We start from the raw sequence: 213,613 nt of genomic DNA, 5'->3' as shown, positions 1-213,613 counted from the left end.
TCACTCTGGGCCGACCCGCCCCCCCCCTCCTCTCCCGGGCCGCCCCCCACTCTGGGCCGACCCCCACTCTGGGCCGACCCCCCCCCCCCTCCTCCCCCGGGCCGCCCCCCACTCTGGGCCGACCCCCCCCCCCTCCTCCCCCGGGCCGCCCCCCACTCTGGGCCGACCCCCCCCCCCCTCCTCCCCCGGGCCGCCCCCCCACACTCTGGGCCGACCCCCCCCCCCCTCCTCCCCCGGGCCGCCCCCCCACTCTGGGCCGACCCCCCCCCCCTCCTCCCCCGGGCCGCCCCCCACTCTGGCCGACCCCCCCCCTCCTCCCCCGGGCCGCCCCCCACTCTGGGCCGACCCCCCCTCCTCCCCCGGGTTGCCCCCCCACTCTGGGCCGACCCCCCGGGCCGCCCCCCACTCTGGGCCAACCCCCCCTCCTCCCCCCGGGCCGCCCTCCACTCTGGGCCAACCCCCCCCTCCTCCCCCGGGCCGCCCCCCACTCTGGGCCAACCCCCCCCCTCCTCCCCCGGGCCGCCCCCCACTCTGGGCCACCCCACCCCCCTCCCCCCCGGGCGCCCCACACCTCCCGATGTATTTAGCCCTGCCACGTGCAGTACTTAGTAAGCAGAGATCCCTGGCCGCCCCTCACAAGGCGCTGACCTCCCTACAATCATGCACGAAGGGGTTAATGCTACTGATGTGCAGCACCTGCAGCCGGCAGCCCGTCCACGATATTCGGCGGCTCCAGGTAACCGCAGGGCGTCCGGTCCGCGTGCCGCTCTGTTGTAACCGCTCGGAGAAACGGGACGGGCAGATGATGTGTGGATTCTGTGGTCTTATAGTCGGTGACCGGCCGGGTGGAGAGGAGCGTCACCCTGAGGCAGGAGCGCTGCAGGAAGCCGAAGACCTGCAAGAGACCAAAGTGTATCAAGAGGCTATACAGGAGCAAAACCTGCAGGGGGCGACAACCGAACAAACGCTGCGACCATCACTATGGGGAAGCGCAGCTACCAGATACCAACAGGGCGAGGAGTCTCGATATTTGCACTGGGAAAGCCTCACATACAGGAATGACCCCTTTCTTACAGCCCACGACCTTTTATCAGACCCCCGGGCCTCTCACGATTGGCGCCCCCTGTATGGTAAATTCCCCCGTGACCCCGGAGCATAAAGTCACGGGACTAGTTTTCCGCTGATCAGTTTCAGTGTGAATCCACATTAGATGGAAGATCCAGCGATCGGAGCGACTTCCAACGGGGCCGGTCATCGCTGCTGGACTAGCGGGGCCTCACCGCCAACCGCGCGCGGGGGGGGGGGGAATTTATCGTGTAACGGTGCGGAGAGTATACAGAGAAGGGTGTGATCGAGGAAAACAATCCAGCGAAAGGGGATCCTGTGGATGGAAACAACTCATCACTGAAAGGGGTCGGAGGAGGATGTCAGGAATCGTTCTGACCAACAGGCTGCACAGTCAGCTGAATACAACGCTGGAGTTCCAACTAACGTGTCTGAACGCACAACTCGCCGTTCCTCCGCACGGATGGGATAACAGCGGGCGACCAGTTCCAGCGCCATTGTGTCTAAGAGGAACAGGAAGACTCCAGCGGGCAAAAGAGCGCAAAACTGGTGGTGGGGGTGAGGGTGCGGGTGGGGGTGCGGGTGGGGGTGGTGGTGGGGGGATTCTTTCTTTCTCCCACAGCGGTGCTACGATGATGAATGTCGCAGGCCCGCTCTACCTTTGGGCGTCCCGCGGAACTCCTCGCCCGTTGTTTTCAGTTGACCTTAGAAGACACCGCGTGGCGCCCGTTAGTGACCCCGAGGGTCCTACAGGGCAGTCAGAAGAGTTAATATGTCCGTGGGACTCACTATGAGCCCTTAGGGGGACGCAGGAGCCACCCTAAGGGACAAAGACCCTAAAGCTGATCTGCCCAGCACAGCCCTCTTCTAATTGGCTTGCCGTTAATTTAGTTGGTGGAGTGGGAGGAGACGGGTCAAGCCCGAAAAAGTGAGATAGAGAGAGGAGCAGGAAAACGTCAGGAAATGAAGGGTGAGGAGTCGCAGGAGACAGCGGGAGGAGCTGCAAGGTTTTGGTGACGTGCAGGAGTGGAGCACGGGTGTCCGACAGAAAGAGCCAGGGCCCGACCCCTACGGAACCAGAAGTCAGTGGGCTCTACTAGTCCCTCCATTCCTTCTCAAACAACCTGCAAATCCAATAAGTCTTCCACAATATGGTGGGGGGGGGAGGGGTCTAGGAATTACTGGTGGTTGTTCCAAGCACAGGAGGAAAGTCTGCTAACGGCTACAACTGCTTAGTGAACTCTGTGCTGCCATCCAGAAAGAAAACAGTAAAGTGTGCGCCGCCGGTTTTACTGCAACCAGTTTGGACTCTTTATTTGCATTTATGCAAGCACCGTATCACTCAGAGGCGCTGGCGTCACGTGACACGAACCACTAGTGACCATCACTCAGAGGCGCTGGCGTCACGTGACACAAACCACTAGTGACCATCACTCAGAGGCGCTGGCGTCACGTGACACAAACCACTAGTGACCATCACTCAGAGGCGCTGGCGTCACGTGACACAAACCACTAGTGACCATCACTCAGAGGCGCTGGCGTCACGTGACACAAACCACTAGTGACCATCACTCAGAGGCGCTGGCGTCACGTGACACAAACCACTAGTGACCATCACTCAGAGGCGCTGGCGTCACGTGACACGAACCACTAGTGACCATCACTCAGAGGCGCTGGCGTCACGTGACACGAACCACTAGTGACCATCACTCAGAGGCGCTGGCGTCACGTGACACAAACCACTAGTGACCATCACTCAGAGGCGCTGGCGTCACGTGACACGAACCACTAGTGACCATCACTCAGAGGCGCTGGCGTCACGTGACACGAACCACTAGTGACCATCACTCAGAGGCGCTGGCGTCACGTGACACGAACCACTAGTGACCATCACTCAGAGGCGCTGGCGTCACGTGACACAAACCACTAGTGACCATCACTCAGAGGCGCTGGCGTCACGTGACACGAACCACTAGTGACCATCACTCAGAGGCGCTGGCGTCACGTGACACGAACCACTAGTGACCATCACTCAGAGGCGCTGGCGTCACGTGACACGAACCACTAGTGACCATCACTCAAAGTCGCTGGCGTCACGTGACACGAACCACTAGTGACCATCACTCAAAGGCACTGGCGTCACGTGACACGAACCACTAGTGACCATCACTCAGAGGCGCTGGTGTCACGTGACACGAACCACTAGTGACCATCACTCAAAGTCGCTGGCGTCACGTGACACGAACCACTAGTGACCATCACTCAAAGGCACTGGCGTCACGTGACACGAACCACCAGTTACTGTCACTCAGAGCCTAATTACAATCCACCGACTGCTCGAGCCACCATTTTAGCCCAAGTAGCCACCACCGTGATCAGTCAAAAGTTAAAGCACCCAGTCGAACTGCTTCGGCCCCCACCTGCTCGCTGCATCACACGTGATGTGAGGCTTCCCACTGAAATCAATAGGAAAGAACTGCGATCCTCTGCCGTGCCACAAACACGTCCAAGGACTGCGATTTCACAGAAGCGATGGGGTTTTTAACGTAAAACATCTTGCCTCGGCGTGCAAAAGGCGTGTCGAAAAGTAACCTTACACTGCAACAATCACAGTGGGTGGCAGCATTAGTGACGCCTCATGAAGAAGCCAAATACTGGACCCCGCTTCTCATTAACTCTTTCTTGCCTGGATCGCAGAGCAGAACATCTGCGAGGAAGTATATCGTATCTCACCTTCTCGCACCAGCGGAACTGCTGATCTTCTGCCACAAAGGATCTGCACAGACAGAGCAGCACCTGGAATGAGAGGAAGCAGGTAAGATGGCGGCACGGGCGGAAGCGTCTTACAGACGACGGCGAGTAATGTGCTCAGCTGACGCTTGGCGCCATTTAAAGGGGTTTTCTGGACTATATTCTACATTCAGTCCGTCATCAGATTATTATTCCACTAGCCGATCCGTGTCTCTGAGCGCCGCTGCCACCACCCCTTCTGCTCCCGCGGTGCCCCGCCACCCCTTCTGCTCCCGCGGTGCCCCGCCACCCCTTCTGCTCCCGCGGTGCCCCGCCACCCCTTCTGCTCCCGCGGTGCCCCGCCACCCCTTCTGCTCCCGCGGTGCCCCGTCACCCCTTCTGCTCCCGCGGTGCCCCGCCACCCCTTCTGCTCCCGCGGTGCCCCGCCACCCCTTCTGCTCCCGCGGTGCCCCGCCACCCCTTCTGCTCCCGCGGTGCCCCGCCACCCCTTCTGCTCCCGCGGTGCCCTGCCACCCCTTCTGCTCCCGCCCAGGGCTGAGATGGGAATCTACGGGGTGGGGGGAGGGATGTGAAGGTATGCCACCGGCTTCCAGTGAAAGCGGAAGTAGTGGGCGGTCCTTGTAGGAGGGGATGCTCGTGGACGTCAGGGTAGTAAGCGGACACGGCGCGCAGCACAATGCAAGACCCGGAAACGGGGACAGAATATATTGGCGCACGCAGGACAGATATGGCTGCCTTGGAAGACCCCTCTAAGGTTGGTGACTCCTGCTTCGCCGCACTGCCTGCTGGGGGTCTAGGGTGGTCTGACATCCGCCTCACCAGACTGGCTGCTGTGTATGACCACGAGCCGCGCGGACCAGAAGCCCAAATGTGGTCGTCATGCAGATATCACCCCCCAATGGGGGCGGAGCCTGCAGAATCCTCACAGTTCTACAATGCGGCACTTACTGAGGGGTCGGCGACGGATCGGTAGAAGGTACAGGAGGAGGATGAAGTCGCCGCGTCACCCTTGGGGTCTCGACATCTTTCGTTCCACAGGCTGATGTGGCCGGCCGCTTCCCAACTCCCAGAGCTCAGGACGTACGCCGACAGGAACCCTGGAGGCAGAAACACGCGGCGGTTACGTCCGGCGCCGATTACAGCGAGCGAGAGAAGAACAAATGTGGGAAAAAGGTAATAAAAGTGGTGATTTCACCCAACTCAGATGTTAGAGCCGCCGGCCCCCCGGCCCCTCGGACCCCCCGGCCCGCGACCCAGAAACCAACGGGGGAACAAACCAAAATGGGAGAAAAAAGCCGGTGTCCTTTAGGGGTTAAATACCTCCAGGCTGCCGTAGTCCGTGGAGGCCTCCGCCCGCCGGCTGTCCTGCTGACTGACCGCTCCCCGGCGCAGGTATGCATCCATAATATGGACGAGCGTCCCGGGGCCCCTGCGCAATTCATGAGGCTGGTAATCCAGGTCAGGAGAGCCACAGTGCGGCCGGGCGCTCGCCCGTATTATGGATCAGTGAGAACGCTGGGGCGGGGGTCGTCACTCCTTGGGGGACACCGAGGAGGTCTGTGGAGGCTAACAAGCCGTTCCCGCACCCACCATCACTGGCAACACGGGGTACAGAGTGGAAGCAGGCGGCATAGTGGCCGACACTGGTAACTGCAGGCTGGGGTCCCATTAAAATGATTGAGAAGTGCACTTACCAGCGTTGCCCACTCTCCGGTGTTGGCGCCACCTGCTTTCGACCGCACCCATGTGTTGTGGCGCTGAACGCGGTCACCTGATCTGTCGGGGTCTGAAGCGGTACCCCTCCCCCGCCCCCATCGGCTACTGATGACACGGAGGAAATGCTGGCGGTAAAATCGGCCTTCAGAGGCCCCAACTGCTTTCTCTGTTGTCCTTCCAGGAGCCGCGCGCTTCCCCTTCGCCCGGCCCGGCGGACGGTCGGCTTCTGGGGACGACTTGGGTTTCTTAATGCACTAAAACATTTTTACATTTTTTTGTGGGAAGAAATTAAGAAAAACCGAACGAACCAACGAGGCCGAACCCGCCGATCAGTCAGGACTTTACTATAAAGTAAATAAAAATGTTTTTAAAGTTTTATTTTTTTAACACGGAGATGAAAGTGTCGAGGCGCGACGCTGCACCCCCGCCGTACGGTAATACGGACCACCCAGGAACTATCGGGCGGCCCCGGGGCCGGGGCGGAGGCCGTCAGAGGGCGGCCCCGGGGCCGGGAGGTGGCGGGCCACCTGATCACTCGTGTCGTCATCAGTGTCCGGACATGTGAGAGAGAATACAGAGAAGGTGAAGGACAGCACAGAGGACTTCAGGAGCGGCTCTGCTTACTGCGGTCACTGGCTACTTGAAGTCTATAGAAGGCCATCTGCTGGCGGCGTACCTGCGGCGTTGTCCCCGACAGCCAGGATTAGGCTGGAGCAGGGCAGCGTATGGTCCGCGGAGTCCTCCATGGCGGTGCGGGTGTCACAGCTCCACGTGACGGTCACCTCCCTGCAGACAGAGTCAGACATCAGGAGCGGCCGCACCCACCTATCAGGAGGCACGTCCGCGGCCCCTCCGGACAGCCGTGTAATGATAGTCCTCATTAATAATAATCTATTTGTATAGCGCCAACAATACAAGTGATATACAGGCGGTAAGAAGTGAACGAGGAGGGGGGGGGGACGCGCGGCGGGTGGCAGGCACGGGGGAGGGACGCGGGGGGAGGGGGCGCACGCCGGGTGGCAGGCACGGGGGGGGGGGGGGGGGCGCTCGGCGGGTGGCAGGCACGGGGGAGGGACGCGGGGGGAGGGGGCGCGGCGGGTGGCAGGCACGGGGGAGGGACGCGGGGGGAGGGGGCACACGCCGGGTGGCAGGCACGGGGGGGGGGGGCGCGGCGGGTGGCAGGCACGGGGGAGGGACGCGGGGGCGCACGCCGGGTGGCAGGCACGGGGGGGACGACGCAGGGACGCGCGGCGGGTGGCAGGCACGGGGGGGAGGGGGGACGCGCGGCGGGTGGCAGGCACGGGGGGGAGGGGGGACGCGCGGCGGGTGGCAGGCACAGGGGGGGAGGACACGGGGGAGGGGCACACAGCGGGTGGCAGGCACGGGGGGGGGGGCGATATCTGGGGACACCTACAGGTGATGGATGTCGTTGGGGCTTGTTGATATGGGGGATGATGATGGTGATATGGGGGATGAGGGTGATATGGGGGATGATGATGGTGATATGGGGGATGGTGATATGGGGGATGATGATGGTGATATGGGGGATGGTGATATGGGGGATGATGATGGTGATATGGGGGATGATGATGGTGATATGGGGGATGATGATGGTGATATGGGGGATGACGAAGATCTCTCTACCATCCTCACCACCACAATGAAGCGCAGCCGGATGGGACTCTACAATTACCTTTTCTTCGCTAATTCCCTCCGGATCTCCAGGTCTTCTTCCTCCTCCAGCTGTTCCTCTTCCTCCTCATCCTCCTCCACAGCCCTGGAGAACACAGACACAACCTCACCGAAGAAGGTGGCCGCCATGTCTGCCGGAGCAGGAAGTAGCTGAGAGCTGCAGGAGGAGTCAGATCTCCGCTCTCACCACTAGAGGGAGCCAGCATGTAGTACCCAGTAAGTACCAGGAGAGGGAGCCTGCAGCCACGCTGTACACGAGTGGGGATCCAGCGTGTAGTACCCAGTAAGTACCAGGAGAGGGAGCCTGAAAAGCACAGACTGTGACTGACAACTACAACTAAAGGGCGCTAGAGATCATACACAGCAGCTTCCACTAGAGGGAGCCCGAACACTACGGCCTGCTTTACGTCTACTGGGTGGTCAAGGAGGCTGCGACGAGACGCATATATCTATATTCCACAACACTTCTGCTCGATTCACAACCTGATTGGTTGTTTGGGTTGGCTGATTCACAGTGATTGGTTGTTTGGGTTGAATCGAGCAGAAGTGTTGTGGAATATACATATATCCCCCCCACCTCCCCGAGTAGTAATGGGGGGAGGGGAGGAGCGGGGAGGAAGGGGGAGGGGGGTTGTGGGCCAGTTATTCGACTAATGTAAACACAAGCAGGAACACGTGATGTGCAGCAGCCGCCACCAGAGGGAGGGTCAGGTAGGTGTAGAAGCTGTAATGCTGAAGATCGCCCAGCAGAGGGAGGCTGAAAACTGCATGTACCTGACCCGGTCTGTCCGCCGCGGGCGGTTGGGTGGGTTCACGCCCGCTCGTCTTCCTGACACCGACAGTCCGGGTCGCTGCGGGCGGTTGGGTGGGTTCACGCCCGCTCGTCTTTCTCGCGCCGACAGTCCGGGTCGCTGCGGGCGGTTGGGTGGTTTCACGCCCGCTCGTCTTCCTCGCGCCGACAGTCCGGGTCGCTGCGGGCGGTTGGGTGGGTTCACGCCCGCTCGTCTTTCTCGCGCCGACAGTCCGGGTCGCTGCGGGCGGTTGGGTGGTTTCACGCCCGCTCGTCTTCCTCGCGCCGACAGTCCGGGTCGCTGCGGGCGGTTGGGTGGTTTCACGCCCGCTCGTCTTCCTCGCGCCGACAGTCCAGGTCGCTGCGGGCGGTTGGGTGGGTTCACGCCCGCTCGTCTTACTCGCACCGACAGTCCGGGTCGCTGCGGGCGGTTGGGTGGGTTCACGCCCGCTCGTCTTCCTCGCACCGACAGTCCGGGTCGCTGCGGGCGGTTGGGTGGGTTCACGCCCGCTCGTCTTCCTCGCACCGACAGTCCGGGTCGCTGCGGGAGGTTGGGTGGGTTCACGCCCGCTCGTCTTCCTCGCGCCGACAGTCCGGGTCGCTGCGAGAGGTTGGGTGGGTTCACGCCCGCTCGTCTTCCTCGCACCGACAGTCCGGGTCGCTGCGGGAGGTTGGGTGGGTTCACGCCCGCTCGTCTTCCTCGCGCCGACAGTCCGGGTCGCTGCGAGAGGTTGGGTGGGTTCACGCCCGCTCGTCTTCCTCGCGCCGACAGTCCGGGTCGCTGCGGGCGGTTGGGTGGGTTCACGCCCGCTCGTCTTCCTCGCACCGACAGTCCGGGTCGCTGCGGGCGGTTGGGTGGGTTCACGCCCGCTCGTCTTCCTGACACCGACAGTCCGGGTCGCTGCGGGCGGTTGGGTGGGTTCACGCCCGCTCGTCTTCCTCGCGCCGACAGTCCGGGTCGCTGCGGGCGGTTGGGTGGGTTCACGCCCGCTCGTCTTCCTGACACCGACAGTCCGGGTCGCTGCGGGCGGTTGGGTGGGTTCACGCCCGCTCGTCTTCTTCGCGCCGACAGTCCGGTTCGCTGCGGGCGGTTGGGTGGGTTCACGCCCCCTCGTCTTCCTCACACCGACAGTCCGGGTCGCTGCGGGCGGTTGGGTGGGTTCACGCCCGCTCGTCTTCTTCGCGCCGACAGTCCGGTTCGCTGCGGGCGGTTGGGTGGGTTCACGCCCCCTCGTCTTCCTCGCACCGACAGTCCGGGTCGCTGCGGGCGGTTGGGTGGGTTCACGCCCCCTCGTCTTCCTCGCCCCGACAGTCCGGTTCGCTGCGGGCGGTTGGGTGGGTTCACGCCCGCTCGTCTTCCTGACACCGACAGTCCGGGTCGCTGCGGGCGGTTGGGTGGGTTCACGCCCGCTCGTCTTCCTGACACCGACAGTCCGGTTCGCTGCGGGCGGTTGGGTGGGTTCACCCGCTCGTCTTTCTCGCACCGACAGTCCGGGTCGCTGCGGGCGGTTGGGTGGGTTCACGCCCGCTCGCCTTCCTCGCACCGACAGTCCGGGTCGCTGCGGGCGGTTGGGTGGGTTCACGCCCGCTCGTCTTCCTCGCACCGACAGTCCGGGTCGCTGCGGGCGGTTGGGTGGGTTCACGCCCGCTCGTCTTCCTCGCACCGACAGTCCGGGTCGCTGCGGGCGGTTGGGTGGGTTCACGCCCGCTCGTCTTCCTCGCACCGACAGTCCGGGTCGCTGCGGGCGGTTGGGTGGGTTCACGCCCCCTCGTCTTACTCGCACCGACAGTCCGGGTCGCCGCGGGCGGTTGGGTGGGTTCATGCCTGCTCGTCTTCCTCGCACCGACAGTCCGGGTCGCTGCGGGCGGTTGGGTGGGTTCACGCCCGCTCGTCTTCCTCGCGCCGACAGTCCGGGTCTCTGCGGGCGGTTAGGTGGGTTCACGCCTGAGGACAATAGACCGCTGATTATACAAACCCCGGTGGCCCTCACCGATAGCGGCTGCCGGCGGCGCACCTTGTAGAAGAGACGCTGTATGGTAACAGCCGCCGGTCTAGTGGGCGGCCCCTGAGCGGTAGCCCACCATCTTACAACACCGCAAGGATCTGGCGCCGCTGTTCTCCATACATGCAGCAATGGACGCTCCTCATCGGGTTCCATCCATCCTTATCTCGGACACGAGGACTGCGAATCGGCACCATGCAGAACACAAATGTCTCTTCTTGCAGGGCCTGAAGCTACCAGCAGGGGCGCAGTAATCACACGGCGGCTGGTCACGTCACTGAATCCACTGTTGTCCCATTGGGGGGTCCGGAGCAGAAGACCCTCAGGAGGGGCCACACAGGGACCGCCGCTCATTGTGACACAAGTACTGTGGAGCATTTCACAGCGACAACCCAACACAAGGAACCGTCCCGCGGCCTGAACAGCATTTTCTGACGACTGTTGGCCCTCGAACACACGGCGTCCGCCAGCTCACTGAGCGAGAAGACGCGCCGTAGGCGGCAGTCATTGCACTTCAGCTCACTGATTAGCTGAAACGCCCCCCGCACAATTTCTCGCTCGGTGTAAACAGGAGCCGCGCAATTGTTGAGTGTTTCCTGTTTGCATTGATTGGAGGCGGCCGTCGATCTCCAGCGGTCTCCGCCTTTACGAAGCGCGAGTCGCTGGGGCGGCCGAGTCATCCCCTCATCTCTTGCTCAGTCATTATTGTAATACATCCGAGCGCCTAGTCCTGCCGAGGGCGCCACTGTTATGGGACCCTGCTGCCACGAAGGGGGTGCTTGTCTGTCCGGTGTTAGAATAGCGCCCCCTGCTGATGATTGGGAAGAGTCCACCGCAGTGAGGTGGCGTCTCCGCTTAGCCATAGTGTCGTATCACTCCTGCCACGGGAGAAGCGGCCGCTGGGGATCCCTCCACAGACCGAGCCGGAAGACAATGCAGGCCGAGGGTGTGACCACCTTAGACACTGAACCAGCAGGGGGCGCTCCAATATCAATCCCGGAATATCCACAAATAAGTGGAAATCCAGTGCCATTTAGCATCCTGTCGTTTTCCTGCATTTTCATCCCCTTTAAGAGGCGGCAGATTTCCAGGAAGAGACGTCTCCAAGCGGTGCCAGAAAGGTTCCTTGGGTGGAAGCAAGCGGCGATGTGAGCAGCAGTCTGTGACCCGCGGAGGGTCTCCGCATCGCTACCTGTACAGAGACACGCCAGTCAATGGAGTGCAAGGCTCCGCCTCCAGGACCGATAGGCTGTGACCCCCCCTGCAGGAGTGTCGCAGGGAACATGGGGGAAGGTATGGGGGGTGTAATGAATGGGGCAGATATTTGTGCAGATTCCACATTAAACACACAGTGGGAGCAGAGGTTTAACCCCTTAATGACGCGGCCTATTTTGGCGTTGAGGACCAAGCGATTTTTGGTATTTTTCCATCTCCATTTTTCAAAAGCCATAACTTTATTATTTTTCCGTCGGCGCGGCCGTATGAGGGCTTGTTTTTTGCGTGGCGAGCTGTAGATTTTATCGGTGCCACTTTTGGGTACATTTGACTATATTGTAAAACTTTTTTTTTTTTTTTTTTTATGATAACAGGGAGAGAAAACGCATCAATTCTGCCATAGATTTCTTTTTTTACAGCGTTAATCATGCAGCATAGATGACACAATACATTTTTTCTGCGGGTCGGTATGATTAGAACGACACCAAAATTCTTATATTTTTTTTAGGTTTTTACACTTTTTTGCAATAAAAAGCCTTTTTTTTTTATCTTTATTTTTATTCTATCGCTGCATTCAAAGTCCTGTAACTTTTTTATTTTTCTATGTACGGAGCTCTATGGGGGCTTATTTTTTGCAAGACGAGCGGTAGTTTTTATTGGTACCGTTTTGGGGAATGTACGGCTTTTTTGATGACTTATTGCATTTTTTGTGAGGCAAAATGCTAAGAATTTGGATTTTGCCTCTGTTTTTTTAACGCTTTTTGTCGTACAAAATAAAAAGCGTGTTCAACTTTTTGTACACATTGCTACGGACGCGTCAATACCCAATATGTGGGGTTTTCATTTTTTTTAACCTTTTTTTATGCTAATATTAGAGAGAGCATAAAAAAGGGGGTTTTTTTACATTTTTTTATTTTACATTTTTTTTTTTTTTTACTTTTTTTTTTACATTTTTCTTTTACATTTTTTTTTTTTACATTTTTCTTTTCTTTTTTTTTTCACTATTTGAGTCCCTCTGAGGGACTTGCAGCACTGTGCCTATCATCGCTGTCATAAGGCATGGCAGAGCAGTAGCTCTGCCATGCCTTATCGCTTATACAGCGATCATAGGCACAGGCAATACAGGACGCCAGTGTCTGGCATCCTGTTGCCATGGTGACAGGCCAGGCTCTCGCAATAACATCCCGAGAGTCGGCCGGAGACAGAGGGAGCGCGCTCCCTCTGTGAACTCTTTCCCTGCCGCGATCTACTTAGATCGCGGCAGGGAAGGGGTTAACAGCGGGGGGCGCATCTCCGATGCCCCCCGCTGTTGCAGCGGGACGCCGGCTGTGACTGACAGCCGGCTCCCGCTGCGGGATAGCGCGGGGTCAGTCATGATCTCGTGCTATCCCGATGACGTACCGGTACGTCATTTTGCGCGAAGTCCCAGCCTGCCATGACGTACCGGTACGTCATGGAGTGGGAAGGGGTTAAAGGGGCACAAACACGTTGTTCCATCCCTGCTCCCTCCTTTGACTGCCTATCACACTTTGGAGGTCTCCTCTATATGTTGCAGTCACTTCGCTGCAGTGCAGCTCCCTGTCTCATGCTTATCAGCAGCCATCTTGAGGCTGAATTTTTTTTTTCTTTTAATTTTACTTCAAGCCCACGATGCATCAGGGCAGCATTATTGGGGACTGTACCACATCTGAGGGGACAGTTTAATTATCACTTTATATATTCACCTAAACTACAGCCCATAAGTATCCAGGCAGGAGGATGAACTGTGATCTCCTCTAGTATACCTCTGTGACCATCATCAGTAGGCAGTAGTGTCATTTGTCCCTAATACACGTAGGACAAATGACACTGCAGATAGCTGCAAGGTCCTTCGTTGCAGAGACTTTGGAGACCTCGGAAAGAAGGTGAAAGAACTAGGAGCTCAGGTGGTCTTCTCATCCATCCTCCCAGTGGATGGCCATGGAATAAGGAGATGGAACAGGATTCTAGGGGGTGAACAACTGGCTACGTCGATGGTGCCGGCAGCAAAGATTTGGATTCCTAGACCATGGAGTGAATTATCTATAAGATGGACTGCTTGTGAGAGACGGGTTGCACCTTACAGAGAGGTAAGCATATATTTGGTGATGCCTTGCTTCACTCATTAGGAGAGCTTTACACTAGAACAATATGGGAAGGGAAGTGAAAGGCAAAAATATAAAGCTAATTAATACATCTGAGAACCTCGTTATTAGAAGAGGGAAGAAAGAACAAAGACAAACAATTTAGAGGGAAAGTAGAGGAACAAGAGACCCCGATCACAAACTAACATGTTTCTACACAAATGCCCAAAGTGTGGGAAACAAACAAGGAGAATTGCAGCTCCGAACACAGGAAGAGAAATATGTCATAGGCATCACAGAAACTTGGTGGGATGATACACATGATTGGATACAAGACTTGAAGGATACAATGTATTTATAAGAAAACAGACCTAATAAAGGGGAGGAGGTGTTGTGTTGTATGTTAGGAGAACATTCATCTCCACAGAGATTCAAGCTTCAGAGCTGGGAGTTCTGTAGAAACTGTTTGGGTAAGAATACAAGGAGAGAACAACAGAAAGGACACCATTGTGTGCATTTACTATAGGCTGCCTGGACAAGCAGAAGATATGGAGGAACTCTGTCTACATCAGATGGCCAAGCTCTCAAAGAAGCCCAACATAGTGATCATGGGAGATTTTACCCATCCAGACATTTGTTGGGAATCTCTCAGGTAAAAGTAACGGATCCAACAGATTCTTATCCACTCTTGTGACAACTTTATCTTCCAGAAGGTAGAAGAGAAAACAAGGGGATCTGCTATCTTGGGCCTAATTCTTACCAACAGGGAGGGAATGGTTGAGGAAGTAAGGGTGGCTGGGACCTTAGGAGGCAGCGATCATGATATCCTTGGATGTTGGATAACAAGGGGAGGAAGACCTGAGAAGACTCAGACCTCAAGGTTGGATTTCAGAAAGGCAGATTTCAATGAACTCAGAAAGAGGAAGAATGCAATGGCTGGATGATCTTAAGGACAGAAATGTCCAAGAAGGTTGGGAAATATTGTGAAATGAGATTCTCAAAGTACAATCATTACCAATCACTAAAAGGAATAATGGGAAGCATTTAAAGAGACCCGGATGGATGAACACAGAACTTGTACACATGTTAAAGAGGAGGAAAAATATGTTCATCAAATGGGAAGAGGGGGGAATATCTAAAGAAGAATATAATGGGGTCTGCAGAAACTGTAGGGCAAGGGTCAGAAAAGCTAAAGCTAATAATGAACTGAGGCTTGTAAGAGAGGCCAAAAGCAATACAAAAGGATTTGGGCGGTCAAAAGCAAAAAAAGTCAAAGATGCTATTGGATGCTTACAAGATGAAAATGGTGAATTGGTTAAGAATGATGGTGAGAAGGACGAACGTTTAAATTCCTATTTTGTATCTGTTTTCTCTCAGAAAGTAGATGTAACATCAACTGATCTTCCCCGTGCTACTGGGGGAATAAAAGAATGCAGCCTATCTGTAAGCAGAGAGATGGTGAGGGAACACTTAGCTAACTTACATGAATCCAAGTCTCAAGGTCCAGATGAATTACATCCTAGGATACTAGGATGTCACTTTAGTATGGAATAACTCCATAAAGGTTTTGCATCTCCCAGTGATTCTGACATTGTTCTTTTGCTGCATATTGAACTACATTTAGGTGGCAAAAATAGACCGATAGAATTTGTTTGTATTTATTTAAAGCGCCAAAAGTGGGAAAGGTTTGAAAAAGTTGTCATGTTTTCATATTTTCAATATCTCAAATATGTGCAAACGTACTGGACACATTGTTGTTAAGCTACATATTTCCATCTGTTTACTTTATTCTGGATGCACATTGGGAAAACTTAAATTTGTACTTCTAAATGGTTACAAGAAAACTAAACCTTCAACATTTTGAGGAACACTTTGAGCCAAGATTGTAAAGGCTCCTAGGTGTCAGAATGATATATCCCCCCACACATGACCCCATTTTATAAACTACACCCCTTAATGTACTCACTGAGGGGGGCCGGAGGATTTCGACCACCCATTTTTTTTTTTAGGAATTAGTACAATTTAGAGGAGAAAAAATAAAATGTCATTTTTGCAAATCTGTCATTTTAAAGGCAGTTTTTTTCTATAGTGGCATGAAAATGAGGATTTACACCCCAAAATGGATCCCCCTGTTTGTCCTGTGTTCAGTGACATAGCTGTTGTGGCCCTAATCTTCTGTCCATATGCACAACGCGGACCAAACTGAAAGGAGCAGCCAGGGGCGTTCAGAACAGACATTTAGTTTGAAGGTGATTTAGGCCCCATTGCCAACTTGTAGAGCCCTTGAGCCGCCAAAACGATGGAGAACCCCAACAAATGACCCCATTCTGAAAAGTAGACCCCTTAAGCGCATTTATCTAGGGGTGTACTGCGGATTTTGACCCCACAGTGTTTGAATGAATTTAAGCAAAGCAGAAGGAAAAAAATTAAAATGTTCATTTTTTGGCAATTGTGTCAATTAGTTTTTTTTTTTGTCCAGCACACATATCAACGAAGACGTTCACTCCAAAGTGGATCCCTCCGTTTGTCCCGTGTTCAGAAACATTCCCCTTGTGGCCCTAATCTACTTACAGAGCACATGACTTGTGCAGAAAAAAAATAATAAATTTATATATATAATATAGACTCCCTGAGAATAATCCCCCCCCCCCCCCCCCCACACACACACCCTTTTTGGCGTTCCCCCAAACCTTAGATAACAGTAATGATGTAAACTGTATGGTCCACAGGCAGGGGTAATTACGGAGGCTGATTGGGATGGGCACAGGAGGCAATAACACTGGGTATCCCCCCTCCCCTCATGCTTGGGGGTATTTCTTGATCTATCTGGCAGGGATGGGGTATAAAGTGGCGCTCTGTGAGGCTTCGTAATCTCGCGGTGGTGCGGCGGTCTCATACAGAAGGCGCTCAACAAGCTGCTCCGGGAGCTGCAGGAAGGCGAGCGTTCCCGGGGCTTCTTGTAAATTACAGATTACAGGTAGCGGTCTGAATAACGCCGGGCTCACATGGCCGGATGTGGGATCTGCTTGCGGAGGCTCGCAGCGGATCCCAGCTGTGAGCCCGGCTGTGACCCTGCGTACGGCCGCGTAATGTACTGCATATAACTGCCTACTCACACGGGCGGTCATGCGTAGTACACCTTTTTTAATTTGTATTTTCCCGCGCTGCCGCTTAGCGATGACGTGGGTACCCGCAGCCCGTATACAATATAGTAACGTATGGGCTGCCAGTATATCTGCGACCATGGAGCACACTGGGCTCTATGTTGAGGATATCTGCAGTAAAATAGAGCCTGCTGCGTTCTGACTTCTGCGAGCGGTTTACGCAATTCCAACCCACTAATGTGAGAACTGTGTAATCAGTGCATTTGATTGACCCGCGAATCAAACGCTTGCAGAACTGCCAATTTCTATCCGGTCGTGCTAGACTGGTCTAAGGTAGATCGCTACCTTTTTATCACGGGACCAGGGACGTGACCCCCGCTGATTACTCCAGGCTACCTTTGGTTAGATAACGGTGATCACGGGTCCAGTCACTGTGGTCCCCGGTAATATCTCCAGCCTCCCGCCTACTGAAGGAGATTTCAAATTCCCCAGGCCTCCGCGCATGTGTGCTGTAATGACATCGGGTGCGCATGCACAGAAGCCAATGTCAGGTTGTGTAGGACCAGAACACCGTAGGACATCATGGAGGATGGGGGCGAGTACTCTCAGCTCCCCTCATGGATCCGAACCATAAGGGGAGCTAAAAAAACGTTAGGTTTTTTTTTTTCACTTTCATGCGATTGCCATTATCCATTGGATATCGGCGATTGCATGACTGGGGGTTGGATATACTGGACCCCCATGACAGCTCTAGGTTGTCGGCTACCTCCAGCAGCCAACAGCAGGGATCATGTCCACAGCCCACATGGCTTTAATACCCAGAGCAAGTGTGTTTTTACGGCCCTGGGGATTAAAGCTCACTAAAGCAGGAGGTAAAAACACTGAGATGGTCACTAAGGGGTTTAAAAAACAAAACAAAAAAAAACACACAAACTGGAGCAAGTTCAGAGAAGAGTTACCAAGATGGTGAGCGGTCTGCAAATCATGTCCTATGAGGAACGGTTAAAGGATCTGGGAATGTTTAGCAGAAGAGAAGGCTGAGAGGAGACTTAATAGCGGTCTACAAATATCTGAAGGGCGGTCACAGTGCAGAGGGATCAGCCCTATTCTCATCTGTACAAGGAAAGACTAGAAGCAATGGGATGAAACTGAGAGGGAGGAGACACAGATTAGATATTAGACAGTGAGGGGGATCAATGAGTGGAACAGGTTGCCAAGGGAGGTGGTGAGTTCGCCTTCAATGGAAGTGTTCAGAGGTGGACAGACATCGGTCTGGGATGATTTAGTGAATCCTGCACCGAGCAGAGGGTTGGACCTGATGACCCTGGAGGTTCCGATGACCCTTCCAACTCTACCATTTTATGAAGGTTCTGAGGCTTAGTCCTTTATCTAGACCTTCATGTAGAAAATCTAGGATTCGCAAAACCAGGTTTGCTCAGATCCGGTTTTTGTGACCCACACCAGTTACAGAATTTCCCCCAGTATATAGCAGAGGTAGAGCCCTTTCAGCTCTCAAAGGCCAACTTCACATGGGCGAACATGATATGTTGCCGTGAATCCCGCCAACATATTGCACTCACCGCCATGTGAAATCCCCATGGATGCAAGGCATTTTCATGGGAAAACAGCCTCGCATCACTTCGGAGATGCAGGGATCCTGATGCTGTTGTCACAGCTGCGGAAGAGGAATGCAGAGTTTCTTCCATTGCTTTCCATGGGCAGGCGCTGCTACTGCCGGCCCCGTTAAAAGCAATAGGGCTGCAATATGAGATGATGCAGCTGCATAGAACATGCTGCGAGGTGTTTCCCGCATAGCATCGAAAAAAAAACGTCGCTCATGTGTATAAACCCATTCGAAATCACGGGGTTCATATTTATGCATCTAAAAATGCACAAATTTCACATGCTTTAATCACCCGTGTGAAGCCAGCCGTAAAAGAGTAGAAATTTACAATGGTAGAGTTGGAAGGGACCTCCGGGGTCATCGGGTCCAACCCCCTGCTCAGTGCAGGATCACTAAATCATCCCAGATATCTGTCCAGCCTCTGAAGACTTCCATTGAAGGAGAACTCCCCACCTCCCGTGGGGCAACCTGCTCCACTCATTGATCCCCCTCACTTTCTAATATCTAATCTGTCTCTCCTCCCTTTCAGTTTCATCCCATTGCTTCTATTCTTTCCTTGTGCAGATGAGAATAGGGCTGATCCCTCTGCACTGTGACAGCCCTTCAGATATTTGTAGACGGCTATTAAGTCTCCTCTCAGCAGACCACTCACCATCTTGGTAACTCTTCTCTGAACTTGCTCCAGTTTGTCTATGTCTTTTTTAAAGTGGGGTGCCCAGAGCTGGACCCATTATTCCAGATGAGGTCTGACTAAGGAGGAGTAGAGGGGATAATGACCTCACGTGATCTAGACCCTATGCTTCTCTTAATACATCCCAGAATTGTGTTTGCCTTTTTGGCTGCTGCATCACATTGTTGACTCATGTTCAGTCTGTGATCTATTAGTATACCCAAGTCTTTTTCACATGTGCTGCTGCTTAGTCCAATTCCTCCCATTCTGTATGCGCTTTTTTAAATTTTTCTTGCCCAGATGTAGGACTTTGCATTTCTCCTTGTTAAATACCATTCTGTTAGTCACTGACCACTGTTTAAGCTTTTCTAGATCTTTTTGAATCCTCTCTCTTCCCTAGTGTTAGCTATCCCTCCTAGCTTTGTGTCATCAGCAGATTTGATCAGTTTCCCACAATTCCCTCCTGCAGATCATTTATAACAATGTTGCCCAACACTGGGCCTAGGACAGAGCCTTGTGGTCCCCACTTGATACATTCTTCCACTTGGATGTGCAGCCATTTATGACCACTCTTTCAGTACGGTCACTCAGCCAGTTGTGAATCCACTTAACAGTTGCCTTGTCAATCCAATATTTGGTAATTTTTTCAATATGTAGGAGATACTTTGTCAAATGCTTTACTAAAGTCAAGATAAACTATATCCACCGCATTTCCCTGATTAACCCAGTTGGTGATTCTGTCATAGAAGGAAATTAGATTGGTCTGGCATGACTTGTTTGTTACAAACCCATGCTGGCTCTGGTTAATTACTCCATTCTCATCCAAGTACTTGCATACATGCTGTTTAATAATTTGTTCAAAGATCTTTCCTGGTGTAGAAGTCAGGCTTACAGGCCTGTAGTTTCCTGGATTCACCTTCCTTTTTTTGAAGATAGGGACAACATTTGCCTTTTTCAAATCTTCTGGGACTTCTCCTGTTCTCCAGGAATTTTCAAAGATAATGGCGAGTGGTTCAGCAATTACCTCCACTGCTTCCTTTAGTATCCTAGGATGTAATTCATCTGGATCTTGAGACTTGAATTCACTTGTTAGTTAAGCCAATACCTTGGACAACAGCCCTTGGTCTCTCAATTTCTGCCCTTTAGCAGCCAAGCCATCAACTTCATCATGTGGACCTCTTGATAGACAACTAGGCCCTGGGATAGTCAGGTCTTGCCCGAGAGGCAGCGGGGTTGGGATCTGAACTGTCAGTGATGACATCAGTGGGAACCAGGGTCTTTTTGTCCACATAGGGATGATGAAGATCACTCTGGTCTGGCTGTTTTTAATCTTTTGTAGGGTTAGAGAGGTTAGAGGGAGGAAAGCATAGGCCAAGTCCCAATCCTGGGAGAGTGTGTTCAGTGCCAGGAGATTGTCCACTGGTTTTAGGGAGAAGAACCTATGGCACGTCGAGTTCTTTAAGGCAAGGAGGTTTATCTGGAGCTGACCCCAGATATGTTAAATGGTTGAAAACTTCTGCACTTAGAGACCATTTCACTGTAACATAGTAATCTGATAGGCTGAATGAAGACAATGTCCATCTAGTTCAGCCTGTTTTAACCTCTCCCCTTGTTGGTCCAGAGGAAGGCCAAAAAAAAAAACAAACCCCCAGCAAGCCACTTTATGGAAGAAAAAAAATTGTCTTGCTGACTCCATAATGGAGGCCAGAGTAATCCCTGGATCAGCATTTGAGATCAACAACCCCACTGGTCGCCTAATGTTTATATCCCCTAATATCTCAGAACTCTAGAAGGAATGGGTCTAGTTTCGGTTCGCTTAAAAAGTCTACTTTAACATTTTGGGAGCCTTTTAAATGAATGACTGATAAAAACTTTACTTTTTCCTCTGCCCAGGAGAGCAGCAGCTCCTGGAGCCGTGGATGTCTAATGCCGCCTTAATGGCAAATAAAAGACATTGTTGTAATACTGTCAAACTATTTCTTCAGTTTGTGTAAGATTCTCCCATACTTCTCTAGTGTGTGAGGATTGAGAGTGGATAGGGGAAGGCCAAGAACCTTGACGATTTGTGTCTGCTACCTCTGGCCCCCACCCAGCTTGGCTTGCATTGGTAGTTACTGAAATGAATGGGGATAAGGACCATTGAACTCCTTTAGGGTTTTGGGGTGACAGACACCATTCTAGAGATCTTTTCACTTGAGTGGACAATTTAAGCTTCTTGTCTAATGAGGATTGCCTCCTAGTCCATGCCAACAGGATTTCCTGCTGGAGGGGCCTAGAGAGGAATTGTGCCCATGGGACGGTGGTCATCTGGCCTAGCCCTCTAATGACTTATTATAGAGACAGAATCTTTCTCCCCAAATCTCCCCCTGGATTGGATAATATCCTCCTTTTTGCTTGAGGTCGGACAGAGAAGCCTTTTGATGAATTGAGAAGTACCCGAGGAAGATTATCTGAGGGGCCAGGCTCGGAGAGATTAACTGTCTGACCCAAGTGACTTCCCATTGAATCCAAACTATCTAAGATAATTAGGTAATCTAGATCAGTGTTCCCCACCTCCAGTCCTCAGGGACCGCCAACAGGTCATGTTTTCAGGATTTCCTCAGTGTTGCACAGGGATGTCATTATTGTCGGTCCTCAGACATTGCCACAGGTGGTCTTACCATAGGATATCCTGAAAACATGACCTGTTGGTGGTCCCTGAGGACTGGAGTTGGCGACCCCTGATCTAGATCAGTGGTTCTCAACCTGTTTCAGCCCTATTGGGATGGAGGCCAGCGCCCCATAAGCCTTACTACTTTAAATGCAGTCAAAGCTTACCTTTAAAAGTACAAATTAAAATACCAAATATTTTTGGGGGAAAGTTTGATAGTGTTTAACAGATCAGCATTCAGGGCTCTTGTCCACGGGCCATTGTGCAATGCGTGACTCAACAATAATCCAGCCACGAGTAACGCAGTGCGTGCTTTCGATAGTGTTGCTATGGAAAGCGCAGCCTCCTGTCCATGAGCGGAGAATCAGTGAGAATCATAATGAAGCCGACAGTCCAGGCAACGAGGCCTTGCTCTGTAGGCAGCTACTGGTCAAATAGAATGGTTACACACATTTGTCAATTCATTCATATTCCAGGAGGAATAACAGAGGGACAGCACTATGAAGATTCTCCAGGATTGTGTCGCAGGGAATAACAGCCCTGCCATCAGAGGCAGCAGCTCCCCTTCTAATGTGTTGTATGCCTGTCCTTGTCAGCCGCCCGCTGCCATCGGAATCCACCACGACCACAAATAACACCCGTACAACTTTCTTTATTGAAAATAAAGCAATGGTCTCCGCCATCGCACAGAAGTGTTACAGCAGGAAATACTTCAATATAGAAGGAAATGGCAAAAAGTTTAACTTTGAACGCCTCCATTTTCATAGCGGCCCACGCTCACCCCATCACCCAAACAGTGCAAAAAGCCATCGTGGACTCCTCACGCTCCTAAAAGGAACCCGCCACTAGAAAATTGGTATTCAATCTGCCGCCATCGTGTGAACGAGCGGCACAGCAACAGTCTGCACTTCAGAAACAAAGTCAATTTGCAGCAGACATATGAGGCAAATACACCGCCAGCAGGCAGCCAGATAGAAGAGCCACCCTCCCACCGCCACCCCGTTGTGAAGACGTCCGTGTTCTTAGCGCTGAAGTCTTATGCACGTGCCACGTGTCCCTCCTGCCGCCACGACTGGTGCTTGTGCAGCGGAGGATACATACGCCTCGCCGGCGCGCTGCACATGTGCTGGAAGGACTCGCAGCGAGATCTCAGTGATAAGGGCGCCAACGTCTTCACAACGGGGTGCCGGTGAGGGGTGGCTTTTCTATGCGACGTCCTGACTTACCTCGGTGTGTTTGCCTCATACATGCGCTATAAATTTTCAGTTTATGGAATGCTGCTGTGACGCTCGTTCATACGATGCTGGCAGCTACAAGCCCAAGCTTCTGACAAGGGCTTCCTGCAGTGAAATCGTGGCAGCGGCGCACACACTCGGCCCTTTAAAACAAGGGTAAATGCTAGAGCCCTTGGCTAGCGGTGCTCGAGGTGCATCATCTCTGCAGGCTGCAGGATCCTCCGCCCCCCCCCCTCCTCCAGGACCCGCCACGCCCGCTGCAGATTCCCCCTTCCCTGCACCACTAAATCTAAATTTCTGTACAAAATCTTCCTCTCTTGGAGGAAAACAGGACAGAAGTTCCTGAAAGCCAAAATCGGATGAAGGAGGCGCAGCTGAGCCGGTTGTAAACTGTAGTGCGGAGTTTTCCCGCAGCTTCTATTCTGCAGCGCTGTCGCCATCTGTAGGCCAACACGTAAAATATGCATTGAACTGATATCTGGATGCAGGAACCAGACGGCTGCCAGAATGTAAAGGAACCCGTTGGACAGTAATGGTGGCCGCTGCTACGGTGCAGCGCCGCAGAGTTCTGCCCCGTCACTTATACTGATCCATCCACTGATATTAGGAAACCTACAATGCAGTTTGCAGCGCGGACCAAGAGTCCAATGGGCTCACTAATACTTATGTGCTGACTGCTCCCCCCTCTCAGGCCGCTGATTGACAGGCCTCCGGATTACTGTGATCTGCCAATCAGCAGCAGGGGGTGGGGGAGCAGTGAATGCATGAATATTAATGAGCCGGGCCCTTTTGTCTGGTGCTGTAAGCTTTGCAGTATAAGGGCCCTTGTAGATGGGATGGTTGTCGGGTGCGGATGCAGCCACTCAGTCAATGGAGGCGGAGCAGGCTGTAAACTGCTTCTGGTCGTGCCCCCGCTTCCGCAGGCTGATCGTCTGTCGAGTTTTTGAACAGAAAACCAGAATGACGAGAAGTGAACAAATCCCCATTGATGGGTCAGCAGCTGATGGCATTTCCACAGATTCCCACAATCCAGTGAGAATGTGAATGAGTATCGCTCTGTGGAAAAGCGCCCTAAGTTGTCCAAATTTGAGGGAGTGATCAGTATTGGGCCCATTTACACACCCCGAGATTTGGGACATTTATTCCACAACACACGGCCGATGCAAAGATGCTCCATGTGTTACTCTTGCCATGCCCCAAGGAGACGGGCAGCATACGGGCAGCTGTCCGCGCGCTGTCAGACACAAGTCATGCCTGAGTTCCTGCATTCGACTGTGTTACGGACCACTGAAGTGGGTGGATGTCACTAGAGGGTGGTGCCCACAGCCTGGGCACCATTAGGGAGAAGGTTCCCTTTAAACCCCCACCTCTGCCCGTCCCCAGTTATCAGCCTTCACCCCAATCTCCATTTCTGCTCAGGAAGTCTATAAAAGCAACAAGCTAACGGTGAAATCTGGAAACTGGAGCCCGCGTTCGCTACCTGAAGGTATTCGGAGGAGGAAGAGGAGTTACAACTGAGTCACAATTTTTGGTACCTTAGTAAATCCAAAGAGTTAAAGAATAAAACTCCCCCCCCCCCCCCCCTCCATCTAGTTTACGAATACATTAAATAATTGCGCCACAAGGTAGAAAACAAGTGGTTGAATCCTGTGGGCCTCGCCCCCTTTACCCTTCTGTCTACCCCATGAGAGCGGCTGCGAGGGACGCTCCTCTAACACTGCGGTAGTTACGTTGTTTGTCCATAGAAACCAGACAAAAAAAGTGTTAATGTCCAAAGAACGCGGCTGCGTGGAGACTTCACTTTACAGCTGGACTGGCGCGGCGCCAGGAGGGGGCGCTCACCCGATTCTGCTGGCCGCCGCACAAGAGCTTTCATACTTGACAAAAGAAAATTATGTCGAGAACCTCGAAGACAAATAATGTCGTCAATGGAAGACAAAACGGCAGAGAAAGCAGGAAATAACCGAAGCATTCCGCTGAGCGGCACGTAGTGGCGGCTGAACCTTCTAAAGGGCGGTCTACCGCTGCGGCGCAGATACCGAAATACTGGAGGACGCTTTCACTACATGAAAACCAAGAAAAAAACCCTTCAGCAGATTTCCTCACCGGCGATTAAAAATAAATCATCATCATCAACGGACTGGGGATTCGCCAACTAAGATTACGTTCAAGTGTTGAGGGGAAAAAAATAGATGAGTGTTTTTTTTGTATCACAACTTTCTGGAAGTCATAGAAAATTTAACAAGATTTTTTTTTTTTACAAAACTATAGACATCTGTAAACGTAACGCAAGCTGTGCAAATTAGTGTTCAATGGCCGATAGGTCAGGCAGTAAGAGGCTCCCGAGGCGCAACGCCTCAAAATGACTGCTAACCCTCTCTGCCCTCCGCTGCGAGGCACACGTTGGCATCTGTGCCGTATCGAGGACACATTCGCACTTCGCTCCAGAGAACAGAAAGTCTAATCCCTGAATTGCAACAAATCGTAAAGTCTATTTTCATGAACTAGCAGAAGAGCTGAGGCGCTCTCGGAGGGACAGCCGCTGAAGACGGGAGGCGCGGGACTCCGCCCTCTTCACGTTGTCGTCGCTGTGAGCCTGGTTCTCGTCGTACCTCACAGTCCTCTTCCCTTGGTTTCTCGTACGGATCTTGGAGCGCCGTTTCAGCTTGCGGGCTCGGCTGCTACTCTCCTCCTGCCAGTCCTCGTCGCAGCTGCTAACGATGCGCTTCCTCTTGTGGTCATGGCCTCTGGCGTGGCCCGCCACAATCCCGTTGTTGGGGATGTCCTCACTGTCATTGGAGAGGGACGACTTTGCATCTGAACCAACGCCATTTATGTCGGCGGCTGGAGAAGCCGCAGCAGAGCCGGAGAGCAGCGAGTCGTCAGAGTCACTTATTAGTCTTTGATTTCTGGCACGCGGGGGAGAGGCGGCTTTTTTCGGTCTTTTTATTTCACTCGCCTCCTGTTCTGAATCCGTATCAGTCGCGTCTCCATTCCGCAGCGGCGGTAACAACCTGCCACCAAAAGTTCCGGATGGACATACGTTGGTCAGGACAACTCTGCATTCCGGCGATTGAGACTTTGCAGCTTTCATGGTTGGACGTTCGGCCTCGCTGTCGCTCCTTACGCCCATCTCCTCCTCGCTGTCGCTCCTTACGCCCATCTCCTCCTCGCTGTCGCTCCTTACGCCCATCTCCTCCTCGCTGTCGCTCCTTACGCCCATCTCCTCCTCGCTGTCGTCTAGGAGACGCTTCTTGGCTTTCTCCGCTGCTGTCCGTTGCGGCAGGGTTCTGCTGTTTTTGCTTGCGCTGCAGTCGCTGTCAGAAGTGGAGCCGCTCTTTTCTACATCCGACATGTTTTTGATCTTGTTGGCGGCCAGGGCAGCAGATTTGCGGAGCCTTTTCTTCCGTGTTCCCTGATGAGATTTTCCAGCAGACTCGGAGTCTGATTCGGAGGTGCTGGCGATCCTCCTCTTGCTGGACGCAGGTCTCCGTTGGTGATTGCCCTGAGATGCTGCAGGCACAGAAAAAAAAAGTGAAAGTGGATATGAAAAAAAAATTAAAAATATAGATTAAAAAAAAAAAAGCTCTCGCCGTAATCACAACCTGCAGACATTTATCTGGCGTGGTGAACGCGCAGATCCGAACAGTCACTTAGTGATCTGTGCCCCCCCGCTGCCCGATCTTCAGGGTCTTTTACACTCTAAGAGGCGGCTCCTTTCAGCATCTGTTTAGAAGGTGTATTTCCCGCATCTCATGATAAATTTGTATCTGAAGGCTCCCACGTGGCACATGCATTAGGCAGAGCGGGCCGGTCCGCCCCTCTCCTCCCATGACTGTACGTTATCCGCTCACTGCCGCTGACGAGCACAGCCTGTGCGAATCATGTGACTGTGGCCAGAATCACCGTGCTCATTTGGTGCAAGATTTTGCAGCTAGTAGAGTCTAGCAAGTCATCCATATCATAGGGGGAGAGGGGCGGGCGAAAGCCTGCAGACGGGAGATGGTGCGGCCCGCCACCAGCCCCTCCGCTAATACACGGGCCTCGCAGGAGCCTTTTAACCCGCGAGTCTTCAGATGGGTATTGTAAACAGATGCAGACAACTATTGTAGCGCCAGGTTAGCGCAGTGAGACGTCAGGACAGGTTCCCATTACCTTGCTTTGAAGCAGTTGTTCTATGTTGTCTGCCGTTAGTCACTTTGGACTTCACGTCATTAACCCTGTACGACACCGAACCGGAATCAGGCCCCTTTGTTTCTGAGCTGGAGGAAGATGAAGAGCCGGAGGAATGTTCAGAAGCCAAGGTAGAAGACGAAGAGTCGGTGTCGGCGCCTGCACAGGACAGAGGATGCATGGTTAGAGAGTCCTGACCCTCCGAACAACCCCGCCAGACCAAAGACTAGACAACCATGAGAGGGTATCCAAGAGAGCCCCCGTCACCGACGACATCAAGGCTTGGTAGGGGTTCTATATACAATTACCCCATTTCTAGATTACTTCCCAACTGATTCTGGACAGCAACTTCCTCTTCCAGCTCTTCTATACTGCTGTACATCATAACATCTCCGACATCAGCGGGTTCTCCCTCCAAACCTTGCATCGCATGCCTGCTGCAGCTGTGTGTGTGTTGCAGAGCCGCGTGTGCATGCACAAGGTGCATCATGTGTGCAGCTCCAGGAGCAAGCAGAAGGGTACCAACACTACCCCTTACAGCAACCGCAAGCCGGCCGGAGACTTGGCATTACAGAAAGCAAGTCATTCCTGGCGGCTCCAACTGATCATTGCCAGTAACATCCCTACCCCAGGAGTGTAAGTATATATATATTACTTGGCTTTCATATTGGTATTTTACGCTTGCTACAATCCAGTTAGTGTCTCTAAAACATTTTTCCAGAACTCTCCAGATGCTTCACACAACTAGATGTTCTGGGACTGACGGAAGAGGATGCTATCCACCCGCCTGCGGAGACCGGAGCCTCGCTGGTCTTACAGGAAGGAGAATCTTGGTATTAAGACTCAGCAAAAGGCGTGAGATAACCCGAGTACTGGACACGGCGGCACCGGATCCCATCTACACAAAAGGTCTCATTTGAAGAGATTTAAAAAATGTGTTTTTATCTCTGATCAACAAGGCTTACCTCCATGCCAAACCAGAACATAATGTGAACTTATGCGTTGGCGCCATTGTTAGAGTGGACAGACGGGCTGCGATAACTCTGCTACTAGGAGGATCCACACAACACTGTTCAGGCCCGGCATCTCACCAACACCCTGCTGATGACTCCATCCTGAAGGTCTTCTTACCTGATGACGCGGAACAGCTTGGCGAGGAGTCGCGCTCTCTACTTGATGCATGGGATTTAGCGGACAATTCGGGCGAGAAGCAAGCAGATTGTCCATCGAGAAGTCCTGACGAACTGGCTACACTGAGGCCGGGACTCGGAGCACCGGCGGCTCCACTTGAGGTAGGCTGCGGTGAAGACATTTCTAGCAAGCACTGGTTTCTTTCAGCGAGTCGGGGTGGTCTTGCCGGTGCGAACCGTCTGCAAATGGTACTGCAAAGTCAAAGAATAAGTTTACACAATCACATCCAAGAAAACGCTGGATTCTTGTAACTTACCGGAAAACCCCTTTCTCATCACACAGAAGACTGTGGGTGCAGCTGCTGCCACTAGGAGGTGATACTGAGCAGAGTTATTCCCTCCTCCCAGCTCATCCGTGAACAGGAGAGAACACCCGTACAGCCCAGAAGTAGAACGGTCCGGATGGACTACTGAGAAAAGGTCAGCACTAGCAATAAGAAGCTAGGCGGGGGCCGCGGCCCCCAATGACCGTGACCAAAGGGATAATCCTGTTCCCATGTCCGTATCATTGGGGACACCGAAGACCTCGGACGGACCACAGCAGAACCCAGGAGGGGCAAGAAAAAGATTTAGTACCAGTCTGTTCCCAAAGGACGTTAACGAACGGTAGCAAGTAACACCGCCATCCCTTGTAGGACGTAGAGGCAATGAAGGCGGGAAGCCTATAGTCCATAAACCAGTAGGAGAGACACGACCCTCCGGGAACGACAGAACGGGCGTGAAAAGCCAAGATGAGAGTGCCGTGCTAGAGAAGGTAGTCTACCGCGAAGAGGGAACCAGTTCTGTAATGATCTCACTGGGTCATGTGAGAAGCAAGTCCTGTTTAACCCCTTACTGACCAAGCCTGTTTGACCAAAGTCAGTTTTTTGCATCGCAGTGTTTTAAAGACCTCATAAGGCTCATGACCACGACTGTTTTCACCACATATTACGCATGTGTTGCACGGACACGTGATACTGTCAATGGAGTCAATGAAAGTCTGTGCGTGAGGGACGCGGCGGGTGAGGGACGCGGCACAGGGATACAATGCAGGGCGGCACTGTGGGTGAGGGATACAATGTAGGGCGGCGCGGTGCTGTGGATGAGGGATACAATGTAGGGCGGCGCGCTGCTGTGGATGAGGGATACAATGAAGGGCGGTGCTGTGGATGAGGAATACAGTGTAGGGCGGTGCTGTGGATGAGGAATACAGTGTAGGGCGGTGCTGTGGATGAGGGATACAATATAGGCGGCGCGGTGCTGTGGATGAGGAATACAGTGTAGGGCGGTGCTGTGGATGAGGAATACAGTGTAGGGCGCTGCTGTGGACGAGGGATACAATGTAGGGCGGTGCTGTGGACGAGGAATACAGTGTAGGGCGGTGCTGTGGATGAGGAATACAGTGTAGGGCGGTGCTGTGGATGAGGGATACAATATAGGCGGCGCGGTGCTGTGGATGAGGGATACAATGTAGGGCGGTGCTGTGGATGAGGAATACAGTGTAGGGCGCTGCTGTGGACGAGGGATACAATGTAGGGCGGCGCGGTGCTGTGGACGAGAGATACAATGTAGGGTGGCACGGTGCTGTGGATGAGGGATACAATGTAGGGCGGCGCGGTGCTGTGGACGAGGGATACAATGTAGGGCGGCGCGGTGCTGTGGACGAGGGATACAATGTAGGGCGGCGCGCTGCTGTGGATGAGGGATACAATGTAGGGCGGCGCGCTGCTGTGGATGAGGGATACAATGTAGGGCAAGGTGGTGCTGTAGACGAGGGATACAATGTAGGGCGGCGCGCTGCTGTGGATGAGGGATACAATGTAGGGCGGCGCGGTGCTGTGGATGAGAGATACAATGTAGGGTGGCACGGTGCTGTGGATGAGGGATACAATGTAGGGCGGCGCGGTGCTGTGGATGAGGGATACAATGTAGGGCGGCGCGCTGCTGTGGACGAGAGATACAATGTAGGGCAAGGTGGTGCTGTAGACGAGGGATACAATGTAGGGCGGCGCGGTGCTGTGGATGAGGGATACAATGTAGGGCGGCGCGGTGCTGTGGATGAGGGATACAATGTAGGGCGGCGCGGTGCTGTGGATGAGGGATACAATGTAGGGCGGCGCGGTGCTGTGGATGAGGGATACAATGTAGGGCGGCACGGTGCTGTGGATGAGGGATACAATGTAGGGCGGTGCTGTGGATGAGGGATACAATGTAGGGCGGTGCTGTGGATGAGGGATACAATGTAGGGCGGCGCGGCGCTGCAATGTGGGTGAGGGATACAATGTAGGGTGGTGCTGTACTGTGGATGAGAGAGGCAATAATGGGTGGGGTGCTGTGCTGTGGAGGGCTTTATGGAAGAAGGTAGTGAGTGTGAGTTGAATTCTGTATTTAACGGGCAGCCAGTGCAGTGACTGGCACAGAGCAGAGGTGTCCGAGTAGCGGCTGCACAGGAAGATGAGCCTGGCTGCTGCATTCAGGATGGATTGGAGAGGGTAGGGGTAGGGTTAAGGGGTTAAATAGCGGGAATCAAAGGTTTCTTTGGTTCCTGCTGTTAAATCTAGTGCCCAGCTGTCATCCGACAGCCAAGTGTCCACTCCACCTGCCACGGGAGACCCGCGCCAGGCTTCCAATGCAGCGTCATCTTTTGACAGCACTGCAGAATAAAGCACCTTAACAGCTGCTGTCAAAAGGGGTTAAAAGGTGGACTGAACTCAGTAAGCATGGCAAGTTCTGCCCCTTTCCCGTGCCAACCGAAAGACTCACCCTCGTTGCAGTCCATAGAGGCCTAGAAGCCAGGCCTTGATTTAAGTTTAGCCAAGACAGATGCGGCTCCTTCACAGGCCGCACGCGGACGCCAGGCAACTGGCCTATACCTCGAACGTGCGAGAAAAAGGGGAAAAGCCGCCCTCTCCCGATGTGCTGTAAGTCCCGCCGCTGGTCACAGCCTAGTTCCAGGGGCTAAGCCAGCCGGAGGCAGCTCCGCTGGTGACCAGAAGGCCAGGGCACTTTCAGCCCCTCCTCACACGTCCACTGGACATCACGCCTCCAATCGTAGCCCATACAGGCCCTAGAAGCCGTGGGCACAATTTGAGCCTGACCTGGCAGGAGACTGCTCCACTTAGAGAGTCACAAGTTTCACCCCCCCCACACATCCACAAGTCTCGCTTTCGGTTGTACCTTGCACAGGGGCTATCTTTATCACCAGCCTGGCCAAAAGCGGGTGCGTGTGCAAAAGGGTGCGCCGAAGAATCTAATGCCATCAGAGCCCGCACAAGAACAGGATGCTCACCAGCTCCTGATCCGAACAGACAAACCTCAGTCCAATCAAAAGACACCGGCGCCGAGGGGAAAAACAGAGGAGCGTGGAGTAGGGCAGGTCTGATACAGCAAGCAGAGTCGGCGCAGTCAGCAGGCCCAGAGGAATAGGACAAAGTTGCCTACGGATGGGTGGAGGAAGAGGGGGCCAGAGACAACGGAGAGGAGGATGGAAAGGAGGGGTGAAGTGTGATGACGCCCTACTACCCTAATCCAGTTTACTCACCTCATCATCATCCTCTTCACTTTGGCTTCCTCGGGGCACCAGCAGGGTCACCACTTCAGAGACTCTCACTTAGTGGTGATAGATCGCTGGAATTGGTGGGGAGCAGACGGGACCCTCCCGTAACCTCATAGCTGGCGGGAAGCAGAGTGGTTAGCGCCGCTCTGTCCCACTTTGTCTCCTTGGAGGGTGGAGTAACAGTAAGTGTGCTGCAGCGCTGACCGCCCTCCGCATCAGGACCATCAGGGAAGCTCTCATCCCCGATTCCCACCTAGAGAGGAAACTTAAAACTAAAATAAGAGAAAAAAAAGAAACCGTGCAGAGAGGTGGTCGGCCGCCTACGGACACGGAGCTAAAACGGATTAGCTCGGTGCCTGCAGGACGGGTATAGCTGGTAGGTGGAATAACTATTTGCTTAGTGTCGCCTCATAGTGGCAGCAGCTATACCCCAAGGTTTTTCTGTGGCCCCAATGACACGGACAAGAAACTACAGATCCCCAGTGGATGTGCCATTATCAATGTGGAACTGAATAGTCCGGATATTATCAGACTTCAAGTCAACCAAAATGATTGTACTGGTAATAACGAGGGATCAGCTTCTCACCCCTGTGATCTTCTCCCGAGCCGCGCCTCCTTCATTTGCACCTTCTTCGCAGCACGGTAGTTTTGACAACTTTGAGATTTTTGGGCAGCTTTGTAATCAGAGATGATCCCCTTCATTCTCTCCTCCATCAGTGCTGACAGTCTGAGCACCATGCCGTAGATCTGTATGAAGACAAGACCCCGACATTGGGCAAACACAAGACAAGCGTGTTACAAGAGGATGTTGTTTCAGGACGTTCCGCCTACCCGCGATCTTTTATTCGGTGTGTACAGCTTTGCATTGGCGAAGACTAATCTCATATCTCGGCACAGGTCATACGGGCTGCCGTAACTGTTGGCTGTTAACGTTTCTTTGATGGTCCCGAAATCCATAGGGATCGCAACAATGTCCTTGTAATCCTGTAAGAAATACGAAGTGTTGGTAAAAGGGATCAACCTCTGTCGAAGAGTGCTGCATCGGTGTCCCGCTGACAGCCGAGATAGGAGGACCTGCGACACCATCATGGAGGTCCTGCTGGTGATCGGAGACTGGGGGGACCACTCTGCAGTCAGCCAGGACTTCTAAGGCAGCATTCACACAGCTGACAGACACAAAGGTTGCACAATGTAAGACTTTCAATGGGTTACTTTACATGAGCGATTTTTCGCCCGCACCAACAGTGCAAGATCGAAGAATCTGCAATAAAGCCTTTCTTACCGGAAACTGCTGGAGGTCCACCGGCTCTCGGAAGGGCTCAGAGTCTTCACAGTCTATAATGAAGTCAACCAGGTCCATGCAGCGACTCTTCCAGGAATTGGCACCATTCTCTCTCTATTGTGATAGAGATCATTGTATCCATGAAACTACATGGTATATATATTATTCTGCGCTCTTCAGGCTACACTGCTAGCACCTCCTGCACCAATCTACCCATAACTGGCATCCTCATACCCCAAACATCAGCTGGACCTCCACCGCTCACGACGGCGGCTACTAATCACAGGAAACCGCGGCAGAGTACAACAGCGTCCAGAGGAAGGCTCTCCGATCAGCACGAATGGAAGCAGAGCGGCCGGTGATCGCACCCGATGCCCATAGCCATTCACAGTAAACGGGCAGTCATTGATAGATGACCTACTACCTCTTCACACAGGCAGATCAGTACTGTTATTAACCCCTCAAGGACCAAGTGTGGTAAATATACAGCGCTTGGTCCTGGGCTTTAATCCCAGCTGATAGCAGAAATACGGCACGCGATTAAAGCCTCTGCTGCAATCAAGCAGGAGCAGGTCGGATTGTCAGCTGTTAGTCACAGCCGAGGACCCAGAGGAGAAGCGTTTAACCACTTCTGCCTTCTTTTGCAGGTACATGGTGCTCAATGAGCATTATGTACTAAAAAGTGAAAGTGGGAGTATTTCTTCCACTACATGAGTCGGTGATCAGTGGGTCCCCCTATCACAGCAGAGCTGCAGGGTCTAAGGAGACCCGGATCAGCTCTGCCAGTGACTACAGTCACTACAGGGGGATGTTCTCCCTGTAGCTGGGGCTCCCATGGATGTGTCTCCCATGGAAGCCCCAGCAAGAGTGAAAAAGTGTGCTTTAAAAAAAAAAAAAATGTGAAGCCCCCGGGGGTTTTATATGACATCATAGGGGTTATAGTTTAGTTTTTTACTCACAATAAAACCAAAAAAAAGAGAAAAAAAAAGTCAGTGAAAAAAAAAAGGGGTTAAAAAAAAAATAGCCCTAAATATCACGGAGAAAAACAAAAAACAGCAAAAATAATTTTGTTAGCTAAAATGAAAAAAAATCCAGCAGTTAAACCACCAAATTGGGTGAACTCCCTAAAAAAGCTCTCACCTTTAGGTACAAACAGCTGGGACCTAAATAAGGGAACAAGTCATTAGTGGCCAGGAGCTGCAGCCCTCAGATTCCTGCGATCCGCTAAGACTCATCGCTACGTATAAAAGGGCCACAACTACTTCGATCCACAGAAACAAAACCGCTGGAGCCGAAATGAAGGAGGCGCTTACCGTCCCGTCGGCCGTCTCCTCTCCGTCCGTGGTGGTGCACAGCTCTGTGATGCTGGAGCAGCTGCCGTCCCTGTAACAACAGATCAGTATGTGGGTGGCCGAGTCAGTCGGACCGCATCCTTCGCATTTTTACTCACGGATGGGTTTTTTCTCAGACCAAGAATCGGATAGGAAAAAAAATGTAAAGTTGCGCAGATGTGATTTTCATGGAGGCGCGTCCTGCTGAAAGATGCAGTTTGGCAGGTAAAAATAAGATTTTTGAACTTACCATGGGGGACCCAGCGGGTATAGCTACTGCCTGTAGGAGGCGGTAACTAAGCAAGAGAAGTGTAAGCTCCGCCTCCTGCGGCACCAAGCGGACCAGTTCGCTCTCTTACACTTTTCTATCTGACTTGCTGGCATACAGTTAAAGGAGATGTCCCGCGCCGAAACGGGTTTTTTTTTTTTTAAACCCCCCCCCCGTTCGGCGCGAGACAACCCCGATGCAGGGGTTAAAAAAACCACCCGCACAGCGCTTACCTGAATCCCGGCGGTCCGGCGTCTTCATACTCACCTGCTGAAGATGGCCGCCGGGATCCTCTGTCTTCATGGACCGCAGGGCTTCTGTGCGGTCCATTGCCGATTCCAGCCTCCTGATTGGCTGGAATCGGCACGTGACGGGGCGGAGCTACACGGAGCTACACGGAGCCCCATAGAGAAGAGGAGAAGACCCGGACTGCGCAAGCGCGGCTAATTTGGCCATCGGAGGGCGAAAATTAGTCGGCACCATGGAGACGAGGACGCCAGCAACGGAGCAGGTAAGTATAAAACTTTTTATAACTTCTGTATGGCTCATAATTAATGCACAATGTACATTACAAAGTGCATTATTATGGCCATACAGAAGTGTATAGACCCACTTGCTGCCTCGGGACATCTCCTTTAAAGTGAAACTGTAAACCGTAAACAGTGTAACTTTGTGAACCCCGTGCAACTCCATGAGAACACTCCAGGAAGGGGACCATGGGAAACCGCCTAAACACGCTTCGGGTGCGCGCCGCTTCCTTCAAAGAACGAGGCAAGAAAGAAATTTTATGTGTTAACTTCACAGATCTGATTTTCTTGTCCGTTGCATTTGGGGACACAACTGAGGACCATGGGATGTTCCAGAGCAGCCCTTAAGGGTGGGTAAGAGAAGATTAAGATACATGCGGTTAGTGTATGGCAGTCCGCAAAACCCTTCAACTAAGAGGCGTCAGTGAACGCAAAAATGTGCTCCTGATAACATTTACAAAAGGTGTGCAGAGAAGCCCACGTGGCAACCTGCAGAGCGCTTAAGAGGCACCCACTGCCCGAAGAGAGGAAAGCTCCCTGCCCTGGGCACGATAGGCCTCCACCACTGATCCATCACAAGGGGACAGATTTGGGGGCCACCAAAACATCTCGGGCCATCTGGAATCACAAAGAGGCAATAGTGCCTGAAAGATGGCGTTTTGGAGAGATAGCTTCTCAAGGCTCAAACCAACTCCAATTTAAGGAGAGTGGATTCCCTTGGATTTGTAACGGAGGAACCGAAGGAAGGCAAGACAATGTCGTAATTAATGTGGACAGCCAACACCACCTTAGGTAAAAAGGAGGGAACGGGTTGTAGGACCACCTTGTCCTGATGGAAGATAGTCAATGGTGGTTTGGCCAACAAGGCTGCCAGGTCAGAAACCCTGGAGATTGAAGTAATTGCAACCAGAAAGGCCATCTTACTGTGCAACAGACAAGCTGGGGTGTTGGCAGCGGCTCTACAGGTGAGCCTGCAGCGTGTCCAGTACCAGATTAAGGTTCTACGGCAGGACAGGAGAATGGTATGGAGGAGTGTCACGAGAGACTCCCTGAATGGCTTAAACCAGGGAACGTTGGAAAACAGACAATGGCAATACCTTACCCTTCAAGGAATTACGGTGCAAACCCATGTCCAAACCCTCTTGGAGGAAAGAAAAGACAGGATGGTGAGAGACTCATAAGATGGAAGTAGCATTGTTGACAACAAAGGAAAAACAAAATGTCCAAACACTGAAACTCGGGAAGAGGACGACTTTCTAGCATTTATCATCATTTGCATGATGGGCTCAGCAACGCCACGTGCACTCAGAAGCACAACTTCAACCGCCACGCCGGTAAATGAAGAGTGGACAAACTCGGATGGAAGAGAGGGACTCTAACCCCACCACTCCTCAAGAGGACAGGGTCTGTATAGCCTGAGCTAAAGTGGTGGCATGTGAAGGAGACGCTGAAATTCTGGAGCTGAAGAAAGGATCTGGGGAATGGGCTGAGAATTCTATGGTGTAGCCATAAGAGATGACCCCTCAAACTCAGGCATCTGAAACATGAGCGGACCAGATCTCCCTGAACAGGCAAAGTCATCCGCCCACGCAGGATGGATCAGGGGTGGGCAACCCCTCACGCAGATGATTTTGTGAAAGCGGACTTGGAGAATTGGGGTCAGGGATGCCATGTAGGCCTGTATCTAGAGAGGGTTCACAGATAAACCTGCCCGCCTGGCCTACTTCATGTCTGCGGATTCTTCCTGAGGAAAGCCAGAAAAAAAATGCCCTGATGTGGTAGGCAAACATAGGCCAAAGTACCAAACCCACAGCCTCAAAGGAAGCTTTGGTGAGGGATTCTAGCTTTTCGTCCCGTACGTCCTTAATGGACAAAGCATCAGCCATAGGCAAGATGGTGTTTTTTATCAACAGGACACTACAGGAGCCACTACTTGTGAAGACGAACACTTCACGGAGATCCTCTGGAAAGGGATACATGACCAGGCTTAGGCTTGGTAAAGCTTTTGTCTGAAAGGTTCCATTCCCTGGGTAAATTGCCTTTGAATTCTGTATGGGAAGGGAAGACTGTCAGGGACTGACAGCTTCTGTGGATGCAGTTGGCAGCTGATCCTTCACCTCAAGGGTCTCCCTCCCCCCACTATAAGGCTATTGGACAGAGAGGAGAGCTTAGAGGCCTGTTACTCATCTAGATTAGAGTCCGAATGAGACCCAAAAGGTTCACCCTCAGAGGGAAGAGACTAACACGGTGCCTCGTACTGTGGACTAGTTGTAGAGCGCTCTTATATGTGCCGGCCGTATGGATAGTGCAGGAGGAGCAAAGCACTTACCCCATCTAAAGCTGGTGTGGAAGCGGACCTGGAATGACGATGACACTTGAGGAATAAGGAGCTCGTCAGGTGCACTACCGATCCCAGCCATAGCAGATAGCAAGGCGCTCATGTAGACCGGAAACAAAACAGGACCTGAGGGCGGGTTTCATAGCAGAGGAGGGCCGAAGCCAATAAGAGAAGGAAATGCTGGTGCCAAGAAGGGCACTGGAAGAAGGGCAGGAAGCCCCCATTGGGCAAAGAGGGAAATGAGCCCGCTCTCACTGGTAGTGCCCCTTAGTAGTCCGCAGCTGAAGCCTAGATATAGGGTCTAGAGGTTGGTAAGTGCTGCGCATACAACGGCTGATATTTCCCACCCCCAGAAATACCCAGTAGGAGGAAGCTCTCCCGGCATTCTGCACAGTAGAAGTTGTGTCAGGAGTAAGAAGGAGGGCAAGGTCCCCCTACCCACCAAAGAGGCATGCTCCTAGGGCAGAAAGGAGTTGTGCACAGAACGGTGGGAGTGGTGGAGGGAAAGAAGAAAAGGAAAGAGGGAGAAGGTAGGATATTTATCTTAAAGTCCAGCTCCCGGTCTCCAGCAGTATACCCCCATTGCTTGTCTGCCTTTGAGAAATGAGGGAGTGCTCCAATGTGAGGGTCACTATAGCTGGAGATCCTCCTTGTCTTGTGCAGGTTGGGTTGTGAACAAGAGGTTAAAATCCAGTCTGTTCGCCCTCGTCGGTGGGGTAAAGAGGCCATGTAGTCCCATAGTCAGGTACAACTGAAGACCAATCAAAAAAAGAAGGGTCTGCCTGCTATGGATACCAAGCTAAAACTGGTTAGCTTGGTGCCTGCAGGGTGGGTATAGGTGGTAGGAGGAGCTAACACTTTCTCCTTAGCGCCCGCCTCCTAGTGGCAGCAGCTATACCTGCGGTACAAACTGTGTTCCCCCCAATGCAATGGAGAAATTGCATTTTAACGAGTGTGATAGTTTGTTGGACTGATATCGCAGTCTCCAATGTGAATGCGGCCTAAGGCTAAAGGGCACACCTAGGTGGTTTCAGGGCGTGTGTTCATGTATTCTACGGACAGCACTCAGTGCCATTACAGCCCAGGAAGCTACAAACAATTTTTCACATAGACAGAGGGTCCACTTTAAAAAGAAACTCATGGCAGGCCTTAATTATTCCAGTCTGTTTTTACACACCAGAGCAGGACATGTGACGTCTACATGTGTAGATTCCGTGACAAGACACGTGTCCGTGTGGCTCTTCTTTGGCCACGTGCTTCCAGCTTTCAAGGCAAGTCTGAATGCTTTGGTTTTGTTGCCAAGTTTCCCTTCAATTTCCAGACGGGGGCACTAAAGTCACAAACCCTTTCACTGCCGGGACAAGTTCACAAGCACAGAAAACCTGAATTAAATATTCGCAGATCCTGATATACTTTCCAATGAAGACGTTGTGAAAACCTTTTGCTGTTTTGAGCTGCCGAGTCCGGGCTCCATTCCTCTGCAAAAGAACACCCACTGCCGGCTAAAATACTGAGGAAGGGGCACAACGGCCGCGAAACGCGTCTATTATATGCTGGATTCATTCTTAATAAAAACAGCGAAGTTGAGCTCAAAAACACGTCTCGTGCCTCCGAGTTAAATGGGACTGCGCCGACAACCACATTTATCTCATGTACTTGCATGTCCCCCTGGGAAGGTGTGACGTTTGGTGGATCGGCTGCACCTCTCAGACTCCTCAAGAATGGATTAATCTCAACCCCATATATAGAATAAGGGAGGAGAAAAACAAAACTACATTTTCAATCCAAAGCCTCAGCATACAGATCGGCTCGGCTCCCTCTTCTCTTTTCATCTTTCATTTCCCAGGAAATACAGCCGGCCGCATTCTGGTGCTTCAAGGGCGATCTCAGTTGTCCCAATCAGACGCTCATCAAGTCCACAATGTGGTTCTGCTGTGGATTGTGTGTCTGTCGCTCCATAACCCATTCCGGGGTTCGCAGGGTACCTCTGGACACGACCTGCAGGCACTCCAGTGCTAGCGGTCGGGACGCCCTTCTCCTCTCCAGCTCTCGGGATTGAGTTGCTGACCAATAGCAGCACTCACTGGTGAAGAAGTGCACTGCGGGGAGTTGGGTGATGCAGCCGCCCTAGCAGTGAAGCATCAGTAACGGAGGAGCGGGTGCGGCTACTTGCACACAGACCATGCGTCTGCCTGATTTTCAGACTGTAAAAGCGGACAGAAATAGCAGCCATTCATTAGACTGCATAGATGGAAATGCCAATAAAAAGAAAGATTCACAAATATACATAAATGTGTGTGGATATATGAGAGCGAGACACAGAGAGAGACACAGAGAGAGAGAGAGAGACAGACACAGAGAGAGAGAGACACAGAGAGAGAGAGACAGTGATAGAGACAGTGATAGAGACAGTGATAGAGACAGTGATAGAGACAGTGATCGAGACAGAGAGAGAGAGTGATCGAGACAGAGAGAGAGAGTGATCGAGACAGAGAGAGAGAGTGATCGAGACAGAGAGAGTGATCGAGACAGAGAGAGTGATCGAGACAGAGAGAGTGATCGAGACAGAGAGAGTGATCGAGACAGAGAGAGTGATCGAGACAGAGAGAGTGATCGAGACAGAGAGAGTGATCGAGACAGAGAGAGTGATCGAGACAGAGAGAGTGATCGAGACAGAGAGAGAGTGATAGAGCAGCATGTCCAATTCTTGGTAACATTCTGTGTGCATGCAGCCCCAGGCAGTAATGGCCGCTCGATTTGTAGCCATAACCTGCTGGGTGGAAGCGGTGCAAACAGCTCATATCTGGAGTTCACTCTGCTATCCCCCTGTAACTGCAGCAGCCCCATCCCCCGGGGGCAGGAAGTGCCGAGGGGCCCCGCCTCATTGTGGGGACGTCGACGACTCCTCTTACATGATGAACTTCACCAACAAGTCTGTGATCATCTTCGCGGACTTGGTGATCTTGCTGCCCGGTTCATTGAAGGTCCTGGCATTGTTTTCGATACGTCGGACTTCCCAGATCAGCGCAGAAGCCCTCCTGTAGTAAGAGAAGTGGGAACATTCAGAAGGCCTGCAGACGTCCACATGTGACGCCCGCAGCTGCGGCTGCTTACCGGTAGAAGCGATTGACCAGCCTCATCCGCACCGTGCTGAGGTCCGTGGGGTAAGCGATGATCATGCAGTACGATGGGTAGACCGTCAAGTCTACGGGGGCAGCAAAGGGGTCCGCCGTGTCTGCCACACAAAGTGCAATGTTAGAAAGCTGGAAACTTACCCCAAACAAGCCTGGCGCTGCGAGCCACAACTCAGAGGGGATCGGGAAGGTCTCGTCCGGCTGGCTGCACAGAAATCCCTGAACCTCTACTACAAGTCACAGCGGCAGCGCTAAGCTGGCAAAGACCAGCGGCCGCTTACGGTTGGTTTCCTGGAGGATACGCCGGACTGCCACAGACAGGTGGCGATCTCACTGAGAGGCACTCCTGTGCCCTGCTCTTCCGTTACTGCAGGGGGCGCTTCTCCTCCCCGCAGCGACATGACTATGAAGGCAGCACCCGCTGAGGATGCGCGGTCAGCCATCCATTCACTGCAATAGGGCTGATGGAAATATCCGCACTGACAGTGAATGGAGCGCGACCAGCACTACAGGCAGAGTCCTCCCCTGCAGGGGGCGCAGTAACCCCACAGAGAGGACAACTGGGGACATGGGACCCCGATCTCAGCAGTGAGTCCCCTACCGATCAAGCAAGCCATGGTGTGGCATTCCTGCAGATGGAGGATAACTTGTAACGGGACCGGATCACCAAATGGGTTTTATTAATTAAAACCAAACATTTTTCTATTTTTATTTTTGGGATTTTTTTATTCTGCCGTCTGCAAACGATTCTGGGGGCGGCCGGCTGTCCTGAGCTGCATTTAACATCATTTGGAGAGGCTTTACAGCAGCTTCATGGGCCACTCACACAATGGACAGGAGGGGACCCGTTCACTTGTATGGGAGAAGAGGGGAGGAGGTGAGCTGTGACAACAAGTATTAGGCTTAGTGGTCCAGTGTGAAGGGAGCTGGAGGAGGTGAGCTGTGACTATTGTGAATGGTGGATCCTGTGTTATCTATATATAGGTGTCTCCTCTCAGTGTAATCCTTTCTGTACAGGGAGGGGAGGAGGTGAGCTGTGACTATTGTGAATGGTGGATCCTGTGTTATCTATATATAGGTGTCACCTCTCAGTGTAATCCTGTCTGTACAGGGAGAGGAGGAGGTGAGCTGTGACTATTGTGAATGGTGGACCCCGTGTTATCTATTTATAGGTGTCTCCTCTTAGTGTAATGCTTTCTGTACAGGGAGGGGAGGAAGTGAGCTGTGACTATTGTGAATGGTCGGTCCTGTATTATCTATATATAGGTGTCTCCTCTCAGTGTAATCCTGCCTGTACAGGGAGGGGAGGAGGTGAGCTGTGACTATTGTGAATGGTGGTTCCTGTGTTATCTATACATAGGTGTCTCCTCTCAGTGTAATCCTGTCTGTGCAGGGAGGGGAGGAGGGGAGCTGTGACTATTCTGAATGGTGGATCCTGTGTTATCTATATATAAATGTCTCCCCTTAGTGTAATACTGCCTGTACAGGGAGGAGAGGAGGTGAGCTGTGACTATTGTGAATGGTGGTCCTGTGTTATCTATATGTAGGTGTCTCCTCTCAGTATAATCCTACCTGTACAGGGAGGGGAGGGAGGAGGGGGGAGGTGAGCTGTGACTATTGTGAATGGCGGCTCCTGTGTTATCTGTGTCTCTTCTCAGTGTAATCCTGCATGTGCAGGGAGGGGAGGAGGTGAGCTGTGACTATTGTGAATAGTGGGTCCTGTGTTATCTACATATAGGTGTCTCCTCTCAGTGTAATCCTGTCTGTACAGGGAGGGGAGGAGGTGAGCTGTGACTATTGTGAATGATGGATCCTGTGTTATCTATATATAATCCGGCCTGTACAGGGAGGGGAGGAGGGGAGCTGTGACTATTGTGAATGGTGGATCCTGTGTTATCTATATATAATCCTGCCTGTACAGGGAGGGGAGGTGGTGAGCTGTGACTATTGTGAATGGTGGGTCCTGTATTATCTATATATAGGTGTCACCTCTCAGTGTAATCCTGCCTGTACAGGGAGAGGAGGAGGTGAGCTGTGACTATTGTGAATGGTGGATCCTGTGTTATCTGTATACACGGGGGGGGGGGGGGGGGCACTAAAGACTTACATATGTTTAAGATTAAAATGTGATCTCTAAAATGTCATTTTCTGATGACAGATTCTTTTACGAATTGTGCGCAAACAGGTCTGTGTGACGGAAGCCCCGGGGCGACCAGAATGCACTGCAGTTATGTTGGAAGCTAATGTAACCCCCGCCTGGGGTGAAATCTGCTGCAAGACCAACTTAGTATAGCGCCCCCTCATGGCTAAAAGCTTGTGTAGCGTTGGCGCTGCTGCAGACCTCGGCCGGCTGTTACCCGATCATAGAGGCTATATACTCTCCAGGATGCAACAGCTCAGTGACGACTACAAGCGGATGTCTACCTAACACAAACGTGGGCCCTGTGATGAGCCAGTCTGGTCAGACAAGCCAAGGGGTCCGCAACAGACCGAAGCAGGCAGGGGCTCTGATGCATCCCAGGGGTCCGCCGACAGTCGGCCAGAGGGTGGGGGGCATTCACATCTTAGGCCTCGTGTCCATGGGGAAAATCAGATCGGCTGCGGATGCCCTGTAATTGCCTTTTATTTTTCATGCTGGAGGCCAATGTAGCCCTGTGCTCTGAGCGCCGCACGCCTGATCCGCACCTACATGGAGCGTGGCCATTTTTTTTCATGCTCCAGAAATTTTTTAGTTCACTTTTAAATACCATCCGCGGGTATTTAACTACCTGCGGGTTCCAATGCATCCCTATGGGGCGCGGACCCCCGTGCCTGCACCACACCCGACGCCTCCCAGACCCCCGTGCCTGCACCACACCCGATGCCCCCCAGACCCCCGTGCCTGCACTACACCCGACGCCCCCCTACAGACCCCCGTGCCTGCACCACACCCGACGCCTCCCAGACCCCCGTGCCTGCACCACACCCGACGCCTCCCAGACCCCCGTGCCTGCACCACACCCGACGCCTCCCAGACCCCCGTGCCTGCACCACACCCGACGCCTCCCAGACCCCCGTGCCTGCACCACACCCGACGCCTCCCAGACCCCCGTGCCTGCACCACACCCGACGCCTCCCAGACCCCCGTGCCTGCACCACACCCGACGCCTCCCAGACCCCCGTGCCTGCACCACACCCGACGCCTCCCAGACCCCCGTGCCTGCACCACACCCGACGCCCCCCTACAGACCCCCGTGCCTGCACCACACCCGACGCCCCCCAGACCCCCGTGCCTGCACCACACCTGACGCCCCCCAGACCCCCGTGCCTGCACCACACCCGACGCCTCCCAGACCCCCGTGCCTGCACCACACCCGATGCCCCCCAGACCCCTGTGCCTGCACCACACCCGATGCCCCCCAGACCCTCATGCATGCACCACACTGGGTGCCCCCCCAGACCCTCATTCAGCATCTCACCTTGATTAAGGAGCTGATCGATGCCACAGATAATTCGCTCACATTCGCTGTCTTGGTCTCCGCTCCCCCATTCGCCCTCCTGGGGGCAGTACAACAGGGTGTCCCGCTCCTCCTCCGTTATGGAGATACTGGTTCCGGGTTCTTCAGGTGGAACGACTACAAAGCAGTAAGTGATAAAGCATGCCGTCAGTAAGCACCTTTAACCCCTTGGTGACTCGGCCCATCTTGGACACCTAAAGGTGCCATTTTTGGGGGATTTTTTCATTGCCACAGCTTTCTCATGTCGGTCGTCACCCCCGGAGGAGGGATGTTTCTGCCGAAGTTTTTATTGGCACTTTTTTGGGAATTTGAGACACATTGTAGAACTTAAACCATTTTTGGAAGGCAGAGAGAAAGCAAAGCCTCAGTGCCGATGTACAATGATCGTTCCCAGCTGATCCTGTAGATGTGCGCCCTCTACTGGCTACAGTAATACCTGATGCAGCTTCCACCTCTCGGGCTCTTCCTCAGGCCAAACCTTGGTTTTCATCATGCCATGTGACTCATGCACCAGAAATGAGGATTTTTTCCCGCCATCTCTCGGTGCGTCTTGTTTCTACGGCGCACAAACGGCAACAGAAACGACCCGATACCTTTATACTACGGCTCGGTGCGATTACGGCCATGCTTATATAGTGGTTTGGGGGGGGGGAGGGGGGGTTGCTGTACTTTTTTTTTTCCCCAAGACATTTAATTTTTTATTATTCTCTGCGTGAAGAACTTCATTCCCCCTCGGCAGCGGCGCGGGGCTCATTATTTGTGGGACGTCCTGTAGTTTGCATTAGTACCACTTTGGAATACGCACGACTCACAGCGTAAAGATCGCGTTCCTTATGTCTGACGATGTTCGTCGTGCGCGGTAAATGCCAGGAAAAACTTCATGCCGGATTGAAGAACACAGAAGACTTGCCAGCGCCAGTCCTGATGAAGCACCGGCCGGGGGCCGTGTCCCCAAAGAGCGTGGCCAGACTTTACAGCAACAAAACTCCTGTTTTCTCGTCTGTCACTGGGGACACAGAAGACCTCGGGACGCTCTACAGCAGAACCCAAGGGGAAGGGGCAAGAAAATGCAATTTTTGTGACCAGCCTGTTCCTGGCGGCGGCTGGCAAGAGGCCCGACCGGCGGCGGCTAGCTACCAAGAGGCCCGACCGGCGGCGGCTAGCTACCAAGAGGCCCGACCGGCGGCGGCTAGCTACCAAGAGGCCCGACCGGCGGCGGGCAGCTAGCTCAGCGGCGGCGCCTAGCTACCAAGAGGCCCGACCGGCGGCGGCAGCTAGCAAGAGGCCCGACCACCGCCGGCAGCTAGCAAGAGGCCCGACCACCGCCGGCAGCTAGCAAGAGGCCCGACCACCGCCGGCAGCTAGCAAGAGGCCCGACCACCGCCGGCAGCTAGCAAGAGGCCCGACCACCGCCGGCAGCTAGCAAGAGGCCCGACCACCGCCGGCAGCTAGCAAGAGGCCCGACCACCGCCGGCAGTTAGCAAGAGGCCCAACCGCCGCCGCCAGCAAGAGCTTTTTGTAGGACACAGCAATGTGAAGGCTAGAAGCATTCCCGTTGCTAGGAAGGTAGAAAAAGGCGATCGACAAGAAAGCGCTGGCAAATTAGTAGAGGGGGTGGAGAGGCTGTCCCTGCAGGGGCAAAAGAAACGGGCAAGAAGGGCGAAAAGAAACATGCTGTGTGCGAGTAGTTTGCCACCGTCAAAAAGGGCAAACTACTATCCTGGGAAAGCGGCGGGCAGAAAAAAGTTACATAGTGAATCTCTCTGGCATTATAATGGAGGGTCACGAAGACTGCAGAAGCAGCAGTTATAGATCCCGCAGATAGCATGGCTGACCTATAAGGGGCCTATTGCTCCGGACTGAGGACAGGAACGCAAGTGATTATATACCATGCATATCAGAGGCCAGCAGTAACATTTATTCCCACTATCTGAATGGGAGGGGGGGGGGGGGGTAGTACCGTTCTTAGCCTCTAGTAGGCGGTGAGCTCAGACACTGAGCCTAGCAGTAAGATATCTGCACCTCCTAAAGAGGGAGGTAATGGTGCTGCCTTACACTACAATGTAGACAATAGCTGTAAAACGGCATCTGTACAGACGCTAAAATGGCGGGGCGCAAGCAGTCGTTGTGATTACGCCCCCAACCTGACGTTTCATGACTCTGCTCTAGTGAATAAACATACATGAGAAATAATGCGGCTGCTGCTGCTGGTCAGGATTGTATGGACATGTGCCATCGGAGTGATGCCTGTTCATCATCCAGGTCAGCACTTGAAAGTTAGCCTTCACAGTGACTTATCTCTGGGAGAGAACGCCGAACATGTTGACACAGGAACTGGAGGAGATGCCGATGCAGGCAAGCTAGAAAATCACCTCACAGGAGGAGGCCTAGCCCATTTCTGGGACCTGCCACTCGAGACAACGAGTATTGCCCAACATTCTGCGATTGACAGTTTAATAAGGTCTGACAGCATCGCAAGAGCGCGCCAATTCTAGTTCAGCACTTGACAAGGGCTACACAGGAGCAGTGTCTGAGTGGTTCACCGGTGGCCTGTCTTAAAGGGGTTGTCCCGCGCCGAAACTGGGTTTTTTTTTTTTCAACCCCCCCCCCCCCCCCCCCCCCCCCCCGTTCAGCGCGAGACAACCCCGATGCAGGGACATAAAAAAAAAACGGCTCAGCGCTTACCTTAATCCCCGCACTCCGGTGACTTCTATACTTACTGGCTGAAGATGGCCGCCGGGATCCTCTTCCTCTGTGGACCACAGCTCTTCTGTGCGGTCCATTGCCGATTCCAGCCTCCTGACTGGCTGGAATCGGCACGTGACGGGGCGGAGCTACACGGAGCCCCATTGAAGAAAGCAGAAGACCCGGACTGCGCAAGCGCATCTAATTTGGCCATTCGACCATTTTAGACGGCGAAAATTAGACGGCTCCATGGGAACGAGGACGCCAGCAGCGGAGCAGGTAAGTGAAAAACTTTTTATAACTTCTGTATGGCTCATAATTAATGCACGATGTACATTACAAAGTGCATTAATATGGCCATACAGAAGTGTATAGACCCACTTGCTGCCGCGGGACAACCCCTTTAAGGAAAGAAAATTGTGGCATAATGGCTCAGACTGCCCACATGGGAATTTGGTACTTCTAGAATAGTAGAGTTGGAAGGGACCTCCAGGGTCATCGGGTCCGACCCCCTGCTCAATGCAGGATTTACTAAATCATCCCAGATATTTGTCCAGCCTTTGTTTGAACACTTCCATTGAAGGAGAGCTCCCCACGTCCCGTGACAACCTGTTCCACTCATTGATCCCCCTCACTGTCTAATATCTAATCTGTGTCGCCTCCCTTTCAGTTTCATCCCATTGCTTCTAGTCTTTCCTTGTACAGATGAGAATAGGGCTGATCCCTCTGCACTATGACAGCCCTTCAGATATTTGTAGACAGCTATTAAGTCTCCTCTCAGCCTTCTCTTCTGCTAAACATTCCCAGATCCTTTACCCGTTCCTCATAGGACATGATTTGCAGACCGCTCACCATCTTGGTAACTCTTCTCTGAACTTGCTCCTGTTTGTCGATGTCTTTTTTAAAGTGGGGTGCCCAGAACTGGACCCAGTATTCCAGATGAGGTCTGACTAAGGATGAGTAGAGGGGATAATGACCTCACGTGATCTAGACTCTATGCTTCTTTTAATACATCCCAGAATTGTTTGCCTTTTTGGCTGCTGCATCACATTATTGACTCATGTTCAGTCTATGATCTATTAGAATACCCAAGTCTTTTTCACATGTGCTGCTGCTTAGCCCAATTCCTCCCATTCTGTTTGTGCTTTCTTCATTTTTCTTGCCCAGATGTAGGACTTTCATTTCTCCTTGTTAAATACCATTCTGTTAGTCGCCGCCCACTGTACAAGCTTTTCTAGATCTTTTTGAATCCTCTCTCTCTTCCCTAGTGTTAGCTATCCCTCCTAGCTTTGTGTCATCGGCAGATTTGATAAGTTTCCCATCGATTCCCTCCTTCAGATCATCTATAACAATGTTGGCCAACACTGGGCCCAGGACAGAGCCTTGTGGTCCCCACTTGATACATTCTTCCACTTGGATGTGCAGCCATTTATGACCACTCTCTGAGTACGATCACGCAGCCAGTTGTGAATCCACCTAACAGTTGCCTTGTCAATTCAATATTTGGTAATTTTTTCAATAAGTATGGTATGAGATACTTTGTCAAATGCTTTACTAAAGCCAAGATATACTATATGCACCGCATTTCCTTGATTAACCCAGTCGGTGATTCTGTCATAGAAGGAAATTAGATTAGTCTGACATGACTTGTTTGTTACAAACCCATGCTGGCTCTGGTTAATTACTCCATTCCCATCCAAGCACTTGCATACACCCTGTTTAAATAATCTGTTAAAAAATATTTCCCGGTATTGAAGTCAGGCTCACAGGCCTGTAGTTTCCTGGATATCTACTTTATGCCCTTTTTTAAAGATAGGGACAACATTTGCTCTTTTTTAATCACCTAGGACTTCTCCTGTTTTCCAAAAATTTTCACAGATAATTGCGAGTGGTTCAGCAATTACCTCCGCTGCTTCCTTTAGTATCCTAGGATGTAATTCATCTGGACCTTGAGACTTGGGTTCATGTAAGTTAGCTAAGTGTTCCCTCACCATCTCTCTGCATATAGATAGCCTGCATTCTTTTATTCCCCCAATAGCACAGGGAAGATCAGTTGATGTTACATTTACTTTCTGAGAGAAAACAGATAAAATAGGATGTAAATGTTCGGTGTTCTAAACATAATTTTTTAACCAATTCACCATTTTCATCCTGTAAACATTCTATAGCATAGTTGGCTCTTTTACTTTTGACCTCCAACTCCTTTTTTATTGCTTTTGGCCTCTCTTACAAGCCTCTATTCATTATTAGCTTTATCTTTTCTGACACTTGCCCTACAGTTTCTGCAGACCCCATTATATTCTTCTTTAGATATCCCCCCTCTTTCCATTTGATAAACATATTTTTCTCCCTCTTTAACATGTGTACAAGTTCTGTGTTCATCCATCCAGGTCTCTTTAAATGCTTCCCATTCTTCCTTCTTTTAGGGATTGGTAATGATTGTGCTTTGAGAAACTCATTCCACAATATTTCCCAACCTTCTTGGACATTTCTGTCCTTAAAGGGGTTGTCCCGCGGCAGCAAGTGGGGTTCAGCACTTCTGTATGGCCATATTAATGCACTTTGTAATGTACATCGTGCATTAAATATGAGCCATACAGAAGTTATACACTTACCCCCTCCGTTGCTGGCGTCCCCGTCTCCATGGATCCGTCCAATTCTGCTGTCTTCTGGCGTTTTTAGACACGCTTGCGCAGTCCGTGCTTCTGCCTGGTGAATGGGGCCGCTCGTGCCGGAGAGCTGGTCACCGCGTCATCGTAGTTGCGCCCCGTCACGTGTGCCGATTCCAGCCAATCAGGAGGCTGGAATCGGCAATGGACCGCACAGAGCCCACGGTGCACCATGGGAAAAGACCCGCGGTGCACCATGGGAGAAAACCGCAGTGCATCCCTGGGAAAGGACCGGCGGCCATCTTAGGGAGAAGATTTTTATAACTTCATATTTCGTCGGATCAGTGAGTAGCAAGCGGTTTAAAAACCGCTTTAAATTGCTATTTTATGCCAGGGGGGGTGACAGGGGGAATGGGGTAAGGTAAAATTTTGATGTTTGCCACGAGACAACCCCTTTAAGAACATCCAGCCATTAGATTCTTCGTACTGCAGCGAGAACACGCAATGTATGTGGCTCTGGCTAGGCCTTTTGTGGAGCCTGCAGCTACAGAATTGGACATGATGCCAAAAGGCCTGTGGACAGTAGTCAGAGCGACTTGTAAATGGCCTATTGCTAGAGGCACTGAAGGAGGAGCAACAGAGAAGGGTCGTTAGCCGCCCAGCAGAGTTTACCTGGTCTGGAGTGGTTCTTGAACTGCTAGTTAGGGGCACCACTGGTCTCAGCAGAAAGTATGCAAGGAGGAAGAAGTAGGGGCGGTAGGCGGTCTATATTGAAGATGTAGGAACCGATAGGGTATTCAGTACTGGGCAGACTGGAGGAGAATAGGCAGAAGGGCCCTCACCATGCCAGAAGGAGGTGTGAATGGACCGCAACATCATTGCCCACGTTACCTAAAGTGCCACGGCTAGGCGAAAGCCAGAGCTTCAGTTAGTCGTTAAGGAAGGCCAGAAAAATGCCATGGAGGTCCGCAGACAAGTGCAAATGTGAGGTTGATGGTCTCCTACAAGTTCTTGGCAGCGCTGTGTTACAGCCTTCATGAGCAGGCCACTAGCAGGCGGCGAAAAAAATGGGCCGACTGGTGAAAGACCCAGGAGAAGCCATCCCCCAGCCACTTCAGAGTGGGAACGAAGCAGCAGGATGCTTGCAGCGAAAGACAAGCAAGGAAGTAGTGCATGGAGCCGACTCCTTGAGGTATGTGCCAGGAAAAGGGTGCTCAGGACAATAGAGGTCCTTATGGGATAGGGAAGCTGAAAGCACAGAGGAGGGGGTGGTATTGCCGATGGCGGTGGTAGCGACGGAGAGAGCAAGTCAACTTACCTGGCGAAGTAATACTCCCCTATCAGCCCTGGATTGTAGATCCCTGGGACGTTAGTGCACGCCTCTGTGCTCGCCTGCCTTTGTGTAACGTTAACCGTGCCACCTTGCCTTCTAAGGGTTTGTACTGACAGACTAGTTAACTCCAGCCAGTTTGCCCTCCTTAGTGGGGTAACAGGGTGAGTTCAGTGCCAGCCCTGTATTCAAAGATCCAGAATGGTTAACAATTAAGGATCGGTAATGGAGAGGCTTGCCCCCTATGGACACCAAGCCAAAACTAATCAGCTTGGTGCCTGCAGGAAGGGTACAGATGATAGGAGGAGCCTCCACTTTTTTTTACCGTAGTGTCCGCCTCCTAGTGGCAATGTAACAAACAAATGAAGTATTAGATAACTCAGAAAAATTTGACTCTCCAACTAGGACGTACTATTATCGGGGATGGCATCCATGTCCCAGGGACTCAGCTTCTCAGTCTCTCCATTATCCCACCTGCGAAGAGATGTGTAAAGTGTATTAATAGGTGCACTGAGAGGTTTTTGTGGATGACACGGGACTCCTTGCTCTTACTTCACAGTGTAGCACTGGAACAGGCTGTCTGGATATTCAGATTGATACGGCTCTTGTCCGATAACCATTCCAAACCACCAAGCGTCATCTATTATAGAGCGGAAGCGGTCACCTACACCAGGAGTGAAAGACACAGCCTTAATAATATCCTTATACTAGCTGCATGGGTAGAACTCCAGATTCACAGTCACCCATATGATGGCACACAACATTTTACAAAACAATGCCAGCAACTCATGCTGCCATGTGTCCTACGCTGTTTGTGCCATGCCCCGTGGTGGCAGCGGCCTCTACCTCTTCCATAGGCTGACTAGTTGGCCAGCTGTATAAAACGCTCTGATCTTCCCTTTATATCTCCTGCACCGGTCTCTCTAAAACTGCCAATTTTACTCTGCTTTTTCTATCCTTTCCTCTCCTTCCTCCTTAGTCCCCTGCAGTAGGAGGGGTTGAGCTATAGTCCATGGGCTGTAGTTTTATACTTTTTGGGTGCATATACGAGATGGCCAATACTATAGAGTCTGTGAGAGGTGGAGGCCAAAAGGTCCTTCAACACTGTTCTCTGCCTGCTTAAAGCTGTAAGTTATTCCAAGACTTTAACTACCGGCAACCTACCCTGAGGAGAAGTCATCAGTAGTTTATTAACAGAGATCCCCGTCTATCAGCTGATCATTTATTCCGCTGTCAGTGCAGCGGGTCGGATGTCATAAGCCGAAGTGTATGAGTCGGCTTCACTCTCATTGAAATCAAAGGGATTGCTCTGCTTCTATTACACTTCTGGCTCCTCATTGCAGTCAGGGTCGGACATGCCGTTCTGACCACAATGAGGAGCCAATAGGAGGCAGGGCTCTGTTTCGATTCAATGGGAGTGAAGCTGGCTCTCACACTTCTGCCCCGATCACTTGTCCTCTGCACGGACATCAGGCCAAACAATCAGCTGATCGGTAGGGATCCTGAGCAGCAGTCCTTCGTTGATCAACTACCGATGACTTGTCTTAAAGTTCTGAAATACCTCTTAACCCTTTGCAATCCAATATTAGATTCAGGGTTTCCTAGGGGGTTCTCTCTTCCTGCCATTATACAATGACGCCATCTGCTGGCTAGAGACAGTGCTGCGGTATGGGACATGCTGGAGAGGCCCCCAACAACAGAGCGGCCAGTAATCTACAGTAAGAATACCCTGCTGGATGTCTTCCGACATCGGAGCTGTACAGCCTTCAAATCAAAATCTCTTTAAAAGTCAGACAGTGGATTGGAAATGGTTAAAATCCATTAAATCATGTGACCTTCCTGGACGGTCCTTAAACATGTATGTGATTTAAATCATGTAGAGTCAGGCATATCAATAGGGTTAATTCCTTACAGTAATAACCCCAAGAGTAAGCCAGTTCATCAGAGGGATGTCTGGAGTCCCAGTCCAGAAGAGTGCATGCCTGGGGGATGGAAAGCCAAATGTGCCACAGAGACAACCAAGCAGAAGACCCCACCCATAAGCGAGTGTCACAGCCACGCACGGTCTCGTCTGCCCCGAACCATAAAACTGCATGGCAGGAGCCCGTAGATGTGCGTGTATTACATTCTGAATTTTATGTTCCTTCATCCCTTCCTATGACATTTTTCTCCTATGAGGTGACTTATGAGTGTAGTTAAAAGGAACTTGATACATTGTCCAAGACATCCAAGCCATTCGCTCCCGTCGTCTTCTCCCTTGTTTTGAGCCTACTTTATCTCATACTACTGTGGGCCCCAGGAGATCCGCTCTATCCCTCCTCTTTCTCACTGTCATATGTCTGGTTATCAAACAACTAGCTGCCGCAGGAACCTCCCCCCACCATTTGCGCATATAGGACCACCTGGAATGTGGCAACCATGAGTCCCAGCATGTCCTTGTAGATGGAGACTGGAGTCTGACAGCAGAAGGTGGACGCATTGCTGGAGAAGCGTGAGCCAGTCTCTTGAAGTTCTTTCACCTGAACAGCCTCGAAGAATAGGCTGAGAAAAGTGAGCAGACACGATGGGGCTGGATTGGACTTCAGAATCAACGATCCACCCGAAGCACCTCAGAGTTGTTGAGGGTCTCCTCAATGTTCCTGAGGGATGCTGTCTTAATCAGTTTGCCATCCAGATAAGGAATTGCTACTATCCCTGTGGAATGAATAAGCGCCACAACAGCTGAGAGGACCCTTATGAACACTCATGGAGCCGTTGCTAGGTCCAATGGCAAGGCGATGAATTGGAAAGGAGCCAACAGAAGAGCAAACCAAAGAAAAAGCTGGTGGAGCAGGCAAATCAGGATGTTGAGATAGACATTCACCTGGATCCATACAAGCAATCATCGCTCTGACGAGGTTCATACTAAAATTACACTTTGACGTAGAGACGCAGGAGCTTCAGACTTATGGCCGAGCGAACCGATCCATCCTTTCTGGGAATAAACAGGTTAAAGTAAAATCTGGTAAACAGTTTGCGAGAAGGAACTGATACGATGACACCTCATATCTAGAATGACTTGAAGGTACTGGTAGGGTCTGGCTAGATCTGATGGTGGAGAAGCGCTCTGGCAGTGTATAACGAAAATATCGCGTACCCCGAAGAGACGATCTCACACACCCAGGAATCAGCCCACGTCCCTGAATAGCAGGAGGCGGACCCCCAGCCTAGACGGCATGGTGTAAACCACCTTTCATGCGGACAACTTCGCCGAGGAGAACTTTGTTGGATGCAGTTTTTTAGCAATCCTGAGGCGACTGGCCCAACACCAAAGGATGAGGACTGGAGCAACAAAAAGAAGGAAAAGGCCTCTTCCTCTTGGCAGTGCACTGTAGAACGGACTTGTATAATGGAAGAGGAGAACTTTTTCCATGTGTTGCATCAGAAACAAACCTCGTCTAGGCTGCTGCCGTGAAGGAAAAAACAGTTGGACTTTTGGGAGATGAAATCTGCTTACCGATACTCCAGCCACAAAGTGCGGCGAATTGCCACAGAAAGTGGGGAGGAACATGCTAGTAGCCTGCCAGCAATCCAGTAGGCCTGACAAAAGGAACTTGCCTGCTCTGGAGAACCGAAGGGTGAGCTCAGCTAACTCCTCCTGGGGAGCAGCGGATAGGATGCCTCGGAACGCCCATGCGGATTGGAAGAGTGCCGACACGGTCGTCCCATAAGAGGATCTGATGAAGGATTCCAACAGTTTATAGTGCTGGTCCTTGAAAGATGAAGCATCTTCCAGGGGCAAGGTAGTGTGTATGGATGGGCGAGACCCTGGAGCATCCTCCGTAGGTGAGGAAAGCCATCCTTTTAAATCAATCCCTAAGGGAATAGATACATTACGTCCAAGCATTCGAAAAAGCCTTAATCAGGGAACTGACAACTCTTCGGCCATGACCTGCTCAAATTCCGCACGAGTGGAGAATGTCTAGGATGTGGAGGGAGAAGGAATCTGATGTGGCACGTTAAGCTTGTCTTGCACATGTATCTCTTAAACCATCTCTATGAAAGGGTCTACCATAGCGGAGACTTTGGAAGAGTGTTCCTCATCTAAGGAAGAGTTGGTGTCTGATATTTTGCCCTTGGAGTGGGAGCTGCCCCTGAAAGGATTGCAGGCGGTGTATGACCGTGTGACCTTGGGGACCGTTGACATTTTGAGGTCCTGCCTTCTGGTAGGAACGATTCCACAGCATGAGACCATATATAGTTGGGTTCTGGCTGGAGGTCCTGCCCAGCATCTCCACAACCGCTACTGAGAGGGAGCATGTCCATTTGGGTTTAGGGCCCTGTAAGGGCACAGCGGCGAATGTCCCTGGGACAGGTTCACCGACTGGTCTGGGAAGCAGGCCGCTCATGCAAAGAGGCTCATGCTGACCACATGAGAATTTGGGGTAACAATGGGAGCAAGCAAAGTGTGTCGCAATGGCCGTGCACCACTTCCTAGGTTCCCCCCTGGAATCTGATATTCTAGCTTTATGTGCAGAGGAAAATAAATGGCTGCAATGTGTGTGTAAAGTGGTACCAACAAGAGGAGCGCTACGGGTGGGCTAGGGTGGAGGAGCTGCCTAGGGCAAGTCTTAGCCAGGTCCAGGCGGTCCACCCCCCACCCTGTGGGGCAAAAGAGCTGCAGGAAAATAGTAAAATTTAAGCGCGACTGATCACTAGAAGCAGAAATTCCACCCCTGAAAGTGGGAATCAGCCAAAATCGTATGGAGGCCAGAGCCGAGTGCCCATCAGAAGGGAATGCCTACTTCTCGTGATGCGATTAGGGCAGGCTGGAAGGAGAAGCGTTCGAGAGATTGGCAACCAAAAGTGCGCGGTGAAGGCCGGAAGGTGAGTCAACCAAAGCCGTGTGGGCAACGCACATCGTCGCGGCTATCGGAAGCAAATTGTACGACCGCCAGGCTCGAAGGAGCGGTTGGAATTCCCCCCAAGCATGCCCAGAGAAGCCCGCCCAATGGGAATGACCACGCCCCTAAAGGTAAGCGCACGGTTCCTCCTCGCACACGGGCTGCCAGAGTCCCAGACGCATGTAGAGTGGGTTGTGAGGGAAAGGGCAGAGGACTGGAGGCAAACTATGGGCCGGCATACTCTCCTTCCCTGGAGAAGAGCCACACGCCACCGCATCCATATCCAGCCTGATCCTTTGCCATTGGTCACCTCGCTTTGGTTGGGAGGAGAGAAGAGGGATCTAAGCAAAAACATCGTTACTGGGGAGTCACAGAAAAGTTAGTGGCAACCCGGATGTCCCTCCTCAATAGCGTAATAGGGGAATCCTGTCACCCTGCGAATCCAAACAGTCCGAGGGGCTCCAGGACATTGAAGACTGCCTCCTATGGAACAATGGATTTATCTGAGCGACTACAGGAGTACAGTGGATAGGAGTCGTCCACCTCCTAGTGGCAGGTGCTATACCCGAGGTCTTCACTGTGTCCCCCAATGACAAAGCCAAGAAAAACAAGCCCCATACAGCTAGGTCAATGGAAACATGAAATATATATAGATTATGGCTCTTGGAACGCAGGGACCGAAAAATGGAAGTGAAAAACTAAATCTGTGAAGGTGTTGGAGACCAGAGCCATCGTGCAGACGCCGGAGAGATATGCATAGAGGAAAGCCAGGTAATGTGAACTTACCTGCCTGCCAATCTGTGCGGCGTGCGTGTTCATACATCTGCCTCAAGACAAGGAAGTCTATCACATCCGGCATGTCGTGGTATCTAAAGAGGAAAAACGCATTAAAATACGCAGCCAAAAGCTAGCTGGTTATTTTATGGACCATCTACTGTACAAGAGCGCCCCTGGCAATCCTCCATCCACAGGAGCATCCGCCATCCTTCACAGCGGCATCGCCGACCGGCTGCCAATACACGTGGGAAGCAGTGCGCAGCCTGAACACTGCAGAGCGTCGGCTGTGATGGGCTTGTTGTCTATCATTTCTGGAGAAGGGCGACGCGCCCGTGATAAGCTGCCTGCCAGTAACAAGCGGGTGGAATGAAGGAGGTGCTGATGGTTCTGGGAGCTTGCCCGCATGAGTACCGCTTCATAGCACTCCAATGGAGACACCGCAGATACTGCAATGAGCTACTTCTCTACACCCGGTCCCCACACCTCAAACATAAGGCCCCGAGCCCACCACCTCATCTTATGTGGGGTCTGTACATGCAGCACCACAGCAGGACTTCCCTATGTGCCGCGGCGGAGTCTTCCTCCCATCCAGTCGTATTCTGACACAGAACGCCCCGGCAACATAACGGAGGTGGAGTCGCAGCTCAGTGCTGCCATCAATGGGCTGGGCGCCATTATCTGTTAGTCCTCGGTTGCAGTAGAAGCAGCCAATGAGCCGGGAGCCGCTGAGAATGGCACAACCGTCAGCGCAGCCATAACATGGTCATTTAGCGCACACTGGCTGCAGGGGGCGCTCACCTAGAAAGCTGCATAGGGGTGTGATCATTTACATAGAAAACCTCGCTGCTGGCTTCATAGGCATGGGAGCTACCTACCCGCACCCATCCAATCCACTTACCCCTTCTCCCCGACTTACTATGCAGGACAGCGAGGCATTATTGGACACCGCTCGGTGCCAACGAGGCCCTTAGGAGTACATTTATACAGTATCACAGTCAGCCCTCCGAGGGCGGCCGTAAGGATGTATTCACACGGGTGTACCGCAGGTATCGGCCACACACGTACGCAACTGGGTGCGTTTTCTGCTGCGTCTTTACACGCTCCATGTACTTATTACAGTATTTTGGCGCATAAATACACACAGAGGACAGGCTTCCATTTTTTTGGTGTGCGCCATGAAAATACGCAAATATGAATAAATCCATTGGAATCAGCAGGTTCTGTTCATGGGAATTACATGCGCAAAAATAAGTGTGCGTCTATAATCCCCAAGACTGATACGGCCCGCGGCGAGCCACACTCCGGGACCAATGTCTAAAAGCTGGTGAAGTTTGCAAAACTTTCTTGGCCTCTGTGCGCCACGCATGCCTGCAAAATGAACGCGACTGTTCCTGCGCCGTACGGAAATAAAGATGCGGTGAATCTGCCCACAACAGGCACGGATGCACTACACATTCTGTCCGAGGTCATGGAGCATGCGCACGACTGAATGCCATGGTGATAACATGGAGACCGCCTGCATGTCACGTTCCCATCATACAGGCGCTGTTGGGGCGGTTACCAGTCTGGTCAGTCCACAACCAGCGGCCCAGCTTGCCCACCGGACAGAATCCTCGTTATTAGCATAAGACGCTGCAACAATCACAGTGCTCATTTTGCAGGCAACTTACTGTTGTAGGTGGCGCTGAGCGACAGCCGGACTCTAGGGGAGCTGGAAGTTGTCACTTGCATCTATGGCACAAAGCATCAAGCAAACATCCCATAGAAGTCAATGCAAATGAAAGTAGTCTTCCTATCTTGTAAGGCGAAGGCACGTCACTAGGACATGCCATCAGTTTATGACAAGTGGGCGGGATCATGAGGATAGAAGGGGCCGCACTGTACATGGCGCTGGAGGGCTTCCTTTACAGGGTGGGGGTCCACAGAGCGCTGCGGCCTCTTCACCAGCTCCTCAGCACCTTGTATGCAGCAGCACCTCGGACATAGATTAACGGATGCAGATAGCAATGACAGAACCTCTAACATCAAAGACACATGAAAACAAAGCACATACTTGAGAGAGAAGGATTGCTCCATGATCTTTCCACTAACATGGTCTATCAGGGCAAGTTTAAGACAGCACAAAGTGGGAGGTCCAATTTCATATCGGATCCCAACAATTTTCACCAATTCCTGGTCCTGGTCAAAAACATAATGGGTTAATCTCTCCGAGACGCGTGGAGGGAAATCCTCTAAATGCAGATATACAAATCCTAAGTCACCTCCAAGACCCCCATAAACTAAGCAGCACAGAAGAGACCTTACCCGAAGCACACACTTCCTCCACGGTTCCTTCAAGGAGTTACCGATACTCAGGTTACTTCTTTGGACGGCGTTGATGTAAGCCTCGTGACCTTGCCGAAAGTAGATGACCTATAAACACAATCTGAGGTCAACGAGAACCAAGTCTTCCACCACGGACAGTTCGAAGAGGGGTTTTCACACAATATCCATACGTTTCCCCAGCGAGGTGGGACCACCAATCCTGAGGACCGGCGGGCGTTACGCACCATTCTCCATTAACCTCTTAGTGACAGATTGCTGTACTTACAGTAACATCTCATTCATTGGGGAACACAGTTCGGACCGCGGGTATAACTGCTGCCACTAAGCAGAAAGTGTTAGCGCCTCCTACTGGCTGTACCCCCCTGCTGGCACCAAGCTGACCAGTCTGTATCGAAGCAGTAGAGAGAGATATAAAAAAAAACACTGTATAAAAACATGAAAAACTGTTACAATGTCCGTGTCATTGTGGGATACAGCTGAAGACCGTGGGATGTTACAGAGTAGTGCCCAGGGGGTTGGGGAAGAATAGAAGCGTACGCATGCAGTTTATGACCGTCTTTAAAACTCCACAACCGAGAGAGGCATCCGTAGATGCAAAAGTGTAGAACTTTGCAAATGTTAGTAGAGGTCCACATAGTGGCCTTACAAATCCGAAGAGCAGAAGCAGCGATATGTACCGCCAAAGAGGCACCCACTGTCGTCGGAGAATGTGCGGTAATGCGAAAGGGAGGCCTCTGCCACTGCTGACCTGATCCAACATATGACAGCCCTGGAAGTCACAAGGCCATCTGAGATAAACAAAAAAAAAGGTAGAGCTCCCTCTCCCCGGATACAAAGCGGAGATGAAGAACGATGTTCATTTTGTTCAAAGCCAACACCCCCCTAGGCAGGAAGGAGGGTGGGGGGGGACGTAATGCAGGACAAGCTTGTCATGATGTAAGCTGGTGAACGGAGACTTGGCCAACAAAGCTGCTAGTTCCGAAACCCAAACCCAACCGATGGAGGTGACCACCACTGAAAAGGCCACTTTCCAGAACAAAAGACTAGCCGGAATGTCTCAGACACAAAGAGAAAAAACTGCAGAGTGCCCAGTACCAATTGAGGTCCCAAGAAGGAACAGAACAGTATGGAGGCACAACGTGAGAGACCCTTGCCCCAGCAGAAACGTACGGACAGCACAACACCCAACCTTTCAGAGAGCAGAGGCCCAAGCTCATATCCAGACCCTCCTAGAGGAAGGAGAGGTGGTGGGATAGGGAGAAGTGCCCAGGATGAAAGTTGTGATCACACCAGTGGAAAAAAAAGTTTTCCAGACCATGGCAGACCCAAGAGGAGGAGGGGTTTTATAGCTTGAATTACGGGTTTCCAAACATCCACAGGCTCTCGGGACCACGGTTTCAACCGCCACACCATTAAACGAAGCATAGACAAGCTAGGGTGGAAGATGGTTGCCACAGTAAAAGATAATCTTCTTGAAGAGGAAGTTGCCACAGAGTTTTAACAAGTAGGTCTACAAAATCCACGTACGGTGCGTGTTGAGGCCAGTCTGGTGCAACAAGAAACACCGGGAAGCCTTCCATTTTGATCTTCCTGGGAAGTCGTGCATGTAGTTGGAAAGGAGCGCAGAAAAGAAGATGAAACTGAAAGTCAGCCTAGAGAATTACGAGGGCAACTACTACTTGAGATTGGGGGGCCCGGGACCTTGACAGAAAAGTTGGGGAACTTTTGATTGATTCTGGACTCCATCAGCATGACATCCAGGTAACATCTTTTACAGAGCTTGAAAGACGTCAAGATATAGCTCCCATTATCCCAGCTGAACTGCCTGCTCAGAACATTAGCTATCTAATTGTCCACACCAGGCATGTGGACCGCCGAGAGTGCTGGAAGGTGAGGTTCAGGCCATGTCAGGATCCTCGCGGCTTCTGCCATGACATGAGTCCTGCCTAGATGATTCATGTACATGACAGCTGTAGCGTGGTCGGTTTAGACCTGTACTGTGAGACCTGTTAGTTGGGGAGCAAACTTTGGAAGCGACAGGAGATAAGCCCAAAGTTGCAAGAAGTTTAATGGTGTAGCAGAATTTTTAACTGTCCAGGGGCCTTGAGTTTCTGCAATGTACCCCTCAGTCAAGGAAACTGGCTTCCATGATGAGGACCTGCCAGTGTAGAGTCAGAAAGAAGCGTCCCAGATGGATCTAAGGGGAGTCCAACCACCAGAGAAGGGAACATTGAAGCTGCAGAGGTAGGCGGATTTCTTGATCAAGAGTCTGCAAATTTGTCCCACCAAGAGAGGATGGTTCACTGAAAAGGCAGAGTGTGAATAGGCCGAAGGGTATTGCCTCAACGGAAGGAGACCAGCAGACCCAGCAGACTTATGCAGTGGTGAGTTGTCATGAGGCTCAGAGTTTGTAGGGAGTGCACCTCTATATGGAGAAAATGTAGCTTCAGGAGTAGGACACAAACTCGTGCCATGTTGGAGAGGCCCAGCAAGTACAGATGAGAAAGGACTTGGGGTGGTGGTGTCCTTGGGTGGTGGACGATCCATCTGAACTTGGATAGAGTGTCCAGTGTGATGGACACTCTCTTCAGGTTATCTAACCGGGTCGGAGCCTTCACCAAGATCTTGAAAGGGCATGAATTGGTATTGTTCAGAAAGATGGCGAGGCAGAGGAGTCACTGATGCGCTGGATCGATGGGGACATGCAGATAGGCATCCTTGATGTCGATGGATGACAGAAACTCCCCCAGTTCCATGGATCCAATGACGAATCTGCAGAAGGATTGAGCAATGACATACTGATCTAAATTCTTTAAATCCAGAGGGGATCTTACAGCGCCAACCTTCATCCTTCTTGGGTACAACAAAGAAATTGGAATAGAATCCCTTGAAGTGTTCAGGACAGGAACAATTTTGCCCCAAGCGAAAAGTGTGAGAACTGAAGCAGCAATCTGGGGTATGGGCAGAAAATTCTATGGAGCAGCCTGAGAAAAAGATCCCCCGAATTCAGGCATCCGAGACATGAGCGAGTCAGGTCTCCTTGAATAGGGAAAGTTATCACCCCACCCTGGATGGCTTAAGTGGACGCCACCATTTACGCGGAACATTTGGTAGAGGACTTTGAGGGCACCAGGAAGGAATAAAAGACAAGACCCTCCTTTGAAACGTGTTTCAAACTTTTCTTATCCAAGGTCCAGGGACTGGAGCAGTAAAAGGAGCAAAACTGAGGTCTTTCTGCGCAGGTCTCGCATGGCTGGCTTTGTTCTGTGGTAGGAGAGAGCCCTTACCACCAGTCGCCTCAGATATAATCTCACCCAATCTGGCGCCGAAGAAGCGAGATCCAAAAAAAGGAAGGCCTGTTTAAGACCTCTTAGGTGTGGCAATCCAGGCCCAGGATTTATGCCACAGAGTTCGGCGAGTAGCTACCTAAGCTGCCAACGCACAAGCCAAGAGTTTGGCCATATACAGGGAGGCTTTGCAGATAAATTTTCCCTCCTGGCAAATATGATCTGCAATGTCTTAATTTTTCTGGATAAGAGGCGCAATAGCTTAGACCATTCAGTAGTGGCTCTACTGACTCAGGTAGAAGCGAAAACAGGTTAACTTGCATAACTCACTGCTTCAGAGGACGTTTTGTCTAGAGATTCCAATTTTTTTGTCATGTATATTCTGAAAGGACAAAGCATAGACCATAAGAAGGGTGGGGCGCTTCCATAAACGCAACACTGGGGGGGAACCACTGGTGGTGAAGACGACCACTTCTTGAATAACTGGATGTCATGTACCCCTTCCCGGAAGAAACACTTTGGTGAAGTATTTGTCGGGAAGGTTCCATTCCGTGGTGAAAATGTTCTCGAGTGGGGAACGTTTTGGGCATCTGAAGGAAAATACTTCCGCAGATGCGGTAGGTGTCTGGTCTTTTACCTGAAGGGTATATTTCACGGTGACTATAAACCATATTAGAGAGAGTCTACATGCCCGTTAGTCATCAAAGTCAAAATTAGAGGAAGACTCAGAAATTTCATCCTTTGATTATAGTCTCTGTAGGAAAGTTCCGACCACGTCCCGAGGGGAACTGGGCAGGATGAAGATGTGGGGGACCTGGAAGACTGCCTCAAGCAAGAAAGCCTTGCCTGCTTCCATGATCTACCACTGGAGCGGTCATGCATGGAGGATTCTTCTCCATAAGATGTGTTAGGGGAAAGTAGACCGGTAATACAATCCAACCTGTCTATGATGGTGGTGGACACTTTAGTAAGGTCAACACTGCACGAAACAGAACGCATCCACTCTGGTTCGGCAGTTGCAGGTAGAATGCGCGGGATGGAAGAAAATTATGACAAATTGGCCAAATTGGCTCAGATTGCCCACATACAAAAGCACACAGTGTGTGGCTCCCCCTGGGTACTGCCTGGAGCCTTCAGCTCTGGAGTTTGACATGCTGCCAAAGACCATGGACAGTAGTCAGTAGAGCACTTCCGTATAGGCCTAACACTAGGGGTACTGCAGGGGAACTAGCTGCCAGATAGAACTTACCTGGTCCAGAGCTGCTCTGGAAGAGGAACTGAAGTGCCATTTGGTCACTGCAAGGTGAAGGAAGTAGCCTGGAAGCACTATTGGGGTCAGCCTGCTGGCGTGAGAAAAGCTAAACCTATTTTATCTAGCACAGGATCTGAGGGTAGGCCTTATGGGTAGAGAAGGGATCCAAACGCAGGACAGGAAATTGGCGTTTGCAAGAGAGGGATTGGAGAAAGAAGAAAATCCTTCCTCTAATTAGGGCTTGGCTGCACCTGGGGAAGCAACTAGCTACACCTTCCTTGCAGAGTGGCCCGTTTAGGCCTGAAGCCAGAGCCTAGATTTGTGCCTGCGCCCCCGCTGGCATGGAGAGCACCACTTATGTTAGCGTATTTGCCCCAAGCAGAATACAGCCCAGCAACTCACAGCCCTCCGCGATCTGGAGCCGGGCATGTGGCAAATGCCGCAGTAAACTCATCAGGTGACCGTGTAGAAACAATGCTGCTGGACCACCTCTGCGCACCACCGCCAGGCCTGCAGTGCATGCCATACGTGGATTGGAATGGGGCAGCAGAGAGAAGCAGCGCTGCTGCAAGCAGTAGCAGCAATGGAAGAACATCGCCCCACAGCCGGACACAGAAAAACCTCTACTCCACTCCCAGGAGAATACAGCAGACTGGGCCGCGGCGCAGCTAGAACCACAACCCCACTCCCCCACCGAGAACATAGCCAAGGCCTCCAAGTAAAATAAGTCACAGGGAAGGAGACTAAAGAGGAGACAACTGCACCCCTATAAAGGTATAAGCGGTACAGTAATCAGGTCCCAGGGCAGCTGGAAGAGTAGGCAGATGGTGGTAGTTGTGGTGGGTGAGAGGGGAATAGAGAGAGATGGATAAGGAGGAGGGGGCTGAATACTTACATTCATGGATGACACTGCTCCAGGAGTGTGTGCTACCTGCCTTTAAGTAGGGAGTCCTCCAGTTCGGAGGGCCGCTATGACTGTCGGGTCCGGGTCAACATACTAGTTAACCACTCAGAAGGTTGGCTTGGTTTACTCCAGTTGGTTGGCAGGGAGGCTTGGTTTACTCCAGTCTGTTCACCCTCCTCAGTGGGGTAACAGAGGGAGTCCAGTGCCAGCCCTGCATACCCAGAGTCTGGAAGGTCACAGATGAAGGCCGGTAACGGAGAGGTCTGCCTCCTGAGGACACTGGTCATCTTGGTGCCTGCAGGAGGGGAATAGCTGGAAGAAGGAGTTAACTGTTTTTTTGCTTAGTGTCCACCTTGTAATGGCAGTAGCCTCGTGTGGCGCAGAGTGTAAGCTCTCGCTCATGACCTGAAGGTTGCCGGTTCAATCCCCATATGGTTCAGGTAGCCGGCTGAAGGTTGACTCAGCCTTCCAGCCTTCCAAGGTCGGTCAAATGAGTACCCAGCTTGGTGGGGGGTAATTAATAAATAAATTACCTGAAAGCGCTCCAGAATAGGTTGGCGCTATACAAATAACAAGATTTATTTTTTAACAAGTAGCGATACCCACGTTTTCAGCTGGAAATTTAGGAAAATAAAGCAGCAATTATGGCATTAAGTTTGTTCCCCTCCCAAAAAACGTATTAAAACCAATCCAAAAGTTACACGTACCTCACACTGATACCAATAAAAACTAACTCTTCCTGCAAAAAACAAGCCCTGCCAGCTCCACTGCCAGAAAAATAAAAATGGTAAGGGGCTCAGAATGCAGCCATGCAGGTTAAATGGTTTTTCTATGAAAACAGGTTTTTGCTATGCAAAAGGTAAAAAAAAAACAGTATCTATACAAAATTAGTATCCCAGTAATCGTGCCGATCCAGATCACGTGCTCAGGTTACGCTTCCCGAATGGTGACCACCATAAAAACAATACACTGTGGGGGAATCTCCGCACAAAAAAAATAAATAAAAAATTAACAGAAGTACAAATACAACACACCTGTACCCCCAGAGTGGTGGCATTCAAATATACACCATGTCCTCCAAAACCCCGCACAAGCCCTCATATGGTGACGCCAAGAAGCTATGGCTCTTGCAAAGTAACAATGAATATTGCTTGGTTCTTAAGGCACAATAAGCCGGTCACTAAGGGGTTAACATGAATGGGAGATACAATATAATTCACTCAGGGTCACGCCTATTTCTGGGTTTGCAGGTGCCCCATTGGTCAGACCCGCACCAATCACTTCTATGGTATTTCCAATTGTCTACATAAAGCAAGTTCATACAGAAAAAGTAAACTCCAAACTCACTTCATCTCCCATCTGAGGGACAAAAGGGGAGCGCCGGGGGGTCGTATCCGTGATCCAACTAGACGGACGCCAGTCGTTTGAGACTTCTCTGTTTAGTGGAACTCTCTCAGGCAATCTCGCTGTCTGTAAACAGAATATAAGGAGCAGTCTGCATCAAAATACTAACAACCACATGTCCGTGAGTGAGTTACATGCTCCGCCCCTGATCACATGATGGAGACGACATAAAAGGTCCTAAAACATGCAGTCCCTGACAGCAGCCATGTGCTTACAGGACCTGTGATGTTACCGTCTTGTGATCAGTCACCTTCGCTCTGTGTCCGTGAGTGAGTCCCATGTGCCGCTTCTGACATCACAGGTCCTTCAACCCTTTGCAGATTACAGGCTGACTACATCCCCTACAACCCCCCGCGGCCTCAGTTATGGAATACTAACGACCACCTGTCTGTAAGTGAATGACTGCGTGAGTTACATGTGAAGATGCCACAGTCATGGGATCAGGCACCGGGGCTCTGAGCATCGTCCCCGATAACATGACGGTGACCTCATCACAGGTCCTTCCCTTTATTAAAAACCTGTAGAGCCGAATAGCAGCCGTGTGCTTATTGCACCTGTGATGTCACCATCATGCGGAAGGAGTCCGCAGTGAGATGATTAGGGGGTGATCAATGTTGTATGAGATGAAAAGAGCACAAAGCGCAGAGCTGTGCGGTGCGGTGCACTGCTCTGCTATAACTTCCTAAAAATTATACGCGCAGCCCCACAACCTGGGAGGCACCCTACGCGCAGCCCCACAACCTGGGAGGCACCCTACGCGCAGCCCCACAACCTGGGAGGCACCCTACGCGCAGCCCCACAACCTGGGAGGCACCCTACGCGCAGCCCCACAACCTGGGAGGCACCCTACGCGCAGCCCCACAACCTGGGAGGCACCCTACATACAGGATTGATATTGACTGACAATCACATGTTGTGTCTTGAACGGCGGGTGGCAGCCCCACTTCACCTCGTTTTTGGGACTTTTCCTCTGCTTTCTGGGGGTGGACTTCTCTTCTGTGGATTCCTCCCCTGCTGAACTCTCAGTCTCGGAGCTGCTCACCAGCTTCTTCACTCTACGTCGTGTGGCATTACGGCTTGGTGGATGGAGATTGATTCCAGCGTCTGTTGTCCAATCAGAATACTCACTGGTCAAGTCACTACGACAGAGAAAGCAAGAGGTAACTTATAATCCTCGGGCTAGTGTAATAAGTCTGAAGGAACAGCCTAATGGATTGTATGGAGGCCTCAGTGCACAATGCGTCCAAGAAGTCTTCACGCCCCTCACTGCGCTACATTTTATGTTGTGGCCTTGTGTTCCATCATTCTGCACTCAGAACCCCATAATGACAAAGAGACAACAACCGGAGAAATCTTCGTACATTTAAAAAAAATATATAAAAAAAAAAACAAAAGCCTCCCCTTCTGCGTTGACATAAGAATTCACACCCTTTGGTATGAAACGTGAATTTAGTTCTGGGGCCTCCAATTCCTCTTAATCATCTTTGAAATGCTTCTAGATTGGAGTCACCGGTGGTAAATTCAGCAGATTGTACATAGGACCCCCCTTGTCTATATAAGGTCTCACTGCTCACAATGCAGATCAGAGCCAAAACCAAGCCATGAGGAGGACAGAACTGCCTGTAGAGCTCAGAGACAAGATTGTGTGGAGGCGCAGATCTGGAGAAGCTGCAAAAACCATCTGCCGGCCTAAAAGTTCCCAAGGACCCAGTGGCCCCCATAATACTTACATGGAAAAACAACCAGGACTCTTCCTAGAACCCACGACCCACCAGACTAAGGGGGAGAAGGAGCTCAGTAAGAGAGGTGACCAAGAGCTCAGCGCTCCCCATAATACTTACATGGAAGAGCAACCAGGACTCTTCCTAGATCCGCTGACCCCCAAACTAAAGGAGAGAAGAGTCTTGTAAGAGAGGAGACCAAGAGCCCAGCGGCCCCCAAAATACTTGCATGGAAAAACAACCAGGACTATTCTAGAGCCGCCGACCCCGAAACTAAGGGAGAGAAGGGTCTTGTAAGAGAGGTGGCCAAGAACCCAGCGGCCCCCATAATACTTACATGGAAAAACAACCAGGACTCTTCCAAGAGCCGCCGAACCCCCCAGACTACAGGGGAGAAGGGTCTCAGTCAGAGAGGTGACCAAGAACCCAGTGGCCCCCATAATACTTACATGGAAGAACAACCAGGACTCTTCCTAGATCCGCCGACCCCTCAAACTAAGGGGAGAAGGGTCTTGTAAGAGGGGTGACCAAGAGCCCAGCAGACTCCATAATACTTACATGGAACAACAACCTGGACTCTTCCTAGATCCGCCGACCCCTCAAACTAAGGGGAAGGAGGACCTCGGTAAGAAAGGAGACCAAGAGCCCAAGGGCCCCCATAATATTGACATGGAAGAACAACCAGGACTCTTCCTTGAGCCACCGACCCCCAAACTAAGGGGGAGAAGGGTCTTGTTCAGAGAGGTGACCAAGAGCCCAGCAGCCCCCATAATACTTACATGGAAGAACAACCGGGACTCTTCCTAGAGCCGCCGACCCCCAAACTAAGGAGAGAAGGGCCTAAGTCAGAGAGGTGACCAAGAACCCAGCGGTCACTCTGGTTGAGCTCCAAAGATTGTGTGCAGATGGGAGAAACTTCTGGAAGGTCAACCATCCCTGCAGCCTCCACCAATACGGGCTTTATGGCATTAAAAGGCATGGAAGCCGCCTGGAGTTACCAAAAAGACCCCAAAGAACCCTCAGACTGCGAGAAACAAGGTTCTCTGCTCTGATGATCCCAAGATGGAACTTCTTGGCCTCTAAGCATTCTGTCTAAAAAAAGGAAACCAGGCGCTGCTCATCACTGGCCCAATACCATCCCTACAGTGAAGCCTGGTGGTGGAACATTATGTGGGGGAGGGGAGACCGTTCAGGGGGGATGGAAACCAGGCGCTGCTCATCACCTGCCCAATACCATCCCTACAGTGACACCTGGTGGTGGACCATCATGCTGGGGGAGGGGAGACCGGTCAGGGGGATGGAAACCAGGCGCCGCTCATCACCTGCCCAATACCATCCCTACAGTGAAGCCTGGTGGTGGAGCATCATGCTGGGGGAGGGGAGACCAGTCAGGGTGGATGGAAACCAGGCGCCGCTCATCACCTGCCCAATACCATCCCTACAGTGAAGCCTGGTGGTGGAACATTATGTGGGGGAGGAGAGACCGGTCAGGGGGGATGGAAACCAGGCGCCGCTCATCACCTGCCCAATACCATCCCTACAGTGAAACCTGGCGGTGGAGCATCATGTGGGGGAGGGGAGACCAGTCAGGGTGGATGGAAACCAGGCGCCGCTCATCACCCACCCTATACCATCCCTACAGTGAAGCGTCATGTGGGAGAGGGGAGACCGGTCAGGGGGATGGAAATCAGGCGCTGCTCATCACCTGCCCAATACCATCCCTACAGTGAAGCCTGGTGGTGAAGCATCATGCTGGGGGAGGGGAGACCGGTCAGGGTGGATGGAAAGCTGAATGGAGCAAAGAACAGAGATAATGACCACCTGATCCAGAGTACAAGGGACATTAGACCGGGCAGAAGGGTCACCTGTGTACAGGGGTGTGAATACTTACGTCACTGCAGAATGTGAGGTTTTTACAAAAATAATTTTATACATATACACACACATACATATATATACATATATATATACACACACACACACACACACACACACACACACACACACACACACACACACATATATATATATACATACATACACATACATACACACACACATACATACACACATATATATATATATATACACACACACACACACACACACACACACACACCTCCGGTTCTGTTGTCACTTTGTCATTATGGGTTCCCGAGTGCAGAATGATGGAGGGGTACATACAACAAACTAACCTAACAATGTAAGAAGGGGATTGGCCGCTTTCCGTATAATGTATTCTAGCCTTCATTAGAAGCTGCAGATATGGAGTGGTGAACCTGAGACCTGTGATCTCACCTGGTGTTCCTCCAGTCTTCATCTTCAACAGACTCCTCTGAATTCTCACTCTGATCTTCCATCTGCAAACAAAACATAATTGTGAACGGCTCCCTAAGCCCAGCGCTGCTGGGAGTTGGCCCTGAGCCGCACCGGGGGCCCCAATTCAGAGAGATACTTGTAAACACATGGTCACTTGCCTCATCCTCCTCAGCGGAGGACCTGGTACCATAATCTTCCTTACAAGACAGCTCAAGAAACTCCTCCACTTCACGGCGCGATTGGCGCATGCGGGAGATGATCTTCTTGCGCAGCCTCAGGTGACGGGCCCAAAAGTTAGCCTACAAACAACAAGTCCACTCACATAAAAGAAGGGCTCCACACTGGCAAGATTAGTCTGACTAACAGAAATCAGGTCTTCAAGGGCCAAAGAGCATCTCCATGGCCTTGAACCATAACCAGCCCCTTCACCAACTGTCAGCCATATCCCCGGCTCCCCCGTACATTGGATGAGCGTTGGTGTATTTAGGGAATCAAGCCACAGCCCGCTGATCTACCAGGGAGTAGACTGAGCCTTATCCCGGCGGGATGCCACCATTCAGTCATTGGACTTATTATTGACAGCTTCAGATGGACTAAAGGCCCTTTTACACGCAACAATTAGGTCTTAAAACTCGTCCAAATGGCCAAAAATCGGTGATAATCATTACATGTAAACGCGGGAATGGTGCGCTTTTTGTTTGAATGATGGCATTTTTACAATAACTGAGGAGGATGACGATGGAATGTGTTGGCAGCTGTTTAATCACACACTGGGCTCTGCAAACAACTCCTAGAGGTCCTTTTACATGCAAGTGAAGAGGAGTTATTGCTCCTTGCAAACAGATAGCTTTTGAGCGTATTTTGAATTGTTTTTTAAATGGGCCCTTAGCTGTCTTTTGAGTGAAAGTCCTGTCTTACAACGGTTTTCAGTTCGGCTTGAAAACCATAATTCGGCAGAATAGTTGATAATCAGGACTGCATACTGTGCTCTTCCTGGGGAGCGCTGATAACATTGTATCAGCTGTCAGCCCCTTGGCAGATCAAAGCGAAAATAATCAGGAAACAGCGGGTGGTCCGTTCCCTGACCATGGCTCCCCGTGGCTCACACGCTGCTACTTAGTACTAATAGGTATTCGTGCCAAGTAGCAGTTTATGCAAAATGATTTCTCAAATGCCATCTTTTGAGCGATCCTCTTTGCAGTGTAAACGCACCCTTAATCAGTCCATCATTTGAAAGATTATCTTTGTGTGTAAAAGGGCCTGTAATGTTACTTGTACAAAGGCGTCAAATCTCCCCAGGAACCCTTTTACTGATCCAGAGCTCTAAATTCCCTCGCAAAAAACATTTTGGCTTCCTCCAGCCACCAGTAGGGGGAGCTCACTGCTTACTGCTTATACACTGAATGAAATGAACGCATGTAGCGAGCGCCAAAGAGGCCGAAGTAAAAAGAACAAGGCTTTATAAAAAACAGTTTGTGGGCCTACAGCAATGCCAATCCTGCTCTAAGGTAAAAAGGGGCGTCATATTGATGTAACACCGATGATCGCAGGGGAAAAAGACGAAAAACTTACCTCCTGAGAAAAGTCACAGAGACGCTCCGGCTTCTGACTCACGTAAAACAACTTCTCCTGCTCTCCCTTTGCAATTCGAACATCTTCCTCCTTCCTGCAAGAGGGCAAATGAATAGAAGATTAAGAAGCCTCCATTACAGCCGGCAGTGCGGCCTCTACCGATATGGGGGTGCAGCCTCTACCGATATGGGGGTGCAGCCTCTACCGATATGGGGGTGCAGCCTCTACCGATATGGGGGTGCAGCCTCTACCGATATGGGGGTGCAGCCTCTACCGATATGGGGGTGCAGCCTCTACCGATATGGGGGTGCAGCCTCTACCGATATGGGGGTGCAGCCTCCTCCATTACAGCCAGCGGTGCAGCCTCTACCGATATGGGGTGCAGCCTCCTCCATTACAACCAGCAGTTCGGCCTCTACCGATATGGGGGTGCAGCCTCCTCCATTACAACCAGCGGTGCGGCCTCTACAAATATGGGGTGCAGTCTCCTCCATTACAGCCAGCAGTGCGACCTCTACAAATATGGGGTGCAGCCTCCTCCATTACAGCCAGCGGTGCAGCCTCTACCGATATGGGGTGCAGCCTCCTCCATTACAACCAGCAGTGCGACCTCTACAAATATGGGGTGCAGCCTCCTCCATTACAGCCAGCGGTGCAGCCTCTACCGATATGGGGTGCAGCCTCCTCCATTACAGCCAGCAGTGTGGCCTCTACCGATATGGGGGTGCAGCCTCCTCCATTACAACCAGCGGTGCGGCCTCTACAAATATGGGGTGCAGCCTCCTCCATTACAACCAGCAGTGCGACCTCTACAAATATGGGGTGCAGCCTCCTCCATTACAACCAGCAGTGCGGCCTCTACACACATGGGGTGCAGCCTCCTCCATTACAACCAGCAGTGCGGCCTCTACAAATATGGGGTGCAGCCTCCTCCATTACAACCAGCGGTGCGGCCTCTACAAATATGGGGTGCAGCCTCCTCCATTACAACCAGCAGTGCGGCCTCTACCGATATGGGGGTGCAGCCTCCCCCATTACAACCAGCGGTGCGGCCTCTACAAATATGGGGTGCAGCTTCCTCCATTACAGCCAGCAGTGCGACCTCTACAAATATGGGGTGCAGCCTCCTCCATTACAACCAGCAGTGCGGCCTCTACAAATATGGGGTGCAGCCTCCTCCATTACAACCAGCAGTGCGGCCTCTATAAATATGGGGTGCAGCCTCCTCCATTACAACCAGCAGTGCGGCCTCTACAAATATGGGGTGCAGCCTCCTCCATTACAGCCAGCAGTGCGGCCTCTATAAATATGGGGTGCAGCCTCCTCCATTACAGCCAGCAGTGCGGCCTCTATAAATATGGGGTGCAGCCTCCTCCATTACAACCAGCAGTGCGGCCTCTACAAATATGGGGTGCAGCCTCCATTACAGCCAGCAGTGCGGCCTCTACACACATGGGGTGCAGCCTCCTCCATTACAGCCAGCAGTGCGGCCTCTACAAATATGGGGTGCAGCCTTCATTACAGCCAGCAGTTCGGCCTCTACACACATGGGGTGCAGCCTCCTCCATTACAGCAGTGCGGCCTCTACAAATATGGGGTGCAGCCTCCTCCATTACAGCCAGCAGTGCGGCCTCTACAAATATGGGGTGCAGCCTCCTCCATTACAGCCAGCAGTGCGGCCTCTACACACATGGGGTGCAGCCTCCTCCATTACAGTCAGCAGTGCGGCCTCTACAAATATGGGGTGCAGCCTCCTCCATTACAGCCAGCAGTGCGGCCTCTACACACATGGGGTGCAGCCTCCTCCATTACAGCCAGCAGTGCGGCCTCTACACACATGGGGTGCAGCCTCCTCCATTACAGTCAGCAGTGCGGCCTCTACAAATATGGGGTGCAGCCTCCTCCATTACAGCCAGCAGTGCGGCCTCTACACACATGGGGTGCAGCCTCCTCCATTACAGCCAGCAGTGCGGCCTCTACAAATATGGGGTGCAGCCTCCTCCATTACAGCCAGCAGTGCGGCCTCTACACACATGGGGTGCAGCCTCCTCCATTACAGCCAGCAGTGCGGCCTCTACACACATGGGGTGCAGCCTCCTCCATTACAGCCAGCAGTGCGGCCTCTACACACATGGGGTGCAGCCTCCTCCATTACAGTCAGCAGTGCGGCCTCTACACACATGGGGTGCAGCCTCCTCCATTACAGCCAGCAGTGCGACCTCTACACACATGGGGTGCAGCCTCCTCCATTACAGTCAGCAGTGCGGCCTCTACACACATGGGGTGCAGCCTCCTCCATTACAGCCAGCAGTGCGGCCTCTACACACATGGGGTGCAGCCTCCTCCATTACAGCCAGCAGTGCGGCCTCTACACACATGGGGTGCAGCCTCCTCCATTACAGCCAGCAGTGCGGCCTCTACCGATATGGGGGTACAGCCTCCTCCATTACAGTCACGGAGTGCCGATGAGTAGGTATACAAGATCTGCCTACCAGATGCATGGAGGCCAGTCCGGAGCAATAAGAATCACCAGAGAGCCTTCCATGTTGATCTTCTTGAGAAGTCAGGGGATGAGCGGGAAAGAAGGGGTGAAGTATGGAAACTAGGAATCCCTCCCAGAAGTTCCGAGGGCACGCCCGGCTCCAGCCTTCGTACCTGTGGGATGAACTGCTGGAAGGTGATCCGCAGCCCATGCCAAGGTTTTCACTTCTTCCGCCATGACCGCCGAGCCGCAGCTTCCGCCTTGCTGATTCAAGTACGTGATGGCTGTCTGGTTGTCCATTTAGACCTCTTAGTGGGATGTGAAGTACTGAAGCAGAAGGAGAATGGCCGCCGCTCCAACAGGCTCATCAGAAGGGAACACTTCAACATGGACCAAGCGCTCTGAGTCAGCAATGTACCAGTCCAGCAGGCTGGCATTCGTGGTGGGTGCTTGCCAATGTGGAGTTTGAGGGGGGCACCCTGATGAACACGTTGAGAGTCCAGCCACCAAAGAGTGCGTTGAAGCTGTCGAGGCAGGCCGACGTCTTGATTAACCCTTTCCAATCCACTGTCTGACGTCTGAAGACATAATTTAAGGCTGTACAGCTCTGTTGGAAAACGCCCCTCGGAGTTCTCTTACTGTATATTGCCAGCCTCTCTGCTGTCGGAGCCTATCCAACGTGTCACCTCATGCAGTACTGGCTTTAGCCAGCAGATAGCGCCATTGTATAACAGCAGAAAAAGAGTAAGCCCCCTAGGAAAACCAGGATACAAATTGGATTGGAAAGGGTTAAGAGTCCATGAATTTGTCCCATGGAGAGATCAGGCTACACCAGAGGAGGCTGTAAAGGAAGGCTTTCTGCTTTAGTTCTATAACAATTGCTTACTATCCGCGGTCCGGGGGCGGTGAAAGGAATGAATCGGAGACCAGCTTTGTTTTTGGCAGCTCTGGCACGACTGGATTGGTTTTCTGGTGATGAGAACTTTTACTATCAGAGGTCTGAGAAATAATCTCACCCAGTTTGGTACCAAGAGAGGTCGGTCAACCCAAGGAAGATGCATGAATGACGGCTTTGGAGCGACATCTGCGACCGAGGACTTGAGGCATAATGTCCGGTGGTGGGGGTCAATCTGGCTGTATTAGAGAGGGTTCACAGACGCATTTTCTCACTTGGCCTATATGCTGTGCAAAGTCTACTAACTGACCAATGAGAACCACACACAATGTCGCAACGTAGTTGCTTAGCCCCATTCAGTAGTGGGGGGAAAGGGGGGGAAGGGGGGGGAGGGGAGGGGGGGGAAGGGGGGGAAAAGGGGGGAGGGGAGGGGGGAGGGGAGGGGGAGGGGAGGGGGGAAGGGGGGGAGGGGAGGGGGGAAGGGGGGGAGGGGAGAGGGGAAGGGGGGGAGGGGAGAGGGGAAGGGGGGGGAGGGGAGGGGGGAAAGGGGAGGGGGGAAAGGGGGGAGGGGAGGGGGGAAAAGTGGGGAGGGGTGAAAAAGGGGGGAGGGGAGGGGGGAAAAGTGGGGAGGGGTGAAAAAGGGGGAGGGGAGGGGGTGAAAAAGTGGGGGAGGGGGTGAAAAAGTGGGGGAGGGGGTGAAAAAGTGGGGGAGGGGAGGGGGTGAAAAGGGGGGGAGGGGGGAGAAAAAAGGGAAGGGGAGGGGGGAGAAAAAAGGGAAGGGGAGGGGGGAGAAAAAAGGGAAGGGGAGGGGGGAGAAAAAAGGGAAGGGGAGGGGGGAGAAAAAAGGGAAGGGGAGGGGGGAGAAAAAAGGGAAGGGGAGGGGGGAGAAAAAAGGGAAGGGGAGGGGGGAGAAAAAAGGGAAGTGGAGGGGGGAGAAAAAAGGGAAGGGGAGGGGGGAGAAAAAAGGGAAGGGGAGGGGGGAGAAAAAAGGGAAGGGGAGGGGGGAGAAAAAAGGGAAGGGGAGGGGGAGAAAAAAGGGGGAGGGAAATGGTCTAAAGCTCAGAACTTAATCTGGAGACAAGGTGGCGTGGGCATCAAGCCAGAAGCCCCATATCTCTTGAAATTTGCCCGGACATCCTCTAGTCTGGTAAATGATTTTCTCGTAGGAAATTACAGTGTTTACCATCTGAATCCAGTGTGGAATTGAGGGGGGCTCGGCGGCCGTCTACTGTGTAGCTACTACCTTTCGTGCCAGGAATAGTATTATTTCAAGAAAATACGGGTGTATGTTGGCCACACCTCTTCCTCCAGCAAGCCGAATAAAATTATCTTGGGATCTGGATTAATATTGAATGGGGGTGGTAGCAGAGAGTTTGTGAAAGTGGCAATTTTAGACCAAAATTCATTGACAGGAGGACAGTCCCAGATCAGATGCCAAAAGTTTGCTCTCGGTTGGCGGCATCTATGACAGGAGTTTGAAGGGGTGTTGCCCATTTTATATAGGCGGTTAGGAGTGAGATAAGCTTGATGTATTCTATAGAGCTGGATCAATTTGTTGTTTGTGGCAGGGGAAACTGAAAGATGGGATTCAATAATGTCCAGCCATTCCTCGGGTGTTAGAGGTGGGATAGAAAGCTTCCGCCTGTCATAGACCGGGAGTGGGCCAAGGCCAATTTTTGCTGAGAGAAGGTGCGTGTAAAGTGCCGAGATTAGGCCCTTGGGATTTAAGGACGCCGATTGTGGGGAATTTTGATATTCGGGTAGAGGCAGGTGGAAATTGGGAGTTTAGTGCATGCCTTAATTGGAAGAATCTAAATAGTTGAAGTTGTGGGGATTGCAACCTTTCACGCATTTGGGTGCATGTAGGGAGTGTCCCATCTGTGTATACGTCTCCTAGTGAGATCACCCCCAGGGTCGCCCAGTATTGTGGGTCAGGAACCGACTGCAAGGCTGGGAGGCCAGGGTTGTTCCAAAGGAGGAGTTCGGACATCACATCTTCAGATCGCTGAAGGGATTTAACCTCCTTCCACACACATAGGGCGAGTTTATGAAGGGGTAATGTGTCAGAGGAATTTGTACATTCTGGAAATTCTAGGTAGTTCAGTAGGTGATTTCCTTTTACTTGTTTTGCAAGTTGTTGGTCTGCTATGGGCATCTCCCGTCTAGAACCCATGACCGGATACTTCATAACTGTGCAGCTAAATAATATAGGCGTAGGTCCGGAAGGGCCATTCCAGCTCGGTCTTTAGGTCTTTGTAGTAGTGAAAGACTTAATTTTGAGCGGGAGGAGTTCCATATAATGATGTGATAAAGGATTGGAAGATAGGTTTAGGAACACTTACTGGCATATGTTGTAGCACATACAGGCATTTGGGCTGGATAGCCATTTTGACGAAATTTATACGCCCAGCCACTGAAAGCGGTAGTTTAGACCATTGCTCAAGTTTGTGTCTTATATTTTCTAATAGTGGGCCAATATTGTCCTCAATGGCGTTACTGTAGTCCCGGGACATATACATCCCCAAGTATTTTAATGTGGAAACCACGGCCAGTCCATATCTAGAGACGCAGGCGTCAGTATATAAGATTGTGGATTTGGACCAATTAACATGTAATCCAGATAAATGGGAGAATTTATCTATATGGGTCATGGCTTGGGAAAAGGAAATGATTGGGTCTGATAAAAAGAGAATTGTGTCATCCGCATACAGACCCACCTTACTCTCAAGACCCACCCATCTGATACCGGTGACGTTAGGAGTACATCTCAAGGGAATCGCCAGTGCCTCAATGGCTATGGCGAATAAGGCTCGAGATAACAGGCACCCTTGACGGGTACCTCTTGCAAGCCGGAACTCGGCAGACAGGATACCATTTACTACCCCATTAGCACTCAGACTTCTATATGGTTTTGACCCATTGCAAAAATCAGGGGCCGAACCCAAATCGGGTCAGACAGGCCTCCACAAAAATCCACTCCAGAGTCGAAAGCTTTCATCTTATCCAATGAAACCAGGGCCCAGGGCATGTTGTGTTGTCTGCCTAATTGGATGGCCGTTTGGACTCTACATATATTGATCGTCGTGGACTTCCCTGGCATAAAACCAACCAGTTTGGTCAGGGTGTATAATGGATAGAATTGGTTTAGCCTAGTAGCCAAGATTTTTGTTAGGATTTTATAGTCTGCGTTTACCAGTGAAATGGGACGATAAGAACTGCAGTCCATCGGTTTCAGTATGACAATGATGGACGCTTTATAAAAAGAGGGCGGGAGGGACTTATCTAGTCTCATAACTGCAGGGCTAGCTGTTCAATATATTTCCGGTAGGTCTCTATTGGGAGGCCCTCTGGACCAGGGGATTTGTTGAGTGCCTTACCTTGGATTGTTTGTCGGATTTCGTCTAAAGTGATTGGGGCTTCTAAAACTTCCCCTTGTTCTGTAGAGTGTTGGGAAGGTCAGGTCCTGCAAATAGTTTAGGATGTCTGATGTAGTGTTTTTAGTAGAAGAGCTATATAGGTTAGCATAGAACTCCTTGAAACAGTTTGTGATGGGCGTCAGCCAACCCTGCGCCATGTTGGTTTTTATCTTGAGTATCGTGTTCGTTTCATTCTCTTTTGATAAGATTGGCTAATGACCGGATTGATTTCCCAGTTCGAAGTAATATTGCTTGGTGAAATTAATTTACGTTTGGACTTAGCGTGGATTTGATGTTTATGAAGGCGGGAGAGGCTGAGCCAAGTGGCTTTGTTGGTGTCTGTGGGATTAGAAACGTACAACTTTTCAGCTTCGGCCATCTGAGCTTCCAGTTCTCGTTCAGCCTGAGATGTCGATTTTTTTATGTGAAAAGTAGCGGATTTAAGGCATCCCCTTAGATATGCTTTGAGAGTATCCCATTTCAGGGCCGGATGGGTATTGCCATTGTGAGCATCTAAAAACAGGGATATGTGGAAGGGTGTTTGGTCGTCTGATCCGATAGGTTTGAGCCAGAATGGATGCAGTCTCCAAGTGCATCTATATGCCCTCCTCAGTCAGTAAGTAACGGCCATTTTCTGTAATGGTTTTTAATTCTTGATTTCCCCTTCTGTGATGTATTTATATTAGTGTAGGGACTCACTACAACGCAAGGAACCGTGAAGTGGTTAGTGGGCTCATGTATCTTGGCCAACATCCAACCAATGCCTTGCATTTATTATCTATCATTCACATGCAGTGTGGCATTAGGACTCCAGGGGGCGCCCAGGGTGGCAGTACCAATGTGGTTCACTGTTGAAAATGCAGGACAACCCGCCGAATTATCATGGCGTCATTAATAGGTTGCTGGTCTGCATGGTGAACTACATATATCAGAATGGCACCCTGTATCCACTATGTGTGGGAGTATACACCAAGCAGCCACCCCCTCATTATCAGGAGGCAGTGTGAGTGGCTGTTATATCGGTGTCCCTCACAGGTGTTATTGGCCCCTCCATTTGGTAGTCAGCTACCTGCATGGTGAGAGGAGGATGCATCTATATGCCCTCCTCAGTCAGTAAGGAACGGCCATCTTCTGTGACAGCTTCCAAGTGGGAACTATCTTATAGCGGGGGAATCTTAAAGTTAGTAATAATCGGACTATGATCCGATATACCTCGTGGGCAAAGTGTTATGTTGAATGGATAGACCGCCAACTCCATAGAGCTGAATATGTAGTCAATTCTTGACAAAGCATTATGTCCAAGAGAGTGGCAGGTGAATTCTAGGGTTTCGGGGTGGTGCAGCGGCCAGAGGTCAACCCAGCCAACACTCTCGACCAACTGTCGCAAGAGGGAGCCAGTAATGGTGGGGTATTGGAGGGTATATGAAAGCTATCTCTGGTCGGACTCATCACCTGATTAAAGTCTCCCATACAGATCACTCCTGCCGAGGGGTATTGGTGTGCAAATGTTATGGCGGCCTGTAGGAGATAAAGATTGCTGTGGGGTGGGTTGTAGATACATAGAATGACGTAGGGTTTGGAGTATCTCAGCATATACGAATATGAATCTGCCTTCAGGGTCTCTGCGGGTATTCATAGGATTCCGTCTTAATGATTTGTGGATAAGTAACGAGACGCCCCTGGAGATAGAGGTGTGGAAGGAGCGGGTCACCCACTGAGCCCATGGGTTTTTAAGGCTGTATCTATAGTATGGTGGGTTTCCTGCAGACACAATGTGGGGGTTAATTTGCTTAATGTAAGAGAAAACACCCGTGTGTTTAATAGCGGTGCCCAGGCCTCGTACGTTCCAGCTAAAGTATGTTAAAGACATTGGTACATATATGGACATGGAGCATAATCAGTGCATCTATACATAGAGAAGAGAAAAAAGGAGGAGCTTTACATATATTGGGAGAGGAGTTGTATCAGCATAGACTTAAGCAAAGGCTAGACTAACAACTTAAACAGTCAACATGTGACATCTCACTTATATATCAGCGTGTCAGAAAAGAGGAAAGAAAAAAGGGCGGCTACAATCCACTAGGAGGTTATTGGCAGGGGATACCCCAATGGCCCATAGTGGGCTGGATTTGCCAACTGGACTTTAAGTGTGGCTCTAGGGTGGCATGGAGACAAGGAAGAAACAGAAAAATCGGCTCTGCATTTCAAACATCTACCTCACCATCTATGGGCCAGGGGGATGATGGGCTATGTTAGTCTCAGCTGGGTCCAGATCCCGGCCGCACAGGATCAGGATCAAGCATCCCTTGGCGACACAGGGTGCATACTAAGCCACTCCAGGGCTTCAGTAGGGGAATGCAGGAAGACCGCCTTGCCTTCTGTTACAATACGCAAGCGAGCCGGGTATGCCATAGAATAAGGAATATGTCTGTCTTTGAATTTCTTCTTGACTTCCGTAAAAGTGGCTCTTTGTTTTTGCAAGTCCGCAGAAAGTCTGGGAATATAGGGATCGTTGAGTTGTTCTATTTGAGTGGGCCTTTTAATCTGGCCTGACAGAGCGCCGTCACGGTCCCTGCAGTTTAGGATCCCTGCTAGGAATGGGCGCGGGGGGAACCGGCTGCGGTGGTTTCGCCGGAACAGGGTGGGCTCTTTCCACTGTAAAGAGGGTAGAGAAGGCGGCGGCGCCCAACTAAGATTTCAGCCAATTTTCAGCAAACGTTTGATTGGAGCCCTCCGTTTTTTCGGGAAGATTGATTATGCGTCTGTTGTTCGACGCGAGCGGTTCTCTAAACCGTCTGTTTTGACAGAATTCTGATAATCTTATGGCTTTCTGCACCGCCGCGGGAAGCGGTCGTAGGGAATCCTCTGCATTGGGAATGCGCTCCTCCCTCTCCTGCATCCTGCCTCGCATATTTTGTAGATCTTGTCTTAGAGTAACGTCCGACCTAACTTCTTCCATCTTGCCCATGAGGGAGGATTTACAGGCATTGATTGCTTCTAAAGGTTGCCGCAAGGTTGTTTCCGGAGCTTGCCCGGATTCGCCCTCATTTTCCCTCGTCTGGGTAGGTCGTACCGCCTGCGGAGTGTGATCGCGTGTTTCAGCATGGGAGAATTCCTTTAATTTACCGCTGCGGTGCAGCTTTTAGCGCGCGTGCTCATGATGGGGAGTATCGGGCTAATGTAGATAATCTGCTCATATGCAGGTGATGTCAAGTTACTCTTCTTGCGGGGAGGGCAAGTTAGCGGTTCAAGTAATGTGGAGGGCCCTTCGTAAAGTGCCTAGACAGGTAGGTCCGCGGGAGTCTTGGTACCGCGAGGCTACAGTAATTGTCAAAAGTTAGTGAAACAATCTGTGCTGCGGTCCAGAAGGGTCGAGCCGGGGCTCAGCCCCGTCGCGGCGCCAGGGATGGAGGGTAACAGTACCGTGGGTCAGTATCGCCGCCAGTTAGGGACTTTAGGCATCCTATCCCGCAGTGTGTGGGGCGTTATTTGGAGGTTCGGGGGAATCAGCGTCACAGAAGGGCCCCGCTGTATCTGCCAGCCGATCTGGCTATGGCCTATACAGGTGTTATACAGTCGATCAGTCGGCTTCTTGTCCCTCTTTTCAAGGGCTGCTATGTAATGGCGCCGGGTGGTAGAGGGGGTGCCTCCCAGGGGGACAGAGAGGTTCTCTCGTCGCGATTCACTCACCCCTAAGGGCACCGTTGCAGGGCCGGTACCTCACCAGCCTAAAGTATTGTTCCACAACCTCCACCAGGAACTCGCGTATCGTCGCGGGCTCCGCAGGGCCGGATCGCTTTACGTTCAGCGCTCGGCCGATTGTAAGGTGCCGTAGCCCAGCGGCAAGGATCGGAGCGGCGGGGGGGTTCGGAGCAGCAGGGCGGTCAGCGCGACCAGGTAGGCCGCGGTTCTCTGACAGGGTCCAGTTCCGGGTGGACTGTGTCGGAGGTGGGGGAATAGAACGCTCCGCTTCACAGGGCCGGATCCAGATCGGGAGATCACTTCACCTCAGCGCCCGGCCAGATGCAAGGCGTCGCAGCCCAGCGGCAGCGGTGGGGCTTGGAGCGGCAGGGCGGCCAGTGCAGCCAGGTAGGCTGCGGATCGCTGACAGGGTCCTGTTTCGGATGGTCTGTACCAGAGGTAGGGGGATAGACCACTCCAGCGTTTCAGCCCGGTCTGCAGGTGAGGTGGGTCTTGGCAGTAGTTGCAGGGCGACGGGTGTGAAAGACAGTGCATTGGCGCGGCTCCACTTCCGCTGCGGCTCGCGGTCTCCGCGGCAGCATCAGGGGGATACAATTTACTTCAGTCGCAGCCCAGGTCTTCCAGCAGGATCTAGGAGTCCAGTCAGTTCACCCAAAACATCAGCAGTGAGGTAAGGCCAGGATTTTAGGAGGATTCTGAGTTCCCTGGGGAGCTCCTCTCACATGCGACTCCATATTGGTCGCAGGCCACGCCGCCACCCTCTTCTAAGATAAGTGGAGTGTTTAATGCCGGCCCCATTCCCAAGAATGTGGAAGGAAAACGACTGAAAACCGGTCAAAGAAAGGTTGGCCTCCTATGGACACCAAGCTAAAACTGGTCAGCTTGGTGCTTGCAGGGAATATGTAGCTGGTAGGAGGAGCTAACACTTTTTTCGCTCTGTGCCCACCTCCTAGTGGCAGCAGCTATACCCAGTCAAAGGTGTGCCCCCCAATGACACAGATGAGAAGCTTTAAATTAAGTGGGGTGAAATTAAAAAAAAAAAACGCAACTTTGTGTTTTTGGAGGAATGGAGTTCTTAGTGCGGTAAAAAAGAGGTACTTTATTCTGCAGGTCAAAATATTCGATGAGCCCGAACGTATCGAGTTCTATCAGGTTTTACTACTTTTACAAAGAAAGAAAACATTTAAACGATTGCTTTCCCTCGCCATAACTTTTACATTCCCATTGAATGGGCAGCCTGGGCATGTTTGTGCGGACGAGCTGCAGATCTTGGTACCACTTTGAGGCAAACATGACTGATTTATTTGGGAGATTCAGTGAACAAAACAGCCAGACCAGCACTAAATACGGACAAAACACGGACCTGTAGGTGACGCTCGGTATCTCGGGCACGACAACCCGCTTCCTCCAGGCAAGCAAATCCCTCTCAGTAGCAATCTGACTGCGAGGCGCATTATTATGCATCTGACGAACACCTTCTATCTGTCCGCTACGCCTCAGGCCGATATTTGGGGGAGAAGCAAGATCTAGGGGGATAAGAAACAAACATCCAATAGGAACTTAATACATACAACCGTGCTGGAGGGATAACCGCGGCATCCACAACACACCGTACCTCTTCTCGCGGCGCTGCTGGCCTGGGCGCTTGAGCCGGGTTCTTGCTCGGGATTCGGTCGCTGCTCTGGGCGCACGTTGGGCTCCTGGTTCTGCTGATCAGAGGTTGTCTGCTGACTGATCACTTGTTCCACTATTTCGCCATCCGCTGTGGAGACAGAAAGTTACAGTAAGTCATAAGAGGTTAGTCTCGTGGCAGCGATAGTCATGGTGTCCCAAAGCCTTTGCTTCTTTTCCCCCACATATAATAAAGCATTAAGGAAGGGATTACCGTGACCAACAAAAAGGGATGTCCAGCTGTAAACCGCTGCCGGTCCTTAAGGTAGGTCATAAATAGCAGATCTGTCGCGTCCGTTAGCAGGCTCGCGCGATTCTGCAGGAAGCTCCATTGCAGTGGCCAGGCGTGGTATTAACCAGCCATTCACTTCCATGGGAGCTGCTGCTGCAATACCAAGCATGGCCACTGCAGCGATTGGCCATCAAAAGCTTACAATTGGACAACCCCTTTAAGAGTAGCAGTAACTTTTCACACCTTCTGCTCATCTACTAGTTTGTATTCGTCTCCTCATTTCTGTAATGTACTTGCATAATAAAAAAATATTGCTGCTTCATCGCTGTAAACAAGGTTTGGAGCAGCTACCACTAGGGGGCTCCCTTTCAGCTTCTCTGCAATCTACCATGAGGTAGTAACAAGGACCGACGTTCCCATAGCAGCAGGGGGAGGAGCTATCTGCACAGGCGGCTCCTGTGCACTCATTCTGCAGGCTGACAGATCTGCAGACTCTGAGGCCGGTTTCATGCGGCAGAGAAACTCGCGCAAGATTTGTGCGTTGCGAGACGTATGGATGAGCCCCATCCTTCTGGAGTCACATACAGGAGCTGCACGTCCGACCTAGTAACCCCGGCTCTGGTATAAAGAAAGCCCTTTTTAGCACTATACAATAGGTGCGTAACAAAAGCCAAGAGGGATTTTATTTGTATTAAAGGGGTTCTGACATGAAAAAAAAAAAAATTGTACTCACCTTGCCTGGCCTGGCCCGATCGCCAGGCATGTCCCCTCCAGCCGGCATCTTCTTCTGTGCCTTTAAAGCAGAGCAGGAGCGGTCAAAAAGACCGCTTCCTGCTCTGGTCCGTCCGTCAGGCACTTCCGAGGTCAACGGACGGACCGCTCACAACAAGCACGTCACAAGCAGTGCTTGCTGTGGGCGGCCCGTCCGTCCGGCTGAACTCCGGAGTGCTGCGCATGCGCAGTGGAGACGCAGCCCGTCCTGACTCCTGTCAGAGGGCACCTCTCCACTGCGCATGCGCGCGATCCCGGAGCGGCGCGGCTGCTGGAGGAAGAAGACTGCCTGCCGGGAGGCATACTAGCACTTTCTGCTTAGGTTAAGCAGCGCTGCTGATTAGAGCCACCTGATTGGCTCTTCGGCACCACGTGACTGCACAGCGTGCACCAATCAGGTGGCTCTAGTCAGGCTGCTTAACCTAAGCAGAAAGTGCTAATATGCTGCCGGGAGATGACCCCCCGATAACAACAACATGAGACAAGGTAAGTATAAGATTTTTATGCTTTAGCAGCCATTAACCCATGGGTTCCCTGGGTCCATTAGGCAGACCAGGGAACAATGGCTGCTAAAGCATAAAAAAATTATTCATGTCAGAACCCCTTTAATGCCCCAGAAACACCATAATTCTACTACCTACCCAAAATACATCCCATCTGGACGAGCAGGAATAGCTGGAATGGGGTCAGCGGGCACACGGATCGCCAACTACAGAGATTGGGCACATAATTAGTGGCTTACTGGAGGGATACTGAACACCTACTGGAGCTGATCAACCGTCTAAAGTGGAGCGCTACGTACTTATGGGCATTAGAGGGTAAGTCACTACAAACACCCCCATGCTGAAGGAATACAGGCCAGCCACCACCTACCTTTCATCCCTTCATGCCTCACACTCAAAAAAGGTTTAGCTTGGGGGCGTGGCCTGGATCCGCGCCAAACAGCTGCTTAACTGTGAGCTCCGCCCACTACCCACCGGCTTGCCTGCTCCCGCTAAAGCTCTGCCTGCAGACGGGGATTCTGGGGATGACCCGAAGGGGGTCACTGAAAGCCCAGTCACCGAACATGGAGTTTTCTCCGCAAGAAGAGTGGTACAGTTTTAAAAATGAAGCTTCTGGCTCTTCTTCAGCCGGGCAGATGCGAGGTAATGAAGAATCGCGGGCAGACGCCTCTCCAGCCGCACAACGCTCTCCTCCGGTGCCCCCGCCAGGTCTAGGCATCCAGGCTGGCGAATAGAGGAGAGTCAGGGCTAAGAGGGCGCCTGAACACACATCCGGCCCACCCACAGAGCCCAGGCCAGGACCCAGAATGGAAAGCCCCCACCCCGCTCAGGAGAAGGCTGGCCCAATCCTCCATGCTCCTTCCTCTAACAAGCCGCTTCACAGGTCTCTACAAAGGACATATTGGCACTGAAGGCTCCTGCTGGAGGAATATGAATAAATGTGTCTCTTAAATCAGCCCTGACACACACACGCACGCACGCACGCACACACACACATATATACACACACAAGCACACAGACACATATATACACACACACACACACACACGCACACACACATACATATATATACACACACACACACACACACACACACCCCCCCGTATATTCACCTTCATAGAAAATCGCTAGCAGCTAAACGGTTACACGTGTTCATGTACTAACGTGTTAGGCCCCTGTATCTGCCTCGCACACATGATTCTCAGAGCAGTTGTGCATTCTGATTGGATAAGCTGCTTCCTTTAAACTTATTACTTTTTTTTAATAATTAGTAAAAACTTTATTGATCTGAATTTAGTTTTCTTTTTAGTCCCCAGGGGGGACCACAACTTGCGTTGCTTTGATCGCTCCTGCAGTATGATGTAAGGCCGTAGCATTACATTGTACTGCGATCAGGCAGGCAGTCTATCAAGCCACCCCACGGGGACGGCTTGAAAGGCATTCTACCAGGACAGCCCTAGGGCCTTTCAGAAGGTCCCCATGACACCCGCACAGCTCCCTGTGATCTTATTGCAGGGGCCATACGGGACCCCCGAACGTTGTTCGAGGGATTTAATTGGCGCTGTTGCCTGTGGATGTCAGCTGTAATAAACAGCCGCCGCCTGTGGCGTATGGAGAGAGGTAGCTGCACGATCTCCCTCCATACACATCCTGCAACGGCAGGACGTACCAACACTATAGGAAGTCACTAAGGGGTTAAATTACTTAAAGCTATGGTAGTCGTGCCCCATCCAATAACTTCTCCGACAGGGCATAGATTGCAAAACTCCAAGTTCCTCCCTGTAAACGTGCCGCGGTATGTCAGCGCCAGCATTGGCTGTTACTGCGTTAAGGAAGCTCTCTTGTTCGCCGCTTGCTCCGGCCATTTCTCAGACATTCTAGCAGTAGCTACCGTGCCGGCAAGACGACAGTTCTCGGGGATTCCAAGAGTCGCTGTGGGTGGCGTCTCCCTGCCAAACTGCTGTGATCGCCAAGTCTGAGGAAGGACTCCAGCTCCTTGAATCTTGGGGGACCCGCTGCCCACCCGCCAACCAGACGGAAACTGTTTGGGCCGCCATCGGATGGCTCTAACCCTCATAACGAGGTGGCGATTCCCCCCAGGCGGACGTTTCCACACAGCACAGACTTCTGGTTCGGGTTACTGTCACCAGTTTCAGCTGCTACACGTCTTAGCCAAGCCTTCTTAAGGTTTCTACCTTTTATCCAGTCTAGAAACCAAAATGTTCGCTCTTTTGTGTAGCTCTGGCATCGGGCTCACCCGGTCCGACCACTCACACATTCTGAAATATTAAATCCAGGAAAATAAATGTTCCTTTTATGAAAATTCCAAAATCTAACAAATCTATTTTGTTGACACCAGAGGACTATTTCCTGTCCGATGACCTCAGAGACCGACCCCTTCACGGCTTGGAACGCCCGCAATGCTTTTATGAGGGGAGCGCTAATTATTATCAGTTCCCAACAGAAGAAACAAACCGGCATCAGAGACCTCCTCGGGCAAACGAGAAGAACTGAACTCTTATGAAGTCCCCCAGCTCTTCACGACTCCTCCGACTACACAACAAACGGATTGGAAGATTCCTTAAAACACCGGAGGCTCTCCAGTGCGACGTATCAGTCCTAAGGCAAGAACACCGTACCTATTAAAACACGATGGCACAGGACTCAGGTACCCACTCTTAAATCATTGCAAACAAGTTTAGCGAACTGTATGCCAAGCTCTATCATCTTCAAGATGACAGGCCCTCTTAGCATCTACAACTTTAATTAATGAGTTTCTCCATACAATTAAGCTTCCATGTATCTCTTCTAATCAGCCCACAACCCTAAATGCAGCCGTTACCCCTAAGAAGTCTCTAAACTAAATTCCTCAAAGTACTAAAATCCCCGACACCTGATTACCCCCCTTATTATTCTCCCTAGTAATGGGACCCCTAGCTGAGATGATCAGGACCAACAAATTTAAGGGGGACCCTGGCTGGGTCTAGACAACATACGATGGGACTGTTCACTGATGATTTAATCCTGACCCCGTCTCACCACATTCCTTCCTTGAGAGAGGCATACAAATCCATCTCACCATTTCATCAAGTTTCCTACTATAAATTCTAGTAAATCCCAACTTTTGGGAATCCGTATCCCAGACACCTTGAGGAGGGACATCCAACAAGTATTCCCATTCAAGTGGCAACTAAACATACCCCCATTTAGGGATCCAATTGTTCTTCCGTTCTCTAACCTAGTCATAACTAATATTTGCCTTGGTATTATAGTAACTTGTCACCACCCGGAAGCTAGAGCTTTAACAGGGCTTGCAAGTAGGAACGTCCCAGTCACGCCCCTAGCTCCCGATTGGCTGACTTCAGTAAAGTCCGCTGTCCCTCTGCCTCAGACGCTCCCAGTCTTGGAGTGGTCCTCCTGCCGTATCAGAACGGTACTTAGGGGATTCAACAGGTTGGTGCTCGCAGCCTCAGCGAGGTCCTCCGGCTCTGCCGCCGCCGCTGCTGCTCCCAGCCTTGCCGCTGTCCTCTGGCGCCTCTGCCCATCTCAGAACGGCACTGGCCAGTGTCCTCTAGCACCGCTCCCAGCCTCGCCGCTGTCCTGCCGTTTCAGAACAGCACTTGGGGAATTGTATATGCCCCCAGCCAATCAGAAGCTGGGGGCGTTAATTTTTTTTTGACAGCTGGTACCTGGTCACTACCCCTAACTTCCGGTGGTGACAAGATACAACAGTAGCATTTGGCTCTTCTCTTCCCTCCAAAAGGAATTAAGCTGTCTCAAAACACAAACTCCTGGATTGGCTGCATTGCCATATATAAGATGCTAATATTGCCTAAAAAAAACATAACTGTACTTCTTTCGAACACCAATTATACTGCTCCCCCAAAATGTAATAACTAAACTGCAATCTCCGCTATCTAGATTCATTTGGACCAATTAAAGGCTCAGTGCAGCGGCAGCCATCACATACTTACATGGGGGCTCTGGGAGTATCTTGCCTAAATGCTTACCATCACTATTTGCACCAAATGAAGGAGTGCAGATGAGGCGCTCCCCATTAGCTGGGCGAACTGGGAACTATCCCGTATTGGGAGTTATTCCGATTCATGTTACATTGTGTTACTATGAAGAGAAGAATCCGAATGTCATCTCAATTATGTAACATGTGATGAGCCAAGTGTTATCGTGGACGCCACTCCTCTTATTCGAACCTGTAATAGTGATGAAGTTCAGACTGAAGGGCCACAGGCACCACATCCGCCCCTCGTTGGGCTACTGGAGGATCTCCATATGAATAACCGGTATAATATTCTACAGGCCACTCGTGGCTGATCTCTTGATATGACGAATGATTATCCCGTACTATGAAGAGCAGTGACGGGGTCTAGAACTCTCGGGTAACCAGTGGGGGTCCGGGGGGTTTACACTTCGATAACTATCCACACAAACGCACTTTAAGACACTCGGTTCAATCTGCTACCTGGATGCTACAAGCGGCCATATAAAAAATGGGAACTTAAATGTTCCCACGGCCAATTCTACTAAATTAGAAGGAGCGGCTCCAAGGATTCCCGTTCTATCAAGCAGGCGGACGTTGTAAAGCAGAGAGGATCCCGCGGAACCCCAAAGCAAAAAGGTGAGGGCCGGAGCCCAGGTAAAGAAAGACACTTGTTTACAGCAGGTCCCATATATTAGAAGCCTCCTTACTAGGCACTGGGGTACTCTGCGAGGAGACCCCTGCGAGCGGAACACCTCCGAAACAAGCCTCAAATAAGAGAAATCTAGGACTCTAGGCGATAGAGTCGCGCCCTCGCTCCCAACAACCGGAAATTAATAAGATGATTCCGCACAATATACGGAGAAACCGCATTTGCAGAGCCTATAAATGTGCAGCAAAAACCACAAATGCTGCAAGAACATCTGCCACAGAAGAAAAGATGCCCCCTAGAGGCGAAAATATAAAATAAAAACTGTACCCAAATATTTTACCCACTGGAGCCCTTGTGGCCCAAAATATAGAAAGCGCACCATCGGCGGCCCAAGAACCAGAGTAACCAACACCGGCGGCCCCTCCACAACGGATGTGGGCCAGCGTCTGGCGGTACTGTCCACCACAATAGGGATGCCTCGCTACCGTGCCGGACCCAGGGGGAGGAGAGATTACTGGATTATAGGCCAGGAGGCCTCCCCGAGGTGTTGGAGACTTCACAATGTTCTACCGACTGCTCTTTTCGGTGTCCTCACACCCCTCTAGGCTCACCTATACTATAAACACTTTATCCCCATCATATAGTCATTTATTACAATTTCTAGAATCCCTCCGTTTCATTTTTCCCTTTAGGGTTGAATCTTCCCCCGTTCCCTCTTTACCTATAAAACTATAAATCTGACATCAGAGAATCTTCTAGACCAGAAAGCCTCCGAGGAGCGCCGTCCACCCGTCCTGCTCTCTAGTGACTCATGAAGGATCTGTTATGACCCCCCTGGAAGTAAACACAATATACATAGACCTACGGCGGCGCAGACAGGCCTTCTCGGACAGGCTTGTGGAGTGCCACGCTGCCCTGCGTGCCCCGTGATGTCACTCGGATGCGTCCGCCCCAGGATACACCACCGGGATGTGACTCACTACAACATGAACGGCAGGGAGCCCCTATTAAAGCCACAGATATTCCGCAGCCGATACGCATCTACATCGTATACGGGCTGCGGGCACCGGGTCATCGCTGAGCGACGGTGCGGGAAATACAAATAAAAGGTGTGCAGAACATTACACAGCGCCACGCCCGGGCTCACAGATGGGATCCGCTGGGGGCCGCGTGAGCCCGGCGTTATTCAGACCGCTACCTGTAATACGTCATTTACAAGAAGCCCCGGGAACGCTCGCCTTCCTGCAGGTCAGGAGCAGCTTGTTGAGCGCCTTGTCTGTGAGACCGCCGCACCTCAGCGAGATTACGAAGACTCACGGAGCGCCACTTTACACCCCGTACCCGCTACTGAGGTCAGGAAATACCCCCCAAGTATGAGAAGCAGGATACCCGGTGTAATTGCCCTATGTGCCGCCCCTGTAATTACCCCTGTCTGCAGACATACCACACAGCTTACAACATTACTTGTAGCCAAGATTTGGGGGGTGCCAAAATGGGGGGGGGGGGGTATTAATAGGCAGCCTATATATATATATATATATATATATATATATATATATTTTTTTTTTTTTTTTTTTTTTTTGTGTGCGCTATGGGGCCCAGAATTTATTCAGTTGTGCGCTGAAATCCAGCGGGTAATCCCGCCATTATAGGCCGAGCCATGGGTCCATTAAGTAGATTGGGGCCACTATGGGCATGCGTGTGAGAAAACGGCACAAACAGGGGGATCCGTTTTAGGGTGAAAGTCTTCATTTATATGTACAAAATGTTGAAGGTTTAGTTTTCTTTTAATCATTTAGAAGTACAAATTTAAGTTTTCCCAATGTGCCTCCAGAATAAAGTAAACAGATGGAAATATGTAGCTTAACAATGTGTCCAGTACGTTTGCACGTATCTCAGATATTGCAGTTGAAAATATGAAAAAAATGATAATTTTTCCAAAATTTTCCCAATCTTGGCGCTTTTAATAAATATGCATAAATTCTATTGGTCTACTTTCACCACCTAAATGACGCACAATATGTGGCCAAAAAAACCTGTCAGAATCGCTGGGATCTGCAGAACCTTTACGGAGTTATGATATGTTAAAGTGACTAAGGGCTTAACAGGCTTGGTCACTAAGGGGTTAAACATCCCGATTGAATTCTATTCTGTTGACCTGGATTGGGGGGCCGGGGGCTCCCAAGTCCCCCCTGTGAAGTTCCACGTCTTTATTCCATTATTAGGCACATCCAGCAGTGCAGGAACGTTATCTCCACTTTGTGATTCTCTGCGTCCCCCATTGTTTTCAGTGGGACAGTAAACGCGGCGTGCGATGTGAGGCGCCCCGCAGTCAAAGGTGGCGCCCCCCCCCCCGCAGTCAAAGGTGGCGGGCTCCTTCTCACTGGCGATCACGATACCGCTGCATGAAAACCACAGCAGGGTCACAACTTATTCCTCGCACTTTTTGAGTGTCACACGGCGCCGCCACTTGGGATTTTGCCGCCTTTTTTTTAACCTCGTTTTATTGAGAATATAAGAACATATGAGGTTCTACCTCGTACGATCCCCATACCCATGAAGTGCTGAGGGACACGTGGATCAAAGATCTCATTTGGTCCACCAACTGCCAGGATGCATTGTGGGTGGGTTGTGGCTCAGGAGCACCAAATCCCACAGATTTTGTAGAATTTATCCGGACATTTTCTACTTTTATATACTATTTTTTTCATAGTGGAGAATGAAATTGACAAGATTGTGTCATTGGGGGGCGTCGGGGGTCTCCTATCCATCCAGCACAATGCTACAGCCTTAGGCCGCCTGCAGACGGGCGGGTCGGATCTGGCAGCGAGAATCCTCTCCGCGGGACCCGACCCCAGCGCCTACAAGGAGGAGCACGTACTCACCCGCGCCTGGCGGACCCCCATGCGCAGACCGGAGCCGGCGGCCGGGTGAGTGACGTCTCTGCGAGCCCCGCACAGAAATAGGACATGCCGCGGTTTGTTTGCCGCGCGACACTTCGTGCGGCCAAACCGCGGCCGTCTGCATAGGAGTGCGTGTTGTAATGCACTCCTATGCAGGCTTTGAGCGGCGGAAATCTCACGAATAATCCCGCCGCGGGATTTCCGCCCGTGTGCAGGCGGCCTTACGGGCCAGACACAGCACCTCACCAAGAAAAATGTGGGTATGGAGCTGCCACCGCTCTTCATCCAGTATACCTAGCAGACATACAGCGGGTGTGGTGGCAGTGGCACCCCCAATAGTTGTCCCAGGAGGTCTGTAACCTCCGTCCAGGAGTGTACCACCGGGCAGCTCCACATCGGATGGCTACACTTAGCGTCGGGTGTCTGACAGCGATGACATTGTGTCTTGGGGGTTCTGTCCATCCTAAAGAGTCTGCTTGGTGTCAAGTAACATGGATGTATGATGCGTAGTTGGATCATCTTGTTGTTAGCTGCTGGCGGGGCTGGGGTGTGGGAGGGCTGGGGTGTGGGAGGGCTGGGGTGTGGGAGGGCTGAGGTGTGGGAGGGCTGAGGTGTGGGAGGGCTGAGGTGTGGGAGGGCTGAGGTGTGGGAGGGCTGAGGTGTGGGAGGGCTGAGGTGTGGGAGGGCTGAGGTGTGGGAGGGCTGAGGTGTGGGAGGACTGAGGTGTAGGAGGACTGAGGTGTAGGAGGACATTGCGGTAGTCCACTCCTTTCAGAGAGCGAGGGGATCATTTCTCTCCATTTGTCCAAGACCCCCGACTCCACGTGTGAGCTTTCAGCTTGGATGAGGTGCGTATATATCTGTGAGATTAACCCCCTAGGTCCCTGCATGCGCAAAACTCCTATCAAGGGGTAGTTGGAAAGAGACTGATGTGGCTCTGGGAATTGGGCGTAGAGCGCATGTCTAAGTTGAAGGTATGTGTAGAAGCTGGTCCTGGGGATCTGGTAAAGCTGCTACAGCTGCTCAAGGGAGGCCAAAACACCGTTATGTACAAGTGTTCCAAGGAGGCGATTCCAAGATCTATCCAGAATAGCGTATCTGGAAGATTCAACAAGTGTGGGAGTGCTCCATTACCCCATAGGGGGGTTCCCCGGGGAGTGCCCTCCATACCTAGTGATCCGTTCACACATCTGCCAGACTCCGGCAGCCAGTCTGTGTATTGGGAGCAGCAGTCTAGCATGTAGGTCAGTTTTCACCAGTACAATCCAGAGGGAGGTCTCAGGAAGTGCATCAAGTGATGTTCGGAGTTTGGGAGGCCGGAATCAGAGAGCCGGTGGTGAATGCATCTGACTCGGCCCGCCTGATAATATAGTGTAAGGTCGCGCAGGGCGCTGTAAGGTTTCCAGACGGCCTTACCCAGATGAAGGAGGGTAATGCAGAGTTTTATTAGGACACTCAGTGGTGCCATCGTATCTGCGTGTTCCCAGCAGGACAGGAGTTTGGGGAGAATCATCGTTTTAATAAGATTGATGCGGCCGGCTCCGATGGGGGAGCCGCATCAGACTGAAGCCTCTGGATATATGGATGCCAAGGTATTTACAACGTGGGGTGACCTGGAGGGTACACCTCTTACCCCCCATTGTGCAGTCCCTCGTGGATTTTTGCCAGTGTCTTAGGCCTGAAGAGCGCCCAAACTTATTCATCAGGTTTGTCGTAATTTTTTAGCTCGAAAGTCAATATGACTTTATAATGAAAAAAACGCATCGCAAGAAAGTCACAAGTTCCTGCTGTAAAAAAGGGGGCTCCATAGGGAAACACACACACATCGTATATACTCGAGTATTAGCCAACCCGAGTATAAGCCGAGTCAATAAGTTTTACCACAAAAAACTAGTAAAACTTATTAACTGGAGTACAAGCCGAGCTAGGCTCGAGTATATACTAGGTAAAAAAAAAAGGCAATGCTCACCTCCCAGCCGGCGTCTGTGTCCCCGGGACGATGGTCTCCCCGGCGGTGCAGCAAGCTGCTTGAGAATTCTCTGCGCTGTCATCTCCCTGCTCTGCTTTGAATTCCCCCGCCACCAGCGCTGGGTAAGTAAGCACTGTGATTGGGTCGAGCTCCAGCCAATCATAGCCGGCATTTGATAAACCAATCACAGCCATTCAGTGATGTCATCCACTGAATGGCTGTGAATCATCTAGCGCGGGCTGTGATTGGCTGGAGCTCGATCCAATCACAGTGCTTACTTACACGGCGCTGGGAGGTGAGTATTGCGGGGGTTTTTTTGTTTTACCTCACTTGAGTATAACCTGAGGGGGCTTTTACTGCATAAAAAATGTGCTGAAAAACTATATAATATACTATACACACGCACTCAACCATCTCAGGATCGGGGATTTTTTGAGGTCCGGTTGAGAACAAAAGCTTCAGTGCACTTCACAATCTGACATCTTTTAGGTACTTTAGTGAGCCCGAGTACGGAGCGTCTTGTGTGTCTTTAGTTCTGTTTGTATGAAACCATTTCTCTTCCTGCGGCCCCGAGTGTTACACAAGACTGGATCGTAAGGGAAGAAGGGAAGAGTTTTGTACAAACAACTAAAAACACGAGAATCTCAGAAATGATTCCATGACAAATCAGAACATTGTGTAACACCTCCAGGCATTCCACGCGGCGTACGAACCCTGCGATCCTCCGGCACGCCCAGACCGCTACACCACAGAACTGCTGGGGAAAGTTTTTGCTCAAAAAATGCCTTGCATCACCGTAATGACAGCTCTCTCGGCCCGATATCGCGCCCATCGCCTACGTAGCCTGATAAGGATCTCCTCCACAGTCTCGGCCTCCCCCGCCGTTACAGCGTCAGTGCTCACGCTATGGTAGGTTTACTAACCAATTAGTCAGAATGTCTCTAAATGCCTCGTCGTCCTGAGAAAGAGGGGCGGGCATTCATATACCGCCTCTCTGCTGATTGGATCAGACTGTGCAATGCAACATGGAAGTGCAGGACAGGGAACTACTGGCAGAATGGTTGGCTTGCTACAGGCCCCTCCCTGATAGTGGATAGCAGACAGAAGAACAGAACAATGGGGGAGATCAGCTGAAAGCAGACAGGAAACAGCGAGCAAATGAGGAGAGCGAGGAGAGCCCGGAGTATTAGCCAACACTTGTAGAAAACTCGTCATAAACCGTTCTTACCAGTTTCCATATAGCCCAGCTGAGGGACCAAATGCTCATCTGAACAGTTCTCTCTCCCCGGTACCAGCCGCTGATAGGCAGGAGGATGAGGGTTCCCATCTACGTCCACCAAAAATGGAGGCGGCATCAAGTGTGGAGCCTGCTGGGTTTGTTCATCGAGGACGAAGTGGTTGCCATCAACAATGAGGGGTCGATAGTCCGTGTGGAAGAACATCTGCTCCGGAATCTGAAGAGCAAGAAGAGACCTTCAAGAACAAGTCAATGATCTGCTCAATACAGAAGATCAAAGAAAGTCTACTAAACGCCACAACTGCATGATGTGTCTGATAACAAGCTTATCACATGGAGCCTGGGATCCTAAGCAATCACGTGCAAATACCTTAGAGCGCCACCACAGGAAGAATGAAGTATTAGACTCGGTGGCCATCCGGCACAGAGCCAACAGCACAGCATGCCGACGGGCGGACGCCACCAGGTGGTTAGATCCATTCACTGCAGGTACAAGAGAACCCTGACAGACCGCACTACTCGCTGAGATGAATGGCCTGTCCGGGCGATGCCGTTATGTCCAGCGCTCCAGACGCACTAATGTAACATTACTTTTCAGCATTTTGAGGGACATTTTGTTTTCCTCCAACAAGCCAAGATTGTAAAGGCTCACAGGAGTCAGAATGATAGATCCCCCACAAGTGACCCTATTTTATAAACTGCACCCCTTAATGTATCACTGAGGGGGGCGGGAGGATTTTGACCCCACAGTTTTTTTTCAGGAATTAATTCAATTTAGAGGAGAAAAAGTAAAATTTCATATTTTTGCAAATATTTTTTCTTTAGTGCAGATGAAAATGAGGATTTACACCCCAAAATGGATCCCCCTGTTAGTCCTGTTATCAGAAATATACCTGTTGTGGCCCTAATCTTCTGTCTGGATGCACAACGGGCCCCAAACCGAAAGGAGCAGCCGGTGTCTTTCAGAACAGACATTTAGCTTGAAGGCCTTCTAAGCCCCATTGCCCACTTGTAGAGTCCTTGAGCGCCCAAAACCACAGGTAACCCCCACAAATGACCCCATAACGAATTCCTCTAGGGCTGTCCTGCGTATTTTGACCCCACAGTATTTGAATAAATCTAAGCAAAGCAGAAGGAAAATAAATACAATTCTCATTTTTTTTGGCAATTATGTCATTTAAAAACAGTTTTTTTGTAGAGTACACAGGAATGAAGACGTTCACCCCAAAATGGATAGGGGGGGGGTTTGTCCTGTGTGCAGAAAGATACGCATTGTGGCCCTAATCTACTTACAGGACCCATGGCAAGGCCTATAATGGAGGGAACACCCGTTGGATTGTAGGGCACATCTGAATACATTCCCGGCCCCATAGCACACTTGTGCAGAAAAAAACTGACTCCCTAAAAAATCCCCCCCCCTCCCCTTCGGCGTTCCCCAAATCTTAGATAAAAGTAATGATGTAAACTGTGTGGTATGTCCGCAGACAGGGGTAATTACGGGGGCTGGTTGGGATGGGTACATGGGGCACTAACACCAGGTATCCCTCCTCCTCCTCTCATGCTTTTTGGGGGGTATTTCTTGCCCTCAGCGGCAGGGATGGGGTATAAAGTGGCGCTCTGTGAGTCTCCGTAATCTCGCTGAGGTGCGGCGGTCTCACACAGAAGGCGCTCAACAAGCTGCTCCTGACCTGCATGAAGGCGAGCGTTCCCGGGGCTTCTTGTAAATTACGTATCACAGGTAGCGGTCTGAATAACGCCGGGCTCACACGGACGGATGTGGGATCAGCTTGTGGAGGCCGGCAGCGGATCCCATCTGTGAGCCGGCTGTGACCCTGCGTACGGCCGCGTAATGTACTGCACATAACTGCCTACTCACACGGGCGGTCATGCGTGGTACACCTTTTTTTGTTTGTATTTCCCGCACCGTCACTTAGCGATGACGCGGGTACCCGCAGCCCGTATACAACGTAGTCGTATGGGCAGCGGGTATATCCGCGACCACGGAGCACAATGGGCTCTATGTCACAGATATCCGCGGTAAAATAGAACCTGCTGCGTTCTCTTTTCTGCGAGTGGATTACGCAATTCTAAACCGCTAATGTGAGCGGCATTGTGTAATCCAATGCGATTGATCTGCGTATTACCGCGGATCAGACGCATGCGGGATCCGTAATTCCTATCCGGTCGTGTGAGACCGGCCTAAGGTAGATCGCTACCTTTTTATCATGTGACCAGGGACTGCTCAACGAGGCCACCCATCAGCGCTCCAGGCTTTTGGCCACCGTTGGTCACTGGGTGCAAGGAGATTTTACATATTCCGGGCTCCCCGCCTCCTGCGCATGTGCATGACGTCATCCGTTGGCGCTCATGCGAAGAGTGGCGGCGGGTCCAGGAGGACCAGTTCACCGCAGGACACCACGGACAAGATTGTTTGCACTTTAATGCGAACGGCCCTATCCATTGGATAGCGCCGATCGCATTGATGGGGGGGGGGGGGGGGGGCTCTAGGCTGTCGGCTACCTATGGGCAAATCCATAAATCCATGGCCCACGTGGCTTTAATCCTTGCAGGAAGCATGTTTTTACGTCCTTGGGGATTAAAGCCCACTTGGGCAGGACGTAAAAACGCTATGGGGTATGGACATATACACACCGTGAACTGTAGGGGAGTAAATCAGGCAGTACAAGATGATACTAGAACCTCCAACAAGAGCGCAAACATGAAGGCCACGACAACTAGTAACAAGATGTGACCACCAACAAGTGGCATCATGAACCCAAGGAGAGAGGGAGCAGGTGCCACGGGCACCGCAGTGCTCAGACTGTGTCCTCAGGGGGCCCCAGGAGTGGGCGAGGAGCTAGAGAGAGCCTTAGGAAGCACCAATCAGGGAAGGGTTCCCGCGGGTCCGACAAACCATCCATCCAAAATCTGAATCCACCGACAAGAGCGACGAAGTGCGAATAAACGTCCCCACAAACGTTAGCGACGATCAGTGCCCCCGAGACCCCAGAGTCACACGACAGCCGAACACTGTCAAACATAAAGGTCTCCACCCAACCGACGCAAATAAGGGCCGAAGCAACAGAAGGACCGACCTGTCAGAGAACGGCCGCAGTGAAGAGGGCGGAGCGAGAATCTCCTGCACTGCCCCCTGCTGGCCGCTCCGTGACCCAGCCACCTCTGCCAGCTCCCGTGCAGGAGCGCGGAGACACAGGGACGAGTGCCGCGCAGCGTTGGCCCCCACACTGGTACTGGGTAAATGGGCCCTAGGAGTGGTCAACTAATCAAAAACCAAACCAGTACAAACAGATAGACGGGCGGCATCCTGTGGGGCGTCCGCAGACGAAGGGGAAAGCGCGCAAAAGATTTAACAGTTTTACCATCCTATTTTACATCCTATTTTCTGCTAGGGACTTGAATCTGCGATGTTCCGATTGCAGTACAGGGTTACTGCGGTGTATTATCGCTTCTCAGTGATTACAGGCCTTGGCAGACCCGGATGCCATTGTCAGTCTCCTGCAATAACATGGTGGAGGGCCACACTCCCCCTGCGACCCATTTCCATGCCAAGATCTGTTTGCCGATTCCCGCTGTTGCAGTGGGAGGCGGTCCGTCCATCACAGCCGCTCGGCTTCTGGGCCCGCACCACCAGTAAGACAGCCGCTCGGCTTCTGGGCCCGCACCACCAGTAAGACAGCCGCTCGGCTTCTGGGCCCGCACCACCAGTAAGACAGCCGCTCGGCTTCTGGGCCCGCACCACCAGTAAGACAGCCGCTCGGCTTCTGGGCCCGCACCACCAGTAAGACAGCCGCTCGGCTTCTGGGCCCGCACCACCAATAAGACAGCCGCTCGGCTTCTGGGCCCACACCACCAGTAAGACAGCCGCTCGGCTTCTGGGCCCACACCACCAGTAAGACAGCCGCTCGGCTTCTGGGCCCGCACCACCAGTAAGACAGCCGCTCGGCTTCTGGGCCCGCACCACCAGTAAGACGGACATGTATGTCTATTTACGGACGTTACGTTGTGGGGCAGGAAGGGGTTAAATAAAAGCCACAAACAGGATGAGACGCCCACCTACCTTCTCATACGACTTGTTGTTGCCAAAGCCAAAGATCAGCAGGTACCCGTGTGAGTCCGTCGCTGCCAGGTGCTGCCCATCCGCCGACAGCTTGCAGTCCAGTATGGCGCCGTATCCCTGGCCTTCAATCTGGGGGGAAACAGAAGCACAAACTAACGAGCGTCCTGAACCACTGACGGTCCAAGACCACCACAACCATCATTCTAATGCAGTGCTCGGACCACCGGGGCAATCAGGGGGGCTGCTCAAAGTAGAGCGAAATCAGTCATTTTACAAGATAGACATCAGGAAGTCATTCTGTAGGGCTCTGGTAGCTCCTCCTGTCCTGATGCTGAAGGGTATTCTGTAGGGTCTGGTAGCTCCTCCTGGTCCTCTGGTCCTGATGCTGGAGGGTATTCTGTATGGCTCTGGTAGCTCCTCCTGTCCCTCCGGTCCTGATGCTGGACGGTATTCTGTAGGGCTTTGGTAGCTCCTCCTGTCCCTCCAGTCCTGATGCTGAAGGGTATTCTGTAGGACTCTGGTAGCTCCTCCTGTTCCTCCTGTCCTGATGCTGGAGGGTATTCTGTAGGGCTTTGGTAGCTCCTCCTGTTCCTCTGGTCCTGATGCTGGGGGGTATTCTGTATGGCTCTGGTAACTCCTCCTGTTCCTCTGGTCCTGATGCTGGAGGGTATTCTGTAGGGCTCTGGTAGCTCCTCCTGTCCCTCCGGTCCTGATGCTGGAGGGTATTCTGTAGGCCTCTGATAGCTCCTCCTGTTCCTCCGGTCCTGATGCTGGGGGGTATTCTGTAGGGTCTGGTAGCTCCTCCTGTCCCTCCGGTCCTGATGCTGAAGGGTATTCTGTAGGGCTCTGGTAGCTCTTCCTGTCCCTCCGGTCCTGATGCTGAAGGGTATTCTGTAGGGCTCTGGTAGCTCCTCCTGTCACTCCAGTCCTGATGCTGAAGGGTATTCTGTAGGGTCTGGTAGCTCCTCCTGTTCCTCTGGTCCTGATGCTGGAAGGTATTCTATAGGGGTCTGGTAGCTCCTCCTGTTCCTCCGGTCCTGATGCTGGAAGGTATTCTATAGGGGTCTGGTAGCTCCTCCTGTCCCTCCAGTCCTGATGCTGGAGGGTATTCTGTAGGGCTCTGGTAGCTCCTCCCTATCCTCTGGTGGCAATGCTGGAGGGTATTTTGTGGGGCTCTGTTAGTTCCTCCTGCTCGGCCCTCCTGGTGTATTGCCCCGTGTCCTGCTATCTGCTCTTGCGCGAACAGTAGACCTTCTTGCTGCGGCACGTATGGATGCGCCATTATGGAGGAGCATGGCTGCCGGTACATCCTGATTGGCTGCAGGTGGCGCCTCATGTGGCGGTAGTGACAAGGACACCAGCGACACCCAGAACTAGAGAGGAAACCATCTTACGGTTGTCCCCTTTATTTGTACCACAGCAGGTGACACGGATCTCGGCCACGTCTGCTCTCTGCAGACCCCGGAGGCGGGGGTGACTTGGGGACACTTGCAGGGTGACCCAGTATTAGGGAATTCCTCCGGCAGCCCCCAGTGCAGGCTTACTGGACAGAGGTCTTACCAGCTGTGAAGGATGTCTGGCTGCAGTAAGCCCATAGAGCTCCCCCTAGAGGCGGCTGTATCATGTAGTAACCCTGCATTCCTGGAAGAACCTGAACTCCTTGAAGTTAGAGCCGTTAGCTAGAAGATAAAACACTGCAGACGTGAATGAGGGGCAGATTACCAGATTGCAGCCGTGCATGACTTTACTGCCACTCCTAACGTCCCACAGGAAGATATTTCCATCGTGTCCGGCAGATAACATCATCCGGGAGTCAAAGGGGTGGGGCTCCAAGACATAAATGTCATTGTCATGACCCTGCGGCAAGAGACAGAGCGACCATGAGATGCAGAACCCAACCAGTTATAAGAGTGCAGAGACGCAGACCCTCATCCATGGGAGTCCTCGCTGCGGTGCTACTAGCGCTGGCTCACTCACAGCGGCCAGCAGGGGGCAGGAGAATCCTCTCCATTCACTTTACACAGAACGGTCGTCGTTCAGGACTGTAGGTCGCTTACACAGCAGCCGCTCAGCACTAAGTGAATGGAGAGGGGCGGAGGAGAGCGGGGACAGAAATCTCCTCCAGCCGCCTCGGCCCCCCGCTGGCCATGCTGTAAGCGAACCAGCGATACTTACTCCCACCCCGCCATGTTTTACTCACCGTCAGGACGTGCAGCAGTCGGCCGGTATGCGAGTCCCACACTTTGAGCAGGTGGGTGCTGCTGGCCGTCACCACGTGGTCGTCCGCCGTGTCCCAGGCAATCATTAGCACCTTGGGCTTTGGATCGGATGTCGTATCATTACTGGGGGGTCTGAGGGTGAGAAGACACAACCCAACAGTCACAGAGGACGACCGCAGATTGGGGGGGGGGGGGGGGCGCAGAGGACGACCGCAGATGGGGGGGGGGGGGCGCAGAGGACGACCGCAGATGGGGGGGGGGGGGCGCAGAGGACGACCGCAGATGGGGGGGGGGGGGCGCAGAGGACGACCGCAGATGGGGGGGGGGGCGCAGAGGACGACCGCAGATGGGGGGGGGCGCAGAGGACGACCGCAGATGGGGGGGGGGCGCAGAGGACGACCGCAGATGGGGGGGGGGGGGGGGCGCAGAGGACGACCGCAGATGGGGGGGGGGGGCGCAGAGGACGACCGCAGATGGGGGGGGGGGCGCAGAGGACGACCGCAGATGGGGGGGGGGGGGCGCAGAGGACGACCGCAGATGGGGGGGGGGGCGCAGAGGACGACCGCAGATGGGGGGGGGCGCAGAGGACGACCGCAGATGGGGGGGGCGCAGAGGACAACCGCAGATGGGGGGGGCGCAGAGGACAACCGCAGATGGGGGGGGGGGCGCAGAGGACAACCGCAGATGGGGGGGGCGCAGAGGACAACCGCAGATGGGGGGGGCGCAGAGGACAACCGCAGATGGGGGGGGCGCAGAGGACAACCGCAGATATGGGGGGGGCGCAGAGGACAACCGCAGATGGGGGGGGGGCGCAGAGGACAACCGCAGATGGGGGGGGGGCGCAGAGGACAACCGCAGATGGGGGGGGGGGCGCAGAGGACAACCGCAGATGGGGGGGCGCAGAGGACGACTACAGATGGGGGGGGCGCAGAGGACGACCACAGATGGGGGGGCGCAGAGGACGACCACAGATGGGGGGGCGCAGAGGACGACCGCAGATGGGGGGGGCGCAGATGATGGCTACAGGGGAGCAAGATGGGGGGGGGGCGAAGAACGTCTACTGAAAGAGGGGGTGAGGAGGGGAGGGTCTGCGGAGGACAACTACATTGGGGTGGGGGGGCGGACGATTACTACAGGGAAGCAGGATGAGGGGGCCGGAGCACAACTATAGGACGGAGGGGGGGGGGGGGGGGCAATGACTACTAAAGGAGGGGAAGGGGGTGCGTAGGACGACTACAGATGAGCAGGATGGGGGGGTGCAGAGGACGACTACGGGGGCTAAAATATTCAGTTCTGTTTGGGGTACGTCCGCTCGTACCGCTCCTCCAGGCTGGTGTCCATGTCCAGCACGAAGCTCCTCCACTCCTGCTCCTCCAAGCGCCAGATTCGCGCTATTCCATCTTTGCTCCCACTTACGAATCTGGAAAAGAAAAAAAAACAAAGATTACAATAAACTGATTTAACCCCTTCAGGACCAGGGCCCGCACGAGGGCCAACACGAGGGCCCGCACGTTTACATATGAGACACGAAATATTTCACTTACCTTTCACTATTATAGGAGAACAAAATGCTGTCCACGATATCCTGCAAGCAAACATCATCTTGTTAGAAGACAGTGAGCAGAAACCAAATACACCAAGGGGGTACTGTGGGCAGAAGGGCAGCGCCCAGCGCCCGTAGCACAGCTCCAATACCACCTAGACCCCACCGCACATTGGGGCGCAGGATACATCCAGATGTGACGCCTCGTAGGGGCTTCAAGGAAAATGTACAGCAAGGACAACATTCCCACAGCCAGCCACTAAGGGGTGGGGCTGAACCAAAGCGTCAGCTCTTAGGGTTCCTGCTGCAATGAGCAATATCGCCAATTTTCTTATTAACCAACAGACTTGGGTCACTCACAGTGAGGGTAGATGTGGGGGTGGATGGTAGTATGGGAGTGCAGGATGAACAGGCAGCTAGCTGGGTGACAGGAAGAGGGATAGAGGGAAGAGATCCAGGGAGGCTGGTCCTGAACTGGCACAGTCCAACAAGTCTACAAAGTTGGCGGATGAGGAGGATGCCATTATACGGTCAACACTGCTGCAGAACGACATGGCCTCTGACCACCGGGGTGGGGGGGGGGGGGTCTGCTCCTGGCGGTGGGGGACTCCATTGCCCGGAGGGCAGGCCGGACAGGCCCTGGCGGTGGGGGACTCCATTGCCCGGAGGGCAGGCCGGACAGGCCCTGGCGGTGGGGGACTCCATTGCCCGGAGGGCAGGCCGGACAGGCCCTGGCGGTGGGGGACTCCATTGCCCGGAGGGCAGGCCGGACAGGCCCTGGCGGTGGGGGACTCCATTGCCAGGAGGGCAGGCCGGACAGGCCCTGGCGGTGGGGGACTCCATTGCCAGGAGGGCAGGCCGGACAGGCCCTGGCGGTGGGGGACTCCATTGCCAGGAGGGCAGGCCGGACAGGCCCTGGCGGTGGGGGACTCCATTGCCAGGAGGGCAGGCCGGACAGGCCCTGGCGGTGGGGGACTCCATTGCCAGGAGGGCAGGCCGGACAGGCCCTGGCGGTGGGGGACTCCATTGCCAGGAGGGCAGGCCGGACAGGCCCTGGCGGTGGGGGACTCCATTGCCAGGAGGGCAGGCCGGACAGGCCCTGGCGGTGGGGGACTCCATTGCCAGGAGGGCAGGCCGGACAGGTCCTGGCGGTGGGGGACTCCATTGCCAGGAGGGCAGGCCGGACAGGTCCTGGCGGTGGGGGACTCCATTGCCAGGAGGGCAGGCCGGACAGGTCCTGGCGGTGGGGGACTCCATTGCCAGGAGGGCAGGCCGGACAGGTCCTGGCGGTGGGGGACTCCATTATAAGGGGGACAGACCAGTGCTAGTGGTGGGGAACTCAATTATAAGGAGTACAGATATGGCAATCTGCCACAAAGACCGGGCTCATCGGTGTGTTGTCTTCCTGGCACTCGAGTTTGACAGATTACTGGGAGGGGCTGGTGAGGATCCAGCGGTCATGGGGCACATTGGCACCAACGATAAACCTTTTGGTCAATGGAGGGCCCTCAAAAATGATTTCAAGTCCTCAGCGGATAAAAAATCCAATAGCCATCTTTATTGTTTAAAACAACTCCATAAGCAGAGCACACAAAAAATGCGACGTTTCGTCCTATGCAAAGGACTTTGTCAAGGACTGTTTCCCAAGTGTCCCTCAGCCTGCACCCCTGTGATTCTGTCTGGTTTGTTAGTTAGTACTAAGTCCAGAGTGGCCCTCCCTCTAGTTGGTTCCCACACAAGTTGGGTAAGGTAGTTATCTTTAATTGCTCTCAAGAACTTATCACCCCTGTGAGATTTGCAGGTCTCATGTTCCCATATTATATCCAGATAATTAAAGTCCCCTATGATAATTACTTCGTTGCGGTTTGACACCTCTTCTATCTGCCTTAGTAGTAAGGCTTCAGTTTCTTCTGTTGCTTTTGGTGGTCTATAGAAGACGCCTATCAGGATTTTGTTATTTTTTTTCTCCCTCTATCTCTACCCACAGAGATTCCACGTGTTCATCTCTTACTCCTATATCCTCCCGCAGTCTCGGATTTAAAGGGGTTGTCCCGCGGCAGCAAGTGGGGGTATACACTTCAGTATGGCCACATAAATGCACTTTGTAATATACATCGTGCATTAAATATTGGCCATACAGAAGTTATACACTTACCCCCTCCAGTGTTGGCGTCCCCGTCTCCATGACGCCGAAGCCTTCTTCTGCCTGGATTAGACATGCTTGCGCTGTCTGCCCTCTTCTGTCCCGCTCCGGCGTGCTCGTGCCGCAGAGGTCTTCTGCGCATGCGCAGAAAACCTGTGTGGCGCGAGCACGCCGGAGCGGCCCCTTCAGCGGGACAGAAGAAGCAGAAGTGCTTAACCCCACTTGCTTTCACGGGACCCCTTTAAGTACGATTTAACGTACAGACATACCCCTCCCCCTTTCTGGTTCCCACGGTCTCATCTGCAGAGATTGTAACCCTGTACATTCACCGCCCACTCGCACTTATCATCCAGCCATGTTTCCGTTATTCCGACTATCATAGTTTTCATCAGCCATTCTCGCTTCAAGCTCACCCACTTTACCGATCAGACTCCTTGCATTCGTGGTCATACAATTTATATATATTTTTTTGTTCTTTATATTCATTTTGCTGCTAATGGTACTATTGGCTGATCTATCAGTTCTAACTGTACTAACCCCACCCCCTGCTCGACCCCCATTCCCATTACTTAGACCCAGGTCGCTAGCTACACTGACTACCCCCTTATTTCTCTTTTTGCCCTCCCCCAGTCCCTAGTTTAAACACTCCTCCAGCCTTCTAGCCATCTTCTCCCCACAGTTGCACCCTCCCCATTAAGATGCAGCCCGTCCCTACGGTAGAGCCTGTAGCCGACAGCAAAGTCAGCCCAGTTCGCCAGGAACCCAAATCCCTCCTTTTTACACCAACTCCGGGGCCACTTGTTTACCTCCCTAAGATCCTGCTGCCTTTCTAGTGTGGCCTTAGGTGCAGGTAGAGAAAACTACCCTGGAGGTCCTCGCCTTGAGCTTGGCCCCTAAGTCCCTGAATTCATTTTTGAGGGCCCTCCATTGACCTCTGATTTGTTCATTGGTGCCAACGTGCACCATGACTGCTGGATCCTCACCAGCCCCTCCCAGTAATCTGTCAATCCGAGCACACTGGATAACATTTTTTTTATCTTTCCCATCATCTATTATACCAGGACTGTAACAAGGGGGCGCTCTAATAACTATGTATAATATATCAGGGGTCAGTACAGAGATCTCTCCCATCATCTATTATACCCAGGACTGTAACAAGGGGGCGCTCTAATAACTATGTATAATATATCAGGGGTCAGTACAGAGATCTCTCCCATCATCTATTATACCCAGGACTGTAACAAGGGGGCGCTCTAATAACTATGTATAATATATCAGGGGTCAGTACAGAGATCTCTCCCATCATCTATTATACCCAGGACTGTAACAAGGGGGCGCTCTAATAACTATGTATAGATATATCAGGGGTCAGTACAGAGATCTCTGCCATCATCTATTATACCCAGGACTGTAACAAGGGGGCGCTCTAATAACTATGTATAGATATATCAGGGGTCAGTACAGAGATCTCTGCCATCATCTATTATACCCAGGACTGTAACAAGGGGGCGCTCTAATAACTATGTATAATATATCAGGGGTCAGTACAGAGATCTCTCCCATCATCTATTATACTCAGGACTGTAACAAGGGGGCGCTCTAATAACTATGTATAACATATCAGGGGTCAGTACAGGGATCTCTCCCATCATCTATTATACCCAGGACTGTAACAAGGGGGCGATCTAATAACCATGTATGATATACCAGGGGTCAGTACAGAGATCTCTCCCATCTATTATACCCAGGACTGTAACAAGGGGTCACTCTAATAACTATGTATAATATATCACAGGTCAGTCCAGAGATCTCTCACGGAATCTATATCCAGGACTGTAACAAGGGGGCGCTCTAATAACTATGTATAACATATCAGGGGTCAGTACAGGGATCTCTCCCATCATCTATTATACCCAGGACTGTAACAAGGGGGCGCTCTAATAACTATGCATAGATATATCAGGGGTCAGTACAGCGATCTCTCCCATCATCTATTATACCCAGGACTGTAACAAGGGGGCGCTCTAATAACTATGTATAGATATATCAGGGGTCAGTACAGAGATCTCTCCCATCATCTATTATACCCAGGACTGTAACAAGGGGGCGCTCTAATAACTATGTATAACATATCAGGGGTCAGTACAGGGATCTCTCCCATCATCTATTATACCCAGGACTGTAACAAGGGGGCGCTCTAATAACTATGTATAGATATATCAGGGGTCAGTACAGCGATCTCTCCCATCATCTATTATACCCAGGACTGTAACAAGGGGGCGCTCTAATAACTATGTATAGATATATCAGGGGTCAGTACAGAGATCTCTCCCATCATCTATTATACCCAGGACTGTAACAAGGGGGCGCTCTAATAACTATGTATAGATATATCAGGGGTCAGTACAAAGATCTCTCCCACCATCTATTATACCCAGGACTGTAACAGGGCGGGGGGGGGGGGGGCGCTCTAATAGTTATGTATACATATAACATGGATCAGTACAAAGATCTCTCCCATCATCTATATTACCCAGGGATGTAACAAGGGGGCGCTCTAATAACTGTGTATAATATATCAGTGGTCAGTACAGAGATCTCTCCCATCATCTATTATACCCAGTTCTGTAACAAGGGGGCGCTCTAATAACTATGTATAACATATCAGGGGTCAGTACAGGGATCTCTCCCATCATCTATTATACCTAGGACTGTAACAAGGGGGCGATCTAATAACCATGTATGATATACCAGGGGTCAGTACAGAGATCTCTCCCATCTATTATACCCAGGACAGTAACAAGGGGTCACTCTAATAACTATGTATAATATATCACAGGTCAGTCCAGAGATCTCTCACGGGATCTATATCCAGGACTGTAACAAGGGAGTGCTCTAATAACTATGTATGGATATATCAGGGGTCAATACAGAGATCTCTCCCATTATCTATTATACACAGGACTGTAACAAGGGGGCGCTCTAATAACTATGTATAATATATCAGGGGTCAGTACAAAGATCTCTCCCATCATCTATTATACCCAGGACTGTAACAGGGCAGGAGGGGGCGCTCTAATAGCTATGTATACATATAACATGGATCAGTACAAAGATCTCTCCCATCATCAATATTACCCAGGGATGTAACAAGGGGGCGCTCTAATAACTATGTATAATATATCAGGGGTCAGTACAGAGATCTCTCCCATCATCTATTATACCCAGGACTGTAACAAGGGGTCGCTCTAATAACTATGTTTAGACATATCAGGGGTCAGTACAAAGATCTCTCCCATCATCTATTATACCCAGGACTGTAACAGGGCGGGAGGGGGCGCTCTAATAGCTATGTATACATATAACATGGATCAGTACAAAGATCTCTCCCATCATCAATATTACCCAGGGATGTAACAAGGGGGCGCTCTAATAACTATGTATAATATATCAGGGGTCAGTACAGAGATCTCTCCCATCATCTATTATACCCAGGACTGTAACAAGGGGGCGCTCTAATAACTATGTATAATATATCACAGGTCAGTCCAGAGATCTCTCACGGAATCTATATCCAGGACTGTAACAAGGGGGCGCTCTAATAACTATGTATAACATATCAGGGGTCAGTACAGGGATCTCTCCCATCATCTATTATACCCAGGACAGTAACAAGGGGGCGCTCTAATAACTATGTATAGATATATCAGGGGTCAGTACAGAGATCTCTCCCATCATCTATTATACCCAGGACTGTAACAAGGGGGCACTCTAATAACTATGTATAGATATATCAGGGGTCAGTACAAAGATCTCTCCCACCATCTATTATACCCAGGACTGTAACAGGGCGGGAGGGGGCGCTCTAATAGCTATGTATACATATAACATGGATCAGTACAAAGATCTCTCCCATCATCAATATTACCCAGGGATGTAACAAGGGGGCGCTCTAATAACTATGTATAATATATCAGGGGTCAGTACAGAGATCTCTCCCATCATCTATTATACCCAGGACTGTAACAAGGGGGCGCTCTAATAACTATGTATAGATATATCAGGGGTCAGTACAGAGATCTCTCCCATCATCTATTATACCCAGGACTGTAACAAGGGGGCGCTCTAATAGCTATGTATACATATAACATGGATCAGTACAAAGATCTCTCCCATCATCTATATTACCCAGGGATGTAACAAGGGGGCGCTCTAATAACTATGTATAATATATCAGTGGTCAGTACAGAGATCTCTCCCATCATCTATTATACCCAGTTCTGTAACAAGGGGGCGCTCTAATAACTATGTATAATATATCAGGGGTCAGTACAGAGTTCTCTCCACCATCATCTATTATACCCAGGACTGTAACAGGGCGGGGGGGGGGACGCTCTAATAGCTATGTATACATATAACATGGATCAAGATCTCTCCCAACATCTATATTACCCAGGGATGTAACAAGGGGGCGCTCTAATAACTATGTATAATATATCAGGGGTCAGTACAGAGATCTCTCCCATCATCTATTATACACAGGACTGTAACAAGGGGGCGCTCTAAGAACTATGCATAGATATATCAGGAGTCAGTACAGAGATCTCTCCCATCATTTTTATACCCAGGACTGTAAGAAGGGGATGCTCTAATATGTATAATATATCAGGGGTCAGTACAGAGATCTCTGCCATCATCTATTATACCCAGTTCTGTAACAAGGGGGCGCTCCAATAACTATGTATAATATATCAGGGGTCAGTACAAAGATCTCTCCCATCATCTAATATACCCAGGACTGTAACAAGGGGGCGCTCTAATAACTATGTATAATATATCACAGGTCAGTCCAGAGATCTCTCCCATCATCTATTATACCCAGGACTGTAACAAGGGGGCGCTCTAATAACTATGTATAGATATATCAGGGGTCAGTACATAGATCTCTCCCATCATCTATTATACCCAGGACTGTAACAAGGGGGCGCTCTAATAACTATGTATAGATATATCAGGGGTCAGTACAAAGATCTCTCCCACCATCTATTATACCCAGGACTGTAACAGGGCGGGGGGGGCGCTCTAATAGCTATGTATACATATAACATGGATCAGTACAAAGATCTCTCCCATCATCTATATTACCCAGGACTGTAACAAGGGGGCGCTCTAATAACTATGTATAGATATATCAGGGGTCAGTACAGAGATCTCTCCCATCATCTATTATACCCAGGACTGTAACAAGGGGGCGCTCTAATAACTATGTATAGATATATCAGGGGTCAGTACAGAGATCTCTCCCATCATCTATTATACCCAGGACTGTAACAGGGCGGGGGGGGGCGCTCTAATAGCTATGTATACATATAACATGGATCAGTACAAAGATCTCTCCCATCATCTATTATACCCAGGGATGTAACAAGGGGGCGCTCTAATAACTATGTATAATATATCAGTGGTCAGTACAGAGATCTCTCCCATCATCTATTATACTCAGGACTGTAACAAGGGGGCGCTCTAATAACTATGTATAGATATATCAGGAGTCAGTACAGAGATCTCTCCCATCATCTATTATACCCAGTTCTGTAACAAGGGGGCGCTCTAATAACTATGTATAATATATCAGGGGTCAGTACAGAGATCTATCCCATTATCTGTTATACCCAGGACTGTAACAAGGGGGCGCTCTAATAACTATGTATAGATATATCAGCGGACAATACAGAGATCTCTGCCATCATCTATTATACCCAGGACTGTAACAAGGCGGTGCTCTAATAACTATGTATAATATATCAGGGTCAGTACACAGATCTCTGCCATCATCTATTATACCTAGGACTGTAACATGGGGGCGCTCTAATAACTATGTATAATATATCAGGGTCAGTACAGAGATCTCTCCCATCATCTATTATACCCAGGACTGTAACAAGGGGGGCTCTAATAACTATGTATAGATATATCACAGGTCAGTACAGAGATCTCTCACGGAATCTATATCCAGGACTGTAACAAGGGGGCGCTCTAATAACTATGAATAGATATATCAGGGGTCAGTACAGAGATCTCTCCCATCATCTATTATACCCAGGACTGTAACAAGGGGGCGCTCTAATAACTATGTATAGATATATCAGGGGGTCAGTACAGAGATCTCTCTCATCATCTATTATACCCCGGACTGTAACAAGGGGGGCTCTAATAACTATGTATATATATATCAGGGTCAGTACAGAGATCTCTCCCATCATCTATTATATCCAGGACTGTAACAAGGGGGCCCTCTAATAACTATGTATAGATATATCAGGGGTCAGTACAGAGATCTCTGCCATCATCTATTATACCCAGGGATGTAACAAGGGGGCGCTCTATAGCCAGAGGATAGAAGGCTTCTACAACATAGAAGGGGGTTCTTTACTGTAAGAGCAGTGAGTCTATAGAACTCTCCCCTGAGGACGCGGTGACGGTGATACGATATAAGAGGTTCTGGACGCCTTTCTTGAGTGATACAATAATAAATTACTCAGAAGAGTCGGTGATCCGGGATTATTCTGATTAACAGATTGGAATCGGAAGGAATTTTGTTTCCCTCAAATGGGGAAAATTGGTTTCTACCTCATTGGGGTTTTTTGCCTCCGGAACACTTGGGGGATAAGCGGGTCCAAGCCTGGAAAAAAAAAAAAAAAAAACCCCGTCCATGCAGTTCAGCTTATGTTACTACATGTATAACTGACGGCGGTGCTCACAGGTTCTTGTGATGTCATCACTGCAGCTGGAGGCAGTCAGCAGCGGGGAACAGGAGAGCGACTTCATGTTTCTACACAGCAGATTTAGATTTGCTCCTCCCCTGATCGCCCCTTTAAGGTGTGCGTGGATGGATGGATGGATGGAGGGGGTCACTCTAAGGTCACTTAAGGGTCTTTAAAAGCTGTAGCAGCCTTTTTGCGGTCTTGGTACTCACATTATGGCCTTCAAGTTCAGCTATCTTCTCAGGTACTGCATTACCAAAGTAATAAAGTCTGATGGTGTGATCGCTGCCGCCGACCGCCAGAAACATGCCGCCTAGAAGAGCAACAGTGAGATGTTAGAGGACCAGGGGCACACGTGAAGTGAGAAGGCCGTAGACCTGCAGCGCCCTCTCCAGGTGGAATGAGGGTAAGGAGGTTCTGGACATAGATGCAGGTCCAATCCCTGGAAGAGGTCTATGGCATCCCCTGTAAGGCGAGGATACCTCCAAGAACATAACAAAAAGGGAAGACCTCTTTAACCCCTTCCTGCCCCAGGATGTAAGTCTACCGCTGCAACAGCAGGGATTGGTGAGAACACAAATCTGCATTGTTAACCCCTTACATGCACCGATCAATGCTGATAGCAGCATGTAAAAGGGTCCACAAAGGGGGGCAATCAGCCATGTCATCACTGAGGGCCACTGGTTGCCTGTAATGCCCATGAGCAGGAATAATGCTGGCAGAACAGAAGTACAGTAATGATTACCCCAAAGGGGGCGAAATCCCAAAAGCTGCTGTAGCATCGTGTATTCTTCTACCATTAGGTCTCACATCTACAAGAGGTCTGGGTTTCTCTCACTGAGAACAATCACAAATCCTCTACAGGCACAAAGCGGAAAAAAAACCCGTAAAAAGTATATATATAAAAACCGGGGATTGAAGACCCCAGATATAGCTGCTGCCACCAGGGGGGGCCACTAAGGAAAGAGAGAATCCCTCCAGCAGGCAGTCTCAGGCCTCCCTCACACAGCCGTACACTGCAGTTCCGGAAGCGTCTGCGTGCATTTTGGACCAAGTTTTGGCTGCATTTTTAGCTGTGAAAAAAAAAAAAATCTTCACCTAGGTGGCGCCGTCCGGGTCCGGCCGCTGCTCTCCGGAGCTCCCGGCGCTTATCGCAGACAGACGATCTTTTGCTAGTGATGAGGTTTGAAGACTCCGCCTCCAGCAAGAGATTCCTTCGATTGGCTGAGCCTCCTGAGTGTCAGCAGAGACAGCCAATCACAGCCAGCACTGGATGCACCAATGACAGCCATTCATTGAATGCTGTGATTGGTGCATCGAGCGCTGGCTGCGATTGGTTCAGGAGCACCTGCTCTGCCAATTAGAGCAATCTCTCTCTGGGAGGCTCAGATTTCAGTCCCCGTCATCAGCGACAGATGCTTTGTCGGAGATGACAAGTGGCCGGCAGCCTTCCCGGAGCTCCGGAGAGCAGCAGGAGAGCCCCAGACAGCGGCAGCTAGGGGAGTAGTCTTTTTTTTAAGGTAGTACAGCTAGCTGTGCCATGTTTGTGGCAGCACTGAAACCACTGCCCATTCATTTTATTGGGTGACGCAGGGCTGAAAACGGCCCAGGACAGAACATGCATCGCAGTCAAAGTGCAACATTCTCAGCCTTGTGTCAGCCGCCCCGTGGGAATGAATGGGAGCCTTGTACAGAGCTTAGTTCAGGGCTAAAGGCTGTACAAACACGCCGGTGTGAGGGAGGCCTGACACGGGGCGACCGTCGGTTAAACGACTGCAGAGTGCTGACGTCACCACTCAGGTCGCGGGTGAACCGGCCAGTAATCCGCTTGTACGTAAGCAGGAGAACAAATACATGAAGTCCATCAAGACAGAAGCAAGAAGACCCGAGTTCACTGGAAGAAAGACTGAATGGAGGAGCCGACAACTGTGGGGGGTCATTGCAGGACCCGCAAGACCTTGGGAAGTCCAGAGCGGCCCCTGGGCAGCACAAGGCCGTGCGGGCAGCCTGCTAGTCTTGGTGGGCCCTAGTAGGGCGCTAGCAGTTAGAGTACAAGGGCTTCACCCTCCCAGGCAGGTACGGCGTGCTGAAGGCAGATGTGGGCAGAGTAGCCGGCGGTGGATACTACGGGCTGCTTCACATGAGTATCAGCGTGTGTAATACGCAGTGAATAGACCCAATTTATTTCACAGCCTTCGAGCACAGCAGCAGATTATGTCATGTGATGTGCATGAAAATATCCGCGGCATGACCCATCTTCATATATAACACATGTGAGTGGGAACCTGCCGATTGTGTATCTGCGCTCTGTGTCCATCAGTCTGACGCTTTACACACAAAAACACCAGAGCTGCCGAAGAACGCAGAAGCGAGGCCCCCCAACAGTGACCACGTCCCTCTGCAGCGCCCCCCCCCCCCCCCCCGTGACAGCGGGTCCCCAACAGTGACCATGTCCCTCTGCAGCACCCCCCCCACCGTGACCGCGTCCCCCCCACAGTGACCGCATCCCCCCAGAGCGGGCCCCCATCATAACCCACAATGCATTGAGCCACTGGAGTCCCTCAGGACTGAGCGCAGCTAGTCTGGTGCAGCAGCAGAGGGAGCGCTGCAGACACCAGTCCTATGTTTATAGGCCTACACAGTCCGACAGTCCCGCTCTCGAGACCTGCGTAGGCTAAAAGGCCTGCCTGGAGTAAAGAGGGAAAATACCAGGCGAAAGGTTTGATAATGCAGAAGGAATGGCGAGAGGTGCTGCAGGTGATAGGCCAGACAAGCCCGGACCAGGCCGGCAGGCAGATCGCACCCACGGGCCCCGTCGTGGCTAATTAGCGGACCGGGGCTAGATTACTCTGGGAAAAGAGCAGTGGGCACCAAGGAACAAGCAGAGAGATCTGGAGGAGTGAGAATACAGGCCGACCCGGGGTGCCCAGAAAGGTTCAGAGGGAAGGGCCGGACCACCTAGAGGGTGGAGTCACAGTACGTGTGCTGCAGCGCTGTCCGCCCTCCGCATTGGGACCATCAGGGAAGTTCTCGTCCCCGATTCCCACCTAGAAAGGGAACAAAAATTAAAAGCCCCGAGAGCAGGAGGTCGGCCTCTGACGGACATCAAGCTAAAACGGATTAGCTTAGTCCCTGCAGGAGGGATATGGCTGGTATGTGGCAAACTCTTTGCTTACATCGCCTCCTGGTGGCAGCAGCTATACCCAAGGTCTGCAGTGGCCCCCAATGACACGGATGAGACAGCCCCTTTAATGGTGGTACAGCTTATACAGTAAATACAATTCATCAGTGGAACTACTTGCAGTCTGGGCGTACCGGCACTACAGGACGAGCAGAGCATCTGAGCCCCAGGGCCAGACTTCTCTATGAATTTCTGGGGGCGATCACTGCATTTAGAGGGGAAAAAAAAGGATATAACTAACCAGCAAGACGACAATTAGAGGTTCATGTCTAGAAGTGAGGCTACATACCTGAACTGCAGGGTATCGACATCCCACTGCCATAAGCAGACGGCCGCATCTCCTCCTGTAGACACCAAGTATCTGGTGGAGCCGTTGACCAGCGAGCTGAACTAGAAGAGAGAGGATATCTAATAGCAGCCGAGACTTCATCCTAAACCGACACTTCCTGCCCTCCGCAGCTCACTTGGGAACTTTGCTGTACAGTCTTGGACTGGCTGAGCAGAGTCATATGGTGATCATAACAGGGTGTCCGCTGTGTTGTACTGCTGCTAGATAAGGCAGGGTAGTAATACTACATGCAGTGCCCATCACACCCTGGTCTCTGGGAGAGGGGCAGTGCCCCCAGGGGGTACCTATCATGGTGACCTGTGCTGACGCCTGGCCGGTGAGTTGGCAGCGCTGCTAATATTTATTTTCTGCCGGCCATATTAATATCTAGTATAAAAAATAGTCGGATGCAAACCAGCCAGCAGCCCTGCAGCTCCGGCAGCGGTCATCAGTCTGTGATCCCGAACCTCTGCATCCCTGTACACAGCACAGACAGACACCCCATGGGGTAGAGGTCAGAGTGATGACAGCGGCAGCCAGCAGAGCTACAGACTGAGTGAAATGCTTGTTGGGTTGCTGCATGGCTGGGGATCCACTATGGGGGCACCATCACTACTGAGGGGGGGGGGCATTATCACTACTGAGGGGGGGCCATTCACCGGGAAGGGGGGGCGGCATCACTACTGGGGGGGGGGGGCATTATCACTACTGAGGAGGGGGCCATTCACTGGGAAGAGGGGGCGGCATCACTACTGGGGGGGGGGGGGGGGCGGCATCACTACTGGGGGGGCACCATCACTACTGAGGAGGGGGCCATTATCACTACTGAGGAGGGGGCCATTCACCGGGAAGAGGGGGCCATTATCACTACTGAGGAGGGGGCCATTCACCGGGAAGAGGGGGCCATTCACCGGGAAGAGGGGGCCATTCACCGGGAAGAGGGGGCGGCATCACTACTGGGGGGGGGGGGGGCGGCATTATCACTACTGGGGGGGCATCATCACTACTGAGGAGGGGGCCATTATCACTACTGAGGAGGGGGCCATTCACTGGGAAGGGGGGGCAGCATTATCACTTCTGGGAGGGGGAGGGGGGGGCAGCACCATCACTACCTGGGGCGACTATGGGGTCACTATTACTGTCACTTCAAGCAAGTATCAGTGGTTAGAATAGGTTGGGTCTTTTGTGTATTGGCGCCTTCATTGCCCGAACAATGAGCTGGGGGAGGGTGGCACCATTTCACACTTTGCCTCTGGCAGCATGAAGGCTTTGGGCACCCCTGAGTGCGCCATCCCTTCCTGGGCATTCATCTCTACCATTTGTCTGTCACTTGACTCATTAAGCTCAGCTACTACAAAGCAGAAGACATCCGCTGCGCCGTCTCTACCGCTACACGTGTGCGCCTCCTATAGAGCCTTCTGTGATGGATGTATACGTGCAGCCCCTATGGAACCTTTAGGCAGATAGTGTGCCATTGTATAGCAAGGCTCCATACTATAGTAAGACTATCTGCGTAATAGCACGGGGCGGTACCGCGGGCTCAGCCTCCTAGAGGGGTTCACCTGTAACAGCACCGTGGACCCTAAAAGCCTGTAGTCTCAAATCAGTTTGGTGACCAGAACAAAAATAAAAATGTCCGTGGCTGAAGGAAAGAAAAACTGTCTGCTTACAAGTAATGAGGTAACGGCCCCGGAGTGGCCCTGCAGGACGGCCATGGGGGCGCAGGTCCGGAGAGACCACACTCGGATGACCTTCTCACAGCTTGCAGCAGCAATCAGGGTATTCTCGTAGTTCACAGTAAGTTCAGAGATCTCGGCTGAATGGCCCCTCAGCGTGGCGAGCAGCCGGCCATCCAATGCAGACCAGATCTTCACCAAGCAGTCGTCTGAGCCCTGGAAGAGAAGAGCAGGAAGCTGGCATCTACACGTGGTCATGGCCGCAGCGGCTGAGATCGGAGTGGACAGCGGCATCTATATTTACAACAGTGGGGGGCTCCCTCTGTCGCCCAACGGCTGCCCGAGATGGGATCACATGGTGCGGTTCACTTGCCATAGCAGCCTGGGGCTTGTGAAGATGCCCAGGGCCATCAGATTTTTGCCCATGGCTCTCCTCAGCGATCGGAGTTCTGCAGGATCATACATTTGGTTTGACATCTTCTCCCTCTGTTGTCACAGTCGCGCTCCACCTCAGTCACCCAGGGCCACGGCGAGAACCAAACCCATAGTGATCCTGCAGGACCCGGCTGGCAGGAGACCCGGGTCCCAGCGCCAGCCATTACAAGACAGGCACCAGCGGGTGGAACTTCTCTGCGGTGTAACAGCATAAAGCCATTAGCAATATTTTAGTAAAAGCGTCCCTCACAAGGATTAGACTTCGCCCCCTCCAGGATGTCTAGTTCTATACGGTCCTTGTGAATGCCCCCCCCCCCCCAGGATGTCTAGTTCTATACGGTCCTTGTGAATGACCCCCCCCCCCCCCCCAGGATATCTAGTTCTATACGGTCCTTGTGAATGACCCCCCCCCCCCCCTCCAGGATGTCTAGTTCTATACGGTCCTTGTGAATGCCCCCCCCCCCCCCCCAGGATGTCTAGTTCTATACGGTCCTTGTGAATGACCCCCCCCCCCCCCCCCCAGGATATCTAGTTCTATACGGTCCTTGTCAATGCCCCCTTTCAGGATGTCTAGCTCTATACAGTCCTTGTGAATGCCCCCTTCCAGGATGTCTAGTTCTATACGGTCCTTGTGAATTCCCCCTTCCAGGATGTCTAGTTCTATACGGTCCTTGTGAATGCCCCCTTCCAGGATGTCTAGTTCTATACGGTCCTTGTGAATTCCCCCTTCCAGGATGTCTAGTTCTATACGGTCCTTGTGAATGCCCCCTTCCAGGATGTCTAGTTCTATACGGTCCTTGTGAATGCCCCCCTTCCAGGATGTCTAGTTCTATACGGTCCTTGTGAATGCCCCCCTTCCTGGAGGTCTAGTTCTATACGGTCCTTGTAAATGCCCCCTACCAGGGTGTCTAAATCTATACGGTCCTTGTGAATGCCCCCCTTCCAGGAGGTCTAGTTCTATACGGTCCTTGTGAATGCCCCCTTCCAGGATGTCTAGTTCTATACGGTCCTTGTGAATGCCCCCTTTCAGGATGTCTAGTTCTATACGGTCCTTGTGAATGCCCCCCTTCCAGGATGTCTGTTCTATACGGTCCTTGTAAATGCCCCCTTTCAGGATGTCTAGTTCTATACGGTCCTTGTGAATGCCCCCCCCCCCAGGATGTCTAGTTCTATACGGTCCTTGTGAATGCCCCCCCCCCCCCGGATGTCTAGTTCTATACGGTCCTTGTGAATGCCCCCTTCCAGGATGTCTAGTTCTATACGGTCCTTGTGAATGCCCCCCTTTCAGGATGTCTAGTTCTATACGGTCCTTGTAAATGCCCCCTTTCAGGATGTCTAGTTCTATACGGTCCTTGTGAATGCCCCCCTTCCAGGATATCTAGTTCTATACGGTCCTTGTGAATGCCCCCCTACCAGGGTGTCTAGTTCTATACGGTCCTTGTGAATGCCCCCCTTCCAGGGTGTCTAGTTCTATACGGTCCTTGTGAATGCCCCCCTTCCAGGATGTCTAGTTCTATATGGTCCTTGTAAATGCCCCCTTTCCAGGATGTCTAGTTCTATACGGTCCTTGTGAATGCCCCCCTTCCAGGATGTCTAGTTCTATACGGTCCTTGTCAATGCCCCTTTCCAGGATGTCTAGTTCTATACGGTCCTTGTCAATGCCCCCTTTCCAGGATGTCTAGTTCTATACGGTCCTTGTCAATGCCCCCCTTCCAGGATGTCTAGTTCTATACGGTCCTTGTAAATGCCCCCTTTCCAGGATGTCTAGTTCTATACGGTCCTTGTAAATGGCCCCTTCCAGGATGTCTAGTTCTATACGGTCCTTGTGAATGCCCCCTTTCCAGGAGGTCTAGTTCTATACGGTCCTTGAAAATGCCCCCTACCAGGGTGTCATGTTCTATACGGTCCTTGTGAATGCCCCCCTACCAGGGTGTCTAGTTCTATACGGTCGTTGTGAATGCCCCCCTTCCAGGATGTCTAGTTCTATACGGTCCTTGTGAATGCCCCCCTTCCAGGATGTCTGTTCTATACGGTCCTTGTAAATGCCCCCTTTCAGGATGTCTAGTTCTATACGGTCCTTGTAAATGCCCCCTTCCAGGATGTCTAGTTCTATACGGTCCTTGTGAATGCCCCCCTTCCAGGATATCTAGTTCTATACGGTCCTTGTAAATGCCCCCCTTCCAGGATATCTAGCTCTATACGGTCCTTGTAAATGCCCCCTTTCAGGATGTCTAGTTCTATACGGTCCTTGTCAATGCCCCCTTCCAGGATGTCTAGTTCTATACGGTCCTTGTCAATGCCCCCTTCCAGGATGTCTAGTTCTATACGGTCCTTGTCAATGCCCCCTTCCAGGATGTCTAGTTCTATACGGTCCTTGTGAATGCCCCCTTTCAGGATGTCTAGTTCTATACGGTCCTTGTGAATGCCCCCCTTCCAGGATGTCTAGTTCTATACGGTCCTTGTCAATGCCCCCTTTCAGGATGTCTAGTTCTATACGGTCCTTGTGAATGCCCCCCTTCCAGGATGTCTAGTTCTATACGGTCCTTGTCAATGCCCCCTTTCAGGATGTCTAGTTCTATACGGTCCTTCTAAATGCCCCCTTTCAGGATGTCTAGTTCTATACGGTCCTTGTGAATGCCCCCTTTCAGGATGTCTAGTTCTATACGGTCCTGGTCAATGCCCCCCTTTCAGGAGGTCTAGTTCTATACGGTCCTTGTGAATGCCCCCCTTTCAGGATGTCTAGTTCTATAACGGTCCTTGTCAATGCCCCCTTTCAGGATGTCTAGTTCTATACGGTCCTTGTCAATGCCCCCTTTCAGGATGTCTAGTTCTATACGGTCCTTGTGAATGCCCCCCTTTCAGGATGTCTAGTTCTATACGGTCCTTGTCAATGCCCCCTTTCAGGATGTCTAGTTCTATATGGTCCTTGTCAATGCCCCCTTCCAGGATGTCTAGTTCTATACGGTCCTTGCCAATGCCCCCTTCCAGGATGTCTAGTTCTATACGGTCCTTGCCAATGCCCCCCTTTCAGGATGTCTAGTTCTATACGGTCCTTGTGAATGCCCCCCTTTCAGGATGTCTAGTTCTATACGGTCCTTGTCAATGCCCCCTTTCAGGATGTCTAGTTCTATATGGTCCTTGTCAATGCCCCCTTCCAGGATGTCTAGTTCTATACGGTCCTTGTGAATGCCCCCCTTCCAGGATGTCTAGTTCTATACGGTCCTTGTCAATGCCCCCTTTCAGGATGTCTAGTTCTATACGGTCCTTCTAAATGCCCCCTTTCAGGATGTCTAGTTCTATACGGTCCTTGTGAATGCCCCCTTTCAGGATGTCTAGTTCTATACGGTCCTGGTCAATGCCCCCCTTTCAGGAGGTCTAGTTCTATACGGTCCTTGTGAATGCCCCCCTTTCAGGATGTCTAGTTCTATAACGGTCCTTGTCAATGCCCCCTTTCAGGATGTCTAGTTCTATACGGTCCTTGTCAATGCCCCCTTTCAGGATGTCTAGTTCTATATGGTCCTTGTCAATGCCCCCTTCCAGGATGTCTAGTTCTATACGGTACTTGTGAATGCCCTCCTTCCAGGATGTCTAGTTCTATACGGTCCTTGTCAATGCCCCCTTTCAGGATGTCTAGTTCTATACGGTCCTTGTCAATGCCCCCTTTCAGGATGTCTAGTTCTATACGGTCCTTGTCAATGCCCCCTTTCAGGATGTCTAGTTCTATACGGTCCTTGTGAATGCCCCCCTTTCAGGATGTCTAGTTCTATACGGTCCTTGTCAATGCCCCCTTTCAGGATGTCTAGTTCTATATGGTCCTTGTCAATGCCCCCTTCCAGGATGTCTAGTTCTATACGGTCCTTGCCAATGCCCCCTTCCAGGATGTCTAGTTCTATACGGTCCTTGCCAATGCCCCCTTCCAGGATGTCTAGTTCTATACGGTCCTTGTGAATGCCCCCTTTCAGGATGTCTAGTTCTATACGGTCCTTGTCAATGCCCCCTTTCAGGATGTCTAGTTCTATATGGTCCTTGTCAATGCCCCCTTCCAGGATGTCTAGTTCTATACGGTCCTTGCCAATGCCCCCTTCCAGGATGTCTAGTTCTATACGGTCCTTGCCAATGCCCCCTTCCAGGATGTCTAGTTCTATACGGTCCTTGTCAATGCCCCCTTTCAGGATGTCTAGTTCTATACGGTCCTTCTAAATGCCCCCTTTCAGGATGTCTAGTTCTATACGGTCCTTGTGAATGCCCTCCTTCCAGGATGTCCAGTTCTATACGGTCCTTGTCAATGCCCCCCTTTCAGGATGTCTAGTTCTATACGGTCCTTGTCAATGCCCCCCTTTCAGGATGTCTAGTTCTATACAGTCCTTGTCAATGCCCCCCTTTCAGGATGTCTAGTTCTATATGGTCCTTGTGAATGCCCCCTTCCAGGATGTCTAGTTCTATACGGTCCTTGTCAATGCCCCCTTTCAGGATGTCTAGTTCTATACGGTCCTGGTCAATGCCCCCCTTTCAGGATGTCTAGTTCTATACGGTCCTTGTCAATGCCCCCCTTTCAGGATGTCTAGTTCTATACGGTCCTTGTCAATGCCCCCCTTTCAGGATGTCTAGTTCTATATGGTCCTTGTCAATGCCCTCTTTCCAGGATGTCTAGTTCTATACGGTCCTTGTGAATGCCCCCTTTCAGGATGTCTAGTTCTATATGGTCCTTGTCAATGCCCCCCTTCCAGGATGTCTAGTTCTATACGGTCCTTGTGAATGCCCCCCTTCCAGGAGGTCTAGTTCTATACGGTCCTTGTGAATGCCCCCTTCCAGGATGTCTAGTTCTATACGGTCCTTGTGAATGCCCCCTTCCAGGATGTCTAGTTCTATACGGTCCTTGTGAATCCCCCCCCAGGATGTCTAGTTCTATACGGTCCTTGTGAATCCCCCCCCAGGATGTCTAGTTCTATACGGTCCTTGTGAATGCCCCCTTTCAGGATGTCTAGTTCTATACAGTCCTTGTGAATGCCCCCCTTACAGGATGTCTAGTTCTATACGGTCCTTGTGAATGCCCCCTTTCAGGATGTCTAGTTCTATACGGTCCTTGTGAATCCCCCCCCAGGATGTCTAGTTCTATACGGTCCTTGTGAATGCCCCCTTTCAGGATGTCTAGTTCTATACAGTCCTTGTGAATGCCCCCCTTACAGGATGTCTAGTTCTATACGGTCCTTGTGAATGCCCCCTTTCAGGATGTCTAGTTCTATACGGTCCTTGTGAATGCCCCCTTTCAGGATGTCTAGTTCTATACGGTCCTTGTGAATGCCCCCCTTACAGGATGTCTAGTTCTATACGGTCCTTGTGAATGCCCCCTTTCAGGACGTCTAGTTCTATACGGTCCTTGTGAATGCCCCCTTCCAGGACGTCTAGTTCTATACGGTCCTTGTGAATGCCCCCTTTCAGGATGTCTAGTTCTATACGGTCCTTGTGAATGCTCCCTTCCAGGATGTCTAGTTCTATACGGTCCTTGTGAATGCCCCCTTCCAGGATGTCTAGTTCTATACGGTCCTTGTGAATACCCCGGCTGCAGTACCTGAGCTCATAATGCACAGCTGAAGGAGTAACAATAACGTCAATTGCAAAAATTTGTTGCGTAAATACATTAAAAAATGGGGTTAAACAGGAACAGCTCTGCGCACACAAGCTGAGCACATCTTACATATCGATGAGCTTACAGGAAGAAGTGGTGAATAGAACAGGCAGACAACAGTCCGGGTCCACACGGCACGACAGAAGCAGAAATAACCCCCCGACTACAAGGACTAAACATACCGAGATCCGGGATGCAGAATATCAGCCCCTCCCATCCCGCAACATACGATTACGTCACTGGAACGTGATGGGCCGGCACAGGAGGTTACACCATCACTTGCATGGGCCAGCTAGATTATACAGCCAACACGCAATTCTAAAGGACAGTCAAAGGAAACTGATCCCAACAGTCAACCCCTTAGATGTGGTCAATGCTGACCGTGGCATCAAAGTGGTTAGAGAGAAGAGGCTCCCTCAGTCATCTCAATGGCATCCCTGCAATGCAATAGCTGGCCATCCTAGTCATGGGCTAACTATGGCCTCTCCACTCTGCCATGTACATAAGCTCATTAGTGTGAACAGACAGGTATAATACACTGAAATACAGAAGCACTGCAAGGCATTGCAGAAGCAATAAGAGGATTGTGGCGTCACATCCCCAGGTTTAACCATAGCTAAAGACCATGGGCATAGCTACTGTCACTGGGGGGCAGACACCCAGCACAACAGTGTTGGCTCCTCCTACTGGTCATACTCCTCCTGCAGGCACCAAGTTCATCAATTTCTATGCAAGCAGTAAACAAAATCATGAAGTCCACAAAGAACAAAAACGTTCCAGCTATGGCAACGGTATCTGAGAATCAGCTAAGTGTCAACCCTCAAATAACGAGACAAGAAAGATTAAACCGCAAGTATAAAAAAAATATATATAAATCAATCTTGTTTTCTTGTCGGTGTCATTGGGGGACACAGCTTGGACCATGGGACGTTCTAGCGCAGAATAGCATTGACTACTATTCTGTCAATTAAATAGCCGTCCATAAGATGCACCGACCAAGGGAGTGCAAATGTGTGAACCTTGTAAGATTTGCACAAGTATGTAAAGAGGTCCCCGTGACAGCCTTGCAGACTTGAAGAGGAAGCGACATTGTGTATTGCACAAGAAGCACCCATAACTTGAGTCGAATGCGCAGTAACACAGAAGTGAGGTTCCCTACCCTTTGCCCGGTAAGCTGCACCACAACTGACCCGACTCACAGGAAAAGTTCGCCTTGATGGCCGCAAACATCCGGAATCACAAAATGAGTCTGAGCTCCTTAAGGTGGACATTCAACAGACAACAAACTAGTTTATGGTGGTCGAATACCCTCGGGTGAATGTCTGGAGGACAGAAGGAGGGTACAACAACGTCCTCATTGATATCGATGGACGATACCACCTTCAGCAGGATAGAAGACCACCTTGTCCTGATGTATAATAGTGAAGGTAGGCTTGGCGGACAGCGCTGCGAGTTCAGAGGCTCTGAATGGAGGGGACCACCACCATAAAGGTCATCCTGCAGGACAGGAGGCGAGCTGGCATGTTGCACAAAGGCTTAGAAGGGATGCAACTGTGTCCAAGACCAAATTAAAGGTCCCAAGGTAAAACTGGAGAACTGTAGGGAGGTGCGGTGTGGACAACTCTGTATGAAAGGGCAGATGCTTTTGATGCCAAAGGGCACTGGAAGAGACCGGACAGGGCCAAGACCTGACCCTTCGGAGAACTGAGGCTCAAGCCCATGTTAAGACCTTCTTGCAGAAAGGGCAGCAGTCAGAGAAAAACGCACAAAATGAAAGCTGTTCACAGCAAAGGAAGAAAGTTTACCCCGCAAAGTGAAAGTATGAGGGCTTAAAACTACAGGCCCTCAGAATTTATTCTTTAACCACCGCGGCGTTAAACAAACAGTGGCTAAATTCGAGTGGAAGAGCAGATCGCCTCGAAGGTGGAGTTGCCATGGATGGCCAACGAGCAGGTAAACCAGATTCGTGTACCAGGCATGGCCAGGCCAGTTCGGAGCTACAAGGACCACTGGAAACCCTTCCAGCTTTATCTTTTTATGAAGGCAAGGGTTGAGCAGGACTAGGGAATATATGTTGAGAAACTTGAAAGCTGTCCACAGTACTAAGGTATCCACTGCTTCATCCTGGAGATCCTGCAACCTGGATACAAAGGTTGGAAGCTTGCAATTCTGGGTGCCATCATGTCAACCCAATCTGTGGCAAAGGTCTTCAAACATATCAGGATGGAATTCCCATTTTCCCAGGTCAACTTTATCTCTGCTCAGGAAATTGCCTACCCAGTTGCCCATGCCTGGTATATGGACCACCAAGATAGCTGAAATGTGGGCTTCCGCTCATGCCAGGATTGTTTCTGCTTCCTCCATGACTGTGGGTCCACGCTGATGATTTATGGACATGTCCACCATCACGTGGCCCATCCGGAACCCGACCTGGGAAACCTGTGAGCTGTGGTGCGAAATGACGGAGCAGCAGTAGGCTGGCCCAAAGTGTCGACACATTTATTGGGAGGGATGACTCCCATACTGCTCACGTTCCTTGCTCTGTCAAGTTTTGTAGCATACTTCCCCATCCAAGGAGATTGGCATCCGTGGCGGGCACCAGCTGCTCAAGTGTCAGAAAGAACCTCCCCCGGTGAACCTGAGGAAAGTCCAGCCACTAGTGCAGGGAGCGACGAAATTTCAGCAGTAGATGGATTTAGTGATAGAGTGCGCAGATTTGTCCAATCCAGAGAGGATTGTCCACTGGAAAGGTCAGATGTGAAATTGGCCACAGGGAATTTCCTCGAACAGACCATCATCCCTAGGACTCTCATGCAATGTTAAGTGGGGATGGGCTTCAGACACTGCAAGGAGCGCACCTGCGCCTGGAGAAGTTTCTGCAATCGACGAAAAACACAGGCACGTACTTGCTGAAGACAAGGACCAGAAATTCCATATACTGAGAAGGGATGAGGGTTATGTGGAGACTCTCCAGAGTGGCCAAGAGGGAAAGCCCCTTTACCAGGATGTCATAGAGGACAGCCACAATCTCCTTGGAGTGGAAAAGAGCCATGAGTGATGCCAGAACTTCCATGAACACCCAGAGCCATGGCCAAGCTGAATGGGAGAGTCACAAACTGGTAGTGTTCCGAACAAACTACAAAGCGGAGAAAATGCTGATGCGCTTTGCAGATAGGCACATGGAGGTATGCGTCCCTGAGGTCGATAAACAGGAATTCCCCTTGTTCATGGACAGAATATGACAGACTTCAGCGACACCATGCAGAAGTTCTGGACTTTCATATATTCTTTAAATGCAGAATGGGGCAAGACAGTTCTGTCCTCCTTGGGTACCAAGAAAAGACTGTAATGAAATACTGTGAAACGCTGTGGGGGGAGACTGGATCGATGGCCCGCTGGGCGAAGAGATGGCATAATGTCTGATCCAAAGCAGTGGTTCATGAAGCAGATGTTGGAAAACTAGGCCCGGGGAAATGGTCTGGAGAATGGTGACTTCCTGGAACCAGGAGTCTAAGACACGCGATAACCACGTATTTCTGAATCGGGAAGTTGTCCCCCCACTGAGAGACTGGGGGCCGCTCTTCATGTGGATGATTTTGTAGAGGATGACTTGGAGGTTTGTGGAAGGGGACATCAGAAGGGTTGGCGTTTCTGCCCGTGATCCTGCATGGTTTTCTTGACACCTGAGGTATGGACTGGAGCGCTGAGAAGAAACACAACAGTTTGCTTCTTCAGAGTAGACCTCGCCCAGCTAGCCTTGTTCTGTGGTAGGTGGGAGCTCTTACCACCCATGGCCTCCAAGATAATCTTGTCCACTTGGGCACCGTAGAGGCGGCAACAGAAAAATCCATATAAGGACTTGAGGCTGCACATCGTGTCCCAGGATTCTAGCCACAAGGTGTTGCTACAGAGGCAGCCGAGGCCCGAGCTTAAAAGTCCGTCAGCATCCAAGAGGCCTCACAAAAGACAATTATCTGCGTGGCTGATTAGCGCAATATCGGCCAGTTCATCTAAGAGCCTGAGAGAATGCCACGGCGCAAATGTTGGGCCTACCGACCCAGGCAGAAGCAAAAAAAAAAAAAAAATGGAAGGCCAAATCCACCACTTAAAGGAATATTTGGCCAGAGTTTCCAACTTGTCACAGGCGTCCACCATAGGCAAAGTGGTGTGTTTCACCAAGATTGACACTGGAGGCTTTAACCAATTGAAGAGGATACCCATGTCTTTATAGACTCTTCCAGAAATGGGTACATAATGTCCAAGTTCTTTGATTTCGTAAACTACTTGTCAGGGAGTGCGCTTTGGACATCTGAAAAAGGCCCTTACTGAAGACGTCCAAAAGGGCCGGATCTTTAACATGAAAGTTATCCTTCACAGCGACTACTAAGCCATCAACTAGAGAGGATAGCTTGGATGACTGTTCCTTGTCCAGGTCCGAATTTAAGGAAGACTCGGACACCTCGCCTTTGGAGAGAAGGTAGTCTCTGGAGGAGAGCTTAGAGTACGTCCCAAGGGGAGCTGGAGTGTACAGTGAGACTGCCGACTCAGAGGATTGCCGTGAGTGAGATGGCCTGGACATTTTTCAGGGTCTGCCACGGAAGGGGTCACTGGTGGAGGAATCGTGTCTAAAGATGCGTTTAGAGGTGGTTGATGGCAAGGCTTATATAGTGTGACAATCATCTTAGACAGTTAAGATCCAGGACTGCCCGAGACAGCACGCGCCCATTCAAGATCAACGGTCGGCTGGGTAGACAGAACGCTGTCAGCCTGTCTCAACGGAAAGCAGTTAAAGCAAAGCAGCTCAGACTGTCCAGATGAAAATTTATTGTTACGCTAAGTGAGTGGCTCTGCCATGACTGGAGCCCTCTGCCCTGGACCCTGGTGAGAGGATCGAATAGGCCTGCTTATGGAGAGATAACAGGAGCTAGCTGCCAGGATGAGCCTTCCCTATCTGATGCTGGTGGTCCAAGAGAGTGAGCCAGCAACGAGAGGTACCCCAGGTCTCAACGAGGAGCAAGAAGGATGCAGAGGTCACGAGGAAGACATGGCGGTAGGCTTCATCTCTGGGAAGCATGGGAACCAATAGAAGTGCAGGAGAATGGCGCACAGAGCAATCACTGGAGGAAGATCCTCCTCATTGCAGAACACCCAAGACAGGCTGAACAGAGCATTCTGGTCCGCCCCTGTAGAGAGCTGCCTATTGGAGGCCTAATGGTAGTCTGACCCTTGTGGTGGTGCTGAAGTAGACCCCAAAAACCATAGCCTGGATTATTCAAAGAAGTGTGGTCCCATGCAGAAAAAGACCCGTACAGTCCGGCACGAAGGAACCACGCCAGGCCAAGTCCAAAGAAGGTGTCCAGTTGTTAACTACAGTCAGCCTTTCCTTAAGCTAGGTCACTGATAGTAGAACGGCTGTTCCCTGGGGTTGGTGTGCTCATGCACTGAGACTATTTCTGCCGGAAACAGACAGCTCAGTCCTCACCGCAGTGGCAAGGCTTGGTATTACAAGCCAAGTTCCCACCACTTCTAATAGCAGGCTTGGCCACGAGAACGAAGCCGTCCGTTTCCTGTAGAAATTTGCTCAGTGCATGAATACAGCAAACCCAGAGAATAGCTGAGCGGTGGGGATCCGGGAGGCAGACCCTTGCTGATCTACTGATTCAACTATCCTCCGGATCGGCTATTGATACCTTATAACTAGAAGACCTCCTTCACAGGACTGTAATAACTACGACGTTATCTTATCTTAATGCAACAAACGCCTTCATAAAGCCATCTTAAGGGCAAACTGCCGCACAGGAAGTCCTCTCAAGGCAGCGAGGGTCACACTAAGCTCTGCTGCATCGGTGGTCCTTGTACAGGGTATTCATGCATTAAGCCCGCTGCCTCTTCTCAGGTTTCTTCAGTCTACTTACAGTGAAAATTCTTTGACCAGTGCGATCAAAAGCGACGCAGTAAACGGAAGAGAGATGACCGAGAATCCTCTTCTGCATCCTAATATGCTGGTACATGCTGACAGGAAAGGCAGAGTTGAAGTGCACAGCGCCGGTCAAGTGTTTGCCACGATGCACGTTAACTGAAAGGCACGAAAACCGTTATAAAGTACCAAAAACAAAGCAAACACAGTAAAATAAAAGTGCACAACGTACCGGTATTTGGTGGTCTCCTCATATTCACAGGCACTTCTGGGGGTCTCCCTCGCTGAAGAACGGCAAATGTTTTGTGGCTCCACTGAGCATTTCTGTAACCTGATGAGAAGGGTTGTGTATGAAGCAGCGCAGGGGCGGATGTACATGCAACAAGTGCCAGACGCCGGCAGTAACACGCTGCCCCTCTGGTTGGGGGATGTTCACAAGACAGATCTGTAGCACTTTATGCAGTGGTGCCAATCATCTGACTGGGTTTAGTAGAAATCTGTGCACCTCCTGCAGCCGCGGCACTGGTATGTACGAAGCCGGCCGGCGCAACAAATCTGCAACTAATCTGTCCAGTGAATATGAAAAAATATAGATTTGTATATTGCGATTGGATGTGAAGGAAGCTCGTGGCCGGATTATGGCAGTGGAAGCTAGTTGTGTTATAAGGTGACGAGTGCAAGAAAATAACTGTAGCTTTATATCAGCGGCTCCAATGCCAAAACATCCTGCTCGCTGCTGGAGACGCAGTGGGAAACTGCAGCGCTCCACTCCAGCATGACAGCCGAGCGTGCCGAAAGGAGGACGGTGCGTGCGCGAGACATCCACGGCGACAGCCGAGCGTGCCGAAAGGAAGACTGTGCGTGCGTGCGTGAGACATCCACGGCGACAGCCGAGCGTGCCGAAAGGAAGACTGTGCGTGCGTGAGACATCCACGGCGACAGCCGAGCGTGCCGAAAGGAAGACTGTGCGTGCGTGAGACATCCACGGCGACAGCCGAGCGTGCCGAAAGGAAGACTGTGCGTGCGTGCGTGAGACATCCACGGCGACAGCCGAGCGTGCCGAAAGGAAGACTGTGCGTGCGTGAGACATCCACGGCGACAGCCGAGCGTGCCGAAAGGAAGACTGTGCGTGAGACATATACAGCATCCCATAGTGCAGCGCTCCACTCCAGCATGGCAGCAGAGCGTGCCGAAAGGAAGACGGTGCGTGCGTGAGACATCTACGGCGACAGCTGATCATGCCGAAAGGAAGACTGTGCGTGCGTGAGACACCTACGGCGACAGCAGAGCGTGCCGAAAGGAAGACGGTGCGTGCGTGAGACATCTACGGCGACAGCTGAGCGTGCCGAAAGGAGGACGGTGCGTGCGTGAGACATCCACGGCGACAGCCGAGCGTGCCGAAAGGAGGACGGTGCGTGCGTGAGGTCTCCACGGCGACAGCCGAGCGTGCCGAAAGGAAGACTGTGCGTGCGTGAGACATCCACGGCGACAGCCGAGCGTGCCGAAAGGAAGACTGTGCGTGCGTGAGACATCCACGGCGACAGCCGAGCGTGCCGAAAGGAAGACTGTGCGTGCGTGAGACATCCACGGCGACAGCCGAGCGTGCCGAAAGGAAGACTGTGCGTGCGTGAGACATCCACGGCGACAGCCGAGCGTGCCGAAAGAAGGACGGTGCGTGCGTGAGACATCCACGGCGACAGCCGAGCGTGCCGAAAGGAAGACTGTGCGTGCGTGAGACATCCACGGCGACAGCCAAGTGTGCCGAAAGGAAGACTGTGCGTGCGTGAGACATCCACGGCGACAGCCGAGCGTGTCGAAAGGAAGACTGTGCGTGCGTGAGACATCCACGGCGACAGCCGAGCGTGTCGAAAGGAAGACTGTGCGTGCGTGCGACATCCACGGCGACAGCCGAGCGTGCCGAAAGGAAGACTGTGCGTGCGTCATCCACGGCGACAGCCGAGCGTGCCGAAAGGAAGACTGTGCGTGCGTGAGACATCCACGGCGACAGCCGAGCGTGCCGAAAAGAAGACTGTGCGTGCGTGAGACATCCACGGCGACAGCCGAGCGTGCCGAAAGGAAGACTGTGCGTGCGTGAGACATCCACGGCGACAGCCGAGCGTGCCAAAAGGAAGACTGTGCGTGCGTGAGACATCCACGGCGACAGCCGAGCGTGCCGAAAGGAAGACTGTGCGTGCGTGCGACATCCACGGCGACAGCCGAGCGTGCCGAAAGGAAGACTGTGCGTGCGTGCGACATCCACGGCGACAGCCGAGCGTGCCGAAAGGAAGACTGTGCGTGCGTGAGACATCTACAGCATCTGATCCCATAGTGCAGCGCTCCACTCCAGCATGGCAGCCGAGCGTGCCAAAAGGAAGGCTGTGCGTGCGTGAGACATCTACGGCGACAGCAGAGCGTGCCAAAAGAAAGACGGTGCATGTGTTAGACATCTACGGCGACAGCAGAGCGAGCCGAAAGGAAAATTGTGCGTGCGTGAGACATCCACGGCGACAGCCGAGCGTGCCGAAAGGAAGACTGTGCGTGCGTGAGACATCCACGGCGACAGCCGAGCGTGCCGAAAGGAAGACTGTGCGTGCGTGAGACATCCACGGCGACAGCCGAGCGTGCCGAAAGGAAGACTGTGCGTGCGTGAGACATCCACGGCGACAGCCGAGCGTGCCGAAAGGCAGACTGTGCGTGCGTGAGACATCTACAGCATCTGATCCCATAGTGCAGCGCTCCACTCCAGCATGGCAGCCGAGCGTGCCAAAAGGAAGGCTGTGCGTGCGTGAGACATCTACGGTGACAGCAGAGCGTGCCAAAAGAAAGACGGTGCATGTGAGACATCTACGGCGACAGCCGAGCGTGCCGAAAGGAAGACTGTGCGTGCGTAAGACATCTACGGCATCAGATCCCATAGTGCAGCGCTCTACTCCAGCATGACAGCCGAGCGTGCCGAAAGGAAGACGGTGCGTGCGTGAGACATCTGCGGCATGGTTGGCCAACACAGGGTTCTTCTGCGGGCACCGGATCCCATAGTGCAGTAGCAAGTTCCTAAAATGCATGGTAATCAATCAAGAATTGGAGGGGCATATTTTGACTGAAAGGGGTGAACCCAGCCCGGCACAGAATGTGATCCGCCCATCGGGCCATTTAGCCGCTATCTCCACCCTGAGGGGAGCGCAACCAGCAGGATATTTCGGCATTGAAGCAGTTGATGAGAACAATTAAAGGTCCAGTTAAGTTGGCGCTAACCAACAGGCTTCCATCAATACAAACCAACTATAGCAAAATGCTGCGGCCTAAGACGGCCGGATGACCGACGAGAAGCTGATGAGTGCGGGGAGAGGCGGTCGCAATCAGGAATCCATCATACACAAGGACCGCACGCCGACTATCACAAGAAGTACTAAGTCACATCTAGTTCCGGCCTCCGCCCCAGACCTCCCACTGCCGTAAGGGAAACCAATTTGTCTCCATTTGAGAAGATTTCTGCTCATTCCCAGTATTTGTGCCGGCAGAACGGTGACGTTATCAGCATAAACGGAACAGGACCCAGTTAAGGGATTATGGCTCGTCTCCAGATCACAAAGTGCAGCAGCCGCCTCTTAACCCGACCTGATTAGGATTCGAGGGGCTGTAACCTTTCAGGCACCTTCTGCTCATCTACCGGCTTGTGACGTCTCGTCATTTCTGTAGTGTACTTGCATTAAAAATGTGGCTTTGAGTCAGGTTTAAAGCAGCTGCCACTAGGGGGCTCCCCTCTAGCTTCTTTGCAATCTGCTGTCTGATGTTAGGTACAGAACTTCGGTAGCAACAGGGATGTTTCCTTAACATGTGAGGGGTGTTATCCTTACTGGCAGCTCCTGTGCACTCCCACAGCATGCTGACAGATCTGCAGACACTGTGATAATGATCTCCTGCTGCTACAGTTTGTGGTAGTACATATTACACACATTATGGTAGGTTTAATCCATCCGGCCACAATGTTTCTAAATGTCTGAGCATCCTAAGGCCGCCTGCACACGGGCGGAAATCCCGCAGCGGGATCTCCCGCGGGATTTCCGCTGCTCAAAGCCTGCATAGGAGTGCATTACAATACGCACTCCTATGCAGACGGCCGCGGTTTGGCCGCGCGAAATCTCGCGCGGCAAACAAACCGCGGCATGTCCTATTTTTGTGCGGGGCTCGCAGAGCCTCGCACAGAAGCGTCACTCACCCGGCCGCCGGCTCCGGTCTGCGCATGCGCTGCCTGCCCGTCAGCCGGCACATGAAAGAGCCGGGGCCGCCGGGCACGGGTGAGTACGCGCTCGTCCCTGCAGGTGCTCAGGTCGGGTCCCGCGGCGAGAATTCTCGCCGCCGGATCCGACCCGCTCGTCTGCAGGCGGCCTAAGAAAGAAGGGTGAGCATTCTGCCTCACTGCTGATTGGGACCAGAAAAAGTGCAATGCAGCATGGGAAGGGAAAGGAAGTGCAGGACAGTAAACTACTGGCAGAATGCTAGGCTTGCTGCACATCCTGTCCCTGAAAGTGGATTGCAAACATCAAAAAAAATGTGTAAGACCACCTAAAACTTTGAACTTAAAGACATGAAAACAGCAGCAAATGAGGGTGAGGAAAGCTTTCTGTAAGGCTGAAAACGCAGATCGGCTTTAAAGCCCTTTCATACAGCCAGATTATCAGGCACGTGTGTTCCTCCATTTGCCCACCTGACAATCCGGCCACCTAAAACGCCGGGAACACTCATTTGTCAATAATAGCCAATCGGCTGTACGTCTGCGTGTGTGAACAGGGAGATGTACAGCCGGCCTATGGAGACTTACCACCGGTCACGCTCATACAACTCTGGGCCTGTATAGAATAAAGCGCCAACTGACTTGCTTGTTGATTAGTGTTCGGAGCCTTTACTGAATTCTGACCGGATGTAAGTATAAAAGGTGATGAGGTGGTGGAATACACAGTAATGAGTCGCCCATGTGGGCACACGGGTACCTCTCTCTGTACATAAGGGCTTGTTGGCGATCCCAAGTAAGGAGCTGGATCTGGACACGGTGACAGGAGCCTGCTGGTCAATGAAGTGCGTTAAACCCCGACAGATCCTCAGCAAATGGTCAGAAGTAACCGACTCGTTGGTGGAAACCTAGAATCAAAGCCATAGGAAGAGAGATCAATGATCACTGATACAGATAGGCGACATACTGCACAAGCTTGGCATTGCCTTAAGATTCACTCCCTTTAATACATGCGCTTCTAGTTCACAGATGAACGTGCCGACAGTGCTGAGCAAGGCCGCCCTCATACATGCGCTGGCATAGCACAGCTGGAAACGCAGCGAAGGAAGCTTAAAACAAAAGCAATCCTCTCCCATCAGGCCCATCCGGGTCTCCCCCCGCTCTCCAGCAGGCTTCTGGGAAGTCCTCAGTGCCGACAGGGCAGCTCTTGCTGGTAACAGGGATTGCAAACCCCGCCTCCACCAATTGGTTCTCAAGCACTTGCTCAGCCAATCAGTCCCAGCGCTCGATGCACCAATCGGAGCCATTCATAAGAGATACTCTGTCGGCACCGACCATTGCAAGGGCGTCTGCCCGGAAGGCGTCTGCTAGGCCAGTACTGCTTTTTTCCTTCAGGTAGAGCTGCTAGGGCAATTAGCGCTGTCAAAAATTCAGAACCGACATGTGACGCGTTTGCAGCAGAGCTGAAAATGTGTGTGTGTGGGGGGGAGGGGCTGATGGGGGAGGGGGGCTTGTCTGCATGTCCTTAAAAAAAATGAATAAAAAAAAAGCTATACAATACGTTGTATGTATCCAAAACTGATGCCCACAAAAACAGCCCAGACAACGCGAAAATAAAAAGCTCTTGAAAAACAGGGCTGAAAATCCTCAAAAAACGGTCTTGTCTTCAGGTCCAGCAGCATCAATAAGGGGTTAAATCTGTTCCTACAATGCGGTATTAAGGCCTCAGCACCAAGAAGCATCCTGACCGCGCAGCGACAGGCGTACATAGACGGAGTCCTAGGAATGACATACAGAGCCGCCCCTTTAAGAAAAGCTCGCAGCAAGCGCAGTTGGATTTTTCTGCCATGCAGCAGAGGCGATGACCCTCCTCCCCGATCCCCACCTACCATCTCATCGTACGTCCGGCGGTGCTCGTGTCCCTGCCAGTCCAGGCGGTGTGGAAGCAGCTATTAAACAGAAAGTACATAGGTTCATGCCATTGACATTGCTGACAGTTTCCCCCTCTGATGTGTGGAGGTTTCTGGTTACAATGGAGTCCATCAACAGTGATGAGAAAACCAGTCACTCATCAGCCGGGGCGGAGGCGCCCGACATTCAGACGAGGCCTCGATAAGAGGGAGACGGTCCTAAAAATGGGTCTGAAGTTGTACATTTTATCAGAGGGGTTCAAGTGTTCAGATCCCCACAATCAGCAGAACTAAAAAGGTGTAAGTGCTGGGCTGGTTATTAGCATTCCTTCCTGCGGGGGCGCTGCAAGAAAACTCAGCACTTACTGCCCGATTCCCCACAGAGCACTGCTGATCACTGGGGGTCTCTGCAGGGGGACACTTTAAACAAGCCCGTTTTGTTAGAAGGGTCTCTTAACGGTTGACCACAAAACAGAGACCCCCTCGAACCCCTTTAAGACCAAGTCTGTTTATGCCTTAATAAGCAGGCCACGTTTAGGTAGTCTGGCGGAATTTTCCATCGTGAGTTCCACCTCCAACCACCATGACTTTCTGCCGCGGCTTCTGGGACGGATCAGAATGCAGATTTTGCCCCAATTAGTGGGGAAAATCCAAGTGTGGAACTCTGATGTGGAAAACCGCCATTCTGCAAGTCTCCACATCGAGTAGCGGCAGGTCAGTTCTTCACCCGGGCCAAGCCGCGCCAAAGACTGAAGCAGGACCCATGGATTGGGACGAGGTCTTCAGAGGTGGATACCCGCCGTCTGAACGTACCCTAAGAGTAGCCCGCCACATCGCACTTTATGCAGCTGGTCGCAGTAGACCGATACGTAAAAATACCCAAATTGCACAAGCTTTGTTCAACCGCTTCCCGTCCAATATCTCCAGGACGTAAATATCCACACGTGAACGGGTGAGGTCAACTGCGGATCCACGTTAAAATGTGCACCAAAACCCACTACATGTGAGCGGACCCTTCCCAGAAACCCCTGTACTAACGAGGTTTGTGATAGAAGGGTTAATGTGTGCCTTACTCCCATCACCCACCAGGACCAGAGAAGCGGGCGACACGCAAGCGCCAACATCCCGGAACCGCCTACATGCAAAGGTTCCAAGCTAGTGCTGTGATTGGCCATCAGGGTCTGAACCAATGAGGCCCGGGGGGGAGGGGGGGGGGGGGGGGGGGGGAGTGCAGTAGAATGGAACACTTTGCTATATTAGCGATAGACGGCCGGCTGGGGACGAGCCACCTTCAGCGCGGCGCTACTTACATTGTGCTCGTTTAACTCCTGGATCAGCATCTGCAGACAGAACACAAGCCGTTAGAATGTTACAGCAGTGGGAGCGACTAGAGCCGGGATACAGATGGCAGCTGACGGGCGAGGGGGGGCGGGGGGGGGGGGCGAGGGTCTGAAGGGTTACGGGACTGGAGGGCCTCAGCACAAATATCGCTGCACCTTGCAAAACCTTTTGCAGCAGTTGGAGGCAATGCAACCACTTGTTACACCGTTACAATGGCTCTACACAGACATGAAGCAACTTCGTATGATGCTCCTATACCTCCTCCTGGGCCACAGACTAACCCCGCGCCCGGTGCCCGCTACTACGGGGCGGTCCAGGCGTGACGGGTTGGAGGTGCAGATGCCCCACTGCAGGTTTACAGAATACAAGCGGAGGAGGTTTTAAAAACCTCCAACCTTCCGCAGTGGAAAAACCCTTGAAGAAAACCAGATTTCCCCGTCGGCAGCCCGTTCTTGTGCGGGAAAGACACAGATTTACCTTTTGTACAAAGGAGAGCGGAATCCAGTAAATCCACAGCAAAGCCCATCGTAGATCCGGTCGGTGTGCACCCACTACGGCCGAGGACCCTACAAGCCCACAGTGGGACATAAGATGGAAGGGAGACTCGGCCGGCGCTAGGAGGACCGTCCGCAGCATTCCCGTATAATACTAGCCCAATGAAACAGCTGTAAATGTAACTGCGGGTGGGGGGGGGGGGGCAACAAGATTTCCGTACTTCCAGTAAAACCGCTCATCCATTGGGGGCCACAGCTCAGACTGCGGGTATAACTGCTGCCACAAGGAGGGGGATAATAAGCACAAAGTGTTAGCGCCTCCTACCGGGGGGTACTAGTGGGCTGTAGACTAAACTGGAGCAATCAATGCCAGTCAGCTGCTGCAAAAGCTAGTAAAGTCTTGTGGTGCAGTAAAAGAGGTATAGGGGGGAGGGACGAGAACATTATCCCCCCACTATATAAGGCACTTGTCAGGCCTCACATGGAATACTGCGTACAGTTCTGGACACCAGTGCTCAGGAAAGATGTTACAGTGCTGGAGGGGTGCAAAGAAGGGCAACTAAACTAATACATGGAATGACGGGACTGGAATACCCAGAGAGGCACCAAAACTGGGATTATTCACCCCGGAAAAAAGACGGCTAAGGGGCGACCAAATCACTCTGTATAAATACATGAGGGGACGATACAAGGATCTCTGCCAGGATCTGTTTATACCCAGGACTGCGACGGTAACAAGAGGGCATCCGCTACGATTAGAGGAAAGCAGGTTTCATCACCAACACAGAAGGGGATTCTTTACTGTAAGAGCAGTTAGACTGCGGAACTCTCTGCCTGAGGACGTGGTGATGGCAGGATCCATAGAGGAGTAATAGGGACTAGATGTCTTTCTGGAGAGGAAGGATATTACAGGATATAAATCTTAGGTTAATTGTTAATCCGGGTATACAGGCAGGTAGGAACTATTAGGGGTTGGTCCAGGGAACAGTCTGATTGCCATTAGGGAGTCGGGAAGGAATTTTCCCCCAAAAGGGCTAATTGGCTCCTGCTCTTGGGGGTTTTTTGCCTTCCTCTGGATCAACAACACAGGAGGATAACAGGCTGGACTAGATGGACATTGTCTTCATTCAGCCTTACGGACTATGTTACTGGCTGTACCCCCTGCTATCTTACTCTGCTGCTCCTTGCATGTAAACCAGATACAAAAAACCTGCCAATATAAGTGCCCAGCGCCCTAGTAGACAGCGCCATAACACATAACGGAGGCGCTTTGCCCGTGCCACAGTAGGCCTCTATCGCCGCTGAAAGAGTCTGTTGGAGACCGGTAGGTCCACAAGGACCACACTAGATTACGTTCTCTCGGATAAACCACAGAGGAGCAGAATGAAGGTAGGACAAGGTCCTCCTTGAGTTAGAACGCCAATACTACCTTAGGTAGGAAGAAGGATGGAAGAGGGTCCCTGTAAGAGATGTTCTCGAAGATCCACCACCACACCGGCAGGGGCCAAGCAGCTCCACCGAGCGGCCGACGGCGGCAGGGCCATGCTGGAGCCTTGAGAATCGCCTTCTGTCTTGATCTTTGTGGTATAAGTGGGAAGGGGGTAGAGATGTACAGAAACCTTAAGTCCTTCTATGGGATTACCAGAGCATCCACTGCTGAGTCTGGGAGGTACAGAGACGTGGCTACAAAGACTGGCAACTCACGATTGATTCTGGACACCATCAGGTCGATGTTTGGTTGGCCCCACCTTCAACAAAGAGTGATCAAGGGAATTTAGTATGCAGCTCCCATTCTCCCTGGTCGGCTGTCCCTCTGCTGAGGAAGTCTACTATCCAGTTGCTTGTTCCCAATATGTGGACTGCCGAGAGAACTAGAGGGTGATCTTTGCCGCTTCTGCCATGACCTTCGTGCTGCAGGTTCCACCATGTCGGTTTGGACTCGAACTGGGCAATCTGACAGCTGGGGCACGAAGTGATGAAGCAACAGAAGCATGGATGGAAGTGCCAACACATTTATTGTGTTCGGGCCAAGTGTCTTTTGCATAGTGGGCCGGTGTGCGGTGAGGTGACCCAGGGGACTGGAGGAGTCTGGAGAAGATGGGCGAGAAGACAGCCGAGGTGTGGTGAGGTGACACGGGGGACTGGAGGAGTCAGGAGAAGATGGGCGAGAAGACAGTCGAGGTGTGGTGAGGTGACTCGGGGGACTGGAGGAGTCAAGAGAAGATGGGCGAGAAGACAGTCGAGGTGTGGTGAGGTGACTCGGGGGACTGGAGGAGTCAAGAGAAGATGGGCGAGAAGACAGCCGAGGTGTGGTGAGGTGACCCAGGGGACTGGAGGAGTCAGGAGAAGATGGGCGAGAAGACAGCCGAGGTGTGGTGAGGTGACCCGGGGGACTGGAGGAGTCAGGAGAAGATGGGCGAGAAGACAGCCGAAGTGTGGTGAGGTGACCCAGGGGACTGGAGGAGTCAGGAGAAGATGGGCGAGAAGACAGCCGAAGTGTGGTGAGGTGACCCGGGGGACTGGAAGAGTCAAGAGAAGATGGGCGAGAAGACAGCCCAAGTGTGGTGAGGTGACCCGGGGGACTGGAGGAGTCAAGCGAAGATGGGCGAGAAGACAGCCGAGGTGTGGTGAGGTGACCCGGGGGACTGGAGGAGTCAGGAGAAGATGGGCGAGAAGACAGCCCCAATCACATTATGCTGGCGTCAGGGCCCGAGCGGCTCTACCGACGGCGGCAGGGCCCGAGCGGCTCTACCAAGCAGCCAACACTGCAGTCCTGAGTCCGTAGAGAGTTTCAGCGTCTGTCTGTGAAGATATCGAGAGCTGCAGGTCCCACAGAGCGGAAACCAAGTCTAAGAGCTCTGGAAGAGGCCGATTTACCCATGTGGCAAATTTGCTGCAGATTGAACCCGTCGGGGCGGGCATAAACAGCAGAAGTCCATATTTCATATAATTCTATACAAACAAGACTGGACGCTGCGGGGGTGCGGGCCGTACAACATGAATTATTCTGTGTGGATTGTGGAATCCATGCTGTGAGGGGAGAAGAGACCAGGCTGACCCGTCCGCGTCCGAGCGGCATCACAGACTGCAGCCAATCTGTATGGGGACCCATGTGACAAGCCCACCTAGTCCGGTGTCTGACCGAGGCCCCGAGCTTCTGTTCACATCTCACTTGTTTCTGTTATGTTCCATCATGGGACAGAACGGCAAGAAAGGTCTGCCCATACATGACTGCAAGCAGCGGCGCCGGACAATCCGCCGGCTACAACGGGCTCCATCCAGCGCCCATCATGTTACCGAAAACAATAGGCTAACACGCATCGATTACGAAAACACAGAACAGAAGTGTGAACAGAGTCTAAGCCATCGTGGCATTAAAGGGGATGTCCAGCTGTAAACGATGATGGCCTGTCCACAGAAAATGCCATCCGCAGTTAACCAGGGGGGGTCTGCCACACGGGAGCCCCACGATCAGCCGATTACCACACCAACGTACTGATGTAGAAGCAGACAGCTCCATTCTTACTGCAGTGGCCAGGTTTGGTATTTCAGGCATCGAAGTGAATGGGAACTTTGCCTGTAATGCTAAGCGTGGAGAACCACTGATGAGTGGGGGTTCCGGGTGTAAGACCCCAAATGATTCATGGCCTAACCTGAGACTATAAATGGCGTAGCCTACAACTGGACACCCCTTACTGTCAGCCAAACCCACTGCTTCCTGACGACCACCTAATGTGCACAGCGCCCCCCCACAGTAGCCCAACCGCAACGTGCAAACCACGTCTGGACTTCTCGTGACTGCAGTCATAACCAGTGTCACAACACCATCTACATCCGAGCCACGAGTGGCATCCAAGGCGGTCGTGTGGCCCTAGTGTGAAGGTGGTCACCATGTGGACAGACTACGTAGCCGCACTTACCTGCGCAGATTTCCCGCAGGGCCCGGCGGAGAGATAGCGAGCAATTAGGAAATACAACTCTGCAATCAAACACAAAGAAGAGCCGTTAGATGCTGCGAGGAAGGAGGAGAACGGCGCTTTACAGACTGCATGACAAGCGGAGACCGCGCCGGTACAAGGGCCGCGGGATGGACACCGCTGGGGCTGCAGCTCCCCGGGGGTCCAGAGGGCACATCCTGTACTGCATGTAAGGGGCTTATTCACAGACCGCGCCGGTACAAGGGCCGCGGGACGGACACTGCTGGGGCTGCAGCTCCCCGGGGGTCCAGAGCGCACATCCTGGACTGCATGTGAGGGGCTTATTCACAGACCACGCCGGTACAAGGGCCGCGGGAAGGACACTGCTGGGGCTGCAGCTCCCCGGGGGTCCAGAGGGCACATCCTGTACTGCATCCGAAGGGCTTATTCACAGACCACGCCGGTACAAGGGCCGCGGGACAGACACTGCTGGGGCTGCAGCTCCCCGAGGGTCCAGAGGGCACATCCTGTACTGCGTGTAAGGGGCTTATTCACAGACCGCGCCAGTACAAGGGCCGCGGGACGGACACCGCTGGGGCTGCAGCTCCCCGAGGGTCCAGAGGGCACATCCTGTACTGCGTGTAAGGGGCTTATTCACAGACCGCGCCAGTACAAGGGCCGCGGGACGGACACCGCTGGGGCTGCAGCTCCCCGAGGGGTCCAGAGCGCACATCCTGTACTGCATCCGAAGGGCTTATTCACAGACCGCGCCGGTACAAGGGCCGCGGGACGGACACTGCTGGGGCTGCAGCTCCCCGAGGGGTCCAGTGCGCACATCCTGGACTGCATGTGAGGGGCTTATTCACAGACCACGCCGGTACAAGGGCCGCGGGAAGGACACTGCTGGGGCTGCAGCTCCCCGGGGGTCCAGAGGGCACATCCTGTACTGCATCCGAAGGGCTTATTCACAGACCACGCCGGTACAAGGGCCGCGGGACAGACACTGCTGGGGCTGCAGCTCCCCGAGGGTCCAGAGGGCACATCCTGTACTGCGTGTAAGGGGCTTATTCACAGACCGCGCCAGTACAAGGGCCGCGGGACGGACACCGCTGGGGCTGCAGCTCCCCGAGGGTCCAGAGGGCACATCCTGTACTGCGTGTAAGGGGCTTATTCACAGACCGCGCCAGTACAAGGGCCGCGGGACGGACACTGCTGGGGCTGCAGCTCCCCGAGGGGTCCAGTGCGCACATCCTGGACTGCATGTGAGGGGCTTATTCACAGACCACGCCGATACAAGGACTGCAGGACGGACACTGCAGGGGCTGCAGCTCCCCGGGGGTCCAGAGCGCACATCCTGGACTGCATGTGAGGGGCTTATTCACAGACCACGCCGGTACAAGGGCCGCAGGATGGACACTGCTGGGGCTGCAGCTCCCCGGGGTTCCAGAGCGCACATCCCGGATGGCATCCGAAGGGCTTATTCACAGACCGTGCCGGTACAAGGGCCGCGGGACGGACACTGCTGGGGCTGCAGCTCCCCGGGGTCCAGAGGGCACATCCTGTACTGCATCCGAAGGGCTTATTCACAGACCGCGCCGGTACAAGGGCCGCGGGACGGACACTGCAGGGGCTGCAGCTCCCCGGGGGTCCAGAGCGCACATCCTGCACTGCATCCGAAGGGCTTATTCACAGACCACGCCGGTACAAGGGCCGCGGGCGGACACTGCTGGGGCTGCAGCTCCCCGGGGGTCCAGAGCGCACATCCTGTACTGCATCCGAAGGGCTTATTCACAGACCGCGCCGGTACAAGGGCTGCGGGACGGACACCGCTGGGGCTGCAGCTCCCCGGGGTCCAGAGCGCACATCCTGTACTGCATCCGAAGGGCTTATTCACAGACCGCGCCGGTACAAGGACTGCCGGACGGACACCGCTGGGGCTGCAGCTCCCCGAGGGGTCCAGAGCGCACATCCTGGAGTGCATGTAAGGGGCTTATTCACAGACCACGCCGGTACAAGGGCCGCGGGACGGACACTGCTGGGGCTGCAGCTCCCCGGGGGTCCAGAGCGCACATCCTGTACTGCATGTGAGGGGCTTATTCACAGACCACGCCGGTACAAGGGCCGCGGGACGGACACCGCTGGGGCTTCAGCTCCCCGAGGGGTCCAGAGCGCACATCCTGGACTGCATCCGAAGGGCTTATTCACAGACCGTGCCGGTACAAGGGCCGCGGGACGGACACTGCAGGGGCTGCAGCTCCCCGGGGGGTCCAGAGGGCACATCCTGGACTGCATGTGAGGGGCTTATTCACAGACCGCGCCGATGCAAGGGCCGCGGGACGGACACCGCTGGGGCTGCAGCTCCCCGGGGGTCCAGAGCGCACATCCTGGAGTGCATGTGAGGGGCTTATTCACAGACTGCGTCGGTACAAGGGCCGCGGGACGGACACCGCTGGGGCTGCAGCTCCCCGAGGGTCCAGAGCGCACATCCTGTACTGCATGTAAGGGGCTTATTCACAGACCGCGCCGGTACAAGGGCCGCGGGACGGACACTGCTGGGGCTGCAGCTCCCCGGGGGTCCAGAGCGCACATCCTGTACTGCACCCGAAGGGCTTATTCACAGACCACGCCGGTACAAGGGCCGCGGGACGGACACCGCTGGGGCTGCAGCTCCCCGAGGGGTCCAGAGCGCACATCCTGGACTACGTCCGAAGGGCTTATTCACAGACCGCGCCGGTACAAGGGCCGCAGGACGGACACCGCTGGGGCTGCAGCTCCCCGAGGGTCCAGAGCGCACATCCCGGATGGTATCCGAAGGGCTTATTCACAGACAATAACTATGCGCAGAAGTAGGGACCGCGCCGGCTCTGCCCAAGAACATTGCGGCTTTTCTTCAGAACGCGAAGGCGAATTATCAGAACGTTACACAACAATAAGACGCAGCGGAGATGCCACAGCACAACCCGCCGCCGGTCAGAGGGGGCGCCATAATGGGGGCGCCATAATGGTGGCGACATTGCTTCCCTCCCAGATATAACGGGTTACACCCCAAGATGGCGCCAGTAAGCAGTATAACCGCCGCCGCACGTCACGGGGACTCCGCCCACTCCCAGAACGCTGCGAGGACTTCAGACGACACCGGGCAGCAGAGGAGTGTCAGTGGGGTCCGGCGCAGAGACCCCCGGGGGGGTGACAGAGCTGCCCGCTGCCCGGCCGTAGACCGCTGCACCCCCATGCCACCCACAAGGGGTGTCCACACCGGACGGCGCAGCGACTCTAAGGGGTTAGGTCCCCAAAGGCATCAGACATTCAGCGGGACGGGGAGTCACGGCCGACACCCTGCAGCACCGGACACTGCGCCACGGCCGGCCGCCGTCCACTGACAGCAAGCAGAGGGTGGGGGACGACCGCGGCTGCACTGACAGCAAGCAGAGGGTGGGGGACGACCGCGGCTGCACTGACACCGAGCGGCAGCATCACGCAGGCGACCCGCGGTCCGACACGGAAACACGCCGGAGAACCACAACTCCCAGCAGCCCCGGCGAGAATTATGTACGGCGCAGCGGCAGGACGGCGGACTACAAGTACAAGCCGGAGCGGCGGGATGCTGGGACTTGTAGTGCCGCTAACACGTTAGTCCTTCGACTTTCCGAGACCACAAACTTCTGTTACTCCGGCGTTTCCAGGACGGCGCCGGATTATCAGACACAGCGTGTTTATACTGAGCGGCGCGCCGGTCCGGTCAGCTCACAGTCCGGCGCCGGTCCGGTCAGCTCACAGTCCGGCGCCGGTCCGGTCAGCTCACAGTCCGGCGCCGGTCCGGTCAGCTCACAGTCCGGCGCCGGTCCGGTCAGCTCACAGTCCGGGGCCGCTCCGGTCAGCTCACAGTCCGGGGCCGGTCCGGTCAGCTCACAGTCCGGGGCCGGTCCGGTCAGCTCACAGTCCGGCGCCGGACCACCAGAACTTTGTACCGGATTACAGGGCGGTGTAACTGGTCGCTGGCAGCAGAGGCCGCACACAGCTGCTGCTGCCCCCTGCTGGCGCCGCGGGTTACCTGACTCCGCCGGCTCTCTGGAGCGGCTGGCCACAGGCTGCAGCGCCATGCCGGCTCTAGAGTCCTCCTCCGCGCGGCCTCCTCACAGCTGCTCACTCCAGCACTGACTCCGCCTCTTCCGGTTCAGTACTCAGGTTTCTCAGAACTACCTCCGCCTACAGACTCCTCCGATGTCAAGTAGTTCCTGACAACCTCGCTCTATCCTGCTGCAGTCAGGGATCTGAACCGCTCAACATAGGTGCAAAATCCGTCCGTGAATGATATCGGTAAAAGCCCTCATGAGCGAAGAGAAGGGTATAAGATCAAGCCCGGAAGACTCTGCATTGTTATTCCTGCGCGGCGGTGATGCGGTTCATCCCGAGTGAACTATATAAGTCATTGTGACGGCCGTGGGAGTCGGGTGACTACAAGTCCCATGAATCCCCGCTGCAGTACAGGATGCGCCGGGCTCATGGGAGTTGTAGTTCAGAGCCCCAAGTGCAGCAGGTTGTTTCTGGAGCGGAGTGGAGAGCAGCAGAGGTGTCGGCGCAGTGTAGGCTCTTACCGCTTGTGTTATATTTAAAGGGGTTTATCAATGAGACTTACAGAGCCTCACCCGAATACTGCGGAGCCCCAACCTGCAGCGTGCCGCTAACATTGGAGTGTCACCGACAATTGTGTTAATAACCCGTAGCGGGTGGGGGCCCCGGCGGGGTCACGGCGGGCGGGTTTGATGCGGTTCGCTGTTACATATCCACAGCTGCGAAACACCACAGCATTTACAGCACGAGGCAAAGTCTGTGCGGCCGGCGAGACGGAAAGCCGGCGTGTCGCTATAAGAAGGACGGGCTTTATTATAACAGGTGCTATTACAGATCCACGGGGGCCGTCCGCCAGAGGACACGCTGCCACGGGGGCCGTCCGCCAGAGGACACGCTGCCACGGGGGCCGTCCGCCAGAGGACACGCTGCCACGGGGGCCGTCCGCCAGAGGACACGCTGCCACGGGGGCCGTCCGCCAGAGGACACGCTGCCACGGGGGCCGTCCGCCAGAGGACACGCTGCCACGGGGGCCGTCCGCCAGAGGACACGCTGCCACGGGGGCCGTCCGCCACAGGACACGCTGCCACGGGGGCCGTCCGCCACAGGACACGCTGCCACGGGGGCCGTCCGCCACAGGACACGCTGCCACGGGGGCCGTCCGCCAGAGGACACGCTGCCACGGGGGCCGTCCAGCAGAGGACACGCTGCCACTGCTGCCGAAGGGACTAAAGGCTCCAATAATGACTTGTGGAACACCCTGTGAGCCCTCCATGTAGCAAACCAAGTTCATAAGCAAGCAGATTTACTACCCGCGTGATGACAAAGGGCCCACGTAACGCGGCGCCAGCTTCAGGGACGGAACCTTCAATGAGATTCTATACGACAAATATACCTTCTGTCCCATCCTGTACGGTTCAGATACTGACAGACTCCTCCCATTACGCAACTGCATACGGGGCCCCGCAGCTTCCAGGTTCTTCTGTACTTCTCTCCATACCCCCTGCAGCGCATCTGTGGGGACATCAGCTGCAGGACAGACAGACGGAGTAGGGATCGCTGTAAGGAAGCGAGGATGCTGACCATATACGCAAAGGAATGGGGATACCCCAGTGGTGGAACAAGGGCGGTTGTTTAGTGCAAACTCTGCCAACGGCAGGAACTCTGCCCACCGATGAGCCGTCTCACTAGCGAACAACCGTAAATATTGCACTAAATCCTGGTCCTTCCGCTCCGTCTGACCATTAGTTTGCGGGTGGAACGCTGAAGAGAAGGAAAGCGACGTTCCCAGGTTCCTACAGAAGGCACGCCAAAACTGCGCCACAAACTGAACCCCGCGATCAGATACGATGTTCTCGGGAACCCCATGTAGGGGAATGATTTCTTTACAAAAATCTTGGCAAATTCTATCGCAGAAGGAAGCTTCTTTAACGCCACGAAATGAGCCATCTGTGAGAAACGGTCAACAACAACCAGGATCGTGGTGAACTTCTGAGACTCACGTAGATCGGTGATAAAATCTACCGGTAACAGTCTCAGAGGCCCCTCCGGACAACGACTTTTACTGCGTACATAGACAGAGCATCCCTTAACAAAGTTGCGGATTTCCCGAGACATGCCTGGCCACCAGTAGAGTCTAGTACAAAGATCCAGGGTCCCCTGAACCCCCGGATGGCCTGTGAGAACAGACGAGTGAGACTCTTCAATGACTCTGAGACGCAAGGTCTCTGGCACAAACCATCTGCCCTCCGGCACCCCCGAGGGAGCGTCCTGCTGACAATTTTGTAGATGAGGAACGAGATCAGATTCTACAGCTGCTACCACCATCCAAGGTGCCAAGATATTCTCGGGAGCCACTGTCTCACTTTCCGGCGAACCGAAACTCCGTGAGAGGGCGTCTGCCTTCACGTTCTTCTCCCCTGGAATATATGTAATGGCGAGGTTAAACCTGGCGAAAAACAACGCCCACCTGGCCTGCCGAGCCGTGAGTCTCTTAGCATTGGTGAGATATACCGAGTTTTTATGATCAGTATACACGGTAATGGGATGCCTAGCCCCCCCAAGATGGTGACGCCACTCTTCTAGAGACCACTTAGTTGCCAATAACTCACGATTACCCACGTCGTAGTTACGCTCCGCTGAACTAAACCTCCGCGAGAAGAACGCACAAGGACTATAACAGGTTTCCCGCTGACTTCCTAAGACAATACAGCCCCTGCCCCCACCTCAGACGCATCGACCTCAATGAAAGACGGTCGCCGTGCGTCAGGCTGTACTAGCACCGGGGCAGCAGTAAACGCCCTTTTGAGACAACTAAAAGCCTCTAGGGCCTCTGGCGACCATCTTATCAAGTCGGCCCCCTTTTTGGTAAGATCGGTCAGGGGGTGAGCAATAACAGAATAACTCTTAATGAATTTATGGTAAAAAATTGCGAAACCTAAAAACCACTGGAGAGCTTTCAGGTTATCTGGTCTGATCCGTTGGGAGATTGCTGCCACTTTATCAGACTCACATAACCAAGGAAAGACACTTGTTTAGGACCAAAATTGCATTTCTCCAACTTGACAAAAAGTTGATACTCACGCAAACGGGTCAGAACCAGCCTCAGGTGCCGCACATGTGGATCCCAGTCTAGGGAGTACACCAGAATGTCATCTAGATATATGACCAAGAATACCCCCAGGAAGTCGTGGAAGACCGCGTTCATAAAACCCTGAAACACAGCGGGGGCGTTACAGAGTCCGAAGGGCATGACCAGACATTCAAAATGTCCTAACGGGGTGTTGAACACGGTCTTCCACTCATCTCCCTTTCAGATGCGAATTAAATTGTAAGCCCCCCGCAAGTCCAATTTGGAAAACAAGTGGGCCCTGGCAATGCAGATGCCCTTTCAAGGGTTCATTGTTCAATGGCAGTTGGTGCCCAGCCCCGTCGGGGGGAGGGTATGTAGCAAGGTGAGAGGAGAAGTCAGGGATGGAAGGTATGTGTCGCAGCGGTGGCTCATCTCGGTGATGTAGGCCTCGCATCCTCTCGCCAGTACAGGTTTTCTCCTGAGCCAGGGAACCAGGTGGAGCTCAGGTACCTGCTGGATGTAACAGGAGTCAGTCTGCTGAGCAGGGTGGTGTGTGACTGAGAGACTGAGAGATTGTGTGACTGTGAGACTGTGTGACTGTGTGACTGTGAGACTGTGTGACTGTGAGACTGTGAGACTGTGAGACTGTGAGACTGTGTGACTGAGTGACTGAGAGACTGTGTGATTGAGAGATTGTGTGACTGAGTGACTGAGAGACTGTGTGCCTGAGAGACTGTGTGCCTGAGAGACTGTGCGCCTGAGAGACTGTGCGCCTGAGAGACTGTGCGCCTGAGAGACTGTGCGCCTGAGAGACTGTGCGCCTGAGAGACTGTGCGCCTGAGAGACTGAGAGTTTCAGACGTGCACTGTGAAAGATTAAACAGGAGTTTGTCTTCCCCGGAGGCTGATGCGATCCCTGTCCCCGCTACTACTGACTAGAGGAACTACTCACAGGTCTGCTAAGACGTTACTACCAAGGAGGCTCCACTTCAAGATGGTAAAAGCTGCCTGAAGCAGAACCACCGCTGCTATATGGTTTATTGCGCTGCTGAATATTTTGGCGCTATACAAATAAAGTTTATTATTATTATTATTGCTATGGACTAGTAATTACTGCATTGAACTTGAAGGACTTTTGATTTCTTTCACTTTTACTGGGATACCAGCTGTTTTATGTTATAGCCTCTCGTGTGAATAAACAAACACAAACAGACTGTTGTTGTTTGCCTGGTGTTTAAACCCCCCGGAGCGTCACAGCCCCTACCACCTGAGTCAGTAAATCAGGGGCAAGTTCTTCATTGTAATTTTATTCAGAGCCCGATAATCCACACAAGGCCTCAATGTCCCATCCTTCTTCTCTACAAAGAAGAGACCGGCCCCGGCAGGGGACCTGGACGGCCTGATGTGTCGTTTGGCTAGAGACTCTGAGATATAGGACTTAAGGGCTTCGTGCTCACGCCCAGGCAAATTGAAAATGGCTCCCTTAGGGATGGGACTGTCGGATCAAATCAATACCACAGTCCCACTCCCTATGGGGAGGCAAAGTCTCCGACAGATTCTTGGAAAATACATCATGAAAATCAAATACTCCAAAATAAGTATAGTATCTGCTGAACACATGGATATAGTAGCTAAGTGACTATGACAGGAGAACCCCCAAAGTGTCAATTCCCAAGTGGACCAATCAAATCGGGGATTGTGCAGTGCCAACCAGGGCATACCAAGCACTACATCAACGGACATCCTTTCCATAACCAAGAACGACAGATTCTCAGAATGAAGAACACCCACAGTGAACTGTAACATGGGAGTCCTCCATTGTACAACCCCTGCAGACAGATGATAGAATCAATACTAGTGAAGCATATGGGAATCTTTAATGCCGAGAATTCAGTCATCAGAGGTCTGACAAAACTTAAACTACTCAAATTGGCGGCAGACCCCGAATTAAATTCCGGAAGCCAATCTGACAGGGCACCAACAACTTAGGGAGTACCTGTGATCCTAGGTGACCCTCCCAAACATCGCCTTGGATCTAAAGTTTTCCGCCGGTTCGGACTGATGTTGCATCCGCTTCTGAGGACAGGTCGCTACATGATGTCCGGCTTTTCTCGTTCCTCGGGACTTAGCTGATCCACTTCCATAGGCTTGGCACCAGAAGTTGGCATGGGAGAAGAGGGAGCGGGTCTGCCGGATTCCCTAGCCTTACGGGCCTGACATTCCTCTTTTCTAGATCTCAGCCTCCTGTCAGCTTTGACCGCCAATTCCATCGCATCATTGAGTGTCACGGGGGTGGGATGAGAATGAGTAGATCCTTGACCGCGTCAGAAAGACTCAACAAAAACACATCTTTAAGGGCAAAGACAGGGATCAGCGCCTACTCACACAAAACAAATTTCAAAACTGTGAGATACTCTTTAGCACTCACCTGGTGCTCGACCAAACCTCCTACCTAGAAGGTCGACCGGCACCTTGTATCCTGGCTGGCTTATAACGTCGCTGGAGTCCCAAATCCGATCACCGGAGAGCGGCACTGGGGTTACAGCCGTGGTTGGGCTGTTTGCATGTCTATTCGTACTTAAAAGAAAAAAATTACCCCCGCGCTCGTGGGTTCCAGCAACAATAAAGGACGCAGTGTCCATGAGATAACTTTAAATCATTTATTCCTTAGGTTGCTACCTAAGGAATAAATGATTTAAAGTTATCTCACGGACACTGCGTCCTTTATTGTTGCTGGAACCCACGAGCGCGGGGGTAATTTTTTCTTTTAAGTACGAATAGACATCTTTAAGGGCGCTATTGTTCCATGCAGTCTAAATTTAGAGCAATAGTCCTCTACCCACTGCTGCCCCTGACGTAGAGACATGAGATGGGATACGCCAACCCCGCACGGTCCGGCTCATCAAAAATACCTCCAAGTTCCTAAAAAAACAAATCAACTGACTGCAGGCAAGCCGAACTCTCGGGTAAGGAGTAGGCCCATGTCTAGGGGGAACCCCGAAGTAAGGACGTAATCAATCCAACTTTCTGGGATTCTGAGCCGGAGGAGCGGGGCAGCATCCGAAAATACAATCTACATGCCTGCTGAAAAACAAAAAACTTGCTCTCCCCTGAAAATACCTCAGGAAGTGGACACTTGGGCTCAGGAATCGAAGGGGTGGTAGAAGCATGCACTAACTCCCGCTGGTCCTAGGCCACCATACGACCAGACAGGTCTTGGATTACCACCACCAAATCCTGCAACCGTCTTGCGAGGGCACTCATGGCTTCCATTGGAGAGCAAAAAAACTGCTGAGCAATTTTAAGGGCCAGTTATTATGTTACGGTATACTGCCCTTGATACGCCAGCCCGGGTTACCCTGCATCTCACCCACAACCCCTGTCCCTGCCTTCTTGCCTCCACTCCAGGCTAACCACAGGCGGGCAACTGAGCAGTGGTTCCTACTCTCACTAGGGACCGAGAAAGGATGCTGGCGTACCTAATGGAAGAGTAGAATACTCACAGAAAAAGCAGATGTAAATAACCAACATGAACAAACTAATGAGAACCGAGGCAGATGGAAAAACCTGGCAGATGGTAGCAAAGTATAGCTGACAAGCTGATAGAGGCTTACTAGGCCTACAGAGGCAGACTAGCTAGCACACTGATGGAAACCAATAACTGGCAGTGACTGCAAGTCCCTGCCAGACCTTTAAAAAAAAGCCACCACCCAGGGGCAGAGAGAGGGAGACAGTCCACTCCCAACAGATTATAATGAAAGGGAGCTTGTGCATGGAAGCTGCACTCACAGATGCACGTACGCATCGCGCCCCCGGCAACTGGACAACAAGCCGGGGGGACACGCCATGACCGGGGAACCCCGCACACCGCCGCCCAAGGAGGACCAGCAACCGCCACATGGTAACAACCCCCTCTACAGTTATGGATGATGTCCTGTGTGACTGGTTATTACCCCCTCTACAGTTATTAGTGACATCCTGTGTGACTGGTTATTACCTCCTCTACAGTTATTAGTGACATCCTGTGTGACTGGTTATTACCTCCTCTACAGTTAGTGGTGACATCTTGTGTGACTGGTTATTACCCCCTCTACAGTTATGGATGACATCGTATTTCCCTGATCAACCAAGTTGGTGATGCCCAGGACCATCCAGGAAGAAATGTTCGGGGGGCTTTGGTCCAGGAGGAAAACTACTTTTCCAATAAACCCTGACCCAGACCCAGACCCTGCAGCAAGTCATCTTGGACGAATGCCAGGAACACAGTGGGGGCATTACAAAGTCCGAAGGGCATGACCAGACATTCAAAATGTCCTAACGGGGTGTTGAACGCGGTCTTCCACTCATCTCCCTTTCAGATGCGAATTAAATTGTAAGCCCCCCTTAAGTCCAATTTGGAAAACAAGTGGGCCCTGGCAATGCAGATGCCCTTTCAAGGGTTCATTGTTCAATGGCAGTTGGTGCCCAGCCCCGCCGGGGGGAGGGTATGTAGCAGGGTGAGAGGAGAAGTCAGGGATGGAAGGTATGTGTCGCAGAGGTTGCTCATCTCTGTGATGTAGGCCTCGCATCCTCTCGCCAGTACAGGTTTTCTCCTGAACCAGGGAACCAGGTGGAGCTCAGACACCTGCTGGATATAACAGGAGTCAGTCTGCTGAGCAGGGTGGTGTGTGACTGAGAGACTGTGTGACTCAGAGACTGTGCGCCTGAGAGACTGTGCGCCTGAGAGACTGTGCGCCTGAGAGACTGAGAGACTGTGTGACTGTGAGACTGAGAGACTGTGCGACTGTGTGCCTGAGAGACTGTGTGCCTGAGAGACTGAGAGACTGTGTGACTGTGTGACTGTGAGACTGTGAGACTGTGTGACTGTGTGACTGTGTGACTGTGAGACTGTGAGACTGTGAGACTGAGAGACTGTGCGCCTGAGAGACTGTGCGCCTGAGAGACTGTGTGACTGTGTGACTGTGAGACTGTGAGACTGTGAGACTGTGTGACTGAGAGACTGTGTGACTGAGAGACTGTGCGACTGAGAGACTGTGTGACTGTGAGACTGAGAGACTGTGCGACTGTGTGCCTGAGAGACTGTGTGCCTGAGAGACTGAGAGACTGTGTGACTGTGTGACTGTGAGACTGTGAGACTGTGTGACTGTGTGACTGTGAGACTGTGAGACTGTGAGACTGAGAGACTGTGCGCCTGAGAGACTGTGCGCCTGAGAGACTGTGTGACTGTGTGACTGTGAGACTGTGAGACTGTGTGACTGTGAGACTGTGAGACGGTGAGACTGTGAGACTGAGAGACTGTGTGACTGAGACTGTGTGACTGAGACTGTGAGACTGAGAGACTGTGTGACTGAGAGACTGAGAGCTTCAGACATGTGCACTGTGAAAGATTAAACAGGAGTTTGTCTTCCCCGGAGGCTGATGAGATCCCTGTCCCCGCTACTACTGACTAGAGGAACTACTCACAGGTCTGCTAAGACGTTACTACCAAGGAGGCTCCACTTCAAGATGGTAAAAGCTGCCTGAAGCAGAACCACCGCTGCTATATGGTTTATTGCGCTGCGGAATATGTTGGCGCTATACAAATAAAGTTTATTATTATTATTATTGCTATGGACTAGTACTTACTGCATTGAACTTGAAGGACTTTTGATTTCTTTCACTTTTACTGGGATACCAGCTGCTTATGTTATAACCTCGGGTGAATAAGCAAACACGAACGGACTGTTGTTGTTTGCCTGGTGTTTAAACCCCCCGGAGCGTCACAGCCCCTACCACCTGATTCAGTAAATCAGGGGCAAGTTCTTCATTGTAATTTTATTCAAAGCCCGATAATCCACACAAGGCCTCAATGTCCCATCCTTCTTCTCTACAAAGAAGAGACCTGCCCCGGCAGGGGACCTGGACGGCCTGATGTGTCGTTTGGCTAGAGACTCTGAGATACAGGACTTAAGGGCTTCGTGCTCTGCAGACCCATCTGCGCAAGCGCATCTAAAAAAGCAAGAAGACACCGAAATTAGACGGAGCCATGGCGACGGGGACGCCAGCAACGGAACAGGTAAGTGAATAACTTCTGTATGGCTCATATTTAATGCACGATGTACATTACAAAGTGCATTAATATGGCCATACAGAAGTGTATACCCCACTTGCTTTCGCGAGACAACCCCTTTAAAGCTCTAAACAAATGTATTTCCTACATGGAAACTTTTAAATGGAAACTTTCAGGTCCATCGTACCTCTAATAGATCCCGACAGCGTCATGTGCACCATAGACTTTAAAGACGCATACTACCACGTCCCTAAAGCCAGAGCTCATTACAAATACCTGAGGTTTTCTCTACAAATAGGCGGTGTAGTCTATCACTACCCATTTATGGCTCTACCGTTCGGTATCTCTATTGCCCCTAGAATCTTCACGAAAGTAGTGATAGAAATGATAGCCTACTTTAGAAGAAATCAAATTCTCATCTTTCCTTACATGGATAGAACCCTCTATATCAGTCACGACAGATGCAAGCAAGACTGGGTGGGGAGCACAAATAGCAGCCATAACTTTTTAGGGAACCTGGGACTCTCGAATAGCCACATGCTCATCCAATTATAGGGAGCTAAGGGCAATATGGGACACCCTCTCTGTGGCAGAACCACACCTTAAAGGAAGGCATGTTAAAATCCTGACTGATAACATGACAGCCTTATCGTTTGTTCGTCACCAGGGTGAAACACGACACCCGCACCTCCAACAGTTAGTGGCAAGGATACTACGCTGGGCGGAATCCATGGTGCTATCCCTCAAAGTAATCCATCTAAAGAACTGGGACATAGACTTGGCGTATACATTTCCCCCCCTTCCCACTGCTCCCATACATCCTCAAAAAGGTTCAGGTCAGCCGGGCAGCGGTAATCCTAGTTGCCCCCATGTGGGACAAGAGACCTTGGTATTCCCTATTGAAGGCCCTAGAAATCTAGGGTTCACTTCAACTGCCAGTCGAGCAAGATCTCCTTTTCCAGGGTCCACTAACGTACTCGGGAGTCGAAAGACTGAGCAGCCTGGTTGCTGAAGGCATAATAGTTCGGGGAAAAGAGTTCTCACAAAAAGTAATCACTACTCTAAATAAAAGCCGCAAACCAGTAACCACAGCCATTTACAATAAAGCGTGGAAGAAATTCTCGGAGTACTGCAATTTAGATCTGAGTGAGGTCCCGAGTATAGATATACCTATAATTCTGAAATTTCTGCAGATGGGCCTTGAAAAGGGTCTAAACCCAAGAACCCTTAGAGTATAGGTGGCAGCATTAGGATCCTGTTTGGATTTTCCTTTGGCAGAGCATCGCTGGGTCCGCAGGTTCCTTTAAGGAGCTGACAGACTTCGGCCCTTTATTAGGGAAATCTTTCCTACATGGGACCTAAATTTTGTCCTAAATAGTTTTTGTAAGCCACCCTTTTGAACCCCTCTTCCAACTCCCCATAAGGTTGCTTACACTTAAAGTCTCTCTCCTAGTCACTATAACTTCGGCACAGAGAGTGGGGGAATTACAGGCTTCATGTTGTGTAGAGCCACATATGGTGATACAAGACTGTAGAATCATCTTTAATCTAGATCCCGCTTTTCTTCCAAAAGTCATGTTTAAATTCCACAGAGAGCAGGTAATTACCCCACCCTCTTTTTTCAAGAACCCCGTAATGACAGAGAGGAAGAATTCCATAGCTTAGACATCAGGAGGGCAGATCTAGAGGCTACCCATTCCTTTTGGAAGGATAATAACCTCTTTGTCCAATTTCAGGGGCCAGGCAGAGGAAAGACCGCATCTAAGAATACTATTGTAAGATGGATCAGGATGGCCATCCAGGAGGCATACAAAGCCAGGCAGTGGTATGCGGACATCTGGCGCAAAGTTGTGCATCTCCAAGAGCTGCCTCTGTAGCCCCTCGATCTCCCATTGCATACCAACAACCTTCTCTTAATGGGAGGCACAAAATTCCTGAAGTTCTGTGACTTGTTTCCTGAGAGTGGTCACTACGGACTCCATTTTTGGGCGTGATTATTTTGTAAGGTCTTACCGGTGGTGGATTGAATCCCAGGTGTAGTAGCCAAGCCAGACTGTAGAGTAGTGGAGAGGAAGCAGAGTCATTAGCAGGTGGTCTCCATTGCAGTACAGAGGATGAATTAGGAATCTTAGTCAAGTGGAAGCTGCGTTGGTAGCAGGTGGTCACGGTTGCAGTAGCAGAGGAGCTGGTTGCAGTTGGACTTGATTACAGGCTGTGAGCTCAATAATCACGCACTGGAGGAGTGGCAGGGCTAGGCTTATAAAGGAAGTGCAATCAGGAACAAAGGCTGGGTCAGGAGCAGGAGGCAGGAACTAGGTAACTAGGAAATGTAGAACAAGGCTAGGTTTTTGTTAGCCATTAAAAAATACATGATGTTGGGGGCGTGGCCTGAAGGAGCTGATGGCGGCCGCATTTTGAGCTGCTCCGTGCTCTAGCCTATATTATCAGCAACCAAAAGCTTGCCGAGGAACATTCATAGCCAGCAGAGAGGTGGAAACTGTCCCTGATCACAATGACATCCCGGAGGAGAACGGGGAAAACAGCTCCGAAGCGCCTCACCGATTTCTATCCGGCGCACGGGGCAGAAGGAGAGACAGCAGCGGAGCCGACTTCTAGCAGCGCTGAGGGAGACGGAGAGATGCCGACATCAGGACAACCGGGACCAACTGAGAGTGGGAGTGGTAAGCTGAATACTTCTTACCCTGTCTCACAGCTCCCAATCCGCTCCACAAACCCCTCACACAGCAGTGACACCCCTGCAGTTAATGACACAGGGGGAAAGGAAATGTCGGCACCTCAGAGGGAAGAGGAGGAGGGGAGTGAAGCGGGAAAACAGACGCCATCTTCCCCCAATCACCAACACAGCGCCTACCTGCACAAAATGCAGAAAAAAGAGGCTCCAGCTCCCCCAGCATTAGCCCAGAAAAGAGGCGCCCCAGAAGGGATTCCATTTACCCAAACCCAAACAGTCTCACACAGATTGTAAATGAGATTTCTGAAGACACAGACCCACTCTTAAATATAACATGCTCAGACCAAACGGCCTCAGAATGCTTCATAAGAGACATGGTCTTAGCTCTGAAAAGCTCCATTAAAAAAGATTTTACAGAAATAAACGCAAAAATATATACCTCTCTAAATGATATAGAAGGAAGGGTCGACCATCTTGAAAACAAGACTGGGGAGATCACTAGCTCGCATAATGATTTAATAGATGCCCACTACAAACTAGAAGAGGAGGTCGAGTTCCTAAAGAACAAAATGGTGGACATTGAAGATCGTAATCGATCGCGAAGCTCCGCCCCCGTCACATGTGCCGATTCCAGCCAATCAGAGGCTGGAATCGGCACATGTGACGGGGGCGGAGCTTCGCGATGACGCGTACAAGGGGGCGGAGCCAAAATGCCGGTGATGCCGAGACGAGCCGAATGGAGAAGATAGATCTGCGCAAGCGAGTCTAAAAAAGCAAGAAGACACCGAAGTTAGACGGAGCCATGGCAACGGGGACGCCAGCAACGGAGCAGGTAAGTGAATAACTTCTGTATGGCTCATATTTAATGCACGATGTATATTACAAAGTGCATTAATATGGCCATACAGAAGTGCTGAACCCCACTTGCTTTCGCGAGACAACACCTTTAAGGGCCTAAACTCCCCTTATAAAAGATCGGCTTTATGGATAGAGACTATCTTATCTAAAGCAGATATCTTCTGTGCCCAAGAGACCCACCTGAACAAGAATAATCCGCCGAAAATCTCCCACCCCAAGTTCTCCAGATGTTTCCAAGCTAATGCATCGAAGAAAAAAGCAGGAGTTCTGATCGCAGTGAAAAACTCGGTGGACTTCCAGCTGATAGAAGAGATCCAGGACGGCGATGGTAGATATCTGATATTGATATGTAAAATTGATGGTTTCCTTGTCACCCTGGTCAATATATATGTTCCCAACTCCAAACAAATCAGATTCTTGAACAGAGTGACAAGGAAAATTAAGATGGTCCAACAGGGATCATTAATAATATGTGGGGATTTCAATGCAGTAGCAGACATTGCCCTGGACTCCAGCCATTTGAGGAAAAATAGAGGCATAAGCCTGGCCTCTTGGATTCGTGATAATGATCTGTATGACATTTTTAGAGCCCTAAACGCTGGTTCCAGGGAATACACATTCTATTCATTCAGACATGCATCTTCATCTAGAATAGACATGTTTTTGGGGGATTTCCAAATCTTAAACAAAACCCTTGATGCCACTATAGGAGTGACAACGTGGTCGGACCACGCTCCGATATCACTGAAACTAAAACTAGGCCCACATGTACACTCCCCTAACTCCTGGAGGAATAACACCTTTCTCTTGAAGATTCCAAAGTTCCAAAATAAAATAAGAAAGGCTATAGAGGAATACTTTCACCACAATGACTCCACAGATATATGCCGTTTCACACTGTGGAACGCGCATAAATCAGTTATCAGAGGCATAATGATCCAGCAGGGGTCCATATACAAAAAAGAAAAAACAGACTTCTAAAAGACGCCACAGATAAATTAAAAAATCTAGAAAAAACCACTCATTCCAATCTTTCTCCCTCCATGAGCAAAGATATTAGAGAAGCTAGACTAAAAATCAGAAATATCCTGATTGACGAGCATGAAAAGAACCTAAAATATACCAAAACCACATATTACACAGAGGCCAACAAAAACACCAAATGGATGGCCAATAAGGTCAAGCAAAAAAGAACAAAAACAAAAATCCCCTTCCTATACGATCCCACCTCAAAATGTAAAATATCTAACCCTAAAGCAATAGCAGAGGAGTTCAGAAAGTTCTACGAAGAACTTTACAATCTTGGCAAAGAACAATCTAATCACTCCCCTTCCGAAACAACCATCAACACCTTTCTCGCGTCACTACAATTACCTAAGATAACAGACTCCCAACTAAAAAAATTAAATTCACCCATCACCTACCAAGAAATCTTGCAAGTCATAAATAAAGCTAAATTAGATAAAGCCCCAGGGCCCGACGGCTTCTCGAGCGAATATTTTAAAACTTATAAAAAGCAACTCATCCCCTATATGGAAAACACCTACAACAAAGCTATACAAACAGGTACCCTGCTGCCTGAAATGCTACAGGCTACTATTGTCACCATCCCAAAGCCTGGTAAAGAGCCATCGAAGCCCGCAAATTTTAGACCCATATCTCTCCTAAGCAACAATGCTAAAATATACGCAAAAATTTTAGCTCTAAGACTGCTTGAGGTTACCCCAGACCTCATTCATAGTGATCAGGTGGGGTTCGTCAAAGGCAGGCAGGCGTCAGACGCAACGCGTCGATTATTGGATATAATGTGGGAGGTGGAGAGCTCTCGAATGCCTTGTCTGCTCCTCACTTTGGACGCAGAGAAGGCATTCGACAGAATTCGTTGGGGGTATGCCTTTTCCGCGCTGGAAAGCTTTGGATTGGGAGGCAATATAATGTCGGCCATAAAAGCTCTCTACAGCTCACCTTCGGCCCGAGTATTTACTAATAGTGTTATGTCTGATCCGTTTACTATTTCCAATGGAACCAGACAAGGGTGCCCTCTATCGCCGACACTGTTTATCCTTATTATAGAACCCTTAGCAGAAGCTATACGCCTATGCAACGAAATAAGAGGAGTCCCCATTGCAGGCAGAGAACAAAAAATAGGACTGTTTGCAGATGATATAGTATTGATGCTCACGTCCCCTCTGGGATCCCTTAGAAAGGCCTCTCAACTCCTGGAATTCTTTGGAACTCTCTCCTACTACAAAATAAATCCAACAAAATCCAAAGTCCTTCCCATTAATATACACCCCAAACTACAACACCTAATAAAGGAAGAGTTCCCATTTGAGTGGGACCCGCTAGGTATTCAATACCTAGGCATGACAATCAACCTCCCTCTAAGCAAAGTACTAGAACAAAATTTGACGCAACTAAAAGAAAATATACAACAAGACATGTCCAATTTCAACAAAACTGAATTATCATGGATGGGCAGGATCGTGGTATACAAAATGATGATCTTGCCAAAGCTTCTATACTTGTTCAGAACGATCCCTCTAAAATGCAGCCCCAAGCTTTTAAAAGATTTGCAAAAACAATTAATGACATTTATCTGGAACAATAAGAGGCCTAGGGTAGCAGCATCTATACTACACTGCTCTAGGAAAGATGGAGGGCTAGGGGTGCCCAACATTATGGCCTACTATAATGCAAACATCATTCAACAACTGAGAGCCTGGAGCACCCCACAACCAGGTATCAGCTGGCCGTCCATAGAGCAAAACTCCATAGGAAATAAAAAATTAATAAACTTACTACTAGCTTCAAGCTTAAAAATAAAACCAACCCCGATCCAAAACCCAATAATACGAAATTCTATCGAGATCTGGAAAGGACTGCTCCACTCCTTAGCAGACCAGTCCCCCAAAATAAAAGTCCCCCTTCCTCTTGAGGTCATTGACTTCGACCCAGACACTCACAACACAAAAAACTGGAGAGCAAAAGGCATCAAGGCCATCTCTGATTTAGCTGAAGGGAAGAACATGAGATCTTTCAACTATCTCCAAAAGAAATTTGGGCTACAAAGCTGGGATTTTCTTTTATACTCTCAGCTGAAAAGCAGATGGCCAACTATAGCTGATGGCACCATTTTCTTACCCAGATTTTTACACAACCTCCTTTTCAACCCTGTTCACCGAAAAATCCCGTTAAGGGAAATCTACGACATTTTCTGCAGGGTAAAAAGCACGGGATCGAACCAAAATAAGAAGGCCCACATCCTTAACTGGGAAAGGGATACGGGTACATCATTTACACTACAGCAATGGTCTCAGGCCCTGACTTGGGCAAATAAGGCATCTATGTGTGCACCCCTATTAGAGGTACTGTTACCATACAGCGCGGCGCGTCGCTCCGTCGTCGGCTCCGGCGGCCTGGAGCCCTGTGTCGAGGTTATCCCAGCAGCTGTGGGCGGCGGCATGGGCGTGTCCGCCCGTAGGGTGCCGCCCGCCCTCCTCCGTTCTTCTTATACAGCAGTGGGCGGAGTTGCCTCCTCCCACTCTCCGCCCCTGGGCGGAACCTTGTGGTTAAAAGACTGGCAGTGAACTGAGCTCATTGCCAGTTATTGGTTCTGCATGCACCTAGCCAGTCTGTCTGCGGTTCTCCTCAGTCAGTCCCTAGTTGTCGGTCAGCTCCCTCTGGTCCCCTGTTACTCAGTCTGTTTTAGTTGGTTCTGTTTGCCTCTAATCTAGTCTGGCCCAGTCAGCACTAGTTGCTATCCAGCACTCTGCCAGTTTGCCTGTGAGTTCCATCTCCAGCCTTGTCAGTTTTGTTTGGTCTGTTACACCTGCCTCCTCTGTCGGCACTCTGTTCCCCCCATTAGGTAGTTTCCTGCTTGTCAGCCGCCAGGTCCCTAGCCAGGGCAGGGACCGCCGTCCAGTTGTCCGCCTGGGGTTAGCCAGGGCCGAGGCAAGTAGGCAGGGACAGTGGGGGTGCAGGAGATCAGGGCACCCCAACTGGCGCTCGGGGGGCAGAGTGCCGTAACATAATAACTGGCCCTTAAAATATTGTTTTTCTTTTCATGGCGGCGATCAGCGCCCTCGCAAACCAGCTGCAAGACCTGGTGCCGGTGATCCGGGATTTGTCAGCTCGCATGGTGGCCCAGGAGCAGTGGGCATTGTCGCAGGAGCAGAATGCCGTTACCAGCCCCGAACCCAAGTGCCCTCTTCCCGAGGTGTTCTCTGGGGAGAGGAACAAGTTTTTCGTTTTTCAACAGGCGTGTCGCCTGTTTTTTCGGATGCGTCCCCGCTCTTCCGGCTCGGAGGTCCAGAAGGTCGGGCTCATAATGTCCCTGTTGCGGGGCTCTGCCCAGACTTGGGCCTTTTCCATTCCCGAGGGTTCCCCCTCCCTGCATTCGGTGGACTCCTTTTTTCAGGAACTCGGGGGCATCTTCGATGAACCGGACAGAGTGGGGTTGGCGGTTTCACGGTTGCTGGCGCTGCATCAGGGGTCGCTTTGTGTGGAGGATTATTGCTCCAGTTTCAGACGCAATGCGGGTGATACTGCATGGAACGATAGCGCCCTGAAAGACGTTTTTATGCAAGGTCTCTCGGACGCGGTCAAAGAACTGTTGATCTCCCATCCCGTTCCCGGGTCCTTAAAGGAGGCTATGGAGTTAGCAGTGAAGGCAGATAGGAGGCTCAGGGCTGGGAAGCAAGATAGACCGACCCATAGAGTCAGGGAGGTCATTTGTCCTGTCCCCTCCCCGTCCGTACCAGTCTCTGTTCCCGAACCTATGGAACTGGACCTGCGGGACCCCAAGGAGCGACGCCGGATTCGGTTATTACATAATCTCTGTCTCTACTGCGGGAAAGCTGGACATCGGGTGATAACTTGCCCCTGGAGGCCTCAGCGTCCACAGTCTGAATCGGCAGAAAGACTTCCAGTCCTAGGCGATTGCAGGGAGGATCGCCTAGGACCCCAGGTACGTCCTAGACTTCTGATACCCTGTCAGGTTAGATTCCGGAACTTCTCCCGCCTAGGGCAGGCGTTTATTGATTCCGGAGCAGCTGCTAACCTGATAAGCATGCGTCTCGTTGAGCCCCTGAGGGCTGAATTTGTGGCGCTAAAGACGCCAATTCGTTTTGCTAGCATTGATGCTACTCCTCTTGCTTCGGGCTTGGTACGATGGAGGACCCCAGTGTTACAACTCACGGTGGGGGGTCGCCATTCGGAAGGTCTATCGTTCCTGGTAATGGAGAAAATGTCGGTAGACATGATACTAGGGATGCCGTGGCTGGCGTTGCACAACCCCCAATTCGATTGGGCCACTGGGGAGCTAACCCAGTGGGGGCCATCCTGCCATAGCCATCACGCTTCCCTTCCTCCCTGCCCAGTCGATACCGCACTCAGTCCCCGAGGTCTCACTTACCTTCAAACCCCGTCCGCCCGCCCTGCTGCTGATGTCGCCACCGATGCCCTGCATAGGGGACGGAAGAAAGGGGTGGGGTCTCGTATGCAGTTGCGTTGTGAGGAGAGTCTGTCGGTATTTGAGCCGTACAGGGTGGGACAGAAGGGGTACCGGTCCTCTGGAAATCGCAAAAGGAGGGGTCGCAGGGGGTTCCATAAGTCGTTGTCGAAACCTGTTGTCTCTTCGGTGATGCCCACCTCCGGTCCCCCGCCGCCCACCCTGGTCTGTGATGAAGTTGAACACGAGGCTCAGGAGATCCCGGATTCTCGCCGGGGTACAGGAACCTTACAATATTTGGGGCCCCGGAAGAGTTTTTTGGAGTATGATAGCTCAGATGACAGTGATTTTAAAATTGGAGTTGCCTCATATTTTGAAGACAGCGTCATTGGGAGCGAGGATGAAACAAGAGATAGTGGTGAACGTTCGGGCATTGACTCGGAAGACGACCTGAAACACGACGATATGTCAACGGTTGGTCCTGAAGAAGATGTAGAAAGGAGAGCCCCTGAAGGAAATGGGGCAGCCACAGGCTACCGAAGTCATGGACCTGAGGATCAGTCCATGGTGACCACTCGGGAGGGTCACATTCTCGGCTTGGTACAGCGTTTTCACAGCCGTTTTTTGGATAAGCCTGGTCGAGTTTCCGGGGGCCCGGAGGTCCCCCGTCAGAGGGGGGGTAATGTTACCATACAGCGCGGCGCGTCGCTCCGGCGTCGGCTCCGGCGGCCTGGAGCCCTGTGTCGAGGTTATCCCAGCAGCTGTGGGCGGCGGCATGGGCGTGTCCGCCCGTAGGGTGCCGCCCGCCCTCCTCCGTTCTTCTTATACAGCAGTGGGCGGAGTTGCCTCCTCCCACTCTCCGCCCCTGGGCGGAACCTTGTGGTTAAAAGACTGGCAGTGAACTGAGCTCATTGCCAGTTATTGGTTCTGCATGCACCGAGCCAGTCTGTCTGCGGTTCTCCTCAGTCAGTCCCTAGTTGTCGGTCAGCTCCCTCTGGTCCCCTGTTACTCAGTCTGTTTTAGTTGGTTCTGTTTGCCTCTAATCTAGTCTGGCCCAGTCAGTACTAGTTGCTATCCAGCACCCTGCCAGTTTGCCTGTGAGTCCCATCTCCAGCCTTGTAAGTTTTGTTGGTCTGATTCATCTGCCTCCTCTGTCGGCACTCTGTTCCCCCCATTAGGTAGTTTCCTGCTTGTCAGTCGCCAGGTCCCTAGCCAGGGCAGGGACCGCCGTCCAGTTGTCCGCCTGGGGTTAGCCAGGGCCGAGGCAAGTAGGCAGGGACAGTGGGGGTGCAGGAGATCAGGGCACCCCAACTGGCGCTCGGGGGGCAGAGTGCCGTAACAGGTACACTACAAACTAATCACACGCTGGTATAGGTCCCCGGTGAGACTAGCGGACTTCTTCCCAGAGACGTCTGATAGTTGTTGGAGGAGCTGTGGAGAGAGAGGCACACTTCTCCATATCTTTTGGAGCTGCCCCAAAATCAAGACATTGTGGAGAGACTTTCTGAGCCTTGTAAAAAAGATTACGGGAATCAAGATCCCCCCTAAACCGGAAAATACCATATTATTATTGGGTTTAGAAAAAATACCGCAAGGAATAAGAAAACTAATAATTCACTGTCTTTTAGTTATTAAACTTCTAATTGCAAGGAATTGGAGATCCCATATAATTCCCTCTCTCTCATCTATAACCCAACTAATGTCGGACCATATGTCTATGGAAAGGATCCATGCGATTAGACGAAACAGATTACCAAGTTTTATAGAAACATGGGAACCCTGGAGAACACACTTTCACCCAGACCAGACAACGATAAATCTGATTTCATAAACACAGGGAGACCAGTCGCTAATTTGTTCTGAGGGAGAGTAAATTTCAATGAATGTAATAATTGAAGTAATACTGAAGATAATTGAATTCATAAGCATCCTTATCCCCTCTACCCAAACCCCTCCCCCCTAAACCCCCTTCCCCACCTACCCTCCCTGATCTATCCTTGATATCTCAATTTCCCCAGTTTGATACCAAACAGTTAAAGTTATATACAGTCAATCCAATTGAACTCATGTATGTTATGCTTAACAAGACACTCTTGATTGCTTTTATGTTGATGTATAAGTGCATAAAAAAAAACAAAAACCCAAAAACAGATGTTTGAATGTTATTTTTGTATGGAAACTGTATAACTATAATCTAATAAAAACTTATTGAACAATAAAAAATACACGATGTTACATCTCACCCCCTTCATCAGGCTAATGAAAGCCTGACAAAGGGGGAAATATCCCCAAAAGCTCGCTGTAACATCATGCATTGTTAGCCATTAAAAGGTCTCATATCTACAGGGTGACTTGGTTTCTCTCACTGAGAACAATCACACTTTATTCTACTGGCGACACCGGAACAAACCTTTTTTTATATTAAGTTTTTTTGGGACCATGATTGATACTAAAGCAATTGGAGCGCAAGGTAAGTTGGAATAGCTGAGACAGGATCTGCAGAAGGAACATTAGGGAAAGTAAATTTTACTCCAAGGATTGCAATCCTTGTTGGGAAAGTCACATTTTGCATGTAGAATTCTGCTCATGGGCCGGGTTTTACTGTCAAAAACTGGCACAGGCTACAGCTGGGGTAAAGTCCCTGCATCATATTATCAGGCTCACAGGGCCAACTTGGAAGTTTGGCTGACATTTCTTGAGCAGTACAATGGCCGGTTGATGGCTATGGAAGAAGGGGTTGATAATGTGGATTGTGAGCCGTTTACTGATGCAGCTGGGAGCGCAGGATTCAGGGCATTTTTCGAGTGGCAATGGTGTGCAGCGGCTTGGCCGGTAGAGTGGGTGGAAGCAGGGCTGGCTAGGAATTTAGTGTTGCTTGAGTTGTTTCCAATTGTGGTGGCGGTGTCGATTTCTCATCTATTCGTACCACATTCCGTAACTTCATGATAACGACTCCCGGCTATTCTGACTACTCTCCAGCGACTGGTTTGGCTACTACACAGCGGCTCCAATCCAGCGCCGGTAAGACGCTTAAACCAGCAGTGTGAGTATGGCAGACTGCTAACCACCCCCACATGTGGCCGACATGCCCAGCACAGAGAGTTGGGTAGATGGCTGAGCGTCCCCATGTATGGCCAGCAGGGTGAGTAGGGTAGATGGCTGAGTACCCCCACATGTGGCCACCAGGATGAGTAGGGCAGACAGCTGAGCACCTCCACATGTGGTCGACATGGCCAGCAAGTCGAGTGGGGCAGACAGCTGAGTATCCCTCCATGCGGCCAGCAGACTCCATTACAAAGGACGTGTAGCACAAAATAGAATTTTTTTTATGCCGCTGCATAAGAAGGAGCAGACGACTGCTGTGAACCTCCCATATGACCCGACTCTTTTGACAGTGTTGCATTTTTTTAGCACGATTTTTTTTGTGGCCTTTTTGCGCTACTTTCCGGGCTCTGCTCACAGCACTAACGCAACAGAAAAAGGAAAATATTAAACAGAGGTGTGAAAAGAACCCAATGAACCTTTCACACAGGCGGAATATTTCCACAACGCTGCCGTAGAATCTTCTGCTGTGCCACAAATTCCTCACCAAAATACACAAGCCGACCGTGTGGATTTTGATGTGGAATTGAAAATGGCAGAATTCTACCAGCAATTCAGCATCAAACTCCACATCTGCAGGTCTAGATTTTTGTGCTTAATTTTCCACGCAGCAAATTCTGCCGGTTGTTCCAGAAATATTTTGCCCGTGTGGAAGTGTCCTTGTCAGTTCTTGTTACCATGTAATTGCATGGATTCACTCACAGCGGCGCAGATTTATTAGCGTATCTACACCAGTTTATTGCCTAACAGAAAATGTGGTCCTGCTGCTCACAGATCCAATCAGAGCATCTTGGAGACACGACCAAATATGGGGACTGGTGCTTTCCACATAAAACCGAACCTTGGCTCCAACCATACACCCAGCTTGGAGACACCACTAGCCCCATCCCCACTGGGAGGCTAGAATATCAAAAATTGTTCAAGGCCACTGGGATCCCTTCCGTAGCCTTCCCCAATGCACCAGACCCAAACACTATAAAAAAAACAAGTGTGGGAAGTTTTATAGGTGAGGCCGAACCCACCAAAACTCCCTCCACCCAATATAAAAACCTACCTCCAAGAACCCCTCCATCTGCCACAGCCAGCACGAGTTACTCCCCAAAGTCTGTGCAGCCCCCACACAACTGCAGAGCCCTCTCATTCCCCACTTGCATTGCCAGCGTCCACATATCATTCCCCACCATAAAACTCATTAACTAAATATTCACCATCCACCCACAGAGGGGAGGTCTTTGGAGCCACAAAAAAAATCTGTCACCTCACCATTTAAAGGGAAATATCCCAAATTGCCTCCAGCCATCCACCTCCCCACTTGGAGACCCACTAGCCTTTATAAGGCTTACATCCTGTCAGAGCCAGGAGGCAACAGATACCAAACAGACCATCCAATGAGAGGGGGAAATTGACTATCCACCCTGCCTATCCTCCTCGACCAATTTTAAAAACTGACTCCAAGGTCCCCCTTTCCCCTAAGCATTGCTTAACAACCAACACTCTTTAATGCCACTACCTCCTCTTATGAAAAAATACCTCAACCCGAACCATTGAACCACCCCTCCTGCTGCACATATAACTGATACTGATTTCCAATACCCTTTTTTTGGCACAACTGCCAGGCCAAAACCCCACATGGTGGCCTCTGTCACCGCCCCAGTCCTAAATGAATGTGAAGAGTAACCTGCATTTTCAGAGCAAAAACTCTCAACTTTATTGAACACTGCCACAAATTTCAATCTGCATATAAACAACCCATCCCCATGTCCCCATAATGGACCCCCAGCAGCTGTAAACCCTGTGACAAACTTGTTAAGACAATTCATTGAACACATCTCCACCCCTTAAAATGATCCTCTTCCCCTTTCTAGACTGATCCGTCTTCGACCGCTTAAATAAATTTCTACCCTATCTTCTATTACAGTCACGTCTGATCCCATCAAGTTTTACCCAACCTACTTTTTTTTTTATTGGGAGACACCAATTAACTTATCCAAAAAGCCCTGAAAAAAGTCAATAAGAAAGCCAACTGAAGTAAAAACCACCTCCGACCCTTATGGCAAACCTCCAATGCCTCACCAACTGGCCTAACATTGTAAACGAAATTGGCTTCCTGTTGACCTTCAAACATCTAACTTTTTACATACCCTTCAGGGCCTACCTAACCACAAAAGTCTTTGCTACATCCTGCATCACTTGAACGCCGGACTCACCATTACTCGATCAACCTTTCACAGATCAACTCCCCACCAGATACTTCTCTCAACAACCCCAGTAACGCCCCAATCCTATCCCCCTCTGTCTCTACTTCACCTATATGTTCGACCCAATGCTCCCATTTCTTCTATGCCGCCTCATAGGCCTCCCAAATGTCAACCGCCAGCGATTCTTAAATCAGTTACTCTGCTTCACATTGACTAGACTCTACAGTTCCCAGAGGGCATTGTTTTCCTTCCGTTTCTGCCTCTGGCACCAGAGTCTGGAACTGATCCTACTGAAACCAAGAAAATGAGTCTGCTATGGAATTCTCGACCCCGGGGACATGTACTATTATCACCCATGTATTTACTGAAATGCACACACCACCAAGTGGCGTGATAAATTAACCTCAGGTGGAGAATGTGCGGTCATCATATTAACAGACTGTACGATGTCCAATGCACATGTTATCAAAATAAAACCTCACCTTCTTGTTCCTAAACCAATCCCCCAAAATGGACACCGCCACCACAATTGGAAACAACTCAAGCAACACTAAATTCCTAGCCAGCCCTGCTTCCACCCACTCTACCGGCCAAGCCGCTGCACACCATTGCCACTCGAAAAATGCCCTGAATCCTGCGCTCCCAGCTGCATCAGTAAACGGCTCACAATCCACATTATCAACCCCTTCTTCCATAACCATCAACCGGCCATTGTACTGCTCAAGAAATGTCAGCCAAACTTCCAAGTTGGCCCTGTGAGCCTGATAATATGATGCAGGGACTTTACCCCAGCTGTAGCCTGTGCCAGTTTTTGACAGTAAAACCCGGCCCATGAGCATAATTCTACATGCAAAATGTGACTTTCCCAACAAGGATTGCAATCCTTGGAGTAAAATTTACTTTCCCTAATGTTCCTTCTGCAGATCCTGTCTCAGCTATTCCAACTTACCTTGCGCTCCAATTGCTTTAGTATCAATCATGATCCCAAAAAAACTTAATATAAAAAAAGGTTTGTTCCGGTGTCGCCAGTAGAATAAAGTGTGATTGTTCTCAGTGAGAGAAACCAAGTCACCCTGTAGATATGAGACCTTTTAATGGCTAACAATGCATGATGTTACAGTGAGCTTTTGGGGATATTTCCCCCTTTGTCAGGCTTTCATTAGCCTGATGAAGGGGGTGAGATGTAACATCGTGTATTTTTTAATGGCTACCAAAAATATATCTACAAGATTACCAATCACACAAAAACAAACTGAAGCACTTCACAGGCCCTTCTGGTTTTTATTTTTTTTCCTCCTTTTCTCGGGAGCCAATGGTATGCCAAAACGACCAGCAACCCATTGTACCATTGCCAGCAAAAAATCCACAAATGGACTCATTTGCCGGGCCAAACACAAGAAATCATCCAAATAATAGATGACAGACCAAATTCCCGCGACGTCACAAATTACCCACTCCAAAAATGAACTAAATGCCTTGAAATATGTGCATGAAATAACAATAATAATCTTTATTTGTATGGCGCCAACTTATTCCGCAGCGCTTTCAGGCATGGATAAATGCAAAACAATACAACAATTGCAACAATTACAATGTGAGTTACATTGGGTTAGACACAAATGGGTTGAGGGTGGTACAGGAGGTGCAGGGGGTGGGGAACACAGGCAATAGGAAATTTCATGTACAGATCATTTATTAGAAGGCAGACAGGGTGGGGCACCTGAAATCGAACAACCCATTGGTAAACATCCGTCAACAAAGACAAACCGTCCCAATAACATCCCAATAACCGACAACTGTGCGGGTGAACCAGAAGTAAGCGAAAAGTCGGTTCCACATAGGTTTTTGCCAAAAGCGCTCCCGGCCCATTCTTCCTTACCCATTTTACTGCTGCATCAAAAGACGTATATACCACCGAGCTGAGTTCAGGGTCTATACCATCATTCACCGACGCCCCCGTGGGGTGTGACAAATGATGTATAAGCCAAAATTTGTCCAGCTCTGTTTTTGGGTACCACCCCAAGCAGCAAAACAACCAAATCACTGCATGGTGGAAAGGCAAACGGACCCGCCATTCTACCTAAATGCACCTCCATATGCAACTTCTCCCTCACCACCTCTTCCTGTTGAAACATCGATTTTACATTTTTTTAAACAAAAAGGAACTTGGTGCCCTGTGGGGGGCGGGGGAGGGGGGTATACAAAACCTTTCCTTAAAACCTTCAAACAGCCAAGCTTTTTTCCTATTCGGGTATCTAGATAAGGGACCATCCTTTGAAGCCTCACCAGCGTCATCCCTTTTTTCAATACCCCCACTCAATTTTCCTTTTTCTCTCCTAAAACAATGGGTAGACCCATGTGATGTGCCATCACACACGGAACATACATGCTTGAATCTGAATGTTGTTCCAAATTTACACTTCCCATCGTTAAATTGCCAACACACTCCAGGCTTCTTACTCCCTGCCTACCCCGCCTGCTGCCCTCCTTCTGCACTACCACTGGAGCCGGCGCCTCCCTGAAAGAGGTGCCTGTACCTTGGCGGTGCCATCACTTTCAGCCATAACCCTATATCTACCTGCCCGATGACGTCAGGCTTCACAAGCCCTGTCCCCCCAGGAGAGCGAGACCTGCGGGAAGCCATTGGATCCAACTGTCTCGAAGGTCCCAAAGGAGCTCATCATTTGTCGGGTCCGAAGCTCCACCTTCTCTGCAATCAATCAAGCCGAAGGGATGGGCCCTGCATGCACGCTGCGCTCTCTCTCCTGGTCCCTCACCTTCAGCCGGCGCTGCAAGCAACTGGATGGCCACTTGCTGCTGAAGGCACCCTGGAGGGTGAATCTCCGCCGCCGTCCGCAGCTGATGCCATCCCAGTAATACCGCTGCACCAACTCAAACGGCGCACTTGTTCTCTGCACTCCCGCTGTCGCTCCGCACTCCTGACTGACCTCTCACAGATCTACTCTCCTCGCTTTTCTTTTCCAATATGGCGCTCCCGCCTAAACACCCCCCTTTTAAAACCTTCCTAACTACCACCCCGAATCCTCTTTCAACCAATCAACTCCTTCCTCCCCCACTAAGCAGGCACCCCCCCTTCTTTGCTTTTACCCTCCTATACTTTAACCCCTTCAGTGCCTTTTTGTTTCCTAGCAACCCTGCCATGCAGGGCCTCCCCCTGATACGGCCCTGTGCTATACATTGACTATGACGGCAGACCACTGTGTCTGACGGGTGACGTCACTTGGTCAGCAGGTCTGTCATGTGGGCCTTCAGCAGGTTTACGGGTCGTCCCTGATGACATCCCTGCCGGCTGTCTATTGGCTGCAGTAAACAGAAGATGCGGGGGCAGCGAGGATTGTTTCTTCTTTATATATGCTACCCGTACAGCCACCGATAACGGGCTGAAAAACTCAGCATAATATCGCACTTGCCAACATGCATTTTTCACACAGATGTGAAGTGTTTTTATTCAAAACATCACTTTCGTGAAATTGCGCTCCTCAGGCGAATGTTTCACGCGCCTCAGAGGATCGCTAGTGTTTCCCATTGATTTCCGTGGTAAACATCACATCGCCATCGCGTGCACCTCAGATGAACAATGAAAATATTTTTTTACTTCGCAGTATCACCCATGTGTATGACTACATTCAAAAGAATGGCGCTCGTATTCATGCTCGTGTGCACTTAGCCTTACTGTGGTGCTCCAGCAGCCACCTTGACACGAGGCCCACACTGCGGAGCTGGGAGGGTTGAGTTGGCACTTGTCATGGTGGCTCTTACCAGGCTCCTCCCCGGAGGGACACACGGAACCCCAGCCCAAGTACCACTAGGCCTCTTCCAGGCAACGCTGGGACAGCAGTTACCTGTATACCTGTGGTAGACTGTAGACTTGTCACGCGTGACGCCACCATTTCTTCTCACCGTAGATTGTATTTGACTGATAAACGAAGAAAGTCTACACAGTTAACTTAAATGCCTCAGTCCCTGGAAATGAGCAGCAACTGGAAAACTTTACTTGAAGCTTGAAAGCATACAGCCTATTACACACCAGTGCAGGCAGGACCATAGGCTTGAGGTCAGGGAGGAGACACAGGATGACACCAGTCCTACAGTCCACGTTATCTGTAAGGTACCGCTTCTGGAAGGGGAACACTCCGGAGGAGGATGGGGGTAGGATCACTCCACAGACACTCACTGGATTCAGCACTTGGATCTTTGCATGGTGGACTCGTCTCTCCACTCCGCTCTCACTCTCAGATGAAGGTTCCTGGGATGGGGACATCAAGATACCTCTCGTCAGCCTCCATCACTTCCCCACATGAGGGTTAAAAGTACCTCCAAGTGGCCAGCACTTCTCTCACTACCGCACCACACCCCAATCACTCACATTCATAGGGTACAGACATCACATGACTAGACAGATATTGATACATTTCCAGACATATCCCAGCCACTTTCAGACATTAACCTCTTACATGCTGCAGCTGTGCAATACACATAACAGCAGACAAGACACTTTGCACAGCGCATCCACATTGAAGACATGACATGTATGACAAATATGGAGGGGCCAGATATATAGGGTTCGGGCCACTACATCACCGGTGTTCTTTTCTTGTCTTTCCTTTTGCAATGAAAACTATGGCAGCCGGATGTTGGGTGCGGGTCACTGGGAACACGGGAACGGTACTACACGTCGCGCTTTATTTGTGTCACTTTTTTCACTTTTTGTAGATTTTTCGGGTCCTCAGTGACGATTTTTCAGCTTCACGCTTGCGATAAATCGTGTGAAAATGCAGAATTATAAAACCTATGCTTTCAAATTGTTTGCAATGTTTTCACTGATGTTTCGTGAAAAAAAAATCATGGTCTGCCCTGTTTTATCGCCCATATTTTCCCCTGGAGCCGTTGTTTTATCGCACCGCACGAACTGGATGCGTTTTTAGCATTAGAAAGTCCTTAGAAGTCATTAGAAAGCCGCCCCAAAACGAATCTAACACTTACCAAGCGGCTGGGGTTGTGCCGGGTGCAGCCTGTGGGGGGCGTCATGCTCGCTTCACAACATCTACTGAGGAATACATTCATTTCCTGAAATTTGAATAATTCCAGAGTGTTCAAATAAAAAAAAGTGACATTTTCACAGTTAAAAGTATTGGGAAATCTTCCTTTTGGCGGCTGCGGCGTCCGTGGCGAACATTTACTTATCCAAAAATAACATGTAATCCTTCTCAACAGGTTATAAGAGGGACTAATGCTGCGCAGCTTACCGACGGAATTAGTAGCGCGCTGCATCCAGTCGTTAGGAGAGACCCTGCTGACGGAGAAAGGACTTCCCGAGGGGCCGCACAGACTGAGGGGGTCCGTCTAGACAACACGTCACATCTAGGGGGCCACAGACTCTGCAGAGAAGCGGCTCCGGGGGGTTTAGAGAAGCATTTCCAGGTGTCTATAAGAAATCGCTTATCTGACAATTCCCCAGTTCTCCTCCTAGCAGCGAGGCGCATTGAGCCGCACTATCCAGGGAGCTCGCACCGGTGTCGCTCTCGGAAACATCTTGTTTCAATATAAACAGTAGGATGCAATGCGGTTTTTTTAACCTCCCATAGGAAATAATGGCGATTCTAGAACAGAATCACACAAAAATAGGATATACTGCGATCCAGGAGAAACAAAGCTCATGTAAGCCAAAAATCTGCAAGCAGCGTGTCATTGTCATGTGCCGCTCCGTGCAGATCGCTATCGGACACAACCAATGTGAAACACGCCGGTAAATACACCCTGAGAACGCTGAGGACACGAAGCTTCCGACGACCGATTGCCAGGATGTCGGCACTTGGAGAAAGAAGAGCAGCGCAAGAATATTACAAACTCCTCGCTGCTGCGTGACCGGAGGATGCTCTCTACAAGTTACATGGTGAACGGATCCTTAAAAATGAGGCCCAGAATAGCAAAAAACATCTGCACTAACAGCAGGAAAGTAACAAACTCCCCGCTGCTGCGAGGGTCTTCACCGGCCGTGCAGGGAGAGCGTCACGTATGGTCACATGATTGTGGCAGCCGCGCACTGCTACTGTCTCTACTGAGGTCACTGCTGCAGGGAGATATCAGCGGGGGATCATCAGAGCAATGGTGCTACTGCGGCGGTGGCGGGAGCGCTGATTGTGGCTGGTGTGGGTCAGTGTCCGCTTTTGTGGATTTTGACATCACTGAACTCACAAAAATATGCAACACATTTATACTAAGGAGAATCTACCTCACCTCTAGGTGTATATACTGAGGAGAATCTATATCCCCTCTATGTGTATATACTGAGGAGAATCTACCTCCCCTCTATGTGTATATACTGAGGAGAATCTACCTCCCCTCTATGTGTATATACTGAGGAGAATCTACCTCCCCTCTATGTGTATATACTGAGGAGAATCTACCTCACCTCTACGTGTATATACTGAGGAGAATCTACCTCACCTCTATGTGTATATACTGAGGAGAATCTACCTCACCTCTAGGTGTATATACTGAGGAGAATCTATATCCCCTCTATGTGTATATACTGAGGAGAAACTACCTCCCCTCTATGTGTATACTGAGGAGAATCTACCTCCCCTCTATGTGTATATACTGAGGAGAATCTACCTCACCTCTACGTGTATATACTGAGGAGAATCTACCTCACCTCTATGTGTATATACTGAGGAGAATCTACCTCCCCTCTATGTGTATATACTGAGGAGAATCTACCTCCCCTCTACGTGTATATACTGAGGAGAATCTACCTCACCTCTATGTGTATATACTGAGGAGAATCTACCTCCCCTCTATGTGTATATACTGAGGAGAATCTACCTCACCTCTATGTGTATATACAGAGGAGAATCTACCTCCCCTCTATGTGTATATTCTGAGGAGAATCTACCTCACCTCTATGTGTATATACTGAGGAGAATCTACCTCACCTCTATGTGTATATACTGAGGAGAATCTATATCCCCTCTATGTGTATATACTGAGGAGAATCTACCTCCCCTCTATGTGTATATACTGAGGAGAATCTACCTCCCCTCTATGTGTATATACTGAGGAGAATCTACCTCCCCTCTGTGTGTATATACTGAGGAGAATCTATATCCCCTCTATGTGTATATACTGAGGAGAATCTACCTCACCTCTATGTGTATATACTGAGGAGAATCGACCTCACCTCTATGTGTAAATACTGAAGAGAATCGACCTCACCTCTATGTGTATATACTGAGGAGAATCTATATCCCCTCTATGTGTATATACTGAGGAGAATCTACCTCACCTCTATGTGTATATACTGAGGAGAATCGACCTCACCTCTATGTGTAAATACTGAAGAGAATCGACCTCACCTCTATGTGTATATACTGAGGAGAATCTATATCCCCTCTATGTGTATATACTGAGGAGAATCTATATCCCCTCTATGTGTATATACTGAGGAGAATCTATATCCCCTCTATGTGTATATACTGAGGAGAATCTATATCCCCTCTATGTGTATATATTGAGGAGAATCTACCTCCCCTCTATGTGTATATACTGAGGAGAATCTACCTCACCTCTATGTGTATATACTGAGGAGAATCTACCTCCCCTCTATGTGTATATACTGAGGAGAATCTACCTCCCCTCTATGTGTATATACTGAGGAGAATCTACCTCCCCTCTATGTGTATATACTGAGGAGAATCTATATCCCCTCTATGTGTATATACTGAGGAGAATCTATATCCCCTCTATGTGTATATACTGAGGAGAATCTACCTCCCCTCTATGTGTATATACTGAGGAGAATCTACCTCACCTCTATGTGTATATACTGAGGAGAATCTACCTCACCTCTGTGTGTATATACTGAGGAGAATCTACCTCACCTCTGTGTGTGTATACTGAGGATAATCTACCTCACCTCTGTGTGTATATACTGAGGAGAACCTACCTCACCTCTATGTGTATATACTGAGGAGAATCTACCTCACCTCTGTGTATATACTAAGGAGAATCTACCTCACCTCTATGTGTATATACTGGGGAGAATCTACCTCACCTCTATGTGTATATACTGAGGAGAACCTACCTCCCCTCTATGTGTATATACTGAGGAGAACCTACCTCCCCTCTATGTGTATATACTGAGGAGTATCTACATCACCTCTATGTGTATATACTGAGTAAAATCTACCTCACCTCAATGTGTATATACTGAGGAGAATCTACCGCAACTCTGTGTATAAATACTGAGGAGAATCTAACCTACCACTATGTGTATATATGGAGGAGAACCTACCTCACCACTATGTATATATACTGAGGAGAATCTACCTCACCTCTATGTGTATATACTGAGAAGAATCTACTTCACCTCTATGTATATATACTAAGGAGAATATACCTCACCTCTATGTGTATATACTGAGGAGAATCTACCTCACCCCTATGTGTATATACTGAGAAGAATTTACCTCCCCTCTGTGTGTATATACTGAGGAGAATCTACCTCACCTCTATGTGTATATACTGAGGAGAATCTACCTCACCTCTATGTGTATATACGGAGGAGAATCTAGCTCAGCTCTATGTATATATACTGAGGAGAATCTACCTCACCTCTATGTGTATATACTGAGAAGAATTTACCTCCCCTCTGTGTGCATATACTGAGGGGAATCTACCTCACCTCTATGTGTATATACTGAGGAGAATCTACCTCACCTCTATGTGTATATACTGATGAAAATCTACCTCACCTCCATGTGTATATAATCAGGAGAATCTACCTCACCTCCATGTGTATATACTGAGAAGAATTTACCTCACCTCTATGTGTATATACTGAGGAGAATCTACCTCACCTGTATGTGTATATACTGAGGGGAATCTACCTCACCTGTATGTGTATATACTGAGGGGAATCTACCTCACCTCTATGTATATATACGGAGGAGAATCTACCTCACCTCTATGTGTATACACTGAGGAGAATCTACCTCCCCTCTGTGTGTATATACTGAGGAGAATCTACCTCCCCTGTATGTATATTACTGAGGAAACCCTAACTGACCTATATTTGTATACTGAGGACAATCTACCTCATCTCTATGTGTATATATTGAGGAGAATCTACCTCACCACTATGTGTATATACTGAGGAGAATCTACCTCACCTCTGTGTATAAACTGAGGAGAATCTACCTCACCTCTATGTGTATACACTTAGGCCTCATGTCCACGGGGAAAATCAGATCCGCTGCAGATTCTCCATGGAGAATCTGCAGCGGGTCCCTCCTGCCCCGCGGACATGAGCGCCGAAAATAGCAATTTAAAAGAATTTACCTATCCGGCGCGGGCGACGAAGCTCTGCTCTCCCTCACGGCCGGATCTTCATTTTCGGCCGGCGGATGAATTCCTGACGCCGGCGGCACGTCGTCGACGTGCCGCGCGCATGCGCCGGGCACATCCGCCGAGCCGAAGCAAGGGAGATGCGGCCGTGAGGAAGAGAAGAGCTTTGCGGTCCGCTGCGGGTGAGAAAATGCTTTAAATTCCTATTTTAGGTCTCCCGCAGATCCGGACGGCTTCCATAGGCTTCAATAGAAGCCCGCGGGAGCCGTCCCCGCGGGAGACCCGCATGAAAATGGAGCATGGTCCAGATTTTTTCATGCTCCATTTTTTTTTTAAATCACTTTTATTGACGATCCGCGGGTATTTATGTACCCGCGGGTGGTCAATGCATCCCTATGGGGTGCGGATCCGCATGCAGGAAATCCGCTGCGGATCCTAAATCCTATTTTCCCCGTGGACATGAGCCCTAAGGAGAATCTACCTCACCTCTATGTATATATACTGAGGAGAATATACCTCACCTCTATGTGTATATACTGAGAAGAATCTACCTCACCCCTATGTGTATATACGGAGGAGAATCTAGCTCACCTCTATGTATATATACTGAGGAGAATCTACCTCACCTCTTTGTGTATATACTGAGGAGAATCTACCTCCCCTCTATGTGTATATACTGAGGAGAATCTACCTCCCCTCTATGTGTATATACTGAGGAGAATCTACCTCACCTCTTTGTGTATATACAGAGGATAATCTACCTCACCTCTGTGTATAAATACTGAGAAGAATCTCACTCACCACTATGTGTATATACTGAGGAGAATATACCTCACCTCTATGTGTATATACAGAGAAGAATCAACCTCACCTCTATGTGTATACACTGAGGAGAATCTACCTCACCTCTATGTGTATATACTGAGGAGTATCTACATCACCTCTATGTGTATATACTGAGGAAAATCTACCTCACCTCAATGTGTATATACTGAGGAGAATCTACGGCAACTCTGTGTATAAATACTGAGGAGAATCTATCTCACCTCTATGTGTATATACTGAGAAGAATCTACCTCACCTCTATGTATATATACTAAGGAGAATATACCTCACCCCTATGTGTATATACGGAGGAGAATCTAGCTCACCCCTATGTGTATATACGGAGGAGAATCTAGCTCAGCTCTATGTATATATACTGAGAAGAATCTACCTCACCTCTTTCTGTATATACTGAGAATTTACCTGCCCTCTATGTGTATATACTGAGGAGAATCTACCTCACCTCTGTGTGTATATACTGAGGAGAATCTACCTCACCTCTATGTGTATATACTGAGGAAAATCTACCTCACCTCAATGTGTATATACTGAGGAGAATCTACGGCAACTCTGTGTATAAATACTGAGGAGAATCTATCTCACCTCTATGTATATACTGAGGAGAATCTACCTCACCTCTATGTATATATACTAAGGAGAATATACCTCACCCCTATGTGTATATACGGAGGAGAATCTAGCTCACCCCTATGTGTATATACGGAGGAGAATCTAGCTCAGCTCTATCTATATATACTGAGAAGAATCTACCTCACCTCTTTGTGTATATACTGAGAATTTACCTGCCCTCTATGTGTATATACTGAGGAGAATCTACCTCACCTCTGTGTGTATATACTGAGGAGAATCTACCTCACCTCTATGTGTATATACTGAGGAAAATCTACCTCACCTCCATGTGTATATAATGAGGAGAATCAAGCTCACCTCTATATGTATATACTAAGGAGAATCGACCTCACCTCTATGTGTATATACTGAGGAGAATCTACCTCACCTCTATGTGTATATACTGAGGGGAATCTACCTCACCTTTATGTGTATATACGGAGGAGAATCTACCTCACCTCTATGTATATATACTAAGGAGAATATACCTCACCTCAATGTGTATATACTGGGGAGAATCTACCTCACCACTATGTGTATATATGGAGGAGAATCTACCTCACCACTATGTATATATACTGAGGAGAATATACCTCACCTCTATGTGTATATACTGAGGAGAATCTACCTCACCTCTGTGTGTATATACTGAGAAGAATTTACCTCCCCTCTATGTGTATATACAGAGGAGAATCTACCTCACCTCTGTGTGTATATACTGAGGAGAATCTACCTCACCTCTATGTGTATATACTGAGGAAAATCTACCTCACCTCCATGTGTATATAATGAGGAGAATCAAGCTCACCTCTCTATGTATATACTAAGGAGAATCGACCTCACCTCTATGTGTATATACTGAGGAGAATCTACCTCACCTCTATGTGTATATACTGAGGGGAATCTTCCTCACCTCTATGTGTATATACGGAGGAGAATCTACCTCACCGCTATGTGTATATACTGAGGAGAATCTACCTCCCCTCTGTGTGTATATACTGAGGAGAATCTACATCACCGCTATGTGTATAAACTGAGGAGAATCTACCTCCCCTCTATGTGTATTACTGAGGAAACCCTAACTGACCTATATTTGTATACTGAGGAGAATCTTCCTAATCCCTATGTGTATATACTGAGGAGAATCTACCTCACCTCTATGTATTTATACTGAGGAGAATCGACCTCACCTCTGTGTATATACTGAGGAGAATCTACCTCAACTCTATATGTATATACTAAGGAGAATCTACCTCACCTCTGTGTATATACTGAGGAAAATCTACGTCACCTTTGTGTGTATATACTGAGGAGAATCCACCTCACCTGTATGTGTATTACTGAGAAAAACCTAACTGACCTCTATGTGTATATACTGAGGAGAATCTACCTCACCTCTTTGTGTATATACAGAGGATAATCTACCTCACCTCTGTGTATAAATACTGAGAAGAATCTCACTCACCACTATGTGTATATACTGAGGAGAATCAACCTCACCTCTATGTGTATATACAGAGAAGAATCAACCTCACCTCTATGTGTATACACTGAGGAGAATCTACCTCACCTCTATGTGTATATACTGAGGAGTATCTACATCACCTCTATGTGTATATACTGAGGAAAATCTACCTCACCTCAATGTGTATATACTGAGGAGAATCTACGGCAACTCTGTGTATAAATACTGAGGAGAATCTATCTCACCTCTATGTGTATATACTGAGAAGAATCTACCTCACCTCTATGTATATATACTAAGGAGAATATACCTCACCCCTATGTGTATATACGGAGGAGAATCTAGCTCACCCCTATGTGTATATACGGAGGAGAATCTAGCTCAGCTCTATGTATATATACTGAGAAGAATCTACCTCACCTCTTTCTGTATATACTGAGAATTTACCTGCCCTCTATGTGTATATACTGAGGAGAATCTACCTCACCTCTGTGTGTATATACTGAGGAGAATCTACCTCACCTCTATGTGTATATATACTGAGGAAAATCTACCTCACCTCAATGTGTATATACTGAGGAGAATCTACGGCAACTCTGTGTATAAATACTGAGGAGAATCTATCTCACCTCTATGTATATACTGAGGAGAATCTACCTCACCTCTATGTATATATACTAAGGAGAATATACCTCACCCCTATGTGTATATACGGAGGAGAATCTAGCTCACCCCTATGTGTATATACGGAGGAGAATCTAGCTCAGCTCTATCTATATATACTGAGAAGAATCTACCTCACCTCTTTGTGTATATACTGAGAATTTACCTGCCCTCTATGTGTATATACTGAGGAGAATCTACCTCACCTCTGTGTGTATATACTGAGGAGAATCTACCTCACCTCTATGTGTATATACTGAGGAAAATCTACCTCACCTCCATGTGTATATAATGAGGAGAATCAAGCTCACCTCTATATGTATATACTAAGGAGAATCGACCTCACCTCTATGTGTATATACTGAGGAGAATCTACCTCACCTCTATGTGTATATACTGAGGGGAATCTACCTCACCTTTATGTGTATATACGGAGGAGAATCTACCTCACCTCTATGTATATATACTAAGGAGAATATACCTCACCTCAATGTGTATATACTGGGGAGAATCTACCTCACCACTATGTGTATATATGGAGGAGAATCTACCTCACCACTATGTATATATACTGAGGAGAATCTACCTCACCCCTATGTGTATATACTGAGGAGAATCTACCTCACCTCTGTGTGTATATACTGAGAAGAATTTACCTCCCCTCTATGTGTATATACAGAGGAGAATCTACCTCACCTCTGTGTGTATATACTGAGGAGAATCTACCTCACCTCTATGTGTATATACTGAGGAAAATCTACCTCACCTCCATGTGTATATAATGAGGAGAATCAAGCTCACCTCTCTATGTATATACTAAGGAGAATCGACCTCACCTCTATGTGTATATACTGAGGAGAATCTACCTCACCTCTATGTGTATATACTGAGGGGAATCTTCCTCACCTCTATGTGTATATACGGAGGAGAATCTACCTCACCGCTATGTGTATATACTGAGGAGAATCTACCTCCCCTCTGTGTGTATATACTGAGGAGAATCTACATCACCGCTATGTGTATAAACTGAGGAGAATCTACCTCCCCTCTATGTGTATTACTGAGGAAACCCTAACTGACCTATATTTGTATACTGAGGAGAATCTTCCTAATCCCTATGTGTATATACTGAGGAGAATCTACCTCACCTCTATGTATTTATACTGAGGAGAATCGACCTCACCTCTGTGTATATACTGAGGAGAATCTACCTCAACTCTATATGTATATACTAAGGAGAATCTACCTCACCTCTGTGTATATACTGAGGAAAATCTACGTCACCTTTGTGTGTATATACTGAGGAGAATCCACCTCACCTGTATGTGTATTACTGAGAAAAACCTAACTGACCTCTATGTGTATACTGAGGAGAATCTACCTCACCTCTGTGTATATACTGAGGAGAATCTACCTCACCTCTGTGTATATACAGAGGAGAATCTACCTCACCTCTATGTGTTAATACTGAGGAGAATCTACCTCACCTCAATGTGTATACACTAAGGAGAATCTACCTCACCTCTGTGTATAAATACTGAGGAGAATCTACCTCACCTCTATGTGTATATACTGAGGAGAATGTAACTCACCACTATGTGTATTTACGGAGGAGAATCTACCTCACCTCTATGTATATATACTGAGGAGAATCTACCCCACCTCTATGTGTATATACTGAGGAGAATCTACCTCCCCTCTATGTGTATATACTGAGGAGAATCTACCTCACCTCTGTGTGTATATACTGAGGAGAATCTCCCTCCCCTCTATGTGTATATACTGAGGAGAATCTACCTCCCCTCTCTGTGTATATACTGAGGAGAATCTACCTCACCTCTATGTGTTATTACTGAGGAGAATCTACCTCACCTCTATGTGTATATACTGAGGAGAATCTACCTCACCTCTATGTGTATATACTAAGGAGCATCTACCTCACCTCTGTGTATATACAGAGGAGAATCTACCTCACCTCTATGTGTTATTACTGAGGAGAATCTACCTCACCTCAATGTGTATATACTGAGGGGAATCTACCGCAACTCTGTGTATAAATACTGAGGAGAATCTGACTCACCTCTATGTGTATATATGGGGGGACTGGGGGCATCAGCCTGACTGACGCTCCCTTAGCTATCTAACAAAAACTTACCGAAAGACTTCTTGTTGTGTAAATGTGGGGTAGGCCAAAGCTTTATTAAAAGATTTAACCTCTACTACCTACTATTTCTAACTCCATAACCCTTCCCATGCTACAACCCGCTTAACTTAAACTGATTTTAACTTTAACAGTCCCACTGGACGTTTGTAAGCCCGCTTTCCTTGGACTTGTAAACCTTCCTCCTAGCCAGCATGGAAAGTTCAGGCCACGCGGCATGCGCCGTATTGCCTATGGCGCATTCCGCCCCACCCCACAGACCCGAGCTAAAGCAGCTTCGACGCCATCCTGCAGTCCTGACAAAAAAGTGTCCAATCCGACGTCATTCAGGTGTACCCCGTCATCCCTCAGTGCACCTCTCTCTCTGTCCTCCAACTCCCAATAGCGTATAGCAATCCCTCCCAGGGAATGCACGAACTTTGAAATCCTCTGGTTGACCACCTTTCGCACATTCTCAATCGCTTTGGGGTTTTTTGCCCCCCTCCAACGTCTCCTGGCGATAATATCCGACCACACCAGCACGGATTCTCGAAAACACTCCCTAAAACGGAGCATGTCCTGTTTTATTAGGACGAGTAAATCGCCCATCTTCACTTTTCCTAGGTCGTTCCCCCCGGCGTACACGACCAAAATGACTCTCCGGGGGGTCCACCTGCTGATTTCCGTAACGATTTGCAGCAACCTAGGCCACTGCAGGCCTCGAATTCCATGCCAGTTTACCACCGTGTCCGTCATTCCTAAACTCCTTCCTAATGGCCGAGTTGCTGCCCTCTTTTCCGCCCAATACACGAATGAATGACCGACAATCCAGACTCTCCACGGTTCCGCAGCTGAAACATAGAAACAAAGAAAACAGAACCCATACCAGCCAACCGAAAAACGCCATTAACCAAAGCAGACTAATCACACCTTCGAGTTCTTATAATACTAGGTCCGGTCTAATGTATGATTTATATGCCTGCGACTTCCATCTACCCAGCCGTTTTAAATCCTCTTCCTGCATACCATGTGCGTCCGCCATGGTTGCCGCCCCTATTCTGAACGAATGCGTACCGAACTCGGACGCATTCAGACCTGCCGCGCGTAGGGCTGCGCGAAAGACCGCCGAAAACTGGAACCGAGTGAGGGGGCCGCCCGCCGCATGAACAAAGAATTGGTCACAGATATTGCGCGAGCTCATATACTCCCGGACTGTACTTACCGGGCACCACTTGGAGCCAAGGCTGTTAATTGCTATCCACTCGCCTCTACCATAAATGTCCGTCTTGGCCTTTCTGATACATACTCGTAACGACTCTCCCGAGCAAATTACGTCGTTGTGAAGCAGGCCGCCAGGCTTATTTTTACTTGCTGGAACCAGCTCACCAATCCGCAATGCCGCGAAAAACGCCACCGAAAAAGCTGCACTGAATAGCAACGCTTCCGAACTATTAACGCAAACGCTTTCCAACAGCTCTAATAGCCTTATTAACAGGGAAAACGTAATCGGCCGTCGTCTATCAATGCGCGTCTTCTCTTTTTTCCAACCGCGTATTATCTGGCGAAAAATAAACTCCTTCCTGACGTCCGCCTTGCCGTGTAGTTTTAACAAAAAAGCTACTCCCGCTAAATGTTTTTTAGCTGCTCCGACCGACCGACGCTTGTCCCGCAACGCTAACAACATATCTAGCGTGGCCGCCCGCGCCTTTTCGCCGTCGACCACGAAACCGCCTGACAATGATAGCCAATGTAACCAAATGGAATTGTAACTCTTCCACGTCGCGCACGTGACCGATGCCTCCACCAGCTTCAGCAATTCTGCTCTGCCAGATTCCATAAGTGAGGAGGGCATCGTGCCCCCTCGGCCTCCGCCTGAGGGTGCCGCTCCCTGAACGCCTCCATCTGTAAACGAGAGAGTGCGTCAGCTGCTCCATTGTCACAACCCGGAACATGCCTGGCTCGCAAATAAATATTGTTTTGCAGGCATTTCAAAACCACATGTCTCAACAACGCCAACACGAGTGGAGAAGCCGAGGTCTGCTTATTGATCACATGAACCACCGCCGCGTTATCCGACCAGAAACAAACCTTGCGGTCCTGAAGCTCTGTGATCCATAACTTCAACGCTACCACCAAAGGAAAGAATTCCAACAGTGTAACATTTTTGGTCCATTTTCTATCCAACCAACTCTGCGGCCAGGGTTCCCTGCACCAATGGTTATTAAGGATGACACCAAAACCTCCTGATCCCGCCGCGTCCACGAACAAGCATATGTCGCTACCCGTCACCTCCTCCTTTGGGCACATCACTTGCCCGTTGAAGGATTGCAAAAACACCTTCCAGATATGTAAGTCTGCTCTCATCCCTTGTGTCACCCGCACGAAATGATGGGGTTCCCGTACCCCCGTCATGGCTAAAGTCAGTCTTCTCGAGAAGACCCGCCCCATAGGGATAACTTTACACGCAAAATTAAGCAGGCCTGCCAGCCTCTGAATCTGACGCAGGATGACCTTCCTGCAGCTGGCCACCTCATTGACCACCTGGTGTAGCCTCGCCACTTTTTCCATCGGTAGCCTAAACATCATATCCTCAGAGTCGATCTCGATCCCGAGGAAGGTGATCCGGGTTAAGGGGCCCACAGTTTTTTCTTCTGATAACGGGACCCCCACCCGTCGCATGAGGGACTGGAAAGTTTTAAGCAAAAATACGCAATCGCCCGAGTTCACCGAGCCCACGAACAAAAAATCATCTAAATAATGTATCACCGATGAGATGCCCGTCTCATACTTGAGTAACCACTCCAGAAAAGAACTAAACAATTCGAAATAATAGCATGAAATCGAGCATCCCATCGGCAGACACATGTCTATGAAAAATTGATTGTCAACCCGGCACCCCAGGAGGTGGAAACAATCGGGGTGCACTGGTAACAAGCGAAATCAATGTCCGTCTTTGCCAGCTGAGCTCTCTTACCCGCCGCCCTGACCAAACGAACCGCGCAATCAAACGACGTATACGAGACCGCTGCCTGTTCTTTTGATATTCCGTCGTTAACTGAATCTCCGGCTGGGAAAGAAAGGTGATGAATTAAACGGAATTTCCCGGTTTCCTTCTTGGGTACTAAACCCAAGGGGGACACTCGCAAATTCGTAAAAGGCGGTACTTCGAAAGGGCCGGCCATGCGGCCCAGCTCCACCTCCTTAATCAATTTTTCTTTAACTAACTGAATGTTATCTAACGCCGATTTTAGGTTAGGGGCAAACATAGATGCGGGGGAAAAAGCGAACGTAATCACAAAACCTTCTGCAAACCCATCCTTAAGAATTTTTGCCGCCTGCTTCATGTGGTATCTGTCTAACCACCGAACCAGGACCCGGCTTTTCACTGGGGTTCGGTGCTCCACCGGCACCACCCACTGTGGCAGACGCTCTTTGCTTCTTAAAGCAGCGAACTGCTGCATGCTGGCCCCCGCAAACCGAGCATTCATGTCGGAATTTGCAGGTGGCATAAAACCTGCAATGGCCCTCGTTGTAGAGCCAACATGAGCCATTGGGTCTCTGAACTGCCGCGGGGGGCTGTTGCCCGCCTCCCGCGGCTCCCGTAGGAAAGGACGCTCTGGCGGGCCGTTGTGCCAGGATCAGCTGGATCCACACATCAGTTGCTTTTGTGGCCCAGCTTATGTGGCTCATTCCCGATACCCGCCGTCGGAAGTCTTCATCATAGCGCCACCAAGCTGACCCACCGTGCAGCTTGTAGGCGCTGTAGATGGTATTTAAATAAACCATCAACTCCGGTCCTTTACTCGGCTGATGCTGACACACCACATGAGCCAAAACCAAATAAGCTTGAAGCCAATTGCCGAACGTCTTAGCAATCTTTGGCTTCTTCTCCGCTCCACGTTCGGACAAACGTTCCTTGTCTACCATAACGTGGTCCACCGACAGTAAGGACCAAATATCCACATATAAACCTTTTTTGATCCTTTCCGTAACATCATCAGCCAAACCTACCCCTAGTGGGGCAACACCACAAAACATCGAATCGGCATATCTTAAACCTTCCGTTGGGTCACCATCTGTACACAACGTTGAGCCTCCAGAAACATTACTCACAGGCGGGCCTCTGCCCCCTGGTGAACCACAGGACACTAAAAGCCCTTTTTGCGGATCCACCTTGCTCAACAATGACTTTAACACCGTGACAAAATCCTGTTTATCCGCGCCCTTCGCGGGATCCATCACATTACACCAAGCATTATGCAATGATAACTCACCAGCTCGACCGACCTCCGGCAATGCCAAGGGTGATGTCCTAGCTGTCTCCCTCCTCCGGATCCTGTGCTCGGGCGTGGGCTGCCGACTGACCCTTCGCGTAGCCTCCTGCGCCTTTTGCTGTTGAGCCAAACCAGGCTGGTGTCTGCTTGACCGTCCCTGCGAAAGGCCTTGACTCTTGTTGCTCCTGTGGTCTTTTCCGCGTTGCATAGGTTGCGAGTTAAGCGGCTGACGCTGGTCTTCTGAGCACCGTGTTTTTCTTCAGAGCTGCTCCTATCTGCCCTGCTGCCTCCTCGCGCCCTGTAGCTGCTGCTGCTAGAAGCTCTGCTTGCTTGCTCTATCTGCCTGGAACGCCTGGCCTCCTGTCTTAGCGCTCTGGCCCTATCCCTCTGCCTACGCCTGGCGCCCTGCCCTTGGCGGCTACTGCTTGCGTGATTGCCTGACGTTTGGGATGAATAACCCAGGGTTTCTTGCAGCAATGGGTCAAGGTATCTTGGATTGACAAAACAGCGGCGCTGTATGGCAGTAGTGGGTGGTGGGACTTGTGTCATTTGAGTACGGTGTACCGCAGCCTGCTGACTACGGGACTGAGAAGCTTCCGCTCTATTCCCGGGGTAATAATTGGCCCGGCTGTGGCTATAGCCCTGACGGCTAAATGTATATGGCTCTGGGGTCGGGCTACGGGACCCCGAGAATGAGCTCGCCCCCCCTAGTTGGCTCCTCCGTGGCGTTAATGCAGCGGGGCCAGGGCTGCTTGCAGTGCTGCTAGCATGGGTGCTAAAGGGGCCCACCGCCCGTGGTATATTCCCCCCTTGACTTGTTCCCCCCCCCCCCCCCCCGCTGCTCCCTCGATCGCCTACTCTGTGCAGCGCCGCGCTCTACTTCTACGTGACTGAGCGGTGCTCTGCCATCTTGGTGGGTACGCGCCCTCCCCGCGTGTCCCGTCTCTCTTCTCCTCTCCTTTGCTCACCTCTCCCTCTCTGCGATGTCCTGCGCCCTGACGCGCGCTGCTCCGCCGGTGCGGAGCCTGCTGCGGCTGCTGCTAACGGCTGTGTTTCCTGTCTTCTGCTCCCGCTCGCCGGCAGTGAGCGCTGCCTCGTGGCGGGCCGCTTTCCCGCCACTCGATTTGAATCTGGCGCCATTTTTTCTCTGGTGCTCGCGGCTCCTGCCGCTGCTTCTTCTCCCCGGCAGGTTCGCTGTCCGCGGCGTTTGGTCGCTGGGCTCGGGCTGAGCCTCGCCGGCGGCTGCTTCCTCCGTTGCGGTCTTCCCCGCGGCTGTTCGACTTCTGGCGGCGCTTCGCTGGCTCCGCTCCGCTGCATTCCGAATCCCTCTGGCTCCGCCGCTCCCGCGGCCGTCCTGCAGCTCACCAGCAGCTCTTCCAACCAGCCGGTGCCGTCTTGCCTGACCGCCGCTTGGATCCGTGCCCTCAGGTCCTCCATCCTGCTTCTCTTCTTCGTTTGTCTTCCGTCTTCCTTCTTGCAAACTTCGTGAAGTATCTCCCGTCCTCCGCTGGTCAGTCGCTTGTTTCTTTTCTTTCTCTTCTTCTTTTCTTGCCTTCAGTTTTTATCCGTCTGTCTCGTCTTGCCCGGCTCCGTCTTCTCTCTTCCACGCTTCTTCTCTTTCTGCTCCTTTTCCTGTCTTCTTCTTTCACCTTCCGCTCTTAACTCCTCCCCCCCATTCTAGCTCGCTATTACCATTTTAAGCTCCGCCCCCAGTCCCATGCCGCTGCGTTACGCACTGTGCTGCATAAGAAGAATCTATCTCATAACTATGTATATATACTGAGGAGAATCTATCTCACCTCTATGTGTATATACTGAGAAGAATCTACCTCACCTCTATGTGTATATACTGAGGAGAATCTACCTCACCTCTATGTGTAAATACTGAGGAGAATCTACCTCACCTCTATGTGTATATACTGAGGAGAATCTACCTCACCTCTATTTGTATATACTGAGAAGACTCTACCTCACCTCTATGTGTATATACTGAGGAGAATCTACCTCACCTCTATGTGTATATACTGAGGAGAATCTACCTCACCTCTGTGTGTATATACTGAGGAGAATCTACCTCCCCTCTATGTGTATATACTGAGGAGAATCTACCTCAACTATGTGTATATATACTGAGGAGAATCTACCTCACCCCTATCTACCTTACTTCTATGTATATATACTGAGGAGGATCTACCTCACCTCTATGTGTATATAAAAAGAAAAATCTACCTCACCTCTGTGTATATACTGAGGAGAATCTACTTCACGTCTATGTGTATATACTGAGGAGAATCTACGGCACTTCTATGTGTATATACTGAGGAGAATCTACCTCAACTATGTGTATATATACTGAGGAGAATCTACCTCACCTCTATGTGTATATACTGAGGAGCATCTACCTCACCTCTATTTGTATAGACGGAGGAGAATCTACCTCACTTCTATGTATATATATATATATAGACGAGGATCTACCTCACCTCTATGTGTATATAAAAAGAAAAATCTACCTCACCTCTGTGTATATACTGAGGAGAATCTACTTTACGTCTATGTGTATATACTGAGGAGAATCTACGGCACCTCTATGTGTATATACTGAGGAGAATCTACCTCAACTATGTGTATATATACTGAGGAGAATCTACCTCACCTCTATGTGTATATACTGAGGAGAATCTACCTCACCTCTATGTGTATATACTGAGGAGCATCTACCTCACCTCTATTTGTATAGACGGAGGAGAATCTACCTAACTTCTATGTATATATATACTGAGGAGGATCTACCTCACCTCTATGTGTATATAAAAAGAAAAATCTACCTCACCTCTGTGAATATACTGAGGAGAATCTACCTCACCACTATGTGTATATATGGAGGAGAATCTACCTCACCTCTGTGTGTATATACTGAGGAGAATTTACCTCACCTCTATGTGTATATAGTGAGGAAAAGCTACCTCACCTCTATGTGTATATGTGGAGGAGAATCTACCTCACCTCTATGTGTATATACTAAGGAGAATCTACCTCACCTCTATGTGTATATACTGAGGATAATCTACCTCACCTCTATGTGTATATACGGAGGAGAATCTACCTCACCTCTGTGTAAATATACTGAGGAGTATCTACCTCACCTCTATGTGTATATACTGAGGAGAATCTACCTCACCTCTATGTGTATATACTGAGGAGAATCTACTTCACCACTCTGTGTATATACTGAAGAGAATCTACCTCACCTCTATGTGTATATACAGAGGATAATCTACCTCACCACTCTGTGTATATACTGAGGAGAATCTACCTTACTGCTATGTGTATATACGGAGGAGAATCTACCTCAACTCTATGTGTATATTCTGAGGAGAATCTACCGCACCTCTATGTGTATATACTGAGGAGAATCTACCTCACCTCTGTGTGTATATGCTGAGGAGTATCTACCTCCCCTCTACGTGTATATACTGAGAAGAATCTACCTCACCTCTGTGTATATATACTGAGGAGTATCTACCTCACCTCTATGTGTATATACTGAGGAGAATCTACCTCAACTCTGTGTATATATACTGAGGAGAATCTACCTCACCTCTATGTATATATACTGAGAAGAATCTACCTCACCCCTATGTGTGTAGACGGAGGAGAATCTACCTCACTTCTATGTATATATACCGAGGAGAATCTACCTCACCTCTATTTGTATATAAAAAGGAAATCTACCTCACCTCTGTGTATATACTGAGGAGAATCTACTTCACCTCTGTGTGTATATACTGAGGAGAATCTACCTCAACTCTATGTGTATATTCTGAGAAAAATCTACCTCACCTCTATGTGTATATACTGAGGAGAATCTACCTCACGTCTATGTGTATATACAGAGGAGAATCTACCTCACGTCTATGTGTATATACGGAAGAGAATCTACCTCACCTCAATGTGTATATACTGACGAGAAGCTACCTTACCTCTATATGTATATATGGAGGAGAATCTACCTCACCTCTATGCGTATATAAAGAGGAGAATCTACCTCACGTCTATGTGTATATACGGAGGAGAATCTACCTCACCTCAATGTGTATATACTGAGATGAATCTACCTTCTCTCTATGTGTATATGCTGAGGAGAAGCTACCTTACCTCTATATGTATATATGGAGGAGAATCTACCTCACCTCTATGTGTATATAAGGAGGAGAATCTACCTCCCCTCTATGTGTATATACTGAGGAGAATCTACCTCACCTCTATGTGTATATACTGACGAGAAGCTACCTTACCTCTATATATATATATGGAGGAGAATCTATCTCACCTCTATGCGTATATAAGGAGGAGAATCTACCTGACGTCTATGTGTATATACGGAGGAGAATCTACCTCACCTCAATGTGTATATACTGAGATGAATCTACCTTCTCTCTATGTGTATATACTGAGGAGAAGCTACCTTACCTCTATATGTATATATGGAGGAGAATCTACCTCACCTCTATGTGTATATAAGGAGGAGAATCTACCTCCCCTCTATGTGTATATACTGAGGAGAATCTACCTCACCTCTATGTGTATATAATGAGGAGTATCTACCTCCCCGCTATGTGTATATACTGAGAAGAATCTACCTCACCTCTGTGTATATATACTGAGGAGAATCTACCTCACCTCTATGTGTATATACTGAGGAGAATCTACGTCAACTATGTGTATATATACTGAGGAGAATCTACCTCACCTCTATGTATATACTGTGGAGAATCTACCTCACCCCTATGTGTATAGACGGAGGAGAATCTACCTCACTTCTATGTATATATACTGAGGAGGATCTACCTCAACTATGTGTATATAAACTGAGGAGAATCTACCTCACCTCTATGTATATACTGTAGAGAATCTACCTCACCCCTATGTGTATAGACGGAGGAGAATCTACCTCACTTCTATGTATGTATACTGAGGAGGATCTACCTCACCTCTATGTGTATATAAAAAGAAAAATCTACCTCACCTCTGTGTATATACTGAGGAGAATCTACTTCACGTCTATGTGTATATACTGAGGAGAATCTACCTCACCTCTGTGTGTATATACTGAGGAGTATCTACCTCCCCTCTATGTGTATATACTGAGAAGAATCTACCTCACCTCTGTGTATATATACTGAGGAGAATTTTCCTCACCTCTATGTGTATATACTGAGGAGAATCTACCTCAACTATGTGTATATATACTGAGGAGAATCTACCTCACCTCTATGTATATACTGTGGAGAATCTACCTCACCCCTATGTGTATAGACGGAGGAGAATCTACCTCACTTCTATGTATATATACTGAAGAGAATCTACCTCACCTCTATGTGCATATACTGAGGAGAAGCTACCTTACCTCTATGTGTATATACTGAGGAGAATCTACCTCACCTCTATGTGTATATATGGAGGAGAATCTACCTCACCTCTATGTGTATATACTGAGGAGAATCTACCTAACCTCAATGTGTATATACTGAGGAGAATCTACCTTCTCTCTATGTGTATATACTGAGGAGAATCTACCTCACCTCTATGGGTATATATACAGAGGATAATCTACCTCACCACTATGTGTATATACTGAGGAGAATCTACCTTACCGCTATGTGTATATACGGAGGAGAATCTACCTCAACTCTATGTGTATATTCTGAGGAGAATCTACCGCACCTCTATGTGTATATACTGAGGAAAATCTACCGCACCTCTGTGTGTATATGCTGAGGAGTATCTACCTCCCCTCTACGTGTATATACTGAGAAAAATCTACCTCACCGCTGTGTATATATACTGAGGAGTATCTACCTCACCTCTATGTGTATATACTGAGGAGAATCTACCTCAACTCGGTGTATATATACTGAGGAGAATCTACCTCACCTCTATGTATATACTGAGAAGAATCTACCTCACCCCTATGTGTGTAGACGGAGGAGAATCTACCTCACTTCTATGTATATATACTGAGGAGAATCTACCTCACCTCTATGTGTATATACTGAGGGGAATCTACCTCACCTCTATTTGTATATAAAAAGGAAAATCTACCTCACCTCTGTGTATATACTGAGGAGAATTTACTTCACGTCTATGTCTATATACTGAGGAGAAGCTACCTTACCTCTATATGTATATATGGAGGAGAATCTAGCTCACCTCTATGTGTATATAAGGAGGAGCATCTACCTCACGTCTATGCTTATATACGGAGGAGAATCTACCTCACCTCTGTGTATATATACTGAGGAGAATCTACCTCACCTCTGTGTGTATATACTGAGGAGAATCTACGCCCCCTCTATGTGTATATACTGAGGAGAATCTACCTCCCCTCTATGTGTATATACTGAGCAGAATCTACCTCACCTCTGTGTGTATATACTGAGGAGAATCTACCTCACCTCTATGTGTATATAAGGAGGAGAATCTACCTCACCTCAATGTGTATATACTGATGAGAAGCTACCTTACCTCTATATGTATATATGGAGGAGAATCTACCTCACCTCTATGTGTATATAAGGAGGAGAATCTACCTCACGTCTATGTGTATATACGGAGGAGAATCTACCTCACCTCAATGTGTATATACTGAGATGAATCTACCTTCTCTCTATGTGTATATACTGAGGAGAAGCTACCTTTCCTCTATTTGTATATATGGAGGAGAATCTACCTCACCTCTATGTGTATATAAGGAGGAGAATCTATCTCACCTCTATGTGTATATACGAAGGAGAATCTGCCTCATAACTATGTATATATATTGAGGAGAATCTACCTCACCTCTATGTGTATATACTGAGGAGAATCTACCTCACCTCTATGTGTATATACTGAGAAGACTCTACCTCACCTCTATGTGTATATACTGAGGAGAATCTACCTCACCTCTATGTGTATATACTGAGGAGAATCTACCTCACCTCTGTGTGTATATACTGAGGAGAATCTACCTCCCCTCTATGTGTATATACTGAGGAGAATCTACCTCAACTATGTGTATATATACTGAGGAGAATCTACCTCACCCCTATCTACCTTACTTCTATGTATATATACTGAGGAGGATCTACCTCACCTATATGTGTATATAAAAAGAAAAATCTACCTCACCTCTGTGTGTATACTGAGGAGAATCTACTTCACGTCTATGTGTATATACTGAGGAGAATCTACGGCACTTCTATGTGTATATACTGAGGAGAATCTACCTCAACTATGTGTATATACTGAGGAGAATCTACCTCCCCTCTGTGTGTATATACTGAGGAGAATCTACCTCACCTCTATGTGTATATACTGAGGAGCATCTACCTCACCTCTATTTGTATAGACGGAGGAAAATCTACCTCACTTCTATGTATATATATATATATAGACGAGGATCTACCTCACCTCTATGTGTATATAAAAAGAAAAATCTACCTCACCTCTGTGTATATACTGAGGAGAATCTACTTCACGTCTATGTGTATATACTGAGGAGAATCTACGGCACCTCTATGTGTATATACTGAGGAGAATCTACCTCAACTATGTGTATATATACTGAGGAGAATCTACCTCACCTCTATGTGTATATACTGAGGAGAATCTACCTCACCTCTATGTGTATATACTGAGGAGGATCTACCTCACCTCTATGTGTATATAAAAAGAAAAATCTACCTCACCTCTGTGAATATACTGAGGAGAATCTACCTCACCACTATGTGTATATATGGAGGAGAATCTACCTCACCTCTGTGTGTATATACTGAGGAGAATTTACCTCACCTCTATGTGTATATACTGAGGATAATCTACCTCACCTCTGTGTAAATATACTGAGGAGTATCTACCTCACCTCTATGTGTATATACTGAGGAGAATCTACCTCACCTCTATGTGTATATACTAAGGAGAATCTACCTCACCTCTATGTGTATATACTGAGGATAATCTACCTCACCTCTATGTGTATATACGGAGGAGAATCTACCTCACCTCTGTGTAAATATACTGAGGAGTATCTACCTCACCTCTATGTGTATATACTGAGGAGAATCTACCTCACCTCTATGTGTATATACTGAGGAGAATCTACTTCACCACTCTGTGTATATACTGAAGAGAATCTACCTCACCTCTATGTGTATATACAGAGGATAATCTACCTCACCACTCTGTGTATATACTGAGGAGAATCTACCTTACCGCTATGTGTATATACTGAGGAGAATCTACCTCACCTCTATGTGTATATACTGAGGAGAATCTACCTCACCTCCATGTGTATATACTGAGGAGAATCTACCTCACCTCTATGTGTATATTCTGAGGAGAATCTACCGCACCTCTATGTGTATATACTGAGGAGAATCTACCTCACCTCTGTTTGTATATGCTGAGGAGTATCTACCTCCCCTCTACGTGTATATACTGAGAAGAATCTACCTCACCTCTGTGTATATATACTGAGGAGTATCTACCTCACCTCTATGTGTATATACTGAGGAGAATCTACCTCAACTCTGTGTATATATACTGAGGAGAATCTACCTCACCTCTATGTATATATACTGAGAAGAATCTACCTCACCTCTATGTGTGTAGACGGAGGAGAATCTACCTCACTTCTATGTATATATACCGAGGAGACTCTACCTCACCTCTATTTGTATATAAAAAGGAAATCTACCTCACCTCTGTGTATATACTGAGGAGAATCTACTTCACCTCTGTGTGTATATACTGAGGAGACTCTACCTCAACTCTATGTGTATATTCTGAGAAAAATCTACCTCACCTCTATGTGTATATACTGAGGAGAATCTACCTCACGTCTATGTGTATATACAGAGGAGAATCTACCTCACGTCTATGTGTATATACGGAAGAGAATCTACCTCACCTCAATGTGTATATACTGACGAGAAGCTACCTTACCTCTATATGTATATATGGAGGAGAATCTACCTCACCTCTATGCGTATATAAGGAGGAGAATCTACCTCACGTCTATGTGTATATACGGAGGAGAATCTACCTCACCTCAATGTGTATATACTGAGATGAATCTACCTTCTCTCTATGTGTATATACTGAGGAGAAGCTACCTTACCTCTATGTGTATATAAGGAGGAGAATCTACCTCACCTCTATGTGTATATACTGAGGAGAATCTACCTCACCTCTATGTGTATATACTGAGGAGTATCTACCTCCCCTCTATGTGTATATACTGAGAAGAATCTACCTCACCTCTGTGTATATATACTGAGGAGAATCTACCTCACCTCTATGTGTATATACTGAGGAGAATCTACGTCAACTATGTGTATATATACTGAGGAGAATCTACCTCACCTCTATGTATATACTGTGGAGAATCTACCTCACCCCTATGTGTATAGACGGAGGAGAATCTACCTCACTTCTATGTATATATACTGAGGAGGATCTACCTCAACTATGTGTATATAAACTGAGGAGAATCTACCTCACCTCTATGTATATACTGTAGAGAATCTACCTCACCCCTATGTGTATAGACGGAGGAGAATCTCCCTCACTTCTATATATGTATACTGAGGAGGATCTACCTCACCTCTATGTGTATATAAAAAGAAAAATCTACCTCACCTCTGTGTATATACTGAGGAGAATCTACTTCACGTCTATGTGTATATACTGAGGAGAATCTACCTCACCTCTGTGTGTATATACTGAGGAGTATCTACCTCCCCTCTATGTGTATATACTGAGAAGAATCTACCTCACCTCTGTGTATATATACTGAGGAGAATTTTCCTCACCTCTATGTGTATATACTGAGGAGAATCTACCTCAACTATGTGTATATATACTGAGGAGAATCTACCTCACCTCTATGTATATACTGTGGAGAATCTACCTCACCCCTATGTGTATAGACGGAGGATAATCTACCTCACTTCTATGTATATATACTGAGGAGAATCTACCTCACCTCTATGTGCATATACTGAGGAGAATCTATCTCACCTCTATGTGTATATACTGAGGAGAATCTACCTCACCTCTATGTGTATATACTGAGGAGAATCTACCTCACCTCTATGTGTATATATGGAGGAGAATCTACCTCACCTCTATGTGTATATACTGAGGAGAATCTACCTCACCTCTATGTGTATATATGGAGGAGAATCTACCTCACCTCTATGTGTATATACTGAGGAGAATCTACCTAACCTCAATGTGTATATACTGAGGAGAATCTACCTTCTCTCTATTTGTATATACTGAGGAGAATCTACCTCACCTCTATGGGTATATACAGAGGATAATCTACCTCACCACTATGTGTATATACTGAGGAGAATCTACCTTACCGCTATGTGTATATACGGAGGAGAATCTACCTCAACTCTATGTGTATATTCTGAGGAGAATCTACCGCACCTCTATGTGTATATACTGAGGAAAATCTACCGCACCTCTGTGTGTATATGCTGAGGAGTATCTACCTCCCCTCTACGTGTATATACTGAGAAAAATCTACCTCACCGCTGTGTATATATACTGAGGAGTATCTACCTCACCTCTATGTGTATATACTGAGGAGAATCTACCTCAACTCGGTGTATATATACTGAGAAGAATCTACCTCACCTCTATGTATATACTGAGAAGAATCTACCTCACCCCTATGTGTGTAGACGGAGGAGAATCTACCTCACTTCTATGTATATATACTGAGGAGAATCTACCTCACCTCTATGTGTATATACTGAGGGGAATCTACCTCACCTCTGTGTGTATATACTGAGGACAATCTACCTCACCTCTATTTGTATATAAAAAGGAAAATCTACCTCACCTCTGTGTATATACTGAGGAGAATTTACTTCACGTCTATGTCTATATACTGAGGAGAAGCTACCTTACCTCTATATGTATATATGGAGGAGAATCTAGCTCACCTCTATGTGTATATAAGGAGGAGCATCTACCTCACGTCTATGCTTATATACGGAGGAGAATCTACCTCACCTCTGTGTATATATACTGAGGAGAATCTACCTCACCTCTGTGTGTATATACTGAGGAGAATCTACCCCCCCTCTATGTGTATATACTGAGCAGAATCTACCTCACCTCTGTGTGTATATACTGAGGAAAATCTACCTCACCTCTATGTGTATATAAGGAGGAGAATCTACCTCACCTCAATGTGTATATACTGACGAGAAGCTACCTTACCTCTATATGTATATATGGAGGAGAATCTACCTCACCTCTATGTGTATATAAGGAGGAGAATCTACCTCACGTCTATGTGTATATACGGAGGAGAATCTACCTCACCTCAATGTGTATATACTGAGATGAATCTACCTTCTCTCTATGTGTATATACTGAGGAGAAGCTACCTTTCCTCTATATGTATATATGGAGGGGAATCTATCTCACCTCTATGTGTATATACGAAGGAGAATCTGCCTCATAACTATGTATATATATTGAGGAGAATCTATCTCACCTCTATGTGTATATACTGAGAAGAATCTACCTCCCCTCTGTGTGTATATACTAAGGAGAATATACCTCACCTCTATGTGTATATACTGAGGAGAACCTACCTCACCCCTATGTGTATATACTGAGGAGAAACTACCTCACCACTATGTGCATATATGGAGGAGAATCTACCTCATAACTATGTATATATACTGAGGAGAATCTATCTCACCTCTATGTGTATATACTGAGAAGAATCTACCTCACCTCTATGTATATATACTGAGGAGAATCTACCTCACCCCTATGTGTATATACGGAGGAGAATCTAGCTCAGCTCTATGTATATATACTGAGGAGAATCTACCTCACCTCTATGTGTATATAAAGAGGATAATCTACCTCACCTCTGCGTATATACTGAGGAGAATCTACCTCACCTCTATGTGTATATACGGAGAAGAATCTACCTCCCCTCTATGTGTATATTCTGAGGAGAATCTACCTCCCCTCTATGTGTGTATACTGAGGAGAATCTACCTCACCTCTGTTTGTATATACTGAGGAGAATCTACCTCACCTCTATATGTATATACTGAGGAGAATCTACCTCAACTATGTGTATATATACTGAGGAGAATCTACCTCACCTCTATGTGTATATACTGTGGAGAATCTACCTCACCCCTATGTGTATAGACGGAGGAGAATCTACCTCACTTCTATGTATATATACTGAGGAGGATCTACCTCACCTCTATGTGTATATAAAAAGAAAAATCTACCTCACCTCTATGTGTATATACTGCGGAGAATCTACTTCACGTCTATGTTTATATACTGAGGAGAATCTACCTTACCTCTGTATATACTGAGGAGAATCTACCGCACCTCTATGTGTATATACTGAGGAGAATCTACCTCACCTCTGTGTGTATATACTGAGGAGTATCTACCTCCCCTCTATGTGTATATACTGAGAAGAATCTACCTCACCTCTGTGTATATATACTGAGTAGAATCTACCTCACCTCTATGTGTATATACTGAGGAGAATCTACCTCAACTCTGTGTATATATTCTGAGGAGAATCTACCTCACCTCTATGTATATACTGAGAAGAATCTACAACACCCCTATGTGTGTAGACGGACGAGAATCTACCTCACTTCTATGTATATATACTGAGGAGAATCTACTTCACGTCTATGTGTATATACTGAGAAGCTACCTCACCTCTATATGTATAAATGGAGGAGACTCTACCTCACCTCTATGTGTATATAAGGAGGAGAATCTACCTCACGTCTATGTGTATATACGGTGGAGAATCTACCTCACCTCAATGTGTATATACTGACGAGAAGCTACCTTACCTCTATATGTATATATGGAGGAGAATCTACCTCACCTCTATGTGTATATAAGGAGGAGAATCTACCTCACGTCTATGTGTATATACGGAGGAGAATCTACCTCACCTCAATGTGTATATACTGAGATGAATCTACCTTCTCTCTATGTGTATATACTGAGGAGAAGCTACCTTACCTCTATATGTATATATGGAGGAGAATCTACCTCACCTCTATGTGTATATAAGGAGGAGAATCTACCTCACCTCTATGTGTATATACGGAGGAGAATCTGCCTCATAGCTATGTATATATACTGAGGAGAATCTACCTCACCTCTATGTGTATATACTGAGAAGAATCTACCTCACCTCTATGTGTATATACTGAGGAGAATCTACCTCACCCCTATGTGTATATACGGAAGAGAATCTAGCTCAGCTCTATGTATATATACTGAGGAGAATCTACCTCACCTCTATGTGTATATAATGAGGATAATCTACCTCACCTCTGTGCATATACTGAGGAGAATCTACTTCACGTCTATGTGTATATACTGAGGAGAATCTACCTCAACTCCGTGTGTATATTTCCTGAGGAGAATCTACCTCACCTCTATGTGTATATACTGAGGAGAATCTACCTCACCTCTGTGTATATATACTGAGGAGAATCTACCTCTCCTCTGTGTGTATATACTGAGGAGAATCTACCTCACCTCTATGTGAATATACTGAGGAGAATCTACCTCACCTCTATGTGTATATACTGAAGAGAATCCACCTCACCTCTATGTGTATATACTAAGGATAATCTACTTCCCCTCTATGTGTATATACTGAGGAGAATCTACCTCACCTCTATGTGTATATATACTGAGGAGAATCTACCTCACCTCTATGTGTATATACTGAGGAGAATCTACCTCACCCCTATGTGTATAGACGGAGGAGAATCTACCTCATTTCTATGTATATATACTGAGGAGAATCTACCTCAACTCTATGTGTATATAAAAAGAAAAATCTACCTCACCTCTGTGTATATACTGAGGAGAATCTACTTCACGTCTATGTGTATATACTGAGGAGAATCTACTTCACGTCTATGTCTATATACTGAGGAGAAGCTACCTCACCTCTATATGTATAAATGGAGGAGACACTACCTTACCTCTATGTGTATATAAGGAGGAGAATCTACCTCACGTCTATGTGTATATATGGAGGAGAATCTACCTCACCTCAATGTGTATATACTGACGAGAAGCTACCTTACCTCTATATGTATATATGGAGGAGAATCTACCTCACCTCTATGTGTATATAAGGAGGAGAATCTACCTCACCTCTATGTGTATATACGGAGGAGAATCTGCCTCATAGCTATGTATATATACTGAGGAGAATCTACCTCACCTCAATGTGTATATACTGAGGAGAATCTACCTCACCCCTATGTGTATATACGGAGGAGAATATACCTCACCTCTATGTGTATATATTGAGGAGAATCTACCTCACCCCTATGTGTATATACGGAGGAGAATCTACCTCACCACTATGTGTATATATGGAGGAGAATCTACCTCATAACTATGTATATATACTGAGGAGAATCTATCTCACCTCTATGTGTATATACTGAGGAGAATCTACCTCACCTCTATGTGTATATACTGAGGAGAATCTACCTCACCTCTATGTGTATATACTGAGGAGAATCTACTTACCCCTATGTGTATATACTGAGAAGAATCTACGTCACCTCTGTGTGTATATACTGAGGAGAATCTACCTCACCCCTATGTGTATATACGGAAGAGAATCTAGCTCAGCTCTATGTATATATACTGAGGAGAATCTACCTCACCTCAATGTGTATATAAAGAGGATAATCTACCTCACCTCTGTGTATATACTGAGGAGAATCTACCTCACCTCTATGTGTACATACGGAGCAGAATCTACTTCACCTCTATGTGTATATTCTTAGGAGAATCTACCGCACCTCTATGTGTATAGACTGAGGAGAATCTACCTCACCTCTGTGTGTATATACTGAGGAGTATCTACCTCCCCTCTATGTGTATATACTGAGGAGAATCTACCTCACCTGTATGTGTATATACTGAGGGGAATCTACCTCAACTATGTGTATATATACTGAGGAGAATCTACCTCACCTCTATGTATATACTGTGGAGAATCTACCTCACCCCTATGTGTATAGACGGAGGAGAATCTACCTCACTTCTATGTATATATACTGAGGAGGATCTACCTCACCTCTATGTGTATATAAAAAGAAAAATCTACCTCACCTCTGTGTATATACTGAGGAGAATCTACTTCACGTCTATGTGTATATACTGAGGAGAATCTACCGCACCTCTATGTGTATATACTGAGGAGAATCTACCTCACCTCTGTGTGTACATACTGAGGAGAATCTACCTCCCCTCTATGTGTATATACTGAGAAGAATCTACCTCACCTCTGTGTATATATACTGAGGAGAATCTACCTCACCTCTATGTGTATATACTGAGGAGAATCTACGTCAACTATGTGTATATATACTGAGGAGAATCTACCTCACCTCTATGTTTATATACTAAGGAGAATATACCTCACCTCTATGTGTATATACTGAGGAGAATCTACCTCACCCCTATGTGTATATACGGAGGAGAATCTACCTCACCACTATGTGTATATATGGAGGAGAATCTACCTCATAACTATGTATATATACTGAGGAGAATCTATCTCACCTCTATGTGTATATACTGAGAAGAATCTACGTCACCTCTATGTGTATATACTGAGGAGAATCTACCTCACCCCTATGTGAATATACGGAAGAGAATCTAGCTCAGCTCTATGTATATATACTGAGGAGAATCTACCTCACCTCAATGTGTATATAAAGAGGATAATCTACCTCACCTCTGTGTATATACTGAGGAGAATCTACCTCACCTCTATGTGTACATACGGAGCAGAATCTACCTCACCTCTATGTGTATATTCTTAGGAGAATCTACCGCACCTCTATGTGTATAGACTGAGGAGAATCTACCTCACCTCTGTGTGTATATACTGAGGAGTATCTACCTCCCCTCTATGTGTATATACTGAGGAGAATCTACCTCACCTGTATGTGTATATACTGAGGGGAATCTACCTCAACTATGTGTATATATACTGAGGAGAATCTACCTCACCTCTATGTATATACTGTGGAGAATCTACCTCACCCCTATGTGTATAGACGGAGGAGAATCTACCTCACTTCTATGTATATATACTGAGGAGGATCTACCTCACCTCTATGTGTATATAAAAAGAAAAATCTACCTCACCTCTGTGTATATACTGAGGAGAATCTACTTCACGTCTATGTGTATATACTGAGGAGAATCTACCGCACCTCTATGTGTATATACTGAGGAGAATCTACCTCACCTCTGTGTGTACATACTGAGGAGTATCTACCTCCCCTCTATGTGTATATACTGAGAAGAATCTACCTCACCTCTGTGTATATATACTGAGGAGAATCTACCTCACCTCTATGTGTATATACTGAGGAGTATCTACGTCAACTATGTGTATATATACTGAGGAGAATCTACCTCACCTCTATGTTTATATACTAAGGAGAATATACCTCACCTCTATGTGTATATACTGAGGAGAATCTACCTCACCCCTATGTGTATATACGGAGGAGAATCTACCTCACCACTATGTGTATATATGGAGGAGAATCTACCTCATAACTATGTATATATACTGAGGAGAATCTATCTCACCTCTATGTGTATATACTGAGAAGCATCTACGTTACCTCTATGTGTATATACTGAGGAGAATCTACCTCACCCCTATGTGTATATACGGAAGAGAATCTAGCTCAGCTCTATGTATATATACTGAGGAGAATCTACCTCACCTCTATGTGTATATAAAGAGGATAATCTACCTCACCTCTGTGTATATACTGAGGAGAATCTACCTCACCTCTATGTGTACATACGGAGCAGAATCTACCTCACCTCTATGTGTATATTCTTAGGAGAATCAACCGCACCTCTATGTGTATAGACTGAGGAGAATCTACGTCACCTCTGTGTGTATATACTGAGGAGTATCTACCTCCCCTCTATGTGTATATACTGAGGAGAATCTACCTCACCTGTATGTGTATATACTGAGGGGAATCTACCTTACCTCTATGTGTATATACTGAGGAGAATCTACCTCAACTATGTGTATATATACTGAGGAGAATCTACCTCACCTCTATGTATATACTGTGGAGAATCTACCTCACCCCTATGTGTATATACGGAGCAGAATCTACCTCACTTCTATGTATATATACTGAGGAGGATCTACCTCACCTCTATGTGTATATAAAAGAAAAATCTACCTCACCTCTGTGTATATACTGAGGAGAATCTACTTCACGTCTATGTGTATATACTGAGGAGAATCTACCACACCTCTATGTGTATATACTGAGGAGAATCTACCTCACCTCTGTGTGTATATACTGAGGAGTATCTACCTCCCCTCTATGTGTATATGCTGAGAAGAATCTACCTCACCTCTGTGTATATATACTGAGGAGAATCTACCTCACCTCTATGTGTATATACTGAGGAGAATCTACCTCACCACTATGTGTATATATGGAGGAGAATCTACCTCATAACTATGTATATATACTGAGGAGAATCTATCTCACCTCTATGTGTATATACTGAGAAGAATCTACGTCACCTCTATGTGTATATACTGAGGAGAATCTACCTCACCCCTATGTGCATAGACGGAGGAGAATCTACCTCACTTCTATGTATATATACTGAGGAGGATCTACCTCATCTCTATGTCTATATAAAAAGAAAAATCTACCTCACCTCTGTGTATATACTGAGAAGAATCTACTTCACGTCTATGTGTATATACTGAGGAGAATCTACCTCACCTCTAGGTGTATATAATGAGGAGTATCTACCTCCCCTCTATGTGTATATACTGAGAAGAATCTACCTCACCTCTGTGTATATATACTGAGGAGAATCTACCTCACCTCTATGTGTATATAGTGAGGAGAATCTACCTCAACTATGTGTATATATACTGAGGAGAATCTACCTCACGTCTACGTATATACTGTGGAGAATCTACCTCACCTCTATGTGTATAGACGGAGGAGAATCTACCTCACTTCTATGTATACATACTGAGGAGAATCTACCTCACCTCTATGTGCATATACTGAGGAGAATCTACCTTACCTCTATGTATATATATGGAGGAGAATCTACCTCACCTCTATGTGTATATACTGAGGAGAATCTACCTCACCTCAATGTGTATATACTGAGGAGAATCTACCTTCTCTCTATGTGTATATACTGAGGAGAATCTACCTCACCTCTATGGGTATATACTGAGGAGAATTTTACCTCACCTCTATGTGTATATACGGAGAAGAATGAACCTCACCTCTATGTATATATACTGAGGAAAAGCTACCTCACCTCAATGTGTATGTGTGGAGGAGAATCTACCTCACCTCTATGTGTATATACTGAGGAGAACCTACCTCCCCTCTATGTGTATATTCTGAGGTGAATCTACCTCACCTCTATGTGTATATACTGAGGAGAATCTACCTCACCTCTGTGTGCATATACTGAGGAGTATCTACCTCACCTCTATGTGTATATACTAAAGAGAATCTACCTCACCTCTATGTGTATATGCTGAGGATAATCTACCTCACCTCTATGTGTATATACGAAGTAGAATCTAGCTCACCCATATGTATATATACTGAGGAGAATCTACCTCACCACTCTGTGTATATACTGAGGAGAATCTACCTTCCCGCTATGTGTATATACGGAGGAGAATCTACCTCACCTCTATGTGTATATTCTGAGGAGAATCTACCGCACCTCTATGTGTATATACAGAGGAGAATCTACCTCACCTCTGTGTGTATATACTGAGGAGCATCTACCTCCCCTCTACGTGTATATACTGAGAAGAATCTACCTCACCTCTGCGTATATATACTGAGGAGAATCTACCTCACCTCTATGTATATACTGAGAAGAATCTACCTCACCCCTATGTGTATATACTGAGGAGAATCTACCTCCCCTCTATGTGTATATACTGAGGAGAATCTACCTCACCTCTATTTGTATATAAAAAGGAAAATCTACCTCACCTCTGTGTATAGACTGAGGAGAATCTACTTCACGTCTATGTGTATATACTGAGGAGAATCTACCTTACCTCTATATGTATATATGGAGGAGAATCTACGTCACCTCTATGTGTATATAAGGAGGAGAATCTACCTCACGTCTATGTGTATATACGGAGGAGAATCTACCTTACCTCTATGTGTATATACTGAAGAGAATCTACCTCACCTGTATGTGTATATACTGAGGAGAATCTACCTCACCTGTATGTGTATATACGGAGGAGAATCTACCTCACTTCTATGTGTATACACTGAGGAGAATCTACCTCACCTCAATGTGTATATACTGAGAAGAATCTACCTCACCTCCGTGTGTATATTTCCTGAGCAGAATCTACCTCACCTCTGTGTATATACTGAGGAGAATCTACCTCACCTCTGTGTATATATACTGAGGAGAATCTACCTCACCTCTATGTGTATATACTGAGGATAATCTACCTCACCTCTATGTGTATATATTGAAAGGCCGTAATGTAGATAAGGTACCTGCCATGGACTGCAGAGAAGGAACCTTTAAAGGGGTTGTCCAGCCATAAACATTACATCTCATTACTTCTGTTTGCCCATTTCCATGCACTTTGTAGTATACATTGTACATGGAAAATGATGCAAACAGAAGTTATTGACTTACCTGTAGGGGTGCCCCCCCCCCCCTGTGTTGCTCCTCCGTCGTCCATGGTTACGACAAGTCTTCTGTTCTTCTTGTCGGGCCGGCTCTAGGTCTTGACGGGACGTCGGGGACGCGCTTCTTGCTTCCTGCTTCTTCTGCACATGCGCAGTAGAGAGTGGAGTTTCAGATGCTGGGAAGCTCTGGTCTGCCTGCAGGGGACGCGCGGCTGCTGCATCTTCATCTTCATCTGTCAGGTAAGCATCTTAGTGGAGGGCTTGGATGGGGGGCCGGGCCCGGGAGGGGGGGGAATCTGGAGGTGGCCGGACTTGTCAGATGCCGTGGGGGGGGGGGGGGGGGGGGAGGTGCTGGAGGTGGCCGGTCTGTCAGATGCCGTGGGGGGTGGGTGCTGGAGGCAGCCGGACTGTCAGATGCGCGGGGGGGGGGGGGGGGTGCGGGAGTCGGCGGGCCGGCTGTCACTTTGCGGGTTGGGGGGGAGGCGGCGGGCCGGCTGTCACTTTGCGGGGGGGGGGGGGGGAGTTGGCAGGCGGGCTGTCGCTTTGCTGGGGTGTCTTGTGGGGTGGGTGTGCAGTCACTTAGACTTCTGGCGGAGGTGGGTGTGCAGACACATAGACTTCTGGCGGAGGTGGGTGTGCGGACGCATAGACTTCTAATGGGGTGGGTGTGCAGTCACATAGACTTCTTGCGGGGTGGGTGTGCGGTCACTTAGACTTCTGGCGGAGGTGGGTGTGCGGTCACATAGACTTCTGGCGGAGGTGGGTGTGCGGACACATAGACTTCGAATGGGGTGGGTGTGCGGTCACATAGATTTCTTGCGGTGTGGGTGTGCGGTCACATAGACTTCTGGCGGAGGTGGGTGTGCGGACACATAGACTTCGAATGGGGTGGGTGTGCGGTCACATAGACTTCTGGCGGAGGTGGGTGTGCGGACACAGACTTCTAATGGGGTGGGTGTGCGGTCACATATACTTCTTGCGGGGTGGGTGTGCGGTCACATAGACTTCTTGCGGAGTGGGTGTGCGGTCACATAGACTTCTGGCGGAGGTGGGTGTGCGGACACATAGACTTCTAATGGGGTGGGTGTGCGGTCACATAGACTTCTTGCGGGGTGGGTGTGCGGTCACTTAGACTTCTGGCGGAGGTGGGTGTGCGGTCACATAGACTTCTGGCGGATGTGGGTGTGCGGACACATAGACTTCGAATGGGGTGGGTGTGCGGTCACATAGATTTCTTGCGGGGTGGGTGTTCGGTCACATACACTTCTGGCGGAGGTGGGTGTGCGGACACAGACTTCTAATGGGGTGGGTGTGCGGTCACATAGACTACTTGCGGGGTGGGTGTGCGGTCACATAGACTTCTGGCAGAGGTGGGTGTGCGGACACATAGACGTCTAATGGGGTGGGTGTGCGGTCACATAGACTTCTGGCAGAGGTGGGTGTGCGGTCACATAGACTTCTGCCAGAGGTGGATGCAAGAGTGCACTTTGGGGAGGGGGGGGGGACTGTGGGAGGGCATTGTGGGGGGGGGACTGTGGGAGGGCATTGTGGCGGGTGACACTGGAGGGGGGAACTGTGGTGGGGGCATTGTGGGGGGTGCACTGTGGAGGGGCATGTGTGTGGTGGGAGCACTGAGGGGGTGTACTGTGGAGGGCACTGTGGGGAGGTCATTGTGGGGGGTGCACTGTGTGTGGGCACTTTGGGGGTGCATTGTGTGTGTACACTGAAGGGGGGACTGTGGGGGGGCAGAATGGAGGGGGCACTGTGAGGGGGGGCATGTGTGTGGGCACTGGAGGGGGCACCGTGTGTGGGCACTGTGAGGGGAGGGCATGTGTGTGTGTGTGTCATGCTTGGTGCTACTTTCACTTTCAATAGCAGAGGACAGCAATCCTCTGCCATTGAAAATGCTGCTACAGATCAGGATCTCCTACTACTGCTGTGACAGCTGTAGCAGGAGATTCCTTCATCTCCCAGGCATGTCCCCTCGTCACTGGACGCTGGGACAATGATGTGACACTGATGTGACAATGATGTGACCATGCTGTCCCAGTGCCCAGTGACGAGGGGACATGCCGGGGAGATGAAGGAATCTGCTGCTACAGCTGTCACAGCAGTAAGCAGGAGATCGCACTGCCCTCTCATTGCTTTGAATGGAGCCGGCCGGCTATCAGCTCCATTCAAAGCAGTGAAGAGTGCGTCTCCATGACGCCGGTCCTCCAGTCATGTGACCGGCATCGGGAGTGCGCACGCTGAGGAGAGCGAGGCAGCAGTGCATGATGGGAACTACCCAGCGGCGCCATCTTTAAAAAGTTCAGGCAAGCATTTTATAAGGGGAAGAAAAGGAATAAAAAGGTGAGGAAAATATTGTTTTTTATGTGAAAGGCTGTTGTGTGTGATGCTTCTCCTCTACAGGGCGTTCATGGGGGGGAAAAAAAAATTGTTTTGGGGTCGGACAACCCCTTTAAGGCTAAGAATGGGCTGCAACCTCCAGTCTTGGGGTAAATTTGAATAAAAATGGGTGTTACTCTTAAGGTAGGTGTTTGTGTGTTGGGGGGGGGGGGGCATTCTGCAGACGGACTTCGGTACATCCAGTGTATTCCTACTTTATTCTGTGCAAGCAACAAGTAAACACCGATACCAAATTAGCAATTACCGATACCAAATTAGCAAATTGGACGAAGCCGAGTAAATCTGCTCATATATGAGACAAATTCAAAATCTGCAATGAAAATGATGTTTTGGGAGGGTTTTCCCAAATTTAATGTGACTGTTGGGCTAATAAGATGAAATAATAAAATCCATTAGAGAACCCCCGCCAAAATCTGCAGCAGATCGTATGGATTCTGACTGAGATGCATGGCAGACTTTGCTGTGGAATTGCAGCAAATTCTACAGTGGACATTCCTATATGAACAATACATAGATGTTGTTGTACCCTTAAAGGGGTTTTATCGCTACCCCAATAATATTTTGGCAGCCAGGCCCAGGGTAAAATTTTAAAACAGGCCGTACTAAACTCTGTGTGCCCCTACGATGCAGCGGAGCATCTCCCACAGTCCCTGCGCTGATTTCTATACAGCCAAGCGGACGTCAGGTGAGCGCACCATCACCCTTCCAATCTCCTGGCATCATGGTGCCCAGTTGGTGAATGCTGATGCTTCTGATTGACAGCATCGCTCATTGGACTTCCGCCTGGCTGTACACCTGGCACCTGAGACTGTGGGAGCCGCTCAGCTTCATCACTGTAGCCTGCAGAGGGATGAGTAGAGCCTGTTAGTCTAACTTTAGAATATCCGTCAATGCTGCCAGTCTGTGATTGACCGACAGAACATGAGTGTTGGCAGAAAGGCCAGGAATGAAAATGGGGTGCATCCCATAGTTGGCATAGAACGGGCTCTGGGCGGTAGAACTATATTGAGCATTGTAATACGTTAACTCTGCTGTTTACAAATAATCCACCCTTGTCATAAAGATGGGAGAAGAAGCAGCAGGAATACTGCTCCAGAGTCCAGTTTGTTCACTCAATCTGGCAGTTAGACTGCGTATCAAAGGCAGAGGAGAGATTCATGGTAGTTCCCAGGATCATCATCGGTGTGCTCAGTGCTGGGGATATTTCCTATGGGGATGAAGTAAGCCACATTCATAAGGCGTCCATGACAACAAGGATGGTAGTCATTCCTTTCGAGGGGGCAGATCCAGTATATAAGTCCATAGATATGGACCCCCATGGACTGGATGGGACTCAAAGAAGTTGTAGAAAACCCAGAGGGTGGGCTAGTGGCATCTTGTTCTGAGCACATACTTGGCAAGAGGAGACATTCTCACCCCTCCTGCAGTCATGCCACCAGATAGAATGAAGCAGGAGATCCAGAGTCTTTGTAACCCCAAGGTGACCAGCAAGCTTGGAATCGTGGACTATTTTAAGGACTTTGAATCAATTTTCGAATTGAAATTAAACCTAGAGAAGAACAAGGCCCATCGTGTTTGTCTCGCCGACAACCTCTAAATTCTAAATTTGTATGTGCTTACTGTGTGAGGGAGGTGATGGGAGAGATGACCATAATAAGTAGTAGTCCTTCAGAAATCTTCTGTAGAAACTCATAAAACCGATCAGGCGCTGTACTTCTTTCAAATTTCTTGGAATGGGCCGATCCAGGATGGCGCTAATCTTGCTGGGATCCATACTTAGGGTATCTGGGGAGATAATGTATTCCAGGAATTGCATTTAGGTCTGTTCAAACTCACTACTCTCGAGTTTGATGTAGAGATTTAACTTTTGGAGTCGTTCCAAGACCACCTGAACGTGCTTGCAATGTTCTTCCAAGTTATCAGAGAAGATGAGGATATCGTCGAGGTATACCACTACGAATTGGTCCAATAGGTCTCGAAATACGTCATTGATAAAGTGCTGGAAGGTGGCGGGAGCATTGCATAGGCTGAACGACATCACTAGAGATTCGAAGTGTCCATATCTTGTTCTGAAAGCCATTTTTCATTCATTTCCGGAGCTGATACGTAGGAGATTATATGCTCCTCTGAGGTCCATTTTAGTAAAGACTTTGGCTGCCCAAAGCCTCTTCAGCAGTGTTGAAGTATTGTTTAGTTCCCGGTAATCAATGCACAGTCAAAGAGTAGAATCTTTCTTTTCAATGACTACTATGGGTGCTCCTGCTGGAGAGAAGGAGTGCCAGATGAAGCCCTTCTTTAGATATTCATTTAAACATTCCCAAAGGGTTTTTAACTCTGGTTCTGCAAGGTTGTAGATACATCCAAATAGAGTAGAAGATCCAGGGAGCATCTCTATAGGACAATCATATGACCAATGAGGTGGCAGCTGCTTAGCTTTCTTTTTGCTGCAGAAATTGCTGAACATCTGGTAGTGGATTGGTAACTTCTCAAAGTCCTGTTGACCATCCTCAAGGTCTTGCCCTGGTTTAGGGGTAGATGGTGCTATCTGGCAATTCTCTTTAAAGTATTCTGAAGGGAAGGCAATTGTCCTTAATTCCTAGTTGATAAAGCGATTATAGCGGACAAGATGAGCTGGAATCTGATTGTTTCCTGATGATCATGTTTCATGCGGAGCTCCAGTTTGATTGTCTCCCGTGTGATGGATCCAGAGGACAAGGCTGACTCATCCACGGTTTCCATATCAATCTACATCGATGGTGCCGTCAGCAAAGATTTGGATTCCTAGACCATGGAGTGAAATACCTATATGATGGACTGCTTGCTAGAGACGGGTTGCACCTTACAAAAACAGGTAAGCATATATTTGGTGGGCGCCTTACTTCACTTATTAGGAGAACTTTAAACTAAAACAATATGGGAAGGGAAGTGAAAGGCCAGGTAAAAATATACAACTAATTAATACATTTATGAAACCTGCTATTAGAAGTGGAAAGAAAGAACAAAGACAAAAAATTCAGAAGGCAAGTAGAGGAACAAGAGACCCCGATCACAAACTAACATGTTTCTACACAAATGCACAGAGCATGGGAAACAAACAAGGGGAATTGGAGCTCCAAACACAGGAAGAGAAATATGATGTCATCGGCATCACGGACACTTGGTGGGATGATACACATGATTAGGATACAAGGCTTGAAGGATACAATGTATTTATAAGGAACAGACCTAATAAAAGGGGAGGAGGTGTTGTGTTGTATGTTAGGAGAACATTCATCTCCACAGAGATTAAAGCTTCAGAGCTGGGAGTTCTGTAGAAACTGTTTGGGTAAG

The 213,613-nt window shown here is 50.1% G+C and overlaps 2 protein-coding genes across 2 annotated transcripts in view; both read right to left on the bottom strand.

The window, feature by feature from the left end:
* PSMG1 (proteasome assembly chaperone 1) overlaps positions 1–7,383 on the bottom strand; it is a 13,172-nt gene extending 5,789 nt beyond the window's left edge. Inside the window, exons 1-5 of the mRNA XM_066598958.1 lie at positions 7,226–7,383; positions 6,209–6,318; positions 4,765–4,913; positions 3,799–3,861; positions 697–895 (exon numbers count right to left, since the gene is read on the bottom strand). Coding sequence (XP_066455055.1) covers positions 697–895; positions 3,799–3,861; positions 4,765–4,913; positions 6,209–6,318; positions 7,226–7,353 — 649 coding nt within the window. The 5' untranslated portion in view covers positions 7,354–7,383. The remainder of the gene's footprint in view (positions 1–696; positions 896–3,798; positions 3,862–4,764; positions 4,914–6,208; positions 6,319–7,225) is intronic.
* Positions 7,384–22,018: 14,635 nt separating this feature from the next.
* On the bottom strand, positions 22,019–145,364 carry BRWD1 (bromodomain and WD repeat domain containing 1). Its single transcript, XM_066598957.1, has 39 exons — positions 145,243–145,364; positions 141,195–141,253; positions 136,750–136,779; positions 135,419–135,478; positions 134,290–134,437; positions 129,534–129,632; positions 129,300–129,460; positions 117,318–117,539; positions 115,609–115,709; positions 115,454–115,524; positions 112,351–112,451; positions 103,233–103,273; positions 103,007–103,108; positions 101,670–101,820; positions 101,192–101,326; positions 99,470–99,598; positions 95,383–95,608; positions 83,071–83,217; positions 82,819–82,981; positions 70,961–71,054; positions 69,547–69,687; positions 69,368–69,429; positions 66,298–66,487; positions 65,292–65,414; positions 58,481–58,588; positions 58,230–58,354; positions 56,186–56,268; positions 51,069–51,180; positions 50,929–50,990; positions 43,854–44,009; positions 40,376–40,496; positions 40,174–40,299; positions 34,111–34,180; positions 32,798–32,911; positions 32,347–32,499; positions 32,102–32,262; positions 27,922–28,172; positions 26,773–26,949; positions 22,019–26,130 (listed from the first exon to the last, which is right to left on the bottom strand). Exons 1-39 carry the CDS (start codon positions 145,289–145,291, stop codon positions 25,115–25,117), a joined length of 5,640 nt encoding a protein of 1,879 aa, XP_066455054.1. The 5' UTR covers positions 145,292–145,364; the 3' UTR covers positions 22,019–25,114.
* Between the last annotated feature and the right edge of the window lie 68,249 nt (positions 145,365–213,613).

This window comes from Eleutherodactylus coqui, chromosome 4 (genome assembly GCF_035609145.1).
Source record: "Eleutherodactylus coqui strain aEleCoq1 chromosome 4, aEleCoq1.hap1, whole genome shotgun sequence".
Classification (NCBI taxonomy): Eukaryota; Metazoa; Chordata; class Amphibia; order Anura; family Eleutherodactylidae; genus Eleutherodactylus; species Eleutherodactylus coqui.
This window is presented reverse-complemented; position numbering and strand designations above follow the sequence as displayed.

Excerpts from the sequence above, each read along its gene's own strand:
- BRWD1 (XM_066598957.1), bottom strand. The coding sequence starts at position 145,291 with ATGGCGCTGCAGCCTGTGGCCAGCCGCTCCAGAGAGCCGGCGGAGTCA. Across the intron at positions 117,540-129,299 it reads CTGGTCAAAGAATTTTCACT|GGCTCAGACGACTGCTTGGT; the intron begins GTAAGTAGACTG and ends CTTCTCTTCCAG. Across the intron at positions 83,218-95,382 it reads GCTGGGCTATATGGAAACTG|CGGATGGCGAAATAGTGGAA; the intron begins GTAAGAACGGTT and ends CTGTCTCCACAG.